The 283900-nt window shown below is 40.3% G+C and overlaps 5 protein-coding genes and 2 long non-coding RNA genes across 19 annotated transcripts; 5 read left to right on the forward strand and 2 right to left on the reverse strand.

Moving 5' to 3' along the window:
* Positions 1-30378: 30378 nt before the first annotated feature.
* On the reverse strand, positions 30379-44315 carry MRPL15 (mitochondrial ribosomal protein L15). Of its 2 annotated transcripts, none has more exons than XM_009473067.2 (6): positions 43496-44315; positions 40448-40605; positions 37603-37768; positions 36971-37094; positions 35364-35744; positions 30379-33907 (listed from the first exon to the last, which is right to left on the reverse strand). In XM_009473067.2, exons 1-5 carry the CDS (start codon positions 43592-43594, stop codon positions 35407-35409), a joined length of 885 nt encoding a protein of 294 aa, XP_009471342.1. In that variant the 5' UTR covers positions 43595-44315; the 3' UTR covers positions 30379-33907; positions 35364-35406. The 2 variants fall into 2 exon arrangements, with proteins under 2 accessions (XP_009471342.1, XP_087609449.1); XM_087753323.1 differs by lacking the exon at positions 43496-44315 and adding an exon at positions 42806-43062.
* A 2125-nt stretch (positions 44316-46440) lies between these two features.
* On the forward strand, positions 46441-64567 carry LYPLA1 (lysophospholipase 1). Of its 8 annotated transcripts, none has more exons than XR_015703770.1 (12): positions 46441-46585; positions 47139-47170; positions 50217-50242; positions 51866-51913; positions 52743-52813; positions 53393-53466; positions 54217-54318; positions 54926-55102; positions 56527-56588; positions 63060-63192; positions 63840-63906; positions 64166-64567. XR_015703770.1 is itself a non-coding variant. In XM_087753274.1 (10 exons), exons 3-9 carry the CDS (start codon positions 50223-50225, stop codon positions 56578-56580), a joined length of 546 nt encoding a protein of 181 aa, XP_087609400.1. In that variant the 5' UTR covers positions 46441-46585; positions 47139-47170; positions 50217-50222; the 3' UTR covers positions 56581-56588; positions 57739-60156. The 8 variants fall into 8 exon arrangements, 5 of the variants coding, with proteins under 5 accessions (XP_087609400.1, XP_087609426.1, XP_087609394.1 ...); XR_015703764.1 differs by having other exon boundaries at positions 46442-46585; positions 56527-56628; XM_087753274.1 differs by lacking the exons at positions 63060-63192; positions 63840-63906; positions 64166-64567 and adding an exon at positions 57739-60156.
* Positions 64568-65586: 1019 nt separating this feature from the next.
* Positions 65587-94175, forward strand: TCEA1 (transcription elongation factor A1). The gene is made up of 10 exons (XM_087753328.1): positions 65587-65725; positions 71945-72007; positions 77151-77256; positions 85386-85473; positions 86532-86680; positions 88562-88618; positions 89565-89719; positions 91648-91794; positions 92751-92822; positions 93877-94175. The coding sequence occupies exons 1-10, from the start codon at positions 65657-65659 to the stop codon at positions 93883-93885; spliced, it is 915 nt and encodes a 304-aa protein (XP_087609454.1). The 5' UTR covers positions 65587-65656; the 3' UTR covers positions 93886-94175.
* A 5368-nt stretch (positions 94176-99543) lies between these two features.
* On the reverse strand, positions 99544-139508 carry RGS20 (regulator of G protein signaling 20). Of its 3 annotated transcripts, none has more exons than XM_087735703.1 (5): positions 139386-139508; positions 107383-107531; positions 103099-103185; positions 101985-102219; positions 99544-100744 (listed from the first exon to the last, which is right to left on the reverse strand). In XM_087735703.1, exons 1-5 carry the CDS (start codon positions 139506-139508, stop codon positions 100556-100558), a joined length of 783 nt encoding a protein of 260 aa, XP_087591829.1. In that variant the 3' UTR covers positions 99544-100555. The 3 variants fall into 3 exon arrangements, with proteins under 3 accessions (XP_087591829.1, XP_087591812.1, XP_087591819.1); XM_087735686.1 differs by lacking the exon at positions 139386-139508 and adding an exon at positions 121690-121772; XM_087735693.1 differs by lacking the exon at positions 139386-139508 and adding an exon at positions 120418-120514.
* LOC148057348 (uncharacterized) lies at positions 121402-139534 on the forward strand. Its single transcript, XR_015699514.1, has 2 exons — positions 121402-121681; positions 139330-139534. It is a non-coding gene; the product is annotated as an uncharacterized LOC148057348 (long non-coding RNA).
* An 8866-nt stretch (positions 139535-148400) lies between these two features.
* ATP6V1H (ATPase H+ transporting V1 subunit H) lies at positions 148401-201031 on the forward strand. 3 transcript variants are annotated; one of them, XM_087753343.1, is made up of 14 exons: positions 148402-148592; positions 150035-150161; positions 157924-158026; positions 159478-159567; positions 164614-164727; positions 167354-167458; positions 168543-168596; positions 171434-171531; positions 173025-173217; positions 176570-176748; positions 177499-177624; positions 180331-180432; positions 185017-185130; positions 200057-201031. In XM_087753343.1, the coding sequence occupies exons 2-14, from the start codon at positions 150058-150060 to the stop codon at positions 200115-200117; spliced, it is 1443 nt and encodes a 480-aa protein (XP_087609469.1). In that variant the 5' UTR covers positions 148402-148592; positions 150035-150057; the 3' UTR covers positions 200118-201031. The 3 variants fall into 3 exon arrangements, with proteins under 3 accessions (XP_087609477.1, XP_087609469.1, XP_087609485.1); XM_087753351.1 differs by lacking the exons at positions 185017-185130; positions 200057-201031 and adding an exon at positions 182350-182480 and having other exon boundaries at positions 148401-148592; XM_087753359.1 differs by lacking the exons at positions 148402-148592; positions 157924-158026 and having other exon boundaries at positions 150037-150161.
* Positions 201032-228403: 27372 nt separating this feature from the next.
* On the forward strand, positions 228404-244592 carry LOC148057349 (uncharacterized). The gene is made up of 3 exons (XR_015703782.1): positions 228404-228505; positions 229455-229571; positions 242482-244592. It is a non-coding gene; the product is annotated as an uncharacterized LOC148057349 (long non-coding RNA).
* Positions 244593-283900: the final 39308 nt, after the last annotated feature.

Below are 283900 nucleotides of genomic sequence, written 5' to 3' on the forward strand. Positions count from 1 at the left end.
CACCTTTAAGCCAAGTTGCAATGTAATAATGTGGCTGTCAAATCCTCACCACTATGTGGGATTGTGTTAACAAACTAGTCCAAGTTTATTACACAAATCATGTTTAAATACTTGCAGAAGAAGCAGCTCTAGCTTTCTGGGTTGTTTGGTTTTTTTTTTAACAGCAGTTACAATAGGAAAACTGCAGTATGACCTGCCCCTGCAGTATTCTTTTATTCTTCAATCTCTTGTCACAGATGCAATCTGTACACTGCTTAATTTTTGTTATCGTTGCCTTGGATATCTACCAGCTATGATTGTCATGATTAAATCAGTATTAACTTAATTACAAAGGGCTTTACTCAAGATAAACAGTAAAGAAGTGATCCAGAACAGCGAGAACTGCACTGCTGAGGATGTCTAGCAAAGGCCCTTCAGACACTTTGAGCTATCTTTTTTTTCCTCACATAAGTTTCTTTCTTTTTTTTAATCCAGATGTGTTGTTTTTTTCAAACCCCAGAAATTAGATCAGTCTGTCACCTCTAAGTCTGACCCTTGAAGCCAGCCCCATCAATGCCTTTGGCTGTGATTTCTCTTTACTGCCTTCAGCAGCTACATTTTTCTCTTCACTCCAAACTCGATGCCACTGGTGGTCTGCCATGAGTCAGACACTGAGGGTTTCCCTGATTTCCTCCTCACATTGCCATGAACAAAGGACATCAGGATTTGGCACATTTCCCATGTTCCTCTCCTGCTCTAAGGTGTTCCCGTTCTGCAGGACGAACACACAATCATTGATATAATTATGATGGAGGGAATCATTTAATCTCTGCCTCTCTTATTTGACCTTGCAAAAGTTTAGTTGTGATTTCGACACTGAATCTGTCCCAGCTGAATTCAACAGCAGAACTCCCATGGACTTTAATAAGTATATCAGGCCTTTTCTAATTAGGATAGTAATCACATATTGCTGACACAACAGCTGATGATCTAGCCTTTTAAAAAGCCTTTTAAAAAAATCTCAAACACTTCCACACATTTTTGAGAGTACTGCATAGCAAATATATATGTCACATGTAAATAGACAGCAAGGGACATTTCAGCATTTCAAGTGAAAAGCTAAGAGTTTTCCACAAATTATACAAGACTGGCTTAAAATTTTAGAAGTTAAACTAAGTTTTTCAGAGACCATGGTCTGTGTATTCAGCTGTTTGATGCACAACCTGTGGCCAACCACTGTCTATTCTCCAGGGAGAAGCCTGGAAGAACTTCCATCAGGTGAAGTGCAAACGTCCTGGTTTTCCTCAAAGTCCTGCCTCTCGCTAGACTCCATTAGCATTCTCCTGAATACTATCAACAGAAAAGGAGACATGGCATTCAGTACAAAATTCAGACTTCTGGTTTTTTTCTGCCACCTGTGCTTAAAAGAAAATACTTCCAGATAACGAATGCTTCCTAATTTCTCATGCACATATGTCCAGAAATTCCTCTTGTTTTCCAACAGCAGGAGAAAGAGCTATTATTACACCCTTTCTCACTTTTAAGAGCTGAAATAGGGTCCTGTTTATGACACATTTCCATGGGATGATGCCAGAAAGGTTAGGATGAACTAACTCATCCCTTATAGTGACAATTTCTTGAATACCAATTTCTTGTAGGCCAATTCTTGTATGCCAATTCTTGTATTTCTTCTGTAAATTTTCCCTAATTATTAAATACTTTCTCCAGAGGCCTGAAAACAACTTAATTAGGGTTATGCCCTTTCTACTCACTGGTATTTTCTTCATTTTGCCCAGTGGGACAACCACCTGCAATTCTCTCTGATGCTTTTTGGCCTAACACAGGGTAGTATGCTCCTCTGAAGGAGTGAGACCTAGCCTCACCTGTGAAGCACCAGATAAATCCTATCTGAGACTAACCACTCATATGCAGGTCGATGCAGAGCTGTTAGAGAGCCAAAGTTATGGGATACAGGCTAGTTTCTTGTCCATGGGCTTCTGGCAAATGTCGGAAAGTTAAAACTCAAAGACAGGCACATAGAAAAGACCTTCCTCTGGAGGAAGGGATGATGGATTTGCTGATGTTGCATACAGTACTTTCTGGCTGACAGGAACTTCATAAAATTCAGAAGAAGCCCCTGCAACACTGCAAGCTGGAGACTGACTGGGGAGGGAGCAGCTCTGCAGAGCAGGACCTGGGGTCGAGAAGTTGTTGAACATGAGTCAGCAGTGCGCCCTTGAGGCAATGAAAGCTAAGAACATGCCAGGCTGCACTAGCAAGAGAGCAGCCAGCAGCTTGAGAGAAGTGGCTGTTCCCTTCCAATTGGCACTTGTGATGCCACATTGAGAGTACTGTGTCATGTCCACTTTTGGGTTTCCCAGTAAAAGGCACTAACATGTCTAGACCAAGTCCAATGGAGGGCCACCAAGACTGTGGGGAATGACATTCAAGGAGGAGCTGAGGAAAATGGGTTTGCCTCACCTGGAGAAGAAAAGGCTGGGGGTGGACAGGGACTTGATTGTGATCTTCAGCTGCTTAAAAGGGCACTACAAAGAAGATGGAGCCAGACTTCTCTCAGAGGAAAGGACAGGAGGCAATGGCCACAAGCTGCATCCAGGGAAATGTTCAGCAAGTATAAGAAGAAAAAAAAATATCAGGTAAGAGTGGTTAAACCCAGCCAGAGAGGTTGGGGAATCTCCACCCTCAGATACTTTCAAAACTTGACTAGACAAGGCCATGAACAAGCTCATCTGGCTTTTAAGTTAGCCCTGCCTGGAGCAGAGGGTTGGACTAGATGACCTCCAGGGGTCCTTTCCAATCTAAATTATTCTGTGATTCTATAAATAAGGTAGAGGTTGCAAGGAAAAGGACCTCAGTCAGATTCAGGAGTGGCAGGAGTCTTTCCTGTGTTGAGAGGAGAGAATAAGCCTGCAGGCTGTTGCTACCGCTGACCTCTTCAGGGCTGGATGATTGAAAATCACTCCTGGATGCAGCGAAGCGTGTGTTCCTGGCACAGAGCTTGCATTGAGCCATTCCCAAGTTTCTCTGAGCAGTGGCCTTATCTGGGTGGAGTGCTGTCAGTCAGGCATTTTTTCCTTCAATTTTGCCTCACCCCTTGCCATCACAGTGCATTAAACCCAGCCTGTTAAAAGGACTCACCAACTTCCACACTCCAAAAATAGGAGTGTGATTTTTGCAGTAATTTTAATTTTTTTAAATGCAATTTTCATTTCTTGGGAATTAATCTTTACCTTTGATGGCAGAAGTGTTGCACAAGTAAATTGTACCAATTACACACAAATTCCTGTTTCTAACCTGAATTAGAACACCAGTCAGCAAGAAGAAACAAATGGGCTTAGGCTAGAAATATTCTATTTTTCTTTTAGCTAAAAATGATTCTACTTAAAATAAATAAAGAGCCATAAATTTAATTATTCAGATGAGTTCAGAAAGTAATAGGCTGGAGTGACAACATTTTTCATGTTGGGTAATTAAAGTGGTGGAATGTATCCTGTAATTACTAATAAAAAAAAGTTCTGATACATTCCTTAGAAAAGTTTTACTCCACTATCAGCCACTTACCTGATACACACAACCCCCCTTACCTGTATTGAATCAAAATGTTTTACACTGATTTTAAAAAAAAAAAAACATTGAGTTTGATTTTCACACTAGTCAGTTGGAGACAAAAAATATTTTCATCTGATAATACCTGCCCAACAGACTAAGAAAGCTGTGTTTTCTTAGCAAAAAGTATTGGAGTTTGCATTTTCTTGCTGTAAGCAAGGACATGTTAACCTTGAGCAACCTTGTGCATGCAAGTAGTTCTAGTAATGTGGCTTCTCTTGGGTTTAAGTTGTTCCCTTGCTCATGTTTCATAGAGTTGGGACCTATGAGAAGAGTAACAACCTATGGCAACAGTGACAAGAAAAGGCTATGACTAATAAACTCAATAGACTTTTTAGGATCATGCATGTTTCATGAACAGTCTGTCACTCCATTGTTTAAAGTCCCCAAATTTTCACATTTTGAAGCAGCTCTTCATTTTTATCTCTCCATCACAGAAATGTGATTTTGTGTTAAAGTCTCATATTTCCTTATATTCAGAATTTGACATGGACATGCCACAGTTAGTCATTTTTGTTCGTAGGAAAAAAAAATCAAGAGCAACATCTACACTATAAAATTATCAGCAGGCCTGAGAACAGGCTTGTAATGGGAAACTCCATCATCCTTGTCCTCATGCAGCCTGAACCACTGCCTTTTAGTCCAGGTAGAGCTCAAACTCTGAACACCCATATTGTGCTTATGATGAGCCAGACTCAAGATATCTTCCAGGGACTGTAATACCACACCTGATCTGTCCAGACTGTGGGAAAGGAAGCTCAGATCACATCACAGTGCAAGTGTGATCTGCCTTTCCCCTTAGCACACCACGGCTGAAACCAAGCTTGCACCCAGTGTGAACGTGGGCATCCATCGCACGGATGACTGACAAGTTGAGTCTCAGGCAGGCTCGTGGAAACAACTTTACCTGGCAGTGGAAGTAGCCTCAAGCTGGTCAAAATCTCAAACATGGTTAGGAAATGTGTCCTCTGTTCAGCAGATGGCCATTTTATGAACTTCATTAAAATCTTTTCTAAACAATCATCAGGCTTGTTTTCAGCTTGATTTTGGGTTCAGTTCCTCACTAGTCCTTACACTATTCTCTTATAGTCAAGTGCCTACTCTCTGAAATATGTTAAAGTGAGCACTTTCAGACAGAAAATCGTCTTCTTCATTTTCAAGGGTATCAAACCCTTAGCATTTTCTTGGCCTTTAAAACTGGGAACTCAAAAAGACATGCAACCGTTACATAGAATAAGACATGGAAAGAAAAGACTGCTAATGTTACCTCACATGTTCCTAGCTCTTGCCTAAGTAGATTCCAGTGTCCAGCAAATCACACAGATTTTAGTGCATGCTACCACATTCCAGTCCTTTTGCAATGCATGGCAAAACTCCCAATGATTTGAATAGGAGTCGGTTTTAAAGCAAAATAGGCAAGCCTGTAAAAAATAAAATAAAGCAAAAGTGTTTTTAAGTCTTCTTGTTAGAACAAAAAGCATCTTAGAGGCTCTATATCAAAAGTGAAAACTGAGGCTGGAACTTAACTCCAGCTTCATGCGTACTTCTAACCTTTACGCCAGTATACTGACCAGTTTCTTTAAATACAATAGAAACTCTGCCACTTTGAAGATAAGCCCTCACAGTTAGCCTAAAACAATAATTCTGTACTTTCTTTCCTGTTTCTAGATTTATTTTAAGTATTAGTATAAAATGTCAGAGTCTGATAGCAGCCAGATCAGTTTGTATAAAAATCGACTGCCTGTTTGTAGTATATTACGGGCTATATTTGACACAGGAAAGCACTTAATCATGAATGCTATCAGCACACCACACCCATCTTTGTAAGTGCCTTATAAGTTAGATTTATCACCATGAGCTTGAACTGGATAGAGACAAGTAATAATGAATAGTGCAAACCCCTTCTGCGGAGGTAGGGTTAAAGGTGTATTATCCACAATACGACTGCCAGACTACAGTTCAGAAGCTGTGCTCGTATCTATCAGTGGCACAGAGGCATCAGGACCAACTCTCTTTCACTTTGGATTGATGTCCAGAGGACTGTTTCCGCTGGAGTCATCAGGCCCAGATAAACAGAGTTCAGATAAAAGAGAGAAGAATCTGTCTCAAATACATGACCACACAGATTCTGCCATTTTAGGTATTTTATATCTCTTGGCTCATTTTATTTGCACAGCAGAACCGATGGCCCTTCACAGACTTAAATAAAACTCACAAACCCCTTTGCCAAGCACTAAGTTTGATTTTGTTTCACATGTCTAATTTTTTTTTTGTCTTTATTCTAGCTTTTGAGCTCCAATATACCACTTTTTGAATGTGTACTCTTCAGAAACATCCTGAAAAATGCACATGTTACATAGGGGGACAGAAACTTCCTCCTTTTCTCTGTTGACTCATGCAAAGCGTACTGTTCCCTCCTACAGAGGCTGCCCCTGCAGCCAGCTCCTCCACCCCTCCGTGTTTCTGTGCCTACCACCACGCAGAAGCTTTTCCATGCTCACATATAGAGTCAGCAATGGAGAAGGAGCCGAGCCAGCATGGCCAAACAACCCAAGGTGTTGTTCCTCCAGCTGCCCTCTCCTGCCCTTCTCATCTCCCCAGCTCCTGCCAGCAGCACTCCCCAGAGAAGGGAAGGATTTGGGTGGCTGTAGGGGCTGCCTCTCCTCTGGGCTGCCTCTGACCAATTCTTCCCTGCCACCGCCACGCTCAACGCCAGCCAGCCCATGGGGGATGGAGGACAGAGCGGTGCAGCAGGAGCCCCATGGGGCTGGGGCAGAACCAGAGATGCCTTTCTTCCCTTGGCAGAGCGTGCTGAGAAACCAAGACCTTTGCGAGCAAAGCAAGCAAAGAATGCTACCAAAAAATCACAGCATTTGCAAAAGCTAACTGAGGAGTAAGCTATGACAGTCACTTTGAGATATGCTGTGGACCTTCACACTTTTGGCACACCCTCACTACTGAATACACACAAAAAGGAGCCCCGTTACCTATGTATGGCATTTGTTCACAGTAGCACAGTTAGGAACCACATTTTAAAATATGAGCCCTTGCGTATTGCCTTGATTAAAAGAGAGGAATTTTGGCTGGGTTTTGTTAGTATATTAGTTAAACCTAACTCAATCACTTTTCCTTACAGAGGAAGACAAAGTTTTTTACCCTGTATATCCTCACAACTTAAACGGTACTTACTGGAATAGTGCTAAATCCTCAAATGCTTTGCAAGTAAATGCACCTGCAGGAGTGTTACACCGTTGTGAATCACTTCACCCTTCACAAATGCCTCTAACTCAAGCTAGAACAGGAAAGCTACTGAACAGCACGCTGGAATATATTTCAGCAGTTCAAGAGAAATGCCAAAATATGCATAGAAATACTGATTAGGTAGAACATTGCTTTCTCCCTGGTGAGAAACACCCTGGAGTTTCCAAGAATCGGTTTTATACCTCATCTGAAAGATGCCTCCTTCAGCGGACGGTGCCCGCCATGCGGTGGGGAAGGACTTCTCCCTGGTGACTCAGGGGGCAGCGTGCCACCTACCACGCTGAATCACCAACGCTTCCCGGAGCACCCATCCATTCCCAGGTGGCCCGACCTTGCCAGCTTGGGATGAGGTAATATGGCTGCAAACTAAATAAAGACAGAAACCACTGAATTGAATCCAAAGGGGTACAACAGAGTGATATATTTTGGATTTCAATAAATTAAGGTCATTCTCATTTGGGGACATGAGTCTTTACCCACCACGCTGGGCAGACACCCATCCATTCAATAACTTCTTTTTGGACATTGCTAATAAATAATTTTTATTAAATTAGTGAATTCTGTTGCTTTACTCCCTTAACACACTTATTCAACTGCATAATGCTGTACCTGGAAGAAATAATGGGTTTGGTACCACTAATGGTAAGTTTGAGCACTGAAAAACAACATGACACTAGGAAGTGTGTCCTTGATTTAATCACTCTAGCCCTAACCTTTTTAGTCACAAATGTCATTAGTGACCATACAACTGATTAACATCTTAAAAAAATACCTATACATTATCAGCTGAATCTGGCAGCCAGTACTCTGGACTGCCAATTCATTCATCAGAGGTAGTCGCCCACAGTTACCAGATCTAAGCTCAAATCAGGGTACAGGAAGGAAAAAAAAATCTATTAATGAGACACCATTGGTATTCAGGGCTTCATATTACATCAGGCATTAAGTTAGAAAGAGAAAAACCAGAATGAGGCAGATGTACGGAGCAATAAAGATTGTAAATCAGCTCACTCCAGGTAGATGAGACTAACAAGTAGCTTCAGAAGGAGCAAGGCTAAAACTCTGAACAATCTCCTGGCCAATACATTGAAAGCTCAGGCAGTGGTTAAATACAAGGATTTTGAAAGTCTGGGGATTCTACAATAGGCCTCACCCTCCAGGTGATCTGTGAGTTTCCCCAAAGCACTGTTTAAGAAAATAATTCAGATATGATGCATTATACCTGAAGGTACACAAAACAGCAAAACCCACAGGCAGATAACAGAAAATAAAGGCAGTACTTGTGAAGTGGGAAAGCTTAAATTCACTATGAAACTAATGGCAAGCGAATGGCCACCAAATTAAATGGCAAAGGCCTATTTGCTTCATACATGTAGCATTAGAAAGAAGTATTAATCAATCCTAGCTCACGAAATTGCTGAGCCAGCTCAGCCACTGCTCACCCATGGATTCCTAAATCTGACATCCCTGCTGTGAGATGCTTTTCAGGGGTTTGTGGCCAGATTTATCCTTAAGGATACTACAATTAAGGCAACCTACAATTAATGACACAGAAACAGAAAATAAATTATTATGTCTAACAATCACTTCTAAGGCTACTGAGACTGATTAGCTCTCTTGATGTTTTTTTCTTCAAAGTGAGCTTGCATCATCTTTTTATCTATCCTTTTTGGTGTAGAAAGCAGATGACTAAAATGCCTCTGTTTTCATTACGGCTTAAATGTTCCCCCAGAGAAACTGAACATGAGCTGGAAAGAGGTTTTACAACACGAATACCTGGGAGATCAGGGGCTTGAAATGAAGGCCAAAGAAGTCCCTTCCAAATCTATGTTTGCATATTGCTGTTCTTACCTTCCATCACCTTGCCAGGCCATACTGCAAAGAGCAAAGACTTCACCCCTGCCCTGAGCACTTGGTGTGTAATTCAAGGGGTAAAGCAATAGTGACTGCCCTAAGAGGAACAGAGAGCTGTCAGAAGACATCCCCACTGGCACATGCACTGAGATGGGCTCCAAAACCCTCATATGAGCTCAATCCATGTCACTACATCAACACTGATGCTCTGATACCCTGCTTGGTGCTACAGGCTCTGGTGCCTACCCCAGACTGTAATGCACCAGTATCAGATGCCCCAGGGTCTCTCCGTCCAAGGAATTTGTTCTTTGTGTGAAGGTGTCTGGCACCCACAACAGGACTGCTCGCTCCTGCTGTTCTGACACACAGACATTCAGCTAACCTTTAAATCCCTCCCAGCAGCAGCAGCTCACTGACCTGCAGGAGAAGCTCATGACCACTCACCTGATGGCACTGAGCAACCCACAACTGCAGGAAGGAAAATGCTGGGAGGTCCCTCTCCCATGTCACCTGCCGAGGCTTTCTTCCCCCAGGAAATCTGGAGATGGTGACTGCTGCTCCCCAGACCACCCAAGTCCACTCGTCCTTCTCGTGGAGACAGCCTGGGTCCCAGGGAACAGACATGCTCATTGGCATTGCCACAAAGAGCCAAGAAGAAGAAAGAGCATGTGGCTGGGTGCCTACAGCTGCACGCTCCATCTGTGGTCCACCTGGGCTGGGGGACAGCTGTTATGGGGTGGGAGTGCCCTGCCCCTTCCAGCCGACTGCCCTCATAGCCCTTGTGATGGGCCCGCTCATGCAGCCCTATGCTCAGCACACCAGGGGTTAGCGGGGGCACTGCAAATGCCAGTGCTCCCTGCTTCTAGTTCTCTAGTGAGGACCTGCAGCTGGACATCATGCTTGGGATCATGTCTTTTCTGGAGCTGGATAAATATAGAGGGAATGGGAGATGGTGTCTAACCCCCACGAAGCGGTGATGTGTGTCACAGAAAAGTCAAGCATTGCGGTGGCAGGCTCAATGCAGAAGAGCCACTCTAGTGGTCTCTGTGGCTTCCCTAAATGGAATCCAGCATTTCTAGTGCAGGGCAAGCAGCAGAGAGGGAAAAATCAAGTACACCCGACTATAAGAATTTTGAAGGTGGAAGTAGATCCTTATGAAGCTACCCAAAGAGCTCCCCTTTCTTGTCCAGCATCAGGATGCATGAATAAAAAATGCCTTATAGATCCAGCACAGGGTACCTAACGCTCTCAGTATCCAGAACTGGCCACCCCAGCACCCCACCGGTACATGGCCAAGAAATTGAGTATCCGACTGTCAGTGAAATGTTAGCGATGGCTGGTTATCTGCTGTACCTTTTGAGGAATGCTGACACTGCCCCAGTTGCAGAAATCATAGAATCATAGAATCATTTAGGTTGGAAAAGACCCTTAAGATCAACCATTACCCTAACACTACCATGTCCATCACTAAATCCTTTCCATTTGACTTCTCATCTCTCACTCCTGTATTATTATTATTTCAGCTTAGTCACAGAGTCTTCCAGGGACAAGCAAAACCCAAATTCCTGATGTTAAAAACCAAACAAACAAAAGAAACACAAACAGAGAGGAAAAAAAATCAGGAGGAAAACTAGCTCTCCTTTGTGCACTCAGCACAGCCAAAGCAAAACACACACCCACGCTCCCCTGACTTTGTAGTTCACTTTTAAGTCCTGCAGTGTCCAACAGCTGGAAGCTGTCTCGCCTGTTTGGACTGTGCACAGGGATGTGCCAGAGATTCCCTCTTACTCCCTTGGGTGGGATGTAAAGAATTCCTCTCCTCATAGCTGGCATTCCTGCCGCACTGAGTCACTTTATAACCAGGACAATAACGTACAAGTCTTGTTCAAACATTCGTAGGTAGGCACTGTGTTTTTTTCTAATGATATAAATATGAAAATGTCCATCGGACATGAAGCTTTCTGGCCAAAACCTGTCTTAAAAACAGAGTAGCCCATGCTCACCACCTGCAGTTAAGAGACATACTTTGGTGATCTCATCCCACCTTCCCAAGATTAATTATTCGAGACCGGGGAAGTGGATTCACACTGACAGCATAGCTATTGAAGTAACATTTATTCCTGGAAGACGCAGGAGTCAGTAATATGGTCACCTGCTCATTTCTCCTAGTAGCAACCAGCACAAGCACAAAACTCTGTTGTGTTGTGTATAGCTCCTAAGCATAAGACTGCATGATCCTTATAGCTGTAGAAGAACATGTCGACTTGTCTGACATGTTTGTGCTGCAGTGCTGGGGTAGAAATAGAAGGGTTCGGGTTTGGGGTTTTGGGTTTTGTTTTGTTGTTTTTTTTTTTGAGGTGATTGATTAGTTGGAAATACAAACATGAGTCAAAACGGAATATGGGTCACAAGCTGCCAAAGTCATGTTTCTACTCTGACGACATTATTAAAGGTAGTTGAAAGCAAGTATCACTGTTATCACTGTTGTCACTGTTAGGCAAGACTCTGATGGAACCCAGTGCATACAAGAAGAGGAGGGGAAGGAGATGGCTCTGATCTTCAGTTCAGGTTCTGTGTATTAACAACCCACAAAAACCGAGATGTTTGCATTTGTGATTCTGGAGCAAACTGAAATGAAAGAGAAGTCTTAACTGCAGAATGAGGGTTTGAGGTTTGGACCAATTCCCCCTGCCTTGCCAAGCTGAGGTTGTCGATATCAGTGATTATTGTCCAGCTGGGTTATGAGACTGTATCGAATCAGGGAGAGCATCAGAGCTCTGCATGCGCCAGAGAAACACTGGGGTGTCAGACCTGTTTTGTGGTGTGAAGTAGTCACCCATGGTTCGGTTGTGCTTTATTACACTCCAAAGATCTCAGCAAGCTTCTCTTTGTACCTTTGCTCACACGAAGCTTCCTCCTTTCTATGCATGTCGCCCCAATAGAAAACCCTTTCTCCTCTCAAGATCAATTAAATGTGTCAGCTTTTCATTATGTGGGTTTTAGATATTTTATTCAGCTTTTCATAGCTTGTTTCTTTTTTTTTTGCCCCAGAATTTGATGGAGGAAATTTGGAATTACAGGATAGCAGATCCAATTTAGCTTGTACCCTGTGCAGAGTAAGGCTACCTTGCCATTCCAAAATAGATCTATGGAAAATAACGGGATTAATTGCTCAACAAAGTAGATTTTTGCTTAAAGTAGTTTACTGGTATTGTAGCCCATGAGTGAGAGGTACAGCTCCCCTACAGAGCAGCCAAAACTCTGTTGATGAGGCTAGACTCTTGGAATATTCCTTAAATGCCTGTCTTCATGTCTCAGGGCTACTTCGTGGTGGTTTAGTCTTTCTGATTTTAAATACACAAAACCCAACAACTCCAGTCCCCCCACAAGGTCTTGGTTTCATCAGTGCAGAACGGGAATAATTTTAAACTGCAGAAAAGTTTAGTGGCAAGCAAACATAATTTTTCAGTCAGTCTATCCAATCCCTATCTGAAAGCCAAGGCCCTCCAAAAATTGACTCTGCATCTAACCACTTATCCACAGAGGAATTTGGATTCTGGATGACTGGAAATGTATCGACACATTTCACACACAGACAAGAGCTCTATCTTCTGCAAGAAAACTATATGCAGAGTATCCGTGGGATAAGCTTTAGGAGCTATTTTACTATGAAAAGATAGATTTATAAGTGCATGCTCGTAGATACTAGAACATGCTAAAAGTGTATTGGTGCATGGTATAGGTTAACTTTCACAGAGCAGGCATCATTTGTGTTCAACGTCTTTCTAGGGAAATCACTGGCGTGTAGCCAAGTACAATTTTTTTAAACACAAGAAAAATGAAATCACTTACTGGAACTAACGTACTGATTCACTTTTGGTCACTTTTACCACTCAGTCCAATGTCCAGGCAACAAATGACTCCTTTTCCTGAGCTGGCCAGGACTACAAGGTACCAGCCAAGGCCTGGTTCTGCAGAGCTGTGTGAGAACAGGACACAAGCAGCAGGTGAGGCGCTCGCTGGGGAGTTGGGCTGGACCCTGCTGAAGTAAGGGTTATTTATTTATCCAGTCTCTCATTAAAACACAAAACTTTGGTTACAATGCACAAACACACACAAAAGATAAACTAATTATTTAAGTAATGTTTACTTACCTAGTACAAAATCATTTTTACACGTACCTTCCAAAAACCCTAAGTATCTTCTTACTGTAAAAGATACCACTACACACAGCTAAGATAACCCTTTCTTCGGTCCTCCTTTTTTTTTTTTTTTTAGAAAAACAAAATCAAAACCCAGCACGCAATGTAAGGAGTAGTGATATACAGTATTATATAGTAAAAACATGTCCTTTACAGAAAGCTTTCATGTAGCTTTAAGTAACGCAGCAACTGCAGCTCTACAACCCGCCAAAGGCGCAGACGCCGTGCCATGACTGCTGATGGGTCTGGGCCATCTGGTTCCACTGGTCACAATTTCAAGAGCCATTACACAAAATCTCTGCCTTGCCTCACTGTATAATAAAAAAAAAGAGACTTCTCTGGTATTTTTGTTGTTGTTCTTCCTCCTTCCTAGTCAATTTACCAGTAACATTACACCAAGCACAGATTTGATGTGGCAACGGAACCTCTGTTAAGGGAGAATTTTGTATTGCTCATTTTTTTGAATTCAGAATTAGGCAGCTAAGATGTTGAAAACGATCCCATTTGCCCACTATAATTACACTATACTGATAGCAACTGTCCATCAACATGCAAATTTAATACAAAAGTGCCAACTTCATTTATTCTTAAACACAGAAGTAATGTGTAATAAGTTACTCCGGTGACCACATTCCATAGGGAGAAGTGATTCATGGCTATATCCCGCTTAAGTTTCCTGGAGTTTCTCCTTTCTGCCTCTGTATGTTCACGTTTGATCTTGATGCTCCAGCTAACACTGTTGTGACTAAAAATCCTCTGGTGTTTCCTATCTACATATGAAGCCCTCTACATTAAAAAAATAGTCTTTTTAATAAAGAAAGTATGTAAAGATCTTGTCTCTCACTTTTTGTTTAAAGCGTTTTGCTTTTATTCCTGTTCGAAAACACAGAATACATCCTTGCTGCAAACGTCTCAAGGCTACATGGGTTTTTTTGTAGATTTTGTCAGCTCATTTACCAGTAACTTGTGTGTGAGCCTGCAAGCAGGAGCAGGTCATGCAAGGCTCCAGTTGCTTCACCCACAACACTGTCTTTTTAATGGAAATGTAGAGCAATGCATCAGCCAGAGGGTTGAAGAAAACTTAAGATTTCTTTGATCAGGCTCTGATGCAGTCATTTAGTGCTGAGAGTAGTCTTAATGCTGGGTGTTTCTCCAAATACTTTGTACCACTTCGTCAGAATAATGGTTTTGGTCCCGTCCCATTAGTGATCTCTTTTAACCAGATGAGGTGGCGGGTCTGTGGCAGCGAGCAGCTCCTACACACACTCTCCTCCTGCAGCCAGGAGAAGGGGAAACAAGGAACAGCCATGATACGCTTCTAACCGCAGCAGTTGCTGCTTGCTATCATTACAGCCGTTGTATGACTCAGGGCTGGCTCCAGGTTGCTTTACAGATAGTATCATAGGAGCATCAGTGGATGTTGCACTGAGGACGCATTGCGCCACACTCCTCCTCTGTCGATAATGGAGATCTGCCCACTGTGTTCAACACAACAGAGAAAACCAGATAAATCCTGCTCTGAAACGGAAATCATATTTTCGTGATCACCTGAATATTTCTTCAGTCCCTCCTTTCTCCTTTATAAAGATTTTTTTTTTTCATGAGTCCCCTTTGCATAAGCATTTTTGCAGACAGATTTACCTGCATTTTATTGTATAACCCTGTCATGCTTGCTGCTCCCCCCTTTCTTGTGCATGTGTGTGTGCTTTGTTACTTGTATTGTATAAGGTGCCTTGGGATATTCGCATCCTGTGCATTGTGTGGCATTGTGTTGAATAGGAGGTACAGAAATTAAAAGCAGGTCTCCTCCTACCCACATATGCCTTTTCTTTGCAGGTTTTCCTGGAAGTTTTGTGCGGGGAGGGAAGGGAAGAGGTAAAATATGACTTGGCTGAGACTGCCGGATGCTGAATCAGCTGCGATTGCCTCACGTTTTCCTTTCTTTTAAAATAAGGGGTACAGTTTTCAAAAATGCCCATCTGACTTCTCTACAGGCCCTACCCATCACTTCTCAGCAAGTCACTTTTAAAAAATGGTGCATATGCTTCTAAGTCACATGGGCACCTTTGGAGAACACCTTTATAATGCCTTCCTCCTAGGTCTAGAGACTACATGCTCTGGGATTGCAAGCACCTGGTGCAGCTGCTGCAGGATACCACAGTGCTTATGATCAGCCACAACTAGTTTTCCCCTCCCCAAAATATTCTTTGCAAAAAAAGGAGGAGATAGCCACACTTATTAACGCAAAAATACCCACCACCACCAAAGCCCCAAAACACACAACCTCTTAAAGCATAATTTTGCTCCACTGCACTGCTCTGGTTAAAGGGGCTGATGCCTAAAATGCTGGCTTCTTGCTGCTCGTGCTGGTGCTACACACACCGGCACAGATTGCTCTGACGAGGCTGGTCAGCGATGACGTGATGATGCAAAAGTCAATGAACAGAGGAGCAGCAAATGAACTTCGGGAGCAGCAAACAAGGAGTGTGGCATCAAAATCCTACAAGCCCCAGAGAGCGCTCTTTTCACAAGACTTACGCATCCTGAGGTTGCAGACAGATGAAATCAGCCACTGGTTAGGAGCTAATAGAAGATCTCTGGAAGCATGTCATCTATTTTTAGCAGGGGTCAGTATTTTGCTTCCACAGCATCCCTATCTTTAAAAGAAAAGAAGAGTTTGAAGCCTTTTAGTTAAAGGACACACAGCCCTACAGCATCCAACCACATCCATGGTGCTCATCTTTCCAAGGCTGTTTCCCTGTTGTGCACTAACTCATGCAGATAAAGGTTCATCCAGTCTTGCTCGCTTAGTGAGGTAGCTACTGTGATTGAATACCTGAAACTCTGGCAGAAAAGCAGAGGGAAATGGAGGGTTAATGAGGGCTGTGCCCTCCGAGGTGTACAAGAAAAAGGACTGGCATCTGACAAGCAAGGCCTTTGCATTCAAAGGTGAGAAAAGTAATTGCCAATCGCTCTCTTTCTACTTTCTCCTTTGCAGAAATGTGTATATATTCACCTGATACAGCTAGCTTTCGAGGTCTTGATAGCTGGTTTTATACGGTCTCCTAAAGCTTATTAATTCTTCCTACCCTGTTCCCAGTTAGATGGAGTACCTTATAATATAACTTCCTCATTAACATCAAGAGCTGTGATTATACGGTTGTGTTACCAAGGGCTTCAAAGACATGAAGCCTAAATATAATCTTACAGTACCTTGTTACAATACAAAGCACATCCTCTAATACATTTTTTTTGTTTGCATAAAATGCAGCACAATAATGGTTCACTTGACCTTTGCCCCCCTGTATAGTTCATTTTAACATTGTTTGAGGAGCACAGAGTTTGCATTTTGCAGGGCACAGGTGCTCTGCCCCACACTGGAGGCTGAGGCTCAACCCGGCGGTGCGGTGCACCGCTTCTCCCCCCCAGCAGCTGGACTCAGGGGATTGCTTTTGTGGTCCACCAGGAATTTCCTGTGATAGAATATCAGAAACCTACTGGTGACTCGTAGGAGGTGACTTCACAGGGCAAAAGTTCTCTCCCTACAATAAACATTCTCAGCGCCGCTGTGGAGATTTCCTACACAGACCTGACAGCCGCCAGCTACTTGTCATCTCAACAGAGAATGGCTCAGGGAAGGGATTGTCGTCGCCTGTGAGCGTTTGTCACCTTAAAAGTGAAGCTGCGCCCCCGCTGCCATTTTATTAATGTCTCCTGAGAAAAGGAAGAATTCAAACTATCCATGCCAATTAAAAAAACCCCAACCATTTTGACTGAAAAGGCTTTTAAAAATGTACAAATCCACAGTCAGAGTATACTGGTATCTACAGGTACCATGATATACAGACAGTCCATATATACCATATAGCCTGGTATCAGTAGGTACCATGATACACATACAGTCAGAGAACTAACACAACAATTAGGGAAACACCATACTCTCTCTGTACGCAGGTTTCCTTGGGAAAAAAACACAAGGATATTCAGCTGCCAGATCTCTTGCAGGGAACAGTCATTTGGAGGATCCAAGTAGTAAATCTGAGCCTGACACAATTCCCTTGGCCAAAACTACTAAGGGGACTGTCGGGGCGCTAGATTCATTTGGCTGGCTGAAATAACGTGCAACTGGGCAGACTGCAGTGGAGTTTACAGACCAAAATAGCTTTGGGGAAACAATACATTAATTTCCTGTGGAAAATACATCTATTAAAATGGAGACGAGCCTTGGTTGAGTCCAACACGGTAAAAAATAAAGCTTGGAAGAAAATACAGCTCAGTCTTGGCCTGGAAGTAAAAAAAATGCTGAAAAGTAACATTATCCTCAGAATCAGGGCTGTGCCAGCGTCCTCCTTGGTAGAATTAGTGAGAGAGAGCAAAGATTTCCAGAAGGTATCTTCAAGCTGTCTCACCAACTCATCCACATACTGCAGCACTTATGCAGAAGGCCTGCAGCCGTGGCCTTCACCACGTGCTTTCTGAGCAAGTTTCCTGTCCACTGGACAAAATTCGACCCAAAGCAATGCTGACTTATTTTGCTTCTGAAATCTCGTTGTCAGCTAATGGCCATTACCACAGGTAAGCCTTCACCAGGGCTGGACAGAACAGGGCACGTATTTGTCTCACATCTCGCCTTGTCCTGCAACTGATAGCACCACATCAGGCAGAAGAAAGGAGAAAAAGGTGGTAAGAAACCTGTAGGAATACTCAACAACACTGGAGTTGTTTGATGCTGCACTCCTTGTTTGCTGTTCCCGAAGTGCTCCTGTGTTCACTGACATTTGCACCACCACAGAAATGAGTAACCAGCCTGGTCAGAGCAGTCTGTGCCTGTACGCATCGGTGTGAGGACCGGGCAGTCAGCGCTTCAGCTCCTTTAAGCAGAGCAGTGGGGAGGAACATTGCCCTGCTTTTAAGAGTTGTTTCACCCTATAGCATCAGATAAACTTTTCTTTTTCCCCCAGCCACGTACAATGTTTGAAACAGCATGATGTCTATGAGAGCTCTGACCATTCCCTCTTCGAGGGCTTAATTCAAAGCAATAACATCCGCCTTACTGCACGGTCTGTTAATGATGCACTGGGAGATGAGACCACTTTATTTGGCTTCAGTGTACTCACCAAACTTTTAGTAGCAAATAGATGTTCGTGCTGAGGGAAGACTAAATCCATCTGTCAAATACTTCTCTTTTTTTTTTGCGATCAAGGCTGATATTTTTAGTCTCAGTGACTGAATTTCCAGTCAGTCACTATGTACTCAGGAGGAAGAAACCAGTTTGGTTAGCTTTTTTTCTGTTTCTCAGCAAGCAGAACACTGTATTCCATTGCTGCGGACCGTGACATCCCATGGCACATTAAAAGCCTTATTCAAACTGCAAGACAGCCATATTTTACACTCAGCAGGAGACTCTAGGAAGAAGTATGAGGCCAGGGTTATTCTGACTCTGGACAGCTTGTCAAACTGGGAGCTAGGAACAAAGCTCAGGACATTCTCTGCCAGTTCATGTGATCTTGAAATAAATAAGTAGAAGATTGCCTCAGCAGGGATATTTTCTTTATATTACAAGAGACCCTGCATAGAGGGAAAGTTTAAATTCAGAAGTAGCTGAACCTGACCTCGTGCTTTTGTTCTGAGTCTCCACCTATAGTGCAGTATTGCAAAACCTGTGGAAACGCTGAGGACAGCTCTGAAATAAACAGGATTTTATTTTCTTGTCCGCACTTGAACAGAGCAATTGAACAGTAAGATCTCAGCTTAGTTCATGGACCAGGTTCGCTGGTATCTGAGAACTCCTCTTCGAACCTGGGCCACATCTTATGTGCTGATCCATAGTTTTACCTCAAAACTATAAAAAATTCATCAGGTAGTGGGAGAGCTTGAGAAGTCCTTTATTAGTCCTCTCAGCATTTTATTCTGATTGATCTTTTCGAAGAGATGATGACAGAAAGTGCAAGAATTGCTTCTACCTTCCAAAATGATAAATTGCATTTATTGAACTCTACCGCAAAAATATCATACATCACTCGTCACGAAAAGGCAAAGTACATTATATTTCCTACGGCTATCCAGTTCTACCATGTTGGAGAGAGGGTTTATACATTTCTACATGCCAGGAGACCTTTCTCTTCTTCTCTTCCACAGATGTTTAAGATAAATAGGAATGGAAAAGGCTCTGCAAGGACACTCTCCTTGCTCTTTGGCTCTAGCATTCAAGGCTGGATTTAAGCTGGGCAGAATCTGATCTTCTGTGTGTGATGAATGACACCAGTTTCTAGCTCATATTGCTCATGACTGTGTTGTTTAAATTAGAGCTATCATCCATGAGAAATAAAATCATCCAACTTGAGGTGTGCACTTGAGTTTCACAATTAAGAGGCACAGAGGTCAAAGGGGCTTCGTGAGCAATTTAGTTCACCTTATTCCAGAATGCTCCAAGATGTCTTCTTGTCTCGTGAAGCTCAACACAATTCATAAGGTGCAAGCAGTCAACAAACCTTTCAGTGATTTTTGGCTTTGCACATGACAGAAAGTTTAAGGAGTCTGTTCTTCATGCCATGCAAGAGAAGAAACCCATTGATACTGATTCCTTGCTTGTACTAGCAAAATTTAATCACAAAACTTCCACTGAAAATTCAAGATAAACTTAGGGAAAAAGCTTTCATCCAGTGAATGTGCAGCAAAGAGGTCTCAGGCTGGAGCTGGGCTCATCACCCCATGGATACATCACGGGAGAAAATTAATCCATTGACTTTGGCAATGACTATTTCCATCAAAAAGGAGTAGAATAAACTATATGATCCTTTTGATCACTGCATCTACTACACTTGGTGCACTTATGGAGAAAGATTGAAGACAAACAAAATGGCTCTTGGTTTTGAACACTTTTGAAGTTAATAAACTCAGTCTGGTTTTGTAGTGGGTGGGAGATCTTTTTTGTGAGAGCTCTCTAACACGTCATAGGAGGTGTTACATTGTGTTGGGGCATGAGGGGAAGACAACGGTGATTGTTGTCTGGTCTTACATAGGTTGTTTTTCTCCTTCACACTTGTCTTATTTCCTCAGGGCTGTAACCAGAGGAGTTGAGGACATCCAGTTTTGAAGCCCTTGCGGTGCTTTCTGGAAGAAAATGGAAAACTTCCCGAAGTCAGCAGTGCATTTCCCATCTAACAAGGTATCTGGCAGTCATGGGCTTCAGGAAAGCAGCAGAGTTTATGGAGCTACTACGTTGTCAAAACCGAAACCACAAAATCTTGTCCTCAGCAGAGCTAAAAACAAGACAGTCCTTCTCCAACACACTTACGCTGCAATACTATGCTAAAAATTTCCCAGGGTTGAGGAAATCTGAAGATCCTAATTCACTATACATTCACCTCTTTCCTGAATGTGAGGTGAAGAAGAATTAGATGACTCACTAATGGTAAAAGCAAGGTAGTTTGCTTTATGTCTTAGCTTAACATTGCCTATTGACAAGCAGGAGGTGACACAGCCATAAGCCAGAAATATACTGCTCTAATTTTTTGTGATACAGAGGATCCTGGAATTGGCCACTTTGTGCTTGGGTCCACAGAATAGTACCTTGCTTGATTTTAGGGTAAAAAGGAGAATAGACGCCTTTTTCCCTGTCAGTAGGACACTTACAGTGCCTCTTGCCATGTTACGAACGTGGACTGCACATCACAAAATTGGTTTCCCATAACACTTTGGTTATAGAAATGAACATGAGAATGCTGTGTATTTGTATTGTATCTGATTTCCTAAGGCTACTCATTCTAGTATTTGACTACTTGGTACTGCTTTCCCACCTGGAAGACTGAATCTCAGCATACCTTCACTTCTTTAATTTGTAAGCAAAGCGCTAGAGGAATAAGTTTACTCCCACAAACCCGTAACTTCATAAGCAGCTCAGCGTGGCTGTTTGTAGAGTGATGTAGAACAATGTAATTCTAAACCCATTGAAAACTGGTCCAAACATAGAATCATAGAATGGTTTGGGTTGGAAGGGACCTTTAAAGGTCATCTAGTCCAACCCCCAAACTTATTATGCGTAGTGAATACTTTCCATCACCATTTAAATCTATTAAGAGAAAGAAAAAGTATCTTTACAAGACGCCTTTGCTTATTGTTTTGTTAGTACTTCTTTTCCTGACAATCTTAAAGGGTTCACCACCACTTCATTATTTCAGTGTAATGAGAATATTCATTTTACCATTTCTGACTTAGAGATATCCTCAAAGACTGCCATTTTTAACACCAGGAAATGTAAAGGTAATAGAGCAGTGGCTTTCCCATTTACTATTACCTTTCAAAACTCCCCTTTCCTCCCCCCCAAAGTTGTTGCTTCATTTGTCTCCATGCGTGACTGAAAGCGTTAAAAGCTTTCATGACCAATTAATTACAAAAAGACATCTGGGGACATTTCCCATCGTTTTAAACAGCAGTCTCTGTTTTGGTGCAAAGCACATTTTGAAGTATTCCTGCTTCAGAACACCCCTGAGGCTTTTCCTCCCAAATTCGAGGCTTTTAATCTCAATACCTGACCCAGAAATGGAGCTGAGCAGCTCGCCCCGGCGCTCGGGAGCCGTACGCGCCCCGGGGCCGGGGTGGCTGGGGTAAGATCTCCCCCCAGCGGCCACTACGCTGCTGTCCTTCTTCCAAGTTTTTCCACGTTAATTCGGCGAAAAAAAACCAAACCCAAAACCAAACCAATCCTCCCCACGCTTCAGCCTTAATTCTCCTTTTTTGTAAGGTGGTAGGGGTGACGGGTGTACCTCCCTCTGCATAACTCCGTATGCGTCTTCCTGCTGATAGCGACCAATACCGCTGTCCTCGCAAAGCTCTGCCGGTTACCACTGCAACTGGCAAAACTATTCCGAGTGTATTTCATGCAAATTCAGTTCCATCAGTTGAATTTTTGCACACTGTTTGTTCCAGCTTTGTACCTGTCTCCTCTTACACTCTGCATCTTTTTTCACTTGCCACTCCTGAACAAGACAGATGGATTTTGTTGAGCAGCATAGAAATACACATATCAACCGCCTTATTCACCAGTGGCACAAAACCCGCAGGGCTGAAAAACATGGCCCAAGGCTGGAGAGCCCCTCCTAATCCCCGGCCATTCAGCACCGAGGCCTCTGCGGCCGCGGGAGGCAGCCCCCCTCTGCCCCCGGCCCTCCCAGGGCAGCCAGCTGCCCCACCTCGTCACTGCTGTTGTTTTAGCAATAAGCATATTTTGGTGCCTAAATCCCCTTGGGAGATGCCGGTAAGTATCAGTCCGCCGCCTTCTTGAGCAGCGAAGCACACGTTGGCTCTGCTGGCCCCACGCGTAGCTGAGTTACCTCCGCGTGTCCCGCTGAGGCACGCAGGCAGGTGCAATCTCTGAGGTCCGGCCAGGGCAGAAAAGGAGCTGGTTCCTCTCCCAAAGAAAACCAGTAGCAAAAAAAAGAGTCAGTCATTTTTTTCTGGTAATTTGAAAATGGTCCACGTCTGCAAAATAAGTTTACGCAAAACATTATTCTTTTTTTGTCTGAGTAACCAATGAAAGTCACCATCAAGTCACGCATGGCATAAATTAGGAAAAATGGGAAATGTTCATCTCATTAAAAAAATAGGAAATCACCTTGTTAATTAAAATATTCTCCTATGCTAATAGCAGCTTTCAATATTTTTTATTCTCTGTACTGTTTGTGCTTTACATCTATCTCTTTCTGACACTGATCAACAAAATCTGTCTCCCTTGTTTATGAGTGGCAAGTGAAAAAAAATAGAGTAAGTGGAGACAAAACTGGAACAAAGCAGCATGTAAAAATTCCATTTACTGAGCTGAATCTGTATGAAATACACTTGGAATAGTTTTGAAAGTTTTAGACCTGTTGATGTGAAAGCAGAAGGTTATAGTTATAATTTTTCTAACCTTAAAGGGCTGTCAACTTTGTATAAATCACACCACAACTGCAAGGGTTGTTCTTACTGCTGTTACAAGCAGTATTAAGACTGCTGTGACTGAAAAATATCTTGGGGAAAAATGTTTCTATTTTACTTTTGACAGGATATTTTGTGGGTTCAATTTCATTGTTTCCCTCTCCAGTCAGTACCTATCTTTCAAACAGCACCAGGGGCAGGAGACCCATGCCCTCACCCATGGCTTATGAGCAGCACCCCTGCTGAAGCCTGGCTTCTCTAGCTGAAGCCTTGGAGCTATGTTTGCTGGTGTCAAATGAGAAGAATTCAGATTGAAGCCCATCTGTCGGTGGGGACACGTGAGCCTTCTCTCCCAGTCCGGCTGCTTCTCTTCACGGGGCTGGTGGGACCTTTCTCTCTTGGACACTTCTATTCCTCCATCAGGCAGGGCTGAAAGTGTTCAAAACATTTTAAAAGAAATGGTGAGGGAGCCAAGTGGGTACACAAACAGCCAAGTGTGTGCCATTGCACGCTTCTTTCCTTAGGCAATCAGACTAAAACACAAGAAAACTTGACTGTAGCATTCCCTGAACCTCATTAAGGGAATCACCTTCTGACTGTATGAGGTTATGATAAGAAGCCATCACATTCTAGGAATGTCAGCTGGCATTAGTGGTAGCTACCGAAGCATCTTTATTTTCCTTTCTTTTCCTTTCTGGGAGCAGCTGGGAGTTCTGCTGCCTATGGAAGAAGTGGCTATGCCGGCATCGACAGTTCTTGCTCGCTCTGTGCCTCCCACACCTTGTGACAAAGGGCCTACTACTACCAGCCCTCCAGAAATACTGCAGACTATCACACATCCAGGTCAAAGTTTTACTTGAAAACTCTGTAAAGATTATAGGCAGGCATGGTGTATTTTCAGCTGCCAGGCTGCAGTTTGACGAAATCAGCAGTTTATGCGCACTATACTTTTTACTGAAACAAATTAATAGCCAGGGAGTAGCTTGCTGATTGGATTTTGATTATCAGTCAAGGGGTAACAAACAACACCACTTTCATAGTAAATAAGGGACATTGACGTAGATTCATCTTCAGATTGGATGTGAAAAAAAACAAAGATACGTAATCTAATTGATCCAAACAAATTAGTACAGCGGGTTAATCAGAACAGAAATGTGCCATGAGTCAGGATGACCTGTGGGACCCTCAGACATGTCTTTCACGTGGTCAGAGGCTTTAGCATCCTAGGAAGGACGGCACAAAAGAGGGTGAAATAGGCAAAGAGAAAACATTTGAATCCCAGGAAAACTAAATAGCCTTTAAAGTTTCTTCCATGTCATAATAACTTTTGCATTCATGTGAGACCTTTATAGTCTCCCTTTGACCTCTTTCTTTTAGCAAGCGTTTTCATTTGTTAATCAAAGCGTTTTCAAATGTTAATCATTTGAACAAATTGCTCAAACATACAAAAAGAAATTCAGTCATTCCTCAGTGAGCACAAAAGTTCCATCATTATTTAAATGACGCTGTACTCTGTAGCTTAATGCACGAGCCTGTACTTCACCATGATGTCTTTATTTGGACTAGTTGATAAGTTTTTGTAGGAAAGTGGAATTAGGAACTTCCAAAAATTCTTGTTTCAAAAAGGAGTCAATAATACCATAAACAGAAATGATCACAAACAGCTGACTTCTTCTGATAAAGAATATTAGTGGATAGAGATATCAAAATAGTGTGTCAGTGTAGAACCATGCATTTCCCAGTGATTTTCTGTAAAAAAAAAAAAAAAAAATCTCAACAGTGTAAAATCTCCTACCTAAAGTTTCATCAATCGGTATTTTTAGAACACAGCTGTGTAAAAGCCAAGTGAATGTGCAGTGGGGAGACATCCTGAGTCATGAGAATAGCTAAGATTAAACAGGTACATTTAACTTTCATTTAACTTTAACTGGCTGTGACTGAAATTAGGAAATGCCTTTGTACTTCATATTTGCAAGTGTATGATGAATCCAGTTGCATTATGAATAAAACACAGGTAAAATACAAGTGAAAAGCTTGTAATATAAAAGGAAGTATATGTATAAGTAGCCAGGCTCCTTGGATAGTCAGAAATATCACTAAAGCTCTTGCAATTTTGGATACAGTAGAATCAGAAGAAAAGCTGCAGAGCTGCATGCCTTACTTGTTCGTTCCTACAATACCGCATGCAAAGTTCTGACAAAGGCACGAGAGCCTGAAAGATCAGTCTCTTCTTTAGTATGATGGTAGTTGGTCATATGAGCAGGCAGAGCTAGGCCAGTGACTGTCCTGGCTGGGTTTGCCATCATTCAAAGAAAGGAAATATAATTCTTCCTGCATTACCAGGTGGCAGCTGATAGCAGGTGCCTTGCAGGTGAGCTCTGTCAGAGGAGAAAAAACTCCTCCAAAACCCCTTGCTAGACCAGCTTCAGCTCCCAACCCAGCTGCAAAGCAGTTCAACCCAGTGATCGGAGGCAGGGGGGGCACACAAGCTGCTCCCCATCCAGGCCACGGCACTGGAGAGGAGGACGCTGCAGCACCTGCCTGGACCACCGGGCTCTCCATGTGCCACCGTCGCCAGGCTGGGACATTGCTGGAGGACTGTAGCCACCACGTGAGGGAGGTTTCAGGGGGCATTTTGAGCACAGGGTGTTGCTCCAAGTGACCTCCCCTGGCTATGCCTGCACGTGTTCCCACGTCTGCACTGCTGGAGCTTCATTCCATGCGGTATTTTGGAGCAAATGCATGGACCTAGCTCTGCCCTAGGGCACCTGCTACTTGGGTACTACTGCTACCAGCATAAGCAGAGCAGCACAGGACTGACAAAGACTGCACAGGTTGCCTAAGGCTCTGAGTAGGTTTTCCAGAAGTGACATCTACCTGTCCACGGAGCTGGAGCCATAATAGATGCCCTGCTTTATTCCCTGTAGGCACAAGAAGTTACTTTGATACTGGAGAGTTTTATTTTTCCCCACGATGCTGCTTTGAACAAAGGCAGGAATCCCGCACTTGTGGTCTGAAATAATGAAAACAATTGGCTTAGTCTGACCAATTAACAAAATGCCCATTACCTCAAAAAAAAAAAAAAAAAAAGAAAAGAAAAAGAAGGGAGAATCATTATATACTGCATTCCTTATAAACTCAAAGATCACATTCAAGGCCTTCAGGGTCCCCAATATTTAGCTTTTAAATGAAGAATTTGAAGTCTCTTTATTACTTATGCCTGGTCAAATTCATATTTATCTGTTCTGTGACTCTTGTTCATAACTCATCATTAGCTTTTTTCTGTGTAAATGAAATTAAGTTTAGAAGTCAGTTTTTGTGATTTTTTAAAATAATTATTTGAATTGACCATGCAAACAAACTGCCCTTTATCCTGTCCCAGGCTAGCCTGTCCCATCGTGTCCCACCGCCCCAGCCAGGAGCGGGGCAGCCAGGGGCACCAGGGCAGCCCCAGCCCCGGGCATCTCCCTGGGAATGGGAACAGGCTGGTGGCTCATGGTCAGGCTTGGTGGTGCCCCTGCAGCCCTGGAACAAAACTGTGAAAGCTGTGATGATGGAAAAAAAAAGGCCACGATTATGTGGACTACTCTGTATAAAAAGATGAGTTCTGTGTACACGTCAGAGCACCTGAATCCCAGACTTATGGAAAGACAATGGCTATTTGGAGGCTCGTATTGCTCAGAGACTGGGATCTGCTGCCTTTGACTGAGATTTTTGCCTCGGGAATTTGTTAGCCCTCTCTCCAGAGGCACATCCTATCAGAGACGGTTAGCAGATCAAAAATCAGGGGATTTTAAACTACAGAACCTTTATTTTTTCATGGGCTAATTAGAAACATGCCACAGATACAGAACCTGAGCCATACGTAAAGTTCTGAGTCAGATATAAAAGATTATCTGAAGGAAAAAAAACCTGCCTTTTCCGTTCAACAACACAGGGCTTGTGCAAGTTCCTAGTTGTTTCATTCAGGAAGAATCAAAGTTTCCTTTCAGCCACAGAAAAACATTGAGATCTGACTCTTTGTGTAGCCAAACACAGTGCTAGTAGCAAAGAGTCATGCTGAATCAACCAAAATGTTTATTTTCAATATTTCAAGAAACATTTAAATGACAAAACACATTTAAAAGACAAAAAAATTCCTCCAGTCCCAAGGACTGCTCCAAAAAGGCTTCTTTAGGTCTTCCGTACAGGGTTTCACATGAAACCCATTAATGTGGAGAACCACTGAGAACCTCTGCAGTCTACTTTTGGAGTCAATGATTATTCTTACGAGAAGACTGCTTTGGTTCACATTGTGGGGGCTGTTTCCCCAAATTTATATGGCTACTCCTTTTAGTAAAGGTCACACACAATTCTCAGCATGCTGTTATACTCTTAAAATGTTAATCTAGATAACCAAAGAAAAATCAAAAGCATTCTGGGAGAGTCTTTTAGCTAGGTTTTACTCCTCCTCTTTAATATGCAGTTTGCTAAGGCACAGGACTCAAAGCATTTCCAGCAGGATCTGCAATGACGATGGAGCAGGTAGCGCTTTCCAGGCGGCAGCGTCATTGTAAGATGCTACCCTTGGTCAGCGGTCATCAGTAGACAGAAAATTCTGCAACTCGGAGAATATCCCATTATGTTTGATTTTGGATTCTTTAGAACAGGATGAGCAAAGAGAATCCAAACACCAAGGTCAGCCATGATTTTATTAAGGAAAAACCACAAAAGGACCATATTCTGAACTTACCACTGATTGCAATCAGCCACCTCACAGTTTGCTCAGAGCAGCTGCAATGCACAGCTCCCAGGAGACTATGTACAAAACCTTCATGGCTCCAATATTAAGCTTGAACAAAAGCTTTCAAGCTACCTTAACTTCATCTTTAGAAGAGCACACTAGAAACACTGAAAAAAAAGGCCAAACGTGAGGATGAAATAAATTAACTATTCGCTTTGCAGTTTAAACCCTCCAGGCTTAGAAAAGAGTGAATACTCACTGAACCAGACTTCAGTGAATTCCCATAGGAATAAGTGTGTCTGGTCACTAGGTGTCAGCCTTGCCTGTACCAGAAGGACACTGGACCTCCTCCCTGTCCCAGTGAGCAGATGGAACTCTCAGCACTACAAATGATCGTAGCAGTCTTTTAATTTGGGGAAAGGAGCAGAGGAGGATATTATTTGTGTGGGATGCTTATGTACCCGGTAATATAATATTTGTTACCCTCAGGTTCGGATGCTGGAAACAACAGCATGCTTCTTTCATGCTGAGGAGACGTGACTGGAGGTCAACTGCAAAGACAGCAGACGAGTTATGCTCTCAAACAATGAATAAATCAGCAGGGTACAAGCAATGAATCAGTAACCGTTTTGCAAGCCTCACAATATTTACTGTTTATCCTAAAGCACCAGTTCCTGGAATAATGCCATTACATGGAAATGCTGGCTCTTACTTCTTAAATTTGCTTCTAGCTGGATACAGGAACAATGCTTGGAAACAAGATCCCTGCAGGGCTGAAAACTCTAAGGACAACAATGAAAACCTAAAATGTATTCTTTAAATGATTTCTTGAATACTTACAGTTCATAACAGTACAGTCAGCAAAAACAAAGAGTAAATAAACATGCATCAGAGTTTCGTTGGTGTTTGCAGAATACTCGTACATTTCTGATTTTGGAATCTCTTCAGATGGAGACTTTGATACCTTGATTCTCATGTTCCCAACTTTGGACAGATCATTTTTGCTTTCACGAGGGCGAACTACAGTACCATAGCTGCATGTCAGCACCCATAGTGGTCTGCTGCCATTGCAGTTTCCTAATATGCTGCACCCAAAGTCACCCAGCTCAGCCGAGAGCAACAGCCTGAACTGGGAGAACATGCGCTTTTCGCAAGATGCAGCAAAAATGACTTGACACCTTTTTACCCTCCATTTTCTTCTTAGGTTCTCTTAATGGGCAGATAATCCACAATAAATAAAGACAAAATTGCAGCATCCCAGTGCTTTTGATTCCCTCACATACACACAAATGAGTACAGAAAAACTGACCCAGGTAGAATTTTGCCACACGTTCACATCCTTGCTATGGTAATTCATTTCATGATCATTCCACAGTGAACACCTGTCTTTAATGATGAACCTGGAAGGGCTGGAGCCTTCCAACAACAACAATAACAACAAAACCCAATAACAAAGTCACAATTAGCCCAGATATTTCACAAGTCCTAGAAGTCAGGACAGCAGCAATGTCAAGCCAGCCAAACCCAACACAAAACCAGTAGAATAATATTTTGACTGGAACAGTCTCAAGCCCACACCCAGACTGCCTGCTGTGACCATTAGTGTGATTGCCTTGCAAAAAAAACCAAACCAAACCAAACCCCCCACCCCTCCCCCCCCCCCCCCAAAAAAAAAGGGATAAATGATTGCTTATGCACTGAAAAATAAATGTGCCTATGAGGTTTCAGGGACCCAGAAATCACTGAAAACAGGAGAAATAGCAAGTCAAAATTTGTAGAAGGATAAGTCCCAAATCTGTCTTTTATACACACACCACAATTCATCAGAACAGTTGCAGGGGGACCCTAAGAGACACATTGGACTGCATGTTCTCGGAGAGCAGCGAGACAACATCCGTGTTTAAGTATTTCAGTTACCTTCTCTGACCACTGAAAGCACCACTTGCTGAAGGAGACACCTCAGAGGGACACTATCCTCCTCTCCCATTTTTTTCTCATTTGCAAGTGCAGGCAACTTTAATTTCCATGCGTTGCTTACAGAGGAAACGCATACATTAGAGTTAGCACAAACATCAGCAACGTATTACACAAGGGCCAAAGAAGGTAGGTAGACAAATTTTGAATAGCGATACCAGTGCAGAGCTGTGAACTGCGAATCACCCACCTTGAAAGAGTCAGAGGCTTCTAGGTGAGGATGCCACCAATTTCAGTATCCTGGAAAAGCTGTGCTCTCCAATACTTGTAAAATAACACAGATCATCTAATTGCCAGCATTTCACCTCTTGTGGTACCAAGATGTCCCCTGACTTGTTTTTTATTAAATTAGCACGCTTATTTTCAAAGACAAACACAACCTAGTACATCAAACTTTGGAAGTTCCCAATGCCGAGCTAGGCAAGCCACACTGGTGGCTTGTGATCCACAAGACCTTCCCACCATTAACTTCAAGCACCTTGGGTCACTGAAAACATAGAGTAGGATTCAGTTCCAGATACTTGTTTTAAGTGTATACAGGTACACTATATGTTAAAACTACTGTCACAGCCAGTGGAGCCTAAAGCGCAATTTTGTTCCTCAGATGTCTGCTTCAGGCTACACGCAGTGATTGTCCTGGCTCCACTGAATATCAATCAGATTTCTACTGACTATGAAATGAGCTTAAACAAGTGTCCACATGTGAGCAATGTAAATTTAGACTTGCATTAATTTTGAAATTAAGACAATATCTCACTACATTAAATTTATAGGGAACTTGGATTCCAACTTTTGAAACTCTGAACCACAGCTACATTCAACAGAGTAAAGAAACCATCTCCCTTGTCAGATATTAAGAGTTACTTTATTTTCTTAATTTGAGGTACTCCATGCTGGGATCAAGGCAAACTATGCTAGCATCACAAAAAAAATCCAGAGAACTAGTTTATTGTAAATTTACACATCAACTTATTTTTCATAGACTGCTCTATGTACACAAACCTCTAGCTGTCATTACCTGCCCAAGGAATAACAATAAAAATATAAACATCGAGAAATGGCAGACTTTCAGGCTAACTTGTCCTTATTTATAGATTAGAGAGCAGACAGGACAATCCTATCATGAAACCAGAATGAACCTTAAAGAGGCTGGGTTTCCAGAAGTGCAAGGAGAGACTGATTTGGGCATTGATGCATTAAATGCAAAACTGCGTATCCATTAAGACTTGTATCTAGTGTGTGTCATTCTGTGTTAAGTGCACAGACACCCTTCTAGGAGTGTTCCTCGACTCTGAATAAACTCCAAATCCATTGCTCAAAGGCCCCTCCAACTTGGTCAGCATGTGTCTTGGAATCTACAAGGTTAACAAGTAAACAACACTGCTGTTGACATTTTTAACAACAAAAGCAACACCAGTCCAGGAAACTCAAGCCACGAAAAAACCCCTCGTATAAACAGATGCGGGAATGATCAACACTTTTCCTGCTCCAGAGGCACATAAAACAACCAGATTTTCAAACCCAGAGTGGGCCAGACAGGATGACACTGTGAGAATGATTGAGCCCTATAGTTCCCACCACTACAACGGGAGAAGTGAGAAGAGACCTCGGGAAGATGCAGATGCAACAGAGGGAATATTAACCAACGGAGACAGAATAGATCTGAGGATAGTTTGCTTCCACTGAGAAACCAGGAATTCTTTAGACAATGCCATGTATTTCTGCTACAAAAGACCAAGATGGGCTACCTGGGCTAGGAGACGAAGGAACTTTAAAAGTTCATAATTTTCCTCTAATGGGTTAAGAATTCTGTCACACCAGAACATCTTTTCATAGACGAAACCATAACACAATGAACTGAAGTACAGACTGTGAGTTACGTAAAACTATTCCCATCTGATCACCGATCAAGAAATTTTAAGAAACAAATCTGCATATGAAATATTAAACTGGCCATTTTTGAGCATCTTTCTTATTTTAGATAATGTAAATATAACACTTAAATATTTAAAATACAAAACTCGTGCAACAATTTCCAATTGGAGACAAATTTTTACAGAACTTGTGAGTGTTCAACAGAGCAAAATTAGCTTTGCATTAGCATTTTAAATTTTAGCAATAAAAAAGAAAACAGTAAAATAGCAATGGGAAGCTATCTTCACAATTGATCACTTTTATATGACTTCCTGGAGCACTAACATCAATTATGCTCGTATGTCAAAACAATGTTGGCACACTGCCAGCGAAGATTCAGATCAGGGCCACCGATTTACTCATTTATTCCTTTTTGGAAACCAGTGAATGGTACAGTCAACTTTTGGTTGTTAAAAACAACTATGCTATGAAGTATAAAGAATGAAAAGCCAGCGTGCCTTTGTTTTATGTACAAGTAAAAGGGAAAATGCATTTATTTTAACTTGCTTCATTTCGAGTCTGCAGTCAGCCACCTGTAAATATAGTATTGACTGGCTGCTGTTAGTAGAATCTACCTCACAAGAAATAGGTGATTTCTAATTATCGAGGTATGATATAACAAAGCGTGTACTCGTTCAGAGGCTTTTATTTTGATTTCAGTCTCATGTATGTAATCAGTTTTATCAAGGAACCATTCAAAAGTATGATGTTGTTGATAAAAATTGACATGGCTTTCAGTATTTTATGGCACAAGTAACGTTTCTTTTCCTCAGCTACTTGATAGTGCTTTTCCGGTTACAGCAGATTGGGTGCTTCTTGCTGTGTAATACATTGCTGCATATGAAAAACCCCTATCAAAACAGGATATCCAAGGCAATCATTTATCTTATGAACATGAAAACATGGTACATATTCCTAAGTAAAGAGAATGGCCTTAGATGCCAGTGCTGGCTTAGAGTCTTGCATCAGTGAGCCTGACCCTCAGATAAACAACAGCCCATTGGGAGGCTGTTTATTACGGATTTATTAGAAACCTTGTCAATAACTTACTTGTGCTTTTGATAATTCTGTATTCGGTTGCCAGGAGACTTGTGTTCCTGACGAGATAAAATGAACAGGAAATCCTCTATGGCCTTGTCACTTTTTTCACTAGTGAATAAAAATCAGAACAACCATTATAAAATACTAGCTACTGTAAACAGAAGAGAGAAAAAAAGACAAGCATTGCATATTTTAAATAAAGAAACATACAGCCCTTTTTGCCCTCTCCAATTATAAGATGATAAAAGATCACCTTTATAAAGGAGAATGACCGGATTTTGTGGAACGTGGCTGTTTTGGCTCCAAGGTATTTGTAGCGTTATAGTATCAGAGCCAGGATACAGCTGCCTTGTGACTAAGACGTCGTTCACTGAATAAGTGCTATCCAATCCCTCGACGTCACCAGACATCTGTTTCCTGTTTTCATTCTTTCTTTCACTGTTATCATTTTGTCCAAGTTACCCTTTCACCTGAAAACCATTTAGAAGCCTACAGAAACCTATGCGTGTACGCGTGTGTATATCAAAGAAATTGATTTAGAAAAAAAAATTGCTGAGAGCAATTTGTTCATTTTAATACAAAGAGCAGGAGTGGAAACAAAGTTGCCTTCCCCCCTCTTCTCCTCCCAAAAATACACAATGATACATAAACACTTTTGTCTTCTGGTCTTCACTAATATGACTAACTTCCTTCTTCGCTTCCAGTTAAGTAGCTTTCCTGTTGAGTACCACCACCTCCACAAAATACAATTGTGAATTGATTCATAAAAACAGAAACATTATGGCACAAATAAGGGAAGGCAATAAATACTCTTCCCCCGCCTCCAACTCCTTCCCAAATGGAGGCAGTAGTATTGTAATAACAAAAAGAAAAAAAAAAAAAAGTATTGCTTGTCATTTAAGTTTCCAAACCAACAATCATCAGGATGCAGAACAGGATACATCTAAAGTGAGAAAGTTATTTACTTCACATTCAAGTTAACACTAGCTATACTTTTTTTGGCACACCGTATTATTCTTAATGTGCCAAAAAAGTGTTGTGCACCTTATAAAATATGAATGTTAATGCCACTAAGAACAAATTCCTGCTATTCAAAATCCAGTTTTATATTGGTGTTGTTTTGCTATGTTTCACCTATACTTAAACCACAAATCAGGAGAACGACCATTACCGATAGCATTAACACACATTAACAATGGACAATAGAAGCTGGAAAGTAAGTTGTCAAAAATTAGTGACTTTCCATTTTTAGTCTTTGGATTTCAGATTATTTAATCAGCATGAGAATATAAGGTTTTATTTTGTTTTGCGATTACAGATGCTCGTATTAATTGACAAGGCAGTTTGTTGAGTGAAGCAAAAATGTGGGCTGGTTGACAAACACCAAGATAAAAATTCATCCGCTTCTTGTTCTTCTCTGAAAGAAAAAGAAGATATTTAAGTTTTTTTTTCTCCCCCGCCTACCCCCCCTTTGAGGCACACAAGTGAAATACAGGTGTTATAAAGGAGAAACAGGAGATTCTGGCACTCAGAGGGCTTCCCCTAGGAGATGGGATGGTTTGGCAGCTACTGGAAACTATAAGTAGCATTTCCAAAGGCACACGAAAATTGGAAAGCAAGACTTATTCTTGTGTTCTGGTCTTCCGGACTGTTTCCTAATAACCAAATTATCCCTATTTTAAAGCCAAATTCAGCTTCCATTAAAGTTCATGTAATTATGAAGCATCTCATTAACTTCTGAGGAGTCAGATCAAGTTCTGATAGATTAACTTAGTCTCCTCTCTCATCTTTCAATTTACTGCTTGGTTCATCAACCCAAATGCCCAATCCTAAGCTTCCGTATGAAACCTAGAATACTCTTGCATAATAATAGTATAGTGTTCTGGAGAGACTAATGAAACAAACATTTGTTGGAAAATATTTTTCAAGATTATATCAAGTTGGTGTGATAAAAATACCGTTTCCCACAAAAATAATTTGTTCCTAACTTTTCACAACATCTAAATTCATTTGTCCACATATGCAATCTGCGATCAAGCCGAAAACTGAATCCTAATTGTGTACTTTGTCCATCGCATCCCCATCCCTCATGATCTACTGTTACTGTCTAATATTCATTGACTCTGGATTCTGTTATGCATTTTTATTAATGACATTACATTTGTGTCTGGACAAGTTTTAAATTCTGTTTGAAAATAAAAGCCATTGATTTAAGATAGCTTTTTTTTTTTTTTAAATTTAGATAGGAAGTTCTTTTGAACTGCACACCCTGTCTTTCTCAATTCCTTCTGAAGGAATAAGACAAAAATCAAGACCTCTCAAGCTCTAGTACTATTGATGGCAGTGGCGAAATCCAAAACATTGCTATGGAATTGAAGAGGTTAATGAATTCTTCTGTATTTTGTTATTTCTGGTTGTTTTAATTCTCCCCATCCAAAAATAGATGGTCTACCTCTTAGAGGTATTCAAGATACAATTTTCTAAAACGGAAAATATAATGCGATGTAATATGACTGTAAAATTAATATTAGTTTTGTACAGCCATGTTTCCGATTTTAAATTGGGGGGGGGCAATATAAACTAATTGTTAGGTCAAGTTACTCTTTGGAATCCTCCTCTGAAATAAATGCAACACTGAAACATTTTGTCTGAAAAAATAACTGGCAAATCATTGCAAGAGAAAGTGTCTGAACACACACTTTATGTCAGACTCCACATTGTTTCCAAATGTTAATACTTTTCATACGCTGTATTATGACAATAAAAAGTTGAGAGCTACACCAGAAGATTACATAAACAAAAATTTATGTTTTGTCTAGTATAACAGGAGTCTTAAAAAAAACAAACACCACTTTGTATCCATTATTTCATACCCAGATGTTTCCTGTACACCTGCAGTTGTCTCCAGTCCTGGATTCATGAGCTATAGTATTTTAACAGCCTCTCATCAGTTGGCTTGAGAATTTTCTTGTCTGCCATGTTTACGATCCATCCTGGAGCAAGACCAAAAAATATCTGTCTCGGATCCTTGCGTGCGCTTAACATTTTGAAGAGTTCATCCTTAGTTATGTCTGGTAAGACATAACCATATTTCTTGGCAAGTTCAAGCCTGGCTTCTGCAACCTTAGATGGATCTGCCAGGTACCCACGATTCCTGGCATCCGTGTAGTAACGGACTAGATCTTCGGGTGGAAGCATTCGCTTTGGAATGGGCTGACCACGCAGAAAAAATACTACTGGCTTACACAAAATTTCTGTGGGCAAACATAAGAGAAAATTAGAACTATCCTTTGTAATACATCTTTAAAGACATTAAATGACACCTTCTTATTTAGTATTTTGTGCTAAATAAATGATTAAACTCTTATTAAAAAGTATCAAGCAAAAAACCAAATCTTAAGAATATTCTTGTTCAGAATAAGATAGTGTTTAACAAGTTTCACTTAACCAAACAAAAAACTCTGTTTTAACTGATATTTATTGTAACAGTTCAGATGAATCATTACTTCTAATACATTTAGAATGTCTGCTTTGGAAAGACACAATAACTAAGCTAGAAGATGCCATTTATTTAAAGGATTCACTTCCAGGTTAGAAGCAATGCATTTGCATGGCTATTTACACAGTGTACCAACAAATGTCGAATTTAGTGTTCCTATAAGTATTTTAAATAAAGAATCAATGGCATCTGCACCTACTTAGTCATTTGTGAGACTATCCTCTCCTCCTTAAGTTTTCCTGAATTTGGCAAATTACATCCCAGATTCTTTTAACCTTAATATTTTTATTATTTTCTGGATTGGAAAAAAAAAAAAAAAAGAACTTTTACCACTCCAGGGTAACATATTTTGCACACTAAAAATGTCTGTTCCTCTTGTTCTCAGCCTCATTCACACATGAAAGCTCCATTATTGTCAATAAAAACTGCATGAATGAATATTAGGCAGGATGCAGTCTCAAGCAAAGCAAAGCCTCATTCTTCAGTGAAAGTGTTCTGAAAACAATAGCCATTTTGACTGGAACGATTCTGAGCTTCTGTAACTTAGTTATTTCCTCATTTTAGTGGAAAAGTATTTTAAATTAAAAATATAAACATCCACAGTGTTTTTAAAATCTGATTTTTTTTCCTGAATTTTCTTAGGGTTATTAAACAAGTGAGAAAGAAGACAAAAATTTTAAAAAAACCAAACAATCTTTTATTAGTTCCTCTATTTACAAAGCTACTTGGATTTCTTTAACTGGCTGATTGGTAAGTGACTACTAACACTGGTAGGGCTAAATAGGTGAACGGTTGAAAAAAGCAAAACTGAGGATGCATTACAGTTCAACATTTGTATAACAATGTGTTGTTGAAGCTTTTAGAATAGAGAAATTTGATGATTTTCCAGTAAGAACTATGTCTGAAACTTTGATTTGGATCATTTAATCTTCGCACATTCAGGGGAAAAAAAAAAAGTCAGAAATGAAAATAAATTCTTACCCAAACTCCTTGGATCATAGAACGATGTTGTTACAACACCTCCATTTTTTTCTATGGTTGCAATTGCTAATTCAGACGCCCTCTGCACTTCAATATTTACTTTTGCAGAAAAGATATCAGCACCCTGTAAAATTCAACACATATTAGAACAACATTAAAATGAGTATTTTAGGACATACACTTATTCTTCTCTGCAAAGTTGTAAGAAACATTAAATCCTGGAAAATATTATGATTTCTCTGTTCCCCGCACCAAGACGGGTAACCAAATTGCTCTCACTCAAGTCACCTGGATTGAATGAAAAAAGTTTGCCTGCCCAAAATATTCAAACATTTCTCTCAGTACATTCTAGTCTTCTGTTCTAAAAATACTAGTTCATCCTCTTGTTATGTGCTCCTTAGCTATCGTTTTTTGTAGTCTCTCAGGTCTTAAAACAGCCTCCTGGGGTGTTTGGTTTTTTTGCTAACACACAGTGCCCTCTAGTGGATTTATTATCACAAAAATTCCACAGCAAACTAACCTAGAAAAGATGCTTCCAAAACATGGAAAGGACAATCTGACAGCCTGGTATGGAAAAACTGAAAACCCAAGGCTTTATACTGCCTGAAGTAATAAGTGTCTCGTATGCATACCTCCTCCACCAGCTGGACACCATAATCCCTTTTGAGAGGTTGCACTGTTACACCTCTGGCATTAGTGAGCTGTGTTAAGTCAATTGGTTGCGTGGGGTCAACTCTACCCAAATCAATCAGGTACTGCAGCCTCTGAAGACTCAGCGGTTGATACTGACGTCTGAGGCTGGGGAGAGGAAAACAAAAAACCAAACAAAACAATGAGAAATTTACAAAATTGAAGCTTTAATAGGAACTGGTCAACTGAGATAGATCACACTGTATTCCATTTTCTACCTACTCTTAAAGCTACCAAGTAAACGTTTAAAACACATCTGTCCATAAGCCAAAATTTTAAGTTTAATTTAATGCAAATGTAAGGCCTAGTTACAGCCCAAGACTCCATTATGCCTTCAGGTTTGCTCACACACCCCCACCTGCAATATGATATTAATCATTTTGCTGTTGCTGAGCTCAATTTACTGCAGGGTACCTCTCTACCTGCTGACAGGTTTAAGGAAGCAAAAAAAGATGAAGAAATTAAAGTGTCAGCATTTCGTGGTAAGCCAACAAGATTCTAAATAACTACCATCTTCAAAATGAATCCAGCTTGGTAGCTTCACCGATACATTCAGAAAACCTGACAAAAAAATGCACAGTGAAAACCAAATATATCCTCCCCTCCCATACAAATGTAGTCAAAGACTACCAGCCAAACCCTGTACGTGCTCCTGCATAGCTTGCCTATATTGAACACGATTTTTTAGTCCATATGCTGGTTTTGGCTAAACCATGACAGTCCATTACCTGACATCTCACAAGTATTGAACGCAGCCTTCCTCAAAATACCACCAAGGGAGAGAAATATTGAGAAATTATGCATTAACCCATATCCCCAAAGGAAACTGGAATATTTTGTCAATAGCCATCAGCTTCAGCAGAATCCTCTTTTGCATTTTATGAAGTTCTAACTTTACTATACAAACCCATCCTTAGAATAGCTTTCCTGATCCCAGTGTCTATGCCTACAGCATGCCATTTATGCTGATGCTCAAAACTTTCTCATACAATCAGTTTAACCACTGGTATTGGAAACCTGTGAGTGGCAGCAGAAAAACTGAGCAGCTTATCTTTGTTATTGGCAAGCTAAGTAAGAGAAGAGAAGCAACAGACTTTGCACTGTCAGACAGTTCCTAAGAGAGCAAAAGTTCAAAAAGTAGAGGAACACCACTATGGACAGAAAGAAGAGTGAGGTGAACATGAACAGAGACATTGTTCAGCACGCTCCCATCATGCCACGACAGTCTCTTTCAAGTGCAATGTTACAATGTTCACTAGAAAAACATATACAATAGCCTGGCATTGAAATTTTGCCAGCAATGTTGAAAAGAAATTGGAGTACTTTTTTTGTTTCCACATGCTGTCACATGCGGTTAAAAACAGCCAGACCCTATTAATTTCTTGTCACTGCAGAACCTTGGATTTTCGCTGTTGGTTATTCATGAGCTTGTGACCACTGTTAAGGCAAGAAGCTCAGTGCTTGCATTCTGCAGCATTTCCTTTGTGGGACTGCAGATCTACACAGTGCCTTCAGCTATCAAAAGTGCTTCTCATTTACTCATATAATAAGTTAAGTAAACGGGAGGAAATGACAGTACTTGGAAACATACTGTGAATCACACTTCAAAACTGATAAGGCTGATGGAGAAAACCTTTGATAATCAGGACAGGTCTGTAGGTTATACTGCATGCATAAAGAATGGAAATATAAAAATGCATAGCTACTTGATGAAGTTACACAGCAAATGAAACATAAAATCAAACTGTAAGTTTAACAATTCACACATAAATTCACATAAGTCCTTCCACGCTTGAACTGTCTGCTAGGCGTGGCACATTTCTGTTACTACCACCTGTAACAATTTCTGTATCCATACAATGCTTTCATGACCGTACCTAAAAGCAACAAAATGGTTAGTGACCAAGGTAACCTACATGCCATCTTAGGAAACAAAACCAGCTTTGAACCACAACAAAAAACAAACAAAAAATGCTGTAATTGTCAATATAGTGAAGAAAATGAATAAAACACTGGCATACGGATCTCCAGCTAAAAACAGTGACTGGTTAGAAGAATCATTTTAAACATTAAAAAGCTGAAAGGAGGACACGGCACAAACAAGCACAATGTGAAAAGGGGACAGAAGTGTCAAACAAGGCAGAATGTCTGAGAAGAACAATTGTGAAAGATGACTTAATGGCTTCATCCAATAAATTTTGTATTAAAGAGCTTGTTAAGATCCTAGGTAGAACAGATGGAGTGCAGACAGACAAAGACTGCAGTGTTGCAGGGCTAAAAAAGTAGAGTCATGAAGAGAAAAAGAATTGTTTGGCTAGCAGCAGATCAGAGCTTCAGGTGAATAAAGCAAAGAGAAATAACAAAGCAAGGCTTTGGATTACACTTCCACGCCTAACATCCTCACTTGAGTCAATGGGACTGTTCCCAGTCAGTTCAATAGGTTCTCTCCTGTGCAGACAGGCAAAGGGAGGAACAAGCACGCATGGAGGAGCAGTCTAAGAGGAGAAATGTGCTCAGCTGTAGGAGGAAGGGTAACCTGCTACATATGAGGGATTATGCAAAGAAAGGGCAAATAAGCAGAGCTGTAAAACAACAGAAAATAAATGAATTCATTAAAAAAATAACCTCACAAGAAATGGGAGATTCTGCTGGTAAGGAAGGTAACAATCTGAGAGGAATGTCTCATTTTCAGTTAGGCCTGTTCTGGCATATTAGATTCTGGCTTCAGGGGAAAGATCAAGAAAAGCAGACAATGATTAATTTCTGAGTAAATGTGAAAACACTTACCTATGTCCCTCATTAAACCCATATTTTGGTATGGCCAGGTAAAATGGAGTTTGACCACCCTCAAAGCCTAATCGGGGGCGATTTCCTCTTTGTCTTTCTCCTTTGTGACCTCGACCACACTTCCTACCTCCATATCTTCCACGGCCACGTCTTCTCTCCTTGAAAACAATCAATGATACATTTAGTCAACTACTTTGGAGATAAGTATCTATAAAATGTAAGATTTCAGAGATATAAACAACTGAGCAAAATACTGATTCTTGAAGAAAATTAAGAGAGAGCTCTTTTCTAAGGGGAAAAATAGTCAGAAGAGCAGTTAATGTGATTTTTGCAGAGCACAGCTCTAGGCAGGCACTACAAATAGTCTGAAAGTTTACATGAGCACATATTGCAATAAAAGGAACACTAGTATTTAATCCTACCTCTTACAGCCTGCACTCTCCAAGTTAGAGAATTTTCCTGAATTAACTATTGATATTTCCTCCTATTTCACGATAAAGTTGCTCAGTGCTCAGAAGTTTCCGAACACTGACAATGAAAAAAGAAACTAAAAAAAAAAAAAATAGAAAAAAAAAACAATTCTACTTCAAGGGGCAGGGGAACAGACTATATACGCTATGCACACATATAATTCTTTTCATGGACTCAGACTTTCTAAAGAGTCTGCAACTGTTGCAATTTCTACTGACCACAAATCAAAAGAGAAGACTGTATTTTAAATGTTTATTATTTTTTAAATTAAGACTGTGATACTAAGCTATTAGCTTCCTGAGCACTTTAAATTAGCATTGCAGCCATAAGCAGCAGTTCAGCAATCTTCTTGCGCTGACCTCCTATTTGTGCCAGCAGAAGCACTTGCACAGCTAAATGGTGAACAGGATCAAAGAGATAGGCAAAGGTAAAAGTTTTTGTTGGTCTTTTTTTTTTTTTAATTTAAAATCCAAGTCAGTTGCACCATTCGGTACAATTCATGGGTATGCAAATATCTATAGGATTACAAAACAGGCAGTAAGCAAGGGTGGAAATGAGCAGCTGGAAGTGACTGTTATTAAATAAGGCAGTGCCAGGTCACTCTGACCTAACAAAGTTTTCTGTGTAAAGTGACTTCATTTAATTCATATACTGAAGAATTTGCAGCACTAAGGCTCACTTTAATTTTTTTCACGCTTTGTCAGGGATAAGACAGAGCCACAAGCTTCAGAATGTCACTGCCATGCTGCATGGGGTAGAGTTCACTGTTCAGCTCCAAGAGGCACGATCACATCTGTGCATTGCTCTGATAGATCCATTTGATCTTACAAAGTTTTTCCCATTTAAGCTAACATCCACTGGACTGTGAATGCATATGGAAGGCGCAATGTCATGTTGCTAACTACTCTTGTATCTGCACAACGCAATTCACACATTTGCTCTTTTCCATTGTGTTCCTCAATGTGAATCAGTCAGGCCAGGAGACGTGCAAAGCAACACATTCTAAACAGTATTTGTGCTGCTTATAAGCTAACTTTAGTTAAGTTACAGCATAGTCACTGTTGGATCAATAATACAACACTCAGATAGCCAAACTTCAAGCATGCCTAATCCTAAATCACCCTTTTGTGGCAGTTGTCCATACACACACCAGATTACACGGTGACTTCGGTTAATACAAATACACTGACCCTATCTGGTCACAAATGGAATGTAATCAATACATTGACCAGATTTTAGATTGTCAGAGGAGCCAATAGAAACTTTTTTTTTTCTGTCGCAACTTCCATTTGTGACATCAAATGCTCTTAAATCTGCTTATTTGAGAACTTCATTGATCACAGAATAAGGTTGTCAGACACCAAAAGAAAAACACCAGAGAAACAGAGCTGCGGTCTCTTGTACAAACTCTAACTGAAGACTAACAGTTAGCAGTAACATGGGGAAAAAATACTCAATTCCTGTATGGAGTTGCAAGTTACTTGCTAAAGACCCAGTGAGCACACAAAAATCTCTACTTTTGAGATAAAAAAAAAGTGTTTTCCTAAACCCAACAGCTACCTTGAAAAACAAAAAGTCCCGAGATCAAAGACTGGCAGGAAAGCATCAGTTCTAGTAAACCTCAAGTTCAGACAATCTCACAGCTTCTGGATGCTAAGCCTGAAAATACTGTTTGGGAGCCTGGATTAGTTTGAAAAACCTTAAGAATCACCACTCCAGCCCTGTACAGGGCTGCTTCTTCCAGCTCCGCTTGACCCTGACCAAGCTGGGTGTTCACAGCTCCAAATGAAGTAACTTGACAGGGAAGCCGAATGGCTGCAGGGGGAAAGAATCTCCATTCTCTTGTCTTATCACAGCTCTAAGGGGTTACAACTGTGCACCACTCACCAGCTCTGCAGGCATCTCTAGGGATCCTTGAGCACTGACGGGGCAGCGCTGCCTGGTGCTCCCTGTCAGTTTTCTATTCCTATGACTTTAGCCCTTGAACCTCATCCCCCTGTTCACTGATATTTCCCCCAAACCACTTGGCTTTCTTCCTGGTTTCTTTTCTGTACTCTTCTATCACTCTACAAGGAGACAGGGAAGAGAATATTTAGTTTTGTTTTTGAGAAACCAATAGTAACAAGAAGTGCTGGCTGGCATCACATTTCTTTTTACGCCTTTTAACCTTCCCTTTTCAAATGTATTACCCCACCCCATAAACGCTTGGTATTGCATACTTTTTTACTGTTTCCGCCTGTCCCCCAACGATGGCCCCGAGGTTTATCTAGGGCCACTCATCAGCCAGTTCTCTGTGGCGATAGCCACACACGCCGGGTACAAGACATGCAAAGGGCAAGAACAGGGCCAGCGCACACAAGACCAACACACACAACAGGGCCACCCACGACTCCTCTGCCTTCCCACGCCTACTCTGGCCAGGCCGCTCTCCTGGGCCTGCCGCAGCCTCCCCAAAGGCTTTCTGACAGCCCTCGAAGCAAACGCCACCGGGGCCGGGCGTGCCCGCTGCCGAGGCAGAGTCCTGCCGCCGGAGGGAAAGCATGCCCGCGCCCCACCCGGCAAGCTGCAAGCACTCACCCGCTTTTTGGAGCCTGGGCTGGGCCTTAGGTTGGCCAGACTGACCCTGGGCAGCGACCGCAGCAGCTCCAGGGCCTTGCTCCCGCCATTCCCGCTCATGTCCGATCACCTCCCAAGGGCGGCAGCGACGCTGGTCCGGGCGAGCTGCTTTACGGCAGAACCGTAAACCACGCTTCCCGCGCCTTCCCAACAGTGTCGCGCAGCCTCCCCCGCCGGCGGGGCGGGTTGGCACCGCGGCCGGGCCGGGGCCGGGGCCGTGAGCGCCGCCCGGTGATTCACAGGCGCCCGAAGCGCAGAGCCCGGGCGGGGCAGCCGAGGGGAAGCGGCTCGGTGCCGGGGGGTGCTGGGGGTGGAGGCAGGCCGGCTGCTGGGGGCTGGGCCGGCCGGCGGCCTCTCCGGGCTGTGCTGCGAGCACGGCGAAGCTGCCGAGATTAAACGTTAACGCGGACCCCTTCGTTTAGTCGTGTCTTAGCTAAGAGTACCGATGGAGTAGGCCTAGGTGCCAAACTACATTTGGGTTTCCAGTATCTACTTTTCTATTATTCACACAGATCTCAGCCAAATATTTTAAAGCCAAAACCATCAGGCTGCATCTAAAACCGACCGACCGACGCCGCACGGGAGCATCGATCAACTGAAAGTGCAGCGCCCTGTGCCAATCCGAAAAGTCTAAAGGCGGATACTTACTGGAAATGCGCATTACTATTAGAGACTTCCCTTGTACCGCTGCAGTACTTGAGCACTTCTATTATTTTAATCTAAAAAGTCGACCGACTGGAAAATGATACAGCAGTTTCCCCCGGTGTCTTGGTCCGGCGGGAAGCTCGTTACCCTCTGGCGCAGGGGGTGCGGGGCGTAGGCTTACCGGAGCGAAGAACTGAATTAGGGAAGCGTCCGCTGAGGAGTTAAGAGAGCAGGAAGGCCGGTTCCCATTGTGAAAGTCAGCTGGTACTGCCCAGTGTAATACCCTGCTTTCAGTCCCGAAACTTCTGTTTGACCAAAACCCTCTTCCATGTTGAGTGTCTGCTTCAGGTTACATCCTGGAGAAAAGGTCACGCAACAGCTCCGCCTGTTCTGAGAGCAAATAAGGGTGAAATGGAAATCACGTTGCAGAAATTGGTGAGTTTCAGTATGGAATCTGGATAGCTTCTTACCCCCTTCAAAAAAATTAGTAATAATTACGATGTAACAATACACATGAAATGCTGGTATGGACAACCATCAAAGTCCATTTCAGCCACTAGGATAGGGAAAAATACATGGTTTAGAGCATGCTTTGCCTTGTAAAGCTCTCACTACTTTAAGCAGACCCTTGAAATTGGGTAGAAAAATATCACTCATATGATAGATATCTCACTGTAAAGAGACAGCCAACTTACAAGTCTTTGAAAGGTTCGTAACTCGGATGTTTTCAGCAATTCCTTTGGGATTCCAGATGCTCAGTTCCTTGAACGTTTGGCTGTAACCGGCAGACTGCCCCATGCCCGCATGGGCCATCCCGCTACAGTGTGACTCATGAGTGCCCAATCCACACAGGGCTCGCATTTCTCCAGCGGCCCTGAGCCATGCTAGCAGTGAAATAACCCAGTTGTAGCAATAACAGGGATCCCCTGGCATAAATGTATCAAAGCAGCCTCATGAGCACGGCAAAAGAGGCTGTACGTTTAGTGTTATGCAACTGGCGCAAAGGCTTCTCCATTATTTTTAATGAAGCAATGCTGATAGAACTATTAATCTTGTTGAGCAAAAGCTTTGTGAAAAAATGTCCCTGCCCGGTATGGAACATGCCAGTGGGAAGGAGGTGAAAGAAGTATAGCGTGCATTCAGCTGTTTGAGCTGCCAAAAAAGCATCCATGTTAGCCAGATACCACCCGGCAAATACAATGGGTAGATTGACTTTCTGGGAGGAAATATCTGACAAAGACGTATGGAATAGAAGACAAAGAACAAAGTATTTCATTTTGATAGAAATGTGTTTGCCATACTTATTCAGAGTTGGTCTAAGTATTCGGAATGGACTGGAATGATCCAGTAATTTCAATACAGAGTGCCTGAATAGCCCAATACATTTCAAGATGAATAAGAATCATTGACTCTTTGGCTGTAAGCCAAGGGATTTAATTTGGTGATGAAGGCGTCTGATCTGATGAAGACAAATGAGTTCTGTCCAACAATGCTGTTTGCTGGTTTTCCTCTTTCCCATGACTTACTATTTCATATTTACCTAATTAAGAACACTGTAATTTCCCTTTTTCCCCAAGCCTTGATACAGCCCAAGAATTATTTTCACAGGAAGCACTCAAACCGTAGACACGTACAAATTATACTATGAAAGTGCAATATCATCAGGCAGTATCATCAGGCTACTTGAAAGGTAGTTTTACAGGTGAAAGTTCAAACTCTTTGAAACCACCGGAAACGCAAAGACAGAAGCAACTTTGCAGAGCCTGACTTTTAACCGGGGTACGCACACTTGTCACGTCTCAGTACGCCAGGCCTCAGCCGGCCTTCCCCTGAGGGGTGTGCCGGGCCGGCGTTCGCTGCCGCCGGTACACCCTGGAGGTCGGCAGCGCCCGCCCAGGCCGCAGTTCAGGCCGCCCGCGCCTCTCGCACGCAGCAGGCCGGCCCGGGGAGGCATGTACGAGGCTGAAGGAAGAATCAAGAGTCGCCGCCCCGGCTCCGCGGAGGCCACGTTAATCTTGTACCTCAGAGGCCGCCGCCCCAGGGCGGCAACGGCCGCCCTCCGCCGCGCGCCCCCGGGCCCACCTGTCCCGCCGCCCCGGCGGCAGCCAATCGGGGCCGGGGGAGGCTCCCCGGCGGCGGGCCGCGGGGCGGGGCGGGGCGGGGGGCGGCGGGGGCCAGGCCCGATCCCCCGCCGCCGGCTGCCGCAGCGCCCCCGGCCGCCGCCCGCCCGCGCCCCTCCCACCCCGCCGCCCGCCTTCCCCCGCCCTCCTGGCCCGGCGCCCGTCCCGCCTCCCCGCTCCTGGCCGGTGTCCCGCTGGCCGCCTCGCAGCACGGTGTATGTGCGGCAACAACATGTCGGCGCCGCTCCCCGCCATCGTCCCGGCCGCCAGGAAGGCGACGGCTGCCGTGAGTGCGGGCGGGGGGCGAGCGGCGGGGAGGCGCCGGCGGTCAGGGGTCCCCCACCCCGCTTTGTTCTCCGCTGCGGCCTCAGCCCCGGGCGGGGGGCGGCCGCAGCGGCCTGGGGGCGACGCCGCGGTCAGGCCGGGCCCGGGCGAGAGCGGGCGCCCGCCCGCTGTGAGGGGGTGCGGCGGGCCGGCCCGGGCAGGTTGACAGGTCTCTCCCGTTAACTTTCCTGCCAGAGCCGGGCCGGGCTCGGGACCGGGGTGCCGCTCCCTTCGCGGCTGGAGTCAGCGGCGGGCGGGGGAAGGTCACCGCTGTCGGCGGGGCCCCGCGGCGCCGTGCGCCGGCCGAGGGCGGGGTGCGCCCGCCGATGGCGGCGGGGAGGCCGGGGAGGGGAGCGCTGGGATGGGAAGTGAACCGAGCCGAGTTTTCTTCCGAGAAAGTCGTGTGGCGCTCCGAGCTGTGTGCGGTCTTGCGTGGGCGTCTGTAGTGCGTGGGTGAGGTGCGCTTAAGGTTCAGTGATCTTACAGTGCTACGTTGTGGTTTTTTTTTCCTTTAGGTCATTTTTCTTCATGGATTGGGAGATACCGGGTGTGTATTCTGATCTATTGCATACTTAATACAGTTTCAAATATAGAGCTGCATGTTTTAAAGCTGTGAGCAGTTTAAATTTACTTAAGCTTCCTATTTTGCCCTTAATTGAGTGCAGTGGCTAACAACAGATGAAACAGATGACCACTATTTATTTAAAATTTCCCAGCATAAGTCCTCAAACACTGTTTGTTCTCTCTTTTCAGTCACTTACCTAATTTGGTCTGAATGTGATCCCTCTCTTGTTCTTGGGTCAAACTTGATGGAAAAAGAAGTCTGGGTTTCAGATCTTTCATTTTCCTGACAGTGGGTTCCTGGTGCTTGTCTAAACTTAAGAGTTCTCTTTTTTTCCGGACTTGTGGATTGCTGGTTTGCCAGTAGGTGCAGTTAGGCCATCGTTTCTTCTTCAGTATGTCACACTTACGTTAAAATCCAGGCTTACTTGATTTATCTAAGCAAACTCCTAAGTAGTCACCTAAAGTCCACAGATTTCTCTATCTGAAATATGGTCTTCAGACTCAAAAAAACCCCAAACAAACAAATAAATGAAAGAAGCTGTTTGAAAGAAATAGAAAGAATAGGGAATTTCTAGGAGGCATTCTAGGTGTGGTGTAATGTTTCCATTTGAAGCTTGTGTGTGCCAAGATACAAGCATATATTCATTAAAGCCATTGAATTAACAAGTTAGGAGTGTGCTGAAACCTTTTTTTTGGTAGAAAACTTTAAAGGAATTGGCACTTAGATTCTGAAAATAAGTAGCATGAGTGCTTTGTCTAGTGTGCTTCCTTATGGGCAAGATTACACAGTAGTTTTTTAAGAACTCCGATTTTGTTACCTGGAACTTGAATGTTGCCTCTAGGTTGAAACTTGCAATGTTTAAGACACAAACTTCTGAAGAACTAAAAAAAAAAAGTCAGCTGTCAAAATTGAGACTTGCGTAACCTGGACACTTAAAAAGAGTCAAGTCCATGCACTTGGCATTATTCTACAAGTGGAGATGTTTGCTCTCATTTGTAGTGCTGACACACCACCTTGTTTGCATTATCCCTCTTCCTTTCTGCTGGCAGGACGCAGCTGAGGCAGCAGTGCTTCCTGCAGCTTGGCACCAAATGTTCAGCAAGTGATTGCAGAATCTTTTGAGTCTTTGGAATTTGAGTCCTTGCAAATCAGGTTGATGTTGGTTTTGGCAAGGGGAAGAAAACACAGAGATTTGCTCTTTAACATAAATTGTGTTCCTTATACAAATGTCGTATTTCCATTTTGGTGACAAAGCTAACACCCAGTCTCAAGCTTGCAGATGCACTGAGCATACTGGAATGTATGCATTAACAAGTCCTAACACTTCTGTGGAAATATGGTGATTTAGCTGTATTCGTTCCTCTAGTCTATTGCAGATCAGAGTAGCTAAAACTGCCTTTGACAGACTGCCATTCTTTTTTCCAAAAAAGCCATAGCAGTGACCCAAAAAAGAATTGTCTGAAGAGAACTGATTAACAGTTTTATCATTTCCCACAGTTTAAACTGACCTGTTCTACTTCACATTAATTTTTAAATTGCTCACTTCAGCTTACCGACTGTATTTTTCTTACTCTGAGAAGTGTCTAACGAAGGTTATGTTCTTTTTCTCTCTTAGCTATAAATGTATATAGCTATATATATAAATGGCACTTAGTGATTAGTACATACTTGTGAAAATCTGAACAAAAGGTACAACATACAGGATTGTTCTAAAAGAGTCTGCGTAAATGTATATAGAATGTTGCTTTCCAAATTTGTCAAATTAATCTTTATAGTTGGCTAAAAAAAAGTCCCCAAATTCTTACCTAACAGGTTTTTCTCAGCCGTATTTCTCCTTTAGATTCTTATTTGGCTTTCTCTGATACTGCGTATATTATGCAAGTAATATATACCATTAACAAATTGTGGGTGATATGAAAGTATTGGTAGGAAGTAAGCTGAGATACACAGCCAGTGTTTCAGATGTCTGTGCTGTCTGTGTTTGAAACGTCTTTAACTTTAGGGAGCGTATTTTAACTTTTCAGGACGGTATTAAAATTAAAACTGAACCAAACATGCTTTCGTGGCTTGTCTGCTGTTGGTCTGATTAGTTCAGCTGTGTCACTGATGAATTTGTTATGGGTGTTTTCTGCTTAGAATCGACTTTCCAGTATCTAGTTTAGTGGATGAGTTAGGAATACTGAATAATGAGAAAAATCAGGAAATACAGATACTATCTGGAAAGCAAAGTGCAGGCACAGGCAGTGGTTCTGCACAGGTTCGGGTTTGGGTCCAGCTTGGTTCATGTCTAGACAAGCCCTGGAGTGAGTCTTTTGGCGCTGTTTATTTAAATTATGCTTTCCAGTTTTCTGGTTTGGAGGAAGCTTGATAACTCACCTGCTGTGCAGATCTCACGTTGTTCTGTGCATTCATACAGCATGTGCTTGAGATTAAAAAACTGCCTACAGTCTGGAGCGTTGTTAAGGTCTGCCTGAATCTGAGAGCATTCGAGCTGAGCCAGAGTTAATAGGTCTGATTGATCAGGTTGGCTCCACGTGGAGTTAGCTTAGATGTCACTTCGCTACTCTCCCACATCAAGTAATTTGGTTCAGAAAAAGCAAGTTGGCTGTGAAAGAAGCTGCCTTAACTCTACAGGAGCAGCAAAGCAGCCTCTGGGCTAGAGCTGTCTGGAAGCAGGATACCTATGTTCATTTGTTGTAGCACCCAAGTTAATAAACCCAGCCTGATACGGAGCAGGCTTTGCTTAGAGCCAAAGTGGTATCTTCGCAGCTGTGCCGCAACTATGATAGTCAAATTAGATAAAGTGTCCCTGGCTGTATATATGAAACAAATATTCAGAGGCAGAACAAACCTTTTAAGTTTAGTACTATATTCATGGCATGCTGCAGTTGATGTAAAAATTTGCTAGAAATGTGTTTATATTGATCTAATTCAGCATATTCCACGCTTGCTCTGTGCTGTTGCACTGACATAGAAATAAGAGCTAAGCCAAAACATAAAAGCCATCTAATATATTTTTTGTTAACAGGCATGGATGGTCAGAAGCACTTGCAGGTATCAAAAGCCCCCATGTAAAATACATTTGCCCACACGCGTAAGTTTGTAACTTTTCTTGTTTTGCATTTTTCTGTGGAGTTACTTATTAAGACACTTGCACAGATGATGAAGTCAAATGGGATTTGGATGCCTCTGCATTTCGTTTTTATATAAAAAAACCACTCTAAAATGATGTTGGTGCTATAAATATATTGTTATTTTTAATTATATGTTATATTTTAAATAACACATTTAATATGTTATTAATCATACAGCAGTATGATTTACTTTATGGCAAAACTGCATTTTTATTAATATTTTGCTTTGGTTACTAATTCAGACTGAAAACATATTTGGAAAGTTTTATGTGCAAAGTTAGATTGTTTTGACTATATTTTCACTGGATTGAGTTGTTTGTTCCTTCCCCCCCCCCCCCAGTCATTTGTTAAAAGCTAGTCTTAACAAGGAGTAATTTTTTGTATTTTACTGACCATTAAATATACTCTGTAGTAGGTACATGTACTTCTTAAACTCGGGTGCATGTATAGTAGATGAAATTTCCTATTACCTACAGCAAGTTTCACAGATTCACAGGTTATTCATATTTTCAGCAAGTAATGTGATTTGAGCTGTCTTTGTGCAATTTGAGAAGTGAAATACTTCTGAGCAGCGTCAGGAGTCAGTAAATAAAGCATTAAGATCTATCTAGTATTTACTTAATGATAGAAAAACTAATTAAGTATAATCTTAATTTATTTTAACACGAAATTCAGATTGTCTTTTGCTCCAGCAGTCTTGGGAGACGTGGAGCAGGGATGATAGGGAGATAAGTAAGCAATGTTTTGTTTGGTGTATTACTGATTACTGGGCTGTGATTTATGTATTTATTTTACCACATGGCCACGCTTTGCTGAGCCATTCAAAAAGAGCTTAGCAATATCTGCTGTTCTTTTTGCTTGCCCTTTGTCTCTTTTCGGTCTTTCCCCGCAGAACTTAAGTTCCTCAATTTCAGCAGATTAAAACTATAGCCAGATTTGATCCATGGCATGGTCCATTGAAGTTGTCTTGGTATGTCTGAAAAGATGCCATGCAGCAGCATAAGGGTGGGAATGAGTCCTGCAATAAAGGCAGGCACTGCTTAAGCAGATTCTGCTGTTGAGAGAAGCATGTGTGGCCAGGCTCCTATCCGCCGCTATGCTGCATTTGGCCGCTTTCTTAGGTTTGCTGATGCTGCTGTGTAAGGTGCCTTCATCCACTCAGCATGTGTATGGAACTGTGATAATTAACTGTTACCTAGAAATAACTAAATGAGGTACATGGGTGTGTGACGTATATTTCTCTATATCTGTATCTCATATGTATATGCTGTATATGAACACACGCACATATTTATATAAAGCAGTCCATTAGTGTTTTGCTTGCTCTCCACAAATCGTGGTAATTCAGCTGTGAATATTAAATGTGTTTGGGCTGGCAAGTTTCAAGAGAGATTTCTTGAAGAGATGCTACAAAGTAGCTAATGTTAATTATGGTTTAAAAGTAAGACGGAATTAGGGATATGTAATTTCATGACATAACTGCATCTGCGTTATTAAATTTCAGTATGTATCTTATGTCAGTGTTGTTCATTCTCATTTCTAGGCCAGTTATGCCAGTTTCTTTGAACATGAACATGGCTATGCCATCATGGTAGGTATTTGTTCAGTTGCAGATGATTCTAATCAAAAGATATCTAGGGGTTTGAACTCATTGTTCTTAATTAAAAATCATGAACAACCTGAATGGCTAGTTTTAATCAGATGTAAGTATAGAAAGCTTTTTGCCTGAGTTCTGTTCTTATGAAAGGGCTCTCATGAGTATGCTCTAATTCCTTGTGTGTCTATGGTAATGGTTGTTCCTCAGGACTAATCTCTATGTCTTACAATAAAAAAATTACTTTATTTTACAAGTGTAGTCTGTCATCTGTATTGTGTGTGAATTCATAGTCAGTAGTAGTAGAGTCTTGCAGTGGAAACATTATTGCTACTAGTGAGTAATATTTGGTGGGTCAGTAGGATATCTAGAAACTATTCTTTGAAACATCCATTCGGAATAGAAAGCAAGAAAAACATGGTAGATTTCAGTGGTCTTAAACCAGTCCTCCTCATGCTTTTTTTTCTCTCAAGTGACTTGTGTTTGTTTTTACTGTATTTCTTCAAACAATATTTTAATTTTATACATGCAACTGATAAATTGAAATTCCTGCTGATATTTTTGGAGCAAATATCAAAACTGAGCTGCTTAATCTGTAGTAACTTACAGAAGATAGCAAAACTCAGAACAACTCTGTTGACTAGATCTAGCTTTTTAGCCACGTTCACAGATTGCCCACTATTTCTTGTAAGCTATGGATGGTTGGTACTGAGTAACATGTCAGCTAACATTTTTATCTGGAAAATATCCCAATTTTATTATTTGTGTTTTAAGGAAGTGAAATGGATGCTCTAATGAGTAATTCTCTTGTTGATATTTTTGTAAGGTTTGATATCATTGGACTTTCTCCAGATTCACAGGAAGATGAAGCTGGGATCAAGCAGGCAGCGGAGAATGGTATGCTTAGGAATACTTTTTATGGCTTAAAAGTACTTCCGTGTATTCTTAAAAATGAATTATCAGTCTGAAACAGATTTTCTAGAGACAAAATTGTTAGGGAAAGCAATATATATATATAGTGTTACTGCTGATCAAAGTTTAGCTAAGTGCATAGTTTGTTTTCTGTTTTTGTTTTTTTTTTTAAACTTCATGAGTAGGTAGAGTAATTCACCAGTACAAACACTTAATACTCTCAAATATGAAATGTACATGGGAACCAGTATACTTTATTTTTTTTAAGAGCTTCTTGGTAGCACAGCAGGTTAGAGCTGTATGAGCATTCAGCTGTGATACTGGATAGTTAGAAGAGGATACCATCTTCCTGGCAGTGGGGCTTTTGCGAGACTTACTTGCATGTTTTTCTCCTTGGAAATGGTACAGTGGCACTGGAATTTCTGATTATGCTCTAGATCTTTTGATACTTTTTAATGACATACTAGATTTTCCTTTCATTAGCTTTCTGTTGACATCATTCCTCTTCTAGACTTTCTACAGAATGGAGTGGTTTTTAACTACTGGCCTTTATTTATGTTGCAGTTAAAGCACTGATAGATCAAGAAGTAAAAAATGGAATTCCTTCTCATAGAATTATTCTGGGAGGCTTTTCTCAGGTAAGGTATGATTGGAAAGAACTGTGTCTTTTTCTAGAGAAGTAACCTAGCTTTCCTAACATGGGAAATCTAGACAATGGAATTGAAAAGAGCTGATGTTGGATGCTTCTAAAATTGTAAAGTGTCAATTTTCCTTTGCCTTAACAAATGAAGTTTTTTAGTTTTATGCAAATAATTACTATTCACTGGAAAATCAACATGCACATGGAGAAAAGGTACTAAAAGTTAATAGTCTGCTTAAAGTCTTTATGCATGTAACTTATGTCGCTTTGCTTGAAAATCTTGCTAGTATTTTTAATTTAATTTAATTTGGTAGATACTTGGTGGTCTGGATTTATTTGGGAAATTCTTCCTCTCATCTTGTAAGACATCTGTGGTAGGTAGATTAATAGATTAATTGGTCCATACACCAACTCCCCAGTCTGCATGCAAATAAATGAAAATATTAAAGTAGTGATAATGCTATCATGACTGATAGTGCTTTATTTCATGTTTTGGGTTTTGTTTTTTTTCCCCCCAGCTGTTTGCTACAGTAAATTTGCTGTTTTACTTCTGAATTGATCACACGGACTTGGAAGAAAGGAAAAAACAAAATAAATGTTGTACAGGAATACTGGTTTTAGTATTGGTTCTAAGGAAGAATAGATTGGAATAGAAAAAGACCTGTAAAGGAGAAACCAGAGATCTTGAAACAAGCATTAAAAGGAACATTACCATCACCATTCTAATATTTCTATCTCTTTATCTTAGGGAGGTGCTTTATCACTGTATACAGCTCTTACCACACAACAAAAATTAGCAGGTGTTGTAGCCCTCAGCTGTTGGCTTCCTCTACGGGCTTCTTTTCCTCAGGTACTTATGTTTCTTTCCTAAGCTAATTTGCACTTGGGGAATGAATATATCTGGAGATTGTATCTTGTGCATGAATTAGTGGCCATTGTTATTACTGAATATTGACAGTTGTTTGATAACTCAGAAATTTTAAAAATCGGGCCCTGGAATTCTAGAGTTTGGCAAGTAGGGAAAATGAGGAAATACTCAGTAGCTATCTCTGCTTAAAATTACATTCCTGGGAAACTTAAAGGACACAGCAAGTTTTCCCTGAAGAGGAATTTTCTATTTGCTGTTTGTTCCACCTGCAAGGCACTATCTTAGTAGAGACTAGGTATTTAAACAAATCATCACGTTTTTTTACTTGGCCAGAAATATGTTCTTCTGTTCTAAAATTAGTGCCAAAATTTTATTTGCAGGTTTTTGAACTTAATGTGTTGTCGGGCACAGAACTTACTTCATAAGGAACTTGCAGACTATGCATTGTGGTTTTTTTCCTTCAGAATTCAACTTCTTTGTCATGCCACAGGGCATAGTGCCATGGGGTTATTTTATCTCAAAGATGTTAGCCTTACCTCCACTTACTGTCTCTTTCTTCTCTTCTCCCCTCTAATTCTACCCCTCACAGGGCCCTATCAGTGGTGTCAACAAGGAGATCGCTGTTCTTCAGTGCCATGGGGACTGTGATCCGTTGGTTCCTTTAATGTTCGGTTCTCTCACTGTTGAGAAGCTAAAGAGTATGATAAATCCAGCCAATGTAACCTTCAGGACTTACTCTGGCATGATGCATAGCTCATGTATTGAGGTAATTTTCTTAATATACAATGTTTTAGCTGGGTATGGTTAATTTTTTTCCCCCTCTCAAAACAAATATGTATTGGGTGGGCAGGGTTTTTTGTTTTGTTTGTTTTGTTTTTTAATAAGTGCTTGTTGCTACTGACTTATTTTAGTGAGTAACTGAATGCCTGGCTGAAAAAGCATCCAAGGCAAAAGTTTGTATGACTAGTGGGAACTTCGTCATAAGATTGTATTTTTGGGACTAAGCTAGTTCGGCTGTAAAATACTCTTCCCCCCTGCCCCTAATTTTTATTATTTGCTTACCAAAAAGAAAAAAAAAATCACTGAATTGGAAGGCAGATGCTCACAGCATAAATACAACTTGGTATTTTGGAGAGAAGAATCTTGTTAATTCTATGGATGGAGACATCAAAGGAATGGAGAGGGAGGGTTGATGCTATGGAAGAGGCAGCCTCAGGACCTATATTTGTGTTTCTGGCTCAGCAGGCAGCTGAGCTGGTGTAATGGCTTGCTGCTGCCAGAAAGGGATGGACTAGTTCCCTCTGCTCATGGCCTTGTGGCCCTCTCTTCCTTCTTGCACCAGCTCTGGAGCTGATCAGGAACTTCTTTGAACCATTTGAACTTGCTAAAATGGCAAAAGCTGCTGGCTTCAGTTTTTGCAGCTGTAGTGAGTTGAAGCATCAGAACTCACACAAAGTAAATTGTAGGAGCAAGAAACAGAAGAGGAGGCAAGGAACAAGTCTGCCATTTGTCAGCAGTAGTAACTTTGTTAATTTGGATTGCTGCATCTTGTGGGAACTGTACCCTTGGACAGCCTCTCTGGGACATGTACACAGTTGTATTGCATTTAGGCAGTAATAGCATTGAGTTGTCACACAATTATATTAATATATGTGCTCTTTCTTACAACATTGACTTAATTTAATTTTAATTTTTTTTTTAATTATTCTTAACATGGATTGGTTTCCCAGTCTAGTTTGCTGTATTGCTTTTCCTTAAGGGAGGAAGCATCATGAATGTGAAACTGAATGGTTAGAAGGCTGCTGGATTTTCACACTGTTTGTGTGAAAACTTGCAAAAGTAAAGTATACACAAAGCTACGGCCTTAGTTACATTCAAATCCTAGCCATGCTCAGCCTGGTGCTGTTCAGGTCACTTGATGATTAATATGTAGCTTGCCAGCTCAACTTCATAGGGAGAGAAAAAGTAGTCTTTGCTTTGTCTTGTATTTTAGCCTCTGAGTGTGTAGTGCCTTGAAGAGTTATCAGCCTTGACTTGTGTGCAAAGTGGTATGATTTTATCAAGGAACTAATTACTCAATATTTGTAGCCCAGCTGCTCATTATAACTGAAATGTTAAAACATGAGTTAGTGTAGCTGAATATATATTAGTAGGGAACTTCAACTAATACATACTTTTATCTTTAAACAGGAGATGATGGATGTAAAACAGTTCATAGACAAACATCTACCTCCTGTAGAGTGAAATGACATGTGAGAAGCCTTCTATATAAGTACACCAGCATCGACTGTGGTAGAGTGTTAATCTTTTCATATGCCTGATAGGAAGCATTACTTCTATACCTGCAGTGTTACTACTGTGTTGCAAATTTATACTTAGGATGAGGATTAAATAATACACATGTACAAGAAATGATCATCTTTTTAGTATTAATCATCCACTGGTGGGACTACATGAATGAAGCAGCTAGGTAACAATGACAAGATGTAACCTAAGCATACTGTTTTAAGAGGTCTAATTTTTTTTGATTGCAGAATTTTAAACTATTTGTACATGTAATTAAAAACTAAATTTAAGCAAGCAACATAAATGTGACCAGTTTAGTTCTACTTGAGACATGATTTGCTCTTAATACTCATTGAAAACATATTAAAACATTTCCTTTATGTAATGGATGCATAAAGCACACAACATGTAATGTAGTGGGCATATGATGGTAGAATAAATGTAACCAAGGACAAAGCTTTAAATATTAAATGTTAATTGCTACTCCACATAAGGAGGGTTGTTCTAGAATGGGTAGAAGTCAGTGAAGGTATTTCTTATATTTAAACAACCTCAATTTTTAACTGTTTTCATATAGGTAGACATTGTGGAAATTCTAAAGGGACTAATTCCTTGTTAGACCGTCATTTGTTGCTTATTGTCTTTTTTTTTTTTTTTTATGACTATAAACTCACATCAAATCCTGACTTGGAACAGAATTCTGAAGAAGTGCATAGGATTAATTTGATTTTCATTTAAAAATTCCTGCTTTCATACTGAATGTTCATCTTGTGCTTTAGTCTTTGTAGCTTTCATTTGTGTAGAAATGTTGATATGCTTCACATGAGCAATTCCAGCATATAGTTTTGTTTTTTCTGTCTGCTTTGGAGTAACTAACTGAAAACAACGCAGCTGTGTAGTTTTGTGTATTGTTGAAGTCTCATCTGTAACATAGACATTGACAAATTTGAATTCTTTTTTATAATAGAAATATAAGTGCAATTGGGATATAACTTACTTAAACTTTTAAATTGATGCCATCTGATACTTTCTTTTACTGCATGTTGAGACTTGATTTTTTTTCTAAAAAAGAACAAATAATTTTATTTTCAAATATATCACTCTACATTTCCCTAGATCAGTATAGCCTAGGAATATGAAGACCTGCTACGGGGGAAAAAAAAAAAATCTACAAGATACAGAATGTCTCTTCTTTCAGAAGCTTAAAATTCTAGAACGCACTGGGTTACAGAATCGATGCACGCTCAGAGCTTTTTGCAGTTAAGAGCCATAATTTACATCTGGAAACAGCTGTTCTTCTGTAGAGTTCAGAGGCTGTCACCGCTCTAGGAATGTTTAAAAAATACACTACAGTTTTTACTACATAATATGCTGCATAACAATGTTCTATACTATGTTTGCAAGCAAAGAATATTCCTATCTTGGATGCATCTGTCGTGTCAGCACTGTGCTTCATACCTGCATTTAAGATACTGTCTCCTCTCCCAGCTTAATCAAGTGGTCCTCTTAGTGTATATGGATTTGTGTCCACCGCATCTGCCAGTACAAATGCATAAATGGGGAATTAGACCTTTATCTCCCTTCTTTAGCACGGCTGAAATCTGACTTGTTCACCTAGTGTGGGTTCTCAGTTTTCCGTGCTTTTTTTGGTATGTATTGCACTTCATTTTTAGGAAGCCCTTTTTCTTTTCTAATCCAGTTTCTCTGGGTTGTTAAACTTCTCTTAATATGTAGAATTGAAAAGGAGTTTTTTTCTAAATGGTACTGAAACACTTCTAGATATTCCATCTGTGTGGTTGGGAGGGCATGTATATTAACTTTGAAGTTTAATTAGTCTTTTCCCTGAGTCACTCTATTCTATAGATCTGCCAATTTGTCTTTCAGTTAATTTAGTTCACAGAAGAAACCATAATATTCTTATTGCAGTTGTGCCAAAGTTCTATTGAGAAAACAATATGTCCTAGCTTGGAGTCATTCCCAAATTGCATTAGCTAATTTTGCAGTCCTGCTGAATTGCAAACTTGGTAAGCAAACTATATGTTATTTCTCCTAGTTTTTAGATTTCTCCTCATTCCCCTGTTGTCTAAATAAATCCCTGAATATTGGCATGTTTCCAAACTTCTGCACAAGCTTCTAATTTTTCCTTTATTATTTTCTTGTTCTCTTTGTAAATTGTTTGATAATGCTGTTCAGCTTCTAATTGACTGTGTGCTCATTTCACATATTCTTTCTTCTGTTAGAATGAGTTTAAAAAAATATTTCTAAGATGTTAAAATGAGATCAGTCCTAGCTTTATTCTGTATTAGCTTCATAACACTTTCTTCAGTTTGGTGAACTGTGTTCACAGCTTGTGGTCAGTTTCTAGTACTTAAGCATTTTAATCCAAGTCACCTTCATCTGTCGTCTCCGTGATGCTTTCAGATGTTTTTCTAGAAATGCTTTATGTACTAACTTTGTTCAAATATTGAGCTATCGTAACAAGATTTTCTTCATACTGTTGTTTTGCTGCTTGCTTTATCTACAAAGAGCTGTGTTACCAAAGTAAATGTAAGTAAATGCGACTTATTCTGAATTTCTGTATTCTAGGCAGAATTCTTCCCCTCAAGTTGTTTTTTTTGCAGGGGTATCTGAGCATGTTGTAGTTGGGGGTTGTTAAAGAGTCCAGAAGCTAGAGGAAACTGCAAGGACGTATTTGAAGCCTATCCTGTCTCCTCGCATGTTACAGTGTGTATCTCGAGCTCCTGCCTTTTGTAACTTCCCAGCTAGTTGGAAAGCCGTGTGTATGATCTTGTAGCTGAACTCCTTCACTACCTGACGTGATTTGATGCTGGGATTGCTGTCATAATTGCATGTATTTTTAGGCTGAATGATAGCTCAGTACTCAACTGACCAATAATGAAGTTTATTTTTTATAATGTTAGACTTTCTCCAAATGGGGATGATGTCTGTCAAACCTATGAAAGCATCAATACTAAAATACCTTGCTTGCAGATCAGTTTGTTTCAATGGGTATCTAACTCCCTAATGCATTTTTAATTTCAAAATGGTACTTAAATTTGACTGCAGTTTTGTGCAGTCAGAAGTCTGACTTCTTGTTGGAATATGTTGCCCACTTTTTAACACGCATGTTGAATTTTGTATTACAAGCCAAATCTTCCAGGCGTTCTTGAAGTAAACCTGTACTGGGGTCTGTACTGTGGTGAGGGCTGTATGGTTTGGTCTCCCTCCTATCTTGGATAATTACAACACAGTATATGGGTAAAAGTACTGTACACTGTAACCGGTATAAGAACTGTTAATTAAAACATGTTCTCTCTAATGGAGTATACTGCACTTCATTGAAATCATTAGAATGCATCTTTTATGTAGGGGTGCTATTTGTGTTGATGGATGTGACTGAGAACAAACTGTATAAGATGTTAATGAAGCCATATGTACAAGGCTTGTGTATCTTAAATTTTATACAGAAATACTGAACACTTTGTGTTATGAAGTATAAGCCATTTATATTTAATATAAACATCTAAGATGTAATCTACTTAGTTTGCTCGTTTTATTTACGATGATAAATCTTAACTTTGGAAATTATTTCTGTAGTAGGGAAAACGTAAAATCTTTCCATTTTTATCATTGTGAAATAAATTTCAGTAAGTGTTTGGGAAAGTTAGACTTTTTCCATACTTACCTGAAAGAAGTGGAGCTTTCATGTCCTGTGAAACAAGCACTTTAGAGGCTTCTTGCAAATGTATTGCATGGTAACGTATGCATGATGCTATACTGCAAAAGAATGATGATTGGTAGTTACTGAAAAGAAAAAAAAAAAATCACCAATTTATGTTTTGCTACCATGTTGAGAAAATGCTGAGCACGATTTTATTTTTTTTTTTCATATTCTGGGTTAATTTTATTTTAACTTGTTTTCTTGGAATTTGCAGTAATTTTGAAAGGTAGAGGAAATGAAAATATTTTCTAGTAGCCTTATTCTAGGACACTAAAGAGCCAAAGTCTTCTCACTGTATTGCTGCACCTTTCTGTGGGGGTTCTGCGGTGTCGGGGAGCCTTTGAAGTTATATTAGGCATAGCATACATACCACTTAACATATTTGTTAAAGAAGCAGTTTTCAGGTCAGGGGTTACGTGTGGTCTTTAGGTTAACTGTAATACTTGAGGCTGATCAGTGGTATAGATTGTGTGGGGCAGCCTAGAGAAAACTTGAGATTACCTGGGAAGAGATGCTGAAGAGACTTGAGAGGGAATGGGGTGTACATGTAGTAAAGGTAGACCTTCCCCCTCAGGCAGTTTAAAGCAACTAAAAGGCTGCTTGTCTCCATAGACTGTGATGTCTAAAAGTCAGTGTGGAGCACAGTTAGGAAGTTCATGAATGTGTGGAAATGCATGTCAGATGCAGTGCTGGATGCGAATATATTGTGGCAACGTAAGGGTATAAGAATAGCTAGTAACAATAAAGATGCAATACTATACAGGGTAATTTGTCAGTTTACATTTTATGAAAAACTTCTTGAGTCATCTCCAGTTTCTATTTACTTTCAGCTCTGGCATCCCTGAGGAGATAACCGTGAGGAGAAATGTTGCCTAAAATTAGCATAGTAAAAAATTACAGTGTACTATTGTACTAAACTTTATCAAATACAGTATGAGACCACTGGTGTAAGTGAAGGAGACTCTCAAGTAGTTTTCAGAATGTCTGTTCATTAACTTGGAAATGGGATTCTTTGAAGAATAATAGCTGTAAATTATTTTTTCCTTTTTTTCTTTTGGTTTTCATTGCTTGCCACTCTCATGTTACCACCGTTTGCCTTTGGGATAACAGGTTTATTAATTCTCTTTGAGTGAAACAAGTGCCTTTGATGTAGCTGATTAAAGGGGATTTAAACGAAGTACTTCTATAATTTAATGGACATCCACAAAGTGAATCAGTAGCTAATGGTTTTCTCTTGGTTCCAATTACTAGAAAAGAGCAACCCATTGCCTCCTTTTTCTCTGCAAAACTTGTATAACTTCTAGCCAGTTTGCTGAGGTGTAGTGAACCTTGCTTCAGGCATCTAAGTGGGAGGTTTAGCTTCTCTGTGTAGAGAAGGTAGACTTCCCTCAGGGGTCATTCAGCATTCTTTTTTTAAAAGGCTACTTGTCTGCGTTAACAGATGGAGCAGATGGAGTCTAAAAGTTGGAGTTTGAATGTTCTCTGTTGTGAATACAAGCAAACTTTTACAGTAGCTTCTACTTGAAATCATTTGGTAGCTATGTCATAGTATTTTACATTATTTTGGGGGATCTTTAAAGGGTTTTTCAGTCTATGTACAAAAAAATAAGTAGAGGTTGCCCCAGAATAGAGAACATGTCTTATCTAAGTGACAGTCTAATAATGACCTTAAAATTTTTTTTCTTAAATATTTTTTATTTTTCATGTTCAGCTGCCTCCAGTTACTGCTCCTAAGTTGAAAAAAAAAAAGTGATGACCTTTTGAAAATGAACTTAACAACATACTGCAAACGCCAGTATTTGAAAATGATACTTGGTGTAACTTCAGGCCATACCATTATAATCTAGAGCTAGTCTGAGGAAATTAAAAAAACCCTATCTGTTGAAGAACAATAGAGACAACTAATCAAGATGCATTACTGTTTCAGAAATTTTTGAGGAAAATCTTGCCATTAAGAGGAGTCAGAAGTTCCGTTTGCTACAGCTCCTCTCATGTATTTATGGTTGGACCTGTCTCTTCTTCCCCTGCAGAGGTCGGGGATCAGTTGGCTGATTCAGACCAATTGAAATTGTGTTTTGGTAGACCTAAGTCGTTACACTGAGGGCTCAAATAAAGAGGAGAGGCATAATGGGTATAACCCATGCCTACATAAAACCTTTTGGAATGCTGTGAATTTGATATTTTGCATAGTTGTGTTAACACTTGATTAGAGGAGCTTTTTCCATACAGAATGTTAGTCCTGAAAATGGAATATTTTAAGTGCCTTGATAGGAGTTCAGAGGTCCTTCACTACAAATTTGGTGTGTGCTACTGTTTCCTGCCCCCCCCTACTGTGTCTCATAACAAAGGAGACTAGTTAGTAAAAACCTACAACATTTTATATGTGCATCGGCTTAGGAGAGTCATCTCTGCTTACTAAGTCTTAGTAATGTGGAAGGTCCCATGGTCCAGCAAAGCACAGGCTCTGGTGAGTTAGATGCTGATTCTTTGCAGCAGCAGGTGTATGATACCGTTTAGAAAATGTTGCAAAACAACGGTGAGAATATGCTGTAACGGGTAAACGCAGTGCAACAAATAGTGTGTTATTTCTGCTTTCCAATGGGTTTATTTAGGAGAAAGAAGCTGAACAGAAAGGAAGAGGTTGCATAGTTTAACTTTTGTTTGGTCTTTTTTCCCGTCTCCTACTGTTCTTTGGACTTACAATGGCATGTTATAGAAGAGATTGATGCTGTACAAAGCTGCTTGGTTTAGAACCAGCTAAGAGAGAACAACCGTGGAGTGCTGTGTATTTCTTTGCAACAAAGAATTGCTGTCCTGAGGATGATGGAGCAGCTAATAGACAGAATCTGGTTAGTACTGGTTCAGTTAATTGGGTATCATTCTGATATTGTAGCATGCAGTACAAATAATGTGAGCTGTATTTTGTTTTCTTTTAATGCATCCATTTGCAAAAAAGGATATGCATTAGCAACTGGTTAGTCTTTGATTTCCCTACTGAAATATTTATCTGATGCTACTTTTATTATTTCAGATGTTAAACAAGCGTGACCTGCGTTCCCCTTACTGTCCTGCAGCAGGCCTTTTGAAAGTGCTGTATAGCATTTAATTTACAATCAAAATTTCTTTACCTGATACATTTTGGATGTTAATAGATTTCATCTGCATTTTTTAACTCTTTCCATGCATTTCTAATGAAGAAGGTGTTGAATTGTGTTTTTTAAAGAAATTAATACTGGAAGACTTCATTTCGGAAGTTAAATGTGTTCAAACTAACCATAGGGACTGATTTGGGATTTCTAGCTTTCTGATAGCATTATCCCTGACCTGACTTGCACCTACTGTAGAACACGTACAAGCTTATTTACCATACAGTGTAGCAATAGCTCTCAGCTGCTGACACACCGTGTACTGCTTTTGTCATTGATGTGGTTGTGGGGAAAAATGATAAATTTCAATTGAGGTTAGCATGTTATTTAACCTGAGTTGATTATTACAGGTATTAGGTTACTGCAGCTAGACAAAACGGAATGAAACCTGAACTGTACAGTCCCATAAATGTTGTGGTGAGCACTGCTATTTTTTTATTTCTCCCCAAAATCTGTCACTGAAAAACAAGGTATCCTTTTCCTTAAGGAATCGTTCCTTTGTTGTGTTTAGTTTGGTCTTTTTTTTTTTTTTCCCCTTTGGGCAGAACGAACAAAAAAGCTGCAGACAAAATTTCTGTATGCTTGTCCAGTTCATAGTCCAGATCTAACCTGTGGGAAGATCCTATCTAGCTCCCAAATAATTTTAACTGCTTTTAATATGTCTGTGTATGTGCAGGCCTTTCAGCTGGCAGATGCTGCGACCGTTGTGCGCATTGAGCACGATGTAGAAGTGCCTGAGAACCACCCGTCTCTGTACGGCTTCAAAACACAAGACAGTCTTGCTGCAAAGTACCTGACGCATAAGTGCAGTGGCAGTTCTTGCTGTCGTCGCTTCCTTGAGCGTCATTTCAAGGAAAAGGCCTATCTTACCTCTTCTCCAAAATCTATGTATTTTGCAGTCCTCAGTTTACAACTCGGGCATCCACAGCATTCGACCGCTTACTAATAATAGATTCCCGAAGGATGTATAAGCACCCTCCTGCATCTTAGTAGGGGATTATCTTCACGCAATCCTTCTGTAACCTTCAGATATGCTTACCCTTTTCTTGAAGTAAACACTTTAATTTTACAGCAAAAATGATTCAATGATCCTGTCCTTTTCAAAAACAAATCACAGTAACAAGGCATGTAACTCAACTGATGAACAGAATTTCACTGATGGTACATAATACAAATTTCTCGAACTTTATAAATGTGATACGTCCCACTAGAACATATACAAGATTTAGACTAGTCTTGAGACTTCGAAGCACCGTAGCACATTACAGTGTGATACTTGGCCAACGCGAAAGTCCACAGAATCATAGAATGCTTTGGGATGGAAGGGACCTTTAAAGGTCATCTAGTCCATCCCCCTGCCATGGGCGGGGGGGATTGCAAAAGTTTATCTCCAGTTGTCCCGTAATGACTCTGAACTTGTAAATCCCGAATTGCAATTTGAAATCCTCACTCCGTTTTGTACAAAAGTGACTCTTCGGGGACAGACACTAAGAAAACCCTTTGCCGTTACAGGGAAGAGGGGATTTTTCCATCCCCTTGAAGCGAACAAAAGTGTCTGCTGTAATTCCTCGCCTCCTGACAGCTGAAGAAAAGCTTGAGCGTAGGAAGCCGGTTACCGGTGGCACGTTTTGCAGCGCGTTGCGGTTGTACGCGCGGGACAGCACGCTGGGACCGGCTGGCAGCGCTTGCTTAGCGTCTTGTCTTAACCCGAGTTGATTATTACCGGTATTAGGTTCCTGCAGCTAGACAAAATGGAATGAAACCTGAACTGTAACGATGCACATGGAATGAAACCATGCACTGTAAGAGGTCAGAGCATTTAACTGTGCTTCTGTTGAGTTTGGGGCTTTTTGGCGGGCGACGGGAGACCGAGACTCGCCCCTGCAGCCCCGCCCCCGCCCGCCCCTGGTCTCGGCCTGCGGCAGCGCTGCCTGGCTCCTGCGGCCGGCGCTCGACGCGCGCTGCCTGGCGCCGCCGCTCTGGCTGCTGGGTCGGGGCGCTGCGCCGCGGCCTGGCTCCGCTCCTGCCCGGCCCGCAGAGCTCGGCGGGCGCCCCGGCCGCTTCCCGCGCCCCGAGGGGAGGTGAGGGGAAGGGGGGGGGGGGGGTTCTGCTTCGCGGGCTTCAGCTCCCACGCGCCGCGCCGGGCCCCGCTCGGGCCGCCGCAGCCATGACCACGGAGGACGAGATCATCCGCATCGCCAAGAAGATGGACAAGATGGTGCAGAAGAAGAACGCGGTGAGCGGGGGCGGGACGGGACGGGACGGGAGGCGGCTCGGTACCGGCCCCGCGCTCCCTCCTTCCAGCGGGCCCGGGGCCACCCCTCTTCCCGCGGCCCGGCCGGGGGCCCTTCGCCCGCCTCCGGTTCTCCCGCCGCTGCCTGGCGGCCTTGGCGCCTTCTTCGGCGGCCCCCCCTCCCCCGCGCCGCCTCGCCACCAAAGGACGTGGAGCCGCCGGCCGGCGCGGCCCGCCCGCTGCGGGGGGGCCCTCGCCCTGTCAGCCGGCCCGCCTCGCCGGCGGGTTGCTCCCGGCCGGCAGGGAGCGGAGCCTCCCCCCCGCCCCGCTCCGGCGCGGCGTCGGGCCGAGGGGAGGGAGGTTCCTGCCCGGGCACCGGCCCTGGCTCCCAGCGGTGTCTCCCTCCGCTCCCCGTTCGTTACGATCGCGATATTGGGCTCGCTCGGGAGTTGTGCGTGAGGTGATTTGGGAAGCCCGGTCAGCTGGAGGAGGGTGCCCGCAGGGGTGGTCTCCTTTGGAGGGGCTGGTTTCGCTTTCCAGCGTGAAAGCTGGTGTTCGACGGGGGGTGCGCCAGCGAAACGTGTGATCGAGGAACCCTAATCCTGCTTCGGCAGGGTGGCCGGGGTTGTGCGGGCAAACTTCTGGAGCGGGTGGGGGATGTGAGCCGGTTTTTTTTTTGTTCGTTTGGTTGGTTTTTTGTTGTTGTTTTTAAACCTGAAACAAAGTATGAATATAACTTTTACCGCGTTTAGTGATTCAGGTAGTTCTGCCTCAGAATGGAGATAGAATTTAGTTGGGTAGAATTCAGTTAGCTTAGTTCACGTGTTATTCTGATGCATGCCCTTGAGGTAGAACTTACTTAGATAACATATAACGTCTATACTCTCCCTACAAAACATCAAAATAAGTAAAATCAGAGTGTGCAGCAACAGTCAAATACCTGATTATGATTACATGTGAAATAGCACAGTATATTTGTGATTGCTGCTCTTTGTACAAACTATTGCTTTAGTACATAAAATTAAATTTTTTCTATATGTTATAATAGTGCATTAAATGCTCAATATTATTGATAGTTCAAAACTGAGCTGTATGGACTTTCAGCTTATAGAAGTCTTAATGGATGCAGCAATGATTTTTTTTTTCTGTTTAAGATAATGGAAATTATAAATAACACACTTTAGTAAGATTTGCATATCTATAGAATATACTGATTGCATTAAACCAACGAAATTTGTTTGGTTCGGAATCCGAACAAATTCATTGTAAGTACACACACGCCGTACTTTGTTGTGTTTCAAAATCCTTGATGTTCCATAGTACTGTATGGTTTAGGTCTGATACATTTGAATCCTCTAATGATACAGTGTGGAAACAGGAGCCTCATCTAGTGGAAAAAGTTTTTTACAACCAATGTTTATTCACTTGATAATTTTTTTCCTTTTTGTCCCCTTCCTCTTTCTTTTTATTTCTATTCCTCATGCTTTTTCAGCACAAAAGAATTAAGTCTCACTTTCCCGACTCTAAAATTGGATAAGTGGTTCTTTCCTATGAGGTGTGGAAAAGATGAAAACATACCAACTGTGAAATATTTCAATATCGTGGCAATGAGAATGATAAAATGCAGTTAAGTCAATTTTATTTGGAAGAACTTCTGACAATAGAAGGAAAATGGTGACTCCTAGGTAATATGGGAACGACTGTTGATGCTGGGGGAGCATCGCTGCAGCAGTACCAGAGATGTTACTGGTGACCACAGTGTACTTCTCTGTGATCTGGGAGGCTTAGGATTTTGGATGTAGTTCCTAGCAGCAGCTGGGGACATGTATTCACACTCTAGTGCATGTAAGCTAATTAACTTTCAAAGCTCTGGGGAGCGGTGCAGTGTCTTTGCTGGGGTCAGCGTGGGCCCGATGTGGCCAAACGCAGCGTGCACAGCTGGGCCAGGCTGTGCCTGGCCGGAGCCAGCGGCTGCCTCTTCATCTTCAACCCTGTCCCAGGAGCGAGAGCGCAGGCAGAGCCAGAAGCAGTTGTGCTTTTGTACTTTGTTGGAACAGAGCCCGTTCGTGCCAGCTCATTACCGCACACAAGTGGCTCTGTTGTTAGTTTGATGCTGTCTCAAAAACCTTCTGAGGCTGAGGGCTTGAGCTGCCTCTGTGGATGATAGTGGGGATCTGACAGTTTATCGAAAGCACATGTATGTACTGTGATAAAAACCCTTAGCTGTATGATAGGAGAGGAAGTACAGCAGTATTTAACCCAGGAGATGTCTCTGTGCTGTTCTTATTAGTCTTTGTCATTTATAAGGTATTTTTTCTTTAATTACACAATGTGATTTCCTACCTAATCCTGCCCTGCAGTTAAAATGCTAACTTTAGCAAAATTATTAAGATAATTTCTGTGAAGAGGTACTTCATTGTCTCACAAAGATAAAGCTGAATTGAGAAATGCATTCTTACATAAGTACCTGCTGGGTAATGATGCTCCTGACAACCTTTTGTATTCCTTTCTCCATTTTCACTCAACAAGAACAGGTATTTGCTGTATGTCTTTGAATGAGAATGATTTGATGAAATCCATCAATAAAAGAAAAAAAAAAAAAAGCCTTGATATCTTTTTTCTCTGAAGTTGTCAGGACTCAGATGGCAAGACATACTTGTGACTCTGTGGCTTGTGGCAACGTGCTGCTTGCATTTCTTTTGATGAATTGAAAAGGCAGGCAGTGCAGACACCCTTCCTGAGTCAGACTCTTGGTAATTTGCCTTGACTAAGGCTTTAATTGTAGCTCTGCAGATTTCATAACTATTTTAGTGAAGTGATATATGCAGTTCTTTTGTTTTGAAGGACAAAATAATAATGCAATGTTGTATTTAATACACTGTGAGATACATATTTAAGCTGTTACTTCAGATATTGGTTGCATGTTTGAAATAGATATTATTCCTCCTTCAGAATAACCGTGATTGGATTTAAATGCGTGTAGTGCCTTCCTTATAGCTTTTGTTGTACGTAACTATACTTTTCTTTCATTATGCTGCTGTAATGAATAGGTATGAAAAATAAGGTTGCACCCATGGTTTAAAAAAAATCAGAACAGCTGAGTAAGTTTAGAGATGAAAATGTAAAATTGTGCATGTTATTAAATGTTTGCTCCCTTAAGTAGAACAGAATTATAACTGGATAGCTCTGTAGCTCTGCTGTCTTCAGAAACGCGCTCCATTTTCTGTCGCCTGAAGCATAGCTTTAAAATATGAATATAGATCATCATTCTGGTGTTATGATCTGATCAACTGAGACAAGCTGAGAGGAGTACTCTACTAAATCTGTATGAAACCGACTTCTGTTATTTCAAGTAACAAGATAAACTGGAAGCCAGCCAGGCTAGTGGAATGGGGCATTGCCTTTCATTTTCTACAAAATTATAGAAATGCCTTTAAAAGAAGATTTAGAAAAATGTTCTTAATAGTTGGGTTTTTTTAAACAGAGAAGTCTTACATTAGAAAAATAGGAATTACAAGTTTTACTGTGCAACTTCCACTCTGGTTTTGAGAAAAAGAGGGCATTAGACTTTACGCTAAGAATAGTGGTTATGAAAAACTGTGAAGTTGCTGTGAGTTTAAACTCAATTTGAATTTAATTTTAAAGCATCTAATTCTTGGTCCACTTAATACAATTGATTAGAGACATGTGAAGGCTTAGAAGACATTAGAGCATTAGAAATTTTGGTAATTTGGTGCAGAAAACAGCGTGAAATGTAGGTAGCATCTGTGTAGAGAGTACCTGGGTTTTTTTACTTGTTGCATGGTTTGTTAACCTCCTATTTATCAAGTTACTCGTTTTGGAAAACATTTAGACTGGGAATAATAAAGTTGTTTTGACATGTACAGTTGGAAAGGGATTTTACAGAGGCAAAGAAATTTTGACTAGACTATTTCTAAAATGAGGTGAAGGGAGTACTGCTTTGCATTACAGTATCATTGTTGTGCTGAAATTGCAGACTGCAATAACCTGTGTTTATTTTGAAATCACATACTATGTACAGTTTGCTAATAACGTAATTGGTTTGGAGGTAAGTGTTATCAGATTATATTTTTGAAAATGGCACATTGACTTTTGTCATTCATTTTGTTTCCGCTAAGAAAATGTTCTTGAATTTTATTTTTTGTTTTGTAGCAGTGAAGATAATTCACTTGCTTTACTTGGATCTATGTTTGCAGAGAAGAAACCACACTTATGGCTGTTCAGAGAAGGAAATGGTTTACTATGCTAACTCAATTTAGCACCTGAAAACAGCATGACATTTCCCAGTCTTGCATCATTGCTGCTAAAATTCTATGGTTAAAACTGGAGAAGTTTTGTATATCATGAATAAAAGTTAAATAAGACTTTTTGCTATGATGGCAAAATAGTAAAGCTTTAGTTTTATAAATGAATTGCGTTTGTGTAAGATGGGAAATAGTGAAATGTTTGGTTTTAGAGGCTTCTTTGCTGTCAGATGTGTTTAAAAAACAGAGGTTATAGCAGACATTTGAAAGCGTCCAAAGCTGTGCCTGTTTGGATGTGACATACAAGTTCCACTTTCGTCTTTCTTAGCCTCTTGGTGGTTATTTTACGTGCTATCTTTACTGCTTAAATTGTAAGACCTGCAGATGCAGCAGGAGATTACAAGAGTTTCCTTGCAACAGGTGTCATATTAGAAGTTGATTAGGGGAGAATTTAAAAATAAAGGCAAGCAAAATGCCTGTTAAAGTAAACAAAATAGGATGAGTTGAGAGAGAGAGGTAAGGAAGGAGAAAGGAATCAAATTCCAAAGACCTGCAAGATGTATATTTTGTGGACTTTATTTCCAAACCTCATGAATTTAAAAAAAAAAAAAGGCAGGAAGGTAATGGGCTTAGTCTGGGTAGAGTGGCCTCTTATATGTGAAGGCAGTTGCCTTCTTGCTCTTCATAGCTCACAAGTTCAGAACCATGTGTACCTGAATAACAGCAAAATAATCTCAACCTTTAGGAGGTTGCTATAGTCTGACAATCTGTGTGCACAGTAAGAAGTGGACGGTGCAGAGCTTTACTTAAGCAGAGGTGGTAAATCATCAAGGATATAGAGGTTAAAGTAAATGATGGAGCTCAAATTTATGAAAACTTTTTTTTTCTAAGTAAGGCTAACATCACCAAGGAATCGATTGTTAGTCAGAGTAGCTGTGTATAGAGTTTATTAATTCCTAGCAGTACAATCTCTGACATTAACTCATCTATCTAGAAAGTTGCTGCTTACATGGTATTAGTTTGTGCCTTTCCTTATGGTCTTAGCAGGCAAAAAGGAAAAAAGAACAACCCACGACAGCTGAATAATAATCAAGTACATTAGCTCAGATGTTATAGAATATTAGGATGGGCTCTGGCTTCTAGTTTGGAACATGTTAATGCTTGGCTAGTCTGGTATAGGCTGAAGAGTGTTGCCTGCACTAATCTATGCAGCCTAATCTGTATATTTCATTGAATTAAGTATTTAAACTTAATAGTTGAAAATAAGACTGGAAAGGAGGTCTTGCTCAGCTTTTTTTATTTGGGCATTTGTTGGTAGACACACTCACAGAATTGTCTTCTTCTGTTGGGGAAACTATAGCTGTGTCTGGTAGAATAGTGTAATCTGATCACAGTTTTTAAACCAGCAGACTTTTCTGGCTTTACCACACCACTGAAAATACAGTTAAGCATGTTGGCTATGTATGCGTTTTATATATATAGTTATACATGCATATATATATATATCTATGCATTATTGATTGACTATGCAGTGCTTCCCAACTCCAAGTTCTTGTGCTAAAACGGGTGAGGTTGCTCTGAACTGAAAATTGCTGCTGTTGTCTGGCTTGATTCTGATGCTGCTGAGTGAAGTACCCTTGAGGCTGTTTTCTTGAGGATGTGTGTTGGTTAAGTAGTAATTGATGGAATGCTTTAATTGGCATTTGAATTATATGGGATAAAACTTCTCTAATCTTTGAGTGAATACGTCGATTTCTGAGTTAAGGCCTGTTAATGCTTAAAGTTTGTGAAGCAGAACATTCCTTGTCCTAGAGTTGTTCTGTGGATAATTTGGGAACTGATGGTTTGAATCCAGTCTGGGACTGTGAAGGCAGGTAAGAGCATGTTGTTGATACTATATTTAAAGTACCCAATTGCTACTAAATTGACTCTTTCTTTCTTTCTTTCTTTTTTGCAGGCTGGAGCTCTTGATTTATTGAAGGAGCTTAAGAATATTCCCATGACCCTTGAGTTGCTACAGGTATGATTTTCTTCTTGTTGTTATGTTGCAAATATTAACTCCATAATGACGAAGGTGAAGCCAGCAAATTTGGAAGAAGGTTGCACTATTAAAGTTGATTCCTGTGTAGAAACTCCTTGGAAGAATCAGTGTTGTTATAGGGTAACTAGTCTTATTTCACCCTGGTTTATGGCACTGAAGATAAGTGTTTTCTTCCAGTAGCAAGCTCTTAAAGCTTATCTTTCTGTTCAAGTTGAAAACAGTGACCTTTGTCATTGACAGAGGGGAAGAGCTGCTTATAAACTTACCCTACATATAATCTTAGGTTCTTACTAACACAAATGTGATGTGTTTCCTTCCTTCTGAAGGAGAATGCACCGATTACAGCTGATACCTTCTTTTCTTATGTAGTTAGTTCTGGATTTGGATTGTAAGTGAGAAGAAGCATAGTTCATACCTTCAGGCAAGTTGTATTTGACCATTTCCTTCCCCTCCTTTCCACCCCCCCCAACTCCGAGTAGTGTGTTTCTTAAGGTAATTATACTACTCGTTCTCCTCTCCTTTCACTCCCCTGGGCAGGAGTGATGGTGTGGTACAATCTCTCTCACTTGCGTGCATACTCTCTCTAATTTTGCTTATATCTACATCTCTAACATCGTATTTTATATATTATTTATAAAATCTTTCAAAAAGTAACTCAGTGAACTTTATTTGCATGTCAAGTTTCAGAGTTTCATGTAGTTCATCAATGAACAACTTTTGTTCTAAAGTAACTAGATATTTCCTATCTCTGAAAATTTTCAAATGGCAGAGGTAAACGTAAGACCTGATTGCTGTGGTAGCCACTTAAATTGGAAGAGGCCGAAAAGTAACTTTTTTTTAAGTGACAATTAATGGTCACAGATACAGAATTAGCTATAAAGTTCAAATCTTAAGTGTCAGTAGCAATGTCATTCTTGACGTATGCATCCTATATATTTGCAGAATGTATTTAATGCGTTATTACTAATGCTGTTTGTGACAGAAAATAGGAATTTGAAAGTGTCACCTTCATGCATGAATGAGCATGGCTGATACGACACTGCAACCTCCTCCTTCCTTAAAAAAAATCTGAAAAAAACCCTCAAGCCCCACACAAAACAACAAAATCCAGAAAAGCACTCTGCCAACCTCATTCTTTTGAGTTTCTTTGTGCAGGTCTTAATACAAAGTATTTGTGTAATAATGTTTTTTGCCTTTGGAATGAAAAATCTCGCTGCAAGTGCTCTGGGAATTCTGTAAATGCTGCTGTGCAAACCTGTTCTGCTTAGTGTGAAGAATGAGACTAGAAGGAGAAGCTTTACACAGAACAGCAGAACAATTTTACCCTTGAACCGTGAGGATCTGAAGAATATACAAGTAGATAACTTATTCTTTTTTTAGTTGCAATGAAAACCTTAGTAATGTTATCAACAAAGGAGGACTCTTAATCTTGCTAAGTACAAATAAACTCAACTGTCTGCCTTTTAGGGCACCTGTGTGACCCTCACTTAATTTATATAGTGTTGCATATTAATTCTGTCCAGTTTTCTATCCTATTTGAAAGAAACTTATTTATTCCCATCCATATGCCAGGTACCTGTTTTTAAAGTGAAATAATATTTGCAGTAAAAGATTGTTTTTAATCTGGATTGGGGTGGGCACCATATGAGTTTGTAAAGAAGATTTCTCTATGTTACAGTAGGTCTAAAGGGATCAGGTATTTTAGCATACTCTTGCATGGTAGATTGACTGTAGCTTAGTTAAGTTTTTCTTAAGTATCTGCTGCTGTATTCAAAATGGTTCCACTGCATAAGATTGCAGTAGCAACATGTTTAGACTCAAATTTACGTTATTTTTGTTGAGAGTTTTATAAATATGTGAAGTCTGCCACAAATTTTCTATGCTAGTCTCCCAAATTTGCTTAAGTAATAGAGGACTCGGAGCAACAGTTGAAATGCAAAGTAATCATACGCATCGCTCTGGTAGTGAATCATTAGTGTGCTAATGTCAAGAAAGGTGATGATCATGAGAAAGTGGGAACACTAACTTCCTCTATGTAGACTGAGATATCTATTGGTGTGTTTGAACTGATGAAACGCAGGACACGAGTGTAAAGCATACTTCCACACCCATTTTTAAGCAGTTTTGAAAGCTGGCTACACTGAGAAAAGCACTGCTAGCTGATACGATAGTTTCATTATTCCTGTGTAATAAGAGCAGTAACGATTTTTCCTGTAACACAACTGTTGCTTCAGTCTGAGCTGGCAAGGTTCTCTGAACAATTTACAGGTATGTGGAACAGGGAGGTGCACATCAGTAGACTGGACCTGTGCTTGTGTCTTGTGTCTTTGTTGCCTGATTTTTGTCACAGAAAGCTGAAGTGGTTACAGACAATAATACGATTGTGTCATGTCTAACGAGTTTTATGTAAGCAAGCTCATCCTTGCTCAGCTGGGCAGGGAGCCAGTAGCCTTCCTCACACGTGATTTATCCGGTGGTCAGAATTGCAAATGTGTTTGGCAGCCACACAGTATTAAAGGGATCGTGTCCCTGGTGACAATTGTGGGTAGCGTGCAGCTAAACAGTGAGCGAGACAGACGGTCTTTATTTTAATAAACAGGTTTTACTTGAAATTACACATACGTATGCCGAACTAGGCTGTGATGTATGGTCCTTGTTAATGACTTCTTGCCAGTTCACTGGTGAGCTGGGGAGACCTGGGGACCTGGAGGTGGTTGTTCTTCAGGGGTTGATTTGGCTCTGCTTTGGTCCAGGTGCTCACCAATTCTCTGTACTCATATTTTCTTACAATTTAAAGTTGGTAACACCTCTGCTTGCTTCAGTGGTTGCTTTTCTTCCCCAACTATGTTCCTTACATTCTCTCATTTGATCTGGTTTAGAGGAGAGTAGCTGGCACCATATGCTTTGGTTTGGTTTCAGTCATAGGTTGCTAATGTTAACTGTAGCTCATAGCAGCTGGAGGCTGCTTGGCCTACAGCTTGAATGCTTCAGGGGTAAAACCAGCTGTCTTATGCTGTCTCTGAGCCTCTTTACTCTCAGAAACCAGATGAAAAGTGCTCTAGAATTTGAAGTGGGGAAGATGACCCATTAAAAATGCATTTTGGACAGAGTGAGGAAGGTTTTCATATACCTGCACACTTATAAACTGGCACAGAGTTAAAGCAGTTCCACAGGTTACACTGGGCTAGGCAAAAATACCAGAATTTTCCACTTAAAATGGCTCTCACAAGACCAGCTTTGTAGGCTGGAAGACTGAGGAAATTTCAAATGCTGACAGCTGGTTTGTCATTAAAACACAGTCATTTTGAGAATATAACACTGATCTTTTGTGATTACCAGTGTCAGTTTGCGGGCAAATAAATTGGTAGATCGTTCCTTCCTCTCTCTTTAGGAGAGGCCAGACCAAGTACTCTATAAAAGCAAACAAATGAACTATGTTTATGTAGTGCCTTAAGAAAACCAGCAGTTCAGACAGTCACCATAACCTGTTTTTCTTGTGTGATCAGAGGAAGAAATTAATTTATCCAATTAATTTTGAATTTTGCTTGAGTTTTTGAGTTTTACTTACCTAAGTAAGTCTGTAAGTTGGTGTCTTTCCTTTTTGCTGATGAGAGTATGAGAGTAGGCTGTGGTTGTGCCCAGTTATCAGTGGAGGGTTATTTTTTTTTGTAGATACATTTTTCTCATTCAGATATGATGAGTATTTTATGGAGTTCCTTTATTGTCTGAACATAATGTCCAGAGTATGTGTTTAATATGTCAAGAGAGTTGGCCAGTACTGTTAGTCTGAGTGAGCAGATTCCATCTTGAAACACTTTAGTTACAGGTGAGTAACCATCTGTTTTCTTTAATTCAAAATACATGTTTAGAGCTGATGCTCAGACCTGAGGTTATTTGATGTGTTTCCTTTGCTGAAATAGATACTGAATATTTCAGTATGTTTCCAGTCATTTAGCACATCCATGGTGCCCTAAAAAGTGTTGTGTGGGTTGTAAGGAGTAATTTACAGGAACAAATCATTTCCATTTTTAGTGAGCTACAAAGATTTAACTTTTCCTTTAAAGGAGAAGGAAATTTATGAGCTACTGCAAAAGTAAGTAGAATAATTTATATTTAGTGAATCCTGTAAATAGTAAATGCAACAAAACGAAGCATCTTAAGAACAATTTAAAAAAAATTAGTCATTAACCAAAATATGAAATGATAAAAAAAATACTTATTTGTGTTGTTAAACACTTTTCTCTTCTCATGAAACTAAGTGTGGAAGTCTTCTACTTGTTAGATTAACACGTTGGCCAGAAGTTTTCTAAAATGAAAGTTTTGTTGCTGATGAGCTGAATTTATATGTCCTCATCTTCTGAGTCTTAAAAGGAATGGATTGTAAATTAATCTCCTCTTCACTCTATAGGTGGCAGTAGTGCCAAAGATTTAAAGCCTGTCACTGTCTTGGCCTTTTCAGAGGGGTAGGCTAGTCTTACTGTTTCTATCTAAAAGCAGAACCCTTTGTGCTTAAGATTTTAAAGAATTTCAGTATTGCCAAAATTATTAGGAATCTAAAATGTGGCCAGTCCCAACTGATATTACAGCTTCTTCCACAGGCACTACACGGGAATTCAGTCACTGAAGCTTCTGATCATGCCAAAATATAAATACAGTCATTTCTTCACAGAAAAATAAGGTTTTAAGGCTAAACCTTTGCTAAAAATTTTACATAACATTAAGATGTACATATGATTTTCTCATTGTTAGATGTTTTTAATGTCATACTTAGTTTAGGTAAGTAGTTCTGCAGAGCTTTTTGGAATGGTTTGGGAGCAAAAAATCTTCTGACTGATTCCCCTTAACCATCCTGCCCCACCACACCCCTGGCTCCAAACTTCTGTGATGGAAACAAATGGTAATACTGTTGTGTTTCTTTTTGAAATGTCCATGTTGTTAAAATAAGTTTTGTAAACGCTTGCAGCATTTCATCTTGAGATTCTTAAAAAAAAACCACAAAAGCAAAAACAAAGAAAAAAAGATACTTTTAAAAAATGATGTCAAAGTACAACTTTATATATATTTACTTGTTAAATTATCTTCACATCACCTTTTATAGTGTATATTTTTATTTCTTTTGCAGTCTACCAGAATTGGAATGTCAGTGAATGCGATACGCAAGCAAAGCACAGATGAAGAAGTTACATCTTTAGCAAAATCTCTTATCAAGTCTTGGAAGAAACTGTTAGGTATGGTGACACAAACTTTTATTTCCCTGCTCTTGCATGTTTTAACTGTATGCAGTCTTGATGCAAATCCTTGACACTGCCTTGCTTAGATACATTTGTGTTCCTGTTTAAGTATTGAAACTTTCTGTACTGATGTAGTTGTTTTTTACTCTTTGACTATCACCAGTGCATTACTGTGAAAGTGTATTCAGAGGAAAAAGTTGATATATTTTTATTGGGGCTGGCAAGCAGTAGGAAGTCAGCTTCTGTGACATGACTCATTCCTGAAGTCTCACTGCCTGCTGTTGAGCTAGAGTGACTGTACTGCAGTAATAAGCACTAACGAACCTGTTCTTGACTATTTCCTTTGTCAAATATAACAGGTACTCTGAAGAGCCTGTGCAAAATCTCATATGAGAGTGTGGAGGCTTTGAAGTTGGGTTAGAAAGTGATTTGTGAAGAGAAAAAAAAACGGTAAAAAATTGACGTTAAAAATCTGTTCAAACTTACAGGTAGTGAGAAATAGACCTGCACTTTCTAAAACCTTCATAGTTTTAAACAACTTACTAATTAGCGAGTTAATACTTTTTGTTTAATTTCCCTTCAAGCAATCAACGTGCTTAATGAAGCCTTCTTATTAGCAGGCTTTTATTCAAGCATATTTTGTAGTACTTCATTTTACTGTGTTTGAAAACACTCAAATTGTGTCCAGGTATTTTTGTTCATACACTGTGCTGTACTCTATTTTATTTCTTTGTATCCAGTTTTAGGTAAACTGAGATTTAGGAAGCTTAAAATTTTGAAATAGAAAACAGCTTGTTATTTTCTACTGTTTCAAATATTTACCATTCTGTCTAGAAAAATATGCTAAATACCAGGAAGTGTTAGTCCCCTGCCATTTGAAGTCAGCCTCATTTTTATCAGTTATGAAGTATTTTATCAGATACTTTATTACTCTCTTGTAAATGGTGTACAAATGACTTTGTATCCATCCGACAGGATATGTATGTAGAAATGGACAATTTGTGACAGCTTTCAACTTCTATATTCTAGTAAGAAGCAACAACCTCTACAGCAGACATTTTGTAGCCTGCCTTTAGAAAGTTAGATAATACGAATTAGGTTAGTTTTAGTAATTAAATTTAGATAATACTAGATATGCTGATAAAATATTTTTAAAGTCATGATAATTACTTCTATTATAAATTAAATGCATACTTTATAAAGGATCTGATTAGAGTTCACTGGTAAATAGTGGAAATTATGTATTTTTTAATGTTTAAATTTCCACTTAGAACTTGAAGTCCAACTGTATTATATCCAGTGCATGAAAGTGGTAAGATACATAAGTAGAGAAATGGACTTGCATATTAACTTGACTTACTCTGAAGACTTCTAAAAGCAGCAGCTGGATTGAGTGACCTAGCTCTCAAGTTATTAATTTAAGTTAAAAAGAAGGTCCTGTCAAAGTTGTTTTTTTTTCTTTTCTCTAAAGTTCAAATTTTTTGATACTGCAACTTAGTTTAGGCAGCGAAGTAGAGGAAACACTCTTTTTCCCACAGAATTCGCAGCTTTTGGGAGTACCCTCAGATACTGCTTTTTGGGAGGGGCTAACCCTTTTGGTTATCACTGTCCTTTGAGCAAAGGAATCGCTGTTTATTTTTTGAGACAGTAAAAGTAGCCTGCTGTCTCATTCTTTTTAACACAACATCTTAAGTCAGTCAAACTTGTCTTAATAATTGGTTATTTACAGCTGACTGATCTTTAAGTGTTCAAACATTGTGAAACACGGGGAATATTATTTGTGCCTGAGGACCAGAGGGTGTTCATGCTGTAGAAGTCTGGAATAAGGCTGTGGTGCCTGATGGTCATGGCAGGTCAATCTGGGTGTAGGCTGCTGCTGAAAGGGGTGGTCCTGGCTTGCCTTCTGCACAGGTGCCTCCTTGCTCCCTCCCACCAGTAGCGCTCAAGTGGCTATCCAGGAGACCAGAGCTGGGAACTGACCAGTTGAAAACCAATCATTTTGTTCATTTCTTCTGGCTTAGATTGCAACTGTATCAGTTTCTTGATCCAGCCTGTTTGCAGTTACTCTTTCCTGCACAGGAATTGCGGCAGTAACATACAGCTGGGGAAAGGTGGACCTTCCCCTTTTGATGGCTTGCCACGTTCAGATTGTTTTAAGACAGTTGGGAGATTCTACCTAAGGCTGCTTACCTCAGGTGAAGTCAAACATGTGAGGAACTGGGAAGTAAATAGCAAATATTTGACATTAATCGGAACTGAATACTTTTTTCTTGAGACAGCGGGTATGCGACCTTTGTTTATGCTCTAATTTTTGTTACAGGGCAGATATTATTGCATGTACATTATTGTGTGAGGTCTTGCACAGTTGTGGTTGTGCACTTGTTACATAAAATCAAATTATTCCTGAAAATACAGCACTGCTTGTATTCAAAACTTATGTAGTTAAGTTTTCCTTGATCATAATGTAGACTACATAATAAAGTGTAGTAGGGTAAATGTTTCACCTCTCGTTTCACTGCTCAGTAATTCATTAAACTTAAAATCTCATGACTGTGGAAGATAGGGTATCTGGGCTGTATGAAGTATGGGTGGGAATCTTACAAAGTACTCTTATTCTGTTTTATCATTAGTTTTGACTTTGTCAGAAGAATACGAAATACCGTGAGAAATCAGTTTCGATTATGCTGTTTATAGTGCATGTAAAATGGTATGGATCAAAGATGGCAACAGAAGTGGACAGCTGTTAATCGTACCAAGCATTGTACTCAGAGATCTGAAGTCTTGTGAGTTATTTTTATAAATGACATTTTGAATTTAGGCAAGAATCGTTGACTGTTCAGGCTGCATGTACTGTCTAAGTTGAATGCTATTGGAACTTACGTTTAAGAATGCATGGGAAACATGAGAAGAAATCAAAGGAAGGTTGTGAATCACCAGACGTTTATGGCTTGACCAGAGCCATGCCAGGTTACCCGTGTTTTTTCCAGGGGGGTTGGAAGCTGCCCAGCAGAGGGCTTGCAAGCATTGTCTGAAGTGACTCATTGAGTGAGCTACAGTGGCAGATTGCTTTCAGATGTTGCTGTGAGAACGTTAAACCACACAGCCGAGTTGGTCACAATTTACATACGGAAGCGAGTTCTGCTCTCAGAATAAAACATTGTTCAGTTATAACATGGGATTTGCAAAGAACAATTGTTTTGCCAAGTAGCTGAGTATATAGAGTATGCTATGCACATAATGAATCTATGCATACCCATTTAGGTTATGAGGTGTGTTCCTTTATATTAAACAACAGCAACAACAAATTCTTCAAGGAATTTAACATTCTCCATCACAAATAATTACTTACTGAACTCTAAGAGTACACAGTGAAAAAGAATGTCCAGACCTCTAACAAAGTAAACTTAACTCCAGTAAGTTTATGTACTGAACTAGAAATGCCGAATTATTAGACAATAATCTTAACATTAAGTGCAAGTGTGATCATCTGTTTTCAGTAACAAAAACTAAAAATGGGGCCATGAACATTTTGAAATGCCTATTTCAAAAAAGTGCATGCCTGAGTAATTTTATTTTAAAAGAATGTTTAAGTGCTTAATGTTGTTAAGAGAAGATAACACCAGCCAGACTTACCGAAGTGTTTTATTCAGATTACTTTGTTCTTGCAATCCTTTGTTATTTCGAACCAGAGTTTGATTCTGCTGGAGCAAGCTGGTACAGTCTAGGGCTATCTTACAGGTATGTTAATGCTGTCATTAGGTAAAGCTGTTCAAGGACATCTAGTAACCTCCTGGCTTTGCTCAAAAAAATTGTTATTGACAAAACGAGTTCCTAAATTACAGTTTAATAGTGTTTAAGAGTATTGTTGTTTACTATTGATAAGAGGAGTATATGTCTTTGTAAGATAGAAAGTAGAATCAAGTGCAAAAATGATTTCAGTAGTTTCATTTCCATTTCAGGTATGACCTGTGGAAATCACCTCCTGTCAAATGTGTATTTGGACTTGTCCATGTACAATTAGTAGATCTATAATTTGTTAAGATTATCAGTGGAGTGATAATAACACATGATGCAAATCACATCATCGTGTATAGGAGAAAAAACATCTGTAGCAAAGAAGTTAGCGTCATGTTCTTTTGTCACTTATGACAAAAAAATCTTTAAAAATGGCACACAGTTCATGATTTTGTTGTTAATTTATGGATTTTAGATATTATTCCTCCCTATGCTACTACTAGGAAGAAGCGTTTCGGATCTTACCTTCATATCTTACTACATCTTGCAGGCGAATTGCTGACAAGTGTAGCTGCTTGTACATCTCAAGATTATTTTGGTCAGGGTCTGGAAAAAGGGGCCTAAAGAATTATTAAATATGAGGGTCACTGTTAAATTAATGACTATGCTATCTGTTACGTGTTCTCATATCTCTTTAACTTATTTAAACTGAATGCTCAGAAAACTTTGCAAGTTTTGGTGGTGATATCCGAATCAGTAATATAAGATAACCCACTACATTAAATTCTCCTGTGCTTCCAGGGAATAACTAGCCACCTTTCATTAACATTTCTGAAAAATTCTTACTTTAAAAAATTTTGTAATTTAAAGTTAAATTTATAAATTAATAACGTCACATCTTTTTATTTTCTAATTTTTTTCTTGCTAGTAGCAAATGTTTTGAGTTCACTTGTAATATGATTAGAAGAATCTACGATGAAGCTATTAATGGCTTCTAACATTCAGATTAATTATGTTATCTCTGGCCGTATATTATTACATTAAAAATTTTGTTCTGGTAACAAAGAATACTGTCATGTCATGTTTTACCCTGGAGAGGTTATTTCACTGGAAAAGATAAAAGTATCTTTCAAATTAATTGCAAGTTCCAGATAGAAACTGCAATGCAGTAGTCAGAATTTAATAGTCTTATTCCAATGGCTAATAGTCATGTTACCAGCTTGTTCTCTGTATTTTAAAGAAGCATTAATATAAATCAGCTTATCTTATTAAAAAAAAAAAGCTTAAAGATTTTTTTTTTATGGCCTTCTGAAGCTGCAGTAGCTAAAACCGTGAAGTTAGTTTTCAATCCTAAAGTTGATTACAATTTAAATTTGTTTCTGAAAGAAAGTTTTGGTAAGTTTTAATAGCTGTACGAAGTTGAAAAAGTAATTGTGCCTCTTTAAAGCAACTTGTAATTTATATTATGTAAATACTTATGATGTTCTATAGACTTCCTAACGTGAATCACTTGCTCATTGGAATTTTTAAATATCTTTAACAGAAGGGCAATTTTTTCCATCTTGCTGTGTTAGAATTTCTGTGGTTGTTTGTAGTTTCCATTAGCTGTCATTTTTCCTTTGTGTTAGAGTCTGGCCGTTGAATGTGAAATAAGTTAATTACTAAGGACTTTTAGTTTCTCAAGGATAATTTCTTTTCCTTTCCCCAGAGGATAGTTGAAATGCTGTCTAGCAGGCTGTTAATTGCATTCTGTTCTTTTGCCAATACAGTATTTTAATAAAATAAGAAATCCTTATTAATGTGTGAGTTTAAGAATAAATACTGCTTGACACTGGATCTCCTCTCCTCGGTGCTTTCCAATTTATGATCCATAAGAGTGAATGACTTAAACACTTAGGAGACTATTTTGAGCAAACAGAGAATATTGTTAACTTTATTTTCAGATTTCTGAAACTGGATTAAACAAAAGCATCTATAAACTCTTCTCTAAGTGATTAAAGAAATTGTAGTTTTGAAGACATATTTGCTGAAGATGGTCCAGTTGTCTCAGCTGTTGAAGTTTGACCTTGGTTTGAGAAATGCTTGCATAGACAGATCTGCAGGTGTAAGAAGAGCTGTGCTTTTACCTCTTGCTTTATTCCCCCTGCCTCACGTATACCCTGCCCTCTGTAAGTGAAAGAAGCAATTGGGGTATTGGCAGATGTTCTCAGGTGCCTGCCTTCTCTGATGAAATGGTGCTGGGCTAAATGGAAGTGTTTGATAAACTAAAACTAGGTGCCAGCTATACCGTAGTGGTGTATTTGATACAAAATAAGCAGGAGATACCTAGGTCAGGTCTGAATTTGACAACTTGTGTGCCAGAAAAAAATATGGAGGTAAATGGGCTGAAGTAGAACTCAGCTCTAAGGTAGATATGCTGCTTTGCAGAACCTGAGCTGTACCCCAAGATACCTATTTGATCTGTTTGTCTTAAAGCTTCTGACAAAAATGATTGTGTACTTAAAAAATGATGAGGGTAAATGAGATTACGTGCATATTTAGATATTTTTTTAAATTATATATCATGTAAGCGTTTGTGGCCATAGAGAGTAGTCATGTGAATATGCATGTTAAAAATGGGATTTGTTTTCTTTCTCTTGAGTATTGTGCACTTTAGGTGTCATAGCAAAGAACTTATGTGATCCGTTCAGTTTTATAGCCTCATTTGCTTTCTTAGTGAAATTACTTTTTGATAAGTAACACTTGATTGAATTGATATCTTTATTTAGGATTTTTTTTAACACCACCTTTAGCTTATTAAAGACAATCAGTTCAAGTGCATAATCTATTGTGTTTAATTTTCCTTTTTTCCTTTAATGGAGAAATTTATTAAGGATTGAATACAAAGTTACAAGCAGTGGGTGAGGAAATCACCAAACTTTTAAGCTCTTGAAGGCTGGAGAAATATTCTGGAGAAGTATCTTTGTGTGCTTGCCTGGTTCCTATACTGTTTTGTAGGTGTCTCTTTTTAGGTACAGCTGGAGACAGGATAGTAGATGGGTGCTTGGTCTGATCCAGTACAGCTGTCTCTGTGGTCTCCTTTTATGATGATGATTTTTTAACAAAGTGCGATTTCCTTTGATAAATTCCTTAACTCAAAAGTTAAGGAAAGGATCAAAATCGTGTTCAGTTTAATATCGTTTCTGTGTAGCTTTAAATGTAAATTGTTCATATTAAAAATAAGCCAGTACAGTAATTTTCTGCTCTCTAGGGGAAAAAAAAAGCTCAGCGCTTGAATAAGAGACCTGAATTTGTTGTGTTCCATACCACCAAGTTCCCCTGAGAAATGTGGGTATGGTGCTGTTCTGGAAATGAGGGTACTTTTAGATGCTTAAACAAGGATTTAGATACCTAGTTCAGAACATCTTTGTGGAAAGACTGAGCCTTATCAGACTTCCCGCCTTTTCTTGTTCTGTTTTTAGTTCTTTTTAAAGATTGGAATATGTGGTTATCCCAATAATATAATCTATGGATTTAGAAGTGTAATGACAGCTTCATGAGGGCTTAGAGAGAGGAATTCACAAAATCTGTCAGTGAGTGATGCCAGTCTCGCTTGGCTTTCTCTGTAGGCAGTGGAGAGACTCAGCCTTTCTAGAGAGCAAATCAAAGCAGGAGCTCGATATAGCCACTCTGAATTCCTCTTTACAATGGAAGGGTGTATATGTTCTCAGTAGGCTAAAGTTAAATGTTGTGATTGCACTTTTTAATAAAGGCTTTTGTCTTTATTCTTCATAAAAACATAGCCTGTATGGGAAAGGTGAATTCAAATATTTTTAAACACTAAGGCAAATAATTTAAGAGCTATCACAGAAGATGCTGTGTGCGTGTCTGGAAAACTCCTTCAAAAGCATATGAAAATGATCTTTATATTTTTTGGCAGCCATGGTAGCATTCACACCACAGTTTCATTTGGTTCAGTCCTTTGGTAGAAATCCTGGGAATACAATTAAAAAAGAATGACATGTACTTTGTGGGAGCTTATATGTAAAACATGGAAGACAAACTGCAGAGACTTGATACAATAGTTCAAGAAGTTATTGTATACCTCATGCAGCAGAGTTGGCAAAAATAAATCATAAAAGTCTTCATTTTCATTATGTCTTCACTGCCAGTTTAAGCAGATGCTGGTCTTGACTCGAAGGATCTGAAGTGTTGTCATATTTTCCATTTGCTGGGTTGAGGAGGGTGTTGGGGAGTGGAAGGCTGTACTGCAAGAGAAGGTCAAAGCAGAGAGTGGGAGCTGATAGCATTTCCAACGGGTTCAGGCGAAATCATCAAAGATATTTTACCATTGCTTTAAATCGCTTACTATTTCTGGGTAAAAGAGAGCTTCTCATGTTTTGTGTTTCCAGATGGACCTTCAACTGATAAAGATTCTGAAGAAAAGAAAAAGGAGCCTGCGTCTTCCTCACAAAACAGCCCTGAAGCAAGAGAAGAAAGGTGCTTAATTCTTCATGACTATGCAAATAATCTCGCTCAGTATAAATTAACATTAAACTATTTGATCCGAATTTGTCCTATTAGAGACAGCTTCCACATTTTTTTTTCTGAAATACTTAGGGCTGTACAAGAAATGGTGTGTTGTTAGGGAAGTAAATCCTGCTGCTGCTGACATTAAAAAAAGATGAAAGCCACAGGTCAAGGTATGGCCAGACTAGTTATTGTTTATTCCATCTGTCTCATCTGTCAAATACTCTTTCCTCTCTCAATACTAGCACTGAGCTTTGAGAACTGTAGAACAACTTTCAGTCACAGCTTTGTGGTAATTGCATATGTTAGAGGTTTAGAATACTTCTTTTGTCTGTTAGCTTGTATGTTTAATAAACAATCTCATTCCGCACTTTTTTTGGTAAACACAAAATATATGTTATGAGAAAAATGACCCTGTGTTAATAACGCTGTAGGAACTGAAGAACATTTGCAAAATAGTATCTGCAAGCCCATTTCTTCTGTGCATTTCTGGTTTTACTGAATCTGTTTCCAGCAGCCATTTTCAAATTGAAATTTAACCTCTAACCATTTTCCTGATGCAAACTGAAAACTTTTTGGTTTACAGTTTGCAAAGCAACATTAATTGATTGATTGTGACCGTGGTACCATTTCAGTACAGTAAGAAGACTGAATGCAATGCATTCACTGCAGACTGAATGTTAGTGTAATGTATCTTCACTGTTTTTTAAAGTAAGGTTCCATGGGGGAAAAAGAAGATTTCATGTTAATGTAGAGAACTGAGAATTAAAATTTATATGCCACATAATGGAATGAAATACCTGCTGTGTCTCTATTGTATGGAGTACCCTGGTGAATATTCTGAAGACACTTTTAAAATTGTATTGACTCTAGAGCTATAAGTAGCTTTAAAAAGGTGGCCTGTGTTCTTTTTTTTGGAATACCATGAAACAGATATAGCAAAAGACCTGTGTTTTGCCCTGGAACAAAATTATTTGAAGAGGGGGAGGGAAAACATTAATATTAGTTTTCTTTTTGCCTTTTTTTAGCAGTTCAAGTAGCAATTCCAGCAGCAGGAAGGAGGAGGGTAGCGCTCCCTCAAATTCTTTCATCCCTTCTTTTCCCCGGGCTCCAAGCACTTCGGATTCTGTGCGAGTGAAATGTAGAGAAATGCTCTCTGCAGCTCTCAGAACAGGAGGTAAGCTTTGTAGACTGTATTTTCAAGTTTAACTATATCCTTATTCTCTATTTCAGTCCTTCCCAGTCTATTTTTCTCCTGCCCCGTAGGGTAAAATAAACCCTGTTTGTGTCCATTTGTGTGTTTATAACCATAGGCCAGTTCACCCAAGTTGCAAGTAGTGAGTAACCTTGACAGCATGGGAATGTATTGAAATACATTTTTGTTGCTGATGATACGGGACATTTTGTGGCTTCTGTTCACCTGATATCTTGCCTACAGTGGAACTTCTTTTCGGGAAGGTTATTGCCTCCTTAATGCCTCATTTAAATCTTTCTGTGGAAGCTGCTATGTTTTTGTCTTATCTCCGACTGAGAGTGCCATTATATACATGCCTGCCTTTCTTACACCAGAGATCCTGTGGGCCTTCAGATTTTCGTCTTTGAAGGCTGCCTTTCTGTTTTGATTTAATCTTGAAGTCTCATTGAGATACTCGAAATAAGAGTGTCTTGCATTGCTCTGTCTTTGTGCCTTTTGGGCATCTCTAAATTCCTTGACTGTTTTTTTTTTTTTTTCTTTTTCCCCCTCATGTACACTTGGATGTCTTTAAACTGACAAATTGAATGATATGCTAGATAAGCACCAGACTAAAAGCTGGACTCCTTAGAATGACCTGAATTTTTTCTTATGGGTCCTTCTCTTCTACCAGAACTTACAACCCAGCTCCTGTTCCTCTGTTCTCAGCTTAATGTAACCTGACCCAGTGTAAGCAGATTTCCGAGTTATCCATTTTTACGCTCTCCAGTCTTTTATTCTTTGTTTTAATTCACATAAATTCAGATACAGACAGTAATCAAAGCTAACTAAAGACCATGAATTTGTGGTCCGCTGGATATGTAGTTCATAGACTTCTAAAATAATTTGTGACCAGAATGTTGTATGTAGCATCTGAGTAGTCATAATTCTATGTAGTCTTAATTTTAGCTAGTTTTTCAAGAACTCTTTTTGCAATGTTACTTTCTACAGCACATATAAGCTGATCTTCCATGGGTTGAATGCCAGTCTCAAAAAATAAGGTTATTTTCTCATTTTATGACCTTGTGCATGAGACTGAAGGAGAACTGGTGTTTGGATTGCTCATTGAAGTACACCCATGTTAAAATGAGGAGGAGGAAAACACATACAGTATCTAATTTGTCCTAAGCTGTCTTGGAAAGGCAGCTGTCTTCATGAGTAAGGGTTTTGGTCAGAAACATTAAACAATTGTCTTGAGAAATTTTAGGTCAAGTGTTTCATTGTCTTCAAGATTGCTATGGTTTATTTCTTCTAATTTGTATGTTTTATGACACATCTCTGCTTTGCTTTTTTTTTTTTCAAAATTATCTAATAATATTGTCTCTGTTATTTAATTACTATGTTTCTAGTGAAATCTTTCTCTTGCATGCATGCAGAACATTAATTGCTTATGCTTGTATTGATAAAATACGATACAAAATGTTTTCTTTTTATAAGAGTTTATTCTACGCACAGATACGCTGTGGAGATGGGTATTTGCCAAGCATATTAGAATATTTAAAATTTTTCTGTGTAGCAAAGTTTTTTGTTACTACTTGTGTTTGCAAATAGATGTCAGAATTCTTGTTTTTGTGAAAGATTTTGGGTTGTTATACTTTTTTAAACTTCTGTTGCTCTTCATTTAACTTATTTTTGTTCTTCCAAGTAATATGTTAAAAAAGTTTTGAAAGGATAAATATACAGTAAATTAAACTTTCCTATACAAAAGGAAAATTCACTGCAGTTGTTTCATAATTTGCTGAGTTTGAGTTTCGAATGGGCTCTCAGGGATACAGAACACTGATGAGATTGTCAGGTTGTTAATATTTTACTATTTGTTTTCCTCAGATGATTACATTGCTATTGGTGCTGATGAGGAAGAGCTGGGTTCTCAGATTGAAGAAGATATCCTTTGATGTACGTCTGTGTGCTCTAGAACAAGAGTATTTTTTAAAAGCATTGATAATTTTAAAATTAAATAACTTGATCTTTATATTGAATATTTTTTAATTTCATTTAAAACAAAAATAGCAAACTGCGTTCAGCACATCAGTGCAGAAATTTAAAAAAACAGCACAACCTAAATGATTTGCCTTAAAACATGTAGAAATGTGTGTAGGTGAGTGTGTGGGGTGTTTTTTTCAGTTCAGTGTGTTTTCCTTGCAGCAGCAATATTATATCTTACTGAAGTGTTCTGACATAAAATGCTGGGCTCTTCTATGTTATTTTTAAATCTTCTCTTGTTAACAGTTTTAATATTTTTCTAATGTCTTTATTTCATTTTCTGCAAGTTTATTTCTAAATTAATTTGGAGTTTTCAAAAGGGTTGTTCTGGTAGCAGTGTTTAAATAGTTAGAGAGTAGAGGTCTGGGCTTTTTATTTTAGGTTTTTTTTGGGGGGGGTATTCTTAAGCATAGAAATAATCTGAGCTTCATGATTCTAACTTGCTAATGTCCTTCCATAATTACAGTCAACCACCATTCCTGTTAAGGAATTTCCTGTTACTGTTGCAAACCTATTTTAAAATTCTGTTAGTGAGCTGCCAGTGTTTGAATATTTGGTTTAGAAATCACTTAATCCTCAGGATGAGGTCAAGGAACTGGACATAAATTTATGGGTGACTTTTCACAATTTCAGTTGAGATCCTGCTACCCAAAAATTCACTTTTCACTGACCATGTGATAAACTGTGATTAGGCTTCAGAAGGGTGTGAAGTCTGCTGTGCTGAACAGGAAAGTAACTGTTGCTTGGGGTGGAGAAGTACATTGCTTTAGAAAAGTTGCCCCAAAAATTATACCTTTATAATATGCTGTTTTACTTGTTAATGTTTTGTTCCTTAAATCCAAAGTACCTATTTTTCAAGAATTAAAAAACACTGATATGAAATACAAAAATAGGGTACGAAGTAGAATAGCGAATCTCAAGGATGCAAAGAATCCTAACCTAAGGAAAAATGTGTTATGTGGGAACATTCCTCCTGACAAGTTTGCCAAAATGACAGCAGAGGTAAGTAAAGCATAGGTCTTTAACTATTTCTTTATTGAACTTATGTCCTGGCCTGTATTTATTAGCCATAAAAATAATTTATGTGAGCTGCCTGCACTTTCAAAAGACTGTGGCTTGTTTGTGGCTTGCACGGTCTGAATTACAGGGCTGTGTTGGGATGGGGGGAAAGAAAGTGGTGTCTGTTAATGGTTCCTAAATACCTGATTTTGTCTGTAAGTCAGAAGGCAATTAAGCTGTTACATGTAAATTTCCTGAAACACGGTATGTTGTGCCATTTTTAGAAGGCCGCGTGATATGTCAGTGATAGTTTTTTAAGTTTAGGAAGATGTAAATACGCCTGGCTAGTGACTTCAAGCTGCTTACCCGTTCACCTTTCTGGATATGTAAGTGTTAGCCTGTCTTGCCGTTTGTTTTTCAAATGCTAACCTGTTATACTCCTATGCAAGGTATAGCACTGTGGTTTTAAAGATCAGTCCCTCTCCTGTTGGCATTTTCAGTATTTATTTAAAGCTTATCTCAAATTTGACAGAATACTTCAAGTGATTTTGAAGGAAACTCTTCACAAGAAATAGAAAAAGCCATAAATGAGAGGGGAAAGAAGCTAGTAGAATTGCCTTTTAAATCAAATTAAATTTATGTTTTTGAAAGAATGTTTTGGACACTTGAATAGAATTTCCCATTCAGATGCTCACTGTCTTTACAAATCAAAATAAATCTAGGAAGTCAGATGAAAAATTAGAGTTTACAGGAGAGAAAAACGAAAGCACGGTTAACATCTGATTTCAGTTTCGTAGTTCTGCTTGCATGTGTTGGATTCTACCCCTCCAAATCAGGTATAAAGGAGTATCTTGGAGACTGAAAGAAATTAAATTTATGATCAAGTAATGAAAATCATGATGAACTTCATCCTAAAGAAAAGTTTTTTGGGGTTTTGATGTGTTGTTTTTTTTTTTTCTATAGCTTCACGTAAAGGTTAAGGCAAACAGAGGCTGATAAAGGAATGTGTAAAGAAAAGTCATTGTATCTTCGGTGCATATTTTGAGTTTTTTTGTTCTACGTGTGTGTATGTACATAGGCACAAACAAAAGTTTTGTGTTGTCCAGTGCCCATTCTTTGTTTTAATTAATGTCTTGGATTAAAATTTTAATGGCTAAAAAACCCCTTAGTGTTAAGATTATTTCTAAAGTGAAACAGCATTAATACAAGATTTGCATTCCACACCTACATGGGAGGTGGCGTAAAACTTTATCGAAGAAAAACGGAACGACTTGTTTTTGCTGTGCACACTTGATTACTATACATTGTGGAGATCTGCATACTAGAACTGTTTTAAAGGAAAAAGAAAATCAGTGACTCTGAGCTCTTTGGTTAGTGTTTTGAAACTAAGTGTATATGACTTCTGGTAACATATGGTAAATTATGGCTATACTGTCTTTCTCAGTACAAATATGGAAATAGTAAAAATAATGTAATTTTTTTCCTATAATAATCTTCTGTAGGTCAATGAGATAATTGTGCAAGGACCTGACCTAGGGAAAGGATCTTTTTCCTCCTCTCTAGAGAACTTTTGAGTCCTCTTCTACCTTGTCTCTCTATTACATTTCTGAACTTCAGAAATGCATTTGCATGGAAATGTTTCTGGGTGTTCGATATTGTAACTTTTAGTGATTTTTTTTTTTTTTTTTTCCTCCAGCTGCATCGAAGAGAAAAAAAAAAAAAGAAAATTTTTAACTTTTTGTAGCTTCTGTGCTGTGAAATATTCCAATTTAAGTCTTGTAAAATTAAAAATGTGTAGAATTACTTTGCCCTTCAATAGAGTTGTTGTTCGTGGATTCTAAATCAAAAATGGTATGCACTTGCACAGTGGTAACGACTTGTTTGAAACAAAAACTCTGTAGTAAACTTTCTCTGCTCTTTGTCCGTAACAGGAAATGGCAAGTGATGAGCTGAAAGAAATGCGCAAAAATCTGACCAAAGAAGCTATCAGAGAGCACCAGATGGCTAAAACAGGAGGTACCCAAACTGATCTGTTTACATGTGGCAAGTGCAAAAAGAAGAACTGTACATACACCCAGGTACATGGTTATTCAGACTCTCCCTTTTTCAAAGCTTAAGTCCTGTATCAAGATTGTCACAGAAAAAAAAGTTCTAATTACAAAATGAACTTTTAAAAAAAATGCTAAAAAATTACAAAATATGTGAAGATAGTTGGGTCTACTTAGGTGTGCTTACATAAAGAAAGTTTGTTGTATTAATTTACCAAAGATTTTATGTAAAGCCAAGCTGAGTATCTGTATAGCCTGAAACATCCGTTTCTTTGCTGAGTTTTTGCTAATTCTTCTTATTACATCTTATTAATATGGTTTTATGTAGAGGAGAGCTAATTTATTGTGTGTAAACTTTTCTTTACAGAGGGAATAAATAGCAGGAAATAATGATACGTACATATAAAATTATATATACATATATATTTATATATATGTGTGTGTGTATATATATGTATAAAAAAGCTACCACTTGACTAACACTAGACCCTAATTTACAATCATTCCTACAATCTTTTTTGATTTTAATTAGGAAATATGTGTAAGAAGGGATTTAATTTGTTCAGCAGTGCTTCAGGGCATGTAATTTTGATCATAGGATCAGCTGCATTTATAATTTAATATTGTATGTCAGATGCTTTAAGTAGAAAGCTGTTTTTCAATCATGAGACCTTGCATCAGTAAATATATGTAAAGCTGTACTGAACATGTAGTTTTACTGCAGAATCTTTTCCTAGAATTATGCACGCAGTTTCTATGCTGAAATTGATATTTTACTGCTGCTAAATCTGTCAAAACATAAGTTTATGACCACTTTGTAGTCTAGACAAAAGTTTCAATTGATATGGAAAGTTAACTTGTATTTTTATCCAAATGTGTTTCCTTAATGTTAAATTTTGATTTTAAACCTTTACATTGAACACATACTAACAGAAGTCGAAGATACTAATTTTCCTTTTCCGCTCTGGCCCTTGCCTTTGCCAAAGGTTCAAACCCGCAGTGCTGATGAACCCATGACAACGTTTGTTGTCTGTAATGAATGTGGAAACAGATGGAAGGTAAGACTGTTAGACTGCTCTGCATATTTGATAGCAGTCAGCCAGGCTCTGTGCTTAATTTTGGTTTACAGTAAATTACAAATGAGTTTCTGTTGGCTTTTGGTTATTTCTTAGCCCATTAATGATATTACATATTGATATTGTAAAATAGCTTTAGGTTAGAAAAGAATTTTTGACTGAAGGTGTGAGATCACACAAGCAGGGCAGTGGCAAAGGGGGAGAGAAGTCAGGAAAATGACTTTGTGACATTTAGTTACAATACTGCTCTGCCATGCAAAGTAGCGGCAAGTTAGTCAGTGTTTTTCTCTTCCTTCACCCAAAGATATTCTGTTTTTAATCTCTGCTTTGATGAGTGGAATAGGCCTTTTTAGACCTTTTGTTGTTGTTTTTTCCAGTTTTTTTGCTACTTTGAAAAGAAGGGGGGATAAAAAAAGAGATGGCTGCTGCCATATTCCTGTGCCAGGATAAGTGTAGGGCAGTGATAACTTGATTTAAATTTTTTTTTTTTTTAAGTTCAGGAAATGGGAATTATAAAAGCTTCAGAGGAACACTGGTAGTCCAATAAAGTAGAGAAATGCTGAAATGAAGGCCTGTAAAATTTACAGCTTAAGATGTCATAGCATGCCATATGAAGCATGATACTCTCATTCCGTTATTTTTCTGTTTTAAGAATGCTGCAGCTCTACAGAACCATGTTGCACAGCATACGTTAAGATTACTGCATAAAAAGGAAACTTTTATGCATCGTTTTACATATCTTATTACAGAACATTGTTCAAATCTATACTCCAAGATATCTAAATAATTTATAAAGCTTAGAAATTGTTTGATGCAGTACCTGGAAAAGTTCATTTGTTCTTAAAACCTTCTGTAAGGTGGCAGTTACAAAGTGTCTGTATAAAGATGCTTTAGTGAAGGAATGGTTATGATATAAGCAAATGCTTTAGCTAGTAATTTCCATATCCTAAGTATAGTGTCATATTTCTGTTTCTTCTTGCAAAAATTTAGAAATAAGCTGTATGAAGATCTCATAAAAATTCTTTTCTTTTGACAGTTCTGTTAGAAGAAGAAATTGTCAAGACATCTGGACCAGTATGAAAGAGGATTTTGTAATTAGCTTTAAAAACTAGGCTAAGCATCTAGCTTCCTGCAAATGAGAGATTTTTTTTTTTTTTTTTAAAGCTGCATACATGCCTGAAGTTAGCCTTTGTTTTGACACAACCATCATTTCCTTAAATGCCTTCCTATAGCTGATAGTCAGTAGGGCCAGGTTGCTCAATTGTATGGTGAATGTTAAAATATTTTTTCATTTTTATAAGTAAGTTGACATTAAACTTTTACCAATTAAACATTTTGGTAATTGGCTTGTTTTTTTCTAACTATGTGAATGGTGTACTGTATTTTTTGCGATCTGAAACATACACGCTCCTCCCATATGTATTTTATCTCTCCACATTTGTTCAGTTGTAAGAATGGAATTTGTTTCTTGCTGCTGTGTTCACTAGTTTTGCAAAGAGAAAAGGTATTTAACTTCATCTAATTACGTTAAAATCAGTTGTTAACTGAGTCATAATTTAGTTAACTCTCTAGTTTTTATGTACTGTTTCTGAATTAGGACTAAATTTGTGGTCATGGGGTTTGGAAATTTATTAGTGGATACGATGACCTCTATCGCAATGGTTGGTTAAGCTTGTTTATGTAACTATCTTTGATAAATGCAATATATTTTATTGCCCAAAGCATGTATTTTACATTCTATCAGTAGGTATTATTTCTAGGAATGTCTTAAAATAGTCGGTTAAATCTGAGTGTTCAGTTTTGCTTATCGTGCTTGACAATCAAGTTTGGTTTAGACCTTGTAAATAAGCAGAGGCATTGTGTTGTAGGCTGTCGTAATGACACCAGCTAACCAGTTCATCACAGTATAAACTGGCTGGGGAGGTAATATTAAATTCACTTCATATAAATGACATTAATTTTGTTCATGAACTGAATTTTGAGATGTAGAGTATCCAGTGTCAATCATAGACCTACAGGTGAGAATGAATTATTAAAGTTGCCGTCTGTTCCATATGTGGAATGGTATACATACTGCTTTGTTAGAGCCTGCTTTTTAACAGCACACATATTTAGAATTATTTTCAAATGTGCTTTCAAGGACAAATATGTCAACATCTTTAGAAGAGATTAAATTCTTTCATTGTACCTAATTTTATATTATTTAATTTATTGAAGCCTGGGGCTGAGAAGGTCTATCCTGGCAATGTATAAAGAGTTCACAGGGGGATGGGAAGAGTATGTGCGATTCCTGGAGAATATATTCCTTGACTGTAAAGGAAAAACAAGATTTTCTATGTTGAATATTTTTTGCGTGATGGTGGCAATCGTAACAAATGAGTTGGAAATAGTATGATGACACTTGAGCTTTGTGAGGTGTTTGGTAAGTACTTTACAGAGCAAGCTTTTCCAGTCAGCTTGTGCAAGGAAGGAAAAGTGGTGTTTCTGCTAAAGGAAAAATTATTAAATCAGAAGTTTAGTTACAAACATTTTTTACGCAGAAAATTGTTCAGCATTTAAAGTTTCTTGCATAACTTTATATAAAAACGTTTTTAACTCAATTTATTTGATATTAATACCCTAATTTAGAAAACATTCTTTTTTCTACTAACAGAACGGGTTTATTTTTAGCCTGTGTGTAGGTCCTTTGGCAGGATTGCTTCTTAAGAGTTACTTAAAGATGCATAATTGATTTTTTTTTTTTTCCCCCAAGTTGTTTAAGACAGCAACAAACTAATGACAGACGTTTAATATTAATTGCAGTGCTTTGTTTGGAGACGTTTGTAAACGAACAAGTGCAAAAAATTATGTTAAAAATGATTGCAAATTGGATGCCAATTTCCACTGCTGTTCACAGCATATATACAGAGCAGGCACAGGTTGGTTTGCATAACCTTCCTCACGCTACGTGTCCTTTGATCTTTATGCCTGATTGTGACAGGAGAATTACTTCTTGAGAAAATATAGTAATTGTCTTTCTGTACTTACTGAATTATATCCGGACTTCATTAAAAGAATGAGAACTGCGATAGCGCTTTCGATTGATGTAGGTGTATCCAAGTAGGAGTTCAAATAAAATGTTGTTTCACCTAATGTTACCTTATGGCTAGGCAACAGCCTTCACCCTTTCTCTCTTCTGTTTCTGAGGTAAAATGAACCGTTTCTTTCTTGCAATGAAAGATGAAGTCCAAGAACTAGATCCAAAGAAGATCATAGTTGCCTAAATTCTATTCATGCTTCGTTTTGGTTGCCCAGATCCAAAACCAAAACTGCCCAGCAGTGAGCTTCGGATGCATCTCTGTTCAACAGGTCCTTCAGTTTTCCCAGTTGTCTGAAATTGCCCTCCTCTATCGGCGAGGATGCAAAGTCTGAAGGATGTATAGGAGAAGAATGCAGAGGCGGGGCTGGGACTATCTCATTTCCCTAGCTGGCTGGCTTATCTACTGAGCTGCAGCCATGCTACAACTGAGCCAGTGCATTCAGATACTTTATGCAGTGAAACATGCCAGCAGAACTGGTGATGAATCTCTCCCATCCAAGAATAGCAGGTTTGTTGTTTACGTTTATGGACATTTGAATCCTCTCAGATGAAAGAGAGACTGGAACATAGTTGGCTTACAACTCGAGCTAGTTTTTACACAGTAGAGCAAAAGAGGGAGCCATGTTCCTTTTAAAGTGTGTGTGTGTAGATCTTTAAGGATGCCATCTTCTGTAAGGAAGGCCAGAAGTTTCTGCTGCTCAGAAAACACAGTTTCCGGATCCTTTGTTAGAAGGCATTTCCTCATATATAATTCTGTTAACTTGCTCAGGAGAAAGTGTGGGTTTTAAAATATCTTGTACTGAATGATTCTTTTTGACTAGCACTAAGCAGAAGGTAAATATCTGCTCAGTGATCTTGGTTTTTGTGAATCCCACTTTGAAGCCCTATTGCACTTTCCAAGCATTGTGAGGAAAGTGCCTGTTTTTTATCCAGAGTTCAGGTTTCCACTTGTGGTCACGTGTCTGAGTTTTAAATTGAAACTTACAACCCATACCACCTTAGGCAGAACTTACATTCATCAACATGAAGTCTTCATTCTACAAAAAGTAGTTGTATTACCTTTCAAATGCATGCCTGTTGAAATGGATCATTAGTAGTCATTCATATAAATAAACCTGAGGAGTTTCACCTCTTTAAGTACAATTTCATACAGCTGTATATTAGCTTCTGTTTCACTAGATCATCACTAATCTTGAATTGTTTTCCCATTTTAAAAGGTTTGGGATTAATTTCATGAAAACATTAGTATAGAAAATCTGTCATTAATGTCATTGAAATGATACTGATACCTTTCATGGCAGAAGACACGTGTTCTTAAGTACTGTTTAGAGCATACTTGTTTAAAAATTACTTCATATTGTGATAGTCTTTCTCATCACTTTCTCTTTTTCAGATATCATTTGTAATCAGTGCATAAGTACACGATGTTTGTGTGAGAAATTTTTATCTATCTTTATACAGTAGAGCCCTTCAAGAGATAGATAGAGAAATATATATATACGTGCAAACTTTTTTTTCCTCTGTATTGTGCTAATGACTTTAGAATTTAAAGGTCAGTGTAAAGCACAATGTGTTGGCTGAAGGAGCCCATGCAATTTTAATAATGCTTAGCAGGCTGGTGAAAAGAGCAGTCTTTAACAGTATGCATGTTCTGTGGGAGTTACTAGTTTGTGAAGTGCAGAAATTGAAGAAAGAATACCAGTGGACTGGAAAGTTGTTAGAGCTTAATGATATCCTGCAGTTAGATAAATGCCAAGACAAACCAACCATGCTTATTTTCAAGCTAGGATAAATTGATTTTGCGATAATTTCGTACTTGATGAATTATAAATAATATCTTGTGTCAATATGATTATTTTCTCCTGCTGTTCATGTAACAGCTTGTCTATAGTAACTTTTCCTTTTCAGTGCAACTCACTTTTGCCCTGAGAAAAGTTTGTGCATAATGAGCAAGTATATAATAATAAAATGTAGTTGTCTTCTGTGCGGGTGGGTTTGTTTTCTTCTCCCCCCCGCCCCTGCCCTTCAATTAAATCCAGCATTAAACAGCCTCAAAGCAAGATATTTAGGGGAGTGGGTTGGTTGTTTGGGTTTTTTAAGAGATACTCTTAGGGTATCTAGGGACCAGCATTCTGCCATTGGTGTTGGGTGTAAGCTTAAACCAAAAATACACCATTAAAATTTGTTAAGATTTTTCAGGAAAGATGCGCGTTGCAAATGTCAGCATATTCTAATGCAGAAGTAAAATGAAAATTGCCTAGAGAATATTAATTGCTTAGAAGTTGTGGCATACGGAAAATAAGCTTAGAAATTATTATTTTCTTCTTTTAATAATCTGATGTTAACCATAGAACTGCCCAAACCAATATAGTTTTCTCTCCCCTCTGATTTCATTGCGTGTTTTTCTTTCTTGCAGAATAATGGAATGTATTGTTTGATATAAAGTACGAGTGTTTGGTCTGTCTTCCAGCTGTTAATGAGGTATCTTTGCAGGGAAGAGAGATAACTTAAAAGAAATGAAATCCTCCATTTCATGAAATGACACGCTTTGAACTTTTTTTGATGTGTGCGTCTGATCTTTCCAGCAAGCTGAATTTGACCTAGTTAAACTTACTTTGTCAATGTAGAGTTTTAGAGCACTCTTACCCTCCCTGATTAAACAAGTACAGCATCGTCAGTTTGACTGCAAGCTCCCCATGAATGCTGCCTTACCGATACATCTAGTTTGTTTTGTTAAAGTTACTGCCTATCGTGTAATACTTTATGTAAACTGAGATTGTATCGATAGTGCTTTGGATATTTTTACTACAAATTCAGCTGAGATAACCAATGTTGATATGTTCAGCAGTGGCAACCACTAACTGGACCGTGTCTTAAATAGTGGTGTATAGAAGGGCTTCCTCTTAACTTGGTCATTCAGTGCTGTGCTACGGAGCACTTTGTTTTGCTGCCTCTCTGAAGTTGTTGGGTTTGCTTTTTTGTGCTGACAGGCTGAATAGTGTTTTGATTATGGAAGGAGATGATGGAAACTGGTCCATAGTTGTTGTTAACTTAGCGTGTATCGTGTCTTTTCCTGTGGTGCTGTGTAATGAAAAATCTCATCATTATTTGTTTAATAGTGCGAATGCAGTAAGGGGAGAATGTGTCTCCTGCCGAGTGCATTGAGGAAACAATTAAATTGATTTCCTACATTCTGCCTTTTTATCCCCATTTCCTTTTTTCAGAGAAAGTCCCCATTTCATGCTTTTCGTAGTGCTGGAATTAGGCAAAGAGCAGGCTTTAGAAAGTCTACAGTAAATGTCACTGAACTATGCCTGTCTGGTTCTTCCCTTCTAGGGGTATTTTTTCCTTTCTGTTTCCCATATGCACTTTTCCAACCTATGTGTGTCATTTGGTTCATTTAAATAAATGTGCAGGAAAAAATATAATTCAATAGAAGTCCACTATAAAGTCCGAAGTTTTATATAGTGGAATTGTAGTGAATCTTGTAATTTAAAATAAAGAAGTTATTCTAATAACAGATCTACAAATAGATTATGTGGATTCAACTTACTTTCTTCCTGGTACTTCCTGTGATTACCGATTTTGAGATATGACCAGAAATCAAGTGTAATGCCTTGGGGATGCTGTAAATGAACATGGTTTATTAAGGGATAGAGCTGTTGCTTTTCTTTCAGACAGTCGGAAATAGCACGGTATCAGAACAGAATAGTTCCAGCTTCCTTCTTTTGTCAATGAAATGTGTGCGTTTCTGTAACAGAAACCTTACAAGATCTGTCAGGTAATGAGAGAATTTAATATGTACAAAACCAAGATGGTTGATACTGCCACCCTCTCAGGAGCAAATAGCGAAAGGGTTTTTAAATCTACCTACTGAGGGAAGAGAAGAATATGTGACAATTCTTGTGCTTTATTTTGGAATTTAAATGCCCAGACTCTTCTTCCTCTTAAGTAAATAATTTAACTTTATAAACATCAACAATATGAACTTAAAAATGCTTTCAGCAGACTCTAGTAGTAAAATAACAATTCTTCAGCAAAAGATTTTTATAGGCAGCATTATTTCAACCATTATCTTTCATCAACTTGAGATTGCCATACTGATTTCCATTAGCACTTTGTATACACATTAAATATACCAAGACAAGTGGAGCGTACCTGTGCCAGGTACGATTCATACAATGTGTGAAACTTAGTCTAGTGTAACCCAGATATTGACAGTACTGTTTTTACTTTGGTCACAGTGTGAATGGGACAACTGGTTTGGCTTTCAAGAAAATTCCAACACTCCACTTAAAAATCAAATTTAGTTTTCATGCTTAGTTGGCATTTGTACCTCAGACGTACGTTGTGACAGGTTTGCAGCTGAGTTGCATGCTGCGTTTGAAAAAATACTGCTTTTTTTTGAACAACAACATTTTCTCTTCATTCTCTTCTGCAAAGTGACACTGAATTTGATCAGAAACTGTAGTTAGCTGATTGTGTCAGAGCCTTGTGCGGGTTTAAAACATTCAGTCTGTAGTAAAACTTGCCTGAGTTATTTTCAGGTAAATATGTGATTAATTCTAAATTCCCTGTGGATCAGTGTAGCCCAGAGTTCCGTTTGTTTTAAAATAAATACATTTAAGAAAAGATCCTATGTTTCAATGGATTTTTCAGATAAGGACCGAAGCAAGTCCTTATAAATAGCAGAGTTCATAAACCGTGGATAGGAGTCTCTGTGCATTAAGGTATAAATTTGAAGCTGTGCATCATCGAAGGTGTGTTGCGAGGGTTCCAGCATATTTCGGTTAATAACTTCTCTTACTCTGGAGTCCAGACTGACCTGCATATTAAAATAGAAAGTCACAAAATTAATAGTGGTAAATAGCACATGTGGGGTTTTTAGGTTTGTTTTATTGGTTGAAAAAGCAGTCCTTTTTAACCATTTCAGCTGGTGTCCTTCGAGAGTGTAAAAACTGCTAAATATTCTTAGGCAAAAAACAACTGTGTTGAAATTTGGAAGTAGCGATCTCTTGAGTATGGATAGAGAAATTGTCTGGCTGAGGCAACTTTACTTTGAACAAGGCTGCCTGCAATCCCATTCTTACTGAAACCTGAGAGACTGGTGGACTATTTCCAGACCAACTTCCTGCGCGGTAGTGGAGAGGACTTGTAATTTTTTGTGACAGTTCGTTTCCTTGGGAGTTAGCGCTGTTGTAAAGAGACTGAATTTGGAGTAAGCAGTATGACGCAGACGGAAACCGTACCCTGGGAAGCTGTTGCTTAATCAAATTCCTGTTAAAAAGCAGGGTGAATTGATGCGAACCACAGGTATTGGCTATATAATGATTTCATACAACATACAAGTAATGTCATTTTTTTCCTGCAACGCTGTAGTGTCTGTAGAAAGGTATTAGTATTACTGGAATAGACTGACTAGATTTAAACAGCATTTGTATAAGTACATAAGTATAGCTTGCACCACAAACAATTAAGTTTGAGTTTTGCAAGGATATTGGAAGGTTTAAAATTCCAGCCTACTTGGCAGGATTCTATTCAAACTGAACTGAGGTGTCTTCGAAACTTGACGTATTTGCTAACAGCAAAGTGACAAGTAGTTTTGAAAATTTTCAGGAAGTCAGTGTGTTTGTTCTATGCCATATTTTGTCAGCTGCTCTTTGAGCAATTTGTGCTTTGCAAATAACACTTTATTTGCGGTTACTGTGCTTTTGGAGAGATGCACGCATCCCCTTCCTAGTGCAAAGAAGAAAAACCCGATTTGTTCAACAAATAAAATTTAAGTTGAGCAAGGACGAAGTGATCGTCTGTATATTTATGTCTCAAACTAAAGACTTCACGTCAGCATGCCAGAGTAGCATAGGAAGAGCTTTCTTACAGCCAGTGAAAGTAATTTTGACCATCTCACCTCAACGATGGGTCTGCCTTTCTCCCCTAAATCTCTACTTGATGGCAGTGGAATGTGGGGGGAAAAAAGTTCTCCCCGAGTATTGTTGTGGCTTTAAACATGTTAGAATTAACTGTGCAAAGCAGCATCAAAGAATGTATTGGGGAAAGCAATATACCTCTTTTGGAGAAAGGATAGAAATATAATCTTCATAAATTAGTCTTGCTTTTTCTTCAATGACACTTTTGTTGGATTCTTGTTTTAGTTCCTCACAGGCCATCCAGAAAAGCATGTTTTCCTCGCTGAATTCTGTTCGTAGAAATTCACGAAAAGCATTTCTGCCAGCTGGAGTAAGCATCAACTTGTCAAATGACTGAGCCCAGGCATTTACTTCTTCAAGAGTAGGAGCAGGGCTTGAGGAGCAAGGAGAGGACAAGAAGAGAGAAATGAATGATTGTTATTCAAGCTGTTTGCAGCTGGCAGGAGGCATCTGCCATCATGGTGGAACAAAATCACAAGGTTTATGGAGCTCTAATTCCTCACTACTACCCAAGTGCAAACCCTAGTAAACATATTTATAAGATGCTTTTTGAAAGTGTGCTTATCAAAAGCTCAGATGCAGATGATTGCCAGCGCTTTGATGCAGAAATTGCAGTTTACTGCTCGAAGTAATTGCAACAAAGAAGTCCCTGTGCAACAGCTAAGCATTTTTTCTATACCTAATAGTCCTTGTTGAATCATTCTTAAAAACTGAATGAAAATACATAGAAAGAGCAATGATTCAAACCCCATAAAAGGTACCCTCCTCTCTGTTACAGTTTTACAGGTGCTCCTACCTGTTTGAGCAATTCTGAAGAAACAGTTGCTGGACTCTTGGGAGGATCTGAGCTCCTCTTTATTATTTTTTATTATTAATTATTTTATTAAATATTATTTTTAATTTTTTATATTTTTTGTAAGGCTGAGCACTGCATTACGTAGTTGCTGGGTAGGAACAGGAGGTATTCAAAAATTATTTCAGAAAAAAGGGAGACTGTGTTTACAATGCTGGTTTTGATCTGCCATGTTATGCAAGTGGGGATGTGGTTACATGCTGCATATAAATAAGGTAAAAGATTATAGATCAGACCTGTGGTTCCTTAGGAGGTAAGAGACAGGTGACTGCAAATTCAGCATAAATGACAAACAGATAATAGTTATTTGCACATTTCAGGTAATTCACTTTAATTATTTAGTATGGCTTGTTGGTTTGTTTTATTTTAGCTTGACAGAGCACTTAGTAAAGACTATACCTTTCCTCGCAGTTTGGAATACCCTCTGCTTGGAGTTCATGAGATGTTCTCCTTGCTCTCTCTTCGTCTTGATTTCTAACAGTAAGACTGCAAGGTAGCAAATAAAATTTTAGTCAACTTTATAAAGGAAAAGGCCGAATGTACACCAGATGCTTTTCCTCTGATATTTAAAAAAAAAATCAGCTAAAAGGACAGAAGCTAACAGTAGCTGCATTACCCATAGTTATACTCTGACATTAGTTTTACAGTTGTATAAACCTGGCAAACTTTAATGTAGCTGAACGCTATTCAATATTGTATCACGTAGACTTGCTGAACAGGGATCATAGACTCATAGATATCTCAAATTGGATGGGACCCATAAGGATCATAGAGTCCAACTCCATATATATATGTATACACGAGTATATATATATATGGGATATATATGTATACATATGTGTATACATGGGTACCCTTTATCCCATACCAAATCTATTCTCCATTGACGCTTATGAGACTGTCTGTGCTTGATGCAATGTTTTTACTTAAGTTAGACTTGATGCACTGCTTTTATGTGAGTTAGATTTCAAGGCTGGGTGTTTTGGTTTGTTTTTTTTTTTTCTTTTTTTTTTTCCCCCCTCCTTGGCTATTTTTTATATCCATAGGGCACGATAAGGGCCAAGACTCTGGTTTAGAATGGTGACACCATGTTACAAGAAAAGCAGAGTTCAGAAGACGGAGCACAAGTTTTAAGCAAGCTAGATGCTTCTGTGTGTGATGTTGGAAGTGTAAGCATCTTCCAGAGTTCAGATGTAGATAGAGCCAGATTGTGTGGCAATTGTTTGCAACTTTAAGAAAGTGCTAGTATATGCTTCAAACTGTGAGGCCTGGAGCAAAAAGAGCAGATAGACCATTGCTGAGTATTGTTTTGAGTATGTCCGATTGGAAGAGAGTATTAGCTTGTTGTAGATTAAAGAAAAAATAAGTGTTTGCTGCCATCACTAGCGATCACTGAGAGAGTTTTTCATGTCCCCTGGAAGGGCAGCTGTCAGCTCCTGCTGCTTTTATCAAATGTTAATTTGAATAACTGTCTTTTTTTAAACTGTTTTTAAAAATTCCTTTTGTGATTCTTTTGAGACTGAATTTGAGAATATACATATTTTCTTTGAGGGAATGGGGACTACATTCCAATTCATAGGCTATCGTAGTTTAGTGAGAAATACATGTGCATACACACACACACATTCATATAATCTGTGAACCTGCTTGAAATTTGTCAAGACGGAAAGGTCCCGGTGAATTATAACCTGTAACTTATGTGAAGCGGGTCCTCCAGATGAAGTAAAGCAATACAGTTGTTATAACTTCTAGGAAAATATCAAACTCTGTTTCTTCATTTGTATCTTACCTTTCTTTAATGCTAGTGTTGTAACAGTTTTGTTGCCTTCATTTTTAACAATCTCATTTATCACTAGCAAGGCTTTTTGTTAAACCCATTAATTTTTCTTTCCTTTCTTCGTTCTAAACTCATGGCTTTGTCTTATTTGCAGCCTTACTATTTACTGGTTATCTCCTTCTCTTGCTCTTTCCAGTGTTAGTCCATAATCTGCAGAGACCTTCTTGGAGGATGGAGAATTTAAACATTTTAAAGCTTGAGGAGTAGCTGGAGGTTGGCAATAGAGAATAGAGACGCTTTTCTCTTTGCCAAGGCAGTCCCTGCATTGAAGAGGTAGGGAAGCTTTCCTGTTGCTAAGCTGGAGAGCAGTTATTGCAAACACATTTTTTTCTGCAACATCTGAACCATACATTCAAACCAATGAACTATTTCATTTCACCTTTTCAGTAAAAAAAAAAAAAAGGTAAGTAGTTAATGTTAGTTCCCTGTTCTTTTGGGGTGTAGAGGTCTCAATCCTTTACTGCCCTTTTTACCGGTGATTCTGGCTTTTTTTAATATGAACAGTGATATATTAGGTATTCCTCACACACAGAAAAGAAGTGATATGCTTGTCAGAGTTATTTTTGGATTGAGGGGAACCAACAGATCCAACAGAAAGGATTACAGTCTTCATAGGATAATGCACGAAAGGGGAAAAAGACAAAAGAAATAACAAAAGCTTCCTTAAGAGAATATGACATGCCTCACAAAATGATTTGCGGGCAGACTCTCTTTCCCTAGAAATGTACAGGTAAACAAAAAAAAAGAGACTAGTGCAATACTGCATCTTCTCAGGACCTGGAAGAGTAACAGGCTGGAGGCTTGAGTTTTGGCTGTAGGAATGAACGCAGGCTCTGAGCATCCAGCTGAGAGACTCATTTCACCGTTTCTTTATTCTCTATCTACTGTTAAGAGTATGCTGAATATTGGATGTTCAGCAACTCAGCTGCATGACTCCTGTAGACTGTTATTTTTACTCCTATTCATAATTTTTCTGTTCAAAGTACTTTGAGCTATTTTGAGGAAAGGCTCTATGAATAGGGAATATAAATAGCTTAATTACGGTTTGTTTTGCATTTCTTGCTACTAGAAAACAATTGTTCTCGAAAAAATCAGAAATTATTTTAAAGCTAAACCAAGCTGCTCTGTTTTGGAGCCTGTACTGGTTTCCCAGCTGATTCTGAAATGCAAATAGGAATTTTAAGTGTCATGAAATTTGGGTACTTTCACACACCCTATTGAGTAAATTGGTTTCCTTGAATTGTTTGAGCAGTGAGGTGCACAGAAAATGAGCATCCTGGAAATTATCAGGTAAAATGGCAAAAAAGCACTTTATCAACAATTTAAAAGATAAAATGCAAATTTTACGTACTCTGACTTAGTAGATAAATGTGCCTTATTTTTTCCTTTTATGGAAAGACGTGTTTGTGTAATATGCAGCTCTAGACTGAGCTACCTGCGATTGCACTGGACAACTGTTCAGGTGACACTGGAATTTGTATGGGATGCTTTAACATAGATGCCATTTGGCAAGGTAGCAAGTTCTGATCCTGTACAGGCGCAGTACTTACTATCTTTTTAAACTCTACCTTATTTACCTCTGAGCACCTGATGAAAAGCTTGGTAGGATCAGAGCCAGAGTACTTGGCATCTTGCAAAAAAAATCCAAGCAGCCTTTTGTCCTTGCAAAATATTCACTATTTGCATTAGAGAGGGCAGAATTGTGGCTTCTGATGAGCTGCGTACCAACAGCAAAGGAATGATCAGCCTGTTCTTCCCTTGCCTTCTAATGGTGTTCTCCAAAGCATTTGCTACCAGCTGCTGTTGGAAAAAATAATGGTGGAATAGATTCCTAGCCTGGGCTGTAAAGTTATTTATGACTTCTTCCCTTCACCTCAGTGCTAGGTTTGCTTGCTCTGAAGTGTTTATGTGGTGGATAGCGCATTTATAAGAAGCACTCAGCTTGCTGTCAGTGTTTTGGTTGAACTATGGCTGTTTAAGACTTCTTTTTTCTTTATTTCAGTGCAAGTTCTGGTCTTGCCCATTAATTAATACTTGGCCCCAAACAGATACAGGACTTTTGAATATGGGAAGCTTTACTTCAGTTTTGAATAAAATTACTTGGATCTGGAGGAGCTGGTAGGAGAGAGAAGGTGAACACAATTTAAGAAATGAAGTGATTCTTTTTCCTCTTTTGCTTTGCTCCCCTGATAAATTTTCCTCCTTAACACCTTTTAATCGGAGTTCTTCGGAATTACGTTCTGCTTAACTCCTCATCTTCAGCAAATACCCACAATGTTTAAAGTCTCTGATCCCAAGGATTAGCTTCACGTGAATTGCAGGTGCCGCGAGTTGGCAACAGTAATTAATGACAACAGATCCAGTTGCCTTTGAAAAAAAACAACAATGCTGGGCACCTGGTTATTCCTTTTCTGACCTACAAATTCTTCCACCTTCTAACTCCATTTAACACAGTCTGTGCTGCTTGTTAAGTCCCAGTCCTAAATCTAAAGCTGTTACATATTCTGGTATTGCTTTCAGTTTTTAGTGGAAGTCCTGGTGAAACTCAAGGCTGAGGAGAACCAGTCCTGCACGAAACAGACTTTCCATTACACAGTATTGACAACAAAAATACAGCAGAGATACTATACAAAAAATTTTTTAAAATCTGTTATTTCAGTGGCAGGAAAGAAAAGAGTAAAGTGGAGTAGAAGATTGTGTCTGGTACTAGAGCACAGTCATCTCTCTTAGTCCCAGACTTGCAGAATTAGCCAGGTGGTTTGTTTGGCTTACGCTGTCCTATGCACTGGCTGTTACCTCCCTCCCCTGCTGTTCTGTTCCCCAGAGGCTTGAATGAGGGGGGTTACCATGAGCAGCTGCAGCAACAGCACCAACAAAAGCAGCAGGCATTGGACCCTCGGTTTCCTGTGCTGTGCTGAGCCTGTGCAGCGCCTGGGGTCTCCTGGGTCATGGACATCTGCCGTTTGCGCATCTCCATCCGCTCTGATCCCATGGGCTGCAAGACAGCAAGAGAAGGGGGAAGTAAGAAACATTTCTCTTTTTATTTTTTCGCTTTTATTTGTTTTAAAAGTCTTACCAAGAACTGCTGAAGGCCACAGCTCCAAAGGAACTGAAAAGCTAAATGCTTGTTTTTTCCCCACAGAAGCTCTTATGTGTTGACTCCTTTGGAAAATTCACTCATTTCATTTAAGTGCTGTGACGGAAGGCAAGTGGCTAATGAATTCTGCACATGGGTGGGAATACAAAGAGAGCAAAAGGTGGAAGTGAGGGCTCATGGAGAGCTGCAGCTCTTAGGACAGTGGTATATAAGGGGTTTCCTGAGGTTGTGACTTCAAGGTCAGTCCTAAAGGAAAGGTTACAGAATTGCGGTAGTTGGAGCCTTTTATTTTTTTTCCCCTTTCTTTTTCTCTCTCTTGATTAGCCAACACACAAAGCTTAGTGATGCTTGATGATGTAACACCTGAGCTCTCTTGAAAAGCTGGCCTTTGGCGAGTATTGAGGATGTCTCAAACCTGCTGGTTGCCTTGTAGCAAAGGAGAAGGGCCAACGCTTGTCTGTCCGTTATAGGTCTGACTGCCACAGTTTTTAAAAATTCCTTTCTCTCAAGAAGGAACTAAGTGCTTCTTTGAAGATGAAGAATTACTTATGGAGAAAACACATGACTGTACGGCACTAAGATTTAACATGCAGGTTTTTGGTCACCTCCCCCAACTGAAGGCAGCATGAAACAATTTTTGGTGGAAGCACTGGCTGTGGTTTTTGCAGGGGTCTAGGAAACCTCTTTGGAGCCCGAATTCTTCAGATTGTGCAGAGAAGTGGTGTTAATGAAATGACAAGTCCCCTTGAAGTCCTTGTCCCTTTCTGACCTATTTCTCTACGAGCTTCAAACTTGCTCTACAGCACTGAATGCTGCTCTCCCTCTTATGCTGCGGGTTGTGCCATACCTAAGTGACAGATGCCTTTGATAGATGAAATGCCAGCTTGTACAAAGATGAATACATCTTTCTTCATTTTGATTGTATTTGATTTTTGGATACATAACTACTCATCCTCCTGTGTCACGAGATCCCTTTGTGTGTAGGTTTTTTCAGGTTGCGAAACCTTCTTTTGAGGCCATGACAACTGTAGGGGAACTAAAATTATCTGCTGCAGATTTTGAGTTCTTTGTTTCAAGTCTGATATTAAATTGTCAATAAAAAATCTGATGAGCTGAATACTGGAGGGTTAAAAGTTCCCTTCCTTTCTAAAATGTTTAGCCAGGTTCAGGAAATACTATTGTTGTAATTTGGGGGAGAATGCACAGATATTGTCACAGATTCGACAAAAGTGTCAGGAGAAGAAAGGAGATTATTTTAGCAGAGTGCAGCATTAAATTGTGCTAGATTTTTTTTTTTGTTGAATTTGTTTCTGTCTTACAGAGCTTAATAGTTTTTGTTTTTGTGAGAACCACCCACTCTCCCAAGAGAAAAATGCACGACATGCTGAGCAGAAGATGCACCTGTTTTGCAGGAGGAATAAAATACAAGAACAACAGTACAGAGAGAAATGATAACCCATTTTGTAACTCTATAGACCTAATCTGACACACAATACCTAAATGCCCAGAAACAGAAAATCAGAAAAAAAACATAGCTTCCAAAAACCCACAACCTTTCTCATTTCAAAATGTGAAAGAATAAATGTGAAATGTAGAATACGTTTGTAGATTCAGGGTTTTTTCCTTCAGAGTTTCAAATTCATAGGAATAGAACAAACCCCTCCATATTAATTTCCTTCCAGATACCTATACTTTTTTAAAATAAAGCATCTTCATATGTTGATTAGAAAGTGATAGTAAATAAAGCATTATTGGAATGGTAATATATCTAACAATACTTCAGGCTTGTTTGGACAGTAAACTATTATTATTGATTAGAAAAGTGTACCTTGGATTCAGATATCTGCAGTTTATATAGCCTAATCCATCCAGTCTGACTTTTGAGATGTTTTATATAGCTAGTTCACATATTCATACCTCTAGTCCATATTACAATTGAACTGATGGTAGTTTGAGTGGAAAAGCTGGTTCCTGTTTGTTTTTTTCCAAGGAGAAAGGTAAAGGACAGTGGAAAAAATAAAGAATACACACTTCCTCCCCATTTCATCCCACAGTGGCTTAATTCAAAAAGCCTTTCTGGATCCACTGTTACCATTTGAGGTTCTTCTTCAGAGTTGTTCTTTGACATCTTTAATGCAAGGGAAGAGTATGTAAGTAGCTGTATGGCAAAAACTGCCCAGCAGCATTATGTTCTTTGTTTCACTTGTGAATCATACACCGTAGAAGTTTTCTGGTACTAGAGGTTTTCATGAATGTTCATCATTGCGTGATTTCTCACACAGTTTACGGAAAATGAAGGATTGAGCAACACCAAAATTCAAGACGCGTTTTTTTTTTTTTTTAGATTAAATGATGCATTTTCATTTTTATTTGGCAGATGTGTACAAACTTTCTCACTGAGTAAGCAAGTAGGTTTTGGTCATTTCTGTGATGAAGACTTGTTTTAAAAGATATTTTTAGCAGATAAATCATGCTTTCGTGATAGCAGAGCTGTATTAGAGTAATGGGAAATAAGAGAAAGAGGGACTGGAATATATCTGTTGGCTTAAAGACAGCCCAAGCTTTTGAATTATAGAGCTGTTTAGTGATTATTATGCATATATTTCCTGTGGCAATTGACAGTCGTATTGTACATTCAATAGAGGTTTGGAGTGGATCACAAAGTAATTAGCAGTGTATTAGCAGGAATACTGTGGTAAAATATGGGAAGTAATGTACGCCTCTGTGCAAGTACTATGGGTATCGCATTCCAAGAAAGACAGAGCATCTATCTAAACATCTCACAAGAGGCTTATGCAGAAAGATTGTAGGAGTTTGAGTTGTTAATCTATAAAGGGGAACTCAGAAGCATGTTGATCTTACGGTCAGTAAAAGGTTATGATGTTCTACTGTTCTCTGTTTCTTTCAGAGACAAATAATGAGTTAGCTTTGGGCTAAATAAAATCTAGGCTCTATTTTATAGGATAGCAAGGTAGAGAGCTGAGCAGTGGGTGCAGGTTATTACAAAGTTGTAGAAACCCCTTTGGCACAGACAGTATTAAGATCCATAAGACAAAAAGAAACCAGGCTGGTCCAGGTTCACAGAACAAGCAACGAGTAAGTGATCCATCGCAGCATTGTTTTTTTTAACTTCATTCTTCCCTGCTTTTTTTTGTTTTTCTTTTTTAATGCAGCTCTGGATCTAAACCAAACTCTCATCAAGCACATCTTTCTATATACCTTTCTACCTGGATCAGCTCCCTTTGGGCACATAAGAATGATTAATCTGCAGGAGAAGTGGATGTCTTACATTAAAAGTCTAGGTTTTTGTGGCTCATCCTCTAACCAGAATTGCAAAATAAAGTTAAAATGTTCATGGTTGTGGCAGAATTTGTTTCAAATGTATATCCCAATCGTGATTGTACTGAGACCGTGTAATGCCAGGCATGAGGCCTGAACGCACAGTAAGACATCGGCTCTGCCTAAAGGATATGTCATAATTTCATATGTATATTCATGGATATACACTGGCTTTCTAGATTTCTTTGCTTTTTTAAAAAAAGATGTAATAAAAAAAAAAAGAAAGGAGAACCAGGGAAACACAAACCCTGCAATTTTGCAGCTGTGCATGGTTATATAAAAGTTACTCTTAGTCCCTATCTTCGGCTTTTGCTCTCCCATAAACTGCTCCTTGGCTGGAATAGAGGCAAAGGCACAGACACTGAGTTTGTGCAAGTCATCTAAGGATTCATTGTTGAAGAAAAGTACCTTGAAAAGCATTGAGACTATCCAAGTATGAGTGAACACAGGGAGGTACAATGATCTTGGAAGGTGTATGGAAAAAAAGTCGTAGAGAATGAAGCAAGTTGTCCGAGATCATGCAATGAGCTAATGACAGAGCCACTAATGGGACACAAACAGAAAAGCCTTATTTTATGCCTGTAGTTGTTTTCCTGCTACCTCTAGTATATCCAGAATTTCACTATTGGTCATCGAAGTTCTCCATCACACTTTGCTGCGTCTTGCTGCAGCCACCATAGCTGTGTAATGAGACTTTCCAGACAACTGCTCGAATGACTGTTTTGAGTGGTGCTGTGTGCAGGAATGGACAGCAGATTTATCAACAACTCCAGTGAATATTCTTTGTAGGAATTCACGAAATTCCTTGCTGCTTTACAGTACAAGCAACAATTTAAACAACTGCTCGACTGACTTGTGGATCTGTGGGAATGGAGGTGGCTATTTTTTTTGCCTTTAGTAGACCTTAGATGCTCAGGGCAAAAAGGAGAGGGGTTTTTTTGACCTCCCAATAAAAAGGTCTTCTGTTCATACAATGTTATGGTTGTTAATTTGGGACGTCAGATGGTCTGACTGGGTCATGCAGTAGGTGTAAAACCAATTAGAAAATCTAGTGCCTGTGTTCTTTGCATCAATTATGAGACTAATAATAAATATTAGCTGAAGAATTATTCACCTGTGGATCCTACTGCTATAGCACATGGTACCAGCGATTGGTGACCTCTTCAAGTTTATTATCCCACAGTATTAGGCTGAAGAGCCTCAACCAACTGTAATCAAAACCAGTGGAAGTGTGACTGCTGATTTTGCAAGAGGGCTTTCCTTATTTTCTAGACTGATATTGTGGGTGATTAGGTTGTTTTAATAATGAAAAATCTGAATCATCAACAGCATTTTGAGCTAATAGCTTACCTTAAAGTTGTTAAAGGGAATGACATATGTTGATACTTATGTTTAGCTAAATATTTTTCTTTCCCTATCCTAGTTGAGAATACATTCAGTAGACCCACAGGTGGTGGAGTGGGGAAGGTAGGATAAGAGGCACATGGGTGTTGCTCCCCCACCAGCTGCTGCATTTCATAAGTACCATAAAAGGTGGCCTAAACTTGTCCCCACAACCTGTGATGCTTAAATAATGAACTCTGTTTTCTTAAACCAGCAGTATGATGTTGCAGAGAAATGCATGTACAGAGCTGGGCAGGGAAAACATTAGTTGTAGCGATCAGTTGGAAGACTTTGGAGCTCAAGGAGCCCTGACAACTGAATCATGTATAAAAGTGAGTGCATTCAAGGGTCAGGGATAGTTCAGAGCTATTATTTGGCTGCAGCACCAAAGGGTGCATTCCTGAGGAAAACAAGGTGTCCAGCCATCCTCCTACACCTGGCGCTGTTAGGTAGATCACTCAAATCTGACAGGAGACTGTTTTTTAGTCAATATGGCATTGAGGTGGGAAAGCACCTGCGATTGAACTGGACGGATTTCTCCTCATAGAGAAATTTTGTAATGCGGTTAGAAAAAAATGACTAGACTAGGTGCATTTTCTGTAAACATCAGTGCAAGTGTTCTTCCATCAGCCATAATTCTCTGTTCCTTTTTACCAGTTGTGCACTTCGAAAATGACAATCGGTAAATACAGCTGCTTGTCACACCAGCCTCCCAGGACAGTCGCTTATTTGGTCAGCTCACACTCTGAAATAAAAACAAGATGGAGGTGTTCTTTCTAAGGTTTTCAGTTTGCATGGCATGCAATTAGTATCTGGTTTTAAATGGATTTTTTTTTTACTGGCCAGTGTCAAGTATTTTCTGTTTTATTTCCCTGGACAATCAAATATAAGTATGTCCATCAACAAAGAGGATGTTTTCTATGGAACATCAAGATCACCTCATGATGAGAGAAAATTCCATCCTAGTTTTTATACATTCAATTTTGAAGTATTAATGCTGATTACATGTAGTATGCGTCAAATTTTCAACTGCTGAAAAACTACATCACTTCACTATGGCCAGTGAAGACAAGGGGATTTATACCAGCTGAGGATCTGATGCGGTACTTGTATTGATGCTGCAGAGAAAAGTGACTACATCTCTTGGGCTGGACTTAATACCAGGTGGTGCTAAGCAGAGGTGTTATGAATTGTCTGAAATGCTTTTCTTCAAAATTTGTAGAAATGTTTTGTTTAAAAATCCTCCTGCTGCTTCCTGAATGCATTTACACACATGGTTATGAACAGTGAGAGTTTTATGTTATCACTGAAAATGACTTTTTCCGTTGTACTAACAGAACGCAGAGGGTGAATGTGTATCAGTGTGGATAAACTACTGTTCTCTATTTCCACTCTTATTGAATAGTTTTGTATTTATTATTTTCGAGAACTCTTACTGTTTTGACTATAGAGTAAATTTAGAGATGGATATTTTTATTTTTTCCAAGGTAGTTTAAGTATGTTTAGATTTTTAGATATATTTCTTTAAAAAGTTAAAGGTTCAGACGTATGAGAGGCTGTTCTCCTGTTCTCACTGAGGTCCTTGCAAGTTCAGGAAGACCAACATCTCACAGGTTCAAGCTCAAATTACTGCTCTGTTTTGGGGTATTTTTAAGTCACTTGGGTAGTCACACTGAGCTCTAGTGCCTTCCCTCTTTAAGATTCAGGCAAAGTTATATTGCTTCTTCAAGGTAAGAGAGGAAGGTCCAGGAGAAGACCTTACCTCTGAGCTCCAAGGGAGGGATTCATCGACCTAGTCTGTGACATGTTTAGCCCCTAATACACTTGGATTTCAAAAACCTTGGATGCATCCTGGTCTCTTGTTCTTGTGTAATACCCTATTACCTTGAATGCCCTTACCAAGTTGCTGTACTACAGGAGAGATCCATACCCTAAAATTTGCCTCACTGAGGAAGAATAAGCCAATCAAAAATTGCTTTTCTTTCTCTCGCTTATCTCCCTCACACCAAAAATTTCACTGCTCTGCATTCCCTGTGCCTCCTCTGTCTTCTCGGATTTCTAGGCTCTCAGAGGGTGCTATGAGAACAAACAAATTGTGTGAGTATCCTCTGTGCTGGATGTTCTCTGCACTTTGAGAATTGGGGTCTGCCTTCTCTGTCCCCACCATCTGGAGCAGATATGTGCTTTGTTTGAAAATGGGTTTGAGAAGAAAACACAGGGGATTTAAAAACTGGAGATGGACTGCTATCTTGTACGTGTTTTCTAAGGAATCCAAAAGTACTTTTAGACTGCTGATGGAATGAGGTGAGACACCTTTACCCAAAGGACTTCAACCTCTACCATCTCCAGCGTTGTTTAACCCCAGCCTGGGTACAGTTTGAGCCAATTGCTGGATATAACATGAAATGTATCTCTGTGTCCAATTATATCGGTTTGACTGCCCAAAGTAATGACAGCACTATGAAAGACCCCTACATTTGCTTGGTGAGGGCTTGGGTAGCCATAATTTAATAGCAAAAATACGACTTTCTGGTTCATATGGATAGGGAAGGACTAAAAGGTGCTATTCTGCTGGCTCGTGGGGTCAATTGGATCTGATTTTGCTAATATCAAGTCACTGTGGGGAATCAAATCCTTGAACAGGACAGTCAGTCAGTGTCCAGATGGCAACAGGAGTTCCTACATCCAGCTGGCCCGTGCTCCTTGGGACCACTCCAGCATACGCATGATCCATCCCTGGCAATTATCTTGAGCTGCATAAAAAACATCTACCTACCTACCTAAATTGTGTACAAAAGACTGTCCTACATGATCATTTCTGCATCTGCAGGAAGTTTCTTCTTACTGCTTACAAGTGACTGGCTTAAAACTCTCCTCTGACTACTTGCAATCTATGTAGAGTTGGATCAATTTTGCAGCCTTGGAGTCTCTGGAAGGGCCATGTTCTCCACTCCAGATGTTAATCAGCACATTGAAACATAAAGGGACTTGTCTGGGCACAGCAGGTCTTGCCTGGAGGAATTCATGGAACTGTTCAAATCCCACATGGAGAGCACCAATTAGTCAAATACTTAATTGAGAAAGGGGAGTAGGAGTTGAGTTGATCAGCTTCTCTTTGGTTGGTTCACTACTTCAAGTCAATCTAAGGAAGCATCTAAGTAGATGCCTAGGTGCGGAGTTTCTGCATCTCCCAGGGAGAGAGAGGTCCTTCTCTATATAATGGTAACAACAAATTTAGTCCATTATAAAAATGTCTCTACAAAGCAGTGAATCAAAAATAGAGGAAAAATAATGGCACATGTTCTTGCTTCTTATCCAGCTAGATAGCATCTATGATTCATATAAAAACTACCTGCTCATATTACTGAATGCTAATAAGTAATTTAAAAAAAAAAAAAAAGTCCAGGGATTTAAGCAAGCATCTGAAAAGCTACTTTTGACAATAGTGGAAAAACTACTGTATGCCTTAAGAGTACTGTTGAGGTACTGGAATAAGTACGTCTGTCATACCTTTTCCACTCCTGGGCATGCCTATCTGACATTCAGATTATGAGGCATTTCGGTATGTAACCTTATGAACGCAAAGGAGTGTGAAGGTCAGGAATGAAAACTATTGCCCTGGTTAAAAGCACCTCAGATGATATTTGTCTTAATTGTAACATTTATGGTATTTGCTAATCTCTCAGTAGAAAGGTGGGCTATCAAGAAAATAGCCTTCCCAAAGGAGGAATATTTAAAATCTAAGCCACAAATGCCAAATTTAAACACAAACCAAAACCCCAACCATTAAAAAAACTAAAAAACAAACACAAGAAAAGAAGATTGTAGACAAAGCTTTTATACTTTTATCCTAATTCTATGCTAAAGCACAACAGCGTTTTCTTAGCTCAAAGTGCAAAGATTCTATGACTTAAACATAATGTGTACTCCCCGTATGCGTTACAAGTAGGCAGGTGTGCAAGCCTTTGCTTGCACTCGGGTTCGATTCGCATGGCCACAGCGTGAAGCTTTCACAGTGAGCACAGAGCCTGTGAAGCCCTGTGCTGCAACGCTAGCTGACAGCCAGCTGGAGTGAGCGCATAGATGTGGATCACTGTAGTCCAGTTATTTTTCAGTAAATACTTTGGGCCTGATCCAAACTCTGTCAAAACAATGAAAACCACCTATTGGTTTTGGCGTGGTTTAGGTGCAGTTACAAAGCTCTCACAATTGCTGCTCTCCCTTTGGATCCCCCTCGTAATGACAACCAGGGAGTTGGAAGGAAGAGATTCTCTCCTTGTCTACTACTGCCGCAAGAGGCTCACAACTGGGGTCAAGCTCACAGGCAATCTCTGAATCTGTATTTTTACTAATTCAGAAATACTTGGGGCTGCAACATACTCCCACTGAAGCCTGTGGCAGTTTATTGTCAACTGAAATAGGAACAGGAAGCTCGATGCTCGTGCTTCTTCCTCTTCATTGACAAATTTGACACGCAGGCTTTCTGCATCAAGCGTACTATTTTAGATAGAGAAGAATTATAATACATGCTAATGAACTCACCCACACGTATGCACGTGCTTTAGGCATAGTTATTGGATTGCCCACTTAGTGAGTTAAGAGCAAGAGCTCTTTGGAAGTTTTTTTGTAAAGCTGGAGATGTGGCATCTTGCAGCAGGGTGACTGAAGCGGTTGAGAGTTTACGAATGCCAGACAGAGGTTACCAGAGGGGAGGCTGGCAGCCACACAGAATAAAGCAGCTTCTTATGTCACTGCTGCGCCCCGGTCTGTCAAAGGCTTAAGTGGATAAAATTGCAAGAGAAAGTAGTATCCTTCTGTGAGTTTATGCAACAATTCTGGGATGCTTTTATGTAAAATGTCCAGAAATTGAGTGCCTTTACCTGTTTAATTTATTTTTCCAAAGGAGCAGCAGCTCAGAGGAGCTGGGTTCATCTATTCAGATTAAAGCATTGCTTTACATTTCAAAAGGAATGGCTGAAAATGTAACCCACCCACATAGTAACAGGTAATGGTGCCTTGATCGTGTCACCTGTAACTGAGGTCTTTTTCTACCAAGGGCTTAGATGTCTTCTGCTCCTCTTTCTTTGCTGTTCAGCGCTGCACGTTTGGCCGCCGGCTCAGCCTGCTGTCTGCAGAAAGCTTCCTGCACTGAAGTATTTTTCTGAGTAAAATCTGACTTTCTTGTTAAGAAACGTAGTTACTTGGGGTTTCAATGGGATTTTTGTGGGGATGTTTTGTTTGTTTGTTTCTTTGTTTTTTAGAGGGATGCCCTATATCTTCTCTGGTAGTATTGCAAAGTATTTCTTTATTTTGGATTTATCACGAGAGACTTATGTTAAAATGTTACTCTAACATGCAATTAGCAGGATCACTCTCTGTCATTATTTCTCCTGCAATATGAGAAAGACATGAGAGAATTTTTTACCGGTTGCATAGAAAAAGCAACAAATGCAACCTGTCGCTCCGGTCCAGCCGTTTATGTGGATGCTATGACAGTGGAGCGGTACGAATGCAAGTATGTATATAACTTCATCCCATGCTGAGTCCCTTCATAAAGCAGGTCATTGCAAACTGCAGTTAAGTTACGTCAGTGTCAGGTCCTTCTCCTCTGCACAGCACAGACTGACAGCACCCCGCGTCTTGTCTTCTGTGGCAGCTGGAGCCAGCCTCAGTGGATGTATGTCAGTTCACACCGGCTGATCAGCTGTCTCAGAAGCAAAACCAAACAAAATAAACCCCAGGCTTCTCCCGTGTTGGGAGTTCTGCCACTGCTTCAGCCCTGCTTTGGCTGGCTTTAATGCCAGAGGAAGTATTTGCTTCTAGTTATTTTTGTGCAGCTCCCTTAAAAAAAAAATAAAAATTCATTCAGCGTAATATTTTACAAACCTCTTTACTATGCAAACAGTGAAACCGGTGCATGTAGCAGATTGCTCTGCTCACTCCCCTCATCTACTGAGCGCTTGGTTGCATCGTGCTTAATTATGAATGGTCTCCGAAAAGCCCATTTTACTGTACTATGAAGTGACTCATATCACACAGAAGCTCTGACAACTCGCACTGGGTATTGGAGTCACATGGCGCTGTATTCGTCGGTGACTCATTTCATATTGTACTCGGTGCCGAGATCTGACTCATATCGAACTGTGCGAGGAGCTGACTGACATTGTACTGGTCTGAAAGCTGGTTTGAATCGGGATGACTCACCCCAGAGTGCATTAAATAGTGATTCACGTACCGTTTCCTATCGATTCCGATTGTCGCGATTCACTTCAGGTTGTACTACGCTGGCATCTGGCTGCTCTGGCAGGGCAGGCACCGCGGTAGCTGCCCTCGGCTGTAGCGCCCAAGAGAGCAGCGTCAGCCAGGAGGAGTGTTACCAGCGTCAATTTAAAGCTGAAGTAAGGTCAGAATTTGACTTAGCACACTGTCATTTCGGTCATGACACTCTCTGCACTTCTTTGCTTCACCTGGCTATGACAAATTTTGAAACGTGCCTATAAACAGGAAGTTAAGAGTCATGAACCTCTGGCTAAATACTCTGTTATTTCTGAATGCTGGGAGATCTCCGCAGTATTTCCAAGACCTGCTGCCTCGTCGGGATAACTTTTAGTGATGAGAAGAGGGGATGAATTTTTATAAGTGACTGAGTACTGGTAGATGCTTCAGGTTCATCAACTTGTGACCTGGGCTCCAAGAGACACACAAACCTTGTACTCTGACAACTCCTTTCTGGTACTTTAGGCTGAACTCTCAAAAATCACTGCTTGCTCTGAAAAATGTGCACTGTTCTGTCCAAGGGATAAAAAGAGGTGTGTAACAGCCGAGGCGGTGCTTCCATGATTAACTACTTGGGACCCAAAATAAGTATTGATGGGGGGGGTGGGGTAGATAAGAAATTAAAGGGGAAATAAAGTAGCCCTTCTCTCATCTTAGAGCATTTTATAAAACATAGTGCTAGTTTCACATTCAGTTGGCTCGAACACACTCTTAGTTTAGAAAGACGCTCCTAATTTTAACACGACGCTCCTAATTTTAACCTGACCACAACTAGGACTCTCCTAGCTGATAGTGATTCAGTGCTTCGTTTAGTTGTGCTAGTGGTTACTGGTGTTTGGTCCCGTAGTACAGCGATAGCGTAATCGGCACCACGGCGCAGAGCTCCGCGGAGCGCTGGAGCTGATGCTGATGTCCTGCCCGTGCAACGGGCACAGAGGTGCAAGCAGACTCCTCACCGTGACGTCATACCGACGGCACCGTATGAAAAGTTTTGATCTTACATTTTTCAAGAGCAAAAATGAAATAATGGAACGGTTGCATCAAGTTAATTACATCGGTATTAAATTACTCTTACTGGCATGTCCAAGGATAATCTTATTTCACTTTCTGCCGTTGTGTCCAATTTTCATTACCTGCTTTTTCTTACCTACTGACGCTAACTAACGACAGAGCTCAGGGAGAGCTCTTTCTCCCACCCGGGGATGCACGATGTGGCAGGCTGATACTGGAGGAGTCTATATGGAGACACTTGCTTGTTGCTACTCATCTCTCTAACTTTGCAGGGGAGCCGAGGGTCCCGAGAACGGACATGCCGCGGGACTCCCTTCACGGAGGGGCGATGGATGCTGCCTCATCTTCATCCTCACTCGTGAATAAGAGGAGGAAGGGCCCGTGGGAGCGCGGCGGGAGCCGAGCCCAGGTGTTACCCGCGCTGGGGCGAGGGAGGCGGCGCAGAGCGGGGCGCCATCCCGCCTGCGGGGCCGGGGCATCCCGGTGCTACCCGGGCCCTGCGTTGGGGACCCGGTGGGAGCGGCGCCGGGAGCCCGCGGGGAGCGAGGAAAGCGCCTTTTGCGCCGGGTCCCTCCGGTTCCTCCCGGGGAGGGCGGACGCGGCTCCTCGCCTGCCCCGGCCGCGGGGGCCGCCGCTGGCAGCGCCGCCCGTCCCGTCCCGTCCCGTCCCATCCCGGCCCGCTGCACCCGGGGCGGCCCCGGCTGCGGCGCGGGGGTCGCGGCTGCCCGGGGCGCGGGTCCGCGGTGCCCGGCAGGCGGGACCGAGTGGTACTTACGGTGTCGGCGGCGGGGCTCCGCCGGGAGTCCTCGCCCGCTTCCCCTCCGCGGGTGGGCTTCGCTCGCCGTGGCCGGAGCCGGGGGGGAGCGAGACCGGCAGCCCACGCTCCCCGCCCCGGCCCCGGCCCGACGGGGCGGGCTGCCTCCGGGCCGCCCCCGGCGAGGCGAGCACCGGGGGCCGCCGCGGCTCAGGGGCGGTTCGCAACGGGAGCGGCCGCCGCAGCGCCCGCACGCCGGCGGCGGGCTGGGGAGGGCGCGGGGGGAGCCATGGGGCCGGCGCCGGGGGAGAAACGCCGGAGAAACCGGCGTGCGAGCGCGACTGAGCGTGTGCGTGTGTGTGTGTGTGCGTGTGTGCGCTCGGGGGGGGCGTGGGAAGGGCTTGGAGAGGCGGCGGTGCCGCCGCGGCGCTCGGTACCGGTGCTTTAATGTTCATAGGTGCCTTAAATGAGAGCCGTGCTTATAAACCCGGGACTGGAGCACGCCTGCATTTTAAGTAACCGCATCTTCCCTCCCTCCCCGCCAGCCGCCTCCTGTCTTCAGAGGCGCCCAGCCCAGCGCCGCCGGGCTCTCTCGCTCTAGCGCCCCCCTTCCGGCGGGGCACGGCGCTACCGGCTGCGGCAGCGGCGCAGCGCGGCCCCGGGGGCGGCGTGCGCCCGGCCCCGCGCAGGACGGCTGGCAGCGGCCGCCGGGCTCGGCGCTGACCCCGCTCCTCCGGGGCGGGCCGCCCAGCAGCGCCCTTACCGACACCGCCGCGTTTTGGGGACGAGCTCACCGATAACGTCCCGCCACCGCGGCCCCAAACGCCGTCTGCCGGCAGGGCGCAGCGCGCCCGTCGGCGGGAGGAGGGTTAAGGGGACGGCTGCGGCTGGCTTGTGCCAGCGCCGTCCCCGGGCAGAGGGACACGGTCTTCCCGTGGAACCGAGACTGATGCGCTGCACGAGCGCCCAGCGCGTTCCCGGTTCCCGGAGCTGGGCTGCCGGTCACCGGGAGACCTGGCGGGCAGCCCTGCCGTCGGGGCTGCTCCCTTCCCGCCCGCGCAGCGGGTGCGGAGCACGGCGGCCGCAGGAGCCGCCTCGCTGGACCCGGGGAGCGATGGGGATGGCAGACGGCGAGCGGCGGGCTTTGCCTGCGGAGCCCGGGGCTCTCGGCCGGGCGAGCTCACCCAGCGCCCCCGGTGCCGGCGGGGGGCACGTGGGCGGACAGCGGCTTCCCCGGTGCGGGGAGGAGGAGGAGGAGGAAGGGGCGGACGCGGCCCCACGAGCGGTACTCACAGCGCCGGGCGGCTCGGGGGCAGCGCGGGGCTGCGGCGGCGCGGCTCCGTGGCACGCCGGGCATCTCCGGCGCTCCGGGGGGAGGCGGCTGGGCGGCGGCAGCGGCGGCGGCGCCGGGGCCGGGGCGGGGGCCGGCGGCGGCGGCTCAGCCCAGCGGCCCCGCAGCAGGGCGGCGAGCGGGCAGCAGGCGGCCGCCCCGCTCCCGGCCAGCAGCGCCGCCAAGCCGGCGGGGCCGAAGCGGGGCCCCGGGGCGTCTGGACGGGGCGCCGAGACGAAGCGCGGGCAGGGCCGGCGGGCGGGGAGGTGCGGCCGCAGGAAGGGGCTGGAGAGCAGAGCTGGCAGCGGGGCCAGGGGCCCGGCAGGCCTGGGAGGCTGCGGCGTGCGGGGGAGGTGTGGGAGCGGGGGTACGGGGCGGGGAGAGAGAGAGAGAGAGAAAAACACAAAATAAGCATCACCGGGGGGGCAGGCGGGCGCCCTGCACAGCCCGGCCCCGAGCGGAGCCCCTCCACCGCGGTGCTAATCGGGGGGCGGCAGACTTGAACCCCCACCGGTGGGTGCCTGGGTGCTCGGGGCTGCCCCCTCGCCCCCCCGCAGGCACGCTGTCTGTAACTTTTCCAAGCCGGCCCTTTAGGTGCGGAGTGGAGGAGACTTCTCGTACCGAGCCGGTGCCCCTTGGGGTGCGGGGCTGGACCAGAGGAGCACGGGGACGAGGTTGGCCACTTACAACCTACACGTAAAAAGCAACCCCCTCCCCCCCAAAACCCCCCAAACCACCCAAAAAGCCAACCAGGGCGGGCGGGAGGGGCTGCGGCGGCGGGCGGGACCCCGCGGAGCGGAGCGGAGCGCAGCCCCCCCCGCCCGGCCCGGGCCGCCGCCGGGCCCTGTCCAGGGTCCTGCAGCCGCCCCGCCGCCTCCCGCTTTTTTCATCAAGGCCCAGCCCTTCTCAAAACATCTTCCCCATTTCTGGCCCACAACCAATCTCTTGACATCAAAGAGACAGAGGGGAACTGAAGTCTGCACAGTGTGAAGAAAGCCCTTCCCGTGGTGACGGTGCCGCCCTCGAAGGCCAAAGCCACTGCTACAGCAATGGGAGAACAGGGCTGTGGTGCCATTGGTGCCAGGGGAAGGTGCTCCTTAGAGCCGAGACCTGCAGGGAAAGCTGCCGTTCCTGCACATAAGGAGAGCTTGCTGTTGCTTAGCAGCAGAGAGGTCCCCTAGGTCTGTTCAGAGAGGTGAGCTAGGGTGGCAGCTGGACAATGTTCCCAGGAGACTGTAAAAAATAGAAAGGTTGATTCCGCCCCCGTCCCCCAGTATTTCTCCTGCCTGGTGGCAAGGAGCCCTTCTGCAAATCTCTGCCCTTTTGATTGTGGCACAAAGCACAGGAATGGGATGTTAAATGCACTTCTGTGCTGAATTACAATTGTCAAAGCCCAGACAGGACATATGGAGGTATTACAGGCTTGACAATTAGGATTAAACGACACTGCCTCACTCCTTGGCAGAGGAAAGGGAAGAAAGGCTCAGTAAGTGTACCAAGGTGGTTCTTCATGTGTCCTGAGACCAAGATCAAAACACCTGTTAGAACCACTGGCTTTTGAATCCAGCTCCTAGTCACTCTGCCAGGAAAGGCAGTCATTTCTCAGACCAGTGAGTGGATGCGACTCCCCTAAGCCCTCTCCAGACTACGGTCCCAGGTGGCTTTCTAAATCTTAGCAGGAATGCTTGAACGAGTGCAGGTTTAAAAGGCTGGCACAGTGTAACCCCTTTGGAAGGTCTTGCTCCATCCTTTCTATTTCTCTCAGGAGGGTCATGATCAACCTTATTAAAGCTGGCTAGTTTTTTCAGCATTAATGATGCATAGTGATAGTGCACAGTATTGTACAGAAAGATTGTACTCATGCTCCCTAGCATGAATGGTGCTAGATAAACAAAGCCACCTAAGATGAGCATCTTCCAGTGCTTGGTGTTTGCAGACAACTCTACCCAGCTCTCTAGGCAGGTACATCTGCGTCATTGCATATGTACACAACCACCTAAATCCTGAAACTGCTGAGCATCTTGGAGGCCTAAAGTCCTCTCAAAATTGGTAGAATAGGCATCTTCTTCTCCTTTCTCCCTGACTAATGGATGCAGGCTGATGTCCAGCTGCATAAGACAGAACTGCATAAACAAGTGCTTGGACTTCGTTGAAAGGGGTTTTAAAGTTGAGGGACTTTAAGAGCTGAGAGACAGAGACTGAACCCCTTCCTCTGCCTAAAAGGAATTTGAGCACGCATTTCTTGTGTGCAAAAGAAAATTCCCTCAGCCATCAGAGTAGCTTGCTCTGCATGTGCATGTCTCTGACCGTATTCTTAGTCCCCACTGCTGCCCCACTTTGTACAGGTTAATTCAACTTCACTACGACAGAGAGAAAGCAAAATGTGAACATCTTGACAATCTAGCTAGGCATGGGAGTATTGGGCCTGGGTCTTTGTTCTGTTCCAAAAAATACCTTATGGAAAATGGAGTGTTTACACGTCAACTGTGTATTTCATAAAATCACCTCCTAATCCCATATAGTGGCACCTCTGTTTGTAACACACAAGCTAATTATTAAATCATGACTCAATTTCAATATTGATATTAGCTACTACTATATAAGGCATTAGAAAAAAAAAATCCCTTTACTAGACTTCCCTGAACATTTCACATTAAGTCTACATAAGCTATTGATAAACTCTTAGGAGGGAAGTCTATCCAGCATGAAGCAGTTTTATTTTATTCTACATCAGAAGGGAGTGACTTTATCTGAGGGTGCCCTTGCTATTCAATATTGTCCCTTCATATGGTTCTTAGACTCCAGCCTCTCTCTTTCTGCAGATCTGTCTAGTTAATATTATTCCTCGTTTTGTCTGTGGGGGAATGAAGGAACCTGTTACTGTTGTTGTTGTTATTATTATTGTTACAAACTCGTACAGTAATTTTTTAATTTGTTCTCATTGAAAATATTAAGAACAGGTTATAAGAAAGGCAATATAGAACAGGTATCTGTATTTTAACAACATTGTATTCCAACATTATTGCAATCACACTTCAGTGGGTGACATAATGCGCACATCAGCATTTTGGGGGCCTGTTTTGCTTTAAGGTGTTAGGACAGATTGCTGGGCCTCACACCTGGACTTCTGCTCCTTGCCCAAGGAGAGGTCATACACATTTGTATGGCAGCTTACGGGTACTAGTCTATTTTAGTGTTTCCTGCTCACTTCAGTTGTTAAATAGAGAGTTTCTAGACCATTGAATGGAGCTGATTCATAGTGAATTAGGGAGCAATTCCAACAGAAAGAAGCCATGTTTGACTGTTTTCATTAACATGAAAGTGCATTTGTTACAAATCACTTTGAAGACCCATAGACTTTTCTGGGAGCAGAGATATTTTCAGAAGTAAAATGAGTTTCCAGGGACTTTAGTTGAACTTAGATTTTTTTTTTTTTGTTTAGTATATTAGCAGTATTCTAGTACTTGCTTTATCTTATTCCTTAATCAAAACTTAAAATGTACATTTTAAGTAACCACATTTTGAAGTGAACACAATGCCGGTGATATTATGGGAAACAGCTTTCTCAACTTTTAAATATTTGTATTCTTTTAACATTAGTTATGTACAGCTGTAAGTAACTTTTCTTAATGGATCTATTAGTAATTGATTTCAAATAGAAGACGTAAGTCCAATGTTGATGGGAGACAGAATAAACCAGAGTCTTCAAACATGTAAAACTAACCATAGAGCTGCATGGCGTAGCCCACAGAGCATTAACTTATCCCACATGTGGGGGGTGCCTGTTAGTTTTTCATTTTTCATAAACATTAATAGCAATGTGTTAATTCTCCAGTAGAATTTATTTTGTGTAAGCCCAACTGTGAAAGTCACACTGGGAAATTCCTCCCAATGCCATGTCATTCATGTTGTCAAAATTTAACCGTTCAGTAGGACATATGTAGGTTTCTCTTAGTCTTTTGCTGGAGGATTATGTTTCCTCAAGGTCTTATGCTAAAACCTGTGATTGCATTATGTTAGGACTAGTGCTTGAAAAGTTATTGTAATGGTTAGACGTGGCTTAGATCCCAGTGCAGCCAGAATTGTTTGCTATTGATGGCTCTGCTTCATACTTTGCTAACTATTTCAGCACCGTAAGGTTATTTTCTAGGGTGATGTACTTTCTCAGGGTTGGTCAATCCCAAATGTATGTTCTGCTAAAACTCAGCCTCAGTATTTATACCAGTCAGTCTCTTCTCTGCTGTGTGCACTCACAGCCCTGTTTTTTTTTCCACTCCTATGTATCACATCTTTGTTACTTCTAAGGAAGAGGAAGCTTAAAAGGAAATAATATTTGAGATGGAATTAAATATTAGAAATAAGAAGATGTTTTTGTGTAATAGGACTGAATCCTGGGTTTTAGAGCCTCAGAGTCAGCCCAGTGATGGCTCTGCTCCCCATTCTGGCCCCAGTCCAGCTGATGCATGCAGGTACCGTGGTGTTCGTGAGCCCTCAGACAGTTCCGTGGCACAACTCACGTGCTTAAAATCCTTGGTGACTCAGTTTCTGGCAGATTGACAGACTACCCAGGAAGCCGGCAGCTCAGGCAAAGAAGGTCTAATTAGAAATTGCAATATGACACATACAAAAAATGAAATCTTTGTTAAAGTATGACTGCATTAAGAAGCTATGTTATTCATTTCATTTGCCATATTTGGCAAATTGAAGCCTCACTATATTGTCTGGCCCTCTCACCTTCTGTGTGTCAATAAATAGTTAAAAATGTAATGCCAACTACATGTTTTTAAATCACAAGGTTTACATACATCTCTAATTCTATGCTTTTTTTTTTTTTTTTTTTTTTTTCATAAACCTTTGAATTATTTGGAATCATTAAGAAAACTTACAGGTCTGGGTTGATTTAAAAAAAAAAAATTCTCCCATCATGACGACGTTCTCTTAGCGTATGTCCCGACGACATCAGAGAACTTGTACCAAATGCCTGGGCAAAATGTTGACCAGAAAAAGATTAGCTTCTACATATCAAAATTGTGCGTTTCCAGCTGATGGAAGGAAGCGTCTCAGTAACTCTCATTACAAGCCTCCAGAAGGTGTCACTGTGCACCTACAATTTGAATGGGGAACCTCAACAGCTGAGGATTAGTGCCAAAGCACTATTCCTCCTTGTGCTGTTAGGGGTCCTCTTCTCTGCCTATAACAGACATTAAATGAACTAAAACTGGAGACACAAATATTTTCCTCTATTCATGATTAGCAAAGGAAAATATCTTCAGAATATCAATGTCACTCAAGAGGTACCTATCCAACCATGACCTGCAGGAATATTCCTGATATTCTGGGTCACACGTAACCTAATTATTACACAGGATCCTTACCACACAGATGCTTGGTAAGTAATAAAAATAGTTAAATTAAAGAAGAATCCAAAACTGACAAGACTGCAATTTTTAGGTATAGAAAGTAGTTTGTAGTTATATTCCAGAGCTGATTCAGAAAGGAAGATTGATGGGGCAATTTGGAACCAATGTTCCCAAACAGCTTGAGGTTTCAGAGTACTTCAAAGTGTATCTGAAAGCCCGGTTGCACAATTTGGCTGCACAGTAATATTCCAGCTTGACAAGATTCCCAAGGAAGCAACTGTGACTTCTGCCAGTGACTTTTGATAAGATTTTGGACCTCAGAAAATCTGGAGGAACTGGGGGAATTATGCAGCCATGTTAAAAGGCTGATGGGAGAAAATAAAACTCATTTACAGGATGTGGCAGAGAACACGAAAAGACATCAGAGCTAAAATGCACTGTAATTCCTTTGAAAAATAAGAACAAAAGAATAAAGAGCAGGCAACGAGAGAGTGCTACAGAGTATGGGGTTAAAAAGAATAGTATCAGAAATGAGAATGTTCTAGGCTGATTGATGCTGGCATGAAGAGCAAACTCTGTATTTGTGTCATTGCAAACTAGTTTGAGGTGGTGACAAGGAGTATTTCTCCAGCATCTTAAAAAGACCTTTGAATGGCAACAGGAGGAAGAGGCCCTGATCTGATAAGAATGATGGTGAGGAGAAAGTGAACATATTTGGCAAATGGGAAAACTTCAGGTGATATATACCCCAGTGTACTAAGTTATCAATGGAACTGAACAAATACGGATTTAGAGGGGCCAGGTTATCCCTGTAATGTAGATACCCCTGTGGGAGTGAGCAGAAAGGCCTCAGGCTTCCTTGCAGAATCTCTTACTAATCTTTCTTTCAGAGATGCCTTATGTGATCTTACCCATGTAGGCTGGATACATGCCTGGATTAGAGAGACTGTGATATTGCAGATAGCACAAATTACTGGCTAAATGTCATGCTTGCTTTGGGCTTAGAGGCAGACTTACAAATGGTATCAGTTCCCAGGTCTCCCTTGACACCACAGATACCGAGTTACACATAGATACAGAGGAACTCTAGAAAAAAAAGAAGGAAAAAAAAAGCTCAGAGCTACTGAGCTTTTGGGGAAGGCACTTGATGTCCTCCTGTGAAACCACGTTTCTCCTGTCTGATGCTCAGAGAGACTGACACTCCTTTCTACAGGCTGGACCTTTTCCTTTGGCCACTCTGGGGCTGTCTGTCATGTTTCCCTGCAATTGGAAATACACTGCTGCGGTTCTAGAAGTGTCCTGAGAGAGGGAGAACAGCAGTCCAGATGGGTAGAAATTTGGACAAATCTCTTTTTATATCCCATCTTTATGTATTGTTGTTCAAAACAACTCATTAACAGACCACACTTGTGGTGGTTTTCCTCTGTTACACTACTGTTTCAAAAGGCCATGTCCTCCTCCGGGGCAGACGAAATGTCCCTCCCAATCTCCTTTCTGCACTTCATTTCAAACCTGCCTCCTGACTGAACACAGAAAAGACAAAGTGGGACTGAAAGTGGCCTGCCTGCAATAGCCTATACCTTCTTCTCTGATCTGTAACACCTTTAACTTATTTCTCCTGATGATTTGGAAAGGCTGGTAAGAAACTACTGGTTTGGCTTTTCGTTTGTTTGGCTTTTCGTTCTGTTTAAAGTGTGCCTGCTTACAACCCAGTATGATACTTGAGAGAGCACAGCTTTTTTATGAGTCTGAAACAATTTTGTAGTCTGAGTATGCCACTGTTGTTGGTCAGGTAAATCATTCAAGCAGATGCTATTCTTGTGCTTAAATGAAGCACATGCATTTATCTGCACAGGGTCTGTATGAACAGAATAAACAGTGCAGTGAGGAAGCCTAGCCTGTCATAAAAATAGCAACCATCTTTCAGAATCAAAAATTTCAGTGAACATAAAGAAATGCTAGTTTGAAGAAATGTCCCTGGCTTTTAAGGCTGTGACTCAGTCTTCTGACTGGAGAACTATCCAACTATTCTATGCCAAACAGTCCAGAAGATCTGGATGTAAACTGAGAAACACCCTTTAACCCTCTTATTTAGAGCCCATATTAAATATAGATGTTATAGATGTCCCATTTATTGACATGCCGAATTCTGGGTAATGTGGATCAGTAAATGGAGCAAGAATTTGCAAATGAAAAAACAGGACAAAGGGACAGAAAGGAGGAACTCGGCCGCTTCCCTGGTGCAGTCTGTGCACCCGTGCAAATCTGAGCACAAGTTCCAAATACCAGAAGGCACAAAGGGTGTGAATGCCAAAGCCTATTTGGGATACTAAACTCCAGGATTGTCAAGGAATCCCTAAAAGGAGCGTCCCTTCCCCAAAGACATCCCTCCCAGAAAAATGCTTGTGTTTAAATAAATCAGTTTGGTAATAAAAAAAGAAGACCATGGACAAAATCAAGCACTGCAATGCAAGAGAATTAATAATTTAAAATATTATAATCCTCTTACCTCTCATAATAAATGCCAATTGTTATGCAGTTCAAGAACACATACTTTATCCTATCTTGGTCTACGTCTGAGCCACTGTTTTTGCTCTTAACTTGATTACCGTCAAAGGAAAGAGTGAAGTCGACAGAACAGTAAGAACTGTTTTCTACTTTATTGAGTCCTAAAGTAAATCACACAAGATGTCACAGGAAAAAAATCGCAGCTACTTCCTGAAATTAAACTGTGTTCACAAATGGAACTGAATTAATAACAAAATAAAGTTGTGCCCTTGCCCTTTTTCTGTATGAATTCTTCAACCTACATCTGACCTCTCTAGTCTCCCGAGAATAATTTTCATCCTTCTTGTGAGCGTAATTAAGCGCTTGCAACAGTGAACCAGGAAAACTGATGTGACATTTTGTAAGATCATCAGCTGCTGCTTGGATGGCGTCACTGGGCAGCTCCTGGTTTGTTGCAGTCTGTTCTTACCTTTAACAGTTGATAAGGTGTTTTAGATTAGCTTTATTTTGAGAATAACACTAGAAGTATATTATAGAGGACAATTAGCCTCCTGAGCTGTTTCCACCCACATCTGGTGGTAGACTGAAGATCTGTTAAGTTAAAGATCTCACCATCTAAATTCCTGAAAGTTTCATTGGAATCAGTGCCCAGCACAGGGGTGGGCTATGGGAAAGGCCAAGCCTTCTCAGACATGAAAATCAGTCAGTAAGCAGGCACAAACCCTCTGCGAGCCAGGCTTCACCAGTTCACCTGCTTACAGATCCTTGCCATTTCCCAAGCATTACCCTTCAGCACACCTTTTGGATGTGGCCGACGGAAAAATGACATTCTGCCTGCTTCAGAGTTAAGTTTTGATGCTTGTGATGAAACGTACAGCTACTTATATCGTACATAAACAAGGTGCTTTCATTCCCTGTGTGGCCTCTTGTGGAAGAGCGATGGTCTCTCCCTTGCATTTCCTGGCTTGGTGGGGCTTTGACTTTGACCTGCTCTCAGGAGGATGCGCCTAGCTGTCACCCAGCAACCCGGAGCTGGGCTTTGAAATTATGATATTTGTGGTAGGATATTCTGATCTCTTTTTGCATCTTTCTTTTGACTGGATGGTAAAGAGATGCAAATAAACGGGAGTAAAAAGCTGTCCTGTTATTGCACAGAAGGGGCCAGCAAAATGTAGGACTGAGTAAGCTCTAAATGGCTTGAAAGGAACATTTATTTCCCCTAGAGTCTTTGAATTTTTTGTGGAAAGAAATTGCTGTGAAAAAGCATGTATGTGATTCATGACTTTTCTGTCTTTGCACCACTCACGGGAAATGCGTATCAGGTAGCATGCATTGTATACAAACAGGCAAAGGGAAGGAGTAAATTACTGTTCACGCTCACTACAAATACAGCAAGGAGTAATGGATTTAAACTACAGGCAGGGAAATTTAGGTTAAACATGGGTTTTTAACAGTAGGATGGTGAAGCACTGGAGCAGGCTGCCCAAACTGTGGAGTCTGTGTTAGCGAGGTTTTAAAGAGCAGGCAAGGTAAAGCCGTGCCAGTAAGGGCTTGGGGATGGTTGATCCTAGCAGCAAAGGTCAGATGACACTTTCAAGCTCCCATCCAGAACTGTCTTTGATGATACTACACCCCACATCATTCTCCTGGTCACTGGAAGGATTTGCTAATTAGAGTGGACTGCCTGATACCTGCAATCTGGGCATGACTTATTCTGGCACTTAGGGATTCCTCTGGCACTCAGAAATCCCTGAGAAATCTGAGCTAAAAAAACCCCACACCACAATTCCTCTTTCAATTGGACATGAGGTGTACTGGAAATAAAACAGGGTGTGATGGGAACACTGTGCTCAGGTGATCTCTACCACATGATGGTCTCTAGGAGAAACCATAAATCAGAGCAACACTAACTGTATTATGTCTTATCACTCTGGGGCTGATGTTGTACTTCATTTTAGTTTTGTATTTTACTGGAAATCATTTACTTTCATCAGTCTGGGTGTGAGAGACTTATCAAGGAGTAAAGGTCAATTCCTCCCGACTCACAGACACCCAAACTAGCTGCCCTTTTAAGAAGGTCTCCATGGTCTCCCAGGGAGAAAGAGTTGGGTTTTTTTCCCCAGTACCCTTTATCTAAACTGTTGATTCTTGCTGGTGGAAGGATACCCTAAATTAATATATTTGTTAATCTGAAGTTACCCATATCTCAAGTTAGTTGATTTAGATCTAGGCTGAGTGGGTTATTTATTAACCAGCGTGACATTTTGTGCCACTTAAAGAAGGTCACCTTATATTAATGAACGTCTCTGTAGTTTAGGTCAGTCTAGGATTGTTTTGCTGAAAAATTTCTGGAACTAGTGTAAAAACAGTTTATCTTTTGGTTTTTGTATTAATTAAATTCTTTCTGACAGTAATACCTTCATCAGCCCAGGATTCTGCATTTTTCCATTTCAAAGTTGCACAGCTAAAAAGGAAGTTTTAGGGCTATTTCAAAGGTAAAATACGTAAATCACTAAATTGGAAAAACACATGATTGCAATTAGTACAAATTATCTCCGAGGACTAGAAAATTTGCACACCATTAATATGCAAGTAATTCACCCATTAATGTGTAGTACATTATTATTTTGACAACATTTACAAAAGAATGCCCTCTGATTGCTGTCTGCGCAGCTATTATTGGCTCATAGACAACACTGAGCAATACAGCTAGCTACTCTCAGAACAGTGTTTCTGGATGCAAAAGAAAAATCTCTTATGAATTAAAAAAATATTATTATGCCATGTAACTACAGAACAGTTGAAAAAGAAAGGCACTGTGAAGAGCTCTTTGTTTCACAGAATAGTTGAGGTTGGAAGGGGCCTCTGCAGATCATTTAGTCCAACCTTCTTCTCTCAGGCTTCCTAGGACTCTGCCAAGCAGAATTTGAATACCTCTCAGGATGGAGACTTCACAGCCTCTCTGGGCAACCTGTCCCCCTGTTCAACCACCCCTACAGTAAAAAAAACAAGCAACTTTTTCTGCCCGATATAGAATAATTCCTGCACAAGCCACATTCATCTGTTCTTACATTCATGTATGGTACTAAAGATTGAAGCATATTATTTTTTAAAGGAATTATATTTAATGGTATGAGTTGTCTAGAGCAACGCCAACACACTGCATGGGGAGCTGCCTCACGGGGACAGAGGAAACTCCCAATTTCAGGAAACAGCATTTATGCTGCATCTTTCAAAGGAAGTTATGGGACAGATTTGGCACTGTGTGTGCATCACCCTTCATTTGGGAGCCAAAGCCCCAGATACCACCCAGCCCCCACCCACAGACCTACATGTCTGAGTGCTGCTGTTAGCATATCTGTTGGAGAGCCAGGCTCTGGTCCTTCTTCCACTCTGAATTTGCATGGGTTGATCTCACAGGCTGGTGGCCTAGCTGCTGGAGGCGGTCTGTCAGCCTTAGCTTTCAGAAGTGCCCTCCCTGGCTTGGACCCAGCTAACCAGTTGGAGGAGAAGGAGAATGGCTCTCTGATCTAGCTGCAAGGGACCTCCCTGTGGATTTTGGTCTGGGCCTCACTGAATACCTGTTAAAAAGGAAAATGGAAGTATTTATCATTGAATCGCAGACCCTTGCATGGTAAGTGCACAGTAAAGCATCACCACCACCCTTACACAAGGAATATTAAATTATTATATGACAAAGAATGCTTTCAACACAAGGGAAGGAAGGGACATCCGCTATCCTTCTCACAGACACATTGCAGTAAGCAGACAGGTTATTCTGGTGTGTGTAGTTTCAAGTCACCTCAGGGGAAGGTTTTGAACCTGGACTTCCTATAATTTGGGCAACAGCAGCAAGTGCTGGGCTGTCAGGAGAAAGCACTCCTCTGTCCTGTGTTAGGACAGGGAGGTGTAATTTCAGGAGAGCATCTGGGTCTGTGATTCACAAATGAAAGGAGAGGCCTATCTCTAATGTCATTTGGTGTTTCTGCTGATGGCTGCCTCTCCAGAATGGTGGCTTTTTGAATCCTGTCCTCATGTACTCAGTTCTGCTCATACATATGCAGACACCTAGTCCCCAGCTCAGACACGTGGGCTCTAGGGGACACCAGTGCACCTAAATGCACAATGCAGTGATGCTGGTCACTGGGATGACCACGGCTTGTTGTGGATTGTGCTGTTTTTAGCTATGAGAATAATTATTTAATAGCTATTAATGTTTATTTGGGATTCCAAGTAACTTTTTACTTTCAATTTATTGGTTTGTTTTACTTCCCTCACCCAATACAGAAAACTGTAGGCACTTTATCTGACCAGCAGATTCATACCATGATGAACATAAATCGTTCAAAGACGAAATGTCTATACCATAGTTACAAGTACTATAGTTAAGCTAACAGATCTCCCACTTCACATGACCAGATGAAAAGAAGACTCTAGCCCCCCAAATGACTAGTAACAGCCTTTTTCACAGCATTGATGACCTGACCCTAATAAGTGTTAAAGACCTGGGTATGGAGTAACCCTGACATACTGCCTCCTGTGCCCCAGGAGTACTTTGTGACTTATGAAAGCAGCAATTAATGAAACAAGTTTTTCCTTGGAGGAATTCTCTTGCAAACAAGAGGAACTACAACCAGTTTCTACCCGACCCCTCTTGCAGGGTTGGGGGCTGACAGGCCTTAATCCTCCTAAGAGGTCTGCTGATGAGACGTGCCTCAGTATTTTGCTGGACACTGCAGGTAGCAAACCGATTGATACTTTAGGATTGATACAGTCTGTAAAAATATGAAAGAGTACCCCTTTCTTAACTAGTAAAAACACTTCAAGGACAAGATAAACCCTTCTTATAAAGGGTACATGTCAAGAAAACAAAATTAACCAGCACAGAAGACCACAGAGAGATAATGTTCTCCAGCTTGTCCTAGAAATAATTTCCTTACCTTTAAAACCAACTGTATATGTTTTTACCTCACTATCTTAAACTATTCAGCAAAATACCCACTCTTTTCCCTACCTAAAAGTATACTGTATTATCAATGAAGTTGTCAATAAGACTAGATGCTCATAATTTAGTGGTCCTAAATACTCTGTAATACTCCTATTTCTCTCCCAGAATTCTGTCTCCCTTTGAAACTTTGCTCCTGAATAAAACAGAGCATCAAATATGTCTCAAATTTTATATGTGCTGTGTAAGAATAACTATTTTGGCAAAGATGAAGAGTGTTAGCTGCCAAGTGATTCAATCCACTGCCATAGAGTTTGTATCCCCTGCCCATCTCAAACATAAGAATTAGATAAAATGTGACTTTTAAACTATGTTTCAGCCTATTTAACTAAGTACAACACCTGTTCAAAAGAACGGAAAGAATGTGTTCTTGCTATAAGTTACTGCTTGGTTTGTTCCTAACACCCTATGACACAATCACAAGCTTTAAGACATACAAATGCTACCGTGACTAAGTATGAAAAACAGACCTCACCAAACAAACACTCCTGATGTGAAAATGTACATGGGAGAGATTATGTTGACTGAAGAGGGTGAGTATATTTACTAATATCAGGACTTTTCTTACTCTTCTAAAAAATAAAGACAATATCTGACTTCAGAGGGACTGTTAACAGCAATAGTAATTAATGACTGACAGCACTCATCACCTGAAGACACCAGAGTACTTGGCAAAGCAGTGCAATCATTCAACTGGCATGTTGTCCTTTGCAAAGAACATCTTTTATGATTTTTGACCTTTCTGGAGTTGTTTGTGAATGGATCCTTATTTTATGAAACAAATCATGATTCATAGCAGTTGCTGAATAATTTAGATGAGCTGTGCATGGTCACGAGTGACTTCCACATTACATGCAGTTCACGGGATACTGTTTGACATCTCCAAAACCAAAGGACTTCTGTAGAGCTGAGATCAGCTGGATGCAGGAAAAAGGGTGTCATGCTTCCCTTGGGCTGTTCCCCCAAACAGCATGCTTGTGGCCATTTCAGTTTCTACCTGGCTTCCTACACAGAACTCAAATGGGTAGGACCTGGCAAGCAGAAAGGCAATGCTGGTGTAACTGGGGTCTCCTTAAGCCTCAGCCTAAAGGGTGATGCTAAAGAAGACTTAATAGCTGCTCTCTTTTCTTGGCACACACCTTCTCATCTCACACTATGCTTTCCTCTCTGCTCCACGCCTTGGGGAACAGAAGAAAGCAAGCCTTTACAGGTAAGACACTTCTCAATAAGATCTGGAAAGGATTCTGCTTGCCAGAGAGCAGGGCTGCTCCCTCAGGAAAAGTGCAGGGATCCAAGGGGATCCCACAGCCAGCAAGACAGAAGCCTCACCAGCCACAGCCCATCCCACAGTACTTAAGCAAGGCAAACAGGACAGACATGGAGATAGTCCAAGCATGGTCCAGATCATAACACAATATCACTGCAGGGTGGAAGTCAACCCCCCAGATCAAGGTTAAGATCAAGTCCCACAATCACCAGGCAAGCCCACACTGACAAGGGACAGCCAAGATCAAGCCAGGAAGCCAGCCCAGGGTGTGGGTTAAGGTCTCAACCATGTGGCTCTACCACCAAATGGGGCATGGCTGTCACTCAGCTGGAGGCCAGCATTCCTTCAACACAGCTCAGACAGGGAGCAGGCCCTCAGGATGGAGCTTAGAGCTGCTGGATCCATGGGTGTGAGGTGAGGCCCCAGGTGAGGCTAGTCAGGACCATTAAGGCTTATTAGTGCCCTCAGAGCCCTGACACTGTTGTTTTGTGCTTGCCTAGTCACTTGTTGTCTGTAGGTGTATTATTCATGTAAACCCAACCAAATCTGGAGCCTTTATGTTTAGAAATCATAGTTATGTTATGCAATTGAAATGGGTCCTATCCAGTTGTAACCTGGACAAGAACTAAAATGTGGCATCTCTGTGGAGAACATTCTCATCCTCTTCTGAGGAACTGATGGCAATGAGCTATGTGTAATGGGACTTTGGCCACATTTTGTCATTAGGAAAATACTGTGATCTATTTGCAACCTCTCGCTGTCTCCCTGAGCAGTGTAATGTTTCTGGGGTGTTATTTTGTTAACTGGCAAAAAGTACATTGGGAGCACATGAGAATGTGTCTATGTTAGCTCTGGGTTAAGTAAGTTCTTGGATCTTTGTGTTGAGACTCGCAAAAAGTTTATTCACTTTTGCTTTTTAACACTTTTATAAATCAAGATGCAAACATGTCAGAGGGAAAGGCTTTTCAAGCAATGCAAATGGAGATTAGAAATAAACAACTCACTGAGTTAATTTAAATGTAATGAAAAGAATTTAAAAGGCCTTCACTTTCTCTTTGAGAGCATGTTCAAGAATAAATAAACCTAATTCAAGTGTTCTGTTAAAAGAGTTGGTTTTGGGATTTTTTTATTCTAATTTATTTAATATTTCAATTTTTTTACTATTTGGCATGTTGAATCAGATGGCAACCTGCTCTCAAAGCAGCCATTTCTCACATTCAGAAGCATCACATTCAAAACCTCACCTCAGGCAGAAGGGAACATGAGAATTAATGAGGACTGGGGAATCAGTCTGATCAAGTCCCTGTTAGTCAAACAAATTTATGGGTCTAAGGACATAGTTTGTCTATAGCGATCAGTGTCACATATAGAAACATTATACCAGAAAGAATCTGAACTTTCTGCGGGCTTCAATGTCACATAAGAAAAAGTTTTGGTGTGATCTTGTCTATTCTGGGAGTGTAAGTGACAAACTGGTCTTGAACCTTACAAACTTCAAGTTGATTTCCTAAGTCCTGGGAAATCATATAAACCCTCTGTGCCTTTGTTCTCTATCGGTTAAAAAGAAAAGTGTTTCTTTCCTATGTGAAGTAAAGCCTGCAGTTTAATTCCCCAGCCTTAGGGCAGTACACATTTCTAGACAGGTAAGTTTTCTAATTTCCTATCACTAACACAGTCCTTGTAGACTCATTAACTACTAGTAACATTGCTTACATTACATATGTGAAAGGTTCATATGCTGATATGGTTTATGAAGTTCTGGAGACATGTTCCCCCAGAGCATGTAGCCTCATACAAGAGCTTCCACACAACAGCAATTTCACCTCAGCTGAGCTCATGAACTGGTTACAGAGCATCTCCTGGGCTGTCCCTGCAGGCTGTCCCTGGTACCAGAGAAGAGAGCCACACTGGTGGAGCTGCAGCATTTAGAAACATAAGCACAGAACAAAGTAAATGGGACAGATAGCCAGCAGGAGAAGGGAAGCTGGCAGCGCTGGTGTTTAAGAAACTGTGGACACTAAGTGGCCCTGAACCTTGCAGTGTCATTTAGGTCCCTCTGCAGACAGATAAATCCTTTCACAGAGCAGAGAAATAATGTGTTGCCCTCTGTGAGGTCCCTGACTCAGTCCTGTGCACCATGTTCTCAGATACTTGGCAACAATGTAGGATTTCAGGCGAGAGCCGTAAAAGCGATCACCAAACTGAAAGGAACAATTCACGCGGGACGAATAATAGGATGGCTCAATGAGAAATGAGTAGGGACATGAGCTGTGAAGAACAGAAGGTATGACAACCAAGGGTTAAATTCAGGAGCCATTGTGCCTGTGACAAAACCCCCTCTGCTTTCATGAGGGCCAAGAAGTCCCCAGGCTCATGTGCTAAGTGGACAGATAATGAGACAGAATGACATGAAATTCTGAAAGGAGTGTACTTGGTTCATTATCAGAAACAGTTTTCTGACAGTGGCAAAGCAGGCTGAGTATTTCCTCTCAGCAAAAGCAGTGAAAGTCATTTAGGATTTCTGATGAGTGTATTCCTGTAATTCAAATTAAATGGCCTCCTGGAAACGGACGTGCATTGGCTAAGCAGATAGGATGGAGAAGCCAATTTTTGCTTTAACTTGAATGTCTGTAGGGCAGATGTGGAATGGGGAATGGCTTCTTCCCCTGTCTTGCCTTTCACCAACCCTGCCAACAACCTCGACTGGCTGCCTTAGTCCCTCTCCACTCTGGTGCTAAGTTAGTCTGAAAAAAACCCAAACTTTGTGGTTCCAAGAGTGTGTGATTTTGCTATCACGTTCTTTTCCCTACCATACACCAGGGTGCACCACTTCTGCACCAAAGTTTTAATAAGATACGATTTCTTGCACCTGTCTCTCTTGCTCTGTTGAGCTGCACAGGAGCGTGCTGCTCACCATAAATAACATTGGTTCACCCCTCAGGCAGCTTTCAGGCTTTTGACATAATCTAGAAGATACATGACTGTTGTTTTTAATTAAGGAAAATTGTTCAGCTCTACAGGTTCATTAAAGGGAAGTTACTGTAATGCCCTAATAGATTCTAGTATTATGCAGTGTTTGATTTCTTTGGGATATCTTCTTTTGTTAACTACCAATAAAAATCATCTGAGGTAGCATCAGTAAAAAATGCAGACCTCTTCGGTGTCTGAACACCATGAAGCAACATATTTTCCCTCACCCTTCTAACCACAGATTAGCTTCACAAAGTATGAATCATTTTTATGAGTTAGATGGATGTGTTTAATACATTGTTTGAAAGCAGACACTTAACAGGAAGGCAGATCACCACCTCCTTTGTCACTGTGGTTGCAACATGCCGAGGAACAGAGGGCAGAGGATGAGGTTCAGGAATAAAGGAAACCTACATGAATACCGATGTCTTTGTGACAAATAGTCTATGGCTGTTATACATGACATTAACACTTTCTCTCTGCTTCTTTGCAGATACATCATTTCCCCCTTCCTTCTGGACATTTGAATAACCCTGGATTTTGTCTTACCTTGAAAATCCACCGTGCTGCTTTAATATCCTCTTCATCTTCATTTTGGAGGGTCTCCTTTGCTTGACAGTTGTCTGCATGATAGCTATGAGTCCTGAAGTACAGCAAAACTTGCCTCCACATCGAGAAATAAAAAAGCTGTTCCTGAATCCAATTTTACAATGACCTTTCTTGGAATAGCACCACTTTTATTTAACGATGAAACAAAACCAAATCCCAAACATTGGGCTGAATGACAACAACATAGAGATGGCTCATCCTTGGTGTACACCAATGGGCAAATGTCAGGGCCTCTTGCAGCTTGCCAGTTCTTCCTGCAGCCTCCACAGTTCTGGAGACAAGCAGGATTATCTGCCCTCACATATCTGCGGTGCCTCATCCCCTCAGCATCATGCCAGCTTAGAGATTAGATTTACGACTTCATAGGTTTTAGTAAGTTGACAGGGAGGAAGACAGGCACATAGTGGTTGAATACATGTCAGAGAAACAGGCTGTAACAATCATGAAACACATTTTATCACCTCAGAGTGAATGTATCTAATTTACAACTTGAAGGAAGAAGCAACTCAGCACGCAGTTATACTCCGCAGGCAGCACAAAATGGAGATGTCTGTCTTAGGTCAGTGGCACCTGTCAATCACGTTTTTTCTCATTGACTGAACAGATGGTCTACTGGTAATCCTTCCAGCCCCAAAGAAAACACCACACGAGCAGCAGCCATGTCTGCGGATAAAGACAAACTAAATATAAAGACTAAGACCCCAGGTAGATTATTAATAGATTCTTTCTCTTAGCTTTCCAGAGGGCTGCCAGGCTTTTGCCTTCTGTTTGTCAACATTCATGCACCATTTATTTTTTGTGCTTTTCGAGATACAGATGGGAAAAACACAGAAAAGTTAGGAGGAATATTAAATTATTGTGAAATTTTCATTCAAATAATTATGTAAACATTGTTTATAGTTCTGGTCATTAGCAATGCTGTTGTAATGAGAGCTAAGCAAATAATAGTGTTCCTTGTGTGGGAAAGCATTTGGGAGCCTTTTAAAACATCTTATCCTGGTGAGAGCAGACAGTCAAACTCATACATATGTCAGGGTGCACTGAAAAGAAGCAATCTGTTAATTTATTCATCATTTCAAAATACTTCCAGTTTTAATAATTTTATATTTTAAGTTAGTATTTTTATTAGAGTTAGCTGAAACTTCCAAATGAGAAGTTACTATAAATGGGGAGCCAAGAGAGCTTCCATTTTAAAAGTGTCTGATGGGATATTCTATCTATTTTGAACGTTTATAAAATCTTTTTCCAAGTTGAAAAATATGTCTAAACCAACATTTTTTTCTGCCAAGAGTCAAAAGTTTTGACAATTCAGCATTGTAGCTATAAGGTAGAGATAATGCCATCTGCCTCCATAGCATCTCTTGTGAGAAGAGGCGCCTTGGTCACATCTCTGTCTTTTCTCAGAGAAATCCAGTAAGTGCTGAGGAGTAAAACAGAGACCAATGAGAGAACACTTTTTCCAGCATTTGGCTTGACAAGCTTAGGTTTAGGTTTAGGCAACCTGAGGTTTAGGCAACCACCTTCTTTTCTGTCCTCTAACCAGGCTTACTGTCAGCAGCACTGGGTAGCTCAGCATTTCCTTTTTCCTCCAAGAAGCTACTGCTCTGACCTAGCCTTTTCTTGTGAGAGAGGATGAAGTTAAAGGATCTATTGTTTTTTTTTTTAATTTTAACCCAGAGGTGGGCTTTATTTCATCTGGTACTGCAGCAGTTTCCCAGAGAAGAGTGCTCCTTCTACACATTCAGGTGTGGATCCCCTTGTCCAGACAAGTGCTGTTGGCACAAAGCAGCAGACACTGATGGTGAGAGAAGGAGACATGCTGTAGGCTGCAAAGAGGGGCTGGAGACTCTGACACCCTCCAGCTTTCAATACAGCAGGGCATGTTCATGAGACAGAGACACTTGTCCCTATTCCCTAAAATAACGTACTCTACTATTTTAACCCCAACTGCATTTATTTCTCAACAGTTAGTTTTGTGCTGGCCTTTCTGTTCCTGTTTCTGCACAGTACTTCACTTCCAATTTTCTGACAATATAGCATTGTTCCATACTACCAGGGAAAAAAGTTGAAGATGTATTTATTACAATAAAATGTTAGTTTATTTTTCCTTCAAAAACACCGCTCCTATTGAGGATAAGATATGTTTGGTTCTTTAACTGAGCATGCAAAACTTAATTTCAAAGAGGCGGTGGAGCAATCAGAAGGTTGCCTGATACGACATTTGCAAATTTGTAGTGTATTAGCTTTACCAGATCCTTTAGGCAAGGAAGGATCTGATTAATTTAAAAGAAAAATGATCCAAGATCTATGACCTAGAAGTCAGATAAGTCTATATTGGTTGCAAGAACCAGGATTTATTCTTTTAAAAAAATGCTCACAGAATGATGTTCTCCCACCAGGATACAGACACTAAAATGAAGATAAAATAAGAGGAAAAAACAAAGACAGATGAAACAGTAAAAGTCCCGTTCACAGTGGGCCAATCTTGCTATAATTACTCAGGAAAAATGTCCAGTGAGGCACTCCATATCTCCTCACACTGAAAAGTCACTTCTGTTTCTGTGAAAGGAAGCCTCTTCTGTGACAACCCTCCACCCTTAGACAGGAGAGAAAAGAATCTCGAGTTCCCCGTTCCCCTGTGCCACAGGTCCTCCCTGATGCCTGTGAGGGAAACATGAAATCTGCTGGGAGAGAGGGATTATATGGGAAACCCTTGAGATGACAATAAGGAGAAACCAGAATTGTAAAATATGTCAAGTCCATTCAAACGTTACAAATGTCACAGCATTTTCTCTCCAGGATTAGAAGTTGGTTGTGTATCAGTGGATCATCAGAAATCATTGGGATTTGCTCCAGTATGTGAAGAATTTTTATACTTCCTTGCAATATCAAATCATGCTAGATTTTTTTGCAGGTTGTTTGGCTCGTAAAGACATATCTAGATGTCCAATGACATTTTTCAAAAGCCATAGTGCTCTTTTGATCCATAGCACTAAAAAGCCCAAAGGAGCATCTTGGATGAGAAGTTTTTTAGCAAAAATCTGTCAAAAGGACTAAGAAAGTCAGTGACTGTATTTTTCTTATCTGTAGTTGAAATATATATTTCAAATTATAAAAAAATAAACATATAAAATAGTAAGGTATTTAAATAATTAGCTCTATTTATTTAGCTCTATTTATTTTATTCTGAAATTTAGAGATAACACACACAATTTCCACCAGTAGAAAAAAAGAGCAAATCATATCTTCTGGGAGACAACTAGCAGTCTTCCTCTTTAGGCATTAATACATAGTGTATGAGATAAGGTGCTGGAAGACACAAAGATGGACATATTCTGATATATTTTTTCTCACCTTGCATTAGAGACAGATTATTGTACATTCGTTTCTTTCTTGCACCATTGTCTTCTTGTGTACTGTGGAGCAGTGCCTTGGGGAAAGGAGTATTTTAGATTTACAACAACATGTTCTTTGGTTTTCCCCATTTGTGTGACCTTGAGCTCGTTTCTTCGTATTGCTTTTATCTAGAAAACAAAGATCCTCCTACTTTACATTAGTGTTGTATGGACTTAGCCACTAATGCTCAAAAAGGCTTCAAGTTTCATACATTACAAAACCAGCTAGATTCCCTCTAATGTTTCCCTCTTGCAGCCCACAAGCAGACGTGAATCATGGTTTCTTCTTCTCTGCTGCTGCCTCTCTCCTGCTATAGAATCCCCCTTTGCCAAAAAATAACAGGTTTAATTTAGGGTCTGCAGACCAAGTGCACCGGGTGCTTAGTTCTGTGCTAGAAGAAACATGTCCTGCTCTTGCAATGCACCCATAGGGGCTTCATGCTGAAAGAAGTCATGCTAAGAAGCCCATGCCTATGGCTCGCATCCATCCCTTGTCATGCAATGTACATGCTGCTCCTTTCGACATTGCCGTGGGAGGATGGGTTTTAAGCCTTGGAAAAGTAGAAGCTTGAGCACTCAGAAGATCTGATCTGAATCCTTGGATGAAAAACCTTAGGGTAAAACGAAGTACTTGATTTAGGAATGGTAGCTCTTACAGGTGAGGCTAGTCTCTGTGCTTTTCTAGTGTATAGGTATCACTTTGAAAATGTCCTCCTTTACAAATTTTACCATTTTTTATTTTTTATTTGTCAATAATATTTTGTGAATTAGAGAAGTGTGTTCACTTTTCCTGACCTTCTAAGTATGTTTTGCTTGGATAAACTTTCCAAGCTATTTCTTCTATTCATGTTAAAAACTTGTACAGTCATGCAGGAGACAGCCAGGTGATCTACAGAATGCTGAAAGGTTAAATGGCAGGTGTGCAAAACACTTCTGTAATTTGCAGAATATACGAGAGACAATGATACGTTGTTCTTATTACAAGAAGGAAAGGAGAACAGAAAAATACTCTCATGATCCAGCTGTCTGTAGTCGTACTGTGAGGATGACTCATCTGCATTCCTTTTTCTAGTATTAAACTATTGAACATTTTTATTCTTTGTGATTCAGGCAATTGATGACTTTTATTCCTGCATGCTGATTTGCTTTTCATTTTTCTCTGTGTTTCACGCATCAATAAAGTCATCTAAATATAGCAACTTCAAGGGAAGCTGCGCTGCCAGGAGTTAATGGAAAAGCACTGACATGACCAAAATCAGCTAAATGAGAATTTTTTTGCAGCACCTGAATCCTAAAAGATAGATGCTTACCAAAAAGCAGGAGCATAGCACTTTTCCAATCATAACCTTTAGCAAGATCCAGTTCAGAGAATCAACCAGAATGAATAAGGCATCATGAGGTGCTCTCTGAAGCTGATGACACAGGATGGGTTTGTACTGGTTGCTGAGGATCACCTCTTGCTGTCATAGTGATGAGACAGAGAGGTGAGACAGGTATTTTTTCTTTTTCTCACGCACACGTGAGACAGGCTCCTGTAACGACTATATAAAGTTTTTCTTTCTCAAAGCCTACCCTTGCAATGCAATGAAGTTCCTTAACACAGAGGGCCTCATGGGACTCACACGGAGTGCAAATTGTCAGATGTGCCCAAGCGTTTGACAGACAGGGGATAAGAGCGCGTGTAAATCTGTAGCATACCCACCATCCCCTGGCAAGGTGGTTCACAGTTTAACTGTGCGCTTGTCAAAGGAGTACCACTTTCATCGGCAAAGTTTTCACTACACTATTTACCTCCTTTTTCAAACATTTCTGAGTGTGGTGAACAGCACAGACTCCAGCCAGATGCTTTTTGCACTCTGTTGAAGACCCTTCTGCACTGTGAAAGCTGACCATTCCTTCCTACCCACTGTTGTATATACCTCATTTGAGTTACGAATCAATGCACAGACCTTTCCTTTTAACCCAGGAGTTGGTTTTGTTTTTTTTTTTAAGAGCACCTGCAGATGCATCTCACTGAATGCCTCTTGGAAATAAATCCAGGTGGATGGAGTCTACCTGTTCCAACCTTGTCCACACACACAAACAACTCCTGCAGAGGTGTGAGACATGACTGTCCCTTACGGAGCTGTAGTGACTTTTTGTTAAGGTTTTGCATGTATTCCCTTACATGGAGTAGAAGAATATGTAAATTAAATATATTATTATACAGGTATATTCAGGAACAATATATTGTTTGTATTCTCTAATATGGCACATCGTGCTCACTAATTTGATTCCTCCGCTAGAGACTCTATTAACTTGCCTGGCATAGATGTCATGTTTGCTGTTTGGTAGTTGCTTAAATGCCCCCTGGAACTCCTGTTAAAAAAAAAATGTAATTACCATTACAATTATTTCTCCTCTCTTTGCCTTTCTCTTTCTGCTAATTCAGTAGATGCATACTTTCAGCCATTATGCCTCACTCCAAGGTTACAGAAAAGTTACAGGAAAATATTTTTCACTGTAGCCCCGAACTGCCTGTGAAATGAATAGTAAAGCCAGAGTCTGCCATGTATGATGAAATCAACATGCCAAATCACAACTTTTCAAAGTTCTTTTCTATAGAAAAATGACCATGTTGCTGTAGTATCAAAATTTTGACTGCAAATAACAATCCGTCTTCTTTTAGCCAGACTGAATGGATGGTGCTAGACTCTTGCAGGTGGTGCAATTAGGCAAAACAATAGTCTGCTCTGAAAAAAAAAGGACCACGGAGAATCTAATGCATGCTCCAAATAAGAGATCATATTGGGCACCAGATTGAAACCATGAATTTATTTTTCTCTGCTTACTATAAAGTACTGGAACAATACTGGAAGCAGGGACTGGAAGTGAGAGAAGCACAATCCTGTGTATACTTGCACTTGGGTTCAGCCGGAGCACTCAGGTACTGGTACCTGGGTTAACCCAGAAGTGTGCTAAAGGGGTGGGAGAAATACGCTGTGCAAAGTAAACTGCAACCCAGTGTTCTGGATGATTTACCTGAAATAGATGATCCCCAGCAGAAGAAATGGCTTTGCATGCCGAAGCGAGTATTCGGGACATTACCCTGCTAGACGCAGGGGCACATGATGGGGAGCAACACTATTTGTGTCTTAAACCTGGCAGCTGGAACTGCACGTTCAGAGGTGCTGATGCAGTTTCCATGGGTTTACTTAAACTCTGAGGACAACTATTGGGCTGAGCTTGGAAGGGTGGCAGTGGAAGAATACCCTACCTGGCTGAGGTAAGAGAAGGCACTAAGTCGTCAGTGTTTTCAGCGCTGGGACGGTTCGGGGTTTGGGCAGAAGCATCGTTGTGGACAACTGAGGGTTTCACGGAAGGCAAGCCTGACGTGCCTCCAGCTTAGATAAGGGCTGCATGGTAGTTTGTGGGACCACTGTACAGGCCTTTGATGCCTTCGTTCTGCAAATCCCATTTAAAAAGCTTCAACCCTTGTTCAGATTATCTTGTAAGCCCTTTGTGCTTTGGTTTCTTTATAAAATGAGTAGAGTCATATGTATCATCATTGGTGATGTGGTTTGAAACGGCTGTGGAAAAGGTGAATATGTTTATTCCAGGTGCCTGATGCTGGACTCAAAACAAGAGTGGCGAGGGAGGCATGCCACAAAAAGGCAGAGCAGAGGCAGGAAATGCAGAATGCCCCGGGACAGAAGTTACAAACGCTCATAAAAGAGGAACTCGTTAAAATAAGGCCGGATTCTGTCTCTCGGCCCTGAAATAAAAAATCAGATTCAAATAAACTTTCCAAGTAACAGATTTTTATTCAAGATTGTGTGGAGATTTCTATCCTAAAGATCAGGAGTTGTGCAAGTGTTTCTTATCACTGTATGTAAGCAACCTGCAAGAACACAAACCTGTTAGATAAAACCTGAAAGCCCCATGTGCTGGGTAATCCACAGAATCACATTAATGGATGCATTTATTACAGACTAGACGACACAGAGTGTGCACACAGCCTAGAGAGCTTTCTTCTGCTAAAGCATAAAGAAATGCAAATGCTGTTACTTGGACTTTGCCTGGGATTTAAGCTCAGTGGTCATGTTATCAAGAAATCAACAGTTTTACTCTGGTATGTAGAAAGATCCTTTTTAAAGGAAAAGTTCTTATGGAGGAAGTATAATTAATCAGTGGCACAGTAATGAAAACCCTCCCTGAGTTAAAAAAACACTACTGGAGTTACTGGTGAGGTACAATTTAAAGAACAGTGTATCCTTTAAATGGAAAATACAGAGACCCTGGCAAAGTGAAAAGTTAACTGTGGACACCTCTAGGTCAGCTCTGCGTTGGCTGTCTTGGTCTGCTCACACACAAAACTCTCTGACCTATTTCTCTTTTCTGTGCCTTTCCTCCTTGTGTTAGCAGAAGTACCCTTCAGGATCTTTTCTGACTAGGAGTGGTATGTCTATGCACTTCATCACAGTATGACTGGAAAACTTCACTCAGCAACTGAAGACATAAGTTTTTTCTCGGAAACATGGACATTTAAGCCTGTGTTTTCTGAAACGCTTGGGCTTTTAGTCTGAAAAGTTTCCTGTCCCTTTCGCTTATAGAGACAAAGCCCAACATATACAGGCCATTTTTATAAAAAAGGAAGAACTTGTGCAGGGTGTGTCTCCCACTGAGATACGGCTTGGTAAGGACGAAACGGTGTGCCCCCAGCGCACAACCTGGTGCAGCTCACGAGGCGAGGGAGAGGTGTGAGAGGGCAGGCTGCGGGGCCCCGCGCAGCACAAGGTGGCAGAGGCAGTCGGGCCTCCCTGCCAGAAGCTGGGGCCCAGAACACCTGCCCCCTTTCCAGCTGCAGGAAAGAGCAAACTCGCCCCATTGCAGCATGAGAGGCAGAAAGCGAGAAAATGCTGCATACTGGAAAAAAATGCAGAGCCCAGGGAGGTGGGCTATGACGGCGGGTGAGGCACTGGAACAGGCTGCCCAGAGAAGCTGTGGATGGCCCATCCCTGGAAGTGTTCAAGGCCAGGCTGGATGGGGCTTTGAGCAACGTGGTCTAGTGGAAGGTGTCCCTGATCATGGCAAGGGGGTTGGAACCAGATGATCTTTAAGGTCCCTTCCAACCCAAACCATTCTGTGATTCTATGCTTCTATGCTGTGATTTCAGCACCAGGAGCATTGCCCGCCATTTCCCCGGGGGCTCCCTCCCGAGCATGGCTGCTCCTCGCCCTGGCGGGGCGCAGGGCAGAACGGCAGGGGCTCCCCGGGCTTCATTTCATTTCATGCAGCCTCTCTTCTCTCTGTGGAAAGACTGAGCCGTTCCTGTCAGCAGACAGCACGGGTGGGCACCGACGCGCTGCACCCTGCCATCGGTCCTCTCGCTACGGGATTAGATCCCTATATAAAATCATATACATATGGATATGCGTGCGTGTACATAAACGTCTACTCTACGGGTGCGCGGGTGCCCGACCTAACGCTCGCCCGCTTTACCGGTCGCCGGGTGGAGCCGTCCGCGAGCCCCGCCCACCGCGCTGCGCTGCGCTCGGCGGGGGCGGGGCGCGCCGGGGGTGAGCTGTCCCTCGGAGGCCGCCGTCGCGGTCAGGTGAGCGGCGTCACATGACGGCAGTCGCTGTGGGGCCGCTGCGGAGGGCGGCGGAGCGCAGCGGCGGGGGCCTTCGGGTGCGCGGCCTGCCCGGGCCTGCCGAGGGGCGGCCGCAGCCTGCTCCCTTCCACGGCCCTCACCTGCCGGCGTGCCCGTGGGGTGAGTAAGAGCTGTCCCGGGCCCTGCCCGCCATGGGGGCGGGCGGGTGGGTGGGGGGGTCTCCGGGGTGGCGGCGTGCCGCCGCACGGCCTCTCACGGGGGCTCTGGCGGGCCTGGGGACGGTGCGAAGGGCTTCGGCTGGCGCCGCGGCTTCCCCGAGGGTTTGGGCTCTCCCGGGCCCCTCAGGAGGCGGCCGTATCGGTGAGGCTGTGCAGAGAGTGGCAGGACAGGGGCCAAGTGCCTTCCTCCCCCTCTGCCCCAGGCGCCTCTCGGCTTCTTCGACTTATCCGTATAGCTTGCATACTCCTGAAACCGCCGTTACCGACCCTGCCCTCCTCTGCGGCTCGAGGATTATTTAAATGGCTCAGTCTGGGTCACGTCAGAGCTAGGAAACGTTTGATGGTCGTTGAAGGACATCGTAAATGGTGCCGTCTTTGTGGGTGTCTGCTCACAGAAATAGTTTCAAAGGGAGGACAGTTCTGCTGCTCGTTTGTTCAGGGTAGTTCCTCTTTTTTTTGCTTTTGTTAGAATCATACTTTCATTCAGTCATACAAACGAGGTATATTTGTCAGGGATGGGGCAGAGCATGCCAGTTTGCTCTTGAGTGCTTCTGTAAAGGGAGCCAGAAAAGTCCAGAAACAGGCTGGGTGGAGAGGCCTGATGCAGTTTAGGTTGTAAGGAATTCCTGCTCCATCTGGGTCTTAAGCCTCTGCAAACACACGTCTTGTTTTGGCATCAAACTCAGGTGGAGATTAAACCACAATGGCAGGAGAAAGGAGAAGTGGTGAAGGTCACTGTCAATGGTAATGTAGCATGTCCTGATGAGGAGCTTCTGTTTGTATTTATTTTTCAGTTTGCTTTCTGGGCAGTGATGTTTTGAGTTTTCTTGTTGGTCCATGTAACATGGTTTTTAACTTATATAACTTGTGTTTCTTTTCTGAAGTTGTAGTTCATGTGTTTCTAATGTCTAGATAATCTTAGACAAATACCTGAACAAAATCACTCCTAATATATGGTGTGTGGGAGGGAAGCGTGCACTGAATTTTAAACTTTATCGTCAGTCCTGATTTGGAAGGAAGACAGCTTCTGTTATCTGTAGGGCTACTTGGGCATTGCAGAAAAGTAGTCTTTAGTCACATAACTGAATTTGCTTGAAAAATTACGAGACTGGGAGTTATTTAGTAATGGTATGGGTCTTTGATTTTAGCAAGCTTGTGATTGGTTACGCTTTAGTGTGTAGGTATGGCTTATTTTTGTTTGTTTCAGGGAAGTCACGTTTTAGATGCTGTATAAAACTTTGATTTCTCAGAAAGTACTGAGTGCAGTTTTAGGGAATGGGACACCTGAAAACAGGTTTTCCTTTTTTTCCTATAAAATATTGGACAGATACTCTGCTTTTTAATACTTTAATAAGAGGTCTCCAATCTGACTTGCATTTCTAGGTACGTTTTAGTTATCAGCTAAGATGGATATCCGAGGTGCTGTAGATGCTGCTGTCCCAACAAACATCATTGCTGCTAAAGCTGCTGAAGTTCGGGCAAACAAAGTAAACTGGCAGTCGTATCTCCAGTAAGTAAAAACTTTCCACAATTTTTTTTTTTCCTCCCTTCTGAAGTGTTGGACTCGGTTACATTGGAACATGAGATTACAGTGAGGAACATTCTGTCTTGGTCCCATGAAAATAGTTGGAAAAAGTCTACATTAAATGGAAACGGTTGGGGAAAATTTGCTTATGACTTATTACCTTAGAAAGGGAACTCTACTTCTGTGAACTGATTGCGGTAATAACAAATAATGTAAGTTTGCACAAATGCGTGGTAAAACTGTCCATTTTTTTTCCTCCTTATTCAAACACCATTCTCAATTTTATCCTTATTGTGCGAGTATTGATGTAAGAAAAGTTTACAGTAAGAGCTCTCTTATATGTAGGTATGTTATCTCTATTGCTGAAGAGCCTTCTGTGTGAATACAAATTGTACGAGCAAAACTGGACTGGTAGTCCAGGAAAATAAGCTGTACCTCAACTAAAGGGAGAATAGTGCTGGAGAGCAATTGGAAAAAAGTAAATCGGGGAGTAGGCTGAAACAAATACTTCAATGTGTGGAGAGCTGTGCTGCCGTTTCAGATAAGCTCAGAGTTTACTTTGGAAGGTATATAGTGGCAGTGGGAGTAGCAAGAGAAGTATTGTCCAGAGAGCATATAAGGACAAGCTGAAGAAAATAGGTTTGTGCATGAGGTAGGGAACAGAGAGAAGAAACAAGACTTTTACTAGTCCTCTGTACTCTGAAGTGAAATGCAGGATTCTTGCATCCCTGCATTCCTCATGACAGGTACCTATGAAGAATATGGGCAAAGTGTAAATTAGTATTATCTCTTGAGGGTCCATGTATAATAGCAAATAACTTGAATGTTCGTTGCTTTGTAACTGAAGTAGCAGAAATCTTGATGATTCTAGAGGTACAAGCCATGCTGATGATGCTTTGTGATTATCAACGTTACACCGCTTTGCAAAAGATAGTTTTTTTTCAGATAGCTGTGATACATAAATATATGCTATATATTAAAATAAGGTTGCAAAACTGTACACATGCAAGCTGAGAAATGCTAACGTGGTAGAATCTCATTAATGACTACTTTGCCCTCTGCTATGTAGCTCAGTCTTGCCTATTCCATTCATTCAGTTGTGTTACTTTTTCTCTTTGTGATTGTGTATCTGCATGGTAAACTGGATTAAGGAACTGATCTGCTGAGGAAACTTCCTTTTTCTAGGCCTTTTTTTCAGATGTATCAGTTCCTTGTTCAGTTTACAGTGTGACATTACAGTGGCTTTGCAGGCGAAAGAACGATGTTGGTGTGGTAACTTGACAGTGGCAGCTACCAAGTATTTGTTAAACTATCTAAATGGCTTTTGCTTTATCTGATAGGAAGCATGTCCTGGGGAAGCCTGGGCAGCGGTTCCTGTGCTGTCCTAGTGGCAAGTGAACAGCTAGTTTGTAGTTATTCGGGATGAAAGTGGGAGTACAATTGTTCACTGTCAATCTAAGTGAATACAGGATAGTCTTTTTCACTGTGTCTCTAGTGGTTCAGACTATAAGGCTGGTGAGATTCATCTGTTGCTTTGTTAGTATAGGGGATGGTTCTGTTCGGCAAGGAGTTGTATTTTGAATACATATGTAGTATTAATTGCTTGACTGTGCTTTATGTGGTCTACCATTTATAATTTGCCTTCATTCTTGGGGTTCTCTGGTGCTGAATAAGGATAGGGGAGTTTTGTTTATTTATCTGTCAGCAAATTTCTGTGTAACTTCTTTTGACCAGGAGGCAGGGTTGATGGTTCTTTTTCAGATTCTAGATGTAGGATTTGACTTTGTTTTGTTCTGGAATCCATGAAAGAAGAATGTACTAGTTATTGCCTCTCTTCGATGGGTTAGCCAGGTTTTGGAGGCTACTGTAGTGCATCTGCCTAGTGTTTGTGATCCTGTTGTGAGACTGTTCAATGCCTGGTGCCCTCTGTCTGTCAATGACGGTGTGTCCTGTTTATTATTGCTCTGAAATAAACATAATCTTTGTGTCTTGTATTTACTGATAACAGCCTGGCTGTCTGGCTAAGGTAGCTTCAAGGATGAACTTAAGTGGTGACAGAGAAACTGTGGAGCATTGTGAAGATAACTGTAGTTCCATGGCTGAGGAGTTTGCTTGTCATTAGTTACTGGAAAATATCAGCAGAACTATTGGTGCTTCTAAAGAGGAAATAATGCTATATCTGTTTTTGGACATGTCCTTTTTACAATGGGCAGGTTTGGACGTGGTGGTGTCTTTGAGGATTTGTTGAAATCCTTTTGTTGTTAGTGCAGCTATATTGACTAATTTCTGGAATGAAGCACATTCTTAATGAGTGAAAACTGTTTGCTTCTGATGCATCTGTTAGAGGCGGGTCAGAGTGGTTTGTTCTGGTCTGTAGAGTAGAAGGAAGATGGGGTGCTGGTGATTTTGAAGGACATTTCTCTTGCTTTCTTTTGAGGTCCTGTTCTGGCAGTCTGTGCATTTAGTGTGGTAAGCTTGCATGTAAATATATGGAGGTGTACTTCAAGTCTTCAGATGTTTTCACATCAACTCAAGCATGACATAATAAATGTTCCTTAAACTATAGATACTATTTATATAGTTGGAGTCAAAGAACTTCACAAGAAATTCTGATGAAGGCGTTTTGTTTTGTGTGTTTTTTATTTTATTGTTTTTTTTTTAAATCTGGCTATGACAGTTGTATGTGTATAAAGATGCTTTAAAGATTGTGTCAGTTGCAACAGCATTGGAGTCTGGGTCACACACGAAGGCATTCTGAGGTTCTTTTCTGCTCTCTCTGTTCTTCAAGTGCAAAAGTAAAATGGCTTACTAATAATCGGTTAGACACTAGTAGCCTGACTTCTCTTGTAGAGTCACTCCAAGGTAAAGATTAACTGGCATATTGTTTATTCCATCTCTGAAGGTTATAACTGTAAACTAAATGTCAAACTATGCTAACACACAACTGCTGACTTTTGATGTTTTTTGTGTATATTGTTGGCACAAAAGTGAAATATTTAGGTATGACAACTGTACATATTACCAGTTTGCCACTGTGTTCACTGCTCACTTCAAAATTAGGCTGCGGAAAAAGGTTGGGTTTTTTTAATGCTAAAATTTATGCTTTCTTTGTGTTGAATTCCAGCTAGGGTCTGTGTCTGAGGGAGAAGACAGTAGCAAAACTTGGAACAGTGGAAGGTGATGTGTATGTCTACCTACCTTCTGGAAACGAAATGTGATTGAGGCCATTAGTTCTGTACAGACTTTCTTGCCTTTGGATCTTGAGACTTGTAGCAGTTTAAAAGTGTCAATGCGCTCTGCTAGTTGAAAATACAGATTTGCTGTTGTGTACTGTGTGGTTGCTTTCAGCATTTGCCTGAGGGCGTCAGCATGCCTTTGGAGGGTGCGTTAGCTTGCTTGAAGGAAGTTTGGTTTTGCTTTCTAAGGGTAGTAAATGAGTTCTGTGGGAAAGTGAACTCACTTCAGAGTTTAACTTGCATCTTACTGCACTCTGGGTTTTCTAGGTATACAGCATTTGACAATACTTCATATTTAATCAAGTGACGTACCTGACGGCTAATTTGTACTTGGCTTCCCATGTGTCTTCAAGTACTTATATGTTTGTGTGTTCTGATGTTAAAATATCTGTTTTAGTTTCCTGGGGGTGGGGGAACCTTCTAAAGTGGGTTAAATATCTTGGACTTTAAAGAAAATCTTATTTTAGAAGAAAGATAGAAATTTCCTAACTTATAGTGTGTGTGTTGGTTTTTTTTTTTTTTTTTTTAAGTTTGGTCCAGTCTTATAGAGTACCTTCAGCCTGTTTTGCTCTTTTAATTTTGTAACGTCAAAACTGTTGAGCAGTTGCATCAAATGAATGTCCTTTAGGCACATGCAAAGTATTGTAGATAACTGGATAACAGAAATTATGCCTTAACATGATGGCTTCATATTTGCTGCAGATATAGTCAAAAGTTGTGGTTTGTTTTTGTTTGTTGTTTTTTTTTTAAAAACAACACAACAAAACCCACCAAGATTAAAAAAACAAACCAAAAAAACCCTAACCTACAGAAAGACTTTTGTTAAATCAAACAAAAAAAGGAACAAGAGCTGCTGGAGGAAATGCATAATAAAAAGAACAAATCACAAGTTTCTGAATCATCTTGAGAGACCAAGAGATTTTAAAAATGGTGGTCTTACAAATTCTTACTCTCTAAATCTTACACAGCTTCAGTTTACTCTCCTGTAGCTAGTGCTCTCAAAGGCAGCCTTAGAGTCTCCAGCACAGAGCTTTAAAACATGGTTACAGGACTCCTGGTCTAAACCTGATATACCCAGACAGCTGAAGATCAGTCAAAGTGACTTTTATTTGTTGACTAAAGACTGTGTAGACACATACTGGCAAATAAGAAATTAAGTGGCTGTTAGGAAGAGGGATGGAGGGAAGCTTTGGTTACTTGCATTGTTTGCTTAAAGGTGCTGGGAAATTCCTGTCTCTCTGAAGAGAGGATGAGAAAAATGGGGTAATAGCATCATGGTAGCTGGTACCAGCTGTCTGAGGCTGCTCTTCATTTTTCATGTGTTTGGTTTTTTTTTTTTTTCCCAGTGGTTGCTAAGGTTTACTATATAATCAGTTATTTCAATTTTAAAATTAGATGAATGGAAATGAATACATTTGAAATTACTGAAACTATTAATCAGATGTATGAGATCCCTGATAAAATATTAACAACTTGTTTACAAAGCTGTCAAATCCCTTGAACTGTTTTGTATGGGTTGGAAAGTGTCTTTTTGAATGGCACTTACAAAGCAATAAAGAGTAAACCCTAACTTCTTTTCCTCTCAAGGCAACATCGATCCCCATACCTTTTTTTTCTTTTTTTTTCTTTCTTTTTTTCCTGTGGTCTAATGTAGGATCAAAGCAAAAGCTTGAAAGCTTTTTTCCTTGACAGTTGGCAAACCACTTCTAATAGCCTGGCTATAAAGAAGCATCTCTCTTCCTGGGCTGGGGCTTTTTCAAGCATTAAAGCTAAAAACTAAGGGTTCGCCTTAAGTCATCTTTGAAGTCCTTCCTAAATGGCAATACTCTTATAAAGTAACCAGATGAGCTGCTTGTTTATATCAATATCATCCCGAGTCCCTGTCTTGGCCAGCATTGATTGAAACATGAGAGGCTTCTAGTTACGGCTCATTAAGTCCAGTATTTGTCGGAAATGAATTGTCCTTATCTTTCAACAACTGCTCAAATTCATCCTTAATAGGCAAGAAAGAACACAAGTTAATCTAAAAGGCATGTGGTAGCAGCATGGTCATCATTGGCTAATTACTTTTTCGTCTATAATTAGGTAAGTTTTAATAGAAACTAGTTGAAGACTACCACTGGCTTTATGAATCTTCCATCTAGTAAGTCTTAGTGCCTTTACTGAGTGCATGTGAGGGTATTTCTTGCAAAGCAGCTAGAATATAGGTATGGTGCATGTGGCACTGGACTACTTGTGTTCTTTGCTTGAAAAGTAAATAGGTAAAAGATGGCTCTGTGATGAGGCCATTCTCAAGACATAACCATTTAAGTAAGAGGGAAGACAAGAACACATTGTGGGTCTTATTTATGTTTCTGTGTTTCAAGAATCCAGGTGAGCCAATTAAAAAACAAAAAAAAGCAAACATTTCCTGTAAGTTTACAAGGATTTTAATGGAACCTCTAGTCATAGAACATCTGGAAACTGACCCGGGACGTGGAAAAGATGGATTAAAAGAATCTGTGCTACACAGCTTTGCAAAGTGGAAGAGGCATTTGACTCAGTGGAAATGTAAGAGGAGATGAGTCTTGGAAATAACTGAAACGGAGCAATGTCTAATGCTTTCATCCCCTGTGACTTTTACATTGATGACGATGTGCACAATTTTCTTCTTTCCTGAAGCACTCCTGGTGTTAACTAGTAACGGTAGTCACCTATTAAAGTCTTGGGTATTTTCAGGAGTACTTGATTTAAAATTAGTTTTCTTACCTGAGGAGTACCTATTTTGACAAGTTTGTTATTTGTGATGGTAAGTTTTGTATTGTAACAAAAACCCAACATTTTGCCAGCTCTTCAGCTGAGTCAACAGCTTTCTGAAATAGCACTGATGATGGCAGTAACCCCTTCAATATTAAGTTAAAGAGAAGATCAGGTAGAGATCTGGTAGCTTATAGGTGTCCGCAGCAGTTTACTATATCGAGCCCCATTGCTATGTGTTTGGATGAGCTTCCATGCATATCAGTTTTTAAACTACCAGGAAAAGCTGAAATAGTGTAATTGGTGAAAGCTAAAAATACATTAGGAACCAAGTTCTCTGTACTCCTTAAAATTCTCTTCAGTGCTTATGGCAAACTTAAATAACAATTCATTTTATTTTTCAGCACTTATTTCAGGTTGGATTATTCATGTTATGTATTATAATTTTGGCATAATGTGCTAGCTGTGTGTATTTCAGTTCTTACAACTATTTCCACTGACTGTTGTGTTCGGCCTCTGGAAGTTTAAGAATTATTTAGCGAATGCTGTTGAGCAGAAGCGATGCATAGGGAAGGCTTTGGAGAGATTATTTTGTCATTAGTTTCAAATTCTTTGTACATGAGACCTTTTTCAGAAAGGAACTCTTTACATTTTACTGTGGGATATAGGATTGGTAAAACGATACTGTTGAGATATCAAGTTGAAGAAAGTAAGGTTTGTTTAGTGGGTTGACCTTGGCTGGCTGCCAGTCGCCCCCCAGGCTGCTCTATTACTCCTCCTCCATCAAAAGGACAGGGAAAGAAATATGACAAGGAAATCACTCACCAATTACCATCGTGGGCAAAACAGACTCTACTTGGGGAAATTAAATTAATTTATTGCCAATTAAACAGAGTAAGATAATGATAAATAAGAACAAACCTAAAAACTACTTTCCCCCCACCCCTCCCTTCTTCCCAGGCTCAGCTTCACTCCTGACTTCTCTATATCCTCACCCTGAGCGGTGCAGGGGTTGTGGTCAGTTCATAACACTTTTTCTGCTACTCCTTCCTTCTCATGCTCTTTTCCTGCTCCAGCACGGGGTTCTGCCTACAGGTTACGGTGCTTCATGAACTGCACCAGCATGGGTCCTTTCCCATGGGATACAGTCCTTCAGGAATGGACTGCTGCAGTATAGGTCCCCCCATGAGGTCACAGGTTCTGCAAGAAAACCTGCTCCAGTTTGGGCTCCTCCCCACGGGGTCACAGCTCCTGCCAGGAGCCTGCAGGGCTTTCCATGGGCTGCAGCTTCCTTCAAGGCATGCCTACCTGCTCCGGCATGGGGTCCTCCATGGGCTGCAGGTGGATATCTGTTCCACTGGGGACCTCCATGTACTGCAGGGGGACAGCCTGCCTCACCATAGCCTTCACCGTGGGCTGCAGGGGAATCTCTGCTCCAGTGCCTGGAGCACCTCCTCCCCCTCCTTCTTCACTGACCTTGGGGTCTGCAGGGTTGTTTCTCTCACACATTCTCACTCCTCTCTCCTGGCTGCTGTTGCACAGCAGTTTTTACCCCTTCTTAAATATGTTATCACAGAGGTGTTACCACTGTCATTGAGTGGCTCAGCTTTGGCCAGTGGCAGGTCTGTCCTGGAGCTGTCTGGAACTGGTTCTGTCCAACATGGGGGCCGCTTCTGCTGTCTTCTCATAGAAGCTGCCCCTGCAGCCCACCTGCTACCCAAGTCTTGCCATGTAAACTGTTCGTGTTCCTTATGGTTTCATATCTTGCTTTTCAGAGGGCAGATGATTTCAGGTGAAGACTGTGAATTTATTCAAAGATTTGAACAGAAAAGAAATCCAGAAGAAAAACAGGAGTTGTTGCAAACAGAAGGCAATCAAGTAACTTTCCTTTCTTTTAATAATCTAACTTTTGGGGAGGAGAATGGAAGGAAATTTTCATACTAACTCTTATTTTATTGTTGGCTGTACACAGTTAAGATGTTATGGAAGAGATATAAAACTTGCTATTATGATTCTTTTTTTTTTCTAGGTATAGGTTGGACATCCTTTTAAAAACCTATTAAATAATTATTAAATGTCATCTGACTGACTCTGTTGTGGGACAAGCCAGCTCAAGTCTTTCCTCATCCCAGTTTACTTAATCATGCACACTTGTACTTGAGTCACTTTTTTTTGAGCTTTTTTCCTTGTAGTTTATTGATGAGAGCTACTGCCAGTGAGATTTCTGCTTAGCTAGCTGAACAATGATGATGTAGTTCCAGCAGTAGAGCCCACTGACTACTAAGGTGGTTTCCGTTGTTTAAACACAGGTGTCATTTTAGGCACTGTAAGATATGAGGTGTCTGCATTGGACAGAGCTGATATAAGACTGCTAGGTGACCCATGCTCTTTGGCTTGTGGAGTCTAGGCAAGATGCCCAAAGACACTTTAATGATGTTTCAAGCAGTAGAATCTCAGCCCTGAAGCCTGAGGTTCTACCAGACAATGTCGGACATCAAGCAGATTGGGTGAGGCAGGGCGAAGAGTAGGAGACGCACTCAAGGCACAAAACTTTCCAGCCTGTTTTTCTACTTTAATTTTAGGTTGTTCTGTTCCACCCCCCTCCCACTCCCCCAGTTGTATTGTGTGACTACTATGTAATAGACCATAATTTGCATAGCGACAAAAGCATATATGGTCCACATTATATGCCGCTATATAATAACAGTGTAGCAGTTCGGAGTTCCATTTTTCTTTCAGTTTTAGTTGAATGTGGTGAAGGGGAAGGAGGAAGTGTGAAAAGTAGTGTTGTGACTTTTCCAGCCTATTATATCTGTTCCTGAAACTGTAGAGTTGAGTTGTTCAGGAGGCAGAAAACAGCTCAAATATGAATAAAGATTTGTCTACAAGGTATAGGAGGTGAACAAGTAGGAATGACCTGTCTTCCCCCCTCCATTCAAGTTGCTGAAACTGTCTTATACTGCGTCTAAGTTTGTTGCCGTTTTGTCAGTTTACTTGATTCTTCTCCTCACTGCCATAAAAAAAGGCGCTGATGGAGATTTTTTCATCAGTCTTTCAACAAAGCAGCTTGCTGACTTTCACTAGTGAGTACTTGTTATTTCATTTGAAAGCCATAAAACAATTTGTAAAAGGTAACGATCAATGTGACAGAAAATTTTCTTTGTAATATAATGTCAAATGTATTAATCTCTTATTGCAATTGAATAAGATGTTGGGATGCTCAATGCTTATGTAAGACTTAACTGTGAATTAATAAGGTCCTGTTTTATATTATCAAAAGGAATGACGATAATTGCTAATATTAATTTTAATGTCTCTTATTTTTCTAGTGTGCTAAAACATTTATAAACTTGATGACTCATATCTCCAAGGAACAGACGGTTCAGTACATTCTGACTATGGTTGATGATATGCTGCAAGTAGGTCAATAACCTGTCTTATTTTTAAGTCTTTAAATGCATGCTTGAATGTTTTCTTTACCTAATTCAGGTCTCTTCAGGTCTTTGTCATACTGTATTAAAAATATTCTTTTAAATTATCAGACCTTGTCTTCAGAAGTTAAATGTTAGGACTAAAGTTATATGGGTAACTTAGTCTTGTATATAAATGTTCATATTCTGGAAATAACACATACCTGTATGCTTGTCTGTTGGCTCTCAACCATGTTTGATGGAAAACTTGGATGTTAAGGGATGATTTGTGACCTCAGCCCTTTCCTGTTGTGTAGATAGGATATGACTTCTAACTTGAAGTTGTTGAAGCTTTTCCTACGAAGGTGTTAATTTGGCCACCCTCTCTAAGAAGGTGTAGTTTCTGCAGCTTCAGGTTTCCAATATAAGTTAGACTGTTTAGGACAATATGTTCTGAAATTCTCCATGGTTTAATTATAAAACAGGAACTTCTGATTCAATGAAATATGTAGCTCCGTGTAGCTAAGGGATACAGTGACTTGTAAGAGTAGGCTATTAAATTTGGTGTCAGGACTGCTGTGCTGACCTGGGCAAATCAAGAGGAGACTTTATTCAATCAGATAATCCTGCTTTTGCATTTGTTTGCTCTCTGGTAGACTACGAGAAAGTGGTTGGAGTGATGATGTCACAAGATGGGTTGAGTTGTGCAAGGTTTTCTCCTGGTATTCACATAGAACATCTGGCTGTTTGACAGTTTCTCTTTTGCTGTTTTATGTTATATTTAATACAAGGTTACAGTGAAATGTGTCTAGGGGTAACTTAATGGTTTAGGGAATTGCCATAGGAGGTGAACCATGTGAGTTCTAATTCCAGCTCTGAATATTCAGTATTGTCAACAGGCAAGTTGAAAAGTGTGAACCTCTCCACAGTACATATAACATGGGGATTATTGTGTTCTTTCAGGTGCCTGTCTGCACATTAGAGCCCTGAGTGAGTGCCCTGACTGCTAGAATAATAGCTGGTGGTGGCAGTTTATTCATAGAATAATAGAATTCTTTAGGTTGGAAAAGATGTTTAAGGTTATCAAGCCCATTAACCTAGCACTGACAAGTCCACCACTAAACCATGTTCTCAAGCACCACATCTACCAGTCTTTTAAATACCTCCAGGGATGGAGACTCAACCACTTCCCTGGGCAGCCTGTTCCAGTGCCTGACTACCCTTTCAGGGAAGTAGTTTTTCCTAATATCTAACCTAAACCTCCCCTGGTGCAACTTGAGGCCATTTCCTCTCGTCCTGTCATTTGTTACTTGGGAGAAGAGACTGACCCCCACCTCGCTACAACCTCCTTTCAGGTAGTTGTAGAGAGCGGTAAGGTCTCCCCTGAGCCTCCTTTTCTCCAGACTAAACAATCCCAGCTCCCTCAGCTGCTCCTCATAAGACTTGTGCTCTAGACCCTAATCATGGCCATCTTCGTGCCCATCTGCAGATTTGTCACTCTGACAAATCTTTAGATTTACTTTTTCTCAAGTGTGACACAAACATCAAGAAGCAGAGAAGACAAAAGGGACCCTCAGTGTCATTTGTTGATTAGGACACTGAGTTAGGAGTACCTTGTTTTGGTTTATGCATTTGATGACAAACTTTATCTTAGTGTGCAAGAACTCTATTATGGCTACTTTCGTGAGGAATGGGTCTGGTTTTCTGTGTGAAACGTGTCAGTGGACACAGGAATAATCTTTTCATTTGCCCTTCTTTGGAACTTTTATGAGTGTTAGTAGGTCTTGTTTTGCTTACGTGCTTTGACATTAGCACATAGCCTATAGCTGCGATATGTGATAGCCGCTATCATCTCCTGTGCTGTGGAATTAATACCCCACAGGTAAAGGCTTTCACTGGCCCACTCTTGAACAATTGCATTAGTTCTAGGTGGTGACAGAAAGTAGTTTTGAGTAATCTCTTATTTGCCGTACTGGTTCTGTCATATGTGTCTAGATGAACATGTTTTCTTGACTTTATGGTCATGCACTGACATTTCTGTGTTCAAGGCCTTACCCTGCCACAGAAGTGACATATGTGGAATTATTAATGTTAAACATAATGACTTTTAAATTGTCCAGGCTTTATAGTGGTACAGGAGAATAGAGATGTTGGTGCACAGTATATATTTGCTTTTGTTTGACATTGGATGCCTTCTTCACTTTAGAAATTCTGCTCCAGTGTCTGAAAGGCTGCACTGGCTTTTGGAATGCTGTGTGTGACTTCATTATTCGGGGATGTCTTGCTGCTGACAAAGAGGGCTTGTGTACAGGCATCTGCACGGCATCATCCCAGGGCTTCCTAACCTTCCATGCCTCCACTAGGCAAGGCTGAAACAGGATTTCTATTTTCTTTTGGTCATGTTCAGATGGTAGAACATGCTGTCAGTGATGCCTTATGGCCTTACATAAGATTCTTGTCAGAAAGCAGCATATTGGCTGTGACTATGAGTTTAGTGCAGGGTCTCTGCAGACTGCATGGACAGAAGAATCCACAATAGTGGACATGAAGTCTCCTGTCTTTACCCAAGTAGTCTTAATTCAGTACATGCAAAGATCTTAAGCGAGAAATTGTTCAAGGACATGGCCTGTCACGGTGCTACTGACTCTTTCAGTAAAATTGTTTTGAGCAAGGATGTTCACTGCAGTTTCATGAGATAAACAAATAGTATTCGAAAGCTACCTTTGATAGCTGAAACTTCTAGAAACTATTGTAGGTAACAGTATCCAGCTTTTGTCTTTGTTGATAATGACTGTCTGTGGTTCTTCTATTATCTTTCTATGCTTTTCTTCTGAGGTTGTAAAAATGATGTGTGTTTTGAGCACAGCAGAAGCCTACCTGTGTGTCTAGGATTGTTCCAGCAGTTCTATGTGCGGGTTTGAACATTGTTCTAAGAAAGATTTCCTTTGGAGGCTGCCAGAAGCAAAATTAATGTGGTGATTGCCTTATAAGAATATCACCCTGCTGCTTATTTCTGGAGTGTTAGCATACTGGAATCTCTGAGGAAACATTTCTTATTCTATTCATACGATAAATATTTGGAACAATTTCTCCAGATTAGTGACCCCGTCACACTGCACAGGCTGCTACATGTGAAACCTTTAAGAACCTGCACTGTATTTGGTGCAGGTAGCAGTACCACCCAAGTGAGCTTCATTATGCTTCTTCAGAAATGACAGATGCTAAATTATTCAACTGTTGAGGTGAGAGCTTCAGGATTTCCATTTTATCAGTGTAGTCAGTAGCTGCCTAGGAAGGTGCAGCACTACATATTTCAGGGCCGTAGGCAGTTCTCCACTCCTTCATTCCTCTCTTTACCCTGCGCCTTAACAGCAAACCAGACTAGTTTTCTGACTGACAGCATGTTGAAGTTATTTCAGCTTTTCTGCTTCCAGACCTGTCTGTCTCCTCTTCAGTTATGTTGTAAACTGAACTCATTGATCTAGTTATTTTTGATCTTTTTAGCTAGACTCTGTGTAGCACAAGTGTAGATGCTAACAGTGATTTATTTGATTGAACTGCCATTTTTCATCAAGCTACCCCTCACAGAGTGGAGGCTCTCCACCAAGGCGCTGTGTTCCTGAGATCTTACTTGGTTTTTTAATTCATAGGTTGAACAACAAATTTTGAGATGATTTTTGAGTGCTTTTTGACACATGCCATATAGAACATTAATCACTGTAAGGGTTATGACTGTCAGGTAACTAGTGACACCTGACCTTCCCCAGTCAGTGACCAGGACAGCAATTTGCAGCCCATGTGGTACAGTAACTTTGATACTTTCAATGAAGGATTGGTTGCGACTCTGATGCTTAGTAAGATGCCAGTGTTTGGATCATGGATACATTCAGGTCATCTTGTGCTTAATGGATTGTATTCCAACGAGCAGGCTTGCCTAGCTGATTCTTGGTCCATAGAGTTAATAATAGGGTGCTGAATTGGTGGAGGAAAGGCCTTCAGCTAGGGGAGTTTGAAAATTAAATTCATTGGGTGATGGAGACTGAGACACTGTTCTCATGTGAGTTTCCCAATTACAGTGTTTCAAACAGTATTGCCTTCCTTGATAGGAGTTGTATACTTCCGTTGCAATAGCTTGACTTCAATGGGGAGACACTCTTTAGAGTGAAAGCTTAGTATCCACTAGGCTAGAAAGTATATGGAAATGCTGGGGAAAAGTAAGAATCCAGGTATTTGATTTTCTGGAAGACTGTCTATATTCTACGCTATTAGGAAATAGCAGAGCTCCTCTTTCTCCTTCAGGTTTGCATGACCTCTTCTCTGGTCTGCTTTAGGGAGAACCATAATAGCTGCTTTTCATGGTAGTTATTAGGTGAAATGCTTGAAGAAACTGTGCACGGTGCCCAGGTTCAGGTACTTGTGGTTTCTGGTGGTTCAGTCTAGAAGGACTGGAGAACAGAATTCTGGTGGCTGTGTCCTCTCCTAGGCATGCAGGTTGCCTGAGATAACAGCTGAACCAGTTGCAGCCTCATCTGGGAGAGAAGAGCTCGCTCCCCATTGAGAGGAACGGAGAGGCAGGACTAGCTTACGTCTCCGAAGTTTCACTTGTAGCACGTGCAGCCAAGCTGAACAACAGGCTTTTGTGTGGAAGTAGCAATACGTGGAAAACTTTGTATGGACCTTATTCAAGCATAATTGATTGGATGAAGAGTAGTGTTCCTCTGGAAAATGACAGTATTTAGCTAGTCTCTCACTTCTCTCATTCTGCTTGCTTGATCAAAAGGGTACATCCATTTTTACTCAAGCAGTGTTGGAGTACTGAGATATAACTAGGGTTTCAAAGTTTGTTTCTCCCTGCCCCAAATCTCTAACCTTAATATTGGAGTGCTGAAATGAACCGTATCCACAAGCAACTGCCAAACTGAAAAATTTCCATGGGCTGTTACAAGCCAGGATACACTGTGATAATGTATGCCAACGTAACAAGGATCAAACAACTGCCTTATGTTGAATGCTTTTACAAGTCTCTCATTTTTTCCCCTCTCCCAATTTTTACAGGAAAATCATCAGCGTGTTTGTATCTTCTTTGATTATGCAAAACGTGGTAAAAACACTGCATGGTCCTATTTTCTGCCGATGTTGAATCGACAAGATCTTTTCACTGTGCATATGGTAAGTTTTAAATGAACCTGTCTCTGAAGAGGGTAGAGAAAAATGCTGGTTTTATTTTTCTTTAGGAGATTCTGGAGTTTGAAGCTAAACTACTGCCTCGACTGGAAGATTTCCTCTTGCAGTCTAGATGAGTCATTCTTAATACAAGCTTCGCTTGACCACACTTTAGAAAGAAAAGTTACATTGTTTATTGACATTATTTTTTCTGGGAGGTTAGAGCAGGTTTTAAAAGCTCAGAAGAGCAAGGATTTTGGAATTAATTAAGCACAGTGAGACATAGCTAGAAAAATAACTTTTGTCACAACTGTCAGTCAATGCTCCTTGTGCTGTACAAATATTAGAATTTAAGTTCTCATCCTGTGAAATGGAAACACCTTTACCTTGATGTACCTTGTTCTCCCATATGCTCAAATTACTATAATGCCGCTTGAAATCTGCTTAAAATGGTTTGTAAGCATACTGGGGAAGAAATAATGTCTGCTGGTGTGGTGGGTTGACCCCGGCTGACAGGAAAGCTCCCACCCAGTTACTTGCACAGTCCCCCACAGTGCAACTGGGAAGAGAATCGGGAGGGCAGAAGCAAGAAAACTGTGGATCAAGATAAAGACAGTTTAATCAGTGAAGGGGAAAAAAGGTAGGGGAGGCGGAACCCAAAACAAATCCAACAAAAAGAAGTGATGCAAAAGCAATCACACAACACCAGCAGACTGAGGCCAGCCAGTATATTTCTTTGGTCAGCTGTCCTGGCTGTGTCCCCTCCCAGCCTACTCACTGGAAGTGTAGAGTAAGAAACAGAGAAGTCCGTGATGTGCAAGCAATGCTGAGCAACAACTAAAACATCGGTATGTTATCAACACTCTTTTGGTCACCAGTCTAAACCACAGCATCGTATGGGCTGCTATGAAGAAAACTAAGTCCATCCCAGCCAAGCCCAGTGCATCCACATGCATTGTATGGTATCTACTGTGCTTTGAGCCACTGGGTGCTGCTGGTATGTATGGAGTAACTTTTCTGTGATTCTTAATATTCTTCTGTCATCTGTGGTGAGAACTGGCCATTTCATCTCAGCAGTTTTTTTTTTTTCCTTGTGGGGGAAAAATATGGTTGTATTACTGTAAATTCCTAATGGAGACCATAGTTTCCACCAATAAAACTTTGTAATATGGCTTGAAGAGGGAGAAAACTGTATGGGTATGTGAATTGTTCTTCGCTGCATATGTTTATGCTGGCATGGTATGGTAGAATCAAGTCGGTGTCTCAAACTACAAAACCACATACCTGGCCTGCGTTATGCTGTGGTGGCAGTACTGGTGCAAGGAATTCCAGGCAGGTCATGCTGTTTGCCCTTAGGTGTGGCCAGTGCAACTGTGTTTGGGGCTGTGCGGTGACTTGAACAGTGAGCTGGCCTGTTTTCAAGAAAAATGTCAGGCATGATTTTTTTTTTTTTTAATCTGCCTGATTCACTGCATGGCTGTGGAATCAGGTTACTTGGTGCAGCTGAGGGAGGAAGCTGTTGGGATTTTTTGGTTGGTGGTGTTTTTTTGGTTTGGGGTTTTTGTATTGCTGCTGAAGACCCATCTTGCAAAACTGCAGTCCGAGCAAACTCGGACAATATTGACTTCTCAAGTGTGCAGGTAAAGTGTAATTTTTAGACCCTTGCAGTGCAAACTAATCAGTCTCCCTAGAATGGTGGCTTTCAAATGTATAATATAGAAATTCCTATGCTCAGTATTTCTCTGCTCACAGATGTGTTATTCAGATATTGTTTTCTTTAGGTACTGCAAAAATATACAAATAACTTTAGAAGTCACAGAGAACCTCATGTAATGTGAATCCACTTTAAAACACAAAGTTTGCTATCTTATTGTGCCTCTTTGCATATATTTTTTTAAACCACATGAATGTTTTCCAAACAAAGTTTTAAGTTTGTGTTGTTTTTGTTGTTCCCCCCCACCCCATGCACACTGGGAGACTTTTGCTGCCACATCATTGTATCTATGTAGACAGATGAAAATACTTGTTCTCTCTGTTCTCTGTTATATATATTCTTGTGCCATAGGCATAAGGAAAATTTGTAACCTGACTACATTTTTACTCCTTAACTTCATTCTTGAATTGTACCTTCCCTTTTGGTTTTCTACTCTTCTTTTTCTGGGCTTGAAACTTTGTCCTTCTTGAAGATGACTTGTGCCAGTTTAAGTACAGAAAACTTTAATACTTTGCAATCATTTGTTTTGGCATATGCTGTAGTTGCTTAAAGTAAGCCTGCTCATGTATGTGTTAGACCATTAAGTGTCTTACTGTTAGATTTCTGACTGTAATAGTGTCCTACAGCAGTAGCCCATTGATAGCTCACCCCCTTTATGAGTTCTTTGTTGGTGTCTTGTGAACTTCATCAGAGACAGGTGTCTGATAATACTGAAAATATACCAGTTACTAGGAAGTAGAAGCAGCAGAAAGCTGAGGAAACATAATTACTAGGCACAGAGTCCCCTACATGGAAAACAGGTAGATTTCTGTAAGGGGCCATCTCTTACCTAAACTTCGTTTCCAGAGCTTATATGACTTTCCAGTGAATCCTGAAATTGCTGCATTTGAAAAATCTGTTTATTGCTTTCTCTTTCAGGCAGCAAGAATTATTGCCAAACTGGCTGCATGGGGGAGGGAACTTATGGAAGGCAGTGACTTGAATTACTATTTCAACTGGATTAAAACTCAGCTCAGTTCACAGGTAAAAAGCTACTTCTGTTTAAACGTTACAGTGACTTTGGAAACTTTTTTTCAAGAACATGAATGGATAGATGTGCAAACAGGAGGTGGTTTTTTTTTTCTTTAAATAAAATTTTAGTTTTATTTTTAAAGCTAAATATCCTTTCTTGAAACACATACTTTTTAGTTTAATATTCTATATTTTCTACTCCAGTCCTTGAAATTTAAATTAAAAATAAAAAAATAAGGCTTTTTGCCTTTTCTGTTGGTAAATGTTTATTTTCTTCTGGACACTGAGAGAGCATATTATAAGGGGGTTTTGTCTCCATGTCTTGTTTGTTTCTCAGAGCTTTTTGCTAGGCAGAAAAATCACACGGCAGCAGGAGTGAATATCAAAACTTTCTTCCAGTTTACTGTAGTACAAAGCTTTTATTTTTAGTCCTGTCACTTGAAACTAAGTAAATCCTGACTTACTTGGACAGTATTTGTATGCCATTAGCTCAGTATGAACTGCTTACTGCTGGCTTCTCTTTCAAAGATTAATTGTTCTCCTTTGTGTTCATTTTTGGAGAATTTTCCCTTTAATCCTTATCAAAACCCAATGATTTGTCATTCTGTTGTAGCAGAAGTAGATTCTGGAGAGCAGAGAAACATTCAGTAGCTTTAATAAGGGTGTATTTTTTCATAGTTTTCCAGGCTGGGCTTATTAAAAATGAGTTTTATTTTTACTCTTGAATGAGAATCTTAAAGTTGGAATTTCTTTTAGAAGGATTCAAGAGAATGGTTTTCACATTCTAAGATAAAGATGGATGAAAGTCTTGAGTAAATCCACACTTAAATTAAAAAAAAAAAAAAAGAAAAGAAAAAAAATTAAATCTCCATACACCAGGATCAGCCCCAGGCATATTCTTCTAGATGTGATGGTTGTGTGGGGAAACAAATACAATATATTATCATAATATATTAAGCAGAAAAAGCATCTACTAGATTGTTCATCTTTTCTTTTTGTGACTAAAGTGATGGGAGAATTGAAAGAAACTTGGTAACAACTGTTCTGTAAGGGTGAAGGACAGCTCTGATTTTTAAACTTTTTTTTTTTTTGCTAGAAACTACGTGGTACAGGGGGTTCTGTGGAAACAGGAGCAGTCTCCACAAGTGATGTGAGTATATCTTTGAAATCTGTCAATTTGCAATTTTGGGCAGGTGATACCCATTCCTTAGATGAAGGTGCAGAGAGCTGTTCTGGTGTTAGTAACAGAAAGTATTTGGGATCAGAACTGTACAACAACAGAGTGCCAGGTGATGGCGCCAAGAAACAAAAGTATTTTTAAAACACAGAAAACGCTGGCAGTGGAAGTATGTATTTTACAAGTTGGTTTGGGTTGTTAAAAATGTAGATATATCTAGCATCCTCTTTGTTAAAACTTTAAAAAATGATATGCAATTAATATTTGAACAATACTTTCTGTTTAGCACTGAACTGTCTGACTTGTAGAAGTAACCTGAGCCTAATAAGCTTTTGGCTCTTGTAATGTGCAGAACTTAGAAAAGGCACATCAGATATTGAAGCTAACATTGTCCCTCAAACCTCTGTAGCATGAAATTACAAGAGTGCTTTCAAAGCTGTAAGCTTTTCATATGTGAATAGCCTGTATTCAGGGGAAAATGGATTGTCCTTTTCTCATCAGTATTTATACCGAATTTCATGTAGCTATAATGGCTGTTGAGCTTGAAGATGAACTGCAGCAGTATAGCAAACACAAGTGATCATCATAACTGGATTTTCTATTTTGTTGTGGCACAACAAGGCAGTTTATCATAGCTTTTGAATGTGGAGTAGGATTCGGTTTGCTCTTTTGTTCCTTTTGCAACCTGAAAGTGTTCACGGTTTTTCAGAAGATGTAAATATGAACCTGGAATTTGTTTCTCTTCTAAATGTACCATCGCTTTAAAGCATTAGCTTCCTGTAGATAAAAGCCTCTTAAATTACCACCTGACCAGGGTTTAAAATAAAAAAGATGAAAGACTGTTATGCATGACCATGGATAGGGGGTAAAATTAAGGCCTGAGCATAGAAGTTGAAGTATTTCAGTATGTCATGTGCAGTTCTGTGTGCCATACTGTTAGGTTTTGTTAGGTTGACAGCCCTCTGTCCTAGAGCCTTAAACGAGTAAATAGTTCTAGAGCACACAACACTGCTTGTTATGGAGCTGTGAGCTCTTCTAACTGGCTTAGAAACCTGTATTTATTGTAATGTGGCACTGCATGGATGTACCATACTACTGCAGGGTCTCAAAGCAGCAGAACTGATAGTGCAAATATGTTCTAGGTTAATTAAGTTGGGTAAGTATTGTCTTCACTTCATTAGTGTTTTGATTTCAGATCTAGCTTGTGCAGGATTTCCAAGTGGGTCCTGACTAATTTATTTCAGAGTAAATTGGAGATGCAGTTGTAACATTTTACACAGGAAATGAGGGCTGGTATCTATTACAACATTTCCATTATAATAGTGTTGGAAGAGAATGCTTTTATGACAGACTCTTTAAAAAAAAAAAGACTTCAAGTTCAGTAGTACACAGGTTGGTGATACAGTTAAATTAATCTGTTACTTTGGGGCGGGAGGGCTGTCTGTGTGTTTATAGCTGTTTTATTTGCATGGTGTGTGAGAGTGAATACTGACCCAGGGAAATGAATGTTCTGTATGATGATTTGAGCCTAGATGTTCAGATTCAGTTTTTTACATAAAGGTCTTAATCACTGGTGAGAGACCCAGAATGAATTCATCTTTATTTTAAATTCTGTTTATTGTCTCTTCTCTTTCCTCTTTGTATGGGATTGCCTAACTTCTTCACTCCATTAAATGTTTGAAAGGTTTGACTTTGTATTATGTATGTGATCTACCATAAAACTTTCAAGACACTTAGTGAAGAAAAAGGCTTATAGGAAAAAAAACCCCAACATTTTATTAGTAGCATATGTGAGTATTAGTGAAGATAATGCCAGAAGCTGAGCAAGAAGAGAGAAAAAAATGCCACTTCTGTTCTACCTTGGGATCTTTCTCTTGCTGTAGTGGGAGGGACAGTGGGTTGACCAAAACCCCATTTTTGAACTGTAGCCCATCTTATGTGTTACTGCATAGAAAATACAGGCTTTTAGAGGTGAAAAGCTGTTTAATGATTCTGGTTTTGACCATTCACATAGGAGTCTGAATGAAAATAGAATTCAGTGATGCATCTCTCAGCGTTTTCCTGATGGGAAAATTTTAGTCTTATTATTCTTTTCTTAGCACAGTATATTGTGTTAAGCTTTTAATGAAAAGAAGAAAAAATTAAAATGCAAAGCTAAACTTTGAGGATGATTTTGCATACTTGTTTTTCTAATGGTATTTTTTTGTATAAATATACATCTCATTATGATAAGCATGGTACTTCCTGTGTGGCACACGCGTAGGAAAATACACAGTTGTAATGACACCACTGCTGTTTTGAGGTGGAGAATGGGAGTGGGAAGAACTTGAGTTCAAGATTCCTTTTTCTACAATGACCTCTAGCAAACTTCAAGCTTGGTAACCAGTTTGCTGATTTATTTCCCAAAGTTTGCTCAATGCAATAACAGTTGATTCTGTGGATGAAAGGGCTCTGGCACTATAATCAAACAGAAGACAGCCTTCATTCTGATACTGAAAGAAGGCATGTTCAAATGGGATATAAAAATCTGTTATGGTAATGTAAAATGGTGTCACTTGCATAACACTTCTTTCCTATTCAAAACTCTTCTCCATTTATATTTTGCTTCCCACCTGTTCTTGTGAGTTGTTTTTTTTTTTTTTTAAATAGGGGGATGTAAAGCATTGTAAGAGTGAGCCTGTTTAATGTGGAATTGTCACTGAAGAAATGTGTGTTGAAGTATGCCAGTAAAGCCTAGTTTGGAAAACTGAACTTCAGCACTTACTACCTAACTCTTCTTACAAGAAGTGATGTGTTCTTCTTTTCACCAGAGTTCCCAGTATGTACAATGTGTGGCTGGATGTCTGCAGCTGATGCTTAGGGTCAATGAATATCGCTTTGCGTGGGTAGAAGCAGATGGAGTAAATTGGTAAGCATTTATTTCAATTTATATGCATATACTTGCACTAACAATAGCACGTTCCCCAGTGACCTCTTGGAGTAGAGCTCTCTTGCAAAAGACAGCTGCTCTGTTTGAAAACAAATAGGTTTTGTACTCAAACAATAGAGTCAAATAGACAAATGAAACTTGCAGATATAGGTACCAATGTTGAGCCGTTAATGCTACTTTACTCTTCATGAAAAACTGCTTAAATAAATCTGAAGGGGAATACAGCCATTTTTCTTCAGCTGAAGATGATTTTTTTTTTTAATTTAATAGAACAAGGACTAACAAAATGAGTTTCTGCTAATCTTCCTTGTCTTTCAGTTTGGAGTTGTTCAGTCTGAAAATATTAGTGAAAGGAGAAACACGCTCTAGAGCTAAGCTCAAATTTTTTTTTTCCACATATGGCTTCAAGTAGGTCATTCTTTTATCCAGATTCTCTTCATAAACAGCTCTGCATGAGGCTAGGATGTTGTCACTCATCTTATTTAAAAAATGCTTGTCTGTAAATAATTCTTCTGCCGTGCGTGCCTCTATTGGGGATTGTGGCTATACAATTTTCACTTTAAGAAAAAATACCCTTGTACTCTGAAATGGAGAAAAGTCAAAGTTGCCGGTGAAGTGAAAGTTCAAAAGATGTTTGCGTGTGTCAAGGTGACGCTATTGAAACAAACTTTTGCTCCAAGGAAGCTTTTTAATAAACTGTTAAAGCATTACAATAAGCCTGTGTTTCAACAAGTTTAAATTTGTCTTAATTTTGATAGCAATGATGTTGAAACTAGTTGGGGTTTTTTGGTTTTTTTTTGTTTGTTTGTTTTTAAATTAGGTTAGCTTTTTTGGAATGGACCTGTAAATTGCATATTAAATTTTCAAAACTTCAGCTGAACAAAGCTGCTGCATGATTTCTTCTTGGAGATCTTGTGATATTATTTCTTCTCTAGCAGTGCTTTGTATGTCTGTGGTGTGTTGTATCTATAAGCTGTTTTCTGAGAACTCACTTGTTAAATAATGACTACTTCAGCTAGTTTCAGACACTCCTGTGGAGAAATACAGTTAAGGAAACAAGTTCAATTTATGTAGATATTGTTCTGTCTGTTTACTCCTTCTCTTTCTTAACTCCAAAGAGTAGCTATGCATTTCTATAGAATGACAAATTATGCTCTAAACATGTCAGTAGAAAAAGAGTCTTGGTGAAACTGAAGATGGATACAGTACCACATCAGTTCGCATGGGAACAGGTGCTTAGTAAGGCTAAGGAGGAAATAACTATATCTTTAAAAGATGGCTTTCTGAACAAGCTGCTTGTACAATGATAAATACTGCTGCAGGACACTGTGAAGCGTGTGTTGTGTACTCATCCTAAGCAGCTCTTTCCAATAAGTTCTTGTTAACCATTTCTTTTAATGTTTCAGGGTGGAGCAATGCAATCTATGCAGTCATTATTTAAAAATTAAATGTGTACTATGTTAATTTTTCAGTATCATGGGGGTCTTGAGCAACAAATGTGGCTTCCAGCTCCAGTATCAGATGATTTTCTGTGTGTGGCTGCTGGCATTTAGCCCTCAAATGTGTGAATATCTCCGTCGGTATAATATTGTTCCAGTGCTGTCGGATATTCTGCAGGAATCTGTCAAAGAGAAAGTAACTAGAATCATCCTTGCAGCATTTCGGGTAAGTGTCTGTTGACTGCAATTGTGCTGCACTTCTCTCTCAAACGAGTAGGTCTCAGACGTTGCTGATGCACAACTGTTTCTGCTAGACCATATCAGTAAATTGGATTGAAAGCTTAATTCTTTTTTTTTTTTTTTGTGAGCTGAGTTTTGCTGCAGGTAATAGACATGCTATTACAAGTAGTAGATGTCTGCTCTTCAATGTCCTCTTAAAATAAGGTTGAGTAAAAAAACCCATGTTAACACAGGCACTAGTGATTACCCTTCTTTAGCTCAAGATTCTGTTTTCTACTGGCTTCAGTGTAAAACACTGTGGTTACTAATACCTGATAAATTTTGCCTTATGAAGCTTTACTTAAAAGAAGTATTATTTGAAACACACGTATGTTTGTCCAACTGACTGACTTAGAAATTATTTTTATATACTAGTCCAAAAGTCTTTCCTTGGTGGCTCTTTCAAGATGAATGAGGATATCCGTTTAAAAGTGATTAGTTGACTTATTGTGCCCACATTACCTGAAAAACACTGGTCCTATTTAAGATAATTTGGAATAACTGAGCACCGAGACTCGATATTTTTGTTGTGAGAATACCAGTTTGTGTTCATGGATGCTAACTGTGCATGTGCACATAGTTTTACGTGCATGCTTGTCAAGTGTCTTGTATGTAACAAAGGAATGCTATAACAACTTGTAATCCTGTTTTAAAACAGGACTTGTATCCTGAGTAGGAGATGTAGGTCTTAGAAACTATTTGTTTGCCTCGGTGTTGATTGTGGTCTAGTAGTAGGTTTTGCAAACAAATTAGGATAGGGAGAGAGGAATTGTTGCTTACTGACTTGCTGATCAGCAATAATGAGCTGTGTGAAGACGCTTACTCTGTGACTTAAATGGTCTCTCTAGCCAAAAGCATCTGCCACTTTGAAAAATTTCTGGATAAGGTAGATCATAAGAATATGCTATTTATCCTGTCAAAGGAGGTCAGTGGTGTGAGGTATTCAGTAGGGGCTATTCTTACTATATAGACCTCAATAGATGTTCTAGTGTTCTTTAGGATCTTAATATTAGGATTAAGCGGGGATTTTTAGCAAGACAGCTTGGGGGGAAAAAAAATGTTTAGGGGCTCAGCAGTCTATATTCAACTTCCTCCAATTCTGAGGTCATAAAAAGTAGGAGAAATAATTGCTAGTTCTTAGATTTAGTGTGTTTTGCAAGAGGAGACAAAAATGGAGGCAAGTTCTTTTAATAAACAAAGACTAAAAGAATAAGATGGTTCTGTTACAGGCTTTGGGGAAATTAATTTAGCTGTTTTTTTCCTCCAATATTAAAGACTAGTGTTGGCATGAAAATGAGATTAGAAACTGGCAGCCAGGAAATAATAGGTTAGAAATTAGACATCAGAGCTGTGAGTTCTGAAGCAAAATTAAAATAGGTAGCAGAGGCAAAATAGCCCTTTTCCTGTGTGAAAGGCCACAGTATCAGTTTATAGGTAAAAAAAAAAAAAAATAGGTGAATTGCATAAAGTACTAGGCTTGATGATTCCCCAAATCATCCATGCTGCCTGTGCATTACTGAAGGTATGCCATGAGTCTTGACAACTGGCATACATCTTCTCTACTGCTTGGTTTCTCCTAATTTGACCTCAGTCACCTCTTTGGCAAGTTAATTGCCTAAAGTATGTAATTGTAACGTAACTTTTTTATATAAAGCAACAGGTATTGGGTACTTCTGTCTACTTTGAATCAATGACTGACTTTCTTTACCTATTAAAATGGTTTTTTTTTCCCTTATTTTTCATACTTTTATGTCTGTTTCCTACCTGTAACTCATTTTGTACCTTAAGGGTTTTTTTTTTTAATCACGGAGTAGTTTACTGATCCATTCTATTTAGTAATTTGTTCCTGTTTGTACTTTCCTAACATATCCTTTCAATTCCACTATAAAAAGCTTGAATATCTCACTGTGGTATGAGACAGCTGCTAATATTTGGAGTAGCTTCCACATCTGCCTATAATTCTCTTAACTAGGAGTTCTTTGGAAACTTTATCTACCTGTTCCTTGAACTTGTTGAATTTTGTCTTTTAAGATTCATTATTTGTTCTCTTGCTGTCATTAGCACTTTTCACTCTTAAGTAATTTAGCATTACTTTCTGCAAATTACCCTTTACTTCTCAGTTCTCTTACTGAAATAGAAACAGGGTTTTTTTTGGACATTGAAGCTAATTGTATGTGGCCATTAAAGGCAGTAATATGACTTTATTTTCAGTATACAAGTTTTAACATTTATTTGCAGTGTTCGGCCTTACTAATTAATATGATGTCTGATATCTTAGAAACCTTAAGTGTAATGGTTCTGTGACATGAATGAGAGTGATGCAGTCAAATTCCTTCTGTATGGTTTCAGGGCTTATTTCTGGTAGATGTTAAGGCTTATTTATATGAACACATGTTCTGTTTGTTAAGGACTTTGTCTTTTATATGGAATTCATGTTTTCAGCTTTATCAAAAAGTGCAGGTGGCTAGCTCTGATTGAACAACATAATTTGAAGCTGATTAAATTGAGTAGAAATGTAATGAATAAATGACATTGGAACTTGGCTATTACATTCTGTGCTTGCAATTCCATTCTTGCCAACAAGCTTCTGTTTGAATAAAAATGTCTAGTTAGAATATTCCCAAATTCAAAAAAAGCTGATCTAATCCAGGTGGTAACTCTTGAGTTGGAAAGATGACTTCAGGTTGGTTCTTTTATTTTTTTAAAGCTGTCCTGCTTTATGCTATTGCTGCACAGAAAGCTAAAATGATAATCCCAGATAAAAATAGCTGTTTATGGCAGAGCCTCTGGGATTTGGGATATAAGCCTGTCCTTTTTCTTTGAATAGTCTTTGTAGTCAGCCTGATTTGATGTGGAAAGTGATCAAAGCATGTGAATTAATACTTTCTAGTATTGAAGGTAGCATACCACCTAGGAAGAAAAAGGTCTAAGTGACCTAAATTTGAATGCAGTGGTGGTGGTGCTTTTCAGCACATACGGTTGCATTACATCTACCTTGTAAGACAGAGCCTTCTTTTTTTTTTTTTTTAAGTTCCTCTTTGTCTGCTGTGGTGACAGATATGAATACTCTTCCTGTGTAGTAAGGTCAGTCCTAGGCAATTTATGCTACTAAATGTAGATGTAAAGCAGCCACTGTGTGGTAGACTCATACCGTACTTCTTTGGAGAAATTATTTCGGGAAGTGGTCGATTCTGTCACTTAATAAATTAAAAAGTGCCAATAAGAATTTCTTAAAAATACCACTTTGTTTCAAAGTAGTCTGTTCTTAAAACAAACAAAATAAATTTTTACCTCCCTAGAATTTGTTAGAGAAGTCTACTGAGAGAGAAACTCGCCAAGAATATGCTCTTGCCATGATTCAGTGTAAAGTTTTAAAGCAGCTAGAGAATTTGGATCAGCAGAAATATGATGATGAAGACATAAGTGAAGATATCAAATTTCTACTGGACAAGCTCGGTGAGAGCGTGCAGGACCTTAGGTATGTTTTGCAGTGTGAACTTTAAAAAAATGCAATTATGCAAACATTGGTAAAACTTTTTTTTCTTTTTAAGGATAAATAATATACAGAATTATAATACTTAAATACTAGTTGATAAAGTAGCGCGTAGAGAGATGCTGCTTGTATATAAAAGTTTCCTATTCTAAGTGAGTATTTATAGGCTGAGTAGAAAACTTCACTTTTGGATATGTGATCTTTGTTAAAGGACTTTAGAGGGATCTTACAGAAGTTCCAGTCTAAGCTGAAGACTACCTGATTTGAATACATTCTGCTGTCCAGATTAACTCAAGTTTTTGCTAGTGTTTACCTAGTTCTTACTCTTGTGCATAAATTGAACTGCATGTTGTAGTTCACATCAAAGGTTTAACCGGATGGAAGGCAAGGACTGGGATCCTTGGTTGGGGAAGTTAAAACCTAGAAAACAGGCAAAACAGCCAATTAAATTCCCAGATGCTGTGGTTGCGTGGCTTGGGTTTTTCCTCTTTTGTTTTGGGGTGGATGGAGGGATATGTTTGAAAACAAATTTTTCTCTTGCCTTTCATGCCTTTCCTTATTTTTAAAGTGTTGAACTCTGAGACGGGGAATAGTTCTCATTCTCTTCTGACTTCCAAATGTGTCATAGCAAGTTGTGCTCCAGCTTTGTCTTGCTAGGGACAGGTTTAGGCATGAGGTTCAAACTCTGTTCGTAGAAGCCTAGCCAATATTTCATTTAGGTCTTTTGTGTTGCAGCTCCTTCGATGAGTACAGTTCTGAGCTCAAGTCAGGAAGACTGGAGTGGAGTCCTGTACACAAGTCTGAGAAGTTTTGGCGGGAGAATGCTGTAAGACTAAATGAGAAGAATTATGAACTACTCAAGTAAGTTTTCAAGTCTTGAATCACATAATTCTTTAATATTTTCTGTGTTTAACTGAACCTGTATCTAATGCAGGTTTTACATTTCAACACAAAGTAATGTCTAGAATTAAAGCTCTCTTTAGAATTTATGGTCCTTACTCATGTTTTGTTCAAAAGCAGAATTGTTTATTTGCCTTTACTCGTCAAAATATATTGATGATGATGATGACAGAGGGAATATCTCTAGCTTAACTTGCATGCAAATTTGTGCTGTTGATTCTTTTCATGCTTTCACTTGAAAAAACAGCTGCACTAATTGATCTAATTAAAAATGTTTTTACCATACCTTGGTCTTTGTTTTGCGTTGTTGTTGATCTGAGTAATGAACTCCTGTCTTGAATACTTGGGGGTTGAAAGTTGTGCCATGGAAAATCTGACTTGCTGCATTATGTTGCAATCTGTCTGTTTTGTCTTGGGACTGTGTTTGGTGTACGTAGATGGTTAGATGAAGTGAAGCTGAAGCTCATTTTTCCTTTTGGAGTCAAGGACTTACTGGCTGGCTTCTGAAAGTATGTGCTTGGAAGATGTCTAGGCCTTAATGAACTTGTAGGAGCTCTTAGCTGTTTAACTGCATTGTCATTAACTGATAATACGTTGTGTTCTTTCTGTTCAGTATTTGCTAATAAGTGCCAGATCTAACAGAAATAAGGAGGCTGAGTGGAGCATGTGAGATATTAGAAGGCATGGCAAGAGCAAGCTGATCCTGAGCTTTACGTGCATTTTAGTCTGCCCTGAATCCTCTTCAGAACAAGTCTGATAAATTCCTCCCTGAGCGCGTATTGCTAAATATGTATAATTATAGACTTAAAAATTTTAAATGCTGCCAACTGCAACATGAAGCTGATGTTGAGGCTTAGTATTTGCTGTAGCAATTGCAATTTTTTGCTGTATTCATCTCTCCTGATTCTGGGACTACTAGATAAATTTATTGTGCTTGTGCTGACAGAGAGACAGTGATCTACAATAGTACCTTTAACCCACGCCCCCCAAAAAAACAAACCAAAGAACCCCACAAAAAACCAACACCCCACCCCCCAATGTGGTGGGGAGATTCTTGTACCTCAGAACTTCTTTTGTGTTGTAAGGCATTCGACAGACAATCCTTTCTTTGCTTCAAGCCACATCATTTTATTTTCCGTTATCTGCCAGTTTACTTGTTCTGTAACTCTAATATACTTAAGCTTACTGTTAAACTTACTTTTTTCTGCCTTCCACCATCATTGACTTCTTAAGCAAGTGATGCTGGACTTGTATTTTGTTCAACAATGTAGTATGGATCTTTAGTGTCTTCCGATCAGTGTTATGGTTCAAGTTTCTGCTCCTACTTGTCCAAATTAGGAGTTCTTTTAAAATGAAAAGTGCTTCATCTGTCACTTTCTGGCCTCTAGGGAGGCAGTGGCTGTGGTAATTTAATTTTACCAGAATGTTCTTTTTTTTTTTAATTCCGATTGATTTTTTTAACCTACTTAACTATTTCAAGTTGTTACTAACTTTCTGTGATTAGAACAAGTTTGTCATCTCACTAAGCGCAGGTGAATCTCTAATTTTCCAGTGATCTGTATGTTTAACCTTTTAAACTTAGTGCCTAACCTTCATATCTGTGTCATTTTTGTCCCCCTCCTCATTACTGGCTAGAGAACAGTAGCTGTTTTCCACTAAAACTAATTAAACTAGTTAATTAAAAAATGCAGACAATATTAAGAGTTCAGAAACTGTTTTCTAATTCTTACAGCTCTGTATTTCTGTTCATGCTAACAAAATAACTAATATATGAAATCGGAGTCAATTACAAGGTATAACTTTCATCATCTCAGTCTTTGAGTTAAGACAGAACTGCTTTTTAGACCACAACAGTTAACTGAACAAGTGATGGTTTTGAGATAAAGTTGATCGTCTTGAACTGAGAGAAGTTCACAGTTGCATAGAACAAAGAACTCTGTGTGCTGCCTTGTTCTCAACCGCTAGGATGCCTTTTAATTTTTAAGTGACTCTGTATAACAGTGTTCTGCATAAAATTCTGCCCTTTTTGTCCTTATATCCTGCATTGAGCAAGGCCACTGTTGTGAGGGGAGGAATAGAGTTGGGGAAAGGCTGGTGGATAGCAGGCTTGTCATACCCCCATTGCTGTGTCACGAGCAATGTGGCCTTATCACTTTCTGAATCCATAGTGCAGAATCCCGAGTGCAGGAGCTGGGAACAGCATGCAAGCATGACTGGGGTCTATTGTATAAGAGAAGCAGCAGCATCTGTTGGCCTTGTGTAGGCTTTGTGCTTGTGTCCCACCCCTGTCTCAGTCTATAAATATTTATACGTTTGGTTAGTATGGCTTATCTTGAACTCAAAACTGTTGGTCTTGAAGCCAATGTATTAAAAAAGGAGATATTTTGTACACCTTGCTTATAGGTATTTGTAGATGTGGCTCACTAAACTCACTCTAGTGAATGATTTCAATAATTCTGTTAATTAGGGCAGAATCTCCATTGTTTTAAGTGCAACTGCATATTTGGGAAAAGTTCTATTCTAGCTTTGCTGTTTGGGTGACTTGTAAAGCATTTTTATGGGTACAAGCTTTGTTATTTTAAGTTACCAGTGATTTAAAAAAACAACAAAGAAAACCCAAAACAAAACCCCAAACCTGGAACTTGATTGTTTCAAATCCTTTCCTAGAATCCTGACAAAACTTCTGGAGGTTTCTGATGATCCGCAAGTGCTGGCTGTAGCTGCTCATGATGTGGGAGAATATGTACGACACTATCCCCGTGGGAAACGGTAAGAAAAATACCGATGTTCTTGCTCAGGAGAGTAGCTAGAGTATATGCTTTGCCTGTGGCTTTTTTGCTTATTTGTATTAAAATATGCTACCTAGGGATTGCAGGTTATGCTTAAGTTTAATTCACTGGGGAGGTGAGAAAACGCAACTAGATCAGATGAGAAAATACAAACTAGATCTTTGACTTAATATATTTCAGTGTCTCTTAACAGTGAAGGGAACCGATGTCTAAAGAAGTCTTGAATAAGTTTTTAGACTAAAGCAGAAGACGTGTGCCAGAAGAAATTAGAAGAGCTACCAAGAATTTAATCAACATGTCATTTTTACCCTCTGTTATGACTGTTGGACTTACAGTCTTAGTGGATGGTCTGTTTCAACAGTGATTAAGTCTATTTTGTGACTTAAGACTACCGAGACAAGATTTTTCTCACAAACAATTGCTGTTGTAATTTCAGTGATGTCAGCACAGATTCAGTTATCACTTCTATTTTAGCATGTTTTCTTTCAGCTACACACATACACGTTTCGGTGAAAGTGTTAATGTTTATTGTAAACCTGAATTCCTGTCAAAATATACAGACAGTTATTGCTGTAGTTTCTTGCTTTGTTTTGTTTCAAAAACCTGTGAGCAAAGATGTTTGCTGAATAATTGCATCTCTAAGGTAAAGAGACCACTGAAGCAGAAAGGGACCTTTGATTTTTGCAGGAATCATGCTCATCAGTCACCCAAAGGGACATGTGACTTAATTTTTGTAGCAAAGAAGTGATCTGTTTTTGCATAGGGTTTAATGGGGAAGATGAGAATGGTCTTCTAGGCTTGTTGGGAATTTCATGAACACTTCTTGTGCAGACTGCTGTCTTGACAGTAGTAGGTTCACGGACAACAGATAGAGAACTTCATGCCATGTATGTGCTAGAAAGATTTGTTCACTCTAGAAAGAGTCACAGCCTTTGTAGTCTTGTAAGCAACTTGAACTGAAGGTATTTTTAGATCATTGGTACAAATTAGCTGTTTTCTTGGTCCACTAAGAAAAGTCGGAGGTGTTCAGTTTGTACCACTTGTACTGAGCAGTGCTGTGTATTTGCTAATTAGCTCCTGTGTCCTCCAAAAGATATTTATGATAACTGGTATTCGGAGGGGAGGCAAGATATCCTCCAATAAGGTGAAAACTCATACTGCTGCCTGCAAGTGGCAAACCTGAAGGACTAATACTGGTTGCTCCTGGTTTGAGCTGCCCTTTGTCTGAAACCATTTTAATAGGCATATTCCATAACCTTTAAACAGCTTGCACACATCTACCCAAATGTGGCATAATGCTTGGGCTAGTATGGCCATGCAGTTGCTGGACCAAAGCTATGAAGTTGGAGGAGTGGATAAGCAGGACCTGTATCTCTTTGTCTGTAGCTGGGCAAATGCGGGACCCCAGCTCAGCTTCCAGGCTGTTAAACCTATTCAGAAGTGCGTTAACCTTCAAAAGGAGGTTGATGATGACCATAGTCGGCAAATAAGAAGTGTCCTAGATACTATTCTAACCCACATTCTTATATCAACTTCTCATACTTTATCTGCTTTTGGCTTATGGACTTGGCTTATTTAGCTTTCTGTTCTGATGGGCAAACTAAAATGCCTCAGTCTCTTTTAAAGAATTTCCTTTGTAATCCGGTGTATTCTTACTAAGTATGACTTCAGCAATTTTAGGACTAAAAGCTTAAAATACTTAAGGACTGTGTGTCAGTTCCCACGTAATAGTCCATTTCTTACCATGATGTTTTTTGATATATAATCGTTTACTGCTCCCACGCCTGGTTGGCATTTCACACTCTTATTGCATGACTCACTTTGGGAATGGATGTTATTCATTGGTTTAGAAGAATAAGAGAGTTCAAATGTCTTAAATACTTTTGTTTCCTTTAAGTGTTTGTCCTCAACTCTTAACTGGATCATCCTTCAGCAGAGGCGAATTAGAACCTAAAACTTCTTGAGTTTACCTGCCGCGCACAGCAGAGACCCTGGAGTAACAGTGCTGGCTAACCTTTCTCTTTGTCTGACAAAAGAAGATGTTTGTTAAACTAAATGCTACACTTTTTTGCTTGGCTGTTGTCTAACGTTGTCAGCTTAAATAATTTTAACTTACCTTTAAAATTGCACATTGTGGACCAAGTTCTCAAGGCAATAGCACAGTGGGTTTCTAATGAGGCTCACTGACATGTATTTTCTGGCAATGTAACAGCAGAAATAAAGTACAGCATTGCTGTTTCCAGTCACTGAAAATAAACGCAGGCTAAACATCAGCCTCCAGTACAACTTCCATGTGGCCCAAGGGTTACTGCTATGTGAGATCAACACTTTCACTCACCTGAATACCGTGAACGTGAGTTTTATGTTTTGCATGTACAAGAGATTGACACCTGGAGCCATTCCCATGATTCAGAAACAGCTTAATTGCATTCCCTTTTTCACCTTGGTCTGCTTTTAGATATGTAGTGTGTACTTTATATTAATATTTTCTGCTACAGCAGTCTAAACCGTTCTCATTTGTCTTCCTCTTGTGTTTCCTCTTTCTTCCTTTAAATGGGTCATGTTAAAATCTGACTCTTCAGCATACAAACTTGTTTGAATTGCTACCGTTTTGGCTTAGTGCACTGTTGTTATGGGGAACAGTCCCTGCAGAAGACATACACGTACCATAACTGCTCCATTGGGCTCTATTACTGCTGTAAAGTCAGCAGAAGTTGAGGAGAGGGAAAACAGAACTAAAAGTAGTGTTTTGAGCAGGTTTGGAACTTGAAGGAATGGGATTCACAGTGAACCTTCTTCACATTTGCTTACCTCTTGGTCTAAAACACATAGCTGGGAAGTGATTTGTACCAGAAGGCAGTGGTCTGCAAGAACGGTAATGCTGTTCTTTGACTCTTCATATTCTCAGCCATAATTTCAGTGATGTACTGTCATCTGAAATACTCTGTTTCCATCTGTGATTTTAGGATTTAAACTTTTCATTTTTGTTTCTTGCATGCTTCTAGCATAAGGAAGCTTTTGAGTTTAATGCCTTTTTTTACCTCCTTTCAATTCCTGAAAATTCAGTGTTTAAGTCAGTCATGTAATGAGGAAAAAAATTCCTGTTTGTGTTTCATAGTCTTGTCTTTGTGTGCAGTGGTTTTATATTTAACTCATGATTAAAAATGTGAGGAAGCTTAAGGGAGACACAAAGGTTTTTTTGAATCTGTTACATTGCTAATAACTTCTTGAATTCTTAGCGAGGATTTTCTAGCTTAAAACAATTTCTGAATGCATTCCCGTTGTATGAAACGTCCTTATATGCTTTAATACTATGGAGAAATAATAATCCTTGTGGTATCCAGGATGGTTTTGACTGAGTTATATAAGTGAAATGGGAAATTCTCTTTTTCATCTCCACGCTATGTCTTTATACTGTTCTGCAGTTTGCAAAAACGTGTGTTGTGCATCAGTAATGCATTAATTTGACCATGAAAAGAGCAATAGTAAAAGCAGACAGCTAATGCAAGCTTAGAATGGCAGGATAGTGTCAGGTTGAGTAATGTAAATGATGGCCTTTTCACAGGCTATTGTGTTTAACTACTCAGTGACCTGTGAGAGAACTGATGTAAAAAAACATATGCAAGTCAGTGAGTAATCGGTTTATATATTCCTTGCAAACTCTCCAAACTTTTTGTTATGACAGACCAAAATGCTGCATGTAGAGAGTCATCTGGATAGTGATACTTTTTTTCAGGTTTTAAGTGTGTTGCCTTTCAGGTTTTTTTAAGAAATGATATATTCATGACGTGATACTAAGTTTCATCAGTATTGTCGTGTGGGATTTGGTATAGCTATTAAAAAGCTATGGCTGACTACTATGGTGAATTTTGTAGTGAAAGATGCAGCTCAAACGTACTGTTTTTTCTGGAAATGGTAACTTTGCAGCCAGTTCTGCATCTTGTGCAAGAATAGCTGTGGCTCTAGAACAGTTTGAATGGCAAAAAGCAGTATGAGGAGTACCAAGTGGCTGGTTTCAATAGGTGTTGGTGTGATTACAAGCATTTTTTTCTGGGTTAGGCAGTGCTGGACTGGATTGGGGCTTTATGCTTGCAAAAAATGGAGTGACCTGGTCATCATCAATTTATGGAGGGGAGGGCACTACTTCCTCCTAAATAATAATCAATAGTGCTGTACCCTGCCAACCCTCTCAAGCCAATATTGAGTTCTTTAGCAAGCTGGGTAAAGTAAATAACCCTCTCTGAAAAGGGCTCCTTCCTTGATTGTTGTTTATTTCAAAATTTATGGAAGTAGGTAGTGGGTAGCAAACAGAGGAGTCCAGTACAAACACTTTCTGATGTTGTGAATTCTTAAAAAAAAAAAAAATCAGTAGGTAGTATGAGAAATCTGCATTTGTAACATGTCAACTAAGATGTATATGTTAGGAAATAAATCCTTTTAATAAAATAAATACGATGTGACTTATACTTAACCTCTTAATGCCTTGAACATGAAGTGGTTGGATAGGATAGCTACCTAGAAGCTGAAGTAACATCAAAAAAACTGCTCCTCTCCTCTCTTTCAGAGTGATTGAACAGCTTGGTGGTAAACAGCTGGTAATGAACCACATGCATCATGAAGACCAACAAGTTCGTTATAATGCACTACTGGCTGTGCAGAAGCTGATGGTTCACAACTGGTATGTGAGGATTATTTAACATACTACTAACAGGAAGAAATATTAGTCTGTGGAGAGAGGATTCAAGACAGTAGATTCTTTTAAGGGGGGAATAACATTTGAATGTGGTAAGACTGCAGTTCTTAAATGATAGAGCAATATGATGCCGATGTGTAAGATCTTAGCTAGTTTTTCTGTATATTTTTGTTGCAGTTGAATTGAGTAGCTTGACCTTGCATGACTGAATGTCACATAAGTAGTTCACTTAAGCAGTTCAAATAAGTTAAAATATATTGTTCAATGTTTAATATGAGCTGTAATTCAGGCTTGCAAAGCTACAGTCTTCGAAATGTTAAGGATGTGTGTAGGTTTTTTAGCAAGTTTACTTAATCTCAGCTGAAGGAATTGGTATCTTGACGTAGTTGTAAGAGTTGATGCTTCAAGTACTTAATTGGCAGTTGCTTTGCAAAGCGTATGCCTGACCATTCTTTTGCATTGTTGTTCTTTGCTCTAGTCCTTTTCCCCACTCTACACTGTTATTTTTCTGTTGCCATTTTAAGGGGTGCAAGTGCAATTTTTCTTGAGCTCCTGGAGTAGCAGAAGCTTATGGGCTGGTTGGTTAGATGAAGTTGGAGATAACTCACTGGTATCTCTTTCATCAATTGCTGAGAACACCATTTGAAGTGAGGTTTTTCTTTCATTTTTTGTTGACTAGTTCTTTGACTAGTTCTCTAATAAAGCTCCAAAAACCCTGAAGTCCTGGCATGTTCTGCCACAGAACTTGCTGGTGGGATGCTGCCTTTCCAACAGAGTACAGGACCTTTATAGTGAAGCATCGAAGGGCTGAAGTTCTGAAAAACTTCAGTGTTCATGTAACCACTTCGTATAACTTGCCAAACTAATTAGGTATGCTAAGCATGAAGCATGGAGAGTTAAAAATACTAATTAGATATTCTTAATCTGATCATTAATTATGATTTCACCAAAGCTCATATTTCCAATTTGGCGTTGCCTTAGAGAAAGATAAAATGCAACAGTACATCCGAGTACATTGGAACATAGATGTTGAGATACAAACAACTAATTTAATTTTGAACTTAAACAACCTTTTGTTTCTGAAAAGCTTGGTGCTTGGGAGTATCTATAACTTCTGTCAGTTTTTTTGCTTCTGACACAATGTGATCTGTTTAAAAGGATGAGTAGTGATGATGCTAACAGTGTGAAAGTGGTAGGGGAACAAGGTTTATCAAGCACATTCTGACAGGTTCTTTAAGTCATGTACTTGCTGTAGAAGACAGGCTAGCAAGGCTGACAAAAAGCTCCTGTCACCTCTCCCTACAGTGTATATTCTGTAAAACAAAGCTAGTTTTCCCGCTTTTCTTCTGAAGAATATGGGTTTTAACTCTCATGCGTGTTATAATATTATTTTATCCTGCTTCCTCCCTCTCTCATACTGTGGGAAACTCCTATAGCAGAGAAACACACATTTAAATAACCTACTGTGACAAATGCAGAGTTAACATTCTCCACCTGTAAGGAGTACTTCGGTAAATAACATTGAATTTCTGAGTGTGTGGAGATGGAGCCTAAATGTGTGGTCATGTGCAGCCTAATTTTGGGGCAGTATTGTATATTGTGCTCCACCCTGCTTCTCAGTTTGGTGATATGCTTCTTTTCACACTATGCTGTTCTGATATATTTGAAGCATTCTGAGTATTATAAACCAGCTCTAGCTAAATGGAGATTACAGTGTAGAAGGCTTAGTTACTGAATTTACCTTCTGCAGGGGGGGACAGGTCTTATTTCATGTGTGTTCTGATGTCTTGAAAATCTGGTAATAAAAATATAAAACTGGTCTTTCTCCAGCGCAACGCCTGAACGCCTAACCTATCTTTTTCTCGTTTTCAACTTAAGCATACTAATTTTAAAAATATCATATCTGGTCTTCTAGATTTGTCTTGGTTTTTTTTTTAATGGCATGAACATTTCTGTGCCTGCTTTTCACAGTTTGTGAATGTTTAGACTTGAGACTGAGAGAAAGATTGCAATTACATCTAGTTTTGGATCTTCAAAGGTGTCAATAAAAAGGATCTGTTTAAGTTAGTGCCATTTTTAGATTCATATTGTCATCATTGTAGGGAATAAGTTTAATTTTTATTGGAACAAGGCTCTGGAACATATTGTCCTTGGCTCGTATTTGCCAAAGTAGCGTTCTCCCTGGAATGGACATCGGAGAGCTTGAGCTAAGGAAACGACACATTGTTTGTATGTGGGAAGCTAGATCTGTCTTTGTATAGATCTGGTTTTTGATATGTGTCAAGAGCTCTTCTGTTTCATAGCTTGTGTGGGGAGAAGAGAGAGTCGAGTCCCCTGGCTGCCGTACAGTGCAGTTCAAGTGTCTACTTATTTAAATTTGCTTTGTCATAAGATGGATTACTTGGCAACTTCAAGGTTTTGCATACCTTGCTCTTCAGAGCTGGAGGAACAATAATAATTTTTCCCCTTGCTTCCATTTGTTTTGGAATTCCAGTTATTTCACTAGAAACAATTGTTTTTTTTTCCTTGAACTTAATTGGCATGAAACAACTCTGCCTTACTATCTGTGAAATGTGCATGACAGAGGTAGTCAGGCTCTTCCTAGATCTGGAGGCTAACCGAGAGAAGGATGAGAAAATAAGGGCTTGCTCTGCGAGGTTGAGGCTTGGTGCAAGTGCTGTGCCTGAACCAGCAGAGTAAGGAAGACTTCTGGTACCTGAACCAAGGGACTGTCATGGGGCAGCTGAAGTGGCATTCTGCTTAAAAAGCAGCTGTATCGTTAGACTGCTAATAACTCAACTTGGAGACAATTAACTCCTAAGTAATTCAAATAGTTCATTACAGGCTGCTCAACTGGCATTTCCTTAGGGGTTTTTAAGTCAGGGATAAACTGGGGGGAAGTCAGACTGTCAGGCATTCTGTGTAATGGTGAAACTAGGTTGGCAAAAGCAGTAACTGCTGTCCTCTTTTCAGATGAGGTAAGTTCAGCTGAAATATTCCAGTTACATTTGCATGTTAAATGATCATGCACTTGAAGCAGAGAGTGAAGGTAGCTTTTTAGCATCACTTAATGTCTTTAAATGGTAATTTATCCTGTGTTTTAATCTCACTTGAACTAACCGTATTAGTCGCGGCACCCCATGGTAAAAACAGTTATTGGCAGATGGGGTAGTTCGGCATGGCAATGATGATTCAGATTTTTTTGTGTGTCCTGTTTAATTTGTGCTTTAACTATGTATGAGAAACATCATCTCCTTATTCCGTGTTGTTGCTGGTGTTCAGAGGCAATACCCAACTTGACCATTTTAGTATTAGGAACTGGGTTTGGGAAACCTAATGCTGGTTGGAGCAATATTTTTAATGATGCAGACTTTAAAAGAATCAAATCATTAAGTTCTAAACTGGCAGCACTTACATGTTGTCGTGGTTTAAACCCCAGCCAGCAGCTAAGCACCATGCAGCTGCTCACTCGCTCCCCCAGCCCAGTGGGACCGGGGAGAGAATCGGAAGGGTAAAAGGGAGAAAACTTGTGGGTTGAGGATAAAGACAGTTGAATAATCGAAGTAAAATAAAATAGAACAGTTAAATAGGTAAAGCAAAAACTGCACAAGCAAACAAAGCAAAACAAGGAATTCATTCACTACTTCCCATCGTCAGGCAGATGTTCGGCCATCTCCAGGAAAGCAGGCCTCCATCACGCGTAATGGTTACTTGGGAAGACAAATGCCATCACGCTGAACGTCCCCCCCCTTTCTTCTTCTTCCCCCAGCTTATATACTGAGCATGACGTCATATGGTATGGAATAGCTCTTTGGCCAGTTTGGGTCAGTCCCCCTGGCTGTGCTCCCTTTCAGCATGGGAAGCTGAAAAGTCCTTGACTAGTGTAAACACTACTTAGCAACTATTTAGCAACAGCTTAGCACTACTTAGCACCAACTAAAACATCAGTGTGTTATCAACATTAGTCTTGTCCTAAACCCAAAACACAGTGCTATACCAGCTACTAAGAAGAAAATTAACTCTATCCCAGCTGAAACCATGACAGTATATTGCTCTCTACAACTACCTGAAAGGAGGTTGTAGTGAGGTGGTGGTCAGGCTCTTCTCCCAAGTAACAAGCGACAGGATTAGAGGAAATGGCCTCAAGTTGCACCAGGGGAAGTTTAGATTGGATATTAGGAAAAACTACTTCCCTGAAAGGGTAGTCAGGCACTGGAACAGGCTGCCCAGGGAAGTGGTTGAGTCCCCGTCGCTGGAGGTATTTAAAAGACGGGTAGACGTGGTGCTTAGGGACATGGTTTAGTGGTGGACTTGGCAGTGTTAGGTTAACGATTGGACTTCATGATCTTAAAGGTCTTTTCCAATCTAAATGATTCTATGATACATCACTTTAAAGAAACCCAGTATGTTAATCTTTACAGATGAAGCACATACATTTCATGTGCTTCATGGCACAACATTTTACTTCAGGTATGGGATGTGGTGACTCAAAGCACCTACAGTTAGAAGCCCAAGTTCCTTCTCTGAATAATGAAGAGAAGTAGGTTGTTTTTCAGGGCAGTGCAGAGCAGCTTCAGTGACTGAAGTTGAGCAGTGGGAATAATCTTCTGTCTTAAGATTTGTGAACCTGTAGTCTCCTGGCTTCATTCTAAAGGGGTTAATTCCAACCTTGTGTTACTTCACTAAAATAAGAGCTAGATGAAGAGCTAGATGAATTCTAGATGTTCTGCATTTAATGTATAATTTATTTATGACCTTACTGGTCATCTGGAACATAGTGCATTAGTTTCCACCACTTGCTTGTCTTCTAGCTGGGTTAGGCCCAGGGAAGTTGGCTCATGACTCGTGTAGTAAGTGCAGCATATTACTTTTTTTTCTTGCTCTATCAGCAGCAGTGCTGTTGGGAGTTGGGGACCAGAGGTCAGAAATAAGAAAGAATTATTACAACATCCAGTCTAGGTGAGCTGTGGAGATGGATCATGTGTGCTCTTTGTTCATGCACATGTAAAGTGAAATGCAGTGGTTTAACCTCTATAGGTCAAAAGTTCTTCAGTATTCATAGAAGTGCTACTGAAACCATGGTGAATCTGACTGCAAACTCATTTATTTTTCCTTTGGCTGAGTCAGGGTAATGGCAGAACTTGTAGCATCTTTCGGCATTTGCTCCCATTGACTAAACTATTGGACTGTGTTGTCCCACCTTGCTGCTTATGAGTAGTGAGCTGCTGTTAGTGAGGGATTGCATCTCTTATCTCTGTGTTTCAGGTATGATGCCTCATCTCCCCAGGGTCCTTCCAGCTGTGCAGGCTCTGAGCTCTGAACCTACTTTAAATGGGCAGACTTTTAGAATAAACTGCTATTCAATGAATTGATATGAATATGGAGACTAGGAGTATGTTGGAGGATGCTAAACAATGGGAGTTAGGATGCATCATTGATGCATGATCATGTATGGTATTGGAACTAAAATTAATAAATGGCATACTGAATGAAGCAACAAATTCAGATAAGCTTTGAATATGGAACAGATTCATATATGATTTTCAGAGTGCACATCCCAGACAAAATTACATGCTTTCCATCTTTTAAAATGACTAGTTATGCAGAGAGACATTAAAAAAATCTGAAACTGCCTACAATTTGCATTATGCTGTATTTAGAAGCTGCTGTTCTATAGAGTTGGCATGGAATTTTCAGCATTTGTCACTATTCTTCTTTGGTGTAAACTTTGTTCTCCAAAGCCCATGTGTCTCCTAAGATAGCTTCTGTACCTTGCTTACTTTTGGTGGTGGTAAGTGCAAGGTGTAATGATAGTTAACTGGCAGCCATGAAGTTTGTCCCCCCCGCCCCCCCACTTTATTTTTTTTTTTTTTTTCCCCATCCCAACACTCAGGCATGTAATGCTTAATCTGGGAAACAATGCCTACATGATAATGCAATCCACTGTATTTATTTATCCTGTTTCTTAGCCTTCATCATCAATACAATTCCTTTTTAGTAATTAACAGAAGTTAACTAACTGAAAAGTTTGAGAAGATAGATTGTGTCCCTGATAAAAATTAGGGTTTTTTTTAAGAGGACAGTTCCTAGCTAGAATGAGACAAGTTAGGCAAAAATCCAATTAGTTATAGACACACTTGATATCTAGTATGAGTGCTCCATCTTTTTATTTGAACATAAATATGTATTCTTGCAAAGCTTCATTCCATACAGGTAGGGACTGTGGTTTGTATTGTGCATATGCTCTCTGGGATTTCACACTATGATCAAGTTTTCTGGCATGAGATCTGCACTGTTAGTAAAACACACTAATATTTCTAGAACTTCTGTTAATGTGGAGCAAATATTTTGTAAATATTGAACATCCTGCTCGGTTTGCATTTTCTTTTTTTCAAAGAAATTGTTCATTTTCATGTGCTATGCTGAAAAAGCATGTCACCAAAGAAGTAATTTTGATAGTTTCACTTCTGATTAGTGTTACTTTAAAGATTTGATTTCCTGATAGGTCATGTTTAACTGAATTTTCCTATGTCGGTCATTCTGAAATGTTCTGTGCAAACTTAAAGCTCTTAAGCGTTGAAAGCATTTTGCTTACTGTTCGTTATGGCAACTAAATCTTCTGATTAAGTATAAAACCACTTTCAAACCAAGTTGCATGGTTTAGTCAAGTTCATTCTTTTTAATTCACAGAATGGCTCTGTGTTAGCTCATAGTGCATTTTATAAGTGAAAAATGACTTACACCTTGTCTCCGTAATAGAAAGGCATATATTGAATTGAATTTCATAAGTTTTTCTTTTAAAATCTAATAAAATGCTTGAGTAATAGCCTTGTAATAGGAGCTCATTGATCTGCTCTTTCTTTATAGCTTGTATGTAAAGCTGTAAACTGGTAGTCTAGAATTACTCTTCCAAAAAATGGACAAATCCTCTCTGAAGGGTAACTGCTGAGTGAAAAGGAGGTTCTTGCAGTGTCTCAGTCTGAAGACACACATTAATTTTGCATTTCACATCATAAGGAGGGCTATAAACTATGCTATGAATAATGTTTTCAGTAATCTGGAGATATTAATAAACAATCTACAGATTATTATTGCATTCAGCTGAAGACAGGCTCCATTTGAAAAAACAAACAAACAAAAAACAACCAAAAAACTTTCACATAATATTTATAATCCCTCTGCTCAACCATTTAGGCTGTTTAGTTTTAGTGTGTGCAACAGGATGCTGAATGTCTCTTTACTGTGAATTATTAAGGTGAAAAAATGTCCTAGGTGCTGATAATCTTAACAGTTTGCTTTTGTTCTACCTGTTTGCATTAAGTGGAATCTGTTAGACTAAATATTGAGGATTGCAGAGATTTTTGCAGTATTTCCTCTCTCTTGACGTCCAAGGCCACATGTATAGGTAAAGGAGATACATGATGAAAATCACCGTGGTTCCACTGAAAATAAGTTAATTTATAAAAACTTCAGTTTGATGATGTGGTGGAGGCCCAAACTGTTTGGTCGAAGTAGCTTTGATTCTGTTGTGTACATTTGTTTCTTCTTTGTTTTTGTTGTTTGTTTGTGCTGGCTTACCAATGCAGACCATAAGTAGTGCTGAAGGTATAAGAGACAAATATTTTATAATCTTTAACACCTCTGTTTTTTTTTTTTTTCTTCTTGAAATACTTCGTATTGCATTAATCTACTGAGTCAAGGAGGAAAATTGTATTCAGCAAACAAGTGACAGAAGAGGACTGCAGTTTTCCTGTGTGGTAGCACTCCAGTTTAGGCAGTGTTCCCAGCCCAGCTCTCTAGGAAGATGTCTCTTTGGTTTTTAGTTTACTACTTTCATAGCTGTACTATTTCTATTTACTTCTCTGAAAAGCAGTGCATGTAATGTATAAAATATATATTGTATATTTAAAAAAAAATACATCTAGTATATATTTGATATTTAAAATAATATATAAAAATATGCAGTGGTATAATTTCTGATCCAGCAGTATGACATGTTAATATTATATTTCAGGAACCAAATATTAATATAGCTCCAGGTTTGATTTGAGCCTGGTTTCTTTATTTTCTTTACTGAATTCCATGGCTGTGGCTCCATGCCAAGGCAAACGCATCTGTGATGGCCCCTCTCCAGCTCCACCTGCCTTTCTCCCGGCCATTACTGGTGTTAATGTGACACCGCAGTAACCAGGTTCAAGGGAGCTTATTAGCAGAAAACAATTCACTTGAGAGTTAGATGAACAAAAAAACCTGTCTCACCAGAATGCTGGAATGAGTGCCCCATGAGAAAAAGGCGGGCATACACAGCTGGAATGGGTTCAAGGGTGGCTGTGCCACTTTGTCCCCCACTGGATTAGATGGGGACTTGAGAGATGGCTGCAACCTTGTCCTGGTGTTGCCACTTCATGTCTACTGCTCAGAAGGTTCCAGGGATTGTCACATCTGTGGAGCTGTTTTTGCAGCAGTGAAACACTTAGCAAGACCAATGCTTTCAAGGGACAATTTAGCCTGCTTAGAGCTGGGAGTACATCAATTGTGTAACTTGAATACCTATTTGTGAAGCCACGATAAATGGCTAAAACTGGTCTGTCTCTCTCAACAAATCCAGGTTATTAGACCCGTAGTAGAAATGCAACGTAAAGATGGCAAATCTGTTCTGTTCAAACTATTCCATCTGCTTCCTGTCCTTTGAACTTGTTTAACTATTTGTTGTATCTTTACGATTTTTTGTGACAGTGTATGTTGGCAATGTCTTTTGAGTTGCTTGAGTTGTATGGCAGACTTTTTATTGTAGCTTTATTACACTTCTGTACTCTTTCATAAGGGGAAGAATTTCTTTAGAACTAGCTTTTCATTTTCAAAAGCATGGGGCTCACGGTTTATGATTAGATAGAGAAAAATAAAATCAATATTTTTATATCTTTCTTTGTCAAAGGGAAGCATTCTACCTCTTAAGAACCTCAGTCTGCTAAAACAAGCTAGAAATTACCGATGTTCGAGACTGTCAAATATTTTTTGGATAACATAGTTCTTTAATAAATTGGATATAAGCAAGATCTAAGATGAATGTTGTTAGAAAAGAGAGAATACAAAAATGTCATCCTTCCTTTCTTCTGTGCTTCATCTACTTTTTTTCCCTTGTCTGCCAAAAAGCAGAATTTTTCAGTTTTCCTTAAAGGACAGGTAAATCTAACTGCACTGGAATTTGGAGTATAACAGTAAGCATAGTAGTTCTTAAACTGCAAGGCTTGTTCCTTTTAGCACATGACCTCTGGAAATCTATTGTACGTGCCTTAAAACTTCTCGTCTATCATAGATTGTTGTTGACAATGGTCCGTTGCTCAATCTGAAAATCAGTATAAAATTTTCAAGTAGGGTCTTGTGCTGGTTTGCAATTACCTCCTTATTCCAGACTTGCTGAATTTTCTGGCTTGTGTGTTGGATCAGTTCCTTGTGCCTTTACCTAAATGACCTTTAAGCATTTGTTGCAATTACAATAACACTTAAGTATATATTAGCTTGAGGGTGTCAGTGTCTCTCATATGCCAACAAACCCAATTAAATTAAACTGAATGAAGCAACAAATTGGCATAAGGATTTGAGACGCAACAAATTCATGTATTCACCTCTAAGTTTCCTTTTGTTGGAAAAAGCACTTTGGATACCTCAGAAAACATGTGTTTAAAGATTAGGCCTGTAAAAGAGGGAATTGCTAGGGTGGAAGGAATCCCAGTTATTCTAATATGAATGAAAAGATTAATTTGCAAATGGAAATGACTTATGTCTCACCATCAGACCTCTGAATGACCAAGGAAGTGAGAGAATGGGGCATTGCAGGTTTCATCAATCTGAGCTTTAGTTGAGAAATGGATGACTTTAGAGGGTAACTACAAAGGGATGTACCACACTTGCATGTTTTGATGATATTCTGCAGTGCAGAGATAATATTTTGTGCTCTTCTAAATTTATACTGAATCAGTTGTTTCTCATTTGAATGCAGTTAACTGTAAATGGAAGCTCATCTGGACCAGCTTCGTCTGCTTTGTAATAAGGATGGCTTTATGTAGAAGGGAGTCAGAAGGGGGCTAAAACTGACCTTTATAAAGGCCTTTCTATTCCAGTGGAAGGAAAACAGTCAAAGTGGAACTTTTTGTTCCAAAGAGCTGAACTTGCAAATTTGAACTTCCAAGGTACTTTACATCTTGATTATTAATGCTGGAGGACGAATTGCCTGCTTGTTCTGTGTTGCATGGTTTTCTAGTGCTGAATCCAAGTTAGTGCTACTAGGAACTGTTGCAAGGTACCTTAAAAACATCCACGGAGTTCACTTCTACAATCCCAGCATGGGGAGTGTACCAAAATGGTGTGCTGAATTGTTAGTCTGTGTGGGAGAGCACAGACTTTTCCAGGTGCTTATTGACTTGAGGGAGCATCATTAAGCAGATGGTAACTTTTCTTCCCTTTCTGGAAAGCAGTTAAGGAATAAAGCATTATATATATCCAGTTGGCGGCCGGTCACGAGTGGTGTTCCTCAGGGCTCAGTACTGGGGCCGGTCCTGTTCAACATCTTCATTGATGATCTGGATGAGGGGATCGAGTGCACCCTCAGTAAGTTTGCAGACGACACCAAGTTGGGTGGAAGTGTCGATCTGCTGGAGGGTAGGAAGGCCCTGCAGAGGTACCTGGACAGGCTGGACTGATGGTCTGGGGCCAACGTCATGAGATTCAACAAGGCTAAGTGCTGGGTCCTGCACTTGGGTCACAACAACCCCGTGGAATGCTACAGGCTTGGGGAGGAGTGGCTGGAGAGCTGCCTGGCGGTAAAGGACCTGGGGGTGTTGGTTGACAGCCGCCTGAACATGAGCCAGCAGTGTGCTCAGGTGGCCAAGAGGGCCAATGGCATCCTGGCCTTTATCAAGAATAGTGTGGCCAGCAGGACCAGGGAGGTGATAGTGCCCCTGTACTTGGCACTGGTGAGGCCGCACCTCAAGTACTGTGTTCAGTTTTGGGTCCCTCCCTACAAGAAGGACATTGAGGTGCTGGAGCGTGTCCAGAGGAGAGCAACGAAGTTGGTGAAGGGTCTAGAGCACAAGTCTTATGAGGAGCGGCTGAGGGAGCTGGGGTTGTTTAGCCTGGAGAAGAGGAGGCTGAGGGGAGACCTTATTGCTCTCTGCAACTACCTGAAAGGAGGTTGTAGCAAGGTGGGGGTCCGTCTCTTCTCCCTAGTAACGAGTGATAGGACGAGAGGAAACGGCCTCAAGCTGCGCCAGGGGAGGTTTAGGTTAGATATTAGGAAAAACTTCTTCACCGAAAGGGCAGTCAGGCACTGGACCAGGCTGCCCAGGGAAGTGGTTGAGTCTCCATCCCTGGAGGTATTTAAAGAACGGATAGATGTGGTGCTTGAGGACATGGTATAGTGATGGACTTGGCAGTGTTAGGTTAACGGTTGGACTCGATGATCTTAAGGGTCTTTTCCAACCTTAAAGATTCTATGATTTTATGATATAAATATGCTTAATATTACTGGACTACTGGTACATAGAATTTAATTTCCCTTCATCCCCTTAAATGATTTAAAAGAAGAATGAGCCTTATGTAATGGCTGGACAGCTGGTGTATTTGTATTGAGAAAATGTTTATTACTTCTGACTGGCTTTTGAATTATTATATACAATAATGCAATGCCTACACAAGGTAAAAGGCAGCTTTCTAGTGGAAGGAATGGGTGACTGAATTTGTTGTTGGCCAGGACGGTATTTTGCTCTTTTTTCACAACTTCGTACTTGAATTTTGTACATCTTGTAGAACGCATATTGAGCGACACCCTGCAGATCTGCTTGGCCTGGTTAAAAGGGAAAAACGATGTTGCTTGTAAGACTGCATATTGAAAGACAATGGGTATGTAAGCCCCCAAAGGTCAGCTGTGTGAAATGTTAGCAGGTTATGTTTTGTCTTAGTCGATAATATGAGCTGATCAGGCATGCATCAATCTGTGCCAGTAGCGGCCACACTCGTATGTTGTATACTTTTGCTTCTGAGTTTAACTGTCTTAGAAATTTGATGTGCTTGCAAAAGACCAACCATGATGCCTTTGTTATAGTAAATGTGGTCTTTTTCTGTGGTTATGAAGGAAGGACTAACAAAATAAGTTTAAAATAGGGAGAAGTGGCCCAATTCATGGGTTTATAGCTTGTAATTTTAAAAATCAAGTCTCATTACTTTCCATTGTAGCCTGCATCTCTAATCTGTCAGATGCTATTTTGAATATTTTGTGAAGTGACTTGTTATCTTGGTGACAAGATCTATTCTTCTTTCATCGTACATGCTCTTATAGTGCAATGTGTTGAATGCTTGCATTCTTAAAGGTAATTTTAATTTTGTAGGGTAAACAGTAATTCTAAAATCCCAGTTTTTCTCTTGAGATTTAACTAAGTATGAGTGCAAGATACATAAAAAAAATCTTGGACACTTGATTTGTAATAGCATAGTGCTGGAGACCTATGTTCAATTTATGTGTGAGACTGAAGCTTACAGTGCTACTTAGCCTCCTGGTGTGATGAAATACAAATATGTAGAAAATACACTTGAATCTTTTTGTCCTTTTAGTATGTATTTTAACAGAGGGAGAACAGGGGCATACTCTAGCTAATCTCGGTAGTTTGAGTTTTAGTGGAAGATGGGAGGGAGAATTGACTAAAGGCCTGGCAGAATAACTTATCAATCTGCTCTCCTTATTGGTGGCTAAAGAAGTGATGGGGTAGGAACAGTATGGGGTTTTCACCTGGGTTTGCAGCGTAGCAATGTAGAGCAGTAAGTGCAGATACTCATTCTGTATGGGGAAACGGGATAAGAGCTTTTCCTTGTCCCTGGACTTAAACCTCACCCCTGCAAATGAATGACTGAAATAAAAGGTTTTGTAGGGAAGGTACTGTACTATCTACTGTATGGCCTTAGAAGTTGAATGTGTCTGTTAAGGCACTAAGTACCTACAAAATATGCTACTGCTCTGCCTTCTCAGAGATTTTTGCTGAGTACACTGCACTATGGTTGGATTTTTAGTAAGCCTTAACCGTGCATCTGAACCATTGTAAGCCATGCAATAATCGTACTGTTACGGACTGTTAGCTTGATTGATTTTCCTACTTCTAAGTAATTGCATAGGAATTTCACATTCAAAATGGTTCATGTGTGCTTTAAGAATAAATAATTTTTCAGGCTTGTGATGCTGTGAGCAGAGCCACTTATGTAGCAAGTGTCAGTTGCTTTCGAGGCTGGATGTCAGAGAAGAAATATTAGGTTCAGTACACGCGTGTAGGCATGAAACAAAGGAAAAAAAAAAAAACCAAAACCAAACCAACACTGGGGGAGCAGAAGGAGGTTTGGTGAGTTTGGAAGCCCTTCCATAGTTGCTGGCTGTGTTTTTGGATGGCTGTCAAATTCTGTTTGTTTTGGTGGTACAATTTTGAGTCCTGCAAAACCACAAGAGAGCAGCTCATTTCCTTCTTTGCCATCAGGACTCTCTACTTTGAGGGTGGTAACCTACCTATTATGATCAAGAGTCATATCTATTGAGTACAGCCCAAGCATTAAAATACTGTGATCCTGCAGCAACACCTGATAAAGCTGTGAAGGAAGGTGCTAAATCATAACGTATGGCTCAGCATACACATTATGTGTTACTTTCTTTGCTAGTGGAGTTTGAAGTTAACGTTTATACTTTATAGGAATTTTTGCTTTTCTAGATACTTAACGCTGAAACTGAGAAAAATGCTGTTGGGTGGTACAGCTGTGGTTCTAAACTTTATTGTGTGATAGGAATTGTAATGCGTAAGGAATTGCTGTTCAACAGAACACTAAACTGGAAACTAGCTTTTGAAATGTGCAATGAGAACTGATCTTTTTCTTTTTTTTGTTTAAATAAAGCAAAAGTGCATACTCTTGAGTTAGTTTTTTTTTTTTAAAAGCTTTATTCTGAACATTATTTCTCTGATCTGCTTCTAATGTTTAATCTGTGTAGGTTGAAATACCTGTGTAGTGAGAAAAACTGTAGTGCTAAATGTACGATCAGCAATGGAAAAAGAACGCCTATGTTTCACAGGTCCTGAAACCTCTCTTTCAGCTGATGCAGTGCTCCAATTATTGAAGTTTATTTTCTGTAACAAGCAACAACCCAGATATTACTAAAGACCTCTTTCAGCTTCTTTGTGGTTCTGTGAAGTGTTGAGCTGCTTTCACAGGAGACAGTGAAAGATGGGAACATTCAGAAGAATTGTGCAGTATTTTTCCATAGAATTTAGATATTGTTGCTCAAGGCAAATGCTAAGAATTTGAGGGGTGTTTGTTCCAGTGTTGAGAGGGCAGGTATAAAGTAAGTGACTTAGTGCACTTCAAAATACAGGTGAGGAAAACACCTTAAAGAAAGCTTGAATATCTTTTCTTTCTTCCAACTTGAACATATAGTTCTTCAGTCAGTGTCTTATTTTGCTAGCCTATGGGTTAAATTGCCAGTATGGCCATTGGTATTACTTGTGCTCATGCAGCTGGGTTATGGGATGAGATCCTTTTAAATACTTTGCCACAGCTTCTAATATGTATATTCAACAAGCAAAATCTGTGGGCTTTGTGGGTGTTCTATAGCAGTTGCCAGGACTTCTAAATAGTACTACTGGGCTTTTTCTTTTTCCAGACAGTTTTGTTGATGTTTGGTTCGTACCTTATTTTCAGAGGGATAGATGATGGATACCTAAAGCTTAGGTAGTCTCATAGTAGCTCTAGTTGACTATTGACAGCAGACATTATTTGAAGGAATAATTCTAAGCTTTTTCTTCTTTCTCTACTTCATACTTCCCACCACTATCCTACTCCCTACTCTCCAGAATGTTTCTCAGTCTAATTTTTTGTTGTATTTCAGGGAATACCTTGGAAAGCAGTTGCAGTCAGAACAACCTCAAACGGCCACTGCACGGAGCTAAACACTTCTGTCAGTTCATGCTTATAACTACAGTATGTTTGTCTTTAATATCAAGGAAACACTGAAATCACATGTTCTTTGCCTGCTACTAGTGCATAACCTTTCCAGCTTTCCTCTAGTGTTGTTTGCTTAGTAAAAATTTGTTTGTTCAACTAGTTCTGATGATTATGCCTATTAGCTTCGTGTTATATTCTGAATGTATATGAGGAAATGTGGCTAATATATTGCGTTTGTTTTATGTATTTATTCTCAAAATAAAGAATGTTATTAAAGTATATTCATTCCATGTTATAATTAGCCTAGAAACATTGTTCTCTTCTTTTAGTGGGTTATCAGTGTTGTCACTTTGCAAGAAAAGCAGGTAGCCCTTATATGTCTCCAGACAAATTAATAAAGCTTTGACTTGGTGTTCAGTAGGAAACGCAATAGCCTGAGAAATGTACTAAAATATATACCAAGTCTCAAAACAGTGTTTAAACTGTTTTTTTCACAGTTTTAAACTTGTTAAAAGCAAATGTATGGGGTTTTTTTGGGGTGGGGTACTTCTCTCTTGTTAGAGGCTACATTAAAAAAATCTGGACATGAGAAGAGCAAAAGGAAATGAACACTCTTCTAGTGAAAACTGATACACTTAAGATTATTAATCAAGCTGTATAACACCAGTGTTAAGGCTGTAGATCAGAGATCAGGTTGTTGTTTTTTTTTAATAACAAATGAACTGATGAACTTGGAATTTCATAGAGTGTTTTTGTTATTGAAAATACTTGTAAATGTTAGGGTTCTGGTGTAATTCTAAAATCTATTGTGTTTCCTTTATATTAAGCCAAGTAATTTGGCTATCAATCTCTTCTGTGTTTTGTAGCTCCTGATAGTAAAAAAAGACGTAAGCATCAATAAATCAAAGATGATATTGGATTGCCATGTGAAAACAGTCTTGTTGCATATATAGGAGCTTGGCTCCGGGCACTTGCAACACTAAGTTAATTTGCTTGTGATTCATTTTTTAGAAAGAAAAAAAGATGAGAGAATATGACTTAATCTCCTCGGTAGTCTTGTGTGGTGCAAATCTCTGAGGAAGCTTAGAGTACTCCGTCATCAAGTAAAAAAGCAAATTGGGAAAACTTTTCTTACCTATTCTGGATTTTCATCATGTATAACTAAAATTTAACCACTGTTGCAATGGAGAGAGAAGACATTTAGGGGATGATAGTTTGATTGCTTGGCCTGCTAAATTAAAATTGGATTGTGTAGATTAATGACTATTGCTTACTTCTGCATATAGGAGGCAGAAGGTTTGATATCTGTTGTGGTTTAATCCAGCAGACAACTAAACACCACACAGCTGTTTGCTCACTCCCCCCCCCCCCCCCCCCCCCAGTGGGATGGAGGAGAGAATTGGGGGAAAAAAAACATGAAATTCATGGGTTGAGATAAAGACAGTTTAATAGGACAGCAGATGAAGAGAAAATAACAATAATGATAAAAGAATATACAAAACAAGTGATGCACAATGCAATTGCTCACCACCCGCAGCCATCGCTTGCCCCCAGTTTATATACTGGGCATGACGCCATACAGTATGGCGTAGCCCTTTGGCCAGTCTGGGTCAGCTGTCCTCGCGGTGCCCCCTCCCAGCTGCTTGTGCCCCTGGCAGAGCATGGGAAGCTGAAAAGTCCTTGACCAGTGTAAGCACTGCTTAGCAACAACTAAAACATCAGTGTGTTATCAAGGTTATTCTCATCCTAAATCCAAAGCACAGCACTATACCAGCTACTAGGAAGAAAATTAACTTTATCCCAGCCAAAACCAGGCCAATATTGAAGTTAGTATCATAAGGATAGATGCTGAAGCCTGAAAAGAATTAAACTGACTTTAGTTGGACTGGGGGTTATCTGAATGGATCTTATCTCAGCGCTGCATGTTCCCACAGTGATGAGGTGGTGGTGTGGGAAGCTGGTGGGAGAATAAGGGTACACCTACACTGCCATTTTTATCTTGGTTCAGTTGAATGCTCTTGAAATAAATCTCTGAGTCTTCCCTGCTTTTCACACTTCAGTTTGATGATATCAGTGCATGAATGGGGTTCTTCTCTGATAAAACTAAACTGCAGGATGTACATTCTGGGTGTGTTGGCTACTTGGCAAGTGTTCAGTCCACCTGACCAGGTAAGTTTTGTTTGAAGGACCGCCCTTTGGAATGCATGCAGAGTAAAAGCTGGATTCTTAGCGCCAAATGTCTTGCTCCACAAGTCAAATTCTCATGTCACGCTTCTTGCTGAAGTAAGCATAGCCTAGGACTTATCTTGAAGATGCTGTAAAAAGTTGGTCCTGTGGTTACAGCTGTAATGTAGGGCACAAGAACGATGACAGAGCATTAACGGGGAAGGAATATACCCCCATCTTCAAAAGCAGAAGTTTGTGGTGTTTCCTTGACTGAAGGGAACACTGAAGCACTGCTCGGTAAGGGGATTTGGGGTTGAGTTGTATGAGTAAAGACAATGAATGCTACCAATGGCAACCCCTCCTGCTTTTTGGGTGCTAGAAATAACCAAGCTATTCATAACACGAAACAAAATTGCTTACAGCGGTTGTCCAGAAACATCTGAATATTGTGTTCATGTATCATACAAATAAATTCTCTCTTGCTTTGTTAGTATTACTCTGTGCATAGTTTAATTCTTCGTTATGTGGTCTGTTTCCAAGCTACATGATATCTGGCATTCTCCTCCATTTAGTTAGATATGTGTTGGAGACAGAAGAAGGTATTTAAAGAAATGATTGTGATGTTTCACTTACATCAGTGTGCAGTATTGATACTGTGGTGCCTGTGAAACCTGAAAGCCATGCAATTTCCAGCCCCTGATGGTAACATTTGGGTGGCTCAAGGGTTGTGGTCTCAGGGAGTTCATGCCAACAATTGTACAGTAAGCTTGGGAACTTGGGTGTGGGGGTGTGTTATGGAGGACCTTTCTGCGCAGCCAGTCATTTGTACTGTGAAGTTGCCAGAGATGAGATTTCTGCAGGAGTTGGAGTGCTCACTGTGTCCTAGAGGTTCTGGGGAATCTTGGCATAGCAGGGAGCTGCAGACTGGTTTCCACTGTAGGTTCTCCATCTGGCAGGCCTGTACCTGTAGGTGCTGGAAGGCCTTGGATCCAGGGTCTCAAGAGAGAAAATAGGGCAGAACTGTCCTGGAGTTTTTAACCTTTGAAATCAGGAAACTCAACCAAAAGCTTTTGTTGAATTTCAACTAATTCATAAAACTTTCTACTGCATCTGGGTTTTGTCCAACAAGTTGTAATTACCTTTAGCTTTTGCTACTGAGCACTGTTTTTACTGTTCATCTGTTTGCATTAGCTCACGTAACTTGCTCAGCCTTATTCTCCCAAAATCTGGCATAGGGCAGGTAGGCAGATGCCATGGTGGCAGATTGAACGCTTCAGGGCTGTGTGATGACAGCATGGGCAGAGCTCAGTGTTAGGAAGAGAAGTGTGTGCCAGCGGCTTGCTTCCTTCCTTCCCTCTGGTGACATGAAGATTTAGAGATGACTGGAGATTAGCTCCACGGACCAGATGACTAACTTTCCTCTAAAGTGAGGAGATACAGTTACCTTCTTCCAAATTAGGGTAATCAGTCTTTATGAAATTTTTCTCCATTTTCCTAATTTTTGTTTTTACTCTTATGTTGCATCCAAGAATAAATGGAGTTTAATTTTCCTATAATGAAAGTAACCAAGTCTTTGGAATCTTTATAAGCTGACTTTCAAGTTTTGCATTTGAGGCTTTTTTTTTGCTTTTCATGATACATCTGCTTAAAGGATTTTCTTTAAACTTTGGTCTTGGTCTGAAATCTAAATGGGAAATAAATTTGAGTAAATTTGCAAGATGCAGCAACTGTGAAAAGAATGTAAACCTGTCGCAATTCAACGCAGGAGAGATGGAGGGGAACCATGATGAACAGTACTGACATCTGGAACTAAGGCAGGAAAACGCTTTAATCATATGCTTAGTGCATGTTTATTATTCCCACAAGCCATTTGAGATTTTAAGGCCTGGATGAGATCTTAAGCTGGATGAAGAGGAGGCCAGATCTTGGTCTTGGCCAGTGAGCTACTCTGCTAGAAAGAAACCAGGGCTGAGCAGGAGACAAGCTGCCTGGGCCCTGGGTGTACCACGCTGCATCGAACCTCTTCAGCATCTCATCACAATTGCAAAAATGTCTTTGTGCACCTGCATGAACAAATGAAGATTGTCAATAGCTTCTAATACCCAGACCTGCTGGGTCAATATTTTTTTTTTCGTGAATATGACATGCTAGTTTTAGCCCAGTAAATGACAAGGGGTCAGAAGGCATCCATCTCTATCCAAAAGCTTTTGCTTTTCCCTTTGGCAGCTTCTGCAGAGTAGTTGTGAGTTGCCTTTTTAGGATCACGTGCTGTGTCAGAGATGAGAACAGAGCTAGTGCTCTCACGATGATCAGGTATGTTATTAACTTGATTGCATTCACTTTCTTTTAAACTCCAAAATGATTTTTCAAAAAATCTCAACTGCTGTTGAAATTTTCAAATGGCCAAGGGTATCATCATTCAAATACCACAGAAAGCAGCAGCCTTGCTTGCAAATGTTAGGTGCAGCATTTAGGGAGTTACCTGGGAACTCTTCTTACCTTGAGGTATGCATATTTCATCAGTACAGCCGGTTCGGAGATGCATCAGACACTGCTGAACATGAATGATGTGCTAAAAACTGTTAATATCCTTTATTTAAGAAATTTTTTCATGACCTGCCCCTTGGCCTTACTGCTGCTTGTAAGGTAAGTTGCTGTACAGTAAGGAGCCTAATAAAAACCAGAAATGAAATAATGGCTGACTGTTATGCAGAGTGTCTTGTTTCTGTTACTTGGTTCTATCCAAGAACATTTCTGTGCTATGGGAACGTAGTTTTTCTTGGGGGGAAGACTTAAAAAGGAAAAAAATCCCTCTTCATATAAAAGTGGGCAGTGGGACAATAATTTTTTTTTTTAACCTCATAATCTCGCAGATTTTCCCAGAAGTGCACAATTTGTCCCTCTGCATGAAAACTAAATCTGCAGAAGGGAACAATTAAGTTTTTCATGAGTCATCTTTGGTGCCATTGTGTGCATATTCATGATATCATTTTTTCAAGGCACTTCAGTTAGTTTGCCTTGTCTGGATTCTGTGTAGAGACAAAACTGTCAAGCTGAAAATTTAAATAACTTTTTCAGTGTCATCATAAACTATTTTAAAAAGGCTGCACACATCCAGCTCTGCCAAAAAAATGGGCAAAGAAATTGGGCAGCTGATTGTGGCAATGACAGTTAAAATGTACTGATTTGGAAATCACAAAACTGCTACAGCATCAGATTATTTTGTAGCAAAAAAACATGATAAATTGCAGGCTTAAAGGTCATTGTTCTCTAGATAACTTCCATGAAAAGGAGGTGTGCAAAACAAGCAAAACAAGCTGATTCTGTCAGGTTCAGGTGGCCTAAAATACAGCTTCGGATTATGAGTCTGCCAGTGTGGGATCACAGCTCATAGTTTGGTTGTGGATGCATGCAAACACAGGGCAAGATACTTGGGTCATCAATTAAAAAGATGAAATAATTTTCACAGAAAATACTGGGTAGAAAAATAACCTTTAGCAATGTTTTGGTTTTTTTTTTTTCTTTCAAGATTTTTCAGTGTTGAAACACTTTTTTTTTTTTTTTTTGCCTAGGAGTTTACAGGATATTTTAATCTCAAAGCATTTACAAAGAATCACTTTGTATCTGGCTTCCCCAGATAGCGCACTTGAACTGAGCTGGTCCTTGCCTATCCAAATGTATGGGCATGAGACCACTGGTGAGATACTGAAATCCATCTCAGATGTCATCAACTGGTGAAGTCCTCATAGGAGAAATTCTTAGTGTGAAATCGTACCTTCTGCTGTATTTCTGAATGTCACTCCTCTCTTAGTAGTCCAGTTCTTAGTGCCATCTGGTTCTTCTGGTATTATATTCCAGTCCTTTTTAGAATTAGTAGTACTTCCCAATTTAACTAAATACATCATGGTACTATGTCAAGCAGATGATGGATCAAACCTAGAATAAGGGAAACGTTTTAGAAAAAATTAGTTCTCTTTCTCTGGAAAGAAAGGGCTGTTTATGCCTCTTCTGTCTTGTTGCATTTTACCCGTTTTCCTTATACATTCCAGTTCAAATTCTGTCAAATACTATTTCTAAAGGAAGAGTCAAGGTTTTTATCCTATTGCTCTTAATCCAGCAAGTCTAAGTCCAGATCACTTCCTTTTTTTTTTTTTCCACTTAGACATTTAACTTCCTAAATTTTATTATCCCTGATTTAATATGCATTGTGGTGATTCCCCTCCCCCCCCAAGAAATCCGGAATGAGATGAAACCTTCCCTTAAAGAGAATGCATTAAGCTCCCCAGATTTTGTTTCCATGGTTTCCATTTCCTTACCTTAATTTTATTAGTCCGCCTGAATAGCCTTTAGCCTGGGGCTAAACTGAGCCTATTCTTCATGGTTTTGACTGTCCTGCAGGGACTAGGCACTGTAACTTTTTTACAACAGCCTGTTTGTCCTGTCATGCCTCTTTGCCCTTTCTGGAGATGAAAGGGATTCTGTTGAAGATTGCTGGAATCTTCCTTTTTTTGTCTTTGTGTCCTAACCAGTAGAGTAATTGATAATTTTGATGAGAATCTTGTGATGCAACTCAGTGTGGAGGATAAGAAGTGGATTATTCCATTGAACCATGGAGATCTTTTTCATCCTCTGTTCTCCATCCTGTGTCCCTGCTCTCAACAGACAGTCTGAATTTCCTATTAGCTGGTTCATTGCATGAGAAAAAAGTCCTCAGTCATGTAGAGTTGCATCTCTTGCACTGGGATGAACCTCTGGTCTTCTCTGGGTTTCCTTTCTTTTACATAATCTTTGTTTGGTGCTTCCCCCCCTTGCGCCCCCCCCCATCCCTTCTGTTCTTTCTGCCTTTTTCTTCCTTGTTCTGAAGTGTTGCAAGGCTGTTTTGTTTGTTTTTGTTTGTTTTCTTCTCCTTCACCTGATGCCTCTTTAGTCACATAATTAAAGACCATTTTTCTCAGGTGCTTTTACTTAACCTGTAGATACTGAATTAACTGTTCTCCATTTCCTCAAAATTGCATATGAACTCCATTTCCAGATCCAACTTTAGTCTCCAGCTACTCAATGATTTATACAGGGAAAAACTCTTTTGAGCGCTTGTTCAAAACTATTAAGCAGAACTTCTCTCTGTAGTCATCTTCCCTGGGTCTTTTTCAGTGCTGCCTTAGTTGCCATCACTATCTCCCTTCTCTCTCTCCTTTTTTGTTTTTTTGTTTTGTTTTTTTTTTTGAGGAGTAAGGACTTTTCCTTCCTTGTTTTGTAAAGTCATTTGCAAATTTTTATGTTATTTATACAAGTTTCTAAGTTTGTATTTTGAAGAGATGGAGGTGTTTTTTCTACAGCAATGGGGAGGCAAACATGTCTCTCACTGACTATGAGACTACAGCTTCATGTTAGCGTAGTTTAAATTTTTGTTGTAGGCAAATACGGCAAATCACAATTTGGGTTAAAAAAGCCAGTTCATACTATGGAGTGATCCTGCATCACCAGACACAATAAATATAAGACTTGAAATCAATGAATTTTTAATATATTCCTCTCCACCTCCTGCCCCAAGATGGCTTGAGAAACAAATGTTGGAAACTGATGATTCTGAAGAGCATCTTCTTGAAGACCTTTTTCATGTAGTGCTTGTAATAGAAGTATTTTGTATTCACTCTGCTCATATCTCACAAGATCCAGGCTCTGCAGTATCAGCAGCATGATACTTGAAAATTGATTTGTGTGCCTTGGACTCCATAGCCTGACAGAATTAGGTAATGTATTCTCAATTTAAAATAAAATTCTGAAATAAAGTAATAGAAAAAAATACCAAGGTAACTTTTTTCCTCTTCAGTTCCCTTTTTACCATAAAGCAATAACAATGAAGTGTAAACCACTTTGGTCGAAACACTCTGAAATGAACTTCAATGCAGCTCATGTAGGTGATGCTAATGACTTATGCAAAAGCCAGTTAAATCTTAGTCTTCGTCAAAACAGGCTGCTCTGTACCATCGACTCCTCCCTCTGCTCAGTCTCTCTCTGGAGCTGTATTTCATTTGAAACATCTGTGGTACAACATCTCTAGCTGTTTGCTTCTGCCTTGTGCCCAGTCTGGATTCCACAGAAGTAACTGAATGGGGGACGTTTGTCAGGTAAATGCATTTCAAAAGAGATCAGTAAATGGAGGATGATTTCTCAAGCTGCACTTCAGCTGGCAACAGCTTGTATGGCCTTGCAAGAGTTGTAAAAGAATTGATATTGATGGCTTTTTTTCCCCCTCTCTGTAGACAGACAGCTACCACCTTGCTTGCTTACCTTAAGAGAAACCAACAAACAAAACCCCTTGAGAATGTATGCTGAGCGTAGTGCACATGTAGCAGTTCTTTCCTTATTCTCCTGAATGGGGCTAATCCTACTTCCATGCTGTGTCTTGATACAAATGCTGACTCCTAGGGCAGTGAAAAGTTTGTTGCTGTTCCCACTTAACCTTTTGGCTTTCTAAGAGGCCAGCAAAGCAGCAGAAGGGGTTACATGGCTTGTGCTGAATATATTTAATTGCTGCCAACTTGTTTCCTTCTGTAAGCAGACCTACAGCTTCATTTTTCTCTCTTCCACCATGACCACAGGAAAATCTGCTCTCCCTGAAGCATAAACAGCAGGCAAGCCAGGAGAGGTAATATTTCCTCCTGGTGTAGTTATGGCTAAAGAGCTCCATGCAGCTTTTCCAGGGGTGAGACGTGTTTGTACTTCCTTTAAAGCTAGTTTTTTAAATCATCTAGATTATATTTTTTCTATTATGTGAAGCTGTTAAAAATTGCAGATAAAACTTGTCATTTTATGAAGTGGCAGGCAAGCTATTTCCTACCTGAAGTGCCTGGGGAGTGAGTGAAATAGAGCCAGCCTGATCAAATGACACTTCTGAGACTGACTCAAGAGACTGATAATAGTCTCCTGGCTTTCTACCTTTAGGCTGGCGTGTGCGCCATGCCTGAAAGGACATCATTCACCTCTTTGGGGGCAGGAGGAGCTGGTTGGGCTTTGTAGGTAAAGATACCTGGCAGTGAAGAATCTGCGCAGCTAAAGGGTGCTGCCGTGTTTCCGTAGCCGGGCCGGGGAGCTGCGGCAGGGAGACATGCGGCTGAAGGGGCCTCGGGAACAACCCGGGTCCACGCGATGCTGAGGTTTGGGCACTGGGAGGTGGTACTGGGGGGAAATGTGCAGCTGCCTCTAACTTCTGCCTGGATTCCCATTTCATTAAGTCCAGCTTTCCTAAGCCCCAATGTTCTTGTTGAATTCCTGGTACCGGTCTTTGACTAGTTAAACTGATGCCTTATATACCTGAAGCAGTACATATTAATAATTTCTGTTTTACTTTCAGAGGGGCTCCCCACTAGTAGCCAAAGGTTAAACCTTTAATGTTTTCATTGGCTTTTCTGAGCTTTTAGAAACTCTGCTGCCAGACCAGGTAGCAACTCACCTGTCCATTTAAAGTATCTTTTGGCTGTAGTATTTTGAATACAATAATTGCCATGAAAGGCCTTTACAGTGGGGTCTGCATAAAGCTTCTTTAAATGTTTGGGAATTTTCTTATAGGAAACATTACTTTGGCAAAAATGCATGCCCTTCTCTTAGCATTTTTGAAATCACAGAATGAAAATGAGTGTCTGATAAATACTAAGGGGGTGACCAAAGCAGAAGACAGATGGTGCTTTTCTCAGCACAATGTTGCAGTAAAGGAGTTAAAAATGAAGGTTGCAAATATTATCAGGAGCTCCTGACTAGCATAAATAACTTAGTGACACTGCTTAATAAACCAGTGCTTGGGAATGCTATTTAATCACCACTGTTGCAGCACAGGATTTGTAATAAGCCAAAGAGGCTAAACGAAAGCGATCTGTGTTCTAATGCAATTTGTTATGAAAATAGTTGGTTATATGCCATGCGGACAGAGCAGACTCCACAGCTAACTTACCGTGTAGCCTCGCTTCTGAGATATGGCATCAAGAGATAACTGCCTTGTATTAAACAAGAAGGTTTTCATGAGAAGGGCCTAGTATTTTAGCAGAGGCCGTGAGCAATGCAGGGCATTGCTCGGTAACCCCACGCTCCCCAGACCAGTACAGCAGCGTGAGCTGGGCACCAGTAAGGGACCTGCTGTGTTTAGCTTCACTGGTGGATTGCCTGCAGTACAAAAGTTATTCTTGATTTTACCCCTTTTAAAGGCTAATTCAGTGATCTGTTTTCCCTGGGCAGGTCTTTGCAGAGGCCTGTCCTGAACCGGAGGATTCAGACTGGCGTGAGTGCCCGTGCACAAGGTGATGCTGCAGCAGGGGATGGAGAAGGTTTGTGCTGGGAGAGGGGAGGGGCCTGAAGCAAAGCCACTGCCCCATTTCCTCATGAATTTTTCCTAAGGCTAACTGGTATCCCTGAAGGGCTGTGAATCCTTGAATTTGTGGAAGCAAAGCATTGTTTCATGATGAAAGGTTCAGGAAAGATCAGCAAAGGCCTGGCTTGCTGGTTCTGGGCCCCCATTCTCAGAGGCTGCAATATTAATTGCCTTTGTCTTAGTATCAGTTGTGTTTCTTGCTCCTGGTCTCCCTGTTGGGAGACTGGACCAGAAACCCACTCCTCTGATGGCTTTAAACCTTCTTGCTTCTGGATTCACTGAAGCTATGGTAAGGATATTATAACTTATTCTTGTGCTGATATTTTCCTATAGCTGCTTAACCTTTGGTGGCAGTAACTTTCCCCCAGACACCTCCCAAAGTCATTTACAGAGAAATCACTTAGAAACACTGTTACCTCTGTCTCTAGTGGGTCCTAATACTATTGCAAAGTCTGCTTTCTTCCTCGAGTCAGAATGCAAAACTTAAGAACACCACAGGCTGGATGTATTAGAGGTGTTAGAAAGTCTTGACACGAACCTCACATCTGTGTTAGAGGGAACTGGTTTATGAGACACGGGCTGTATATGTGTTATCTGCAATGGAGCTGATACCTCCTCACACACAGAAAAATCTTAAGCGTGAGGACCACAGGCAGAACTACCGAGGTGGTGTATAGCTGGAGCCTTAATTACCAAACTGACATGCTGTGTTTCTATTGTCTCTGCGGGGTCAGACTCGTGGCTTTCTGGGGAAGGTTGCAGTATTGTATCTAAATTTAAAAATGCCTTAATGAAACTGTTTACGCACACAACTATTTTTTGTTTGCTTTTGTAGGGGAGCAAAACAGCTTTTGTAAACGTGGTACTTCATAATTATCTTGTGACTGAGTTTGCTCGTTTGACTTGTTTTTCACACAGAATGAACCGCCCTGTGATATGACAATATCACAACGCTTGTGTCTTGTTACCTAAATGTGTTTTTTCTCTTGCATCCGATGAACTATGTGGTCAAATATGTCAATCTTCACTTCCCCCTTAACCATCTTAAGTCACTCAGGTATTATTTACTATTGCATTACTCCATTCCCATGGTAATGTTCTCCTGACAATAATAGGGAAAGTCACTTCTGTTGTCTCAACAATCTTTTTCCCCAAAGCTGTTTTTCTTCTTTGGATAGTTTCTTTCTGATGTAAGTGTTATGATGTTCTGTTAGCATCACACAGGTTTCACTGTTTCATCAGTGAAAAAAAAAATCACACTGTTTCATCAGTGCCTTCGCAGTGGCCTCATAATTTATTTGGTGCGTGGCAAGATGAAGACATGAGGGGAAGATACATACCATTAAGTAGGTGTTCAATCAGAGATAATTCTGTGCTGCCTTGCTTATTAATCAGATGGTCCTTGATGGCAGTGTTACGTCTTTCCTATGTTGACCCATTTCATGTCAGTATGAAATCTGTGCAACAATATTTGGGTTCTACCCATCCTCCCCCATTTCGGTCATTCGTTCTGTTTGGCCTTTGCTGGCTAGTTTCTCAAAGCACAGGCCAACATAACCTAATTCTTGACTGGATCGAATGAGCACCATCTGTGTTCCTGATGAGGATAACTAGTATAAGCCCATAGAAGCTTGTAAGGCTTTGGAAGATTATTGAATGTAAGGGTAGAATTTTTTTTTTTTTTTATGTATTCCTAATTTTCTTAGCAGAAAGGATGAAGCTTTTCTGCTTTCTCTAGTTCTGGAGCTAAGAGGTTAACTCCTGCTTCTGCTTGCAAGACTTAAAAGTCTTCCAACGTGTTTTCCTGAAATGCAGGACTGTTTTTGCATGCGTGTAGCTACATAACAAGCTCTAATTAAGAGGATTTGCAGTCTTCTTCCTTCTTGAATTGCTCTGAAATATTTCAAAAGTTTAACAGGCTGATTGGTAATGTAGCATGAATTTTTTTTTTTTTTTTTTGTATTTTTACAAAACTTGTTTAGGTGATGAGCTCTTAGTGATTTGTTTACCGTAACTAAATTGCTTAGGTATTACAGTGTTGGTAAGTACTCTGAGCATGATACCAACTCTCCTGTATGCTCATCTTAAAAGGAGATAATTAATAGCTGTTGAACTAATGATGCAAATGTGAGGCTCTCCAAGAGACTGAACTGGGGGCTGGAGGGTTCCCAGTCTGAAATCGTAGTCAGTATCTTTGGACAGTTCTATTTTGTATCCAGCTCCAAGCAGACAGTGGAGCTGATGCTGGAAACAGATTGTCTTTTGATGCATTACTCTCTAACTTAGATAGAAAGTTAAATATCGGGGCAGAGAATGGGACAAAGTAGTCTGAGCACTTGTTATAGACACAGAAGACAGAGGTTACGTCTATCTCAGTGAATCAGCTATACTAAATGGAGCTGCTCCAGCAAAGCAGAGAAACTTCCCAAGAACGCTAGGCTGGTGGTCACAACACCCATCTGGAGAGAGGTACCTGGTTTCAAATTGATATTTCAAATTAGGCAGATGAGGTATTTGAACATGAGTATTTGCAACCAGAACGAGTAGTCAAACCATTATTTTGAGGCTTGCAGATTATTCCATTTAGATTTAAGCTCCTAAATAGCTTAAATGCTTTTCAGAGTTAGTGGAAACTCTCCATAAATAGAATGGAAAATAAATCCAGCCAGGCAAACTTGATTTCACCTTATAGGGCAATATAAGTTAATCCACTTAACACCTGGATAAGAGATAGCTCTCATGCACAAAGAAGAGCTGATACAATATTGTCTTGATTTTTAATGTAGCGGTTTATTGTTTCTCTCTAAAATTCCCTGTAAAATTTCATCCACTTGGATAGAAGCAGTATTAATAACTACAGAATCTATTGGATTTATTGAGATGAAGTTTGCTCATAAAATGCCTACGAGCAGGTTGTGATTCCATCAGGTTTATTTGTTCTTTAATTTATTTGACTTAATTTTCTGTTTAGAACTGTGTTTTGTTCCTCTCTGTTATTGTTGGCAGCAGTTATGTGATTAACTGATGCCATCAGTTTGAGCTAGATTGAGCTGTAATTACATAAGTCACAATCTATCACTTACATATCTTGACTGGAGGAAAACAGCTTTGTAATTAGGAGAAAAAGTGGAGGCCGCAGGATGGGGAGAAGGATTTGACTCTTGGGGAGCAAGAGTAAAGGAAGAGGATCAGGAAACTTTTCTTGACCTAAGAGGTATCTAAAATGTCAATCCCAGACACAATAGCCTATTTTTATATCTGTTCTGAGTTCAGATGTGAAATGAAATCTTCTTTTGCAAATTATATTACAGTAGTTTCTCCCTGCCCTGATGGGGGCTGTTGCCCTTTTTGATAGGCATTGTGCACACTAACAACATCTTGCTTGTCTGCCTGAAATAGGGCCCATCATCCCGTATGTGCTGTATTAGCTGCAGAGCCTTGGTGGTTTAAGTGTTGAGTACTATTATTTATAATTATCACTTGAGTATGTGCAGTGGGTTGTTTTCTTGTTCTGGGAAGCAGGTGTAAAGGAAATGTGATCACATTCAAGACAGTCATTTACTACTCATCCTCCTTCTTCAGGTGTATAAAATACAGCATAGGATGAATTACCAGAAGTTATGGACAGTGACAAATGTTAATTTGGTGAATTAGTTTGGCAGGAGGACAGATCTCAGTATCAGGAGGGAAAAATACCTGTTCTGATAATTTTTGGTTATTGCACACTTTTCCCTGTGAGTAGCTGTTTGGCTCTTTGTGGGAAAAGATGTCAGCTCTGCAGCCATTGTGGTTACAAGATTACAATAATCTGTAAGCAGAAATCCTTAATGTGCTTTCTTGCAAATGTGCAAGTTGTTTCCCCTTTTAGGTTACAAAACAGCAGCTTCTCCCTTGTTCTGTGGTATTTGACTGAATGTGATTCGAGTCCTAACAGATGGACTTGGATGCTCAGCTCCTGAGTTTTGCTGTGAATCTTCATGAGCTGAGCAAAGCCAACAGAGGGAATCATAGAATGGTTTGGAAAGGACCTCTAAAGATCATCCAGTCCAACCCCCCTGCCATGGGTGGCAGGGACATTTGTCACTAGATCAGGTTGCTCAAAGCCCTGTCCAACCTGACCTGGAACACTTCCAGGGATGGGGCATCCACAACTTCTCTGGGAAATGTCATGCTCAGCTCCCATAGTCCAATACATCCTCATTAACCACAACCCCCCTTCCCATCCTTTGAAATAATACACAGATACTATTCCCTTAGTCTATGGAACACCCTTGCAAAATGTCTGTAAAATGTCCACAAAATGTCCATTGACAATAAGGTCTCCCTGGAGCCTTTTGCATTTTTGATTCCAGAATTTCTATGGTATTTTATGACCTGAATTGCACAGACAGGGAAATAAGGGTTTTGCCAGTGTTCTGCAGGCTTTGCTGGGCCTGGTTTATCCTGTCCTTCTGGGGGTATATCTGTACTTGGCTTTGGAAAGGGAATAAGCTCTGGCTGCCCAAGAAAATGGGTGTCTGCAGCATCCTAAATCCTTATATTCTCTGAAAGAGCTGTTGGAGCAGAGCTCCTCTTCAGCATGAGAAAGATTAACATCTATGGAAACAGCAGGTGTTTTTCACTGGCTGAGGAACAACTATTTGAAACAAGGCAGGCAATTGACGTGTAAGAGCTAAGGTCAAAAGGAGAATTGAATCCTCTGCACATATCTTTAGTGGTGGCTTCATTTGCATCTGTACAACGAGCTGTATAATCTGCTTGTTGCTGGGGCACTGTGTGTTTTGGTTTGGTTTGTTTTTTTTTAAGGCTGAAGCCATATTCTCTCTGAATGTCTCTTCAGTGATATAGAAAGTCACTAACAACAAAGGTGAAATGAATGACTCTCCATGGTGTCTGAACAATATAATTTTTATTTAGTCTCCAATACCAATCCCTAGTTTTCTGTTCTGGAAAGGAAAGTTCTGGTTCTTCAGTTGACTCATTTGCTCATTAAAACCTAGATGCTTATGATAAAAAATACCAAAGTTCCCTATAGCTCTTCACAGAATTGTTTTTCCTTATCCTCTATATCATGAGGAGTCCAGTGTTACAGAGCAATATTTATTTCAAGCTATTTGCTATTTGTTGGGTTTCCAGTGCTTTTGAAACAAGTGCATTTATGCATTTTTTCTTTTTTTAGATCACTTGTTATTGCAAATGAGTACTCTAAAGCTTAAGCTTTGTTCTCTGAAGGCTGATTGAAGCAAGAGAAGAAAGTATATAAACTATTTGTAAGAAGAGCAATCCATTCTAATGTAAAAGACTATAATTTTCTTGCAGCAAATTTTATGTTCCTCTTAAGGCTTTTTTCCTATGGAATTAGTTAAAGTAAAAATTAGTAACTGATAGTCAGCCTAAAGCATTTAGATCTCAAGGATATTTTGGAAATAATTGCTGGGTGGCAGAGGTTTGCTGAAACACTATCACTTTGTTACTCATTTTCAAATACAGACAGAAAAGGGATGCCATCACATGCTTTTTACATTGTCAGCTCCCAAGTATTCTGTTTAGTAGAATGAGAGAATAAGAATAAAAAGTAATTTTTTTTTTCTTAATTTAATCCTCCTGAAGATACAGGAAGAACGATGAATAAACCATCTGAGAATTTGGAAGAATACAAACAAGTTATTTCGTTTTTCTTTTTTCTATTTTTTTTCTTTTTTTTTCTATTTAAAGGTAGAAAAAGAAGAAGAGAGAAAAAAAAAAAAAACAACTGTTTAATGGAAAATGTAAATATATATCCACCACAAAAGTTTTGAAAGATAATTTATGATCTGAATTTCAGAATGAAGTAGGCCAGCATGTGAAGACCACCATGGACTTCAAACTGCACAGAAGGATCGTATTAACTCTGTAAACATTATTTGGCAAAAAAAGTTTATTTGCTCTCTGTTTTGTGCAGTATTTTGCCAATGTGATTTAAAGCTTATTTAACGCAATAGCAAGGGTTATCGGTCCTTTGCTATGTTTTAATTTCTGTCTTCAAACTCACCTTCAAAATGCAGTTCCACAAAACATCGTTCTCTAATGTTCACTTAGTATAGTTTTTCCACCCCAAGTATCTGAAAGAAGATATTCTTCAGTTTCTAGCTATCACTGCTGTATATGAAAGGCTCATGTGTTCTTGATATGTAGAGTCAGCCACAATTTAGCACTGCACAAAAAACCACGGAGACTAAAGTGGACTGAAGTAAACAAAATTATTTTGTTAGTATAAAACCAATTAAATGAGACATCGATATAGAGGCTGTAATAATGATGGCATAGCAAAAATCCAAGAATACAGAACTCCAAAAGAGGAGAGATGAGGTACTCTAGGAAGCTGTAACCGTTTTATAGTGTGGTAGAAATGCCTAGGAGATGTTTTTTATACAGTATGAGCTCTTTCTGTGCAAGCATAGGAAGCAGTGGCTGATAGTGTGGCAGTGCTTTAGATGTTGAGCCATGGCCAAGGGTGAGCCTGCTGGGAACATGTGGATATGGACTTGATGACTGTGAACTGATGACTGAAGGTGACAAAAATGTTTGCAGAGCGCATCCCCACCTGTTTAAGCAACAGCTCTTCAAAGTGGAATAGGAGGATGTGGTACGTCCCCTGGAGATGCACCTGACACAGCTGTGTGTCCACAGGTCTGGCATTAGATGCACAATTTGCATGGGTTTGCAACGTATCATCTCATGCCACATCAACTATTCGTGTCATTGTTTGCTTCTGCACCCAACCCTGTGAGTCCTGGAAGATGTCGTTAGTCCCTCTAGCTGCTTGTTAGCTGCTTGTTTAGAGGGAGGCTGTGGCAAAGGAGCGATGGAGGGGAGTGGAGAAGTATTTTCTCTCAATTAAAGCAAAGTAGATTCCCAGGGCCAGGCAGCAGCATACGGGTTAGTTGTGTGCTGTCTGTGCCTGCCTGTTGCTCTGGGCCAGTGTCTCTGTGTAGATAAAATAAGGTTCCCTTAGAGTGTGTGCAGACACTGGCTTTTCTCTGCGTGGAGGCTGAGCTCCAGGGTCCCCAGAGCGCTGTGAGCAAGCAGAAGCAGCAGGGAACTGGTGTCACAGGTGGGACAACAATCTAAACCCGTGTTTTTTCAAATTTATAGAAGCATCATTTCTCATTTCCTTGCTTTACATCATCTCTAAATTATGTGTAAATGAGAGAGTGAAAAGTGTATCACCTCTTTCATAGGGTCAGGTTAGAAGAAACGTCCATGACATCAAAACAATAGTACTTCAAAGGAGAGGTTTAATGAATACCTGCTGGGCCACTCTTCATAGATTTGGGATGAGAGAGTTAGCATAACGAGACTTGTGGGCTTTTTAAACCATGAAATGTATGTTTGCGATTGAGCAATCACCAATTATTTCAAAGACAAAAAGAAGGCATATTAATAAAACTGAAATTCAAAAAAAAGACAGGGAAATTGAGCTTTAAAGAGATTTCAGTTCTCTGTTCAATAGTGCATCAGTGGTTGGTAATCCTTTGTAAGGTGAAATAAATACAGTAACAATTGGCTCATGATTCTTTTGCTTAATGAGTGGACAGCAAACAAAGCATCTTCAGGGCCTTTTTGTGGATAACAGCACCAAAATGATGTGTGTCATGAATTGAACCTAAACTGAAAGCAATTTATTTGGCCAATTTAGTTACGGGCTGTTTGGAATAATTTAAAAATCCTCTCCCTATGGCACTTACAGCTGATAAGCATTGTGTTAAACATACATGGACAAAACGCCAGGGAATGTGAACCATCAGATTCAGATGATACCTTTATCAGCATGCACTGTGCAGAGAATGTCTGCCAGGGTGCAATAACAGTGAGCTTGTGAAACCAAAACAGTGAATATGTAATAATTTCAAAGGAAATTTTCCTGCTATCTGTTCATCTTGGACCTGTTTTTAAATAGAGAAAGATGTACTGCCATTGAGATCTCTTCTTAAGTCTGTTTTTTATCAAGTACAGAGGGTGTTTATGAAGCTAGCTCTCATGGTCTCCTGTTATTGGGATGTCTGGCACAAACAAAGCTGGAGTTAAAAGATGAATTATCTGGGAAATCATCTGGTGGCATTGCTGGATTGTACCTCTCCCTGTAATGGTTGCTTCTGTCACATAAAAATATGTACGTATGCAGTTTGCAGGAAGAATATTGGTTATAAATACTTAGTTGGATTAGAGTGAAGAGGGTGCTCCGTTCTTAGTGCTACCCTGGGGGAAAAGCAGGTCCATCAGGAAGGCACCAGCCACGCTCACCACATTTGTAGCAGACGGGAGGGTAAAATCAATCCCTGCGCAGAAAGCCCATGTCCAGGTCTCTCTGGTATTGATAGCCACGGGGGAAAGAGAATAGCAATAAACTAGTTTGGCAGAAATCCTTTACTTTTCTGGCAGGACTTAAGAGGGGGATATGTACCTTCATGCTAGATAACAGGCTGAACACTTGAGTCTGTTGGAAGGCTAAATCAATAAATATTTGTAACTTGCTGCCAAAGCACTGAGTAGTTCTGTGGATATTTCAAGCCCATTCTTCGGACAAATAGCTGTGGGAAGATGACTGTGCCGCAAATGACTGGAGACATTATTTATATAGGGGCTCCTGGCAGTATGACTTGGAAAAATATGCTGCAATAGTTGTCGTTTGGGGTTTTCTGGGAAACAAAGCTTTATGTCAGTGAAGTTTGATCTGTTGTAGGACTGGCCTGCTAGGAGAAGTAATGGTGGAATAACTAAAATGTGGTTTTATGGCTCCCTTAGTGACTTGTTTTATTCCCATCATGCTGTTGCTGTATCAGAGCAGCCTTCCCAGCGCGTTACCAGCTGGCTGGAGGACCAGTGCAGGGAGGAAGAGCACGGGATCGTGAGGAAGGCTGCGCTCGCTGAGGCCTAAAGTCTGTTTGGCCCAGGAAGAGCAGGCAGCCCCAGAAAGCCAGGGAGCAGGGGAAGGGCAGGGTAACCTTGATAATGTCCTGAAGTGCTTTACCAGCATCCAGTAAAGTTCAGGGACTTCCAGAGGGGTTTTATTTCTGTTTGTACCAAAATCTATCTTTAATAATCTTCAGGTTTAATTGTTTTGCACAAATTTGTCCAGTGCCTTTTGAACCCAACTCTTTATAGCTGTAACATCCTATGACGGAGTCCTGCAGTATAACCACCTTTTGGGTGAAGAAACTATCTGTTTTGTTTCCCCCTCCTGCCCCGAATTGTTAGTCCTCTGTATGTTCAGAGGCTCCTCCTGGAGCCATCTCTATGTCGGTATTACTGTCGCTGACAGGAAGACTCCACACAACCTAATGAAGCATGGCATGGCGACAAAATTATTCCTGGGAGCAAAAATCACTATAGGCATTCAAACCAGTTTTCCAGAGAACTATTTTTGCTGTTTTACCTTTGACCTGTTAGCATTTAGTTGGAAAGCAATTGCATACTTTCTCTTGCTGCCCTTCTGTGAGAATAAAAGCAGAGACTCAAAGATTTTTTTTTTCTTGTCTTTCTAGCTGTGAAAGCTGCTTCCTGGAATAAGTAAAAACATTGGTAGCTGCATTGGTCACTGAGTCAATCCTTGTGAAGAACTGTGAACGTCTTGTTTGAAAACAAATTTGTTCATTGCTTTGTAGTTCTTGAGAGATATCAGTAATTCAAATCTGTCCTCAATAAAGGCAGAGTTTCATATGTTGAAGTCAAGGAAAGCTTTCTTGGACCCTTCAGTGAAACCTGGTCTTGAACTCTCTGTTCTCTTATAGAGCAGGATAAAGGAGCATCAGTCCAAGGATGACTTGGATTCTCGGTCTCACTTTCTTTGTATGCTGTGTTGTTGCTCCTGAATTTTCCAAAATATATTTTCAAAAGGGAATTGAGCTGAATAATTTGATGAATAATTCAATGGATAATTTCCAGTATACTTGCCAATATTTCATTAGTATTTTTCCCTACGCTCACTTTTAGCTGCAAATGTCTACAAGCATGAACAGAGTATCAGTATGGTTGGCTGCTATAAAAGTAAAACCCAGTACAGTCATGATAAAACTTCCCCACAAACAAATAATATTTTGAAGAGGTTTTGTTTTATTGATTTTTAAAATATTTAGCCTGAGTGAGATTAAAGCAGTATTATGCCACTAGACCTAGGAAAAAGAAACAACCGACCTAGCTTTTTGTCTCAAAAGCTGAGATAAACAGGATGGGTCTCATGGCCTTCCATTAATGTATGTGCATTATTTTAGGCAAAGGGTAAAAAACAAAGCCCCAAACATAATATTTTTTAGAGACTGCTCTGTTCATAGAGCTTCTTTTCAAATTGAAGGGGCCTCAGTTCAGATACTGCTAGTGGCAGACCAAAAGTCCAAGAGGAAATTGTTCCTTCTGGGTCTGCCTGAGAACTTGAGCTATCTGAACTCATCCCAACATTGGCAGCACCAAAGATACAGAAGCAGCCATCCAAGGCACTGATAAGTCCAGTGATGGCATAGTCCATGCAGCTTTTTTCTAACTGAAGAGACCTCAGTTCAGGTATTGCTAATGGTAGACTAAAAGCCCAAAAGGAATTTGTACCTTCTGGGTCCATCAGAGAGCTTGAGCTGTCTAAGCTAGTAACAACACTGGCAGCACCAAAGATGCAGAAGCAGCTATCAACACGTGGCTGGTGCTGGCATACCGCATGCTGCTTAGTTCAAGCCCTATGTGAGCTTGAACTGACCAGGAGACATGGAATAAAAGGACTGAGCGTTCACAAACTTGGCAAGAAAAAAAAAAAAAAAGAGGAAAAAAAACAGAAAAAAATGAAAAAAAAACCCAACTCTACCTTAAAAAAAATTCTGCAAGCAGAATTTTTTTTGTTTGTTTGTGTCTAAAGATGAAGTTGATGGCTTTAGCTGGGAGCTTTACCTGCAGTACAGCTCCAGTGGACATAAATGATTGCTTGTATCAGCAAAAGCCCCTCAGACTGGTGAGGGATGTTTGTGAAGGGAGGGGGAAACAAAATAGAAATAGCACTTCTTGTGCTGAGTGCTTTTCTAAAGCACTCTGTATTACAATAGTCACCTATGGGCTCTACAGAAGGAGAATAGTGAGCTGGGAATTAAATACAAACAGGAAAAAAAATACCCAGTAAAGTCCATGTGCAATGAATATGTATATGACAGTAGGATGTAATGGTCTTGAAAATACTGCTGCCTGCAAGGACGGAAATCCCCTCTGTCTAGCTTTTGTTGGGACGAATGAACCATCATATAGAACACAAGTGTGTAAATTCACAGTATCCCACAGGGAGAAAGAAATGCCTCATCTGGCACATCCCCCTCTTGCTTCTCAGTGCATGGACCACGCACTGTCAGCAGGAGCTCAGCACTGCGACTGCTCTCCTGCTGGGGCAAGGGGATGGGCTTCCCATCCTCAACCCAAGCAGAGACAAGACTGAGCCTCCAAGCACTGCCCTCGTTCACAGTGTTGTCTCCATGGCCCCACTTTGCTGACAGCCCTGCCAGTCCCCTGGCACAAGAGTGAAGGCTGAGGCTCAGATGGTGTGGAGACAACGCAAGGTCAAGGTTTATGGTCACAAACGCACTGGGGAGGTGGGTGGGAAGGCCTCTAACACAATGGACATATTTTAGTTACCTGAGTGAGGGTGTCCAGTGCAACTTGAGATGCCCTAGAGATTATCAGTCATACTAGCCAGCCTGTGCCCGTGGGTAGGATTCCCCAAGGCATCGCAGGCGGCACTAGGTGCCTGATGTTGAGGTGACTGAGTCAAGGTGTAGATCAGGGCACAGGACATGCTTCCTAAGCAACAGTAAAGGAAGCCAAAATACCCGTAAGACATGCAGATGAACAGCAGACACTTCTGCTGAAGGGAATGTGATCTGCCTTTGGGGTCATGCTATGTTTAAACATGTCAGTAAAACAAGTGGAGTGTGATCCCTAATCAGGGCAAGGGCCACGAGATGGTGGTGGTGTAACCTCTCCTGTGTTCTGGTGTCTTCACATACTCTACTCATGAGAGGTCTGTCTTCTCTACAACATCTCTGATTCTGCTCTGCAATGTAGTTGCAGGAAAATGCCTAACAGAAGCAAGAAGGTTTTAATCTAATGAAATAGTCCACTGAAGCAGTGGAAGATTTCCTGGTGATTTATGTGAACTTTGAACCAAGCTGCTTGAGCCAAGCATGCTGGTCTGCAGGTGGGGGCGATTAGCAGTGCGTGGTGTCAGACCGTGTATGAGCAAACGTGCTGGGTTCAGGTTATTCTACAGCTGGAAGGATCCTACAGCTATTTTTTTTTTTCTTGTTACAGTCTTTTAGCTCCTTCTTTCATCTATGCAAACAGTTTTGTGAACTTTGAAAACGGTCCTCTGTGCATTAAAATGTATTTGCTGTTGAAATGTTAAATCAAACAGCAGCATGAATATTTTTAAAGGTCATAGTCACTGAAGCAAAACACACATTGCATACACCTTTTTGAACAGTTTTTCTTTTCCTTTTTTTTTTTTTTAAACATGGAATCCTGCAGTACATAGACAATGCTGCAACTAAAATATGTACAGTGAAATCTAATTTTGTCCTGCAGGAATTAACAAGCATTCCAGTATTTTCTCCATCACTGTGAGGCTTCAGGAGCATATCTGGGGCAAGTGCATCAGTGGCTTAAATGAAAGCTGAAGTCTGGGAATGCAGTTCTGCAACCAGAGCTGAATGATGCAGCAACTTCCATGCCTGTGGGACTGCAGCTCTGTGAGGCTCTAAAGAACTGCTCTAACTGCTACAGCAATAAAGGATATTAAACATATCTTGTTAGACAAGCAGGCATGCTTTGCAAACATACATTATTCTCTCTTATTGGAACGATTCTGGTTTTAGTTATATCTGGTCCTCTGGCTACAGCTAATGTGTTAAATCCCATCTTAATTTGCTTCTTTTGGCTGTCAACTATATGTGGCTATAAGTGTTTATAATATTTACAATAGTCCTAAGTGCACATCTATTTATAAAACAGTAAACCAGTAGAATTGCATGGAATTTGATACTGGTGCTTTTTGATATTCTGTGTTCTTACTGTACCCTGAAGACAAAGAATTGCACACTCAAATGGGAAAACTGATTCAGTAATAACATCAGAGATGCAATTGTCCTAAGTATCGCTACTCCAAGTGACAGATGCAAAGCCTGAGAGAGGATCAGAGAATTTAAAACCTTTTGCTCAGAGTCAGGTCTTAGATACATAGACAGGCATTTAGCCTTTCAGCATGGGGGCACTGGCAGCTGCAGGGCTGGTATTGCTTCTCCCTACTGGAGTTCAATTGTCCTTGGAGTTTTGGTTTATAGATCTGTCGTCATCACATAAGAAACAGGGGGGGATTATTTGTTCTTCTATTTAATGACTGTTAGCTCTTAGGTCATTAATTTTAAGACCAATCCATCCATCCATCCAGTGTGCATTATATCACATACTTTTTTTTTCTTTTTCCTTTCCCTTATTTGCTAATGAAAAACATAGGTGATGGTGCAATTATTTCCTTCAAGGTAACTAATTTGAAGCTTAATTTAATAAAAAGCACTTACTAGATTTTTCCACTGTAGCTGATGAAATTAAAAATCTAATCTTTCCTGCACTCAGGAGGGAGAGGATTCTTATAATTTGCATAAGTTTACATTGCAAAAAAAAAAAAAAAGACAAAAATTACAGAATTTCATGTACGTTAGGATTTGAAAAGCATTAATTTTATTTCTCACAAGGATGAACTCGGCCTGCCATGGTAAACAATCATTCACTCTCAGCAGAGATTATTCCAGTTGCTGCTGTAAGTTTAGCAGAAACTACCCAGCAGAGTTTAGCCCTGCAAGGTGCTGGATGTCTTCTAGCTCTCTTTCATTCCCATTGCAAGAAGTGCTCAGCACCTTATGGACCTCAAACTGCTTGTAATTAAGGACTTGGGTCTGTGTCCCCCAAGTCACTTAATCATTTGCCTCCTATTCTTTTATTTTGTTATTTTTACTTGAGGCAGACACAATATAAAAGAGCAAATGCTTGACCCATGCCTAAAAGAAGCTGCATTCTTTGTATTAGCCCCTGAATGCATAATAAATATGTGCCCATAAGTCTTTTTCTGAAGTAATATTACTTTTTGTATCTATGAGGAAGTCATTAACATCCTTATGCTCTGAATCAAAATCATTAACACCTCCTCCCCCTTCACCCACCCCCCCCAAAAAAAAACCAACCAAAAAAACACAACAGGGCTTTGTGGTGCCATAAATGACTGAGTTATAATTTATTAATTTGACAGCCTATCATCTAGGCAGTGTCCAATTCTGTAATTAGAAGTTCTGCAGTGTAAGCATCTAATAACAGCAGAACATCAATGTGCATATGGCTGTACATGCAAGGTGTTTCAATAATTCAGAAAAAATGGTGTGTAAGTAAGTCATCTGTGAGGATGCTGGTGGAGGCAGTCAGGAGGAAAAACACCATTTGTTTCTGCAGCTGTGGGGCTGTTCATTCATCAGCATGTTTTCATGCTCTGAAGATACAGAAATGATGCATTCAAGTCTGGGGACCTCCTTGACTCTTAAAAGAGCATTTTGCACAATCTGGTGTTATGGATGATGTGTAGATGTATAAAGAATGATGTGATTTGCATGTTTTAAGCATGATTGTGAATGGCAGGACTGGTTAACAGAAATTAACTGCATGTGTTTTTAAATAGACAGCTGAAGCAGCTTTCTCAAAATACTCATATGCTTCGCATGCAAAATTTTTTCTGAAATTTAATTGAAATTTTAATGATTTAAAATAATTTCAGTGAAAGGAGACTACTGTACAGCCTACTTAGAAACAAAAATAATTTGTCACCATGCTAAGATTCATTAACTTGATGGAGTGCTACAATCTGGGCAACATCAAATTATTGTAATTAGTACTTCTGCGATGTAAGCAGCCAGGAACAACTGAGCCTCTGTGTTTTGCCTGTCTCTCTGCATTTTTATTCATTTCTTCTGCTGGATAAGATCCTCCAGCTCCTATGAATGTCCACTGCAGCTCAACCCCCCCAAAATGTGATTAGGCAATAATTTAAAGTTACATAAAGTCAAAATGAGTGCCCAAACTGCTGCAATTCTGCACCAAAATTTATGAGTAGAGCTCTAGAGCCTCTGCTTGCTAACACCTCTTGTGTTTGATGGGGCAGCAAAATGAGTCATGAGAAATGCCTTTCCCCCCTCCCCTGGGTTCTACGCAATTTGTGCTGCTTCTGTCTGCTGACAGTAACAGGGGGAGGTCATCAGAAAACCAGACATTGTGGTGCGTGACTGTGGATTAGCAGCTTTCCTCTGGCTATCATAAAGTAACTGAAACCATCAGTGCTGTGCAGCACGGGGCCTTGACTCTTTGTATGCCCAGTGGCCATATAGCACAATCCAGGGTAACAAATAGACATTTTAAACCCATTCACTGTAAAAACATATGGGGTGAGTTGTAATGCAGAAGGCAAAATATTTCAATTCCACTTAGCCCTGGATTAAGATTTGTGTGTGTTATTAGAGAGTTGCTGAGAGCACATGACTTTTCTCCGAGGCAGGGGGGCAGCTCTTCTTTTACTCATTTACATGCATTTGTCCAATGAGGAAGGCATCTCTTGCCCTTTTTTTCAGAGTGGGTTTTGCTGAGCCGAACCATCCTGAAAGGCTGAATAGTGCAAGCCGCAGCTGCTGTGGCTGAAGCCAAAGCAGCTCATTTAGGCAGGAAGCACAGGATGCTTTAGAAAAATGAGGGCTTCTTGTAGTGTTTTATTCATGATTAAGAGCTATTTTGGAGGGGAGAGGAGAGTAAATGGGGTGGTGTTGGTGGGAAATAGTGAATAATGTGACTACAGAATCGTTAGCAGACAATTTAGAGACCTTTATGAAGGCTGTGGTCCCCCCTCCTTCTTAGGAGACATGTACAGGTGTGCCACAGCCTTGATTAGCCTTGATGTTTTGCCTCCTTGGCATTGTGCCTTAAAGAGGAATGGAGGCTGTCACCTGGGTGGGCTGAGACACTGGGAGGGGGTTGGAGATCTACCCTAGTCCCTCATGACCCATCACTGTTTGAGCAACGTGTGTGCTGTGCCCATCAGCAGGGTCTGGGTGTACTGTGCCTACGCACGTGTGCTGGTCCACGTGTTTCTGCACCCCAGCAGGCTGCCAAGGTTTCTGCGTGGGCTGGTGATCTCAGCCTGGTGGCTGCCTCCTGCCCAGAGACCCCAGGGCAGAGATGGAGAGAAGCAGGGGTCAGCCCTTCACGGGAGAGCTTGCTCTCCACCTCCTTAACAACCCCTCCCCAAAGTCACAGGTGTGTCACAGAAAAGTCTTCACCTGAAATGCACCCAAACCCCACAGGTGCACGGAGCACACCTCTCAAACCTCCTCTCATGGAGGAGGATAAATAGATATATAGGGGGATAAACAGAGGGGAAAGGATTTTGCTGATCTTTAAAAACATCTCAGTGTTCTTGGAGCAGCATGTGTTGTCAGACTTATCAAAATCTTTAGCAGAGGAAAGGGTAGGCAGTAAGATTAGGGTATTCACAAGTTTCCCAGCAGCTTCTGTCAAAATAAACATTATTTTGTTAACAGAACAAGCAGTAATGTCTATGTATTGTATAGAAACATGACTATATTTTCCCTGTGTATTGCAACAACTTTGGGATAAGAAAAGAGCATAATCATTTAATCACATATGTGTTAGTTAGAATAAATAGGTTATGTTTCAAAAAGCCCAAGTGATTTATGGATCTAAATTTACTTCTATAACAGCTTAGGTATGAGAAATGTGTTTCTTTGGAAATCAGTGGTACTTAGGCTCTAAAGCTACTTATATGCTTTTAAAATGATATTCAATGATTTGAAAGATAAGTCATTGTCCTGGTTTTGACTGGGATAAAGTTGATTTTCTTCCTAGTAGCTGGTATAGTGCTGTGCTTTGGATTTAGGATGAGAATAACCTTGATAACACACTGATGTTTTAGTTGTTGCTGAGTAGTGTTTACACCAGTCAAGGACTTTTCAGCTTCCCATGCTCTGCCAGGGGCACAAGAAGCTGGGAGGGGGCACAGCCAGGACAGCTGACCCAGACTGGCCAAAGGGATATTCCATACCATATGGCATCATGCTCAGTATATAAACTGGGGGCAGGTGGCTGGGGGGCAGCAATGGCTGCTTGGGGACAGGCTGGGCTGGGCATAGGTCAGCAGGTGGTGAGCAATTGCATTGGGCATCACTTGTTCTGTGTATTCTATTATTATTGTTATTATTATTATTATTATTTTATCTTCATCTACTGTCCTATTAAACTGTTCTTATCTCAACCCACAGGTTTTACTTTTTTTTTCCCGATTCTCTCCCCCACCCCACTGGGTGGGGAGGGAGGGATGGTGAGCAAGCGGCTGTGTGGTGCTCAGTTGCTGACTGGGGTTAAACCATGACAGTGATTTACAGATAAACTATTAATTCCGAGTTAAACAATTTCAGGCTAATTTTATGATTAATCTGAAGCATCCCTAAATCTAACAATCTAGATGTTTAAGTTTATGATTATACCCATGATTATCTTAATATATTTACATAAAGATGCATTTTTAATCCCCATTTTAGGTTATGTTTCCAGTGTCCTTAACTATGTACTGTCAGAACCACTCCCCACCACGCACGCCCATACAGACCATTTCACTTCACTAACTGCTTTTCATGAAGTATGTTCTTATTCTTCACAGGAATGAGCCCTTCCCCTTCCTAGGAAAAAGATGAAGCTGGTAATCCAGAGCTCTCTTGGGACATGGGTATTCCTGTTAAAGGCCTTCTTTTAGATCAGGTATGTAAAACTATTTCTCACAGCCCTGGTTAGTACTCTAATCAAGAGGACCTTCTCAGGATCTTGTTCATTCTGGTACGGAGGAACCGGGGAGGCCCCTGTTCTGCAGCTGGATATTCCAGTGGGGAACCGCAAAATCTTTCTTAATGATGAATGTTACTTAACTTGACATATTTCTAGGAAAAGTTTTGGAATATAAATTTTCAAGCAATGCACTGGAGAATCTCCAGCCAATGTTTGTAGCTGTTGCTGTTACCACAGCATTGCCTGCAAACCCTTCCTCACTTTTAACATACACAAAAACACTGTGCAGGGGAGACTTCTCTCCTCAGAGGATCTTTCCAGGGAATGGGGAAACAGTCAAAAGGCAGGAGCACAATTTATGCAGCAGCTCCCGGCTAACCAGCTCAGATTGCTGGTTTGCCAGGCTTGGACCCTACTTGTTATGTTATTTTTTTATCTGCAGAAATTCCTTGGGGAGCCATACGGAACTTCTCTGCACAGAACTGAGAAGAAATTTTGTACTTGATTTCAAGCACTGATGCATTTTTTTTCTCCCCCGTATCTTCACCTCGTTAGTGAATACTGTCGAAGTCCAAGAGGGGCCTTATTGATGTAGCTATAATAGCGGGGGTCAATGGCCAATGTTTTGACATTGCTGTTACATTTGTGTTATGCCTGTTGAGCAGACGACAGCTAAGTGGCAGCTGATATGATTGTTGGACCAGATCTACCTTGCTTGTGGAGCCCAGTCTGGTGTAAATGTGAATATTCTTTTCCACTTATAAAAGGTGATCCTAGAACATACTTTCTGGGACTACGAGACTGTATGCACGTGCCCATTAGGATCCCCCAAACCAGTGGATAAGGTGCTTCTTGGGCTGGAGGGAAATATTTTTCCATTCTGCTTGTTTTGGGCAAAGGAACTGATTTCAGATCTGCATCCTAGGGAAATGTGCCAACCACAAAACTCCTGAACACTCTGCAATGAGCCTCTCAGTCTCTTCTTCTGCAACTGTCCCTCTCACTGCAACAAGTATGTGAACATAAATCTGCCACTTCCAAGGTGAGTGCTTCAGTGAAAAGGCTTTTGAGAGGATCGTTTTCATCCTGGAAATGTTTCACGGCAATGTAGAAAGAGATGTTGTAATTTAGAAAAGACAAGGTGCTATTTCATACAAAATAAGTCTGTTTTTAATCACTTTAAAACTGAAATGAGAATAATGAATATCACAACTATATCACATCTAAATATTCCAGTAATAGCTCTGTATGTTCTGGATTAATATCAACTTTCATGAAATATTGCAAAGATAATATTTTTATAGGTGAAGAAATATAATTTAAAATTAAATTCTAAACAACACTGCAGGGTTCTAAGTTAAAGGAAGCCAAACTCAATGGCTTTCCAGATCTTTATGTTGAAAAAGAACAGAAGAAATTTCTAAATCTTTTTCACATCAACTGAAACACCCAGGGATCAGCCAGTCCAATGACCACAGGGAGTTACACTTGTGATTGTCTCTTATGTACACATGAATATCTGGTGAGGAAATTTGACATTAATATTTTAGTAGGCTTATATCCTGTTTTTTGTTAGCATTCTGAGAGGAATTAGAAATAGAATTAATTTTGCTGTTCTGCTGCAGGGTTAGTTAATGAGAATTAAATGATCGGAGAGCTGCCCAGCCCTCTGAAGCCAGCCAGCCATTCTCGTTGGGACTTGTTTCTCCCCATTTTAACAGACAGTTCTGCTTGACATCTGGCTGTCATTTTTAGCTGCCTATCTAGAAAGCTGGCTTGCAAACATTTTCTTTTGACAGCGTGTCAGCTAGTCTTAGGAAAGTTTCTCAGAAATTGCTAGCACAGGGTTTAAAATGGGTTTAAACTGCCAGATAGACATTCAAGCATGGGGGAAGAGTGGGTGAGGGATGGCTTTAAAGGTGATTGGCAACTGGGAACACCAGAGTGATCGAGTCCTGCTTTACTGTACAACAGATGAGATCTATCTTGTGTATTAATGAGTAATTTTTATGCTATTTAAGATATAAAGGAAGATAGGTACAAGCAAAAAGATCGCATCATAAATTGTGTGTGTGCTTTTACTAACGTAGAAATCAAGAACTAGAAACTCCGCAAGTTACAGATACAGAAGCTTACTTACAGAAGCGCTTACTGCAAATTATAAAATCCAGTGTAAGTAATGATTAGGTGATGATTTTCAAAATGCAGATAAACTTAACTTTATGGGAGGGGAATACAATAAAACAAACATACATATTCTGAACAATGTTATTAGAGAAGAGTTCTTGAGGGAAATGTAGGCTTGAGTTCGAGATTACAGTATCACAGTACTTCAGTCCCTGAACAAAATGAGGAAAAAGGAAGGGGAAACAAATATGTTTAAAATTATGATTAAATAGCCTGCTCTAGTAGGAAGAGATTATGTGATCTCAGCAAGTATCTTGCCAAAAATGGTGAGACCAACCCACTGAAATCAGTGTGTTAATAGTGCCTTGTTGGAATTCAGAAAGGACAGCAAAGGGGAAAAATTGAAAAGCATGAGGCCAGAGATGAACAAAAATAACCAGATGTTAGTTTTGTAGTGACTGGACTGCAAAAAGCCTGCTGGAAAATGATACCACCACAGAGTAAGTGCCATCAGTTATGTGAGATGATTTCTTCACATCAGTTTTTTTACCAAAGAGATTGATGACACCTATTCAGATCTGATTTTCGGTAAAGACGAAAAATGGACCAGACTGTTTGTACTGTTTGGCAGGCATGAAAGTGGCCAGATGGATAGTGTGTTCCACAAATCACTGTTTCAAATATTAGCAGTAAGTCTATTTAGGTCTTTCCCTTTTTTCCCCCCGGTATGTACAGTTTTTCTTGTAGACATGTGTCAGTTTTAAAGTGTAGTTCTTAACTAATTTTTACCATTAGCCTTGGACTTGCATTCCATTGAATTGTTGAAAGCTGGCTGACGTAGCTGAAATTCATAGGAGCTTCACAGAAGTGGTATGTTTCCCAGTCTTGGTCTTATCTCATGTTGTCCTTAGATACATATATATATATGTGTATATATATATATATATATATATATATGTCCTTAAAGATATATATACGGAATACAAACTTGCATCCTAAAACTGTCATCACCACTTCTCTGCATACTGCGGTAGAACCGATGCTCTGGAGCAATTACTATAGTCCAAAGGTCCCAGTGCAGGCAGCTAAGCCCTATGTTGCTAAATGAACCTGTGTTTCAGCTGTTATCAGCAGGACAATCTTTGGCATGAGTTGGATCACTTCTGGTAATGTTTCTCCTGAGGTGAATGAGCAACAAATGTGGATTCTTAAAATAAATGTGGCTCATTGAAATATACATTCCCATCCTAGTAAATTCCTGACATTAAATGAAGTGGTTCCTGTTGCGCCTTTCAGTTTCTCGGTCAAAAAGACTTCTGATGGGAAATTTTCAGCCGCGCTCTGGGACATGAATAAATGACAGTGTACCTTGTTAAATAGCTGGGTTATAATAATTAGTTATAATAATCTTTCTCTACTGATCGATGAGCACAAGATAAATTCCCTCCCTTCTTGGTCTCTGTTCACTCTGTTCCAGGCTGTTAGACAAACAGCGTGATGTATTTCACAGAAGACATTTTCATTATCACCCATAACCTCCATTATACAAATTGCATAACTGTGCCTAAAAATAGAGAAAAAAAATTAAATGCCATTTCCAAAATGTATGTGTAAAATGTCTTTGTCATATTTCCAAGGCGAATTGCATAATTACCAGATCCTCTCCCCTGCAACCTGCTGTCCCCTCCATTGTAGGTACATTGGTATGACGTGGTGAAGGGCTCTAGGTGATACCTTGGCAACTCCTGACCTTGCATCCCACTTTGGGGACTTGTCCAGGGGTGGGATTCCTGAGAGCTATTTGCCAACCCCAAAATAGTCTCAACTCCAGACACGCTTTAAGGTAAGAATAGAGTTTAAAGTTTAAGAAATCTGCTCCTTCATTCAAAGACAGGTGTAGAGCAATGAAACTATAAATGACAACACCTCTAATTCTCATGCTGGTTTGACTTTGAGGAGGTTTCTACATTACAGCCATCCAAGCAGGTTCTCAAGTCAAACTGTTACAGGGCTGGCGCCAAGTCCCCTAACCAAACCTGGAAAAGTTTTTGTTTTGTTTTGGTTTTTTTTCTTACATTGCCCTTTCTCAGCTGAGCTTCTGTGGAATGAAACCCCACGTGCTGCTGCAAGGTTTTGCAGCTCTTCATCCTCACAAATGATTCAGTCTGGGTGGCAGCTGACGGCTCAGTTCCTATCTCCTAATCAATGCACAACTTCCATCTTGTTGTGCCTCAGTCTTTATGGGAAGACCACGATAATGTTTCTCTAGCAGATGTTGTTTACTTTTCTGCAACTACTTAACTTTTCAACTAGTGTGATTTTTAAAAGCTGGTATGTAGAAAGTCTGTGACTTAGTAAAGTCTAACAGGCCAAACATATAAGGTCATCAGATGAGCTTCTGAGGCTTCTGCTTGCTCGACACTCTGCCAGTGGTACCTGCAACATTGTACCCTTGCTGTTCAAAACATTAGATTCATAAAAACTTGCAGAAGTTGGCTTGTGAGTGGTTGCTCCAAGATTGTGAGGTCAGGCTCCATAATGAAGTTAACAGGCTTTTGGCTTGTATGTGAGGCTAACTCATGTATGAGGAAGAGTCTGCCCCTTGTTCTGATCCACAGGACTTGGGACTGATCCCGACAGCAATGTGCCCTGCTGGGAAAGGCTTAGGGGAGGTTAAGGTCTTAAAGGTATCTTTTTGGGTCTCCCTGGCCCTGACTCTTCATGGTAGGGCTCTGTGGGCTCCAGGTGGCTGATGGACAGCCTGGTCCTGAGGCTGGCGGATGATGCCCACCAGGAGCCATAGCCTGTGCAAGGATTTGGTAAGGATGGCCACAGGAAAAAAATCCCTGCTTCGATTCTGATATTTCTATGTGTTAGTCAGGCGAATTACATATGAAAATAATGATTTCAAGATGCTGCTGTTCAAAAACAGGGTTATCCTTCCCATTCAAAGGCAGCTGGAATTAGACTTTATTTATTTATTTTAACTAATAAAATGTCATGAAAAATGGACTTGCCCTCTCTCCGTGTCAATTTAGAAGTAATGGGAAAATCCCACCCCTCTTTTTCTTCTTTTTAGTTTATTTTTTTTAAAACTCTGTAATTAAAATGGATGCTTTTTAACAAATGCTTTTTAACAGACTTTTGACTGGATATAGGTCTGGAAAGTTAATTTTTGGTAGTTATTGTCAGTTACACTGAGTAGTTGTATAAACTCATAAATAAAATGGGATTCTTGTATGTAGATGGTATTTTGCTTTAGTCAAATATTTTTTTTTTATTTTTTGAGATAAGTTCTGAAACTATTCCCCAAAGAAATATCATGTGTGTTTTTAGTGAGAAACATCCTAATTACAAATTGAAACACAGATATATCTTCAGAAAAAGAAACTTTAAAACCCCCTTTACCTCACCATGCAGTAAGCCTTCCTTTCAAATGCAAATGTAAATGCATCAATTACAAACTAGCTGTCATTTCACAATTTATGAGGTAAATAAAATTGAAATTAAATAGTGTGTAGTTTGTCAGTAGTGTCTTTAATGACTGACTTACACAGGTGAGAGATGCATTTTATAAATCATAGATGCTATTCCATTATAGTGCTCCCAAACTTTTTTTCCTGCTCCTCCAAAGGCAAAATGTTTGGTCCAAAAAAAGTAGAAGTGAAATTGTTCTGCCACAGAAGATGCAGGAACAAATTAGAGATCTGCTGTCTCCTGAGTGAATTTCCTGGGGTTCCCCTGCCAGGTCTGGCTGATGCTGCAGGGGTCCTGTGCAGGTCCTGCTGCAGGGCAGCTGCCTCTCCCCTGGGAACCCACCACTTGTCTGCATTACAAAGACCGAACAGGGGTAGGGCATGGGGTGGACTTGAACTAAAAGGCTTTGAACATGTGGTTATGGGAGGTTTGAGGGGAGGTACCCCTCAACCATTCTGCAAACAGAACCAGAGTAGCTCTCTGACAAATCCCATGTCATTGTTTCCCTCCATGCAGCTATAAAAAAGGATTTTGAGTTTTAATTCAAATGTACACATGAAACAGCAAGTGAAATTCCGCTCCATCAAAGATGACAGGAAAACTCTGGCAGTGAGAAATCACAGCAAAAAAGACTATTTTCTGAAGGAGTGAGATATTGCCCCAAGGATTGCAATCTCCATAGCATCTCCCAGTCCCCATAGAATTGCTTCCGTGGTCTTGCAGGGTTTTTCTGGTAAATATATTGCCTTCTGAGAGTTACCGCTGGTGCAGAACAGAAGCCATGGTGTAAATGTGTATATATATATTTTTTTTTTTTTTTTCCATCGACTGGATGCTGGATTTCCTATACCAATAGTGTCTTTCCCCAGGGGAATGCCAGTTTTATCTTTTACTATAGAGTGAAACTGGTTTGCATTTTTGCATTGGTCTGGATATGAATCAGCTAATTTTGTATTTCAGGAAAACCTTGCTTGGTGTCACCTGCTGGTGTTTTAATCCGGAAGTTATGTGTTCACTTTCCGATGCTTCCTAAGCTTGGAATACTCCCTTATGTACATTGTCTCCATGGCATCTAGAAAGCTAACAAGCTTTCCTCACAAGTCTGTTTCTTACTCATGCCAACAGGTTAATTAGTATTAGTGGGATGAGATGTGTAAGGTAGTTACAGAATTTCACCCTGGCTATTGCAAACTCACCAACATATAAGACAAAAGAGTTGAGAAAAATCTGTAGATTTGACAAAATTTCCTTTGTCTTGCAGCTGTAAGACTTTACTGTAGGCGGTGCCTTTTCTACATATTTGGTGTGAGCATGCTTCCCACCCTGTCACTGTTAAACCCCATTGCTGAGCTCTTGGATACCCTTTGTTTGGGTATTGTCATACAAAAGCTAGATCTTCTGGACAGGCTTTGACCTCTTTCTGTGGGTGGTGTGGACACAGAGCTTTGGGCTCGGGTGAGGTAACCAAGAGCTGAAGAGAGGGCATCTGACCCCTGGCACCCCACTCCTCCAGCTGAAAATTGCCATCTCCTAGTTGAGCTGGTATCTGACTGCGCTTAACCTGTTTCCCTCCAGGCATCAGAGCTTTAGCCCCAGTGCTAGAGTCTGGGTTAGCATAGTGGGATGCTTCTCATTTTTGCACTTTGAAATCAATCTTACTACTCATTTGGGCTCATGAGACCTTTCCCTTACCTGACCTATTGTGCCTGCAGTCCCACGCACCAAGCAGTTTGTCTTAAAGTAAATCCATTCATACCAAAGGTGCTGAGATCTTTCAAATGTGGCAGAGAGCATCCAGGCACACACAAGAGCAAGTGGTGTCTGTCTGCAAGGAAAACCTTCTACAGACACACTTAACATGTCTTTGGAGAACAAGGTTTCACTTTCAACAGTGTATTTGAATTTGAATATTTTAAGGATGGATCAGTTTCATAAAAGCATTCAGAGAGGTGCAGGTCTGGACCTTATCATCCTAATTAACTATATCACCAGTAAGAGGTGGAGAAAGTTTTCTATGCATGATACAGTAAAGTAGGGGCTCCACTGCCTCGCTATCCTTGCTGCTTCCAGTAAGTGTGTTATGAGCTTCTGGTAACCTTATTGCAATATTAATAATGGCATTTGTTTAAAAATAGTCCTGGCGTAGCTCTGTGTGCTGATTAATTTTGATCTCCAGTGTTGCTGTAGAAGATCATCTCCAAGTTACCCACTTGATCTGGCTAAGGAAAGGCTGAGTGAGACAAGGCTACACTTACAAGCTTGAGAAGGATAGTCTTTTCAAGTGGAGATGATTTGGAAAAAAAAAACAAGAGAAAAAGAGGAAAACCATGTTTTCTCCCCCTGTTTTAAATACAACAGAAGAACTGGGGGAAGAATTTAGTCCCTAGGAAATGCTGAGAATCAAGGAAATAAAATATTGTGGCTGTGATCAGAGAGTCTGGCCTGACACAGCCAAACTCTTCTTTGACTGCACATGGTACAGTGCTGTCAGTGGATTTAAATGTGAATGATATCTTAGATGTCTAAAAGGATAACCCCATGACATTCAAAAGGATGGAAAAAATGGGACTTTTAATGCAAGAGATAGAATGAGGAATACTTGGTAGGTGTCTGTACTTGTTTCAGACAAGAGATCCCATAAAGACGGTGATGCCATATGAAGGTTTCACTACACTGAATCTCCTTTTTGTCTGAAAAACTAATTTCACTTGAAATTTACCTGAGAAGTTGGTTTATGACTTCTTGGTGTCTTCATTTCCTTGTATGAACTGGATTACACTGGAAGTTGTTACACGGAACTCTTTGTGTTGACATATTAGGGGTGATTATTGCAGATGCCTTGTGTTTATCTTGCATGAGGAGTGGGCAGTTTCTTGGGTAGTTTTCCTGAATTCTTTTCATGGAAATCCTAGAACTGTTGATAGTATTTTGTGCCTGGAAGAAATTGCATGAAATACTTTGGTAAATCTGCAGCTCTTGTAGTTTTATATTACTGCTGAGTTTACAAGTTCTATAATCATTCAGAAAAGCTGGAAAGGAGAAAAAAAAATCTCTACTAATTTATTATCTGTGAGTAAATGGCTTCTGAATTCAGTGTCATGAGGGACCAAATGCTGGCAGGCTCAAGGGAAATGGCACAGTGAACTTGCATCTTGCTGTGATCAGTGATTTCATCTTGTAGCTGATGAACCTTTTTTTCTCCATCTGTGAAAAGATTAAATCAGAAGAGGGTGACTGGGAATCCAGAGACTGTTTGCAATACTTTCCACCTTTTTCTTTCTCTTGATCATGACTTCTGTGTCCTAAATAGTTTTCTAGAGGTGCTATCAGCTGGTTGGTCTCTGAATCATGCAGGCACCAGTGGAAGAATGCAAGAATCTGTTACAAATTGTAAGGTTTGATGCGGGAAAGGGCTGCAACTTTTAATACAGTTGCTGTTCCAGAGCAGTAAGGCTACAGAGAAATACAATTTTAAATTTCTTGAGTATTTTATAGATTCATAAAACTTCATGAAAGCTATTCCTAAAATCTAGCTATTCACCATACACTTCTGTCACACCTGAATACTTAAAGATGATGAATTTAATACAAAAGTATTTGTGTTAAAATACTGTACTACATGCTTCATGAATTTATAGTGCTTTTAAATATGCAATAAATATCGTTATCTTAAATGGGATTGTTTTATAAAGGCTTAATGCTTTTGGCTGTGATTTTCTTTGGCCAGTGCTTCCGTCTGAGCAGCCACCTCAAATAGAAGATCCATGTGCAACTTTTCAGGTTATTTTTCCTTCGAGTCTGCAATAAACTGGAGCCTTCTGCAAAATCCTCAGAGTAAGAGTAGCACAGCCTTTTAAGTCTTCCCTCTAACATATCATCTAACATTCACATACTATAATGCTCTCTGCTCTAATGTCATGCTTAAAGCAAAGGCACAAAGTTAATGTTATCACAACTTCTAGGGACCAAATTAATGCTGGGGGCAAGGTGGATTAGTCCTGTGGGGAGGAAAAATTGCAGAGACATTCTTCATGGCTTCCTCACAAAGAACATGCACATTAGCCTGCAATCCTAATGGTAGGCAGGCATTTGCCGTGCTCACACTTCCAAGTCTGTTAACAGCTAATATGCTGCCCCAGAGCAACTCCTTTATGGTTTCCACTCTATACCATGTTGCCATTTGGGTTTTTTTTTTAAACCTGCTTTAGCTTTGCCAGCCTGAGAAGTAGCCAGCCTGACAATCAGACTTCGATGGCACCAAAGAGGGCAGTGTGAAAAACTTGATTGCTCTCTCTCTATCTTTCTTGCCGAGTCTTTTCCACAGAATTTTTCCATTTTAGATGGAATAACAGATTTTGCTTGACTTCATATGAAGTAAGTGCTTCATTTTGCAGGCCTTGCTCTATGTGCAGGTTTTCTTAGGTCCAATTCTGTGGTAATGAGCTCTCCACCAAGAACTATATATGGAGTCAAAATATTTTTCTCACAGTATATGATTACGCTCTGGGATGTCCAGAACTTGGTGAAACATTCAACATTGTGCCTGAACTATTTTTCTGCACTGCTAACCCCTTTCCTCAAGGGGTTGTGCCCAACAAGTGTGTCACGGCCAAGGAAAGCTCAAGAGTGTGCAGGATCCAGGTGGTGGGAACCAAACACCATGGTATGGGTGTTTAACTGAGAAGCTCTCCGGGTAGTCTTGCTTCTGAAAAATGAACGTATTACTGGTACCAAAATGACTTGACTCCACTTCTAGCAGTGATAGTTCTGTTGCTTGAAACCTCTAAGTTTTCATTACTATGAAACCAAAAATGTTTTCTTAGAACAGCATGAATTGCCATCCTCTGGCATTTCTCAGTTTATTCTTTCTTCCAAAAGTTGTTCAAACATTCGTTTGACTACATAATTAAAGCAAGCACTATAGTATTGAACAGAAACATTTCAATTGCCTTTGAATTTTAAACTGGATAACAAATGAGCATGGAACAAGATTACCCTTTGCAAAGCTAAAGCACTGGTAACTTTCCAAAAGAGTAACAAATTATAAGGATTTTTTTGTCAGGCAAAGAAATCTGATTTCTTCATTTCAGTGGGTAACTGTTCCCTGCATCCTTGGTTTGTTCAGTTCCATTTTTCATCTACTTCTGCCATGCTGTTTGTTGTTAAAAGCATTCTTTTATCTGAGAAACACCCTTAAACAGCTCTATAGACCTACCAGTGAGCATTAAAAGCATGCTGGGAGAATCCTCCCTTTTGTAGAGGTTCAGGGTGTTTTTCTGTGGCATGTACTTTGCTAAGCTTTTCAGGCTTAAGATCAGATGTTTACAACCTTCTGCCAAAATACTTGCAATCTATTTCAGTCTGTACTGCATCAGGAGTTGGTAGCTTGAACATGGCTTTCTGCTCAGGCTTTTTTAGCCTGAATGAATTTTAGAGCAGTGATGTTCGTATAGCCTGAGGGTTATTTCTTGTCTAGAAGACTTCAAGAAGTCCTCTGAAAAGACTACAAAACTTTTATAAAAAAAAACAACCCACCCTAAAAAACCAAACCAACCTTATATTCCCATGTGGGTATGCATGAGTACGGTAAACAGGAAGAAAATCTAAGTTCATAACATAATAATATAAGGTTCATCTCAATGAACGTTCAAAATTCATTGTAGTTTCCAATTGTAAATGAAAATAATTATGGCATCAGAGCATGGGATGGCAGCTGGATTATCTTTTAGAGCAGACAGGTAGTTCTTCACTTTCAAGAAAGCTGAGAAATACTGTTGTTGGGCACTCTTTACATGTCCTTTTTGATGAGGGTTGGAAGGCAGAAACTTTGCCAGATGTGCTAGGCTGTGCATCATTGCAGGACTTCCTCCTGTAAGACATTGTCTGCTTGCTATGGAAGGATGTGACCACATGGGAATGGTCTGCAATAGTTTTTCTTCAATAACCTTTTTGGTAAGTTGACTTTCTTCAATGAAACTGAACAAAGGGGCCATTAGTGTGTCAAACCAGAGTGATGGCATGGGCAGGGGGGCTTTGTACTGATTGCTTAATGCACTTTCATTTGACACCTGAGGGTTTTTTGTTTCCCTTTAACAATGGCTTTCCTGGGTAGGCAAGCCCTCATTCACTGCCTTGGAGATGGCTGGGCTGAGCATCTTTAGGAGGTCTGGTCTCAGCTCACTGATGAGAACTGGGAATGGAAATAGAAAGCAGCTGCTTCAGTGTGGGTATTAAATAGCTGTCTCTGAAAAGCCTTTTCTGTTCTGGGTACCTCAGTCTGTGCCTGGAAACTTTATCCTTTCCCAGCCCTCCCCACTTCCCCAAGACTCTGGCCTAATATCAAAAACCCCCAACACACCCTCTATCCTTAGCCTGCTGCAGGAACTATCCCGTCCTTTCATCTTATTGTATTTTTTTATTTTTCTGGGGGTGAAGAATGTTTGTGTTTAACTTCAAGTAGGTGAGACTTTGTACATTTGTCTGCTCATTGTCAGAAGTACTTCTGCCTTACCTTGTGACTGCTATATCTTATCCTAATGGATATCATGGTGTTGTGTATTGCTTGAAACTCTTCTATCTTGGTCATCATTAGCATCATTATAGTCTCTTTCTCTTGTAACTATTTTATTGTTGCTGAAAAATGTAGATGCAGGACAGCGGCTGAAAAGCCAGTTGCATTCAGATCTGATGAGTATGTCTTCAATTTTGTGACTTAAAAAGGAAGAGTCATTGCAATCTTGTAGCAAACAGAGCTACCATGAATTGCACTGTGATCATCTTAACAGAGGAGCATAGTCCATATTTTTGGTACAGTCACAAACTCCTTTTACAAGGGCCAGAAAGCGGAAGATATAGCTTGTTTTTAAATTCTTTGAGGCATGCAGGACAATGAAGCAACTGATGAATAAAGTTCTGGTTTGTCCCTCTGAGAACGTCTGTCCTCACAACAAAAAAACCCACTCCTTCTAAAATTAATCTGGAACAAAAGATGGAAACAATCTTTTACCTCAAATTGCAAAGGGGCTTTAAAAGCTTGCATTAAAATCCCTGTTGTCTCTGACTTACCAGGCTGTAAAGGCAGCTATCCAGCCCCCTATATCAAAGTCTGGAAAAAAGACAAATTGTAAAGCCTTCCTCCCCCCATCCAAATAAGTGTTCAAACACATCGAGGGAGTCAAACCTAAAATTTTATCAGTACACTGTTGATCCTGACATGACTGGCTGTTTAAAGTTAACAAAATGCTACTAAGGTTTTAATTTTTAGATGAAGTTGAACTGGTCAAAATCTTTCGAGCATTTTTTTCCCAGTTTGGTCAGAAAATGTCTTCCAAAGGGTTTGTGTCTGTGTCTTTGTAGAACAGAGTAGGTTTCATTAAATTTGCCCCTAAAGGCCTCTGGAGTTCAACCTGGAAATCGTGGTCAGGTTCAGAAGATTTATTCACCTCAGAATAGCAAATAGTCCAGTGGGTTGGTGCATTGGTTATACCAGCAGCCAATGCCTGGGGATTTTGGGGCAGAAGAGCGGGATGGATACGGATATTTTGTTTTCAACTTGCTACACTGATGGAGGCAATGTTGTTTAGATTCTGTCTTAGATTGGGTTGTCTTCTTGGGCTGATGCTGTCTGTCTGGTCTGGAAGGGAGTACATAGACCCATCCTGCATTGATCTGGGGTAATGTTCTCAGTGCTTCATAATACAGATAAGTGACTCTTGATCACTTTTGGTTTCCTACCTGATGTCTGCTGTGGGCCTGCTCTTGTACAGCAGTGTGGTGGTTCCCCTGCTCACCTGTTCCTTTAGTCACTTTCTAAACAAAATCTTCTTTTGACAATATTTTCTTAAGGTATACTGAGCTTTCATCTCTCCCTACAGTGTAGAGTCAAGAGTTTCTCTAGGCTTTAGATATATTACATTTGTTGGCAATGTTGGCTCCATGACAACACCAAGTATTTACAGTCTCAGAGGAACCGATCCTGGTAATGCATCAACCTGAGAAGATAGCTGCAGCATTGCAGCAGGAGAAAACACCCAGGCACACAGCCTGGTCCATCCCTGCTGCTGCAAAGCACGATGTGCCAGCAGCCTGCGCAGGTTGCAGAGGTCAGCGCTTCCTGCAGGTGCGTTCCTGCTGTTTGCATGCTAGTTGCAAGCTTGCAAATAAGGCCCCCAGGGTCTACAGAGCCACCCTAAGTCTTTCAGCGTGCAGCTCGTCGGTGTGAATGAAACCATCTGCATTTTGGCAAACTTCTCTCTGGTCATTTCCTTCACACTCTCAGTAAACAGCTTCACATTCAAAAGTGTCTCCTCAAATGTTTCACTGCCTAATATATTTTCTTTTTTCTCCAGCAGCAGAAAATTAACACGCCAATGTTGGGATGGTGCTGGTTGCTGCCATGTACTGATGGGCGATAGCAGGGAAGAATCTCTTCCCATCAGGGATCGATGCTGCCTGCAGGTGTATTCTCGTGGAAGAGGGGCTGGAGGGGAGTGGAGCAGGAACGTGGTCCTGCTTCTGTTGCATCCTCAGAAATGAGGCACTGAAGTGCCCCTGATGCTGAGCCGGCACTCTCTATGCTGTGATGCTGTTTTCTATACTGAACTAGGAGCAGCAATGTATGTTAATGTATAGCTCCAAGTGTTGATGCATCTTGCTGGATCAGAGCAAAAGATGTCTCTTGTTTCTCCTTTCTTTTTTTCTTTCTTTTTCCTTTCAGTTTGTCTTGAATGCCATGGGTGTAAAGATCTGTTGGCTGAGACTGCCACATGCAATTTTTCATATTGGTTTATTGTTTTTCTTTCTTTGAAGAAAGGTGACAGAAAACCCATGTAAAGAATGAGGTTTTCATAAAGCCAAAATTGAATGCTGTTACGCTTTTGGAAGCTTTAAATACACAGAATTGCAATACTGAAATGCTGCAAGCCGGTGTAAGATTTACTGTTGACGCCCTACCCTTTCTCTTATGACACACAGACAAAGCCTTACAGACCAAATATCACTGAAATGGTTTCCTTGGATAACTTTGCTGTTTACATAAGCAGATTTTTAAAGATATGCTCGAGACAGTAATGAGAGTTTACAGTGCGTCTCAGAGCACAGGATAATTCTATTTTAATTATAGAGGGTAGTTCTTCATTACTAAATGCTCAGAGAAAAGTGCAACAGAAATCTGATTTTCATGCTATTATAATTAAAGGGAATACAAAATTAAAAAAAACCAACAAAACAACAACCAAATACTCACAAGTTTGAATTAATAGCAAGGGAAATATTTTGTTTATTAAAAAATAGAAAAGATTGAAATACCAGAAATGAAACAATGGTGCCCTGTAAAGAATTAATTTGTGAGGAGATAATATGATCGGATGTCCGTAGTTTCATTGTTGTGTGTCTGATTTTCCTGTACATCCTGCTTTTCCCTTTCCTTCTCATGTATTCATTATATGACTTGTCTCCTTATAGTCAAAAGGATCCGGGGTTGAATTGCTTCAACAGCAAAGTCATAAATTCCACTTAAGTTCCTGTGCAGTGGGGGCAGCTTGCAGAAATGATGTCTAATTTTTGTTCATTGCCTTCAGAATGTGAAAGGGATGGTTTATGCAAATACTGCTTTTAGTTGGTTGAAATATTGCTTTTACTAATGTGGTTTCCTGTTTTCTGCAGATAAAACATTGGCTGTCCGTGTGCTAAGTGCACCACTATGTCTGAATGTCCTACTTTTAGAAACAAAAATATTAATGCTACAAATTGTAAAGTACAAATCTCTGTTCAAGGAGTTCTTAAACTGAATTTATTTTTACTCTTTTAATTAGATCTTGTTCTCCTTCAGATTTTAGTAAAAGTTTTTCAGTCACTCATAAGAACAATACTGACGTAGATATGGTTCTGATCCGTGATTTGTATTATTGCACGTAGGCATGCAGGAATATTGACAGGACCAAATAATTTATTTTTAGCTTAAAGCAAGTGAGCTAAACTTCTGGAAAGAAAAATGACATTGCTCTGCCTGCCAGGTTGTTTTCTACTATTCCTTTTTCTAAAAACACTTGTAGGAACTTACAATCAATTGCAGAGTTGGGTGTTTAGTTTGTCTGGTCTTGAATATGTTGTTTCAGAAGAAACTCAGCTCTCTGTCTGGAAGTTAAATTAGACTGTCTATAGACCACTTGTGTCTGACTTTGCTTATTTTAAAGATAAATAAAACCTTTTCCACACAGACCTTGCACAGCAGACCTCGCGGCAGAAATACAACCTATGCAAAAATATATCAGCAGCGTAGTTCCAGCCAGTCAAACTTCTGTAGCACACTTGCTGCCCTCAAACATTTTTTTCATCCTGCTCATGAAATAAAGCAGGCATCCTGAGGAGAATTCAATTATACTACTTAAACACTTGAATATGGTACCCATGAGGCCTGCCTGGAGACTATGTAGATCATCCCAGTTTTGGCATTTTTTGATGTTGAATGATTGGATCTGGAAAATAAAATAATTTTGTCTGAATTACTTTGTATGGAATTATCATTACTATTGTTGTTTTTATTATCTTTCATTTGTCATTGAGGAAAAAACTCCCCAAGGTTGTATTCTCCCACTGTTAACCAAATAACTCTGACACTCAGGTAAGTGCCAAAATGTGGTGGGGATGACAAACAGACTACTCATACTTTACATTTTTCAGGGCTTTTTAGAAGGGATAGGCTGACAAAGTTTCTTCCCCATGTGATATCCCCAGTTGAGGACACTGGGTGCAGGATTATGATTTCCATCCCTTTTCTCCATCAGGATGATCACTATGTACACAGAAAATGACTCCTGTTTTAGGTATATCATAGCTATAGCTGTACCGGTGCTTGGCATACTGGAAGATCTTCTTCATGGTTCAAGTTGCCTGAAATCAATGACTTTCAGGTTCCCCAAGAAAGCTGTGCGTTGCTCCTACTGTTCCTTAGATGATAATGGAAGTTCTTTTGGAGAAAAATCCAGTCTTTTTCCAGCACTCATTTTGTGGGGAAAAGCTTTCTTTCAAAATTCTTGGGAAACGTTGGGCATTTAAATTAAAAACAAATCAACGCAAAGCAAGAGCAAATGTTAGTTTAATTTTTAAATGTGTTCTCTCTACAACTGATGGAGAACAGGCTTCCCTGTTGAGGAACTCAGAGTGGTTAAGGTATGCTTTTGCACTGAATTGGACTTTTTCTTCCTGATAGAAAAAGGCAAGGAAGGTGAGTTAATCCAGGCTAAAATCAGTTTAGGGTTCTTCGAGAACAACTGTTTTAATTCAAAATGTTGAAAAAAAATTTGAAAGAAGTCATCAGGCTTGATTTGTTCGTGTAACAAATGTAACCTACTTGACAAAACTTCTCTCTTTTGGGAGGCAGAACAATCTTTGACCTTCTTCCAGGAATATATTGGAAGCAGGGAAGAAGGGAGAGTTTTTCTCTTCCTCTAAATACCATGTGAATTATTAGTAAGGTGAAAGATCAGTCTACATGTCTGGTACTCGTGTTACTTCTAAGTGTTCCTGTATGGCAATTAATTTATTAGTTGATTTACTGATGCTTTGTGTTTTGGGATCTGTATTTTGAGTAGCAGAGAAAATAAATCTGTTGGTAGCACACTGCCAAACTGATCTATTTTGTTACCTTAACCTAAAGAGCTACTTTAAATGAGCTGCCTGCTACTTCAGACAGGTATCCAGCCACAGCTGGGTGCTTTTTGGGTCCAAAAGAAAGAGCTCCTGCAGGCTGTGAAAGACTCCAGACTGTGTCCTTGACACCTGTGGTGAGTTGACGTTGTTGACTTGAGTAGCTCCAAAACCTCCAAGCTAAAGCTCATTTGAGAGCTGAGCTGTTTGCACCAGGGAAGACCCAAGCAGGGGAACTATCAGATCAATATGGTACAAGGGTAAAATAAACTTCATTGGCATGTGGCTTTATAATGGAAGAAGTCTCTGCCCTCTGTGTGATACGGAGCTTATTCCAAGCAAATCAGCTTGCATTTAAACAAACAGCAAAGGATTTACCTGCCGTCTCCTGCATATGCCTTCCCTCTTATACTGCTATAATGTGATGCATGGCCACATTCCCTGGCAGCTGGGGCCCTGTTTGAGCAAAACATGTAAAACCATCAGGGCTGCATTACAGCATCTCGCATTTGGTGAATCTGATCTAAAAGCATAACTTAGCTTGATTTTTAGAGCAAGAAATTTGAAATTAAAGATGGCTTATTGATTCCCTGTTGTTTTCTCGGCCAGGTTAATCTGATATGAAGCAGAATTCTCCCCCAGGGCTGATTTTAATTTGGGTCAGAGTAGCTACAACTTCAGGATGTCATTGCAGTGTCTATTCAATAGATAGGGATAAGGGAAATCTGGCAGTGTCTCAGTACACCTCAAGCTGCTGGCTTGGTACAGAAGTGGTGTACAAAATTAGCTTTGCACCATCCAGGGAATTTTCCTGGGACCTAGTCTTCCAAAATGATACCTCATCTTCATGAGAGAAACCAATATAAATGAGTGTAGCATGGAACTGGATCTGACAAACCCTGGCTTGAACAGCTGCTCCAGGTAACAGGCAATGAAGAATCACAGCAAGAGACTTCTGAATTTCATCTCCCCTCTTTGCTTTGCCTACCCCAACTTGTACATCTGATTCTTCATGAATTATGGCAGTTGATATCTAGTGGTCTGGGACAGGCATGGCAGAAAAAGCTGCTGTTTGTTGAAACCCAGTCCTACCAGCTGCAGAACTGCTGTTCTCGTGATAATTCGGAATGTGAAAAGACAGATAGGTTCTGGTATAAAAATCTCAGGGCTGGAAAATCTCAGTACTCTGGAAACAGAGGTTAACTGTCTGTAAGGTTGCAATGCCCAGCTTCCCTTTAAACTGGCAAGCTTGAGTGGAAAATTTAATAAACACCTTGAATCCTGACCAGAATTAGACATTTTTGTAGGTATCAATATGAATAATAGCCTTCTGTATTCTTTGAGAATGATGAAATATAAAAATGTCTGCTTAGAATGAACTGTAAAATAAACCAGCCACATCTCTTGGGTCCTCTCCAGGTTTATGAGATACACATTCCTCTGCCCAGTCTGGAAACTCACTTATCCAAATAACCAACATTTCAAAATTAATGGTGGGCTTTCTGAAAAATATTTTTGTGAATTTTCTCTGAAGTTATGTGAGTCAGTTACTCATTTTATTCATCTTACTGGTATAACTACTTCTCCAAAATACAAGCGCATACCCCTGACAAGTGCACACCCCTGATGTATTTATTGTCACATGTGAAATGTTCCCTGCTTGGCCCTGGAAAGCTGCAGTCCTGCTTCTGGTTTGTTCCCAACTGCAATGCTGTAGAGATGGTTGTTGCGGCTATGGGCCACTGTGCTAAAAGGACTTGGCCCCAAGGACAAGTGGCATGGCACAGCTATACTTTTTTTTCAGTAATCTATGCAAAGTACCAACAGCTGATTGATTGATTGATTTTTAAATCTTAAAAGGGTTGATAGTACCCTTGAGATCTGTAGCATCAACATAATTCACAGTATTAGCCCTAAATTAAATTAAACAGAGGTTTTTCATTGTGCTTAAGGCATCTGAGTTTCAAAGGAATTTAAGCACCAAACTCCCTTTGAAAATCCTCAAGTTATCTGATGATAGAATTTTATCTAGATTTGGTTTTTGGATGCTAAATTTAGGCATGGCTTAGGATGTTAACAGTAAGATCTGTCCTCTGTTACACATAACCCTATAGCAAGAGATTTCATGCATTGCATCAATTTTCATTTATGTCTTGAAAAGTTTACCAACTTATCAGTTACTGGGATTTGGGATGGTTTGCATTGATGAGATTGACAGCAGTCAGAAGACGGATGTATTATGTACAATAATTTTGGTTAGGCAGGGTAGGGCTCTGCTTAAAGGGTCAGGCTAGAGGGATGTGATTTATTGAGAATTTAATGTCTTACTCTAAATATGGTGTTATTAAAACTTTTCCTTTTTATTTGAAAGACATGGAGATAATTCTTTGTAGTAATATTGCATCTTGATGAAAAGTTAGACTTGTTCAAGTTTTCTCTTATCTTTCTGTCAAAGGTTCTTATTCTCTTTGTACACACAGGTTTCCCCTTAACTGAAACCTTTATTTCCTGTACAAATCATGCCCTTGTAACTTTTAGTAATGATCATATGAATGAAGGAGTTTTACTTTACCATTAGCTTCATGAAAAAATAACCTGGTCTTAATGTCAAGATTACATGAGGGTTAAGTGGATAAGTGGATGAAGGAAAATGACATAGTACCACATCAATAAAGGAAGTTCTTACATCCTTGGAACTGTGTGTTGCTGAACAGGGGGTGAAGCCGTGAGAAGGAGTTGTACCTGGGCAGGAACTGCAAAGCTTATAATTGGCAACTGAATAGTGACCTTCCTACACAGGATATTTTGGAATGGAGAGGAAACTGTAATTTGAGACATGAGTATTGACTTCTGACAATATTCACTCCAAGAGGAGACAGTGGAGATAGTCAGGGACACAAAAATTGGAAATAAGATTTTGTGTTTGGAAAAAAGGGGGGTGTTTATACCCACCAAAAAGAAACATGAGCGAGAGCTGGGTGTTTCAAATCCTGCTTCTGTCTATAACCTAAATCTGGAAGACATCCTGCCTTATATTTCCAAGTGGAAAGGTTGCCACCACTAGCCCGTCCCCACCAGCTCTCTGCCTAGCATTCAGGTCGGGGGAGCTCAGCCTGGGAAGTGTTGGGAGCTTCGCTCTGTGACACAGGGCTGTGAAAGCTGTATAGGAGCGGCATGCCTTACATTTTGGTCTTGCCTTGTTCAAAGTCCTGATCATGGGCAAAGAGGAAGCACATCTATGTAAAAGTAAGACAAGAATTATTTTTTTAAGTATAACTGGAATCTTAAGAACCTAATTGCTAGTCCAGATCTAGTTGTTACAGACAAAGAAATAATTATAATGCAGTTAAAACTGTAACACACACACACTTAGTTTCTACCCCTTTTCCTGGGGTTATGCTCATCCTTCCCCTGCTCTGCTGGGTCCAAATGTCAGTGGCTTCACTCGGGGGTTTGGTGTGTGGAAAGGTGTTACAGCATGTGGCTAGCATCTGGAGTCGTTCGCCGGGAGGAATATGGTGGTTACGTTGCCAATTTCCTCTACCATGATCCACTTGGGGTCATTTGTATACATATAACACTCTTTTACACCTCACTCCACTGGTCTCCAGTTTCATGTTACTTTTGAATTTACTATAAATGGTAACTGTTATGCATCTTATATACTATTTCTTTGTTCTTTTTCAGCCCCAACACCAGTGTTGCCTGGCTCCAGGTCTGCATTTTTTTTAACTGACCATTCGGGAGCTGTGCACCGCTGTGAGATCTGCAGTTCCAAGTGCCGGCCTCATCTCTTACCATCCCATGCCTGTACTCCTTCTGCATCCCCGCTTCTCAGGGTATCTGCTCTCGCACCAGACCTGTATTTCTCTACACTATAGCATTGTGTTAAAGCTATCAATATCTCATTCTAATTTTCCCTGAACAGGCTGACCAGCTGAGTCTTATTTTACTAAGACTTTTTAAATTATTGCCTATTTTGCACATCTGTTTCAAACTGTTAATCTGACAGGGACGTTGCTGCCCCAGTTTGTCTGCTGGGCAGGAGGAGATTCTGCCTACCAGATTCACAAATAGGTGTGGGAGAGAGATGAGTCAGTCAGGCAGTTGCCATATTTCACATCTGGCTTATTAACACCAGCTTCAGTTGATGGGGCTTGTATTTGATAACTAGGGAAACACCCTGCAGCTGTACACCAGCCACAGGAGCCACTCAGCTACCTGCGCTGCAGCTGCACAGGACTGGTGAGGAGCTAAATAAGGAGCTAAACTCACAGATTGCTGGTGTTTATCTGGAGGCATCCCTATTCCAAATCCCTCCCTCCTTGAGCAAAGTGAAGTTTGAGAACGCTGTCTTCGAGTTGCAGGTTTTTATTTAGGTGTTATTTTCTGGATTGTCTGAGTGACTCTCAATTATGCGTATATATATATATGTATGTATGTATACATGCACGCACACGTATGTATGTAAAATCTCTCTTATTTGCTTAATATTAAGTGAACATCAATCTGGAAAACAGAGACTTTCACCAAAAGTTATACTGGCAATTACTAAATTTTCAAAGACACTCAGAGTGTCTAAGAATAATACTGGAAAGCACCAAAACAGAGTTGGCACTTTCATCCTACAGACGTTGATAGGGGTTGAATATCATGTCTGTGCACATGCCTTTTAAAGACCATGAATAAACACCAGAGCTTCTAAATCCTCATTGCAGTTGGGTGATTCCCACTGACCACCATGCGTCGTGCAGGCTTTGGCTGTGCTTCCCTACTTGCTGTCTTTATGGACAGTGGTCGTGGCCTGGGGGATTTTGTCACTGACAGCATTCAAATTAATTTTCTCTTGTATGTGCTAAAGATAACTGACATGTTGGGAGATCTCAGTGTGATCTGAAATCCCAAGCAAGTTATTTGTAAGGGCTGCAGCACACACAGTGGGAACAAACAATTGGGTAGAGGCTCTAAAACTGCTTTTAGAAACTGTTAAAATTCAAAATTCTTCCCACAGTTTTTATTAAGTGGTATTTCAAGGGGGTTATAATCATAGTTCTGATGTCTGTTGCTGAGATTAGCAGTAATCTTTCTTTCCTGTTTTCTGTATGACATACTAGTACAGTCCTCATAAAGTCTGTGTCACTGCAGGAATATCAAGTACTTAGAAATTATTTGCACTCTACGAGTAACTGAAGTATGTAATGGCCAGCTATTCATTTTTTAAATTGACAAGTGAGGTGGCACAGTATAAATAATTAATCTGGGGAGAGAACAATGTTTATCAAAGTTTCCTTTCCCTACTTACAAAACCATATTTTCCTCAGGAGAATACAACTCTGTTGGCAAGAGGCATACTGGATACTACACTGACTTGTGAAGACAGTCCCTATTCTCCAAGTTCAACTGTAGTGGATGTTTAAGCAGAACTAATTAATTTTGACTATCTGCTGAAGTCTTTATCTTCAGATTCTTTAGCTTGCTCATATCAGAAATGTATCAAGAATTATTCCAAGAATTATTTTACCATCAATATGTGGTTGTTGCCATACATTTAAAAACCCTTCTGTGAGACCTTAAATTTCAGGATAAAACTGTGTCACAGTAACCCTCTTCTTCCTTTTTTTTTTTTCCCCAACTCTGTCTGCAGTCCTCTAAAGAGGTTATTGAAATATACTTTTAAAAACTGTGATCATGCTCCTCCAACAGTGTAATGACAAGGGCTGATTAGAGGGAGCAACTCTCTGCAACCAGGTATGTTTTCATACAGCTCTTGTTTACTGGAGGAAGCTATTTTCCAGTTAGGCAAGGTGTAATAAGTAATAGTAAGCTAGTTGCTCTGATCCAATTTCCCTGATGATCACTCTGGCCATGCACTGGCTACGAGGCAGGTTTTCCTGTTTTCAAAGAAGAGCAAAATCCCTCACATGATGATACTCTTGGGGTTCAGGTGCACAGTCAAGCTAACCTGTTTTAATACATTTGAAACTCAGGTGTCTAAGGAAAGTTAGATGCCCAGCCTCTCTTGGTAGCTAATGGAAAGATTCCTCTACCTGTTATTTTAGGGGGACATAATTATTGAATCCTTAAAACTTAGATAATATTTTGATGTTGTAAGATACTCAAGATACTTCTATCTGTTATTTTAGGGAGGCATAATTATTGAATCATTAAAGCTTAAGGAAACAATATTGTGATGTTTTAAGGGAAAGGTTATAGATGTCCTGATAAAATGCAAATATGAAAAGAAACCAAGTATGTGCGTACACATGTGACTGAATTTGAATGCAAGATCTAATTTAATTTCAGATACCACCAACACTAACATCTTGCTGCAAATTATGGCTTTTCTGTATTTAAACCTTATGGTAGCATATGTTACTTATACACTTTTAAAATACAGCACAGTCTGTTGGGAAAGCCTCTACTTTTGGGATGTCTGTTGTGTTCAAGCTGTAGTGGAAAAATCAGTCCTTGCAATGACCAGGTGAAATAATAATAATAATAATAATAATAATAATAATAATAATAATAATAATAATAATAATAATAATAATAGTTGTTGTTGTTGTTGTTATTGTTATTGTTGTTATCATCATCATCACACAGTAATTGTGTGAGAGCTCCTGTTTCAATCAACACTTTTTATCAGTTCAGCTCCTGAACACTTCGCAGAAAGGCCTGTATCCCAGTCCCATCTATAAACTTGGGAAACTGAAGCAAAATGTGGGGGAAGTGAGTTATGCAAGGCCACTAAGCTGGCAATTAAAAGGAGGATTCATACAAACAATAACTGCATCAGCTAAGTGTGATTGCCTTGAGTCCTGTTCTGGTGTACAAAGCTATTCAGGGTAGTGCTGAATAGCTGTGAATATGAGCTGCCAGCCAGTGTCTGCATAGCATGGTAATGCACCGCATTGTATCCTCTGCCTAGTATCTTGTCAACCTTGCAGGTGCAGAATTACAGAAAGGTGTTTTAAAATATACATTTTCTGATGTTTATATGTAAATTTGAGAGGATCAGCAAAAGATATCTGAAATACACTTGAGAATTAAACTGTCTCTTCAGTTCAATTCAAAGCACTACATAGTGCAATAAATGTTTGGGACTGTGAAAGCAGTGGTGCACGGCAGTTGCTTTTCCTCTGAGCAGGAAAGTACGGTTTCATTGCCCCTGCAAACCTCGGGCCAATCATCCTGGTTGCTCCTGGGGAGCTCAGCCCCTGCTTTCTGCCCACCCATCTGCTTGTAGAGGTAAGTGTCTTGGCAGAACCCGCCTAACTCTGTGGGCTGGGACCAAGACTTATCCTAAAGACAGAAACCTCTCACTGCCTGTAGTTTAAATGGGGCAGACATGCAGCTCCTGCCTTTCCTAGGCAGGTGAAGAAGAGCTCTTCACCCTACAGCCATTTTAAGGCAGTAGTGAAGACATGATCCCGAGAGTGATGTTGTCCCTACACATAGTGAATCCCTTGTCCCTCGCGCACAGGGAGCGTGTGTGCAATGCGGGTGTCTCAGCAGGAGCAGCAGTGTGCGGCAGGGTCGGAGCGGCTGGCTGGCCACAGCGGCATTTTTGGGTCTTCCTCCTACCCATCCGTCTTTGCTCAGCCTTGCTGCCTGCCCAGGCTCTCCCAGCCTGGGAGGTCCCTATTAGTTCAGGAGTTACTCATCACAAAAATAATTGATGAGGTTTGTGAGAGCATGACAGCAGAATTTTTTTCATCATAAAAAATGTACTTTCTAACAAGATTCAAGGTTCTTCATTATGGAGTCTGGAGTCTGTTTCTTCAGTTTTCCTTTTCTTTGGTTGTTTTTTTTTTTTTTTCCTCCCCCTTCCAAATTATATTATGTTTAGATAATTCTCTTACAGGATAGAAAGAAGAACAGATTTTCCATTTCTTCAAATTAAAACGTAAACTTTCCTTTGTAATGTAGATTTTGTAGTAGTCTTCCATGAACATTCATGCTTACACAGATACTGACTCTTATCTCTGTGTGTTTGCATCCTTACTGTAAAGGTGGTACAGCTCCATGGAAAAGGGTGATACTTAATATTAGAGGGGGTAGTCTCCCTTCAGCTCTTCCCCTTAGACTAATAACCTAGAGTCATTTAAATGACAGCACTGAGTCCATGCTTTTTAGCTGATCAAATGTGTGACATGGAGGATGCTTCTGTGAAACTGTTGAAGCAAGACTAGATATAGCTTGTCTGTTTGTAGCGTCAGATAAGTAGCTGTAAGGAACAGTTGTTTTATATTCTCTTTTATATACATTTATTAGAAATAAATATTCCATGTACAGAAAAAAGAAATAAAACGCATTGAACAAATTATTTGCTTAATTATACTTAATATGTCATTAACATGCTTTCTGGGCCAAAGCTTTAGCTAGATCTTCTGTACAACTTTATTTCAGTCACTGAAAATCTTCATCCACCAATAATTACATCCCCAGCATTTGCATTTGAAGGACAGTCTAGATAAAACTGATGCATGCAACTAAAAAGGGTCACTGAAGGTCACTTGTCTGCCATTAGTATTCAGATGCTAGCATTTTCAAGATAAAAAACTTATTGCATAATGGTAACAGGCACATACTCTATACTTTATGATGTATATTTATGATTGCTTTTCTTATTGACCTAAATTTGCAAGCAAAGGTTGTACTAAGGGAAAATGTCCTAATGCCTAATGTCACAGCAGTGACCAGGTGACAGAAAGGGAACATGCTATTTTTGAAACAAAGAAGCAGCAGAATTATCTGCAGGGTGTTAATATTGAATAGGTAGATCATCAAATCCTTCCTAATAGACGCAGAATCCTTCCCAGTGAGAGGAGGCTTCAGGAAGATCTAAGTGCAAACAGTCTCGCTGGAGCTTAATCATTCAACAGGTCAAAGAAGATTAAAGCAGATGCTGAATATAAAAAGGAAAATAATCTCCTTTCCTCCGTGCAACATCTGCTCCTTTTTTGCCAGAGGCAGATACTCTGCTGCTTCCGACAGCTAATAAAATTAGCTAAATCAATTGAAAAAGCTCACTGCTATTTTTTCAAATATATGTATTTTATAAAATTAAAACCGTATGTGAGTGACATGCTGAGAATGAATTTCTGAGCACATATTTATCTGGAGGCTCAGATTTAAAAATTCCTGTATAAAAACTTGTTTGCAAAGACGAATGAGGGGGATCAGCAGAAAAGCAGGTGGATAAGGAGAAGAACAGATAATACATAACAGTTTAAAGGAAAAATGCCTGATGAACTAAGCTCACTGAATTAACTGTTTGTAGTGAGGAGTCCATGAAATAGTGGTGTTGCCCTCCCTTTGGCATTTATACTCATTTGCGTATAAATACTTTTTTCTCACTTTTTACAGGACGGCATGTAGAAATGTGTGTTTATGCATCTCTTCCAACATCAAAGTTGATTGAAATTGCCCAAATGGTTTCCCTAGTTATTACAAAGGACTGACCCAATGCAAGGCTCAGGAATGTGTTTCTAAGAAACTCAGTCTTTCTCTGGCCAAGAAAACTTCACCAGTTCCAGGTTATAAAACCTGGAGGGGGTTTGTACATTCACTATACCAAAGATTTAGCATTTGTACAGTATTTCTAAACTGGAAACCTCTAGAAAAAGCTTTAAATGGAAGGTTGCTATAGTTTTCCTTATTCATAGCACTGGAAGTGAAGGAAAGTGAAGGAATGGGTTGAACTGGGACAACAGGGAATTCAGTCACAGGACACGGGATTACAGAGAAACTCTTTGAAATATACAGCAACTCTGAATGCTGATCCAATGCATCTTTCTGCAAAAAAGTTTTTAGATATATCTCTCTCTATATAAATATAAAAAACCATTAAATATATAGAATAAGCATTGATTATTAATTATTATCTTATGTAAATATATATTATGTATATTATATCAAAATGATCTCCCACTCTGTGTGTGTGTGTGTGTATACATATGTATTTTTACAGAAATATATAAAAGTGTAATTGAGGAATAAACCCCCCAATTTGTACAGATTGAAGACATTTGGGAGGTAAAGGAGGAAAACTAATAATATTCTTTCTGGAAAAGAAAGATAAGACTCAATAAAAGCAAGGACACAAGCTAATAACAAAAATACTTCTGTTTATTGCTCACTAACCTCCTGGGTCTATTGCACTCAGAGATACAATATTTCTAGGGAAACAGCAGCGTTTTCCATTTCAACCTTATCAGTGTTGTAGCATGTCAGGACAGAAAGCTGACCCTTTCCTTTTCTTTTCTTTTTTTCCCCCTCTCTGAAAACACGGTAACTGTATTAAAATAACATTAAACAGAGCTATAGCTATATTTGTCCCTTAAAGTATCAGTTTTATTCATGAGAAATGTGTCCTTTCCTTCAGAACGGTTCCTCTGAAAAGCATGAACCACTTCTGTGCTAAAGTATTGATTTGCTATATTTGATCCCATCAGAGAAAGAAAACTCTGTTTTGGGAAAATGACTGTCCCTGTTCATGAAGTCCTGTTACACAATTCCTTCCTTTATTACTTTTAATTTCTTTCCCAGCAGTTTCCAGTTCTCAGTGAGATAGGATAGTAGGATGGCTAGACACTGGACACTCTCCTTTTGAAGGGTATAATAACTGAGCTGTGGAGACACTGACTCTTTTCACAATTTTTTTTTCCTGTTGTGTCTAATAATGGACTATCTTACTGGTTTTTGTTATTAACCTGAAAACAGAGAGGTGCATGTACAGCTGGCCAGACTGTGAATTAATCCGTGGTTAGCAACACCTCTCTTAGTGCCACTTTCCATTGCACACGGCCTTTGTATACTCTTGTTCAAGATGGGAAGGAACAGATTTGTGCTGAAATGTGGAAAAAAAATGCACATCATGAACTTCCTCCGGAAGATGATTGCTGTTTGAGAAGCTGGTCTGTGTGGAGGAGTCTACACAGCCTTCCCTTGAAACCCTGAGCCTGCCAGACAGCTACAAGACTAACTGGTGAGCTGTAAGGAATTGATACATCTGACATCTACTAGTTGCACACTAGGCTTTTGTGTTTGATCGGTGTAGCTCATACCCAGCATGTCTAAAAGCTGGGTCCGACAGTGTGGTAAATCATAAAATCATAGAATGCTTTGGGATGGAAGGGACCTTTAAAGGTCATCTCTAGTCCATCCCCCCTGCAATTGGCAGGGACATCTACAACTAGATCAGGTTGCTCAGAGCCCCATCTAGCCTGTCCTTGAACGTTTCCAAGAATGGGGCATCCACCACCTCTCTGGGCAACCTGTTCCAGTGTTTCACTACCCTCATTGTAAAAAGTTTCTTCCTTATATCTAGTCTGAATCTACCCTCTTTTAGTTTAAAACCATTACCCCTTGTCCTACCACTACTGGCCCTGCTAAAAAGTTTGTCCCCATCTTTCTTATAAGTCCCCTTTAAGTATTGAAAGGCCACAATAAGGTCTCCCCGCAGCCTTATCTTCTGCAGACTGAACAACCCCAGCTCTTTCAGCCTTTCCTCACAGGAGAGGTGTTCCAGCCCTCTGATCATTTTTGTGGCGCTCCTCTGGACCCACTCCAACAGGTCCATGTCCTTCCTATGCTGAGGACTCCAGAGCTGGACACAGTACTCCAGGTGGGGTCTCACCAGAGAAGAGCAGAGGGGCAGAATCACCTCGCTCGACCTGCTGACCACGCTGCTTTTGATGCAGCCCAGGATACAATTAGCTTTCTGGGCAGCGAGAGCACATTGCCAGGTCATGTCCAGCTTTTCATCCACCAGCACCCCCAATTCCTTCTCCGCAGGGCTGCTCTCAATCTCTTTATCCCCCTGCCTGTATTGATACCAGGGATTGCCCCGACCCAGGTGCAGGACCTTGCACTTGTCCTTGTTGAACCTCATGAGGTTCACATAGGCCCATTTCTCCAGCTTGTCCAGGTCCCTCTGGATGGCATCCTGTCCCTCAGGCATGTCAACTGCACCACTCAGCTTGGTGTCATCTGCAAACTTGCTGAGGGTGCACTCGATCCCGCCATGTCATTGATGAAGATATTGAACAGCATTGGCCCCAGTACGGACCCCTGAGGGACACCACTTGTCACTGTTCTCCATCTGGACATTGAGCCATTGGCCACTACCCTCTGGATGCGACCATCCAGCCAATTCCTTATCCACCAAACAGTCCACCCATCAAATCCATATCCTTCCAATTTAGAGAGAACGATGTTGTGGGGGACTGTGTCAAAGGCCTTACAGAAGTCCAGATAGATGACATCTGTAGCTCTTCCCTTGTCCACTGATGTAGTCACTCCATCATAGAAGTCCACTAAGTTGGTCAGGCAGGACTTGCCCTTGGTGAAGCCATGCTGGCTGTCCCGAATCACCTCCCTGTCCTTCATGTGCCTTAGCATAGCGTCTAGGAGGATCTGTTCCATGATCTTCCCAGGCACAGAGGTGAGGCTGACAGGTCGGTAGTTCCCAGGGTCCTCCTTTTTACGCTTTTTAAAAAAGATTGCACTATTTCCCTTTTTCCAGTCCCCAGGGACTTCATCTGACTGCCATGACTTTTCAAATATCATGGAGAGTGGCTTAGCCACTACATCAGCCAATTCCCTCAGGACTCTGGGATGCATGTCATTGGGACCCATAGACTTACGTATGATGTTCAGGCTCCTAAGGTGGTCGCGAACCTGATCTTCCCTTACAGTGGGAGGACCTCTGCCCCCCTGATCCCCATCAAATGGCCCATTGACTTGGAAGGTGTGAGGAGAGAGGTTGCCAGTGAAGACTGAGGCAGAGAAGGTCTTGAGTACCTCAGCCTTCTCCTCGTCTGTGCTACCAGCTTGCCACTTTTGCTCATCAGAGGGGGTATGCTTTCCTTAGCCTTCCTTTTCTGGTTTACGTATCTGTAGAAGCCCTTCTTATTATTCTTTGCATCCCTCACCAGGTTCAGCTTCAGCCGAGCCTTGGCCTGTCTGATCCCATCCTTACACAACCAGGCAGTGTCCCTGTACTCTTCCCAAGATACCAGTCCCTTCTTCCACTGCCTGTGCATTCTCTAATGATGAGTGTGATCCCTGTGCTTTTAGTACTGCTTCTTCAGCGTTGCCCCAGTACACCATAGAGAAAACCCCTGCAGTGCACAATGACTTGAAGCTCAGCATAGGATGGGAGGACACCTGTTGCCATGCTAAGTGGAGGCTGAGCAGGAAGTTCATCGTATGGGGAGAAGACTGAAGTAAGCTCACCTGATATTCAGAAATTAGAATCATAGAATCATAAAATCATTTAGGTTGGAAATGACCTTTAAGATCATCAAGTCCGACCATTAAGCTAGCACTGCCAAGTCCACCACTAAACCATGTCCCTGAGCACCACATTTACCAGTCTTTTAAATACCTCCAGGGATGGGGACTCAACTTTCAGTGAAGAAGTTTTTCCTAATATCCAACCTAATCCTCCCTTGGCGCAGCTTAAGGCTGGTTCCTCTTGTCCTATCACTTGTTACTTGGGAGAAGAGACCGACCCCCACCTTGCTACAACCTCCTTTCAGGTAGTTGTAGACAGCGATAAGGTCTCCCCTCAGTCTCCTCTTCTCCAAACTAAACAATCTTAGCCACTCCTTGTATGACCTGTGCTCCAGACCCTTTACCAACTTCGTTGCCCTTCTTTGGACACTCTCCAGCACCTTGATGTCCTTCTTGTAGTGAGGGGGCCAAATCTGAACACAGTATTCAAGGTGTGGCCTCACCAGTGCCGAGTACAAGGGGACAATCACTTCCCTAGTCCTGCTGGCCACACTATTCCTGATACAAGCCAGGATGCCATTGGCCTTATTGCCTGCCTGGGCACACTGCTGGCTCATATTCAGCCAGCTGTCGATCAACACCCCCAGGCCCTTTTCCACCAGGCAGCTCTCCAGCCACTCTTCCCAAGCCTGTAGCGTTGCATGGGGTTGTTGTGACCCAAGTGCAGGACCTGGCACTTTGCCCTGTTGAACCTCAGTGCTACCTAGACAGATTAGAGTTGGAGACAAAACACTCTAAAATCACATTCAAATTGAAAAAAATGCAAATGGGGGTGGAAGGGAGGTTGGAAAGGCACAAACCTTGAAAAATATCATGTCAAAAAACCTCAGGATGACAGTGGGCAGCAGATTAGCTATAGATGTTGATATACTTAACCCTTTCTAATCCTGTGGCAATTGCTTGTGACAAAACATACAAACACAGAGGAAAACCAGACAGGTTTCTGCTGGTCTGCAGGTACAGGAAAATACTATCAAGGGATATAGATGTTTTCACCACTTACCAGATCTGGAAACACAGTATGCTTGACTGTCCAAAAGAATATTTTTAGAAAACAGGAAGGAAGAAAGGAGTAATTTGCAAGTACAAACCATTTTCATTATTACATGTTCAGCTAAATTTGTTCTTAAACTTTGTGGTAGCTTTATTTCAATTAAAATTGGACGGGTTTTTCAGAAGGTAAAAATGCAAATGCCATCTGTGGTTTGACTGCTTACGCACTGCATTATCTGTAATACAGTTTGGTGATTATTTTAATTTAAGCTACAGCATATTTTTAGCTTTCAGTGTGTCTCAGATGCTTGTGATGGCAGCACAGATGTACAATCAGAGATATAAAATGCCTGCTTCAGAGAGATCATCTTCTAAACTTTGTAGAGGTTTTCTCCTGGGTCTTAGTAACCTGGGGTGCCTGGGCAAAGAGCAGTTAACTGGTATTGTTGCCCCAGGAAAGCAACATTTCCAGTGAACAGGAAAGGGGCCAGACATACTGGGCTCATTAATTTGACCCTTGGGATGTCTTGAGCTGGAGAGTAAGTTCTGTGACAGGAAACCTCTCTGAGCACCAAGGAAAGCTATGGAGTAGCTCCAAGACCCAAACCCATTAGTTTCACTATTATATGTAGGTTTAAATAAGAGTGGTAGGCTATTTCCCACTAAAAGAAAAAACATATCCTGGACCTCAAAAGAGCTGCATATGGTGGAAATTGCATTGTTCAGGCTTCTAAAATCAGAGCAGGGAAATATTCCAGAGAACTATCATGTATCCAGAACTGTGCTGGGTGGATGCACTACTGCTTGATTAATTTTGTAAGTAAAGGGGAAGTTGTTCAGATTAAATTCAGGTACTACACTAAAGAGAAAAATCCTGAGTGGAAGAGTAGTGAAATACATCAATACAAATCAGGAGCTGTTATCATAATGATAGCAACACAGCAGGTCATTTGAGGGATTTGGATGTACAAGTTATTTAGCAAAAGTAACACTGAGTGATGGATATGCTATTCTCTTCCAAGGAAGTCTTCAAGCTTATACCACTATGATATCAGTTCACTCTTGCAGCTGAGAGGCTGTAAAAATGAGTTCTGGTGTCACATAGCAGGGCTGAAAAAATGTCTTCAGATTGGGAATTTGGAATGAGACCTCCACTTTACACAAGATTTTGTCAAATACAGTCAGAGCCACTTATTTATAAAGCCCCAAATTGGGCACTCTTATTTTAGCAGGAACTGATATTATGTGTGGGTGTGGATGCTCATTTCTCTGCTTTAGCCCAGTAACCAGCTATGGATTTGGGCAGGATTCTTCCTCCCAGGTAAGGCTGACAGGGAACTTTAAAGCGGGGTGCACTCTCTTTTGCAGCTTGGGGACTGGTAAGATCATGGAACTACATGCTTCTTTGAAGGAAAGGCCTGGACATTGGCAGCAGTATGCTCTCTAGCTGTGGTAGGTGTTATTTTGGAGGACTGGAATATTTGGTGATACCCAATACCCACTGACACACAGAAACTTAGATTATCCAAGGTATGTTTATAAAGTTTATACTATCACAGGAGCATGCATATCATCACTATATAGTACTTTCAAAATATATTGTGATCAGAAAGCTAGCTGCTGCTCTGCTGTGAAATCAGGAGGCATCCATGTGTTTCAACAGTAATTGACTGAAACGGTCATTGACCTATTTAACTAGTGATCTGGTGTTCCCTGTGATGAATTCCTTTTGGCTAAGTGTAACTGCTGTTCTTCTAGCACTGTTGTTGATTTGGCTCTTATACTTCATAGACAGCTGCAGGTGCAACCATAGCCATTTTCTTTTCCTCTTTAATTTGCTGTGGCAATCTCGTCATTTACAGCCTAAAAGACCAGCAGTAGAAATAGCCCAACTATTTCATAGGATTCAGACTTTTATTTCTTTCTATTCTGTTTCTCAGTGGTGTTTTATGATTGTTGATTCCCTATACTGGTCTCCCATGGATTATTGGTCACTATTCTCTCTTTTTTTTTGTCTGAATGTGTATTTTATTGTTTCAGAGCCAGGAACAGTAATATGGCCTGGCATAATGTAAATAGTCTCGTGTGAAAAATCAGGACTGTTTAATTTGACTTTTCTCTTGCTGTGACATTTGCAAAGTGCAGTTAATCAGGCAAGAAACCACAGTTAATAAAAATCTTCCCATCAGCTTGGGAGAACCAAAGGCCCAGCACAGTCAACAGAGATGTGCTGAATTGTTGCTTATCAGACAGGTGTTTCCTTGGCACTGCTAAGCCCTAGAAACTGGTTGGATGGTTGGGCTCAGAGCATGGTGGTTAATGGGTCATACTCTAACTGGAGGCTGGTGAGAAGCAGAGCACCACAAGGGTCTATCCTGGGACCTGTCCTGCTTTACATCTTTATCAGTAATCTGGAGGAAGGAACACTGCACACTCACCAGATGAGCAGATGACACCAAACTGGGGGGACCAGTCAATATACTCAAAGGCAGGGCTGCCATCCAGAGGGACCTGGACAGGCTGGAGGAACAGACCAATAGTAAATTTATGAAATTCAATAAGGACAACTGCAAAGTTCTGCCCCTCAGAAGGAAGAATGGCTGGCAGTGATGCAGCATGGGGACAGACTCATGAGGGAGCAGCTCTGCTGAAGAGATCCTGGGGGCAGACAGCGAGTGGCACATGAGCCGAGTGTGCTCTGTCAGCAAGAAGGCCAATGACATCCTGGGCAGCATCAACAGCAGTGCGGCCCACAGGTTGAGGGAAATGACTCAACACTCATTAGGCCACATAGAGATTCTGCATTCAGTTTTGGGCTGCCTGACAAAAAAACAAAGACATCAATCAACTGGAGCAAGTTCAGCAGGAGGCTGTTGAGGTGGTGAGATACTGGAGCACTTGGCCTGTGAGGAGAGGATGAGGAATGGGGTCTTGTCTGGCCTGGAGAGGAGACAGCTTTGCGGGCACCTAAGGGCAGACCCCCAGTATCTATGGGGTGGTCATCAAGAAGAGGGAGCCAGGCTCTTCACAACAGTGCATGGTGGGAGAAGAAGATACAACAGTCATGAACTGAAACAAGAGAGGTTCAGCTGCATACAAGGAAAAACTTTTCTCCATGAGGAGAGTCAGACCGTGGCAGAGGCACTGTTGTACCTTTCCCATCCTTGGGGCTTTTCAAGACCTGACTGGATGAAGCCCTGAGCAATCTGGGCTGACCTCATGGCTCAGCCTAGTTTAAGCAGGTGGTTGGACCCCTGAAGATCCTTCTAACCTGAATTTTCCTGTGTTCCTCTGGAGAGATGGTGTCTATCACACAAATTTGCAATCTATATTGAAACCAAAGATGACCACACAGCCACACAAGAGATGCAAAACAACTATAAAGCATTCTTGATCAGGTGGGAAACAGTAGTTTTGGCATGCAGTGGTTTTACTGATTTGAAAATTTAGACTAAATGTGAAGTGTGGAAATGTTGAAAATTGTGTTAACTGTGACCCATAAAGACTGTGTACGGCTTTTTCTTGACAAAAATTTGTCAAGCCAGTCCTGTCTGAAGGAGTGTGGATTATAAACACTGGTGCCTCTAATGTATTCCAGTATAGGAATGACTTCCTATCTGGAAGAAGTCAGTCAGAAAAATGAGTCACAGCTGCTTTCTTGGGAGCTTGCTGCTTTCAGAGACCAGGAGAAAAAAACCAACATGGAATAGATACATTTTTCAGTTCACCTTTTTCCTAATTTTTCTTTTTTTATGCAGATCAAGCTGGGCTGCTTAGATTAATGATTAGAAATCTGCATTACTCTCCGTGTCTGTATTTTGTATTCCTATGTCTGGGTTTTCTAGTCCTGTGGACGCTGATTTAAAAGTGCTGTGTTTAAAATTATACTTTCTAGATTAGTAATGACTGGATTTAGAGTGGATATTAGGAACAATATCTTCACCAAAAGGGTTGTCCAGCATTGGAACAGGCTGCTCAGGGAAGTGGTTGAGTTACCATCCCTGGAGGTATTTAAAAGACGGGTAGATGTAGTGCTTAGGGACATGGTTTAGTGGTGGACTTGGCAGTGCTAGGTTAACGGTTGGACTTGATGATCTTAAAGCTCTTTTCCAATCTAAACGATTCTATGAGTCTATGACTGCATACAGACTACATAGTGACTGACTGCTGTAAGCTCTTTATATATCAAAAGAAAGAAAATTATCTATTTGTATATGTGGTATTCATGTACACAGTCAGAAAGGTTTTGTCCATTTAGGAGGATTACAAATTACACTTTTTCATTCTGTTACAACTCTCTCGGTCAACATTTCCTGTTAAAATTTCAATGTGCATAATTCTGCATTGCTTATTATCTTATAGCTTGTCATCTGCCTCTCTCCAAACATATTTTGCACTTCCTCAAGCAGAAAGTGCAAAAGATGTGCCCAAATCTGTTAACAGAAAACATACAAATCTCTTTTGCCAGTGCGAAATGTATTCACTGTCATAAAGATCAACTGGTATGTTTAATTCATACTGCAAGTTTTTAATCTGTTCATTTGACCTTTTTGATATATTGTCAATAACACTGGTGCTTGAATAATGAATTTTATCTGTTCTAAGCACTAGACTGATTTACTGCCTTCACAGTAAGTTTTGAAAAATGTCATGTCATTCAAGTGCTAGTAAAAGTGAATGATGCAGTGTTACGGAGCAAAATGGTAAATATTGCCTTTAGCAAATGTCGGAGATATTGGAGCAAATACTTTGCAAGAAGATTCATGAAATATTTTTTCTTTCCTATAAAGTATAAAGATAACTCTTCAGCACCTTTTTCCAAGGACTTCACACCATTTTTTGAATTCTCAGTTTCTTTTGACATAGTTTTTCATGTACGCACTGGAGCCTCAAAGTTTTGATGTGTTCATACCAATGGCCTAGTGTGAACCCACATTCAAACAGTTGAAAAGATGCAAGAAAGCCTATGAGACTGTACTTATGTGGCAAGGTTTTGGTATGGGGCAAGGCTGCAGCGATGGCCTCTGTGAGAAGAGATCAAGAGCTGCCTCCATGTCAGACAGAGCCAGTTCCAGGTGGCTCCAACGTGGACCCACTGCTTCCCAAAGCTGCACCCATCAACTGGTGGTGCCTCTGCAAAAGATATTGAAGAAAGGGTAAAAAATGCTGTGCAGCAGCTGTGAGAGAGGAGTGAGAAAATGTGAGAGAAACAGCCCTGCAGACAGCAAGGTCAGTGAAGAAGGAGGGGGAGGAGGTGCTCCAGGTGGTGGAGCAGAGATTCCCCTGAAACCTGTGGTGTAGAACATGGTGAAGCAGGTTGTCCCCCTGCAGCCCTTGGAGGACCACACCAGAGCAGATAACCACACTGCTGTCTGTGGAGGATCCTGCACCGCAGCAGGTGGATGTGCCCCATGGAGCCCATGGGGAGCCCATGCAGCCCATGGGGAGCCCATGCAGGAGCAGGCTCCTGGCAGGAGCTGTGGCCTGTGGAGAGCAACCCACACAGGAGCAGGTTTTCTGGCAAGAACTGCAGCCCTTCGTAAGCGATCTCCCTGTCCTTACATCAGCCCATGAGCTTTTCCATCTCATTTTCTCCCCTGTGCTGCTGAGGATGGGGAGTGAGAGAGCAGCTGGGTGGGCACCTGGCAGTCAGCCAAGGTCAACCCATCACAGAGACACATGGCATATAGACACCATCGAAGAACCAGCTGGGGCTAGGGGAGAAGAACAGATGAAAATTAGAAAATAAATCTAATTTCAGCCTGGTTCTGAACTGAGGGATTTCTAATCTGAGCAAGGTCGGAAGTGAGCAGAAGTTGAATGGATGACGAATGTATATATGATTTGTTCACCTTTCTTCCTAACCACAGAGATAGGTAGTTGTGACAGTTTGTAAATGAAAGAGTCTGCAATAAGAGGCACAGGCTTTATAAATTTATATGTACCCCATGCTCAGAGTGGAGAGAGGTGCTGCCACACAGCCCATACAACTTCTTATTTTCGCCCAGCATTGAATTAAGACTTGATTTTGTTTTATAGCTTTTCAATGGTAAGCAAATGCTTGCTTGCAGCAAGATGCTATTTAATTCAACCTTAACCTGTCATTGTGAGGTTGAGGAATATTGCTGCCTTCCCCTTAAAAACTGTGATACCTGGCAGGACTTGTTCAAGACGACAAAGAAATTCAGGGATGAGATTAAACTGGAACCTGAACTCCCACAGGATCCCACAGCTGCAATGATGGCGTTGGGGTGCTCTTGGCGCCTGCTTGCAGTAATCATAATGAATAAAGCTGTACTGATCTTTTCAGTACAGCTGAATGTGTTCCTTGCATGAAGCAGAAATTCTGAAGGTAACAAAACAGTTCATCTCCTTTAAAATCTCCATGGTAATGCATATGCACAGGAGGGAGAGTTGTGCAGATGAAATCAAGTCAAAACCAAGCATAATTGCCTCTGCCTCTTCCATGCCCAGCCTGGGGATCTTCCCACATTGAAAATGTTGCACTTAAATAAGTAAATTTCAACCATGGTAACTCAAGATAAATACTATTTCCTCAGTAATCTCAAAAGTGCAATTGGACATAAACACAGCACAAAATAGCTTTAAAAATTTAAATCAACTGTTATAGTTGTACATCTGCATATTTCTATTTATACCTATGTTTATATGTAAACATACACACATGTGTATATATATACATAGACAATATTATGTATTTTCAGAAGTTATGTGAGACTGCCTCAGGTCAAAAATACTTTATCAAAAGTTTGTCCATTAATAAATATGTTCTCAAAATAGTGTCTGTTTAACAATAACATTTAAAAGAATGTTTTGATACCAGAATCAAGATTAAAAATGCTATTGAAAAAAGCTTTTTAAAAGCTTATATCAGAATTAAGAATCTTTGAGATGAAATGTATTTTTTTGTGTTCATTACAAATATGTATGGACATTACAAGATGTATGACATCCTTCATGTTCTACTACTTTGGTTTTTGGTGTTTGGCTTGAGTAAATGCTGTGGTAAGGTTCTGTGACAAATATTTATCCAGGCATTTGTTAAAATTGAAATTGTTTTGTATAAGATACAAACTGGAAATTTTTATACATTTTAAGGACAAGTTAGTCTTCAGTCTGGACTTGATTTTTGAGTCCCAGCGAGATTTCAAGAATAAACCAAATGGCAGAAAATGGGTTGGCTGGCTTTGGAAACATTTGTATAATGATAATTGGTCCTACTGGACCAATGGCTTACCTGTTTTATGCTAAGAAGTTGTGGTTTATAGGAATTCTGGTTTTTAATGTAAACCGGAAGATGATAGCTGCCATTATTGGTGGTAAAGTTTAAAAGCATTGAAAAAACACCCACTGAAAACTCTTGGGCTCACTCTCTGGATTATTTTTTTTTTTTGATACCTGGCAAACTTTGCAACATTGGTGGTTTGTGTAACTTGGTCTCTGTGGCCTCTCTGAAGTAAATGTCACACTTCTGTTCCCTGAAGTACCACAGGGCTAAGGCAGTGCATGATCTGTGCTGGTGGGGGTCTTGCTGACAAGGGGAAACATGCTTCAGACCATGAAGGCTTCAGCACACTAACAGCAGGGGAATGAATGATCCTGCTGGCATTACAGACACAGTAAAGTGGTCGAGATTTTACAGGTCTTGTGTATCTAAACGCATCCATCAATTTTTTTTGCAAGGTAGATGCAAAAGATTTCCATTTCAAGTCCTAGTGTACAACCAGCTGGATGCTAAAGAGCAGCGTGAGGTTTGTTGGTGCTACAGACATCTTGTTTACAAGGTTAAAAAGCATAGCTAGGCTATATCAAAGGGAAAACATTTATATAGTCTCACCAAAGAACATTCCCCTGAAGCTCTTGTAGCTGCTTGAAAAACTGTCGCCTGGTTTCCTCACACCCTTTCGTTCTTAAAAGGCTGAGACAGTGGCAGAAGTGACAGGCTATGGCTGACAATTTTGGATACAATCAGACTGGATTTAGTGAGGCCAGGATTTCAACCTCAGACCTTCTTACAAGGAAGAAAACATCTGTTAATTAAAACTTTTTATTAAAGCATATTAAAAACTGCCTTGCCCTTGCCCTAGATAATGGCAGTTGTATGGAAAAAAAATAGCTGTTTATAATTCCCTGTTTTATCATCCTCAGAACTCACCATCTTAGAAAACCCAGGGACTCCTAGGGTAAACCTTGGTCAGATGAAATAACCTTTGGATCGTGTTTGAAAGCATGACTGTTCTTATTCAAGCAAAGCCACAGTTAGTGTCACATGGAAGAAATATTAGCTGGTATGATACACACCCTTTGGTGAAGGAGATGATGAGCTGATGAATCTCACTGTACAAGGCATGACAGTGTTACAGCTGTCTCCAAAAGCAGGTGACAAAGACACTGGAATTACTGAAATTAAAGGTAAGATTTGGTCTACAGAATGTTTATTCCTGGTCATAATGGGAAAAAAAAAGAACATAAAATCCTCCTACTCTTCTAGTTTGTGTTGAGTCTCTGAGGCACAGCTGGTTAGAAAGCTGCCTTTTTATTTCTAAATTGATATATACTGTATTGAGACAGAGTAAGCATGAAAATCAATGATGACACTTTTGCAGTACCCTATGAACTGGGGGAGTACTCCAAATACAATGAAAAGAAGTAACTGTGGAGATATTTTATATTTTTTTATCTCCTAGGGACAAAAATAATTTTAATTTAAAATTCTGTTTGTTACATTCAAGTGTAGATATGTACTGACACAACAGAGAAGCAAAATGTTACAGCAATTTCAAAGTAAATTTTGTATCTAAAGATGAATTTTCAGGGAAAATAAACAGAAAAAAGAAAGAAAAGGTCCACACAGTTAAATAAGTATAATAAGAGTGGAATTTAACACAGTAATCAGAGTCAGCTTTAGAAAGTCAGGAGACCTTCCTTCATCCTCTCCAGACAGAATATAAACCAGCTAGAGAAGGGAAGAAAATAGCTGTCTGTGAAACTCCAATAAATTTTTCATACCCTGTAGGACTATAATCTCCTTAGAGCAGCAAAGGTGTTCTGAAATTTTTGCATGTAACACCGGAGTCTAACGTGTACTGAATCGATGTGAATTTCTCAGGGGGGAAGATTTAAGTTCTCAAGAATTTTCCTGCTGTATTTAAGAATAACTTTAATATCATGCTAGAGAATAACATTAGAAGAGTTTGTAGGCATGAAGTACTTGTCTAATCAAATGGCAAAAACCATTTGAACTATGTGATTGTTAAAACTGACTATTAACATTTTAAACGAAGCAAGGAATAAAGCCTGCTTACAGTGGCTATAAACTAATTTATTCATCAAGACCTAATAGCAATCCCGAAACTTATGAAGCATTTTATTGACTTCCTAGCTACAGAAGTGTGGTTAAGTCAAGCATTCTTTGGAGAACACTTTACTGGACATTTGGGTTTAGCAACGATAGTTTCTTTTAGAATAGTTAGTGTCAGTTATTCTGTTTATAGCCATGAGTATGATTTGCGCTTTTCTTCAAACTGATTTAATGCTTGGACTGAATTCCCCTCTGAAGCGCACCCTCGAAGCAAACTACATTATTTGAGATACTCACAGTTTGTTGTTTTAGATTTAAGAGAAATAATCTGTGACCTCCTGATCTAGTGGCCATCCTCAGCACGAGGTCAGCCCAGACTCGTTGGTGCCCACACCAGGCATGGTGAGTCCCTCTCATCGACTGTAGAGGAAACTTGGAGGACTAACTTTGAGCAGACAGCAAATGGTCAGTGCACTGAAGGGGAGCCCCAGCCCTGCACGTGGGCTGCCTGGTCTTTTTGGTGTATAAGCAACTTGTAGCAGACATAGCCTACCACTCTCTATGTGTAGGAAGCTCGTTATAAAGGATCTTAATTTGGGGTTGTGCTAAGCATGCTGCTAACAAGCACCGATGTTATAATGGAAATAGAATAGGAACCTGGCAATGTTCAAAATGCTCCTGTGAATGTGACTGGTGAAGCACTTTTCAGTGCAGTGGTTGTCTGGGCTGTGGGTCCTGAAACCAGGTATGACCATCGCTACCTGCCCTGAGTCTCCTGTGGCACTCCTGTCTTATAGGAGACAGGCCTTGGCATTTATATCTCATTTGGAACTAAAATTTGGGAATTATTTAATTCCTCTGTGTTGGGGAGATGGTGACTCAGTGACTTTGTGACTCTGTGCTCTACAGAAGTAGCGTATGCTAAAAGGAGAGAATGAGTTTCCTTGCTGTCTGTGTAATGGCAGCAGCGTGGATTGTTATGGATATTAAATGCTTCTCATTGCGTTTCTCTTTTAATTGAAAATTTACAATGTGGAAGACACATTAGTACAAAGTAATTTTGGAAGTTCCTGGCACACAAATGTCAGAGGAGAGATCTAAAATATTAGAGAGACCTTGATTAAAAAAAAAAAGGGGCAAAAAAAAGCAGTGTGGTAAATTCGTACTGGGTGGAAATAATATAGTGGATAGCTGGGTTAGGCAGAGGGAATGCTCCCATCATTTATCCAGTTGGCTCTAATGTGTCTCTTACCACTAAAAGCAGCAAAAGTAGTTTGTGGGTAGAGACAGGTATTCTTCATTTCCCCCGTTAGCTTCCAATCCAGTAATTAGGGCCATGATGTAGCAGATTCCAAACATGAAGGCATCTAAACATAAGGTCACTATAAGGTTTGTTCTACCCACTTTAGGGCAGCCCTATTGCCCATGTCTGAACTATCTGCCGGCTGTTGTGCCTGGCTAAACCTTCCCCCTACCAGGCTCACAGGCATCCCATGGGAATCCCCCTTCAGGGCTTCCTGAGCTGTGCTCCTGCCCAGCACATGGGCAAGCATGCAGGACTCTGACCAGCACTGGCCACAGCAAAGGGATGTCACTGGGGTCTCCGGTTCTCTGGGCGCCCATGGTGACCACAACTAGTAGAGCTGTGAGAACTTTCCAGGCTCTTCAATCCAGCTACTCAAGAAGCAAATTAGTTGCCTCAGGATCAAATGTGTCTGATTCAAGGATCAGAAGTGTCCTGAGTTAATTTTAGCAGTTTCCTTTTTGAAGAAATTTGCTTTACTTCACAGTTTATGTTAAGGACCAGGATCTCTCATTGTAATTTACTTTCCAGAATATTTTATAGGATATATTTTCTCTGTTTTCTTTTGCATGCATTACCCTTTACAAAGAAAAATTTCAGTGCAAGTCTGCCATTGTTCTTGAGGATTACTCCCTTTCCCCTGTGATTTAAGAATGTCCCAAGATCTCTGCCTGCTTTTGAAACGTGTTTTTGTAAAAAAACTTCAGTCTATATTCATTTCCATAACTAGAAAAATTCTCTAACTAATCTTTTCTGTTACTAATTACAGTTTTATCAGTGCTGGACAAAGAAAAAACAGTAATCTACTTCTGCCAAAATTATTTCTCTGTTTCCAGTCCTTGTTTCCTGTTTCCTACTGATCTTGAAACTTAAATTTCCAGACAAAGTAAGTATTTATTATTTTTTGTAAAGTATCTTTTGCAAGCCTCTCAGAGATTTAGTAAAAATAATATATGATAAATGTAACTAAAATAAAAAGTAGATTGTAAGGTTAGTCCAAGTACTACCAATCCTATCAGCAGTAGAAATACAAAGGATGCAAAACTAATTTAGTAGGAAAGAAAAAAACATCAATGTTAACTTATATTTGGAAAAAACCAACATGATGTTGATTACTTAGAGTTTAAACAAGGAGGCAAGTATAAAATAATTATTGAACTGATAGCAATCAACATCATGCTGTTTTTTGAAGATATGACTAAGGTATGACCTTTCCTTAGAACAGATAACATTTCCAAGTTGTTTGCTCTCCGTTTCCAATTTTAGTTTCAAATCCAGGTAAAGCCAATGGTCTGGTAATAGCATAGTTTTTCACATTGTCAAAATTGCATTTTAAATGGCCAGTGGCTGACATACTAATAAAATGGCTGCAAATGCAAATGGTCACTGTATGCAAAGTGGGTGCCAAGGACATGTCATACTTATGACATTCAGCTCCTTCTATGGCAGCAGAATGGCCACCAGCTTCAGCACTCCTTTGTCAGCCTTTACTTAGGATGAAGCAGCTTTCCACTCTGTGGGGTTTCAGTGCAGCAGCACAGCCCTCCATAACCGGTGATAAAAAGCTTCTGAAAAAATGAATCAACGCTTCTCTCAGTCATGGCTTTTCTTCCCCAAGGCAGCATCATACCAGCTGATTTAGAAAGGGAGCAATAAGGTAATGAAGGTGCAGGAGCCTTTTGCTCTTTTTGTTGGGCCAAGCACATGTGTGACAGAATTGCAGCAAATTTTCACTCCCAAAAGCTGTAGGTCCAGGTGAAGAGCAGGAGGTAACTCCTGACTCTCTCACCCGAAACTGGACCTCGTTGGCTCATAAATGGAAAACCATGTTCTCTGCACCAACAATAAATGGAACAGTGGGTATTTCACACTTTTGGGCTCTCCATGAGCTGTTATGTGTCACAAATGGTGAACGTACCCTGGGGTCCGTCCAGTGGTAAAGAGGCCACCCATGACTGATTTCTCCAGGCTTTGTCTGTGTGGCTCATTTTAATCTGCAGCCAAAATAAAAAGTTGTAACCCACCTCCTTGGTTTTCACACGCAGCTTTTATGCAAACCACCAACTTTGTAAGTGCTAATCCAGCCAGTAGATAACTAACAATATAACACACCTATCAAAGTATGACAAGCTTTGCAAATTCAGCTTCTTTCATTGGTAGCTTAAGTGGTAGTCCAAATAAGAGATCGACAGAGAAATGGGTTGGTATCTGCTTAAGGAGATATACAGTCCAGTGGCTTACTTTTACTTAAAATAAATGAAAGTTCTGGCCTCAGAAATGTCTGTGTGGTAATCAGAGTCTTGTTCTTCTGCCTTAAATGTAGGAAAGGCTCCTCATTCTGCTTTCTCATCTATTTCAAATCATGGGCTTTTCCAACCTAGACGATTCTGTGATTCTATGATTCTATGATTCTATGATTGAGCTACGTGTCATAGACCATTGCTTATTTCACAACTGCAGAGACCAAAAGCATTCTCATTATTGCACTTCCTGCTCCTATTAACCAATCTTATTCCAGAAAAAAAATAATGTATTTGTTTCTAAAACCCTGGTCTTTTCCATACTTAACGTTTATTTTCTACCTAATTTTGACCCTTTCAGTATGAGCCAGCATCTCTGTTTCTTCACTAAATGGGCATTGGCTGTCCTTCAATGCCTTTGCCTCATTTCAATGTAGCTGAAATATCTGAGGAAAGGATCTCTTTAGTAACCACAAATGAGGCTTGGGTGCAGAAACTCCTTTCTTCCTGATAAATACTTTCATTTTTATGAACAATGCTTTTGTTTTTCTTCCTTTGTTCTGGAAACTGATTTTTCTAAACAGGTTGTTGTTCATATTGATCTTCATTGATTACAGGTAGCATGTTTTAATTTTATAAACCTTGGATAATATATTTGATTTATATCGAACAAGCAGGTTTCATTATTAAACTAGACTTGGATAGGATAAAAATTATAGAATCATAGAATCATAGAATGGTTTGGGTTGGAAGGCACCTCTAAAGATCATCTAGTCCAACCCTCCCTGCCATGGGTGGCAGGGACATCTGTCACTAGATCAGGTTGCTCAAAGCTCTGTCCAATCTGATCTTGAATACTTCCAATGATGGGACATCCACAGCTTCTCTGGGTAACCTGTTCCAGTGTCTCACCACCCTCATCATAAAAAATTTCTTTCTTATGTCCAATGTAAACCTACTGTCTTTTAGTTTAAAATTGTTGCCCCTTGTCCTGTCACTACAGGCCTTGGTGAAAAGCCTTTCTCCATTTTTCTTATAAGCCCCATTTAAGTATGGAAAGGCTGTAGTAAGGTCTCCCCGAAGCCTTCTCCTCTCCAGGCTCTCCAATCCCAATTCTCCCAGCCTGTCTTCATAGGAGAGATGTTCCATCCCTCTGATATTCTCATGACCCTCCTCAGGACCTGCTCTAACACTTCCATGTTTTTCTTGTAAAAAACTCCTGTTATGGATTTGTTGTCACATATAGTTATCTTTTTATTGACTTTTTTTCCTTGAAACTGAGCCCATATTCAAAGCCTTTATTCATTCCATGTTTTTTTCTTTTCCTCAGTAACTCTCCTTTTCCATTTTCCTTGCTCAGATATTCTTCATTTTTTTGTGGCATTTAACGTCATCTTCCTCTTCGGTCAGGTGGAAGCAGTGGATCAGAATTCATGTTGCAGTCTCTGTCATTACTTTGTACCTATCAAGAAAATAGATTAGACAGTCATTGCAGGAAGATAGTTCTTTCCTTCTGCTGTCGCTACAATCCAGATCTCCAGTGCATTCCACTATAGGGACTCATTTTTCTGCATCCCATTTATCTTGAAACAGGAGAAATTTCTATTCACCTTTAACTCCCCTGAGGCCAGTTTCTACTTATAAAATCTCAGCTCCATTGGAACTGGAGGGTAGGACAACACTGTTTTCAGAATGCTATCTTCTTTTAATCTCCAGACATAGGAAATTGGTTAATTTTGAAGATATGCCATAACTGGCAGCGCCATAGTCTTATTGTGGTACATACAGAATGCCTACAGTTCAAAAGGTATCAAATTGCATTACTTGTTTTCAGGTAAAAAGAACAAAGCTAAATGTCCCAGGTATCCTTCTGTCTGTCTCTCCTAATGGCTTTTAAAATCATTGGCCAATTTTAACCCAACTTGTCAAAAGAATAACCAAAAGGATTTAATACATGTGAGACAAGTTTAGTGAAACTGAATGGTTGGATGGAGAAAAGAGTCCACATTAGGAGCACCATAGGAGGGAGAGGCTGAAGAAGGAGATTTTAAACAGGACAGGAATTGTTCCAGTACTGCTAGGACAACTTATTTTATTTTTAAAGCATTAATGTGTCCATAAAGGATGGTCACTGACCTGGCTTGGCTTAGATTAGTTGTCTGGGGCACAGTGCCCTATTTTATTATTTGTATCAGGAAAGTAGAAACAGACAGAAGTGATGTACACTTAATTCCTTCCAAAGCAAGTACACTTAAAAATGTACTACTATATGATGAAGGGTTTAATAAATTAGTGTTTTCCAAAGGTCAGTTTGAGCATCATTTATCCACTTGGAACAGTGTATTTTTGCCAATCTGTTACTGCCTCTAAGTCTGTGATTGAGTGGTTCTCTGGGAATAGCACGTTGATTAACTTAACTTCAGTAACAACATGTTGTTCTGCATTTTTCTTTAGACTGGAAGCATGTAATCTCTGTAGAACATATATAAACTAGGTAGACTATTATGTTCGTTTATAGCTTTGCATTCTAGATTAGCCATGAAGATTACGTTAGCCTCATTGCAAAACAAATGTTTGTTATCTATACATTTTTCCTAGTATTAAAAAATACCACTTGATATCCATCCTTGGTCCCCCTTTCAAATATTAAATACTTTATTTAATCATGTTCATAATCAAAACAGTCTTGAAAATTAAAAAAAAAGAAAAGCTTTCATACTAAATTAATGTTATTTTCCTTAGACACTTATGCATGGTGGTAAATTTATGTAGATTTAATTAGAAGCACTCAATGCCAGTGTAACTGTCCTTCCAAATTCAGATTTTTTTATTAAAAACAAAGAAGCCATTCACCAAATTCTTCTTGTGAAAACTGACACGCAAGGTTTTCCACGTAGGAGCTAGGTGAAAAACTGTCTAAAGATTTTTTAAAAAGTCAGGATGTGCAGTTAGAATTCAGTGTAGAAAATTTCCATCTTTCATGTACTAAAAATTTCCTTTTCTATGTTTTCTAAAACCCATAAATACTGGAAATTACAGGTACAGTCATGACGGTGAAGCAGTCAATGGGTGTTTTTCTGTTGACTGGAAAATGGTCAAGATTTTCCATCTATTTTTATTTTAACTTTTATTACCTCATTTTTATTAGTCCTATTGGCTACTGGAAGTACCCAGCTGGTTTGTGAAGTAGTGCCTGTTTTTTCTCCAAATACATTCTTGGACCAAAGGCTACAGGGTTTTAAGGGGAGAAAACTGGAAGGGAAAGACAGAGGAAGGGGAAATAAGCCTTCAACTCAGGGTAGATTTTCTGCTGTTTTGAGCAAATCTTTGTTTTGCTAATGCCAAAAAAAGAAGTGAATTTCACAGTGGTGGAGCTAAAGACATTCACAAGCAACAAATGTTTATCAAACTGATGCTCCTGCCTGAGACAGTGTACTCTCATGGCTGTAGAAGGTTCTCCATATCAGACTACAGAAAAGCAGGTAACAAATCGGGGTATTAAATGGGGTAACAAAATGACCCCACCAGATAACAAGGATAGTACTAGTTGCACTGCTGAGTACCTGCAGACATCAGGGCAGCAAAACCACTGAGAAGCACAGGATTTCAGAAGATCCTTTTTTTCAAGTCTAATTTAAATTTATTTGGGTGATTTACTTCAAAGCATCCTTTTTTATAAACCTATTAAATATGATTGTAAAAGAGGTTAATTTTCTCATCCACCTCGCAATGAGGTGGAAAATAAGTAATTTTTCCTATGGACTCCTGAACTAGAAAGGCAACATGGAGGAAAGCATGAACATAATTATTCAATGTTTTTGCTTGGCAGTTTTCATGCTGGACGATGCTTGTAGAAGAAATGAACAAGCAGTAAGACAGACCAATAAATTGTAGTAGTAGTAGTAAGTCCCTGTAGTAGCACTTCGCTGTAGTCTGACTCAGAGAGCCTTAAGACTTGGGTTTGCTCCAAGCCAGATGAACGAAAGCTTCTGAAAGTCACTGCCCTGTGGTTGGATTCTGGAAAATCTTGGGGAGATATCATTCAAATCTTTGCATTTTCAGCTGGATTTATTCTATGTTATTCAATTATTTGTGTGCTGACTGGATATGCTATGAAAGAAATGCTAAAGTGGAACAGGCAGAAAAAAATCACAAGCTATTTTCCTAGACTGCACTCTCTCTACAGAGATTATAATTAAAAATCAATTTTTCCATGTAGTTTCTACAGTTATTATGTCTTACTCTGAATGCTCACAAATCCATGGGGCCAGACGGGATCCACCTGAGGATACTGAGGGAGCTGGCAGAGGAGCTTGCCAAGCCACTCTCCATCATTTATCAGCAGTCCTGGTCAACCGGGGAGGTCCCAGATGACTGGAAGTTAGCAAATGTGACGCCCCTCTACAAGAAGGGTTGGAAGAGGATCCGGGGAACTACAACTCTGTCAGCCTGACCTCAGTGCCGGGGAAGGTCATGGAGCGGGTCATCTTGAGTGCCATTACACAGCACGTGCGGGACAGCTGGGGGATCAGGCTCAGCCAGCATGGGTTTATCAAAGGGAGGTCCTGCTTCACTAACCTGGTCTCCTTCTATGACAAGGTGACCCGCTTAGTGGATGAGGGGAAGGCTGTGGATGTTGTCTACTTGGACTTTAGTAAGGCCTTTGACACTGTCTCCCACAGCATTCTCCTGGAGAAGCTGGCTGCTCACGGCTTGGATAAGTGTACTCTGCACTGGGTTAAAAACTGGCTGGATGGCCGAGCCCAGAGAGTGGTGGTGAATGGAGTCAAATCCAGTTGGCGGCCAGTCACGAGTGGTGTTCCTCAGGGCTCAGTGTTGGGGCTGGTCCTGTTCAATATCTTCACTGATGATCTGGATGAGGGGACTGAGTGCACCCTTGGTAAGTTGGCAGATGACACCAAGGTGGGTGGAAGTGTCGATCTGCTGGAGGGTACGAAGGCCCTACAGAGGGACCTGGACAGGCTGGACCGATGGGCCGGGGCCAACTGCATGAGATTCAACAAGGCTAAGTGCCGGGTCCTGCACTTGGGTCGCAACAACCCCATGGAATACTACAGGCTTGGGGAGGAGTGGCTGGAGAGCTGCCTGGCAGAAAAGGACCTGGGAGTGTTGGTTGACATATTAGGAAAAACTTCTTCCCTGAAAGGGTAGTCAGGCACTGGAACAGGCTGCCCAGGGAAGTGGTTGAGTGTCCATCCCTGAAGGTATTTAAAAGATGGGTAAATGGTGGTGCTTGAGGACATGGTTTAGTGGTAGACTTGGCAGTGCTAGGTTAACGGTTGGACTCAATGATCTTAAGGGTCTTTTCCAACCTTAACGATTCTATTATTCCATGATTCTAAGTAAAGGCAGCAGGCAAACAGCCAGCTGCTTTTGTCCTCTTCTGCCTCTTTCTTTGTCCAGTCTCCCCAGCCTTATAATCCTCCTTTCCTTCCTTTCCCTCTGCGTGTCTCTTTCTTTTCGTCTTTACTGCCTCAGCACCAGGGCAGGACCTGATGAGCTGAGATTGCTGTGTTCAGTTGAAGTCAACCTGCTCAGGGCGAGCAGACTCTATGAAGGTGTCATCTTCCTGCGGTCTGACAAGTGTCCTTGAGGCACTTACTAAGTGAAATTTTTCAAAAGCTTTCAACATCGCACCATTTGGGGAAATTTTCACACGAGCAGTGCTCTTGTAGTTTAAGGTGATTCCGTTCTGAAAAAATACTAAGTCTTTCCACTAAGATGTGTTAGTACCAGAGGGCCTCAGCAAAAAGACAAGGTAAAACCAAACTGCCTAACCTTCTTCTCTGAAGTGACTGAATGCTTTTCTTCTTCGCTAATTTCTCTCAAAATCATTAAGCTAAAGGACGAAAGTTAGCATGAAGGAAAAAAAAAACCCAAAACAGCTCCAGTATTTGTCTGAAAACTGAAAAACAGTGTCTCAGAGAGGACAACGGTTGAGCATCTCTACCTGCTGCAGCAGTAACATCTGAAAGGCTGATTTTAAACCCTCTGGGAATAGTCCTCCACTGGGGGCTATGGGAAGGAGCAGGAGGAGACTTTCTTTGCTTGTAGTAGAGGGAGGTCACTCATTTTTCTCCAGGGATTGCTGCTGATGCCTTTTTGTTGGCTGCTGTGGGGCAAGGCAGGTGGGGCCACAACCTTGTGCTTATTTTGCTGAATTTGGTGATTCAGCAAAGTGGCTTAATCCTGCCAACTAACTGTAGCCATCAAAGTCATTGGGAACATTTTTCAATGGAAGCATATTTTTCAATGTTTATTCAACTCTTCCAGTTTTCAGTGGAAGCATATTTAGGTCAGGGTAGGTTAAATATGCTTTGAAAATATCATTCATTCTGGAAGTGTTCTCCTTGCTAGCTAGGCATTACCTGTCTTTTGTGAGTTTGATGGTTTTTAACAACTGACAATTTGACTTTACATGAAAAGGGGAATGATAGTGTTGGCAAAACTGTATAAAACTCTCAGAAGATATTTAATGTGGCCTATCTGATTTTTTTTTCTATATACAACTGTATTTGTGCTGCATAAATGAAATACTTGGTGGTTGTAGAACATAATTTTTTCTATTGAGAAAGAGTTGCTAAGCTCATCAGGTTAGGACAAATTTGATACTCCAGAAGGTAAAAAATCCAAATTTGAACCAGGAAAGCTATTTTCCTATCTTATCTCATATTGCATCTTCTACACAGGTCTATGTCTGAATCTCAAAAGGCAAATAAGTATATAAGGGAAAGTTTGGATCTCATGGTGAAGAGATTAGTAGTTATATGTTCAGAATTTAGTTGCAGCACAATTGTTTGAAAAGCAAATATTTCCTTTCTGCTGATTGTAAAATAAAGAAAGACAAAAGAAAGAACTTTCTTAACAATAAGAATAGGAAAGTTTTAATACCAGTGCAGTCTGGAGAGATGATCATAGGAAGAAGGATACGTCCACCTACAGTATTTTAGGAGCAAAAATGCGTGCATCTTCTATTGAAGAAGGAGAGCTATAGAGCCAACTATTTAACAGTGAATAAATTACTTTGGAGCCATTTTTCCATTCTGTTTTAATATCAGATAGAATTTTAAAGCCCCCAAATTTGAACCCTTCCCAAGAGAGGTAAATTATAATTTGGCAGTTGTATTTCATATCTATGGTGGTTGCACCTTATAGATATATCAGTGTCAGAATTAAATGTGTCATGATGGTGTCATCATTCTTATTTTCTGGTTTTCTTATTTGTTGGTTGCAAACCACTTTGAAGATTTGCTCTCTCTCATGTATCAATTCATACTTCCTAAGAGATGTTTTTCAAACCTCAGAGATGTGCAAAGTCTTACCAAAAGGTAGGTTTGATAAGATCATGTGCAATTAATTTACCTTCTTGGAAGTAAAAAGAAAACTGGAAAGGCAAATGGCATATTTTGGGATTTTATAGTTGTAATTAATGGTTGCTTATATCTTTCAAAGGAAAGTAGCAATGCAAGTGCTAATTATCAATTATATATGTATTGAGTATATATTTTTATTTGTGGAAACAGGTTTTTTTTTTAAGACTGGTGGCTGAGGCATTAGTTAGCTGCTGGTACTGCTGTTGCTCAGTTTCTGAAGTTATTCTCATGCACACTAATTAAAAATTCTTTCTGTCATAAAGTTACATCAGCAATAGGATATGGATTTTATACTAGTAAAATTCCTGTTGGTCTAGAGTTGAATGGCTCACATAATCCCTTTCCTTCTCCTACCTGGTAAAGAGCTGTATTCAGACTATGAAAGCGACTAATTTCCCAATATGCAGGTGGTGTGAAATACTAAGGATAGATGTTTCCACGTGGTGTTAAGCATGCTTTTATTTTCTATCCTTCTTATTGATCTGGAATCAGAGAAAAAGAATCCAGTATTTTAAAAGGCCTGTCCTGTAGGGCCTTACTAACAGGGCTAATTGGATCAAGTCCTGTCAGCCTCTAGTGGATAGCTTTTGATAGAGAAGGACTATTTCACTCACAGAGGGTTCACAGGTCTGATGCATAGTTAGCCAGTGTTACTAAGACAGGGGAAAGGTTTAGGAAGAGGAATGACAGGAAAGCTTGCAGAAAAAGCCAGACACATAATCTGGTAAAGGAGAGAAAAAGTAGAGGAAAAAAGAAGGGACGCTTGAGTCTGCTTCTGGCCCTCTTATTGATTCCTTCGGTATGTCTGGAAGCATAGTACAACCTTCACGTGTTTTCTCCGTCTTACAGATGGTGACCCTTTTTACTGTATTTGCCTCAGAGCAGCACTGCGGTGTTTAAGCAGTTTGTAAAACACTGTGTTAGAATTTATCAGAATGCACAAAATGCAGAAAGTTCCCATCAACAATGGCATTTCCCTTCTTCCTCCACGAGTGCTTGTCCAGACAATTTTGCTGGCAGAATTTATTTAGTCATGTCCAGTTATGCACAAAACAAGGCCTACAGGGAAATAAAAGAGTTGAGGGATTTAAAAATCCTCTACCTACCTGGACACATAATTATGATGAAAATTGTTTTAGTGGAGTGCACGCCCAAAATCCATTTAGTACATTCCTATAAAGCAACGTGGGGCAATCACAGAGGGAAAGAAGTAGCTGTGTGTATATACGGTACACAGGTTTGAAAATGTTGAACCTGGATCCTTTCCCAGAAACACCTTCTCTCCAGGAGAATTATTAATCTGGAAATGGTGAAGTCTTACTTATCCTTTCAAGTGACAAAATCTGCAAAAGAACAATATTCTTGAATATAGTCTGCAAAATACTAATAAAACTGGCCTTCAATTTGTTGAGATAAATTGGTGCAGAAATAGTGCCTGTAGAAAGCTCATATTATATAGACAAGATTACTATTTCACCTGATTATCAGTATCTTATTACCTTAGGCATGCAGAAATGGTTGAGTTGCAACAGTTTATTGTTAAATATTTATTGTATTTCTTTATGATTTTTTCCTTAATATACAGTTGTTTGGTATAACGTACTAACCCATAGGGGTAAACTAGCAGCTACAGAGTAGGAATTACAGGGAGAACTGGTGACCAAAAAAAACCAGCAGTTTAAAAGGAGGGCTAACAACTCAAAGCAAACCATAATACTAGTGTCAGCTGAAACACGCCACGGGTCTTCAGACTAATCACAGTGCTGAGGGACTGTAGGCTTTTTGAGCTAAACCGCCAGCTGGTAATTGCACAGTAAAGGCTTATCAGGGCCGAGTTACTAAGAAGCTTCCATGGCAACATCCACGAAAGAGGAACTTCACCTAAAACCCGGCGTGCCTGAATGAAGCGCTTCCAGGGGCAGTGGGCCTGATCTTGCCCGTGAGGCTGGGCTGAACAGCAGAGATGACCATGATCTCTGAAGATCCCTGGTTATTTTGTTGCCATAGACAAGCAAAAGAAGAGAAAGTCTAATTATAAGAACAGTTGATCTGCTTCCCCCCCCGCCTCCAAGACACTTACAGAAACCCAGGCATGTAACTCCTTGCAGCAGCCTTGGGCTCATTCCATTTTTTTTTTTTTCAGAGGCAACAAAGGTACAAGAGCAGAGGCCTCTGTCTACTTTCAAATGGTTCATTCTTGTATTGTCAAAACTCTACACAAAATTTAGAGTGTCACCTCTCCTGTAGAGGAATAGGTCTTCTCTCTTCTTTCATCCTGTTTGGTTCCTAAAAGCTGGTCCTGTATTTTCGGTATTTCTAATTATGGAGGTAAAGTTAATGACAAGAGGTCTCTTGCATTGTTCTGAAAAGCATAAAGAAGAACACCTCATCATGATCCTTTGTGCTCAGTAGACCCATCTATAAAACCCAGACCTTCATTCCCTTGGAACCAGGATTCATCTCTGCAATCTTCTTAAGATGATCTCTGAAACTCTCCTGAGATGACATCTGTACGTCGTGATTTCCGAAACAATACTTTGGGTCACTGTCATACAGCATGAGGATACAGATTTTGCAATGCTGCAATAAAGATTTCAATCCTGTTACACTTGCCTGACTATTCCAGAACAGTAGAACATCATTTATCTTGAAGAAATTTTTCTTTATAACTTTTAGCCTCTTCCATATCAATTTTAACATCATAAATAATAAATCTATCTTGCTAGAGGACCCATAATTGTGTCTGAATTTATTGCTGGCTGCTAACCCAGTAAATTTAATCGGAATAGTTTTTGAGACTTTCCTAACTCTTCATCAATTTAAGAGGTGGATTAAGCATTCTACAAGCATTGTGTGGCTTTAAACTATACAACATCCCATAAACACTTGGTAAAATTCAAGGTAAATATCATTCAAATTCTACAATCAAAACTTCAGATTCACACCTAAAAGTATAGTGAGATCATTTTATCATTTATGTTGAAATATTTAAGTTTTATTACTAGAATTCACAGGTTAAATTGCCATTGGCAATTTAAATGTGAATGTTCCGGATGAAATCAAACACATTACTCGTTAAATCCAATAAGGACAGGCTCACTTGGCCAGCATGTGGGAGATCAAGAAAGTTATTATATCTGGTTTGGAGCAAGGAGGTGAGCCTTGGCTTTCTATGTGTCTAGCAAGAGTTTTGGCTGCTAGACTAGAGAGCAATCTGTCTTTCTCTGAATATTTGTTTATCTACAATGGACTGGCTCCAAGAGGAAAGGCTAAAGCCTAAAGATGGGTTGTTTCTGTAGCCCTAACCACCAACCCATTTGCCAGCCTCAGCTGCTGGGGTTCCCTCTCTTTCTCACTCTCCCTGTATGTGTATATATACATTCATCTTCCATCTTTGGCAGTAACAAAGTCCCATTGAAATAGATACCTTCTACAAAAATTGTGTTCAAGAATGTGTTATTTGCTGATCTTGAGCTTTTCTGGCTTGAGGGAAACCTGCTATACAAGACAGTGTCTTTGCCAGCTGATCACAGGACAGTCTCAGGGAATTTGTCTGTTTGTTGGGCA

This window comes from Nipponia nippon, unplaced genomic scaffold, assembly GCF_047370975.1.
Source record: "Nipponia nippon isolate SJK-2023a ecotype South Korea unplaced genomic scaffold, ASM4737097v1 scaffold_1, whole genome shotgun sequence".
Classification (NCBI taxonomy): Eukaryota; Metazoa; Chordata; class Aves; order Pelecaniformes; family Threskiornithidae; genus Nipponia; species Nipponia nippon.

What these genes read in the sequence shown, in the direction of transcription:
- LYPLA1 (XM_087753309.1), top strand. Translation starts at nt 46,517, where the DNA reads ATGTGCGGCAACAACATGTCGGCGCCGCTCCCCGCCATCGTCCCGGCC. An exon ending in CAAGCAGGCAGCGGAGAATG is followed by an intron (nt 52,814 to 53,392) that starts GTATGCTTAGGA and finishes TTTATGTTGCAG; the next exon opens with TTAAAGCACTGATAGATCAA. An exon ending in TTCTGGGAGGCTTTTCTCAG is followed by an intron (nt 53,467 to 54,216) that starts GTAAGGTATGAT and finishes TCTTTATCTTAG; the next exon opens with GGAGGTGCTTTATCACTGTA.
- ATP6V1H (XM_087753343.1), top strand. Translation starts at nt 150,058, where the DNA reads ATGGATATCCGAGGTGCTGTAGATGCTGCTGTCCCAACAAACATCATT. An exon ending in TGCAAACAGAAGGCAATCAA is followed by an intron (nt 158,027 to 159,477) that starts GTAACTTTCCTT and finishes TTATTTTTCTAG; the next exon opens with TGTGCTAAAACATTTATAAA. An exon ending in ATCTTTTCACTGTGCATATG is followed by an intron (nt 164,728 to 167,353) that starts GTAAGTTTTAAA and finishes TTTCTCTTTCAG; the next exon opens with GCAGCAAGAATTATTGCCAA.
- TCEA1 (XM_087753328.1), top strand. Translation starts at nt 65,657, where the DNA reads ATGACCACGGAGGACGAGATCATCCGCATCGCCAAGAAGATGGACAAG. An exon ending in TGCAGCTCTCAGAACAGGAG is followed by an intron (nt 86,681 to 88,561) that starts GTAAGCTTTGTA and finishes TGTTTTCCTCAG; the next exon opens with ATGATTACATTGCTATTGGT. An exon ending in TTGCCAAAATGACAGCAGAG is followed by an intron (nt 89,720 to 91,647) that starts GTAAGTAAAGCA and finishes TGTCCGTAACAG; the next exon opens with GAAATGGCAAGTGATGAGCT.
- RGS20 (XM_087735703.1), bottom strand. Translation starts at nt 139,508, where the DNA reads ATGTGGAGGCAAGTTTTGCTGTACTTCAGGACTCATAGCTATCATGCA. An exon ending in ATTCCAAACTGCGAGGAAAG is followed by an intron (nt 102,220 to 103,098) that starts GTATAGTCTTTA and finishes TTGCTCCTCAAG; the next exon opens with CCCTGCTCCTACTCTTGAAG. An exon ending in CTATCCTTTCTCCAAAAGAG is followed by an intron (nt 100,745 to 101,984) that starts GTATATTGCTTT and finishes TTTAATATGCAG; the next exon opens with GTCAGTCTGGACTCCAGAGT.
- MRPL15 (XM_009473067.2), bottom strand. Translation starts at nt 43,594, where the DNA reads ATGAGCGGGAATGGCGGGAGCAAGGCCCTGGAGCTGCTGCGGTCGCTG. An exon ending in GCCCAGGCTCCAAAAAGCGG is followed by an intron (nt 40,606 to 43,495) that starts GTGAGTGCTTGC and finishes ATTGTTTTCAAG; the next exon opens with GAGAGAAGACGTGGCCGTGG. An exon ending in GGGTTTAATGAGGGACATAG is followed by an intron (nt 37,769 to 40,447) that starts GTAAGTGTTTTC and finishes TCCTCTCCCCAG; the next exon opens with CCTCAGACGTCAGTATCAAC.